General features: G+C 39.8%; 1 non-coding gene and 1 pseudogene across 1 annotated transcript; both read right to left on the bottom strand.

The window, feature by feature from the left end:
• Nucleotides 1–124,382: 124,382 nt before the first annotated feature.
• TRNAK-CUU lies at nucleotides 124,383–124,455 on the bottom strand. Its single transcript has one exon. It is a non-coding gene; the product is annotated as a tRNA-Lys (tRNA).
• Nucleotides 124,456–206,471: 82,016 nt separating this feature from the next.
• On the bottom strand, nucleotides 206,472–207,002 carry LOC122897422 (annotated as a pseudogene).
• Between the last annotated feature and the right edge of the window lie 81,356 nt (nucleotides 207,003–288,358).

The following is a 288,358-nucleotide window of genomic DNA, read 5'->3' on the forward strand; positions in this document are numbered from 1 at the left end:
GTGATAGCCCGTGGCCACACCTTTCTCTGCCTCTGTGACATGTTTTTCTGCTGTGCCTGCGAACATCAGGTTCACAGAGCGACCAGACTGTGTGTGTGTGTGTATGTGTGTGTGTGTGTGTGTGTGAGCTCTTCCCAGTGGTGATGTTTGGGGCTCTACCTCTGAGGTCAGTGAGTGAGTTCCTGGTGTGTGGTATTTTCCATCACTATCTGTGAAAATGTATAATCATTAAAATCAAAGCATTACACCGAGAGTTATCACATTTTATTAGATTTGACCTTGGACCGGCCTGGTGCGAGCATCGTAAGGCTGCACTAGACGTTAGAAGGATGCTGTTAAGGTTTCCAGTCAGCTTCTAAAAAGCTGTGGGTGCTGGGCACATCATTTAACTGCTCTGGGCTTCAGTTTTAATCTTCTCTAACTTGAGAGTGGGACTGTTTACTTCTAAAGGCCCATCTTACTCTGCTACTCCATCAGTCTTAATGCCAGAATTGTGTCCCACCCCCCCAATTTCAGTAAACTCTACTGTAAAGCTACTACTGGGATTAAAAACTTTTTTTTTTAGGAATGCTATTTATTTACTTATTTTATTTGGAGAGAAAGAGAGCACACAAGCAGGGGGCAGGGGCAGAGGGAGAGGGAGAGGGAGAAGCAGATTCCCTGTTGATCAGGGAGCTAGGATCCCTGAGATCATGACCTGAGCTGAAGGCAGATGTGTAACTAACTGAGCCAGCCAGGTGCCCCTCTGCCTCCGGGGTTGATGTCTTTCATCAGTATTGGAAAATTCTTGGTGGCCCAGTCGGTTAAGCATCAGACTCTTGATTTCAGCTCAAGTCATGATCTCATGGTCATGAGATTAAGCCCTAAGTCAGCTCCACACTCAGTGGGGAGTCTACTTGAGATTCTCCCTTCTACCCCTCCCCCCACTTTCATGCTCGCTCTCTCTAAAAATAAATCTCTTTTTTAGAGGTTTTATTAATTTATTTGACAGAGAGTGAAAGCACAAGCAGGGGGAACAGCAGGCAGAGGGAGAAACAGGCTCCTCATTGAGCAGGGAGCCGGATGCAGGGCTCGATCCCAGGACCCTGGGATCATGACATGAGCCGAAGGCAGATGCCCAACCATCTGAGCCAGCCACCCAGGCGCCCTTAAAAATAAACCTTAAAAAAGAAAATTCCCAGCTATTGTCTCTTCAAATACTGCTACTGCCCTGTTCTATTTTCTTCTGGCTTTGCAGTTACATAGTCAGGAGACCTTTTCATGTTCCTTATGATCCTTTTTTTTTTTTCTTTTCCTTTTTCTATTTTTAAAAAAATTTTGATTTTTGGAGTGACTGGGTGGCTCAGTGGGTTAATAAGCCTCTGCCTTAGGCTTGGGTCATGATCCCAGGGTTCTGGGATGGAGTCCCTCATCGGGCTCTCTGCCCAGCAGGGAGCCTGCTTCCCTTCCTCTCTCTTCTGTCTACCTCTCTGCCTGCTTGTGATCTCTGTCTGTCAAATAAATAATTAAAATCTTTTAAAAAAATAAAATAAAAAATTTTGATCTTTTAAAATTTATTTTTAAGTAATCTCTATACCTATCGTGGGGCTCACAGGGTGGCATGGCATGCTCTATGAACTGAGCCAACCAGGTGACCCTCCCTTTTATATTTGGGCTTTAATAGTGCTTTTTTTTTATTAACTTTTATATTCTAAGTTTACTATATCTAGTCTGCTCTTAAACCCAACCCTGCTAATTGACCCATTTGAGTTATTTCAGGAAGTATATATTCTTGATTTATTTATTTATATATGTATATAATATATGTGTATTAAAGTATTTTCTTTTCTGACGACCATTTGATTTTTTTTTACATAGATTCTAGTTCCTTTGTGAAATTCTCCACCTTTCCATCCATTTCCTCTTTTTTTCTCTTCATTTCTTTGACCAGTTAGTCAATTATTTCAGAGGTTTCATCTGCTGAATCCCATTATCTGAATCATCTATGAGTCTGCGTCTGTTGTCTTTTTTCCTCTTGAATATTGATTACATTTTCTTGCATTTTTTTCTAACGTCCTAATATTCTCATAATACTTAATTTTATAACAAGCAATTCTGTGTGAAAGAATCTTACTAGTTCTATACCACATCTTCCTCCACAGAGGCTTTCCTCCTTTTCCTGTTAGGTGAATGTTGTTAGGAGCTGATCACCTTTGTGCCATTTGGGTGTTGAGCTGAGCCAAGGCCATGTTGCAGTTTTAGGAAGACTCGGTTCAGCTATGGCTGCCGGAGCCCCTCAGGCGCGGTTCTTCGGGGATTTTAATTGAAACCCTGGAACTCCAAGTTCTTTTGTCTTTTTGGTCCTGAAACACTGTGGGAGATTAAACTTAGCCCTTTGAGGGTCTTGACCTTAGCTTCCTGTTACCTTGATTTCAAATTCACGTGACTTTTTTTTTAATGACTTTTTTTCTTCTTAAGATTTTATTTATTTGACAGAGAGAGAGCGATCACGAGGAAGCTGAGAGGCAGGCAGAGAGAGAGAGAGGGGGAAGCAGGCTCCCTGCTGAGCAGACAGCCTGATGTAGGGCTCGATCCGAGGACCCTGGCATCATGACCTGAGCCGAAGGCAGAGGCTTTAACCCACTGAGCCACCCAGGCGCCCCTCACGTGACTGTTTTGAGGAGAACCCTGGCTATATATATATATATTTTTAAAGATTTTATTTATTCATTTTGACAGAGAGAAATCACAAGTAGACAGAGAGGCAGGCAGAGAGAGAGAGGGAAGCAGGCTCCCTGCTGAGCAGAGAGCCCGATGCGGGACTCGATCCCAGGACCCTGAGATCATGACCTGAGCTGAAGGCAGCGGCTTAACCCACTGAGCCTCCCAGGCGCCCAAACCTGGCTATATATTTGAGGGAACACTCTTCTTTAGTAAAAACTTCATCCCCGAAACACTGTGAAACTGGATTCACTCTGCCTTTTAATAGCTTTTGGCCTAATATCTCAGTCTTCCTCTTATAGCTGCAGAACTGAACAAATGTGGGTATTTCCCATTTGTCGTCACATTAGCCTGCATTAGCGTGTTCATCAAAAAGTTTCAACTCCCTTCTTTTCCTCAGTAGAAATCCTTTCTCTTGGCAAGTCTTAACCATGATGCTCTTAAGCGCCCTGAGGGAAGGTGAGATTTCTGCTCATCTCAGAAGGGTTCCTCTTCCTTTCACATTCTTGTCCTTGAATCTTTTTTGGTCTAATGGAAGCCTCATACTGTTTTTCTTCTGTGTAAAACATATAAGGTGGGATCTGCAGTTTCAGAATATACATCATTTTCATGTCCTCATCTATTCTCCTTGTGGAGTCTTCCGTTGAAACATTCAACATTTTTCAGCTTCGTGATAAAAGTAATTTTGGTAGTGAAGCACCTGCTGACTGATTATAATATTGCCAAAGGAGGAAAATGGGACTACTTCGACAATATGGTCCTCTTCAAAATATTTTCATTTCATTTTTTTCATTTCTCAATTTTAATTTACTTAGAAAACACTTTTTAGGTAGAAGATGGTAATGGAGGCACTTTCTGTTGATTTAAAGTTCTCTCAGGGGCACCTGGGTGGCTCAGTGGGTTAAGCCTCTGCCTTTGGCTCAGGTCACGATCTCAGGGTCCTGGGATCGAGCCCAGAATTGGGCTCTCTGCCCAGCGGGGAGCTTGCTTCCCCCTCTCTGCCTGCCTCTCTGCCTACTTGTGATCTCTCTCTCTCTTTCTGTCAAATAAAATTAAATCTTAAAAAAAATAAAGTTCTCTCAGGCAGGTTCCTTATTGAACACACTTACTTCTCTTTTGTACTAAAATGAGGCATGACTCATTACACACTCTCCCATTTGTGAGAAGAATTTGCTCCAGAGAATTCTAGGACCATTAATAGGCAGCATCCATATGGTTTGCACGTGTGAAAAGGAGAGAATGAGCCCCTCACATTATTTAAATTGGAACCATTTCAGTGTTAAGGAGCAGTTCCGTTGTTAACTTTTCTTAGAAGCTGGGTAAGGCCTGGCCGGTGCCAAGAGCCCTAGGCCTGGTGGGAGCTCTGAGTTCTAGTATTGGCTTGGCCTCCCACAAGCCCTTGGTCCCAGGGGAGTCCTCCATTTTCTTAACCTGAGAGTTAGGACATTGGAACAGTTGAGTTCTAATCCTTGACCATCTCCGCCCTTTGGATTCCTAGCATTTATCATAAGGAAATTAAGGTTGGACTTGCATTTCAATGAACTGTTTACCAGGGTCAGTTGAAAGAATAAAACCCTGCAAATTTCTTTAGATCCCTACATTTTCTCTGTTTGTGACACCCAGTGGGAAATCTTAGATACTGTGTCTCAGCATCTAAGACACAGTTTTTGTTTTTTAAAATTATGTGTCTGAGTCCTGAGTCCCTGGATTCCAGTCCTGGGTTTGTCACTTACCTGCTCTGGGGCCTTGGGCATTTCACCAACCTCTAAGGCTCAGTTTCCTCAGCTGGAGAATGGATAGAAGAATACCTTAGCCACGCAGGTTTCACAAAAGAACACAAACAATGGATAATGTGAAGGCGCTACAAAACCATCAGTTATCATTAGGACTGTAATGACACGTCCCTTGTCAGCAGTAACCATCTGTTTGTTGTGGCTGTCACTATACAAAATGAGATGAAATCAGCCCAAGGGCATTTAAATTCTATACACCTTGATTTTTGTTCCCACTTAGCTCTCCCCTCCCCCCAACTTGGGGATGGGGTTAGGTAAGCTGACACTACAAAGGATAAGCTCTCAGCTTGAAACCATTTAAAGGAAGAGCTGAAAGTGTCAGAGGGATTATTCTAGCAAATCCCCCTCTTTGAAAGATGCCCTTTAAGAAGTTTAACTGACTTAGCAAAGGTAACAGAGCCAGCAAAGGTAACAGAGCCGCTTGGAGGTAAAACTGCAACTAAGACGGACTGTTCTCTGTTTAAAACCTTGACTTGTGCAATGACTTCTAGTGTTTTGGTCAGGGACCCAGATAAAGAGATTTCCTTTGCTTTTAAACATTAGGGTTCTCCATTTCTCTTCTCCTTAACCTTTTTTTTTTTAAAAGATTTTATTTATTTATTTGACAGAGAGAGATTACAAGTAGGCAGAGAGGCAGGCAGAGAGAGAGGAGGAAGCAGGCTCCCTGCCGAGCAGAGAGCCCGATGCGGGACTCGATCCCAGGACCCTGAGATCATGACCTGAGCCGAAGGCAGCGGCCTAAACCACTGAGCCACCCAGGCGCCCCCTCCTTAACCTTTTGACGTCATTGACATCTCTCCTGCCTCACAGCCAGACCTCCCTTTCTCCCTTTCTGGTGGTGGCACCTCACCCCACTTACCCCCCTCCAGAGAAGAGAGTCCCCCACCTCTCACCCAAAGCCGCCACCCCCCCACCCACGTGTTCTCTGGATTCTGACTCCGTTTGCCTCTTCTGGGTTTTATTCTAAGAAAAGTTACACTGTCCTGTCCCATATCACCTTTCTTTCCCTTACTGTTGGTTCTTCTTGGCCTACGAAGGTGCCCAAGGTTCTTATAGGATTTTTTTTTTTTTTTTAACTTCATCCTACAATACCACCACTTCTTTTCAGTATTTGGCTACTAGAAGGAGAAATTGGTAAAGCAGAGTCTCTCCTTTCTCAAGTTCCATTCATTCCTTTTCTTTTTCTTCGGTTTTAAATAGTTGTGGTGATATGCCCATAATGTAAAGTTTACCACGTTAACCACTTTTATGGATGTAATTTAGTCGTACTAAGTACCCTCACGGTGTTGGACCCCCATCACCAACATCTTCCCCAGAACCCTTTTTGGCTTGTAAACTGGAAACTCTACCCCCATGAAACCCTAACTTCTCCCAGCCCCCTCCTCCCAGCCCCTGGCAACCACCATCATTCTTTTTTTTTCCCCCCTATATTTTATTATTTATTTGATAGATCACAAGTAGGCAGAGAGGCAGGGTGGGTGGGTGGGAAGCAGGCTCCCTGCTGAGCAGAGAACCCGACATGGGGCTCATCCCAGGACCCTGAGATCATGACCTGAGCTGAAGGCAGAGGCTTTAACCCACTGAACCATCCAGGCGCCCCAACCACCGTCATTCTTGATCTTCATGATTTTTCCATGCATTCCTTTTATAGTCTTGCATTAATGCCGTGACTGGTGCTTGGTGATAGCCCAGAGAAGTTCTCTGCATCCTTCCCCTGCCTCTGTCTTAGCTCTGCTCTGCCTCTTTCCCCATTTGTTACAATGCAGTGTTCTCTGCCTTCTTCTGGGAACAATTCACTGCCCAGCTCCTGGGTACCTTTTCTTCCATCTTTGGCCTCTGATCCCTTCTTAGAATCTAGGGTGGCTTCCTCCACTCCTTCTGATTTTGTAAATGGCTCTCTGCACTGCTGATCAGAAGCAGCTCATAGGCACCTGCCTGTTCCACCCCTTTCTGTGCTCACCAGCCAACGGGGGCTTTTTCCTTACACCCTTGACAGGGTGCTGAGCCTCCGGGCCATCAGACCCTTTCTTCTCTTTTCTTGCATACGCATTTAACCCAAATGCTTTTTTCAGTAAAGCCTCCACCCACAACCTTAGCTTCAGCTCCAGAAAACTTTGGAAGTTCTGATTTCAGTGTTAAGGGATTTCACCTTGTCACCCCCTTCCCCCAGGTTGATGAGTGCTTCAGGCTGGTTCTTCTCCCATCAGACCTGGCCCTCACCCTAGGCCCTTCGGCAGGGTTGTAGGGATGGATAGCATTCCTTCATTGAAGGGCGCTTCTTACAGACACGTGCTTTTCTGATTTAAGAGACTGAATGTTGATCAACCAGAGGGAACATCAAAGTATAGTGTCAGAAAAGAGCAGTTCACCTTGTGCTCTGTTGTGGGAATCTCTGATATCAGTTTGTTTTTTTGTTTTGTTTTGTTTTTGTTTTTAAAGATTTTTTATTTATTTATTTGACAGAGAGAGAGATCACAAGCAGGCAGAGAGGCAGTCAGAGAGAGAGAGGGGGAAGCAGGCTCCCTGCTGAGCAGAGAGCCCGATGCGGGGCTCTATCCCAGAACACTGAGATCATGACCTGAACTGAAGGCAGTGGCCCAATCCACTGAGCCACCCAGGCGCCCCTGATATCAGTTTGTTAAATACTGAGTTATTATACGTGAAATACCAACAGCGTGCCGGGTAAAAGAACGGTTCTCCAAGGATCTCGACACCCTAATCCCTGGAACCTGTGAACATGTTCAATAGGAAAAGGGAATTAAAGTTGCACATGGAATTAGGTTGCTACTCAGGTTACTTTAAAAGCGATTATCTTGGGGGCACCTGGCTGGTTCAATCTGTAGAGCATGTGACTTGTGATCTCAGGGCTGTGATTTCGTGAGTTCGAGCCCCATGTTGGTTGTGGAGCCTACTTAGGAAAATAAAAAAGATAATCCTGGATTACCTGGGTGGGCTCAGTGTAATCAGGGGCCCCCAAAAGGGGTGTATGCTATAGAATCTGATTGTAGCTAAGTTCCTGGACTCCTAAGGATCTCAGATTGCCTTGAATATCATCTTTGGTTAATGCTTCATCAATAAATTCCTTTCTATAATCTAATTATATCCGTTTTCTGTGTTATTAGCTGTAGTGAAAGAAAGGTAATTTCACTGAATGCTTGTATAACTCAGGTGCTTTTTATATATTACCATATTTATTGTGCTAAATAACCCAAGAAGTTGGTATTATTAAATCCATTTATGGATGAGGAAACAGGCAGGGTGGTTGACTTATACAAGGTCACATTGCTAGGAACTTGGCAACCCTGAGTTTTTACTGCACATTAAAAAAAAAAAATTCTGAGGTGTGACATTCTCACTTTTGCAAGGCACACTCATGGCTTCTGTTGTCATAGTATGTTGTATAAAGTCTTGCCCTGAAATCTGAAAGTTGGAGATTATTTTCTTTATTTTTTTAATGATTTTATTTATTTGAGAGAGAGTGCACGTCCGCACAAGCCCAGGAGAGGGGGAGAAACAGGCTCCCCACTGAGCAGGGAGCCCAATGTGGGGTTCCATCCCAGGATCCCAGGGATCGTGACCTGAGCCAAAGCCAGGCACTCAACCAACTGAGCCACCCAGGTGCCCCTGAAAGTTGAAGATTAAAAGTTAACCAGGAGTCCAACAAAATTTTGAGTGTATTTTGGTCTGTTTCCTTTCTGTCCTCCCCCCCACCCCCTCGTGCATATGTATGTTGTAGTTTCCCACAGCAGCAATCATAGTTTTGGTGGTTTTTTTTTTAAAGATTTTATTTATTTATTTGACAGAGCCCACAAGTAGGCAGAGAAGCAGGCGGTGGCGGGGGTGGGTGGGAGCAGACTCCCTGCTGAGCAGAAAGCCTGATGTGGGGTTCGATCCCAGGACTCCGGGAACACAACCTGATCCGAAGGCAGAGGCTTAACCCATGGAGACACCTAGGCGCCCATTAGTTTTGGGTTTTTTAATTTTTTTTTAAAGATTTTATTTATTTATCAGAGAGGGGGAGAGAGTGAGCACAGGAAGACAGAATGGCAGTCAGAGGTAGAGGGAGGAGCAGGCTCCCTGCTGAGCAAGGAGCCCGATGTGGGATTTGATCCCAGGACGCTGGGATCATGACCTGAGCCGAAGGCAGCTGCCCAACCAACTGAGCCACCCAGGCATCCCATAGTTTTGGGTTTTTAAAAAGAATTTTACATTATGTATTCTTCTATATCCTGTGTCTTTATAATTATTATCTTTAATAGGCAATAGGTGGTGTCCAATTTTTTTTTTATTGTTACAAGTAATGCCAGAGGAACGGTTTCTAGCTGGGACAGGCTGTTCTCTTGGTGGAGAGCAGGAGCCCAATCCAGACCACATAATCCAGTTAAAACCTTGGTTTGGAGGTACTCGGCTCTGTACCTGCTTCATTTCCATTAGTCAGTGGGTGTCCTAGGGCCAAACCCAAGTGGGGGACATGTACTTCTCTCCCGTGATGATTGAAAGGATGAGTAATCCTATTACCCAGAGGAAGAAATAGTTGGGAATAACGATCCCATCTGCCACTGGGAGGGGAATAAGATGATTAGAGCTAGAACCTAAAAATAGAGATAAATAAAAGTAACAGGTAGAGGCAGACAGGTGGCTTGTGATTGAGCAGAGGCTCTGTCTTCAGGTGTCTCCTCTTTGGTGACATGTAAGAATGGAAAGAAATGACGTCTGGAAGCCTGCTGTGCTCCGCCCCCCTACATGTGAAAGGCTGCCTGCAAATATGAGTTCCCTTTGATGGTGTAATTTTGTCATGGTACTTGATAGGCTGTTTTTGTGTCTGTCTGGATGGAACTTGGCTTTATTGGGTTTTAACTCAAAAACAGTGCTGTGGATTTTCTAGTCATTGAAGAAAAGATGTGCCTAATTTCTGGATAATTCTCCCTCAGTCCCTTTAAGAAGTATACAACCACTGGGGAGCTAATGTCAAATTCCTGACCCCATTTCCCAAGCCACCCGAAATCAACATTTCCAAGGTGGGAGCTTGTTGGAAGGGCCCCATTTGGGGCCCAACCTGTGACCTGACTGAATTGGATTCTCTATTTCAGAAACATCCCCAGGGCATTTGTATCTACATTAAAATCTGAACAGCACTGATCTAGATTTTCCTTAGATTTGCTCTTCTAGGGGCGCCTGGGTGGCTCAGTGTGTTAAAGCCTCTGCCTATAGCTCAGGTCATGATCTCAGGGTCCTGGGATCGAGCCCTGCCTAACTCTGTCTATCAAATAAATAAATAAAATCTTTAAAAAAAAAATCCTCTTCTAGGGGCACCGGGTCTTTTAGCGTCTGCCTTTGACTCAGGTCATGATCCCAGGTTGCTGGGATCGAGCCCCGCATCGGGCTCCCTGCTCAGTGGTGAAGCCTCCCTCTCTCTCCCACTTGCCCCTGCTTGTGTTCCCTCCCAAACCGTGTCCCTCTCTGTTAAACAAATAAATAAAATTTTAAAAAAATCAAATGCTGTTCTATTTTTAATTTTCTTTTTAGAGGGGGATGGGGGAGGGGCAGAGGGAGAGAGAAAGAGAAACTTAAGCAGGCTCTGTGCCCCAGAAATGCTGTTTTAAAAGAAAAGTTTTCTTGGGATGCCTGGGTGGCTCAGGTGGTTAAGCATCAAACTCTGGATTTTGGCTCAAGTCATGATCTCAGGTTCGTGTGAGCCCGTGTTGGGCTCTGTGCTGGGCACGGAGCCTGCCTAAGGTTCTCTATCTTCCTCTTCCCCTCCTCCCCTACCTCTTAAAAAAAAAAAGAAAAGCAAGTTTTTTGAATTATTATTGGCCCTTCAGTTTCACCTTAATGAATATAATCAATAATATTTAGGTAAGACTTTTTAAAAGCCTTCTTTTAGGGTATGTAGTATTTAAAATGGGCATAGTTAGATAAGAATTTAGAATTGTTTTTCTCTTTTCCAACTTCTTTTTTTTAAAGATTTTATTTATTTATTCAAGAGAGATAGAGAGGCAGAGGGAGAAGCAGGCTCCCCCGCTGAGCAGGGAATCTGATGAAGGACTTGATCCCCGGACCCCGGAATCTGACCTGAGCTGAAGGCAGAAGCTTAACCATCTGAGCCACCCACAGCACCCTCTTTTATAACCTCCAAGGAAAACATGTATTATTACCTAGAAGGTTTAATTTTGATTGAGCTTCTGGCCCATGACCTTTTGTTGGGCTTATTTGAATTTTAGAAATCTTAGATTTTAAGGGCTCAAACTCCCAACAGTATTAGAAATAATCTAACATGTAATGTTTAGAGTCTTTGGAACAAAACAGTAATTCTTCAAGTAAAGAATCTCTTGTTATCTGGCCCCGTTATTTGAGAGTAATCTTGTTCTTGATTTTTTTTTTATGTGTAGATTGCATGTCTAAGGACCTAACTCACTGGAGGGTACAGACCGATGCTGAATGAAGTGGTGTTTGTTTAAAAATCCTTCACAAGCTCTCAGATGCCCAACCAGTGTAAGGTGTTCACCTAGTTTTAGGGCAAACCACAGCCTGTGGGGCCATATTTGTATCCGTGTTTATAAAGTTTTTTTTTTTAAGATTTTTATTTATTTGTCAGAGAAAATGAGCACAAGCAGGGAGTGGGAGGCGGCAGGCAGGGCAGACAGGGAGAAGCGTACTCCATCCCAGGACCCCAGGATCATGACCTGAGCTAAAGGCAGATGCTTAACCAACTGAGCCACCCAGGCATTCCTATAAATAAAGTTTTATTGGAACACATCCATACCCATTAATTTACTTCATCCTTAGAAAAAAGGAGTCAGCCTAACATTTAATAGGTTTATCTTTTTCTTCTTCCACACATTATGTTGTATTAGGGCCCTGAGCACAGGTTAAATTCACTTTGCCACTTTTTGGAGTTATCTTATTTTTTAAGTCATTCAAACAGTCCTTTGCAAGGTACTGAAGATAATGCTGTCCTCAGCTGCTGACTTCACACAGATGCAGTAGTTCATCAGTGAGCTGTGTATTTTGTGTTTCGTGGCTATATGCTACTTCCCTCATGCAGCCCAAAGAATCTTTTTCTTTTGGAACCCACTAACGTTAGGCTCTTCCTTCCCTGGGGTGCCGCCTTGTGGTAGGCTGTGGGTCCCTCACTGACAAGCTCCCGCGCTGGTTAGTCATGGAGGAAAGTGAGTCAGCCCGTGTGATTCATCGCAAACTCAACTCAGTAACAAACCCCAGCATACACCTCAGAGATCATGAATCATTAGACTGAGACAACCTGCTGGTGGATACAATTTGGAAAAACATCCCTATTGAGATTTTTTCAATGCTTTCCCCTCCTACTATAAATGGGCTTAGAGTAAACATTAAGAATAAAGAAGAAAGACATTACTCATTTTGGGTTTTTTGGGGATTCAGTCTTGGTTTTAGCTAACTCAGTATTCACATTTTACTTTGTTCTGTATGGTTTTGTGTGTGTATATATTTTAAAACTAAATATATGTATTTTAAAATTATATAAAAATTAAAAAATATATATACACATGCATTTATATCTATATCTCCATGCATTTTGAGTGTGTACATGTATGTGTGTAGCTAATCCTCATTTCTGGTAACCTTGTTACAGAAAGTTAAGAGACTGTCACTATACCTTTTATGGGCCCACTCTGTATCTGGATTCCCTCCTGTGAAAATTTTACTCAGGTGGGTGTTAATCCATCGCTTATTTATGAGTCCACAAACAGAAGAACCTTTATGCAAAAAACCCCATCCATTTTGTTTCCACCTAAGTTATTTCTAGGGCAAATATGTTGACAAAGCATAGCAGTCCACTACATTCTGAAAATCCGCATATAGATACTCTTTATTTGCAGTTATTGTCAGGGGAGAAAAATACACGTGTCCTAAATAATTGTTTAGCTATACATGCTGGGAGTTAATGTCTTCAATTCCAAACTACATTAATAATGAGCAAACTTCCAAGACAGCATATTTTGCTATAACTTTTTCACTCGTCCACCTGCATGGAGATAGAGATGCGTTACTTGTAAGAATTGACAGATCTGGGATGGATTCAGCACAAATAGCACTTTAGAGACATTTGAAACTATGGTATTCAGCTAAGTGTTCCCATAGTTTGAAGCTATATTCGTTGCTGAGTGTTGCCAAGGATCCTAGTTCTATGAGCAGCTTGCAGGAGAGATCTGTGCGGTTGCTATGTGCAAAAGCCCTAGAATAAGCAAATGGGAAATGATATCAGGGCAAGTAAATATTACTATAGTAATGACTTATTTCTATAGGAGAAATTTTTGAAAAATAAACCTAGACTCCCTGGAATATGGCTAGAAATGCGTGTTGCACAAAATGGATAGTACAGAAAAATGAAAATCAGTCTTCTATCACTTCAGTTAAGAGTTACTTTTCTTTTTGATATGGTCTAATTGAAAATGTTATGTTTTGAGTGACTTTTTCATGTCCTGTTGAGCATGGATAAGATCACAAGAGAAAGCGCAGAGACCTGAAAGAAAGTCTCAGTGTTCCATTTTTTTTCTTAGCATGACAATACCAAAATATGCTCGTCATATGAAATATAGTGTTCTAGAGAAGCTAATTGTATGGCTCCTTTAATTCCATTATATCAAAGAAGTCTTGATCATGAAATTATTTTCTTTTTAAGATTTACTTACTTGAGAGAGTTTGTGATAACATGAGCAGGAGGGGCAGAGGGAGAGAGAATCCCAAGTAGACTCTGCAGAGAGTGTAATCTGACACGGGACTCGATCTCACAACACTGATATCGTGACCTGAGCCGAAATCAAGAGTCAGACTTTTAACTGGCTGCGCTACCCAGGTGCCCTGATGTTGAAATTCATTAAGTACAGGCTGGATCTCTTGGGTTGCCCTTTATCTGACTCTTTCATTTTCAGTAGGATAAGAAATAGGGCCACACCGTTATTAAAGCAAATTTTTTGACTATGAAGTATTGACAATTAGGTTTCTTTGCTGTCTTGTCTTCTGCTGTGGTGGTCTCAACCCTGTCTGCTCATTAGAATCACCAGTTGAAGGTTTTACAAAATACAGATACCTGCGTTCTACTTCAAATTTCTGGTTCGGTTCTGATTCAGAGTGGAACATGGGCTCGCGCGTGTGTGTGCATGTGCGTATGTGTTTAAAGTACCCATGTGGCTGGAATGTTGAGGTAGGGTTGAGAATTACTGTTCTAGAACCTTAACAAATCCTTAACAGTTAACCACATCATACTGATAGTTTGTAAAATGACGTAAAAAGTGTACGCTCAGGTAGATGGCACCAAGTTATGTCCAGAGCGTCTGGGAGTCTTAGAGTTGTCTGCTCCTCTGAACTTCTGGGATTTTAGCCCCATGTACTGCGGATGATGTCTAATTAATGGTTATATTTGCCAACTTAGTTGAAACACTTAGCCAGGAAACCCCTTTGTGAGAAAGGGCCAACCTGGTGGGGTGGGATATCACAGTTGTTAAGAGATGGCTTCACTCAGCAGAATGCCGGTCCCCCAGTTCTACCCTGAGAAATTTCTGTAATAACAATCCTGTGAGATTGGTTTTATTTCATTGGGACAACTCAGGACACTAAGGCTTAAAGAGAGTACCTCATGAGGAGGGGGTGGGGCTAGGATTTGGGGGCAGATCGGTTTGTCTCTTAGACACACACTTTTTCCCTGTTACCACACTGTTTCTCACGGGTTGAGTGGGTCTTCCACGGCCTTAGTTGCTTTTGCTATGGCACGCGTAGGACCAAGATGGACTCCGCGCTTGTGGGCAGCTCGTGTTGCCATAGCAAATACCAGTGTATTTGAACATATTTGGGCTAATGTGAATAAATGGATAGGTGACAGGTATGTCCTTAAGCTTTCACACTGTGAAGACTCTGTTAATGTTATGTATGAGTTCTATTGTGGCTGTCTAACATACATATGTAAAAGGGTTCTTAAAATTCTTTCCAGAGAACTGTTGGAGTAGCCTACTAAAACCATATTTATTGAATGCATTAAATGTAATTTATTGAGAGTTCTGTAAAACTTGTCATCTCATAATGATTTCAATTGAGGTAGTTCCTGATGATCGACTTTTATTAACTGAATGACTGGTAATGCCTTTGCTCAGAACTTGACGTGTCAGGTCAAGACTATAAACTTCCTAATAATAATGGGGAAGTACCCACCTTCTAGTTAGAGCAGAGATAATTACAAAAGCAATTTTCATTTACCAGCTTTCTATTATGTGAAAAGACACTGATCTAATCCTCCTGAATTAAGTGAAATTCTTATTTTGCAGTGCAGAAAACTAGACTTCACTAAAAACAAACAAACAAACAAAAAAACCTTCCCAGGACTGCAATGCTAATATGCTGTAGAGCTAAGATTGAAACTTAATTTTTCTGACTCTAAACCCATGCTTAAAAGCTGTCCTGGTACAGAGACTCTTCCTTCCTGTTAGTCCTCTGTTTTCTATTTTTTTGTTTTTGTTTTTCTAAATAAAGACATTTCACTTGAAGTGTGTCTTTGAAGTGGTTGTTCCAAATTAGCTTATCCTTATGTCTCAAAGAGCCATTTACCATATGGATCTCCCTTTTCCCCCATTTGGTAGCTGGTTCTTTGGGGATTTTTCACAACCTCATATGTATGTATGCGTGTATATGAAATACAATATACATGCAGAAATGTGGTGGAAACGGAGATGCTGTAAACAAGCACCCATCTCCCTGCTACCAAGGCTAAGAAATGGAACCTGGAAGCCCTCTTCCTCCTCCTCCAGTCATTATCCCTTTCTCCCAGAGATACCCTGACTTTATGAAAATCCCTTTTAAAAAAATTTTTAATTTTACTTTTTACTTTTTTAAATTTTTAAAAAAATTTTACTACCTAAATATCTTTAAATCATGTAATTTTGCCTGTTCCTGAGCTTTATGAGTTTGGATTAATATAGGATATACTTATGCATTTGGCCTTATTTGCTCAATATCAATTCCTTAACACCATTTTCTGCATAGGGATTGTGCACATATTTTGTTACACCGATTTCGGTATACTGGTTCTATTTTTATGTGATCAAAATGGCGTATTTGTCAGTTTTATTACTAACAGTTGCTTCTATATAAAATTATTTCTTTTGAGCTTTGATGTTATGGTCAGCAAGGTTGGTAATAAAAATCCTTTAAAGTTGTAATAATAGTGAGGCCTTTGATTTTATTTTTTCTATGAACATAGTATTCTTATCTGTAAATAATACCCTTTTTTTTCCTTTTTAACTCCTATCTTTTTCTTGCCTTATTATCATGGCCAAGACTTAGTACAGTGTTGAATAGAAGAAATGGTGGTAGATATCCTGTCTCATTCCATTTTTTAAAAGGGAGTGCTTTTGATATTTTACCAGTTAGTATCATGTTTATTACAGATTTTTGGCATGTATCTTCTTTAAGAGTAGGAATTTCCCCTCTGTTGCTCAAGTTATTTTTTTTAATCAATAGATGTGGCTTTTTCTGTATCGAGATGAGAACATGATTTTTAAAAATCTGTTAATATGGCCAGTTAAATTGGTTGACTTTTATTATATAAATTCAATTAACCACCATATCATACATCATTCGTTTTTATATATTGACCAATTTTTTAAAAAATTAAGGGTGGAGTCCCGATTTAAATTCAGTTTGCTCAGGATGTTATGATACTTTTAAATAATGGGGATTTGATGTGCCTAATATTTTCTGTAAGATTTTTGAATCTGGGATAGGAATGAGGCTGGCCCATAGTTTTCAGCTCTTGTACAGCTCTAATTGTGTTTTTGCACTTGGCTCAATATAAACTCCAAGCTGTGTAAAGTGCCCTTTGCTCCTGTTCTCCGGAAGGATTTATGTAATTTAGCCTTAAGTCTTGTTTTAAGTGTTGTTGCTTCCTTAAATTTTTTTTTTTCCTTAAATTTTTTGTTAGAACATGATGGTGAAGCCATCTAGGCCTGCAGTTTGTTTATTTATTTATTTATTTACTGTTGGAAGGTTTTTAATTACTGATTCAGCTTAAAGAACTGTTCAGGTTTTACATTTTTTGGGACTATTTCAGTAAGTTGGATTTTTTTCACAATTTTTCCAAGTTGTCCAAAAAAATTTTTTTTTAAAGATTTTATTTATTTATTTGTCAGAGAGAGAGGGAGAGAGAGCGAGCACAGGCAGACAGAGAGGCAGGCAGAGGCAGAGGGAGAAGCAGGCTCCCTGCCGAGCAAGGAGCCCGATGTGGGACTCGATCCCAGGATGCTGGGATCATGACCTGAGCCGAAGGCAGCTGCTTAACCAACTGAGCCACCCAGGCTCCCAAGTTGTCCAAAATTTTAAACTTTGGGATAAAGTTGATTTACATATGCTCTTTAATTGTCATCACGATCGGCAGTTAAGTCTTTTTTTTCTCCGTTTTATTCCCCAGTCTTCATTCAAGGGTTTGGCATGTTTATTAATATTCTCAAATGGCCAGCTCACACCTTTGCTGACTGTCGCTGTTTTATGCTTGTTTTCTATTGAATTTCTGCTCTTCTTAGTATTTTCTTCTTTGTGTTTTCTTTGGCTTTGTTTTGTTCTTAATGTTTGGAGATACATACTTATCTTTGTAATGTTTAGCTGCTCTTATTTTCTAACATACATATTTCTTTTCCTTTCTTTCCTTTTTTTTTTAAAAGTAAGCTGTACACCCAGTGTGGGGCTTGAACTCCTGTCCCCGAGATCAAGAGTGTTACATGCTGTACCGACTAAGCCAGCCAGGTACCCATCTAACATATATATTTCTTGTTTTAAGTAGTTATGGCTTCATCCCACAAGTTTTTAAAATGTAGTAAATATGTTATACAGTTTAAAATATTTTCTGGTTATTACTGTTTTCTTTTTCTTTGACCTATGAGTTACTTAGATGTTATTTAATTTTCAAATAAACTGGGGTTGATTTAGTTCTCCTTGACAGCACCATTTCTATTTCCATTAGTGTAGTTCTGCTAGTGATGATTTCTTTTCAGTTTTTGTTATTCTGAAAATATTTTTCTCACCTTCATTCTTAATATTTTATTTATTTGACAGCATAGGGAGGGGCAGAGGGAAGGGAGACAGGCAGACTCCCCACTGAGCAGGGAGACCCACATGGTGCTCAGTCCCAGGGCCCCCAAGGTTATGACCTGAGCCAAAGCAGATGCTTAACCAACTGAGCCACCCAAGCTCCCCTAAAGATTTTTACTTTTTTTTTTTTTTAAAGATTTTATTTATTTATTTGACAGAGAGAGAGATCACAAGTAGGCAGAGAGAGGAGGAAGCAGGCTCCCTGCCGAGCAGAGAGCCCGATATGGGGCTCGATCCCAGAACCCTGGGATCACGACCTGAGCCAAAGGCAGAGGCTTAACCCACTGAGCCACCAGGCGCCCCAAGATTTTTACTTTTAAGTAAGCTCTTTGCCTAGTGTGGGGCTCAAACTCACAACCCCAAGATCAAAAGTTGCATGCTCCACAGACTGAGCCAGCCAGACACCCATCCCTAATAATTGCTGCTTTGAATGAAATTTGCCTCTTTTCTCTGGCTCCATCTAAACTTTTTTTTAAGATTATTTATTTGTTTGACAGACAGAGACCACAAGTAGGCAGAGAGGCAGGCAGGGAGAGAGGAAGGGAAGCAGGCTCCCCGCTGCACAAAGAGCCTGGCACGGGGCTTGATCCCTGGGATCATGACCTAAGCCGAAGGCAGAGGCTTCAAACCACTGAGCCACCCAGGTGCCCCTCCATCTAAAATTTTATCTGCATCTTTAATTTTCTGCATTTTTACTGCATTGTGCTGAAAGCCTAGATTTTACTTACTCCTTTTGGGTTTATTAGGGTTTCTTGAATCTGAGAGTGGAATCTTGAGTGAATTTTGGAAAATTCTCAACTGTGTTCTTTCTATATTGTTCCTACCCGATTTTTTCATTCCTCCATCTCTAACGAAATAATGTGGTACTCATTTTCATGTGTTCTCCTTATGTCCTTCTGTTTCAGTTACCTGTTCTTGCACACAAGTCACTAATAAGTAGTAGCTTGGAACAACAGCCATTTCATTAAGATTCTGTGGCACCTGCATGGCTCAGTTAAGCGTCTGCTTTCAGCTCAGGTCTTGATCCCAGGGTCCTGGGATCAAGCCCCGCATCGGGCACCCTGCTCAGCAGGAAGCCTGCTTCTTCCTCTTCCACTCTCCCTGTTTGTGTTCCCTCTCTCACTGTGTTTCTGTCAGATAAATAAATAAAATCTTAAAAAAAAAAAAAAGATTCTGTGGGTAGACTTGGGCTCAGCTGGATGATTCTTCTGCTCTTGCTTGTGATCTGTCAAGAGACTGCAGACAGAAGACATCCGGGCTTAAACCTTGCAAATGCCTTAATGGACATGTCTGGTGCCCTTGATGGGGATATCTGGAAGGCTTATCTTGACAGGGGTGACAGGAAATCTTCGTGTCAGGAGTAGGTCTTCTAGTGTCCACTCCTTACGGCCTCGCCATGTAATCTCTTCCTGCTGGAAGAGATTCTTCCTGCTGTAATGTCTTCCTTCCTTCTTCTCTTCTTACATGATTCTGGGCCCCTAAAATAGATTTCAGAAAAATGGAAGTGGTCAGGCTTTCTTAAGACATAAACCCAGAACTGGTACTGGATCACTTTGACGTCATTCCTTCAGTTAAAGCAACCAATACTTGGGGTGCCTGGGTGGCTCAGTGGGTTAAAGCCTCTGCCTTCAGCTCAGGTCATGATCCCAGGGTCCTGGGATCGAGCCCCACATCAGGCTCTCTGCTCAGCAGGGAGCCTGCTTCCCTATCTCTCTCTGCCTGCCTCTCTGCCTACTTGTGATCTCTGCCTGTCAAATAAAAAAATAAAATCTTAAAAAAAAAAGAAAAAAAAGCTAACCAAGACTTGAGAGAGCCAGCTCAGATTAAATATGGGAGGGCAGGACACAAGTTCATGAATACTAGAAAGCATGGTGCACTGTGCCCTATCTTTAGAAACTAGCTCTTATCCCTGCACGTTTGTCCATCCCTGTGCCTCTCTCTAATTTATTCTGAATCCCCCCAACGTATTTTTCAGCTCACTAATCCTTTCTTCATCTGTTGAGTTTCTAATTTTAAAAAGATTGATTTTCACATGGAGAACTGATACTTCCTTCTTTTTCAAACCCATATCATTAAAAAAAAATGGTTTCCAGTTCCCTACTGAGTTTTTTTTTTTGAAGATCTTATTTTTAAGTACTCTCTGTATCCAGTGTGGGGCTCGAACTTACAACACTAAGTCAGGAGTCACATGCTCTTCCAACTGAGTCAGCCAGGTGTACTCAATGCTACTGACATTTTTAAGTTTGGCTTTTAGCCCCTTGAATATGTTAAGAGTAATTATTTTACAGTCCAGTTAGGACAGTTCTAGTATTTGGAGTCTTGACTTTTTTCCTGTTGTGTCTTGTTTCTGCTTTTTCTTGCCCATGATTGCTTTTCTTCGTGTGTATATGGTTATGTTTTATGTTTGGTTATTGTGCTTGAAAAGCTAAGATGCCTTACGCCTCTAAGAATTTGTTTTCTGCTGTCAGGTGCCTAAAGGTACTAGCTTTCTGGAATCCTCTTATTAATCCAAGTCATCTGAGCCATCCAGATGACATGAAGCCTGGCTGTAAGCCCATATGAGGGCTGGTTACTTGCTGTTCACTGTGGTTTTTTTTTTTTTTTTAAATCCCCAGATGAGGTGGTCTACTCTCATTGGGCCCTAACCTCTGTTTTTTTCTCCTCTTGAGGCCACCAGAAATAACCTTCATCCTCCTATTTTCCAAGGGTATCAGCAAATACAGCCATGTTTTCGCTTTTGTCTTTTTTACTTGCCAGTAACATGACAAGGTTAGTTTTATAGCAAGAAGTGCATCTCTTTCAAATCCAAATGGACAACTTATTAAGAATTTGAAAGCCCATTGCTTCTCGGCCTTTTGGCTAATATCAAGTGAAGAATTTGAAAGCCCATGATGACAAAAAATAAAAGCTCAGTTAACAGGCCTCAGCAGAGGTCACCTGGAGTGCTATCACATGTAACTCAGATCATTCTTTTCTTTTTTTAAAAAAATATTTTATTTATTTGTTTGACAGAGAGAGAGATGACAAGTAGGCAGAGAGGCAGGCAGAGAGAGAGAGAGGAGGAAGCAGGCCCCCTGCTGAACTGAGAGCCTGATGTGGGGCTCAATCCCAGGACCCTGAGACTATGACCTGAGCCGAAGGCAGAGGCTTAACCCACTGAGCCACCCAGGCACCCCACTTAGATCATTTTCTTAAGGGGCAAGTCCCCACATCCACCCCAGTTACAGTTAACTGTAGATGGATGTCTACATAGGCTTTTATACATTTCATCATGCCAAATTTAACTGTATCTGAGCAAAACTGCCCCATCTATCCTCCCACCTACCTTGAGACTTGGTACTCAGTGATTTCCTACAGTTGTATTTCTGCCCCCCCCCCCCCGCCCCCGCCCAGAGATTCTATTTAAGGGGCATCTGGGTGACTCAGTCGGTTAAGCCTCTGCCTTCAGCTCAGGTCATGATCCCAGGGTTCTGGGATCGAGCCCCACATCCGGCTTCTTGCTCAGTGGTGAGCCTGCTTCTTCCTCTGTCTGAGACCTCCCTGCTTGTGTGCTTGCATTCTCTCTCTCTCTTTCTCCCTCTTTCTCTGTGTCAATGTGAGGCTTGACCCTAGGACCCTAAGATTGTGACCTGAGCTGAAGGCAGACACTTAACCCACTGAGCCACCCAGGTTCCCCAGTTGCTTCTCACAGTTTTAACAGTAGTTTGATGTCTGTTAAGATATTTTCTTCTACTTTTCTCAGCTGTTATCTTCTGTGAGTGCATTGGCCCTTGACAGCCTGGTCCATCATTACTGAAAGTAAAAGGTGATAGAAATTTTAGGATTGATTAGCTTTTTAGTCCATTATTCCTTTAGGTTTTAAGTACATTCTTTATACATTGAGGTAATACATATTAATGGTGATCTTGGAGGACTGATAACTTGTCATACCCCCAGTTTAATATTTGTTCTGTTCAGTGTTGGCTTCCTATGTTTTGCCTCCTCTTTAAACTCCTTTACAATCTTAGACCATTAGAAGATCATCGTAGGCACCATCTGAGTCATTCCTTTTCTTTTCTTTTTTTAAAAGATTTTATTTATTCACTTATTTGAGAGAGAGAGAGAGAGCACAAGCAAGCAGAGAGAGAGAGGAGGAAGCAGGCTCCCCGCCGAGCAGAGAGCCCGATTCGGGGCTCAGTCTAAGGATCGCAAGATCATGACCTGAGCCGAAGGCAGAGGCTTTAACCCACTGAGCCACCCAGGCACCCTTGACTTATTTCTTTTCAATATGTGTCTCATGCTCCTCCTGCATTAGAATTATCAGGGGAGATTATTAAACATGATCTGGTCTGATGACTGCAGTTTTCATACAAGGAAACACGACAAAAACAGTTAAGTGCGTTGAATTTAAAGTTACGACTTAATTTATTCAGATCTGGTTACATTTGGCACGATGGAATGTGTATGTAGAGGTCTGTCGAAAGAGATGTGCTTCTTGCCATGAAACTAACCTTGTCATGTTGTTGGGAAGTAGAAAAGGTGAAGCCAGAGTGAAACCATCCATCTCAGGAGGGAGGTGACCTTTGGCAGCCCTCCTTCTAGGAAGGCTGCAACCATTCTCTCTCAAGCCTTCTTACCAATCTGCTAGCTCCTGAGACAAAGCACCTGTCCTGTCAATATCCCTTTCTTGGTATTCAGGCTGTGGATAGAATGACTTGAGGGTGAAGTTGACATCGTGTTAGAGTTACCGGAGATCTCCAGCTAGGAGTTAGGAGTCTGTTAAGGTTTCAGATGCCTGGGTGGCTCAGTTGGTAAAGCGACTGCCTTCTGCTCAGGTCGTGATCCTGGAGTCCTGGGATCAGGTCCCACATCGGGCTCCCCGCTCGGCAGGGAGTGGGAGTCTGCTTCTCCTGCTCACCTCTCTCCTCATGCTTTGTCTCTCTCATTTTTACTCTCTCTCTCTCTTTCAAATAAAATCTTTTTTTTTTAGAAATATACCTTTTTCTTAAATTTTTTAAAAGATTTTATTTATTTATTTGACAGATCACAAGTAGGCAGAGAGGCAGGCAGAGAGAGAGGAGGAAGCAGGCTTTCCGCTGAGCAGAGAGCCCAATGTGGGACTCGATCACAGGATCCTGAGATCATGACCCGAGCCGAAGGCAGAGGCTTTAACCCACTGAGCCACCCAGGTGCCCCTCAAATAAATAAAATCTTAAAAAAGAACAAAAAATCATCGGGCTCTCTGCTCAGCAGGGAGCCTACTTCCTCCACTCTCTCTCTGCCTGCTTCTCTGTGATCTCCATCTGTCAAATGAATAAATAAAATCTTAAAAAAAAGAACAAAAAACAAACAAAAAAGAGTCTGTTAGGATTTCAAGGATTGCTCCTTTGTTACTCTAGTTGTTTTCCCTTTTTGTTGTTACTAGGAACTTGCTTAAGCTTGTTACTGTTTTCTTCTTTTTGGTTGCTGTTTTGATTTACTATTGTTGTCCTTCCCTCCTCTTCATCTTTACTCTTAGGATGCCCAGCCAGTAGTATTCCTTTAGTGGAGGGGGAAAGGTGACAAGAAAAGCATCAGGTGACCAGAAGTCTTTCCTCTTTCTGACCTTCGGGGACTGCTTATTTCTGGAAGCCTTGCGTTCTTCACATCCAAAATGACACATTAGATGATGTTTATACTTGAGCTGTCCATTTTTTAAGAAAATTCTTTTTTAAAAAAGATTTTATTTATTTATTTGACAGAGATCACAAGTAGGCAGAGAGGAAGGCGGGGGGCAGGTGGGGGAAGCAGGCTTCCCGCTGAGCAGAGAGCCCGATGTGGGTCTCCAACCCAGGACCCTGGGATCATGTCCTGAGCTGAAGGCAGAGGCTTAACGGACTGAGCCACCCAGGCGCCTTTTTAACAAAATTCTTTAAAAATTGGACATCTGCTATAGACTGAATACTTTTGTCACCCCCCCCCAAAATTCATATGTTAAAATCCTTTTTTTAAAAAGATTTTTTAAAAATATTTTATTTATTAGACATAGATCACAAGTAGACAGAGAGGCAGGCAGAGAGAGAGGAGGAAGCAGGCTCCCTGCAGAGCAGAGAGCCCAATGCGGGGCTCGATCCCAGGACCCTGGGATCATGACCTGAGCTGAAGGCAGAGGCTTTAACCCACTGAGCCACCCAGGCTCCCTAAAAGATTTTATTTTTAAGTCCTTTCCATACCCAGTGTGGGACTCAAACTCAAAACCTTGAGATCAATAGTCATGTGCTATACTGACCGAGCCCGGAGGTGCCCCCATATGTTAACATCCTAACCCCTGAAGTGGTGTTGTTAGGAGGTAGAACCTTTGGGAGGTGATTAGATTATGAAGGCTTTGCCCTCATGAATGGGATCAGTGCCCTTAAAAGAGAGACTCCAGAAAGATCCTTTGCCCACCTTCCGCCATGTGAGGTTGCTTCAAAAAGATGGCTGTCAGGAAGCCGGCCCACACCAGACACTGACTTTGCTATCACCATGACCTTGGATCTTGGACCTCTTAGCTTCCAGGATCTGTGAGAATAAATGTTTGTGTTTACGAGCCATCCAATTTATGGTGTTTGTGTTCTAGCAGCCTGAATGGACTAAGACAGCATCCAAGTAGTAATACTGTGTACTCACTTGGATAGCTTGAGAATCTCTGAGTTTAAAACCATCCAGGCAGAAGCTAGACATTTTGGGAGGCATTGGTGTATAGATGGCATTCAAAATTGTGAGCTCTCATGAGGCCATCAAGGGAGGGAGCTGTAGAAGAGAAGCAAAGCCAGCTGAGCACTGAGCCCTGGGACACCCTCCTATTGATGGTAAAGGCACACAGAAGGAATCATAAAGACTGAACAGCTATGGCCAGGAAAGCAGGAGGAGAACCAAGAAAATGGAGTGTCTTGTGAGTCAGATGCGAAACGCGTTTCAAGAGGGTTGTGTTAGATGCAGCGGCTAGTTTAGGTAAGGTAAGGACAGAAAGTTTACCATAGGAGGTCATGGTGGATCTTGATAAGCACTTGGTGAAGGGTTGGCCTGGAGTGGGGGACATGCTTTAAGAGAGTGGAGGGGTAGGAATTAGCAAGTATGGGAACAGAGCAGTGGGGGTGTTGCTGAAATGGACGGGGCTTTAGGTCAAGGTTTTCATTTTTGTTTTTGAGATAGGAGAAACCAAGTAATTGTAATGTTCCTATGCTGATAAGAATGATCCAGTAGAGGGAAAAACATTAATGAAACGAGAGAAACAAGAGCTGTTGTCTTGGATGAGGCAAGAAGGATCTAGTACTCAAAGGGATTGGCCTTACTTAGGAGTTTAGTGTATTCAGAAAAGAGAAGGTAGGATACGTAGACCTGTCGGAAGTCATTAGCACCAACGTTACATATGGTCCACTCTCTCTCTACCTTCTAGACACATATAGGATTGTGTTGGCCCACCCCTTACGGCATGGTGGGGTCACATAACTGCTAGTGACTGGTGAGTTGTTTTAAGTGGTGGATGTCATTCCTTTACTTCATCATTTAATTGCCAGTGTGAACATCCTCGGAGTTATTTTCCCCTGTGCTGTGGCCATCAGCAGTGTTCCCAAAACTGGTTTCTCCTCAGCCTACATCCCTGAGTAGGGACAGGGTAGAGCAGGGCCCCTAGCTGACCATGATGGCCATTAGTGTCCTCTGTTGTTCTAAGTTGTTCTTAGAGCATAAGCTTTAGCCTATCCTAAGTAATGTAGGCACAGAGGTCGATAGGAGGACTGACTTGGTGGTGTTGGCCTGTGGAAAGACTGTGATGGTCGTATCCGGTGTTGCAGTGAAGTAGGACACTAAGCCATCTTGCTGAGTGAGGATGGGGGAAGAGATGCTGGAGATTTTGAGGAGAGAGCGAAGGGGATGAAATAGTCATTAGGGAGAATCTTTGAGTAATTGGACCAGCAAAATGTATCATGAGTATCCATCGGGCAGCACTCAGAACTCACTTGAGGTTGGCGGCCATGATGAAAGCGAATAGTTAGCATTGGGGTGTTTTTCTTTCACTGCTGTTGACTGAGTGGGCACAGGCATGGTGTAGGCAAAGAACTGGATTGAAAGAGGAATTGGATTTTGCCAGGCAAATATGAGAGAGTGGAAAGGGAGTTGGATATAACATATAAGAGAGTGATTATGTGGCCTATTCCCTTAGGACTTTTTTTTTTCTTGAAGATTTTATTTATCTATTTGACAGAGAAAGATCACAAGTAGGCAGAGAGGCAGGCAGAGAGAGAGGGAAACAGGCTCCCTGCTGAGCAGAGAGCCCGACATTGGGCTCGATCCCAGGACCCTGGGACCATAACCTGAGCCGAAGGCAGAGGCTTAACCCACTGAACAATCCAGGTGCCCCTCTCTTAGGACTTTTAATCAGCCTCAGACATATTCTTAGGGTAGTTGACACTGAGGACTGAGAAGCATAGTTAAAGTCAGGTCCTGTAGAATAGGCCTCGGTTTATAATTTATAAAGCACTTTTGCACATGGCAGAAGATGAGAAAGCGCAGATGGTACCATTGGGTTAGCCATAGGACAGTGCAGCTCTTTTCTTTTGGGTTGACGAGAAGGCCCCTTATACGCCCATGTCTATCCTCTGTGCTTTGTGAAGTCTCTGCCGTAGTGGACCTTCTTCTCTTTACCCCTATGTGTTTCTGTTTAAAATACCTGTACTCCCCATGTGTGGTTTAAGCTTGACTATGATCCTCCTTGGCCTTTTGTCTCTTCTTTTCCCTTGTTTTGTTGTGGGATTTGGCTCTCGGGCAGGTGGAGAGGGAAGAGAAGATAGGTATGGTGGGTTACTGCAACTCAGAATTAGGCATGGGGATTGGATCTGTAAGCCCCAAGTCACCCAAGCACTTTATCCCTCTGGATCACCTGTGAATTCTCCAAATTATAAGTGAGAAAACGAAAGCGTGAGGTTACTTGTGTTATTTATGCACTAATGGGACAGTTCTTGTTACCTTTAAACACCACCACCCCTTTTTGACTCACGGCTTTTTACCTCCCCGCATAGGGAATATGGGCTATTAATGGTAGGAATTGTCCCTAATTCACCCAGTTGGTTTTATGTGCACAGTGTGCCTCTTTCAGACCATGTTGATCTAAATAATATCCCAAAGGGCACTCAGTCAAAGCTTCTGTTCTCTCTTTGCAGCTTCGAGGTACAGATGCTGGTTCTAATTCTGGAACTGTTTATAGGGATGCCCCGTGTTGGTGTTGGGTCACCAGAAAGGGAGAGGGGCCAGCTAGTTCTAAGAGTTGTTAAATGTGTCTCTTGTATTTCTTTCTTTAGATAGGGACAGGGAAGGGCTGGTTTGAGCAGGCCCTGCTGTCTGCTTTTGTGCTGAGCTTGAACCCTGGGCTGAGGATCTCAGATGCCCATTCTTATGACCTTGCATGCAGCCCACCCTGCCTGATTTGAGGTAGCAATGATGCCCATGTGGCGCCTCTGTGCTACATCAGAGAGAAGCAATTCCTACGAGGTGTGTCAGGGTTGATGTTGGGAACCTGGTGCTGATGGGGTTTTGGAACAGAGGTGAGATTCAGTGGGGTAGAGTCCAGAGCCGAAGACCAGGAAAGAATTCTTGAGATGTCTTTGGTGCAAAATGGTGGTTTATTAAAGTGGGAGAGGACCTGTGGGCAGAAAGAGCTGCTGCCCTAGATTGTGAGGGGTCGCTGATGATATATTATGGGAGGTATGGAAAAAAGAACTTTCATATGCAGAAGACTCACAGGATACTGAGGCCTTGCCATTGTCAAGTTAAGGTTGTTTTTCCATCTAGCAAGGCGTTAATATGAAGATAGTTGGGAACTTCCTGGAGGACCATTACACTCCGCCCACTTCAAGTATCTGTCTACGGGCTGCAGGTTATAAGGACATTTAACTGTGTCTACATTTCCTTCTGGGAGCTGGGTTATTGATAGAAATGCTTTGTTTTTGTAGATCCTTAAGACATTTGTCAACTGAGGCAGACACATGTCTTGTAGGATTATGATCGCTACACTTTTTTTTTAATCTAAAAAGTTTTTTTAAAAATTATTTATTTGACAGAGAGACAGAGAGAGCAGGCACAAGCATGGGGAGCAGCAGAGGGAGAGGGAGAAGCAGGCAGAAGCAGGCTCCTTGCCTAGGAGGGAGCCTGGTGGTGGGGCTCGATCCTGAGACCCTGGGATCATGACTGGAGCTGAAAGCAGACGCTTAAGCCACTGAGCCACCCAGGTGCCCCTTCTAAATTAAAAAAAAAAAAAAATTATTTATTTAATTAATAATAAAAAAATTATTTATTTATGTGACCTCTATAAGTTTAACTATGTTTTTCCTTTCGTTAGCTTTAGGGTGTCAGGAGTGCCTGAGGAATGTCACATATATCCCATGGGGAGGTGTTGTGCTTCTGCTTCAGCTTCTGCTCTGTCCTCAGCTTGTCTTCTATTTCCTTATCATTGCTGCCCACAAGGAGGGAAGAGACCGGCTGTGGCCCTTGGGAGACATTCTCTGGCTTCCAGGAGTCCCCAGTGGTCTCCTTAAGACTTGCTTTCTGGTTATCTCCGATATCTCGAGTGCTTCCTAGTAAAACAGGAAGGTCTTTGAGAGGAAGAGGACTTAACAAACTCCCATGGATGCATACCGGGTACAAAGAGTCATTTCTTAGCATTTCCTGTGGCTAGATTTGGGGATGACAGCTGATGGAGGAGAAGGGCAGGATCAAGCCTTGAAGCGCCCCCCCGCCTTGTCTGCCCCCAAAGCCTGTGAGTTGGGACTTTGTAGGGTTTGCCGATTTCAGCTCAGGGCCATAGATGATTGCTTGCCCTGTGACTTTCTCTGCGCTCACATCTCTGCTTTATTCTTCAGACCCTTGCCAGGATGTATGTGCCTACTTCTGGCCTTTTCACTGGCCCGTATGCTGAGAACTCACCCAGGGGAAAGCCTCACAGATTGGGTCTGGAGTTCCTGAGAAATATGGTTACTTAGTACTTGTATCTCAAGGTCTAAGGCCAAGATACAGAAACGTTCATTCATCACCTTCCTTTACAGTAGAAATAGCCCTGGACGTTCGAGTTCATTTCCTTTGGCCTGCCTTCTTAACAGTGGAACGTGGAAATCTTTCAGAAAATGTGCAGTTTCTTTTCTTCTTCCTTTCTGGAAGGAAGGCTGGGCCAGTAAGAGTTCACCCCACCTTTTTGCTCTGTCAACTTCAGAGTCCTTCTTGTTCTTCTCACAAATGTTGTCTCTATAGAGTAACTTTGAGGTTTCGGGAGAACGCAGGCTGGATCAGAGTTTAGAATAAGAGTATTGGAAGAGGGGCGTCTGGGTGGCTCAGTGGGTTAAGCCTCTGCCTTTGGCTCAGGTCATGATCTCAGGGTCCTGGGATCAAGCCCCGAGCCCCACATCCCCACATCAGGCTTTCTGCTCAGCACGGAGCCTGCTTCCCGCTTACCACCCCCTACCCACCGCCTGACTCTCTGCCTACTTGTGATCTTTGTCTGTCAAATAAATAAATAAAATCTTAAAAAACAAAGAGTTTTGGAAGAGAGGGAGCTCGTGCAGGGGCCATTCATGAAGTCACACTTGTTAGCACACTTGGACACTCCCGCCCCACATGAATTATTCATTTTGCTGCCTTCGTTGATAATAGCTACAGTGTTCAGGATCTCAGACTGTCTTGTGATATATCCTTTTGCTAAAAGGCTACATATCAGCAGTCTCATTGGATTCAGAAGCCAATTCAGCATGCCGTGCATACCATTTGAGAAGAAGGAGGGATCCGGCCTGCTATGAAAATGTCATGCATGCTTAAAATGACAAAAGTTTGTTGCAAGCCATGACTGCCAGTACGTTTTAATTCTTGTTCTGGAATCTTCAAAGCAAGTTCCATTGGAAGGGTTTTCATTTTCAGTAAGAAAACTCGCTGAATTACTTGGTTTGTTTTTTAATATCGAAATTGGTAAATTGGGAATGCAGAATATCCAAAACATAGAGTGAAGGCAGTATGTGTATTTTTTTAAATTGTGGAAAAAAAAAGATACCGCATAACATGGAAAATTTACCATTTCAGCCATTTTTAAAGGTCTATGGTACAGTAGTGATATCTATACACATGATTGGGCAATAGACCTGTAGAACTTTTTCATCTTGTGAAACTGTAAGTCTGTACCCATTCAACATCTCCCCTCTCCTCCTACCCACCTCGAGCCCCTGGCAACCACCTTTCAGCTTTCTGTTATGAGGAGTATCTTTGTGCCTGGCTTATCCTACTTTGCCTGATTGTAGCATGTGACAGGATTTCCTTCCTTTTTAAGGCTAAATAATACTCCATTACCTGCATAGACCACATTTTATTTATCCATTCATCTGTGAAGGTAGTGTGTCCTTTCATAAGGGGTTCTTATGAAAGCTTTTCTTGGGAGTTAAAGCAAAAGAACCCCAGGGAACATAGAAAAATCCAATTTGAGTCTGTCATGCTGAGCAATAGCACTTCTGTGATACCTCCTATCAGACTTTCATACTGGCCAAACCTGGAATTTCCTCAAGTGGAATTCTAGCAAAAGTGGTTTAGGTGCACCTTGCCCCCAATACCCCTCCCTCCTGTCCCCACACACACTCCTCTTAGAATTAAAAGTCCGTCAGACTGGCCTTAGGGAGAGGGTGATAAATGGTGGCATTTTCTCCTCAAGTTGAGCTTCTCTGACCCTCTAGAGGAAAGAGATAAGGGGAAAGGGGTGGGGTGGGAAGGCAGCTGTTGCAGCAGTGAAGGAATGGCTGACCTATGAGCTCATTAGGGTTAGTAATGGGTTCTCTCTCTGGTCTCTCGATTTTTCTCACACATCAACTTCTCTGGAGTCCAGCCCCAACTCAAAGTTGAAGCAGCTCTGGCTAGAGCAAAACCACACCAGCAATCTGCTCTGTGGTCTGGGTTTAGTCTAAATGTTACCAGAGCACCAGAAGACAAAGGTTTGACTTGAAAGAACAAGCAGCATGGTTCAGGAGACTGAATTGTGCCGTGTTACTTTCGCTTTTTCTTGACTTTGGTTCTTCCTCTAAGCAAAAGGAGGAGGCAGATGGGGAGGCCTGATTTGGATTATGGCTGGGCTCCCTGTCTTCACAGATGCTATGGCGGCAACAATTTCCTCTCTTCTGCAGGTACGAGTTGTGAGGCTGAGCCTTTCCCCCTCCCTGTCCCTTTATTATTCTTGGATAAGGGTAAGGAGCAACAGAGGGTAGGAGTCCCCGTTTTCCTTTTCTTTTTATTTTTTTAAAGATTTTATTTATTTGACAGACGGAGATCACAAGTAGGCAGAGAGCGGAGGACAGGCTCAATCCCAGGACCCTGGGATCATGACCTGAGCCAAAGGCAGAGGCTTTAACCCACTGAACCACCCAGTCCTCTCCCCACCCCCCGGCTTTACCTTTTCCCTGTTGCCAGCCCCACACGCAGAGCGAGTGTTCTCCATTCTGTCACTGAAAATGACCCCCCCCCCCCACCGGCCTACACTAAGGGGACTGGGGGAGCATCTTGCCTGTCTCTGGAACTTCTTGGCCCTCCTCCTAGGAAAGCCCAGCAGGGTGCTGTTGGGTGGGTGAGGGCATGAGAAAAGCTTCTGGAAATGCCTGGCAGCTTTAAAGAGACACCTAAGATGTCAGGGGGAAATGCTTGTCTGCTTAAAATATGGCTCCCTGGAGACCCCCAACCCATGGCACATCAGCTATGGTGGCCAGATATTGGGGGGGGGCCAGGGAAGACTAAGGGCCAGGTGTGTAGCTCTGTAGCAGTGACCGCTGGCTCTGGTCTGCTTTCCAAGATGGATGCTGGGGAGGAGGTACACACTCAGGTAGTTGGTCAGCAAGGTAGTCAGCTGACTGATTTTCAGATGTGAGTCAGGTGAGGGCCCTGATGGATTCCTTCCCCAGGGTGAGGGATCACTTTGGGATGGAAGTCAAGGACTTTCTGTTTTGTGGGTGACAACTTGGAGACGTGAAGAAATACTTTCAAAACATTTTTAGTGAATGCGTGTGTATGGCCTGTGAAAATATAACTTTATACTGTTGATTCCGTCTCCTCACATTTTTTAAAAGATTTTATTTATTTATTTGACAGAGATCACAAGTAGGTAGAGGCAGGCAGGGGGCGGGAAGCAGGCTCCCTGCTGAGCAGAGAGTTTGATGCAGGGCTCCATCCCAGGACCCTGGGATCATGACCTGAGCCAAAGGCAGAGGCTTTAACCCACTGAGCCACGCAGGCACCCCCGTCTCCTCACATTTTTTAATGATAATCTCCTAAGTCTACCACAAAGTTGAAAGACTTTTATCATGAACACACATATGCCTACCACCTGGATTAGTAATAGCATTTTAATATACCTGCTTTATCAAATATCTAACCATCTAGTTGTTCATCTAGAAATGCATCAGCGCATCTTATTTTCTGATGTGCTAAAAAAAAGGTTCACCCCTACATGCTTCTGCGTTATAAGTTCAGTATTTGTTTTTTAACTTTCTTAGGTAAAATTTATATACAGTGAATGCACAAATCAAAAGTGTAGAATGCAGTATTTTCTTTTTGTCATATTTTATATAACTAAGCTTCTGATTCTACTCATAGAATTTCTATAAATTATTTAAGAAGTGCAGTTTTTTAAAAAATGTAGATTTTATTTGTTTATTGACAGAGAGCTCAGGCTGGGGGAGCGGCAGGCAGAGGCAGAGGGAGAGGGAGAAGCAGACTCCCCCACTGAGCAGGGAGCCCGATGTGGGGCTTGATCCCAGGACTCCCCATGACCATGACTTGAGCCAAAGACAGACACTTAACTGACTGGGCCACCCAGGTGCCCCTGTGCAGTTTATTATTTTTTTTAAAGATCTATTCTTTCTAGAGAGAAGAAGAGAACATGCACGCACATACACACACGCACACACATGAGTGGGAGGGAGAGAATTTTAAGCAGACTCCCCACCCAGTGCAGAGCCTGATGCAGGGCTCAGTCCCTCAATCTTCAGATGATCTGAGCTGCAACCAGCAGTCAAACCAAGAGACGGATGCTTAACCGACTGTGCCACCTAGGTGCCCCAGGAAGTAGTGTTGAGAGTAGTTGGGAACGAGAGCATAGGAGGAAAAGATCGTAAAGTTTATGTTCACTGTAACATGAAGTTTGTTCCTTTATTGCCTCTGGCCCTTCTCTTAGTTCATTTCCCCTCTCACTCCCCTCTTCTCCAGCCACACACTGGGCAGCGAAGAGAATAAAAACAATGGATTGGTGAAGATTTTGTGTTTTTTAGGATCCACAAGTGAAGGGCTGGCTAAGAAGTGACTCCTGGTTTTTGCCCTCTGCCTGTTGGCAACCATTCTCTTCCACTGTTCCTTTTATTAAGATATTCAAGGAGACACTATCTAGTCCACACAGTTAACAACCAACAGAAACTGTCCCTCCATTTGGTGTGGCCATTCTGTGAAGTCCCAGTAGACTGTTGAGCGTTCACTTGGGGAGAGAAGATTTGGGTATGTGATGGGTCATGAAAGATCAGGATAGTCTTTGTAGTGAGAGTTCACTGGCAGTGGGTAGTTAGGGAAGGGTCCTGGATGAGTACCTGCTTTGACATGGTTCTGTGTGGATGGAGAGAAGGGGAGAGGGCTTTTAAGGTCCCTGTGGATAGCTCACAGCAGGCATGGTTTTTCCGTCCATCCCGGAGAACTGATGGCAAATTTGAGGAGGCCTTGACAGATAATGCTGGAAAGGTCAGTTTTCACAATTATGTTGGGCTGTAATCAATGGATCATTTTTAAAAGGCTTGGACAGGGACAGTCTATCGTTCCCTGGATTTTTTTCTATTTCTCACCTGTGGTTAACAGAAATCATACTGTACTAGGGCTTTTTTTTTTTTTTGGCCAAGAATGATAACCATTTCCCAATTGATTGTTTGGATAAAGAATTTGTGTGAGCTGTTTCCAAACAGGTGGATGAGACATGATGATCAAGAAATATGCGTGGCATAAATTTTTGATCTGAAGGTTTCAAGGCAAGTGTCCCCTTTTCATGAGAAGATGTAGGACTTGTGCTCCTTTTATTAATGGGGCTCTGGTCTCTCTTGAAACCACAAACCAACCAAAAAGGCCCGGCAGCATTTCTTGTGTATAGTTACTCATCTCCTTAAATGTTGCAAAAACCCGAAGGGATAGGAAAACCAGAAAAGGGGAGGGGGAAGTTGGTGATTTCGGAAATCCAGTGACTAAGTGCTTGTGCTGACTAATACCAGTGGACTCATAATGAGTAACAATAGTGAATTTAGAAGGGATATAAGTAGAAGGAGAGCTATTTAAAGGTTGCTTTAATCCAAAGACCGCTGAATTGGTCCTACAAGTAAGTAAGATTCCCTTTGGGAAATTTGGAAATAGTTCATCCAGTTCACCCCTCCAAAGTTCTGTCTCTCCTTTATCTCCAGGAGTCATCTTGAGGAAGTTAGATACCGGTTCTTGCAAGTATGGCTCCTTTCCCACTTGGCTTCTTGGGGGGAGAATTCTGGGCACATGAGCTTGCTTTTGTGGTTTTGCATTGAAGAAACGCTGGGGGTGTCCACGAGAAGAACGACCAATTGGTTTAAAAAAAAATTTTTGGTAGTGGTGTCTGTGAACTAGAAATAAGGGTTTGCTGGAATTTATTTTCTCAGTTTTTGTTTCTAATCATGGCATAAAAATACAAGACCTGACCAACCTGTCCTTTTCAATCGCAATTTTTAAAGTTGAAAAAAAAAAAAAAAAGCAGATAAATAGAGCAGCAGTACAACTGACCAAGAGGTGCAAAGATGGGAAAGTCTATTGTGGGATTTCCAGTTATCTGAGTGTCAACCAGGAAATGTTTTTATCTTTTTTTTTCTTTAAATTGTTGTTGGAAATGTTTTTAAGTGTTCATTTTCCTTGAAACTCCTTTTTCCTAATTCCGCTTGATGCTGAGATTTAAAGGGACTGGCTGTCATTTCCTGTCATGTAGGTATGTAATAGGTTGTATTTTTATTTATTTATTTTTTGAATATTTTATTTATTTGAGAGACTGTGAGAGTGAGAAAGAAAGAGCATGAGCAGGGGGTGGGGCAGAGGGAGAGGGAGAAGCTGGCTCCCCACTGAGCAGGGAACCTGATGCAGGCTCTGCCTTTGAGGGCTCTATCTCTGAGATGGTGACCTAAACCAAAGGTAGACACTTAACCAACTGAGCCACCCAGGTGCCACCCCCCCATTTTATTTTAATTGATACTAATTATTGACTGGTCTCTTGTACTAATTAGACTTAAAATCCCCGAGGCCAATGCCATCATGTGGGTCATTACATTACCAGCACCCACCTAACCGCATGCCTAGCACATAGTAGTAGGCACTTACTCGTGGATCAAAGAAATAAAATCATGAATCCTTTATTAAAAATGGATTTATCTAGGTAGTGTCTTGGGGATTATGATATCTTACAGGATTTTTTCTTGAAAAGAATCTCAAACTCCCTTAAATCTAGAACATGACTACCTATTCCGTTTTAAGCTAAAATCTTTAATGAGTTTATTTTCTCATTGCTTTTTTTTTTGAAAGTTTAATTATTTATCTTTAGGAATCTCTGCATCAAGTGTGGGGCTCGAACTCATGACCCAGAGGTCAAGTCCCATGTTCTACCAACTGAGCCAGCCAGGCGCTCCTCCCATTGTTGTTTTGTTATCTTTTGTTTCTCTCAGTATTTGGGACTGCCAGGCATTTAGGTTACTCATGCATTTTAGAAGTGTATATACAAATAATATATAATTTATAATCGATATAACATAAACATATATTATAATTATATATGGGTATTTCCCCCTTTTACTATAAGTAAGAAAATCTCAAAAGGCATGTATTTGAACAGCATGAATAGAGATGACAAAACCTCAGGTTTCCCCAGAGAAGATATTATCTGAAGGTCTTTGAACAATTAATTGAATGGGATATTTATTTAAATAGATTCAAGTCCATAGGCAAGTTCATGAGCAATTTTGCTTTTTGAAGTAATCTAATGGTTTAGAAATAATGAATTGAAATTCTTGTTAAAGCATATGAGTTTCTCTCACTTTAATTTCTTCAACATGAGAAAGCATATCCTTGCACGTAAAGCTGGAGATAGTTTAATTTTGTCTTAAATTTAGCAGGCTTATTTTTCAGCTAGAGGTGCAGAGAGCAGAGTCACGAAATACCATTCCCTCCAAAGTGGTGGTTAATTTAGATGAAGTTTTGGAGCAGCAGAAGAAACATACTGTAGAGCTTGGTGCTGTCTTTAAGAAAAATCTCATCTAGAAATTTTGCTTTCACAATTAGAGGAAATTGTTTCTATAAATAAATAGTTTGTAAGATCCAATTTGGTTATTGTGTTCTATCCTTTATAGATTTTGTTGCTTACACGAGAATGAGAAACAAATAGAGGGATTTATATGGACATTTGATTGAAGAGTCGCCTTGGGCTTTTGTATGCCACCTTAAATCTAAGTTATGGGCATCTCGTGTTTTTATGTTTGTTGGTTTGGGCTGCGGCCAGGTGTTAAAACCATTGTCTCTTTTCTGTAGAATCACTATTTCCAGTTCATTCTGAAGTACTATAAATGTTCATCCTGTAACATTCAGAGATCGAATGCTTTCCAATTTTATCTAAGTTCAGAACTTCAGAAATAGGTTAGTGAACAGCATGACTCTATTTTCATTTTGATATATAAGCACCCGCAAAGGGGTTTAATCCTTTTAAAAAAATTCACATTAGTGGTGCTTGAAATATCTTTCCTAAAATCAAACATCAGAATGGAATGGAACTCAGCGTTTTTGGTTTATTCTAACTTCTCAGCAGAGAGCAGTGGCAAGGAGTGCGGGTGACAGATGTTTTGCAAGGAGGTTACTGAATGCACCAGGAAATGCTGCAGATAAATAAGATTGAAGTGCAAAAGCCATACCATACTGGAACTGGTGGACTCCTAGGTATTTGCAGGAGGATGGGAAGTCTGTGTGTGTGTGTGTGTGTGTGTGTGTGATTTTGTTATTGTTGTTATTGTCAGTTTTTAGAGAAAAAGTGGGGAAGGGGCAGAGGGAGAGAAAGAGAGTGAATCCCAAGCAGGCTCCACACCCAGCACATGAGCCCTGTGCAGGGCTCCCATCTCACAACCCTGAGATCATGACCTCAGCTGAAATCAGGAGTTGGGATGCTTAACCAACTAAGCCACCCAGGCTCCCCAAGGTTGGGAAATTTCTTTCTTTCTTTAAAATATTGTATTTATTTATTTATCAGAGAGAGAGAGAGAGAGAGAGAAAGAGAGAGCGCACGAGCGCGTGCGCGGGTGAGCACTGGCAGAGTGGCAGGCAGAGGCAGAGAGAAGCAGGCTCCTCGCTGAGCAGGCAACCTGCTGTGGAACTTGATCCCAGGACCCTAAGCGGAAGGCACCTGCTTAACGAACTGAGCCACCCAGGCGTCCCAAGGATGGGAAGTTTTTAATGTTGGTCACCACTAAAGGGTATGGATTGCTTCAGGCTGTAGAAGATGGTGTCGCACAAAGAGCTCAATAAATGTGTTGAATGATGGAATTCATTAAACCTTAACCTTAAAATTTTGAAATGGTAATGAAGCATGAATCTTGAAAGAAGACGACATTTCAAGAAAATAAGGCAAACGTTGTTTTTTTTTTTCCCCAATTTATTTATTTTCAGAAAAACATTATTCATTATTTTTTCACCACACCCAGTGTTCCATGCAAGCTGTGCCCTCTATAATACCCACCACCTGGTACCCCAACCTCCCACCCCCCCGCCACTTCAAACCAAACGTTGTTTTATGTAGTGGGAGTCAAGCCATAGAATCCATTGTACAAAGATGGTGCCCATTGATGCTATGAAATAGCCTCAAGAAAAATTGCTGTCAGGTGTTGATGGAAGGGAGGTGAGAGGTGTCTCTGGTAACTGAAAAAAATACGGCGCCATCTAGTGGAACCATTTCACTAGTGGTGTGTTTTGTGTTAAATACTTTTAGAAGATTTAGGTTCTTCATAAAATCTATAACTGATTTTCTTTCTCAGTGTTATTTTTTAAAAGATTTTATTTATTTGGCAGACAGAGATCACAAGTAGGCAGAGAATCAGGCAGAGAGAGAGAGAGAGAGAGAGGAAGAAGCAGTCTCCCTGCAGAGCAGAGAGCCCGATGTGGGACTCCATCCCACGACCCCAAGATCATGACCTGAGCGGAAGGAAGAGGCTTAACCCACTGAGCCACCCAGGTGCCCAAGAGTGTTATTTTTAAGATTTTATTTATTTATTTGAGAGTATGAGTGGGGGGGGGCATTTATCCCCCCCCCCCAAAAAAAATCTTTATTTATTTATTTATTTTTAAAAGATTTTCTTTTTTAGTAATCTCTGCATCCAACCTGGGGCTTGAACTCATGACCCTGAGATCCAGCTCTACTAGCTGAGCCAGCCAGGCATCTCTTTTTTTAAAAAGACCCCCCTCAATCTATTAAAATCACTTTTTGTATTTGCCAAGTGCTTTAGAAAGTTCTACTTGTTTTGAAAAGTAGTAAGAGGCAGGAATGAATCTTTGACAATTTTCTCATTTTACTTAACAGAAAATGGAGTCATAGCGGAGTTTTCTATTTTGCCTTCACTTGAATAGCAGTTTCATGCACACTGGAAGGTGGAAAAAAGGACGACAGATTACATAGCAATTGAAAAGTAAACCTCATTTTACCAACATTTTTTTATTAGGACAGTAACTGAAATTTAAAATGAAAGACAAATCCTCTAAAATTTTATACTGTTGAATAAATCAAATGTTTTATTCCTCAAAAGTTGGTATCTTCAGTGCTTTCAAATCTCTCAAAATGTGTCCCATATTATTTACGTAGTTTTTGTAAGCAATAACTATCAATTTCAAGAGTTTTAAAGTCACTTTGCATAAAGTGTTTTGTTTATAGAGACAAATACTTGTATTACAAGATACTTTAAAAATATAAGTGATTTCTTCTTGTCCTTAAACATGTTATTTTGCTCTCCAATTAATGTAATGGTTTGAGGAATTATGATTACGTTAGATGCTGAGTAGGAACGATGAACATGACAAGTTGAGGGACACAGTGTGCAGTTTATTTTATTGGTTTATGGCTTCATTATCCAGAATACTGCCTTTTGTGCTGCGTGACTCTTATGACCACAGTGAATTCTGGTGTACCTGAAAGCAGTGGAAAGGTCTAGAATTTCCACAGAGGATATAACATTTTCCTTTAGTGCTGTCCCCACACCCACCTTTCTCAGATCAATTCCAGTGTGGAGGTGCCATTTAAAATGAAACTGCCTTCTAAAGAAAGAGGACTGACACAGGAAGTCCTTCCTTGGCCAACGGAAGACCAGCTTATTCAGAAAACTCATCATCAGGTTGATGTTGGCATGAGGGAAGGATGGGTGATTCGAAGATGCCAACGGTCTTTTGAGCTGTGGTCTGCCCATAAAGCCGCCAAGCTCGCGGAGGTTGTGGGACTTTGGGAAGCCAGAGTGTCTGCTTTCTCAAAATGCTTCACTTGACTGGGAAGTACCATGGTGCTGCCTTTCCATGAACTGTGTGACTGGACCTTCTACATTTTTTGCTCGATCCAAGTTATCTGAGAGTTAAACACAAAGCAGAATTGCCTGCTGTTAAGGCTACCTAGAGACGTAGAAAAATCAGTGTTTCAGGTTTCTTATCTACTGTTAGGAACCCTTCTCTCATTTCCTTGATCCCAGGCAACCCAAAGGGGGTAGGCGGTAGGCACTTTAAGTTTCTTCTCACCTTGTGACTTCTTGGCTGACAGAAATAAATTAGCATGTAGTATTTATTCATATATGTCGCTGTTAGCTATTACTCCTTACGGGTAAAGTAGTTGAAACTTAACCAAAGCTTTGAGGAGGTTGTAACGGAAGGCCACGGACTTAACCATTTTAGGTTTGTGAACATTTGAACAAGTGAGCAATTTGCTGCTGCTTGTTTGCTACCCACACTGGGGCCAGCCCTGCCAGTGTCTAATCACATGAGAAGCATGCAAAGTAAATCTTAGAAAAACTACTTATTATAAATATGGTTTCCTCTGGAAGACAGGAAGCAAGCATTTATCAGGCCTGTGACTGACTGAAAGAAGGCATTTCCAAATGAAGCCATCCTAGAGAGATTGTATGCTGTCTTGTGAACGGAACTTAAGAGCCACGTGTCCACATTCTGAAGGCTATGGGAGAGATCAAGAACTTGCCCGTTTGGCTCTATGCTTCTAGAAATTTGTAGATCTGTGTGTCCATTCTGGACTGGGGCCATAAATGATTTTGACATTAAAAAGAAATTTTTTGTGTTAATGTTTAGCAAGATTGTGATTATTTTTCATGTACCTCCATATTTTTTCTCATAGCTTGAGTTTAGCATGAAGCATTTTCCTCCAAGTGCACATATTTTTGCATTTTTATTTTTTTAAGTAAGCTCTGTGCCCAGTGTGGGGCTTGAACTCCCGACCCCAAGATAAGGATCACGTGCTCTACTGGCTGAGCCAGCCAGGGACCCTGTCCTTAAGCATTTTTAATAGCATTTTGGTTCCCTTTTCTATATTTTTTCTCTTAGAGTCTGGTTAAAAAATTGTATTGGTTCTTCTTGCAGTTGTTAATAAGTAAACATTTCTTTGTTCTTTCTTTTTTTACAAGTAGGCTCCACGCTGGAGCCCAGTGTGGGGCTTGAACTCATGACCCTGAGATCAGGTCTGGACTGAAACCAAGAGGCAAACCCAATGCTTAACCGACTAGGTCACCCAGGCACCCCTTTTTGTGCTTTTTAAGGAGAACTTCCTAAAATGGTGGAAGTCAGACATTTTAAGCATAGCGTTGAAGTGTGAGGAAGCCAGTTGGAATGACAAAGGAGGGGTTCATGTTCCGCTTAGAAATACGGAGACATCAAATATCACTTGGCAGGCCCTTTGTACATACTTAGTGTAAACCCACTTAGTACGAATGAATTTTCTTTGACTCTCTCAACTTTGGACTACAGTAACAGTTACTTGGTTTTTAAAAATGGACTTTCACCACTGCAAATCAAGAATCCTTGAAGCAGTTACAGGATAAGGCTCTTGTAACCAACAGGCTGTTCCATTGTCCCCTCGGTCGGTTACTGCTCTATGCTTGAGTCCTTATGTTCTGTGGGTGAGCAGTCTCTCTGTTTCTGTACAGTTCTTAGTGCTTAGTCAATGTTGGACAGTCTGTGGCTACATTGGGTTCCCAGAGGTAATATGGAGTCAAAGGCTTATGAAAGAGTCTGAAGAGCGTTTAATAAATGCTAAGGCTTTCTCTGGATTGGAATTTATGAAAAAGACATTTTTCTTCATGGACGCTAAATCCTGCTTGCTTTTAACAGAGGCCTGGTTGGGGCTCAATTTGTTTTCATGACTTTTCCTTTGTTATTATTTGACAGTGTTACAAAACGAGGCCTTTGCTGCTATGTTAACTTGATTGTAATTTGTATGTGTCACAAAAGGACATGCTGTTCTTCATCAATACGAAATCAGAGCACACTTTACACCTTGGATTTTCTTTAGTCAACACCTTGCACTCAGCTGTGGACTAAGTGAGGGTGTTGAGATGAGCCGTGGGTGCTGGGTAAGCTATTTACTTGATACGGCGTCGGGAACAGCTTCATACTTTGCAAAAGAGTTTCCAGCTTATAAGAAGATGGATTCTATCTTAAGACAGGCCTTGGCTAATAGGAGAGAGGTTTGTGGGCCTCTGGGGAATAGAGTTCCGGAGATTTGATTCAAAGAAAGGGGAGGGAGGGATGTGGTCCTGTCCCGTTTTGGGGTGAACCAGGTGTCTAGGAAGTTTTCCTTTAAGCCTGCTTTTACTCGTGTCATTGTTTTAAAACCCTGCTCCCTCTGACCCTTCTCAGGAACCACATATTAAAAGATAAGCGTATTTGGTAATTAAATACTTGGCCTAGAGAGAAGTAACAGCAATTGCTATTTTCAGAAGAGAAGCTAGGTGTTTCATCAGAGTTTGCTAGATCCTCCTTTTTTTTTTTAACAGATGGAGAAACTGAGTCCTGAAAGGTTGTGACAGCCTTGAAGTTCTACAAAGAACTGAAGTAGCATATGGCTCATCTAGAAGGTAAAGATGAGAAGAGCTTCTGCTTGATGGGCACTTTCTTGAAGAGGTATACTTTTGCTCAGTTTGGTGAGTATTACCCTTCTGATTACATCACTTACGATTTTAAAAAATATGTTAAACTTAATTGAAAAAATCCATGTGTTGCTTTTAAAATGGAGGCTTTCGGTAGCATTTAGATCTATCCATATGTTACGGTTTAGGCCAGATTAACCAGCCAATTTCAGATGTGTTTTTTTGGAAAGCTTAGATGTATAATCACTCGAAGTTTCTGTCATATCACAGCTTGTAGAAGCTATTTCCAAACGGCCTTTCATTTACTGGTTAAATTAAGACTGCTCCTCGGGGCACCTGGCTGGCTCAGTGAGAGGAGCGTGCGACTCTTGATCTCAGGGTCGTGAGTTCGGGCCCCACGCTGGGTGTAGAGATTACTTGAAAAAAACTAAAAAAAAAAAAAAGAAAAAAAGAAAAAAGAAAAAAAAGAGAGTTTGAGAAAGAGATGTGCTCTTAATCGGGGCGGGCCAGCCTTCTCTGAGGTTCCCTGTGTCCTGACTGCTTCCTTTTTGCTGTCCCTCTGTTCGAATGTACCTGGGCTCCTGGTGGGCCCAGGGGCTCAGGGCCAGGGGAAGAACCCCACCAGGCAGCTCCGTCCTCCTCCCACATACTACTGGAGAGTCACAGTGACCTTATCCCCTGCCAGCAAGGCTCTCCTGGGGTTCTGATCTGTCACTGGGGTAGAGAATTCTTATAACAAATGAAGGACTCCTTTCTTTGGGAAGAAGCTCAGAAAGTGACATGGGTAATATAAACTTCTAGTTGCAGTCCATGTTTAAGGTCAGAGGAGAATATGGGAGTTTTTTCTCCTACACTCTCATGGGTCTTCCTTTGTTGAACACCTGTTGTGTGCCAGGCTGTAAAAAGTCTGACCATATTTTTTTTTTTAAAAGATTTTACTTATTTTGACAGAGAGAGACACAGGAGAGAGGGAACGCAAGCAGCAGGGAGCTGGAGAGGGAGAAGGAGGCTCCCCTTCCGGTTGAACAGGGAGCCCGATGCGGGGCTCGATCCCAGGATGCTGGGTCATGACCTGAGCTGAAGGCAGACACCTAATAGCTGAGCCACTCAGGCGCCCCAAAAGTCTGACCATATTTAAGCTCATAGTGTGACACTGTGAGAAGATTATGGCCTTATGTTAGGTATGAGGTCATAGATACTTAGGGAGAGGTGTTCAGAACTGTCTCATGCCTAAGATCACTCAGTTAGTAAACAGTAGAGGTTATTGGTTAGTTCTGCTTGTCTGTTTTCACCAACCTATTCTAAGAAAAAAATAGCAAAGTAGATGTTTGATTTGCTATTCCCTTTCTTACTTGTATATCAGTGTGAATAATAACATAGTCATCTTTCAAGGCATATATTTTTGGTTTTGCACAATTTCTGTCTGATAATCAAACTGTGTTTATTGAAAAATGTTTTTTTGAAGTTGCACTATATGTCATAGACTCTGCTAGGGGCTCCAGATACCGCAGGAAATGTATATAAAACTAAGTATCATTCTTACCAAGTCCGGAGATAAAACTAGAAGGTTTATCTGTGCATATGTCATCATGTTCTTTCTTGACTATCAAGGTGTTGAAACAAAGAGCCCAAGATTGTCATTTTCCCATTGACTCAATAGAATTACTAAACTAACTGGGTACTTCTTGAGGTTACTTAGTCAGCTCCTGAGGGTCTGGGGGAAATTCAAGCTAAATCGTTCTCTTATTAACAATTTTTAAGGAGGGAGGTGCCATTAAGCTTTTAAGGTAGCTGTTGATTTAGACTCGCACAGCTGTGATGATGAGAAATGATTTCTGTCCCATTAGAGCTGGCTGGTATAAACGTGTGTTTTAAGCTGAATACATTTGGAAATCTTAATTTCTCTACCTTTGACCAAAATAACCATCCTTCAGAGGTTTTGAATTGATAAGCAGAGAGCCCCGGCAGGTGGTTGGACACCTGTTGGGTACTGTGTGGTTGGAATCCTCCTACTCACTGTGGTGACCAATCTCTGACGTTACTCCTGTTTCTCTGTCCCAGACTTTGGTCAGTTAGTGCAACATTGCACTGTGGCTTGGAAGCTCCTAGGAACATCTCTTCTCGTAGTTCTCTCGGGTTCCTCATAGGTGTCTTAGCTTTTTTTTTCTTCCAGAACATTCTGTGCTTCATACAGAATTACATGCCTACTTTTTTTGTTTGTTTGTTTTTTTGTTTTTGTTCTGTTGATTGCTGTGGAGAAAAGCGCCTGACCTCCTGTTACAATAGAATTATCAGACTGGAGTCTCTTTTATCAAGCTCTCCCGTATGGGAATTTATCACCTGTAAAGCTATGTTCACCTCAGGTCTCTGGCTGTATGTTTGCGTTTATGCCTGGAAAGTAGAGGGGGGAGATTGGAGACCCTTTAAATACTTCTGTCAGGAGAGGGCCAGTTGTAGGGGAAACCTCTCCCAAAAGAAAAACTTGATCAGATGTTTATGGTAGTCTCAATTTCTGAGATAAGTTAGAAGCTTTATCTGTGCACGTTTCTTTCTGTCCTTTCTTCACTGTGGAGGTATTGAAACACTGAATCCTAGGTTCAGTCCCGGCTCTGCAGAACTACCCAGTTTACTCAGCAGGGAACTCTTGCTCTCTTGAATATGTCGTGCTGGTTGCTGAAGCCTGTTTCAGGGCCTTTGTGGTTCCGGGGCTGTTTCCCCCGCAGTATCTGGGTCATGCTTGGCTTGAACAATGGCTCCTTCATCTTGGTTCAACAAAGTGCCTAGGGCTGGAATCATTATTTTTTTGCAATGTCCGTTTTTTTGTCTTAGCTCCTTGGTCTGCTACTCATGTGATGTTCTCCATGTGCCTATCTGAGATTGTGCTTCAGATATAGGACTAAAGCACTTTCTAGGTGGTACACTTCAACAACAGGAAATTTTATTTAACCACCAAAAGATCACATACAACCATTCCTCAGGTGAAATTTTTCCATTGGCACCACTATGACTCACTCTAGTGCTGGCTGTGGTGGGTTGTATCTTGAGAAGCGTTTAGAAGACCATGTATTTACACTCCCTGCATTTCTCCTTGGTAACTTGACACTCATTTCTATTTCTCTGTGTCATTGTTTCATGTCCGTATTCTCTACTGAAGGTCAAATTCTGTGATACCAGGAGCTGTCATCGTATTGCCTCACATACACAGTAGCTGTCTAGTCAACACTTGCTGTTCTGCAGAAAATAAAGAGCACTTGAACTGGGACCCTGGAACTTGGACTCCGGTCCCATTTTTGCCTCAAAAAGTCTACGACCTTGAGCCACTCACTTCCCATGTCTAGAACAGTCTCCTCATCTTGTGAAATAAGGCCATGGGCAGGGAGATTCATGAGGTCGCTTTCGGCATTATGAGTCTCAGTTTGTGTCTGACTAAATGGAGGAAGAATTGCAGCCAGCCAGTCAGTTGAATGCCACGACTTTGTTTCCGTACCCAGGCTGAGAGCATGGAAGTGTCCTGCCTTAGGCTGGGAATGGCTGGCCCACTGCCTTCTCGAGAAGTCTGTGCCAGAACCCGAGTCACCTCCTTTGGGACATCTGAGGGCAGTGTTTTCCAAACTTTTTCCTGTAGCAGCTGCCTTCTCTTCACAATAATAAAAGAATTAAAAAAGATTGAACATTATATGTGGGGGAGAAGCCATGTTGGCGCTTAGCCTGTCCCTGGGTATATGCTGTGTATAAGAGGGAAGAATCTGAGAAGGCGGTTCAGAGCGTACTCGCTCTGGTTGGAGAGGGTGTAGAGACCCTGTGGCCTTCCCTGGCCAGCTCTACACTTAGACTTGACCCCACCTCCCATACCTACCTGCCACCCCCCAGTATTCCCTCTACCCCCATGGTTCCCAGCTCTCCTCATAGAACATTCTAGCCTGGCCAGGTGATAGGCATTTGGGTGGCCGCAGTCACTGAACGGGCCTAGTGATGTGGGACTGGCCAGTCTCAAAAACAAGAAATCTGCGATTTACCCCCTCAGCACCCTTCCCTGAGCCTCCCTGAAACTGCCCCTACTGTTACCTGATTACTGCCGAGAAGGCTGGAAACCTCTCTGCGACAGTCTGAAAGGTCCTGGATCAGACTGCCTCTTCTCTGATCCGGGACAAGTCAAACAATCCAATAAGGTTTTTTTTACACCCATTCCTAAAAAACCCACAACCTATTCAAACACACTGGAGTTGAAATCCATAACCTCTGCAGTCCTATAGTCCTTAGTAAAACCGGATTCATGGTTTGAAACCTTCTGAAAAAGACATTTCCAGTCCCAGATGGTTTCACCGATAAATTCTAACACACATTTCAGGAAGACCTAACACCAGTTTTTAGACCATGTCTTTGAGAACAAGAGAGTAAACTTGCCAGTTTATTTCACAAGGCCAGCTTATTGATACCAAAAGATGGTAAAAAGCAAAAACAACAGTGACAAACCCACAGACCAATATCTTCATGAACACGGACCAAAGGAAATTCTAGAAAGGATGTCAGCAATATTAGTTGTCGAATTTATGTGTATGTAGTTGTTCTGTTCCTCTGTCCTTTTAATGTCAGTGGGGTCCGCAGTCCTACTCCACCCCCTCTTACATTAGTAAGAAATGAGTTTTTTCCTTGTCAGGATTAACAATGTTGATATTGTCAGAGAACTGGCTTTTGTTTTCATTGATTTCTTTCCCCCTATTTCTTAGCTTTCAATTTCAGTTATTTCTGCCCTTACCCTTAATATTTCCACATCTTCTTACATTGGATGTATTTTGCTCCTTATTTTCTAGTTTGTGCAGATGGAAACTTAGATTAGTGATTAGAGACCCTTCTTTTTTTCTAATATAAACATTTAATATAAATTTCCCTGGAAGCACCATTTTTAACCGCATGACACACATTTTGTTGTGTTGCATTTTTATTTTGTTCAGTACAAAAATTTTTTTCTCACTTGAGACTTTTTGACCCATATGTTATTTCGAAGTATGTTGTATAATTACCAAGTATTTAGAAATTTCCCTTTTCTCTGTTTTTTCTCTTTTTGTTCTCTTTTGATTTCTAGTTTAATTTCATTATGATCAGAAGACCTACTTTGTATTGTTCCAATTCTTTTCAATTTGTTTAAGTTTTATACTTCAGGGTCTGGTTAGTCTTGGTGAATGTTTTATGAGTACTTTAAAAGAATACATATTCTGTTTTTGTTACTGTTTTGTAAATTCTCAATTCAGTTGGTTGGTGGTATTTTCTGTTTATTATTTCTATATATTATTGGGAGTGGAATGTCAAAGCTTTCAACTATGACTTTAGATTGATCTCTTTCTCCTTTGAATTGTCAGTTTCGGCTACCTTTATTCTGAAGGTTTGCTGTTGGGTACAACTGTATTTAGGATTGTCATGTCTTGTCAAGTTGACCCTTTTAGCATTATGTAATATCTTTCTTTGTCTCTGGCAATGCCATTGTCTTTGCTTTGAAGTCCATTTATTTTGTGTGTGTGTGTGTGTGTGTGTATATATATAAAATAAGATTTTTATTTTTTTTAACTAATCTCTATACCAGCCTGGGGCTCAAACCCATAACCCCAAGATCAAGAGTTGCATGCCCCAATGACGGGACCAGCCAGGAGCACCCCCCGCCACCTGACTCTAGCTTTCTTTGGAATGGTTGTGCATGTTAATACCTTTCTCTTCCTTTTACTTATTAACCTATCTACTAATACTGTATTTCAAGTGAGGTTTTTTTAAAGATCTTATGTATTTCAAGGAGAGAGCACAAGAGCATGAGCAGGGCGAGAAGAAGGGGGGAGAGGGAGAAGGTGCTGCAGACTCCCTGATGAGTAAAGAGCCCATTGCCAGACCCTGGGATCGTGACGCTTAACTGTCTGAGCCACCCAGGCACCCGTCAAGTGAGTTTTTGGAAGATACAGTTGGTTCCTATTTTTTTTTTTAAAGATTTTTTATTTATTTGACAGAGAGAGGTCACAAGTAGGCAGAGAGGCAGGCAGAGAGAGAGAGAGGAGGAAGCAGGCTTGCTGAGCAGAGAGCCCGATGCGGGACTCGATCCCAGGACCCCGAGATCATGACCTGAGCCGAAGGCAGCGGCTCAACCCACTGAGCCACCCAGGCGCCCCAGTTGGTTCCTATTTTTAAATTCATTCTCACAGTCTCTGTCCTTTAATTTACCTGTGTAGACCATTTTAATTGAGCATAATTATTGATATGCTTGGATTTATGCCTACCTGTTTCCTAGCGTTTTATTTTTAATTGATCTCTTATGTGTCTTGTGTGTCTCCTCCTCTTTTTTTTTTTTTGTGTACGTGTGCCTGCTGTAAGGATTACAATGTCCATACTTTAGGAGATTGGGATTCAGCATTTTACCACTTTAAGTGGACTATGGGCACCTTACCACTCTTGTTTTGTTACATTTTTCTTAGGGTTACAGTGGCATACACTGAAAACCCCATAGACCATGTTCTAATTTTTGCTTTTAATAAAGAACTTAAGAGGAGAAGTACAGTGTTTTATATTTACCCAGATGTTTACCATTTCTGCTGCTCTTTCTTAATTCCTGATGTTCCGTGTTTCCTTGTGGTATCATTTCCCTTTTGTCTAAAGAGCTTTCTTTAGCTATCATCTTAGAGGAAGTCAGCTGCCAGTAAGTGATCTTAGTTTTCCTTCATCTGCGAGTGTCTATATTTTACCTTCATTCCTGAAAGATCTATTTGCTGGATATAGAATTCTGTGTTGGCAGTTCTTTCCTGAGGAGAGCTTAAAATATATCGGGCCACTTCTCTCTCTCATGCATGGTTTCTAGTAAGGAATCCATGGCCATTTGAGTTTTTGTGCTTAGAGGTAATATGTCACTTTTTCCTCTCCCTGCTTTCAAGACTGTTTTGTGTCTCGTTTTCAGCACATTTTTCTTTGGAATTATCCTAGGGGCGGTTTACTCTGCTTTTTGAATTTGTAGATTTATGTGTCTTGGGAAATTTAACAAGCCTTCCACCACTAGTTTGTTATATTTTGTTTCTGCAGTGCACCATTGCTCTCTTTTTTGGACTTCGTGACACAAATGGATTGTCCCTTGAACCCCTGGGGCTCTGTTGTTTTGTTTTAGATCTTTTTTTTTTCTCTTTGTTGTTCACATTGGCCAATTTCTGTGGCTCTGTCTTCAAGTTTGTGGATTCTTCTCTCCATGCTGCATTGAGCCCATCCAGGAAGATTTTACTTCAGTTATTTAATTTTTCAGTTCTAGAATTTCCAACAGTTCTTTATAGCTTCTGTATCTCTGCTCAGACTTCTGTTCTAATGTTGCTTTCAAGATGGTTTATGATTGGTTGCTGGTATATGCTAGAATTGCTCTTTTCAAGTCTTTGTCAGATAGTTCAAACATCTGTGTCATCTCAGCATTGGCATCTGTTGATTGTCTTTTCCCATGCTGAGTAATTCTGGATTTTATCCAGGACATTTTGAATGTTATGTTATGAGGTTCTGGCTCTTGTTTAAAGCCCATGGAGAATGCTGATATTTTTGTTGTCGCAGGCAGTCGATTTGGTTATGTTCACAGAACGAGTTCTAACCCAACTTTCTGTGAGCTGTGGTCCCAATGTCAGTTCAGTTGGCAAGGACTTGGCAGTGCTGTATGGACATGTCGGGTGGGTATGTCCTTTGATGAGCCATCTGGGACATTGGCCTTTCTAGAATATTCTCGTAGTCTCAGGTGGGCTGTTGAGGATGAGATCCATGCATGCCAAGCTTGTGGGTGAGCTTGGGAGTTTATAAACCATTTATATGGTGCCTGTCCTGAACTTCTCCCTCTACATAAGTTCTTCAATACTTTCCAGTTCCATGGGGCTTCCCTTGGTCATTTAGCTAGAAGTCTTGGGATTTCATTACTGCCCTGCCATGAACTTCCACAGCTTTGCCCACGTCCCTGTACCAAGTTACAGTAGTACAGAGAATAAAAATTGGCATGGCTTTACCCATCTCCTCAGAGCCATAGCACTGCCGAACACAGAGGAAGGCTTTCATCCCTTGGGTCTGAACGGTCCTGCAGGCTCCCATTGCTGCAGGCTGCCATTGCAGGGGTTGTGACCCAAGAGAACAGGGCAAAGGAAAAAAGGTGGGGGATTTCCCCCACTCTCTGAGCATCAGGAGTTCTTAACTGCTCCGTGAGTCAGAGCTACTGGGCATCTCCAGGCTTGCTCTCTGTCAGTTCTCTGTGCCCGCCGACAGTGTATGGGGTTCAGGCTTGGGGCATATGGGAGAAGAAAGTCATGGTAAACTCACTGGCAGGTGAGGTGGTATTTCGAATTCCTCTCTTTCCTAATCTGGCTGCTACTGTATACTTTACAGAGTCCTCAAGTAGCTGCTCTGTGCAGTCTGTCCTGGTTTTTATAGTCTGGTTCGCTGGGAAAAACAGGGTGGAAGGTGCTCACTCTATTTTCTGTAGAACCAGAACCTCTGTGTCCATTTTTGAATGTGTAGAATAGGATGAGTATAAACAATGGATGCATTAAACTGCCTTATTTTAAGAAAGATTTTATTTATTTAGGAACAAGCACAAAGAGGGGTAGTGGCAGAGGGAGAGGGAGAAGTGGGCTCCCTGCTGAGCAGGTAGTCCAACACAGGGCTCAATCCCAGAACCCATGACCTGAGCGGAAGGCAGCCGCTGAACCCACTGAGCCCTCCAGGCGTCCCCAGTAACTGCTTCTTAATGTCACTCCGCCCAGCTTGACATCTTTGCTTGAGAAACTGACCTTGGGTTGCCCCCATGCATCTTTTAGGAGGAAGGCAGGATTAATACTGCCAGTCATCTGATGAAATAAAAAAATTGCTTCTTTTTTTTTTTTTTAACTCTACAACTGAAAGTGAATGGGGAGTATTTTTCTCATTACGCTATTTATTTAAATGAAAACTCTTTTTCAAAGACATAAGTTAATGCATCCAACTCAGAAGATTTCTGAAAGCCTTTTGGTCCATCCAACTAGATAAGGACCACGAAGAGAAGGCTTGTGGAGATCCAAATCCCAAGAGGCACCCTCTCTGAGAAGGAAAGAAGTATTTCTTCAACGAAGATCACTTTGTCATGCTTCTGTACCTGTGTGAGATGCCAGAAGCTGTATGTGCTTATAATTCCTAGAGAAGGGATTAGCGGGTAAGAGTTAAAATAGTTGCACTGGAATGGGAGAGCTCGCTTCCCTGAAAATTCGTCCCCTTTAGCTCAATGGCGAAAGGCGTCACTAGGGTGGGGAATGATCAAGACCTGTTATTCAGGAGGGGTGGGGAGCAGGAAGCTCTGCTGGTGTTAGAGGAGAATGGAATGTTTTAGGGAGCGGGGGTTTGTCATTTCCAGGAGCAGGGCGGGCAGCACGGTGGGAAGGTCTGGCTCCAGCTGGAGCCCACTCACAGGATGTCAGGGGGAAGTGTGACTAAGGTCACGGCCACGCCACGTGGTGGGCCAGCTGGAGCCAGAGCAGGGGCCGCTGTGGCCACATCCTGAGTTTCCATGGTCTAACGCAGTGGGTTTGAAAAGAAAGGGGGGATGCAGGATGCTGGCTGGGCGTGCAGCGTGCGTGGGCTGTTCTGTCTTAAGTGACAGTGGGCGGAGATTACAGCATTTCATCTGCTTTTCCTTTGACACCTTTTAAAGATACAACCCACGGTTTTCAAGGGTTTATGCCTGGTATCTGCCAGAGGGCTCTTCAACCTCTTCGGATCCTTAGGAGCCCAAGGAAGAATTTCATTGGAGTACCATTTGCAACAAACCTGGAAATGGAAAATTAGATGGAGAGTTCAAAATGCTGTTCCCATGAAGCAGTTTATGAGGGGTTATTTTGACATGTGTCTCGGGGAATTTTAAGATGCTTCCATATCTGAAAAGTCTTACATACATCTCTTGTAACTTTTCTTTGGAGAAGGGCTGTTCAGGATGTGCAGCAGGTTAAGTTTCAGAATTTTAACAGCTTTAGGCTGTTGTCATCCAGTTTTGACAGACTGAATGTGCACTTAGAGGAAATGGAATGTACTTTTAGTCACTGGAGTGCATTGTACCTAAGGAACTCAGGGTTTCAGCTGTGATTAATATTTCGCTGATGAGTTTTCAACTCTGTGCCATGCTCAAACTCTGCCTCTACTTGAACACTGCCTACTAGTTCTTTTATTTCCAAGATTTTAAAAATTTATTTATTAGAGAGAGAGAGAGCGAGAGCGAGAGATCACAAGCAGGCAGAGAGGCAGGCGGGGGGTGGGGAGCAGGTTCCCCGCTGAGCAGAGAGCCCAATGCGGGCCCAATTCCAGAACCCTGGGATCATGACCTGAGCCGAAGGCAGAGGCTTTTACCCACTGAGCCACCCAGGTGCCCCTAGTTTTTGATTGTAAAATGATAAACTGAGTCCCAGAAAATCAGTCCGGGATTTTTACCCTCCATTTGCGAAGATATGAGAAGGTCTCACATGCACATTTTTAATTTCTTAGAACAAAAAACAAACTACTAAAAAGTATGAAGTATGAATCTTTCCTCCTTTCCTCCCACCCCCCAACAAATGATAAAATATGCTTTATAGAATGAGGAAAAGGGCTTTTCTTTACATGACTAGGTAGTTTGAATTCTAACCATTTGACTTCAAGTGTCACCATAGAAACATGGGTGGGAGGCTGTGAGTACTGTAGGCTGTTATTGTCAGACATCTCTGGCAAGAATTCATCGAAGTGTATAAAGCATTTCCTTTAAAGTGCTAAGTATTTATTTAGTTCCGGTGTTCTTCCTAAAAATTAAAGACTTGCATTCCTCCTACGGAGAGAAAAGATAGACGAAATCACAATCTTTAGTTCTAGTATTTTGAATGTAATTGGCATATTCAAAATATGTGCACTTACCTTCAAAATACGATTCCTGGAAGAGACAGGTGTCTGCTTGAGAAGCTGTGACTTCTTCAGCAGCAAGAAAAAGTGGGAACCCACCCACATTTCTTGAGTGCCTCTTTTGTGCCCTCTGGGAAGCAGCAGGTCACCCATTCTGCTTCTGGTTTCTTGAAGTCAGTTTGCAGAGTGGAAAGAACGTTCATGAACAGGTTGATTGGTGTGGCTTTGGCTGGGTCAGGAATGATGAGAGAGAGAGAGGGAGGGAGGGAGGGAGGGAGAAGCTGCACAGATAGGTGTGTTTGGGGAACAGAGTTCTCAACTGAGGATGACTTTGTCCCCAGCGGACATTTGGTAGTATTTGCAGCTGTGATGGGGGCGGCGTGTGGAAATGCTGTTGGCATCTAATGGGTGGTGGAGACCAGGAATGCTGCTAAATATCCTGCAGTGCACAGGACAGCCCCCCTATCCCCCCAACAACAAATGATCTGGTTCCAAATGTCAGTAGTGCTGATGTTAAACAACCTTGACTTAAAATTAACACAGAGAATAGCCGTGAAAGCCAAGTCCTCCCTTCTTCACAGAGATGTATGGAAGACATTTTAGCTGGAATTCCTCCATCTTAGCAAATAACTCTATCTAAAGATTATTTCTAGATAGTTCTACTCTCACAAAGTAGAAACTCTGGCTTACTAACAAAAGGATTTGCTTGTGATTTCTGGGCTCCAAATATTTTTTCGGTTTTCATTTTCAGGATACACTTCTTTTTCTCCAGTCCCAATTTCCTCCAGTGTAATTATGGTTTCTACTTCTACTTGATCTCTTCACCATAGAGGTAATAATTAGCTGGTGACCATTCAGCGTGAAGTATTCTTTTGTCCTGGGTATTTGGAGCCTGCGATTATATTGCCCCTGAGACTCAGATACCATCAACCAGTCAGGAGTGCTAGAGGGTGTGAGCATTGCTTAGGTCAGTACCAAGCATAAGAAATAGTAGGGTCACAAAGTCAGAATGTAATGCACTATAAGAATCTGTCTTTGTTAGCATCAGGTGGCATGAGTATGTGGTTCTTGTTAAGAAAACAATGAAGTTCGACTGAAAAGAATTTTTTTTGACGTTTGTTTATTCACTTATTTTTAGTCCTCTTTACACCCAGTTTGGGGCTCGAACTCATGGCCCTGAGATCTGGAGTCACATGCTCTTCCGACTGAGCCAGCTGGGTGCCTCTCAATTCTATATATTGGGTGCCTGAGTGGCTCAGTGGGTTAAAGCCTCTGCCTTCGGCTCAGGTCATGATCTCAGGGTCCTGGGATCGAGTCCGGCATCGGGCTCTCTGTTCAGCAGGGAGCATGTTTCCTTCTCCCTCTCTCCCTGCCTCTCTGTCTACTTGTGATCTCTCTCTCTCTGTCATATAAATAAATAAATTCTTTAAAAAAATAATTTCTGTATATCAATGTTTAGCTTGTGCCTGGAGATCCAGAGATGGAGTTGCAAGACCTCAGCTGTTCAGGGGTCTTGGGCTCCCATCTGCCATCCTTTCTTCAGCATTCCAAGTGGTCATAGATTTGTAAAAGGTAATGTACCCATAGTGTCTGGCGCAGTCCATCATTCTTAGACATTCTGGAACACTTACTGCTGTTTAAAATGCCAGAACACTAAAATCAATGAAGAGATAGAATGGGACTAAGGCAAGAGAAGAAAGCTGGAGGCCGAGAAATGGAAGGTTTGTGAAGAATGGGAAGTGTCAAATACACCCCACCCAGGGGTGCTTTCTGCATGTCGGAAATGTATTTGAGCACCTAGCAAGGTGAGAGTTCTTTAGGCACTGGGGATGCAGTAGAGAGAGAGAAGGATAGGATTTAGCCCGAATTGAAAGGTAGAGGGAACAGCAGATAGAACATTCTAGTCTGTTGCTTTTATAAAATAAAACCATTTATCATAGTCCTGGGAGAAGAGCGCAGGAAGTGTGCTTAATTACCTGAAAAGCAAGTATCTCCACCCTCTTCAGATAATATTGTAAAAAGATTCCTCCACTTTCTATCCAAACAGAGGTGTATATGGGAATAAAATAACACACAAGTAAAATAGTCTTCTCAGTTATAGACATTAACAGTCCATTTGGGAAAAAAAATAGAGACCCTCCCCATATTACCATTTTAAAAAATGACTGAACATGGAATCATAGGCCTTTGTTGTCATGGTTGACTGAATATTAACCTTTCGCCTGCTAACAATTCAGATTCTACAGAAAAATACAAAACAGCCTCGTTATTTAGAACGATATTTAGGGTCGCCTGGGTGGCTCAGTCATTTGAGCATCTCACTCTTGATTTCGGGTCAGATCATGATCAGGGTCCTGAAATCAAGCCCCTCCTTACCTCCTTATGCCCTGGGTGGAGCTTCTCGCTCAGCAAGGAGTCTGCTTGAGTTTCCCTGTCTACCTCTAACCCCTCTTCCTCCCCCTCAATCTGTCTCAAATAAATAAACAAGCCTTAAAAAAACCTCCACAATATTTAAAAGATATACCCTTGGACCTGAAAAGACTTACATATTATATTGCTTTTTATTCATTTTTCCTTCTGATTTTTTTTTTTAAACTTACTGAGTGAGACAGAATCTACTTAAAAACCTAAGTGATTTTTACTCAGGGACTGTTTTCTTCTTTGTTTCTCCTCAGTTTTAATCTCTCAAAGAACCTTTTCCAGTTTTTTAGAAACTTGGCATGAGTTCTAACCTTTTATCTGCTTCTAACAGGGCGGCTCTGAGAGAGGCCCTTGCCCTCTAATACCAAGTTTGTTAACTATTAGAATGAGGGAGGGGAAAAAATGGTGACCAGCAAGACTGGCAAAGATAAACCTCGAAGCCAGTTAAAGATATGTGAAGTTCATTATGCTGTTCTCTCAACTTCTGTGCGTGCTTTTAAGAAGTTCCATAATAGAAGTATATATGTTTTTAAAGATCAGCAGAAATAGATAAAAGTATTTCTTGTTCCAGCACTACCTTTGGTGTTCTTAAAAGGTCAGGGGGAAGATCTGAATATACTTCGAGGCCAAGTGCAAAGGCAGGCATGGTATGGGATCAGTTCAGGACCTGTCTTTGGTTAGTGGAAGATGAAGGGAATAGGTGTGTGTGTTTGAAAGGTGATCAAAGTTCCTTAGTTGTGACTAGTGAGTCTTGACCCACCTAGGCCAGGTTTGCTTTCTTTGGGGGGGGGCATTTTCAAAAGCGACTTAAAAAAAAAAGTTTATTTATTTAATTAATATCAACACCCAATGTGGGACTTGAACTCCCAACCCTGAGATCAAGAGTCATATGCTCTACCAACTTTTCCAAGGAAATCCATCTGTAGCTTATCCTCTTCAACCCCAGGTTTTTTCCTTTCCCCTGAAATTTGGCCTGATCTTTCTGTTGCTCTGAGAAATGGTATTATGTTCCTAGACTAGATGTGGTACCATCGCCAAAGTCTTTAATGCTCTTAGCAAGATGATCAGGAATTTCTTCAGTCCTGGCATTCCTAATTCTGCTAATTTCTGGGACACTTTGGTCTTTGTTTGCCCTGAAGCTCTGATTGTCTTCCTTTGGTGCTTACATTTCTGGAGCCAACTCCTCATTATGTTGTAAGAGTTGTTTCATTTTGATGTATGGGATACCCCTTAGGTAGAACTATTCCCTGGTGTTTCTTGCAACTCACTGATTCCTCAAACATCATAGTCAAGTCCAGCCAGAGCTACTGAGGACAGCGACTTGGGGATCCATCTTAAAAACCTTAGAAATCCATTTTGTTCTATTTGTTCAAGAGATGTTCCTAGCAACCCCATGAGTATGCATGTGTGTCTCCTAGTTTTTCTGATAAGGACCAGGGCACTCTGAAGGGCAAAGACTCAGAGCCCGGGTCCTCCCCGCTTTCTGAGCCTGGAGACAGATGAAGCGCCACCTACCAGCCTGATAGAGAATTGCAGTGTACTCCCCATTGACTTAGTGATAACGATTTTGTGTTAATAGTGACTTTGTGAGTAAGTTCTACATAGATTTCCCTTTACTTAGAACCTGCTACCCCATCTACTTCCCCCATACTGCAGCCTTTCTCTAAAGGAGAGGCAAAGAAGTTGGCTTACAGTTTGCTACTGAGACCAATACTTGGCTCTCACATACTCATTTAAGCAATACATATTGGACACATGATGTACTAATGTTAGACTGGGCAAGATGCTGGGGCTGGTGTAGTAGGCAAGACAGACTTAGACCCCTCTTCTAATGCAGGAGTGCCCACCGGCCCGTTGGTATGTTCTCTTTGGCCCACACAACGCTGTAAGTGCTGCAGTGTTTTTCCCCCTCGTGAAACATTGGGAAACTTGGCCCCTTGGGACTATATTTCCACATGGCATAAATGTCAGAGAAGTGAGGGGGTGGTATTGAGAAATACCTACCGTGGTAAGCACAGGCTTACCAACTCTTTCATTGTATTCGGTATGTAACCTCTTGGGAGGGGGGCCTCTGTGATTGTGAACCCCATCTTTATGTGCCTCCCTTCACTGCGATCCCCCTGTGACATAGGGAGCCTTGGGTGAGAGGCAGGACAGAAGGCCAGGTTGAAATGGGACATGTGGCTCCCAGTGGGTTCTTTCTGCTAGTGGGCAATGCTCTTGAACTCTGCCCTTCATCCTGCCCTGCCCAGGTTGCTGCCGTACCACTCTCACCAGTGTTCACGATTAGAATTTGCATCAGAAGGGGGGGATATTGTGGTGCCAGGTTATCTGGTCATACACAGTTGTCTGTCTTTGTGGTTCTTCCTGCCTAGGCCCCCCCAACTTTTTTAACCTGCTCATCAGTGCTGCTCACCTTTGAAAGCACACCTGCCTCTCCTTCTGGAGTGTTCTGAAGTCTGGGCACTGTTGGGCTTCAAGGCTAGGGGCCACAGAGAATAGAGCTGCCTATAAGGGCTCTCCAGCTTCTACTTGATCACTTGGTTTGTTCTGTTTTTGCGTTTTGGGCTTTCTTGTAAATTTCCTTTGTAGAAAGTGTTGCAAAGCTCAAGGTATTGTCTCTTTCATTAATTGAGACTAGAGAGATATTCGAGCTGAGGCTTGTGTCGTGATCCCATGCTGTAGTTGTAGTGTTTTCAAACAATGTGACTAAGATACAAAAGACCCTGATACTGAACTTGCTGCCGTGTCTTTGCAGTATTATTTGGTAGCGATGCTCTTTACTTTTCATTCATTGTGTTTCTTAGCTATGTAAACAAGAAGCCAAAGTGATTCATTACTCACAGCTCTTTTTAATGCTTGTGGTTTAACGTTTGCCAGATAATTCAATATATAGCCACACATCACTCTGGGTGACAAACAAAATCTTTTCTGTTCCTTCCTTTCTTTATTTTTAAAAATCTGTTTCTTTAGTTACTTTTCTTTATTTTTTCTTAATTTTTTATTAACACCTTTTAAAAAGATTTATTTATTTATTTTGAGAGGCAGAGGGAGCACCAGTGAGTGGGAGGGGTGGGAGGGACAGGGAGAGAGAGAGAGAGATCAGACTCTAAGCAGACTCCTTGTTGAACACATCGCCCAATCAATGCTGGGCTTGATCTTAAAACCCTGAGTCGGGACTGGAGCTGGAATCAGTAGTCGGATGCTCGCTTGGCTAAGACGCCCAGGCGCTCCCCCCAAAAAAATTCTTTTTAGTGATCTCTGCACCCAATGTGGGGCTCAAACCCATAACCCCGAGAGCAAGAGTTGCACACTCCACTGACCAAGCCAGCCAGGTGCCCTGTGTTTCTTCAGTTACTTTAAAAAATGTCTGGATCAGGACTTCAGACTTACTATATCCAGTGTGGCAACAGCAACAACTAAGAGAGATAAAAAAGAAGGTCTTAAAGGACGTAAAACATAGAAATTAGACCTTCTACCCATTCCTGCCTCTGGCCCTACGCGCATTACCTCCATGGATGCTCATGGAGTGGTTTTCCTCTACTGCCTCACCAGAGGCCAACGTCTCCATGGCCAACTGGGTTCTATCATCTGTCTTCTAGCTGAAGCTCCTGCAGTTACCTATCTCTTCCCCAGCATCATCCATTTCTCCCATCCACATTCCCTTCCAGCTACTGTGTCTTGTCTTGGCATCAAATATATTTCAAACACATTTCCTCCCCTGCTCCATTGTTTTCACTGCACTGTTTGATTCCATTGTTTTCACCCCCCCACCTCTAGCCTCCAAAAAGACTCCTGTCAAGAAGGCCCCAGAGCTCCGCATTCCAAATCCAGTGCTGAGTTCTTAGTCCTTATCTTATTGAGCCTTCAGAGAGGATTTGACCCAGCTACTCCTACCCATTTCCTTGAAATCATTTTCTTCCCTTGGCTTCCTCTACAGGACACTTGGTGCTCTGCCTATCCGAGGGTGTTCCTTGCCAGTCTCCTTTGCTGATTCCTCCTGGCATTGCCCCAACCTCTTCATATTCAAGTGCCTCGGCCCTCCTGCCCCTTCTCTATCTGTCCTCACTCCCAAAGTCAAATTAATCCCTTGGCTTTAAATACAACTTAAATGCTGATGATTTCATCTCACAACCCTCTGCTCAATTTCAACTTCATCTCCGCTTGGATGTCTCTTTGGCATCTCCAGGCTAGCATGTCGAAAACCCAGCTCTTCATTCCCCTCTGCATACCTCCCTACCCCTGCCATACCCAGCCTGTCCCAACTTGGGAAAGAGCAGCTTCATGTTTCCCATTGCCCAGGCCAGAAACCCTGGGGTCCCCATTGAGTCTTCTCTTTGGCACACCCCACCTCAGCAACTTTTGTCTGCTCTGTCCTCTCATTTGGATTCATCAGCTAGGCGCTTTGTTCCTCCCTCGCCTCAGGAGTTAGCATTTTATGTGGTTCCACTCTCCAGATCAGGAGCCCCATAGCATTTGTTAACTTCCGCTCCAAGCCGTTTGTTAACTTCTCTTGGAATACCGACCACAGTCCTTGAGAGATGATGCCCTGTGAGATCTGCTCCCTCCATCCCTGCTCAACCTAATCATTGCCATGTCCTTTCTTTTTCTTCCTTTCCCATTCTGCTTGCTATAGCGACAGTGGCCTCTTTGCTGTCCCCGTAACTGATCAGGTATGCTCCTACCTATCTTGCCCCTGCGCCTCTGCCTCACCACCTCTCACCTGTTGCCCAGATCTTTCCAGAGCCTGCTTTGTGCCTTCCTTCAGGACTTGACTTAAATGCCTCCTTGATCAGAGGGGCCTTCCTTCCCTGATCACTCCAAGCAAAAGAACAGCCACCCCCGATTTTCCCCCATCTGCCTCCCAGGATTGCTTGGTTGCCCCATCCTGCCAGAGACCTCATCACTACCTAGCTTACTTTGCATTTATTTGATGATGTGTCTTTCCCTTCTGGGCTGGAAACTCCATGAGGGCAAGTATTTTGTCTCTTGTTAATTGCTGGATCCCCTGAACAGCTTGGTACCTAGAAGTTAGACGTACTCAGTAAAAAGAAATGTTGGAATGAATGAGGAATTACCTGGACAAGGTAGTCAGAAATAAGCTGCAGGAAATGAGGATTTGCCCAGGCCGGAAGAGGACATAAAGAATCTATGACCTAGGATGTATTCTATAGAATACGTCTTAGAGCTAGGGGGTTATTGTTGGAGAAATGACCGAAATCCCGTGTTTTCTTTTAAAGCAGTGACTAGGAAAATACAAGGAGTCGAAACTGTTTTATTTGCCACTGAGAAGGACTTGACGATCTCGTGCCACGTAACACAGCTGAAGGCAGGAGAAATAGCCCATCTCTCAGACCATTCAAATGAGAATCTCGTCTGACCATCACCGGGACTGCCTTTGAGCCATCGTGTCCTGGTTAATTGGCCAAGTTTGTTTCTTTTCCTAACAGTACATAAAAGAAGGCAGTGTCTTAAAATCCATGGCGTTTCAGGTTGGGTGAAATAGAGTGGGTCTCTTTTCTACATCTTAGAATTCTAAAACTTAAGTTTGCAAATCTTAGTTATTTCTAAAGTTAATTAGTTTATTTTTGTCTTTGAGATTCCAGTGTGTCTTAAATCAGTGCATACTTAATGCATAGGCTACTGTAGTTGAGTGACGGTGTTGGCTTTCTTATGGAATGTTTCTCTGGTATTGAGCGCGACTAACACCATTGGGAGTAATTATCCAAAAATGAGTTTGGACTTTGGTTTGCTACGATGGTTTGAAGATCTGTTTTTCCGACAGCTGCAGGTTTTGTTATTGAATTCTTTCTCTTTAAATAATTACAGGTTGGGGCACTTGGGTGGCTCAGTCGTTTAAGGGGCTGCCTTCAGCTCGGGTCCTGATCCTAGGGTCCTGGGATCAAGTCCTGCTTTGGGCTCCCTGATCAGTGGGAAACCTGCTTCTCCCTTTCCCACTCCCCCTGCTTGTGTTCCCTCTCTCGCTGTCTATCTCTCTGTCAAATAAATAAATAAAGGCTTTAAAATAAATAATTACAGGCTTCTAAGAAGTCACACAAATCTTATGGAGAGGGCTTGCGGAAGCATCACCTGGCTCTCTCCCATGGTGACGTCTTAGGTAAGATGTGGCTGTTAATGGGTCATCTTGTTTTCTTCCGATGACCCATTAGGGTAGGAATTGAGAGGAATGGTCAATTAGTCATATGGTACAACCAGCCGGTTTACGGAATGGGGTTCCCAGTCACAGGAGGTGAGATCAGAGGCAGACACGCCGCAGGGGATTCACATATTGACTGTCCCATCACAGAGGAAATAATCAGGTTAAATTAATTTGCAACCTATTCCTCCAGCAGAGAAACTCTGCATCGATCTGTTTTTGCTGCGGCACAGACTTTCTTTCAGGGAAATTGTTTCAGAATGCTTGAAAATGCTCTATAAAACTCAAGTTCTAGAATCACAGAGTCAGAAGGATCTGAAGGTCAGCCCCACTCCTTTGCTAGGGTGATGTCGTCCCCTTTATCACCCCGCCAGGTTCTTAGTCCAGCTCTTCCTAAGGGTCTTGGTCCACTCTCCACATGATGGGACTTTTCTGACCCACATGTCAGACAATAGTCCTGCATCTCTGTGCTTTCCTGCCTTCCCTCTGCTTAAATACATCCAGACCCTTTAATCCTGGGGTACCTGAGCCCCCCTCACTACCCTGCAGGCTGCTTCTCCACAGATTGATTCTGGTAGCTTGGCCACATCCTGGAGAGAGGATAATGATGGATCAGGTATATTCATTAGAGAACAAATGGAGAGATACAGTATAGGAAAAATAACAATAAAGAGGACTTGGGATAAAAAGCTCACCATTAAGATCTTTTTTTTTGTTGTTAAATATTTTTTATTTGGGTGGGGAGAGAGCACAGAGTTCTCCCCACTCAAACTCCCCACTGAGCAGAGAGCCCGATGTGGGGCTGAATCCTAGGACCCTGAGATTATGACCTGAGCCTAAGGCATACGCTTAAGTGACTGAGCCACCCAGGTGTCCCTAGATCCTATTTTTGTTTTTAAATGAAATCATTCCTTCCTTTTCTTATTTCTCTTTCCCATTCCTGTTATTTATTCCCTTTAATAAGCCAGACTTCTGTGGTGTGGTCTACATTGTGACAGCCCCATTACTCCTGTCTTCCAGCCAAGTCCCCCCTCCACAGTACCTCCACCTCACCAACACCACCACATCTTCCTGGATGCCTGGCCTCTAAAATATTGCTATTTTTAGTTCTTCCACACTATTGCTCAGTGGGAACCAGGTCACCTGAGCATAGTTTGTGACTGATTTGTCAGGTCTTCAGTGCTTCTGTGTGAAGCATCAGATATGCTTGGAAAATTCTGGTTCTTCCCATTTGTCAAAACATCAAAATGGTATCCACCCCACTCCCCACTGCCACTTCCAAATATTTGGTATGTTGTGGAGGGGCAGCAAAACCCCACACAGAGTACTCCCAAGGACTCTTTGTAGGGGACTCAAATTCTTAGAATAAAAAAGACCTATTTTTCAGAGTCTTCCCTGCAAATAGTGTTTAGAATGGTTAAAAAAAGAGAAAGAACTAAAATATGAATAGAAAATTTCTGGTCCCTTCTAGCCCCTTGTCATAAAGACAGGTCAGGATGTGACAAAATCAGGTTTGGGAAGATTTCTACTGCATGAGGAACTAGATGGTCTAAGTAGGGAGATACTGGCTTGAAATGTGGTTAGTCCGATACAGCAGTATCATTAATGTGTGTTCAGGGAGCAGGGATCTGGAGAGCTGGGGTGGAGAGCGCCAAGTTACCTAGTCTGAAAACACATCTGGCTCATTGTTTTTTAGATTTTTATTTATTTATTTGAGAGAGAGCGAGCAAGGGGAGAGAGCAGGAGCAGGAGCAGTGGGGAGGGGCAGAGGCAAAGGGAGAGGGAGAAGCAGACTCCCTGTTGAGCAGGGAGCCTGATGCAAGGCTCGATCCCAGGACCCTAGGATCATGACCTGAGCCAAAGGCAGTGCTTAACCCACTGAGCCACCCAGGCGCCCTTCAAGCACTTTCCTCAGGTGCCCCTCACATCTGGCTCATTTTACATGAACCTACTATTGATAAATCTTTCTAGATTATGTAAATAGATGTTGACTAAAATCTCTAAAACGTTAACGTCATATGGCAGATTTGGAAGTGTGTAAGCCTGGGCCTACAAACTTGGCATCCCTGAAGAGCTGTCGTTACAGATTACAGTTGTCAAATTGAGCAGAGAGGCGTGGAAAAGTTAAAAGCTCTTGCTTGTTCAGAGTTCTCTTGAAATAATTTATTTGGAGACCCCTCCCCATAAAGATTGTACTGGCACAGAAGACATGGTCTCGTAAATAGAAATGAATTTGAAGTATGGGACAGTGTGATGAAGACTATAGTCCTCGAGCTCCTGGGTGTGGAATATTCTGTAGGGGTACTAAAATCGTAGGGGGCTGCTTGCCTATCTATAGACTATCTATAGCTAAATAGACATATCGTGCCTTTCTCTTTAGATAGCCATTTTGTCCCCATGGTAATCTTTAGATTCCACGAATTGCTAAATAGATCGGATTTAAAAATATGGCATAAAAGGAAGTGCCTTTCTATAGAAATCTGGTGGGAGCTGTACCCTGACTGCGAGTAAGTGAGCCGTGTTCTTGTTCTTTATGTACATTCCAAAAAAACTGACTTCATAGGTTTTGATCCATCGTTCTCTCAATAAGACTCCCTGTAAATTCTTAAAACGATGGGGATCTACGTATTTCAGCATAAGGAAGCTCAAACATTTTGTCCAGCAACTTTCTTCTCGCTGAGGACTACTCTAAAAGAATGCCCATGTTTTTCTCCCCGAGGCTTTGTTGTTGTATGCAGCATTCCCCTTGGAAAGCTCTGGAGAGGTGAAACTCATTTCTGAGCCGTTGTTTTCATAAACTCAGTGTTTTGCTTCCAGCACTCACGGCAAGATAGTGTGGAACCTGGTCGCTACCCAGCATTAGCCTCGTTGTTTTCCCACTTGTCTCCAAGGGCCAAAGATTATCTGACAGCAACTCCGAAATAATTCCTGTTTCTGAAATTCATGTGTAAAAGGAAATTTTTAAAGGGAAGAGGGTGAGACGCAAGTTCAAACTCTTAAGAATTTTTGTAAAGAGTTCTATTGATTAACAAAAGCTCTCCCGGCATCTTCTGGCAGGCGTGCGAGAGAAGGCAGTGGTTGTAATTAATTTTTAGTGAGCACCGCATATTTGATAATTGCTCTGATTCACGCTATTATATTCCTCTTCCTTCATCCACAGCAAAACAAGCTTAATTTGATTCATACCCTTAGGAAGAAAAAAAAAGCCTCCGATTACTCACATGGCTGTGATTCAGCTCTTGGCTCCTGCCCCCCTCCTCCACCTCCTCCTCATCCTCGCTTTCTCCCACCCTCCCACCCCCGTGCTCACTCCCACCCGGTGGCGTTGCCATCAGAAAACTGAGTCAGTTCGTTCTTTACAATGGGTGGGGAAAGAAGACGACTAATAAAAAAAACTTTTCGGAGCAAAGTATACACGGCTTAGATCTGAAAATCTCTGCAGGGAGATGGGCACAGTGGCTGCTTATGTAACATGAAAAGCATGGAACAGAGAAGCAAACTCTCCTGGAGAAATGCTCAGATTGTCTTATATAAGGGTAGGTTGAGTCTGTGTGTTGTAGAGGTGTGCACATACATAGATAGCCAGGTGGACAGGTTTCTTTCTTTCTTTCTTTCTTTTTTATTTATCTGGAGGAGAGAGAGGGAGGGAGAACCAGGCTCCCCATTGAGCAGGGAGCGGGACCTGGAACTTGATCCTAGGACCTCACGATCATGACCTGGGAAGAAGGCAGACACTCTACCAAGTGAGCCACCCAGGCATTCCCACTCAGGCAGGTTTCTATGAAAATTCTGTAATACTGGGATTCTCACGTAGGCTGTACGCAAAGGTAGTCTTCTGATCTCAAAGGATACTTTGTTCTAATCAGAGAGTGAATCTAGCAGCTGCCCAAAGATTTTGAATCATTGTAACGCATAGGTGATAACATTGCTTTGCAGCCTTCTACCTCCAAAAGACCAATGTGACTTGGAGGCCTCAGATTGTGGGGTTTCCTGCCCGTGCGAGTTGTAAGATTGGTAACTGGGGATGGCCGTTCACCCTTTGTCGTGACAAATATTATTGGGGCAGCAGTATCTGTTCATTCCCCAGGGGTTTTCTCATTTATTCCCATTCTCCAGATGAAACAGAAGCCTTGGTGTGAAATGAGGGGACTTTCCCACGTCCCCACAGGTGATAGTCCCAGAGCCTGTCCTGGGACCCAGGTTGTTTGCATCCTGTCCTGTAGTTCTGGTTTGTGGGAACCTGACCCAGTTGGATCATTTGGTATTTTAGCGATTGCCTGGGGACAGGAGTGGTAGCTGACAGGGAGTTCTCTGATGGAGCTCCAAACCGGTCTTTCACTGAACTGTTGAATCAGGTCTCTGTGCGTCTTGGAACCGACACACAGGGGAACAACATCAAACCTTTACGCCCCCCAGACTCTTCATTTGTAATCCTAACCACTTCCTATCCGTTTTGCAGGCTCCTCCCCTGCCCCCCTTACGTTAACATCTGTCTCCAACATTGCCTGGGTAAAGACAAGTTGGAGCAGTTGCTCGCCCTCGGACAAAACGTGGAATTCCTTCTTGTATCCCCCAGAGCAGTGTTGAGCACACTGGCTTTGGGGAGTTCCATATCTATAAAGTTCACCTGAACCTCTGAAATATCTGGTTGCTGTCCTTTTTATCATTCTTCAAATATGTTAGATGATGGCTGGAAACGATTAGCTTTTGTTAGGGTTTGTGGGATGCTTGAATTTCTTCATATAGTTTTCGGGTGGAAATCCATGTAGTTTTCTCCTTTTAAGACATGAAATTTCTTAATGAAAGAGCGACCAACCACATAGGAGAAAATGCATGCTGAGGTTGTTTTTGTTTTGTTGTTGTTGTTTTGTAACCCCTTCGCACCCTCCATTCCATGCTTTTCCCTTAGGGTAGCTGTCGTAAAGTTTTATGTCCTGTGACCCTGTAAAGAGAATAAACAGTGGGTCTTGGGTACTAAATTCTGTTTAAATTCTGTTAGCCAACTTGTAATACTAGTTTTTGATCTCAGGTAATTTTTCCAGAGCCTGCACCCAATTCCTCACACCTCTGTTGGCAGACCCCGTGCCCCCCTCCTCCGGGACAGAGCCCTCGTGCTCACCTTGGTCTTTGACCCATTCATCTTTTCTGGCTGAGTTTCCATGTCTTGACCCATCTGGGCCGACTGGAATGAAAGTTCATTTTGAATGTCTTCCCTGGCTGGCCCTGACTTGGTTCTGTATGGGATTTTGGAAATTCTGAGAAGTTTGGGCAGAAAGACCCAAACAGATGTCAAGTGTAAAATCAGGGGAGTATTTTAAACTATTGAAACTTTGGGAGCAAAATATGCCTTGGCTAGGTGTTTGTCATCTTTGGTAAAATAGGTTAGAAGTGATCCTTTAAAAAAGGATTTTCTCATGCAGACATGTGGTTTGGAAAATGACTAAAGTGTGTATTACTCTAAAATGATGGCTCAAAGAGCCGCCAAAGGGTAGAGGTTACATGAAAATGATAATAGAAAAGCCAACCTTTAGGGGTGCCTGCCTTACTCAGTCAAGTATCTGATTCTTTTTTTTTTTTTTAAGATTTTATTTTTTCATTAGAGAGAGAGAGAGCATGAGAGGGGAGAAGGGCAGAGAGAGAAGCAGACTCCCCATGGAGCTGGGAGCCTGCTGTGGGGCTCCATCCCAGGACTCCAGGATCATGACCTGAGCCAAAGGCAGTCACCCAACCAGCTGAGCCACCCAGGCACCCAAGTGTCTGATTCTTGAACTCAGCTCAGGTCTTGATCTCAGGATTGTGAGTTCTGGCCCGGTGTTGGGCTCCATGACCTAAAAGAAGGAAGGAAGGATGGATGGAAGGAAGGAAGGAAGGAAGGAAGGAAGGAAGGAAGGAAGGAAAAAGAAAAAAAAAAAAGAAAAGACAACCTTTATGTAGTGATTACTATCTGTTAGGCAGACACTGTCCTCAGCACTTAGATGTATTATATTTTTAACCCAGGTACCACAGCTAGGCACGGCAGAGCCACGATTCGAATCCCAGCAGGTCTGACTGCAAGGTTTTAAAATGTTATAGATTTTTTTAGATGCCAAAGTTTTAGGTGTTTGATTTTTATTAACATTCTGTTTTCATAGTCTGTTTTTATTTCCAGTGAAAGCCATGTAATTATAGATTTTATGTTCTCTGTATCGTACGAAGGTAACTTTCCTTAAGCCAATAAAATTTTACTCAAAAAAGTCAGTGGCTAGATTAATACATCCCTTTTGAAGTATGAAGATGTTTTAATAACTGAACAAGAATTGTGTATGCACAGTTAAAATACCAAGACTTCAAAAGTGTAATTGGGAAACACACTTCTTAATTGTAGTGTGTGAGTTTAATTTCTGAAAGTCAATTCTATATGTAAATTTAATGTAGGGTTTATTCCAGGAAAACCCTACGGGGAATTCTTTTATAAAGCGAATAGTCAGCTCCTGAATTAACTCTTTTTCACTGTTTCAGTGTATGTGCTCTTCTCTCTGGCTTCATCTACCAATTTGAAAAGCAGATATTTGCACAGTTCTATATATTCTAGAGATAGAATGTATTTTCTATATAGTAACAAAATTAGTTCCCCCTCAAGGCATAATCAAAAGTAAATGCCAAGCCTTAGTCCAGGCAGTTGCTGACTTTGCTCAAGGTTAAAGGAAGTATGCTGAAAAGAGATAACTGTAGTGAAACTGCTCAGGCCGAGCCTTCCAGATTTTTTGTGTGGGGAATTGCACTTCTTATTACTGCGTTCTTCCTGTCTGCGTAATACCTGGGAACAATTTATTCCATGTCATGCCACTCCCATCTTGGTAGTAAACTTTTTCCTGAAGATTAAGACTTTTAGGCCTGCCCATTTATTTAATTGGAATTTTCACAGATGACACTTGATGATTTTCAGGTTTTTCTTGTGTCGCTCATAGCAGGTTGGGATTGAAGGACTGTATAGATTGGAGCGAGTGTGCGTGCGTGATGTGGTTGTATCGTACGTGTGTGTTTGAGTGAGTAGCCCAGGTTAGAATGTGAATCGCTGTAAATGCAAAAGTGAAAGCCTCAATGTGGCTCTCATGCTCCCGACCACTTCCTGAAGAACCTGCCACGTGGGCCCCAGACTTGGACTTGAACTTGAGTCCTCAGGACAGAAAGAGCCCGAGTCCCCCACGGGAAAAGCCTCTGGTGGACCTAAATGCATAAAATCTGTTGACTTCTTCATATGAACTCAGACATTTGGTTGCCTCAGTTTTAAGAAAAAGTTTCACGGGGAGCCTCGTTGGCTCAGTGGGTTAAAGCCTTTGCCTTTGGCTCAGGTCATGATCCCAGGGTCCTGGGATCGAGCCCCGCATCGGGCTCTCTGCTCAGCAGGGAGCCTGTTTCCCCCTCTCTCTCTGCCAGCTTCTCTGCCTACTTGTGATCTCTCTCTCTGTCAAATAAATAAATAAAATCTTTAAAAAAGAAAAAGTTTCAGGGGGTAACTATGAAGTTTGAAATATCTGGGAGCAGAGCCAGAGCTTTGCCATACCTTAAAAATAGTCTTGCAGCTTCCTCATTTACGCGATCGTGTCCTTTGAAATCATTTAGAACGTGCATTCGGATCCTATAATATACAAGTTACAAAGGAAAAATGTGAGCTTGTCAGATTATCTGTAGTCATCAGGCTAATAAAACTGAGTCACATCTAAATGGGCTGCACTTACGCTACCCTCCCATTCTAGGGAAAATGTGGCTGGGGGAGGCAGTGTGAGTCATCACCTGGTTTGTTTGACATACGCTTCCTTCCATAAATTGGGAATGGCAAGCAGCACAGGGTTCTGGGCTTGCCTCAGAGAAAGAGCTGTTGCAGCCTTCCTTGCATGTTCGAAATCGGGCCCTTAGGTTTGAAGGATGAAGCTGAGCCCATGTTTGGGCTTCAGATGGCGAGGGAAGGGGAGAAACCGAGAGACCCAGACAAAGAACATTTGTAAGTACCATTTGGGGTGGGAGGGGGTTGGCAGCAAAGAAATGGTAGGGGGCTTTCACAATTGAATTTTTTCTCTAGGACAGAAATATTTAAGAAATAGATTGGAGGTATTAAAATAAAAACAGATTGGTAGTTACTTCATGGGGGGGCTCATGTACATTCATAAGAATGTTCTTGATGTGAGCAGTCTAAAATGATTACAAGAGAGTGAGCACGGGGACCGGGGGGAGACATATATATAATTTGATAGTTACCACTTCAGATTTGCAAAGTTGTCATGACCATGTTGAATTTTGCCAGAGTTACCCAACCATTTTGAAAGAAATGCCTTTTGGTTAAGAAACTTTTTTTCCGTGGCAGAGTTTGAATCTCCTTCAGGGGTATTTTGAGGGGATGGGAAGAGAGGGGACTTAAATGTGCCTCACACATTTTCCTACAGGAGTTTTGCAGAGGTTCCCTGGAGCCTTTTAAAAGAAAGCTGTTTAGAATGCAAAATTGTCGGGGAGACTGTAGAGGAAGGAGGGAATATATTTATAGCTGAAGTGCGTTTGTAAACTCAGCGTCTGCTTTGGGATTAATTTTTAATATGTGCCAGGCATTCCTCTGATTTCCATCCTGGCTTGGTTGTGGCTCTGTCTCCCCGTCTGTGTGAAGCTCGGGTGTTCTCTGGTCTAAAGCCGGAGTTGTCACAGCCTGGGCGTTTTCTGTTTCGGCTTATGGCTTTTTTTTTTTTTTTTCCTTTTCCTGAATGAGTGTCCTTTGTGTAACCCCAGTAATTCAGAAATCCTGCAGTCATAGGGACTGCCCTGTCACGTGACTTAGGTACTAGGTGCTGCCTGTGATTGGTCAGCTCCTAGTTGGCGGGTCCCTATAAGAGGTCTCGCTTCGGCTGTCCAGCCACTCTCCTCCTGTCTGAAGTGTGGCTCAGCAGGGGCAGAGGTGGGGGGGTGGTGGTGGCGGGTGTCCAGTGATTCAGCCACATGTGATACATGACCAAGTAACTGCTTCCTTGGGGTCCGCACATCAGTGGAAGACCCCCACACTGGTTGTGGCTGACTTGATCAAACTCTGGCTCCCCGAACTGGTAACTGTCACTTTAATATAGCTTACCGATTAAACTCAGAAAAATGCAGCTAAATTTTTTTTTTTTTTTTTTGCCAGGAACTTGTGTGGACTTACTCCCTGTCTCCCCCCCCACCCCCTTCTTATTCGTTTTGTAACAGGAATGAAATGCAGTTAACTCTTTAGAAAACTTTCGCAGGAGAAAAGTGCCTCGTGTGATCTGGAACAAAGACATTTTATAATCAGATTTATCAAGCTGCGAAGAGGGAGTTTTCGCGAACGGAAGCAGCAGCATTCTGTCACCAGGAAATACTGCTTTATCCAGAATTGGTAAGTGAAAAGAGGCATCGCCCCCTAATAGATATCATATGTTGTATGTGGGAATTGTAAAATTGTTTACAGACCCCTAACAACTAGGTTGAACCAGAGAACACATAAACAGTGAGGAATTCTAGAAAGAAGTAGCCCAAGAATATAGCATAAAGGCTGAGAAGAAGCCAGGTTATTTAACAAAGATGAGCTGGGCTCTACCGGTTAGACAAATATATGTAATATATGACTAGATGGCTCCCTCCCCTTTTTTTAGTGGGGAGAGACAAGTAAAATGGGTTGTTTGGTAGAGTTGGGGCATTGACATTGCATGGGTGTGGATTTCCATTTAGTCTGAATTGTATATTTGAAGGAATGCTTTCAGAATCATTCAGCTCACCCTACTGTCTCTCTCTCTACCCAAGGATGTCAAGCATTTAGTTAGAACTCTACAAAAGGAAAGTTTAAGTAATGCATTGGAAACATTTCCTACTGATTATGAAGGGCAGATTAATCTGGTAATAGCCTTTTTTACATTTGTGTCATGAGTTTTAAGGTTGCTCTATTTGATTACAATTAGTACAGCAAAAGGGTGGATATTTCTAAATGGTCCATCATGTTTCGAGAGACTGTGATTAGTAGTTCTTCCTGGTAGACATGTGTCTGTCTGTCTTCCTCTGAAACAAATTCACTTTTGTAATCTTGAATCTGAGCTGCCCCGACGTTTAAAATTTCCAGAAAAATACAATAAAGCTTTGAATACTTGTGTTATACACAAAAGGTTCTTATTTGTAAACTATAAAAAAATGATGATTTTGTTTTAGGTAATCTGATTTCTTGATTTGGCTTTTTAAGAATGATTGTGCCGGGAAAGTGGAATAGAATAAGAAAATATACTTACATGGGTGGGTGGCTTACCTGATCTTACTGGTTTTCTTATTGGTCAATAGAAGCAATCATGTGATGTCTACTCATAGAATCAGATTTAAAAAAATGTTATTTAACTGCTAGAGATTATATAGGTAGTTTTGGTGATGTTCCTTTATGAATGTGACTCTATATACTTGAAACTGATATTGACAGAATGGTAAGTTTGGGGTTATTTATATAGGATACAATGTTATTTGTTTTTTAATGACCTTAAGCTAAATGGAAAGTTGACTCTGTATGTCTGACTTTTGCTTCCCATTCTGTTAATTTCGAAGTCTGAAAATCCTTAACCTGAAAGGGAGAACTGTATAATAAAAAGCAGGATAGCAGTGTTGCAGTTTCTCTCTGTTGACACTGGGGTGGGGTGAGGTTGGAGGGGAGGGAGATAAATCTAAGAGGATCTATTAATTATTTTTTTCTTACACACTTTGAAAACTCTGGATTAGTTATTGTCAGACTAGTAATTCTCAAGACTTTTACGTAAGGATTTATTTTCAAAGAAATAAATAATAAGCAAGGTGAACAGAGCCGTTAAGGGCAGGTCCTCTAATAAGTCAGATTGGTGATCCAAATGTGTGAATATTACAAGTTACTTGACTTAATTAAGGTGTGGCCAAGGATGGGAAAAATGCTTCTTGGTTCCATGAAGCCCCTGAATTTGTGGGGTTTAGAATCTTAAAGACAGAAAACTGGTGACAAAGCTTTAAGATATTTACAGGTAACTTACATCTGACTGTTAGCTTGTGTTCAGTGATTCACAATTACTTTCAGCTCTGAGTTTCATGTAAATACTTGGGCAAAATCATGATGATTTAATAATCTGGCTAAATACTGCTTTGTTTAATGGAAAAAAAGCCTCTGTAAGTAAATTTTGGGTTTTACTCCTCCATTTCGAAGCCATTGTTTTGAATGACAAAAATATAATAGAAACCTGCTTCTATTATAAATGAAACAATAAATGCAAGAAAGTAGATTCCAGAAGAATTCCTATAGATCTATCTGTTTTTTAATTCTGTCTGCTCTTTTGTTACCAGTTTCTTAATTTTTAGAAATATGTGTACAATAAAAGAAGTTGCCCTGAATTCTCCACTTGGGGTTATTGAGAGTATTAATATTTTTATCTACTCTGAAAAGGTATTAATGGTATGCACATGTCTTTGTGGGCCTGTGAAACTCCATACTGAAGGTAGTCTGGTCAAAATAATGTCTCAAATGGTATTTGATATTTGCATATTCAGGGATCTAAACACATTCTCTTTGGGCTTGTTTCTTACGTTTTTGGTGTGGTGTACAGTTTGGTCCAATTACATTTTTGGGAGGTAGTATATGGCTGTGTATATATTCGACTGGAGAGGGGGGAGCCTTAATTGCAAGCTAAGTGGCTGTTTGTTAGAACCTAGATAAGCCTCCTAGTGTTGTTCCTATGACAACTGAGGGGTTGGGTGTTGAAATGTAGCTTTAAGTTCTCGGTTTGGAAATGTCATTCAGACCTCCCACTACAGTCTCCTTGAGTAGGAGGATAATGAGAAGGGGAAAAAACCATGAAGCAACATCAGTATCTTCGTTCATTTTATGTCTTCCTGACTTGCCTTTGTGTACAGATCGCCATGGGAGTGCTAAACACAGGTTGTGAACAAAGTGATACTTCAGTATCAAATAAACAGAAAGGGGTCAGAAAAGTTGGGGAAGATAAATAACAACATATGGGGGTAATAAAGAGGCAGGAGAAGTTGGCTTCCATGGGTTTGTGCAAATCCTTTAGCCAGTGCTGACCAGCAGTGAGAACATCTTGAAACAGTTACTGAGCAGCTCTTCAAGAGCTGAAGATCTTTCCTTAAAATGCAATGTGGAGCAACATTCCTTTGGTAGCAGGAGACTTTACCACTTTGGCATAACATTGGCTCATCTCTTCTAGGCTGGCTGCAGAGGATATGGTTGGCTTTGAAGGTAACACGTTTTTAAGTCAATTATTTGTCATTTCATAGCTTGTCTGTTTCCTGTGGGAAAGATGAGGGCGTACTGTGAAAATCGTGGTAAAACTTAAGTATTTTCTCCTATATTCAAAAATGACTTTTAAAAACCCTTTGAGATTACTTGTGGCCTCTTTGGAGAGATGACTTGGTTGACTGAGTAGCTTATGGTGCACTGTATTGGGGGGAGGGGTTGTTTAGATCATATTTGGCATAGATTAATTATGCAGTCATGAATTTTCCATGCCCGAAGGGCTTCCTATTTTCCACTCCTAAGTGGTTTTGACTATTTATTTGGTCATTAACCACGTCCGGAAGTCAGAAAGGAAGAGAAGACTTCAGTGGGTTTTGGCCCCTTGCTTAATATATATAGGTCCACTGTCTCTTCTGAAATCCAGAAAGCTCTGAAAACCAAAACACTGTCATGTAAAAGGCTTGGTGGTGAATCCTGACCTGAACTGATGGAGGAAGGCTGCTTATAGTCTTTATTTATCCCACTTAGTACCAATGTTTGTATGTTTTACTGTAGAACTAGTAATGACCCCTTCTCTCTCCTCCCCACCCCCCAGAGTTTTTTATAGGTAGAATAGTTACCCTGTCATCTTCATCAAATCATCATCATCATCACCAGGGTGTCAGATAAGGGTTTGTGGACCTCTCATTACCCATACACCCTGAGTTTGTGTTCTGTACTAGGCACTGCTGTAAGTGAATCCCTGAGCTCTAGAGCAGTGCCTGGCATATAGAGGTATAAAATGCTTTACATTATTAACTTCTTTAATCCTCAAAAAAACTAAGTATTGGCAGTGGGGAAACCGAGGCACAGAACGGTGAGGCAGCTTGCCCAAAGTGACAGAACCCGGAAGTGTAGTAGAACCCAGGGTTGGAAGCAAGTGGGCTCATTGCAGTCTGCTCTCGATGAGCCGACGGCAGGTAGGAGAGACGCCCGGAGATGGGGCCCTGGGACTCTTGATCGGAGTCATGGGGATGGGTCAGCTGTTTACCTGATTCCCAGTCACCTTGTGCCCTGGTGTCCTCAGAAGCTGGTGACCTCACCGCTGTGGGCATGGTCAGGGGCCTGCAGTGCAGTTTTTACACCAGGCTCTCCTGGGTGGGGATATGGGAGATCCAGGGGTCTGAGACGCATTTCAGGCTTCCTAGCATTGCTTTCCATCAGCAGTCAGCCTGACTTCTTTATCTTGAAAAATTAAGACACAAGAAACAACTCTTTCCTCAGCTCCAAGGAAATTATCTTGAGTGGCAGGTGGGCAAGTTTTTTTGTTTTTTTTTAAAGATCATTTTTGGAGCCCCTAACCCAGTGGGAAGTCTGCGTTCTGCTGAGGGCCTGGGTCTCCTTGGAGGGAGTAGCTCCCTGGCTTGGGAGCTACATTGGGACAAAGCAGGGGCCCCTTGGGAATTCAGTAGCCTGTGGAACTCTAACTGCACGACTCTGAATGCACAAAAGGATACTTAGAACGGTAGTTTTCAAAAAAGTATACAAGGCGTCTAATACCTATGTATCTCTAGAGCTAAAAAAATTTCATTTACGCCAAGCTGACAGCAGCCTTCCCATTCTACTTCCCACATTCACTCTCCCTCTACTCTGCTTGATTTTTCTTTTTCGCACTTAGCTCTGTCTGATGTATTCCTTATGTATTCGCTTGGCACTTCAGTCAAGTACTAACAGACATGTTATTTTTTTGAACTCACTTAAGGATCCTTGATTTATTTCTCTTTGATCTCCATCTTCAAACTTACTCTTTCCCATTAATTTCAGACTGCTATCAGAAATGAAAGGTTCTCTGCCCTTTGGGTTTTTCTTACTTATTAGTTATCATTTTTATATTCACAACCATGAGAATTTCTTAAACAGTTTTGATTATGCAATCAGTATTTGGAGAACTGATGTCTTCATTCAGGAGAGGAAACTAGCCAAATTTGAATATAATCATGGATTATTTTTAAAAATCAAGAATATTTTAAGTTTCTAGGGAGGAGGTACAAAGTAAAATACCTTCATATTTTGAGAACTGCCTTCAATTTTGATAGGGGAACTGGGGAGCTGTGCCAAATACCGATGCCATCAAAACATGGCAACCCTCCTTTCCATGGGTTAGCATACTAAAGCCACCTACCTGGTACTGGTTTTTCGGGGAGGGAAAAGTTAAGAAAAAAAATCAATATAAAACAGTTCTAAAATATTACATTAAAGAATGTAAGTGATCTAATCTTGGGCATTTCCTAGCTCATTCCTAAGTTCTCACCTGTAGCTTATTGCCTTTCAATCCAATATAGATTCTGGCTTATACAGTTCAAAGTATTTAGAGTACTCTACAATGTAAAATGAAAAATACCTGTATATTATTAACTAATGTGGTCATGTAACTAGATCATGAGAGTGCTTACATGGTTGATTTTCTTTCTTTAATTCTTAAGGGAACAGATTAGGTGCATAAAAAATTGAATACAATATGCTTTTGCAGTCAAATGCTCTACCACTGAACTATACCCCCTACAATATGCTTTTGTAAGGCAGTATAATATTGGGACATTTTGCTCTTCTTTGTTATATTTTAATAGTAAAATAGTTTCTTGTTGCTTTCCTTCACGTGATCAACCTAATAGAGTAAAACAGGCTTAACCCCCTTACTTGAAAGGTAGTAGGTAAAGCCGTTGATTATGAAAAGCAAAGTAAGATTTTATCTTAAAGGATCTTCCTTTCCTACCTTGGAAGACTTTCATTCTCCTTAAGCACCCATTCCACTAAAAGCCCATTGCTGGTGGTGGCGTTGGAGGAATGCCTTAGTTTTCTTGCCTCTCCTGAAAGCGGACAGATACTTTTTAAGTGAAAGCCCATCAGTTTTTCTGAGTTAGGATTTGTGTGACATCTATGTAAAGTGAGACTGAAGTTCTTAACAATGAGAGAAACTGAGTTGAGTTTGTATGAGCCCAGCGAAACTTTCCGGGGTGTTTCAAAGTCCTGATTACCTGGGGGGAAAAAATCTTCGAACTTCTAGGCATTTTCCATGTGACCGTGGTTACCATGAGCCCAAGAAGGTGCCCTCTTCACAGCTCCCATTGAACTGTTTGCTCCCTGAGAGGCCCAGGCTTTGGAAACAAGTAGACCCATGCTTCAAGCTCGTTCTGCCTCTTGCTGGTGAGTAAACTACTCCATTTATTTCCCTAAGCCCTAGAGAGTGGAGTGTCTGTCTGAACTAGCTCATAGGGCTGTTGCGTGAAATGAGAGAACACATGTAAGGCACGTGTAGCACAAGTGTAACACACTTGAGTTCCCTTCCCACATCCTTTTGGAAACAGACTTCAGTTTAGTCTCAAAACCCGCAGATCCGTTCCAAGTTCTAGGTCTCTCTCTCGCATCAGATGAAGGAAAATCGTGATGGCAATGGTGGCCACCATTTAGCGCCCACTTTAGCGCCGTATTCTAGGTAGGCAGTCTTGCACTCCACCCGCATTGTCCTGTTTAATCCTCTGAACAACCCACTGGTGCAATACGTATGCCCATTTCACAGATGAGGACACTGAAGCACGGGGCTAAGGGACATGTTTAGGTCCATTCATTCCCCTGATAAGCTGTGGACCCAGAATCTGAATCCAAATAAGCTCTCCCCAGTATAGATGGTTAAGTACTTCTGGCAGAAAAGCAGAATAAAAGCTGACTGAACCCGAAAGTCTCAGAAATGGTCTTCTCATTTCTATTCTGCAAAGTGTCACGTCTTCCAGACCTGGCCCTCTCAATCTTGAAATACACAGTTGACTTTTTCTGCTTCTTATTTCACGAATCAATGGGAGCAGTTTTAGTCATTTGTGTTTGTGAGCTTAAATTAGGCCACTAAAGTCCAGGAGGGGAATTCCTTGTTTTCATTTGATCTCATGCACTAACAAATTTACTCATGTAACTTCCCCTATTTTTTTTTCTCTCAAATGTTTTCACTTGAAAGTGGGGGTGGAAGGGAGAAGTATGTGAGCATTTGGGTTCCTGGGATACACTTTATAAACCTCTCTGGAGATTCTTTATCTGGTATAGAATTAATCCATAGAAAGTAAAATGAGTAAGAATTGCAGGAAGCCATCTATGTGCATAAAAGCCTGTATTTGGATGAGGAGTTGATTTTCAGAGTATGGGAAAGGGGTTTCACATTGAAAATTTCCTCCTCCTTCAAATGTGGGCTGAGAATCTGACTTGGAAGGCAAGAGGGGGCTAGCCTCACCCGCAGATTCAGGGTGCTTGGAAATATCTCTCCCTTTTTTAAAGATTTTATTTATTTGAGAGAGAGCATGAGCGGGGTGGGGGAGGGAGAGGGAGAAGCAAACTCCCTGCTGAGTAGGGTGCCAGACGCAGGGTTCCATCCTAGGACCCCGAGATCTTGACCTGAGATCAAGGCAGGTGCCTCACCAGCTGAGCCACCCAGGTGCCCCTAGAAATCTCTTTAAAAGCTCTTCTGGCTTTGGACCAAGCCTGCCCATGGGAAGATGCACTAATGGAGCCTGCCTTCCTCCCGGTCTCTCGATCTCCCTCTCTCCCTCCCTCCTTCCCTCCTTGCTTCCTTTTTATGTTCACATAACTGATTCAGTGCCTACCTGCAAGCAGATGAAAGAAATGACAGGGTGAGGGTCCATTAGGGGAAGGCAACCCACTCTTCATTCCTTTCCCCTCAGCAACTACATCTTTTAGTTGATCCTTTGCCATTTGTGCGACAAGGCATATTTCACGGGCTGACATTCATAGAGGTCTTTAAGCATCTTCCTTTGGGAGCCAGGCTGCTTTTTTAAAGTCAGGGAAAGAAAAGGCTTGTGACAGGAAAATAATGCAGAGAAATGGTCTTTCTTTCTTTTTTGATGGTGGTGAAAGGAGGGACCCCTAGTAGGGAATGTGGCAGGAAATATAGTCTAAGAACTTCTGAGCTTTCAACTCATTTCCCTGTTTGGAGCATAGTTAAGAGAGACCGCAAAGTTGTCCACAACAGTGTCTTGGAATAGAATTTTTAAGTAGAATTGAAGCTAATTTGGAGGGAAAAAAAATCCTGCTCTGCACTCAAATTAAATTGGTTGCAAGTTCCTGAAAATATCTTTAAGTAGCTATCTCTCTTGGGGAGATGAGAATGGGTAGGGGAAAAGGATTTACATGACGAAGACTTTGTGATTTTTAACACAAAGTGCCATCACTTTTGAAAAACACCTAACCAACCATTTCTGTTATTTGTCATTGTGGACTTTGTGTGTTTTCTGGTACAGGCTGATCACAGCAGCAAAGGCAACGAAAGCACTTTCTATGTTTCAACACGAACAGTGAGGTCTGCGTCAGGAGGTATATATTGGTGCAATGTGGGGAAACATTAAGGTAGATGTGAGAACAAAATTACTCAAACTCTGAAAGGATGGCTCATTGTCTCAGGGCTCTTCTCTCTGAGCAAGATCAAACAAGGACCCTCCGGGACAAGCTAGGTTGGTAAGGCAGTACATTCTACCGTTTTCTCTACCCTGTTGACATCTATACTCTGTAAACACCTTCTGATCAAACCCTTCCTTATCTTCTACCCATGGATAGCAAGGAGAGAAAAAAAACTATTCTTTCTCCTCTCCTCCCCCACAACCCTGTATGATTTCTCTCAATGTTTGGGGAAATGATCACGCTCTTCCAACTCCCGTCCACCTGGCCCTTGAAGTATGGGGTGTTGGGTTGGCGTCAACAGAAATCAGCCCAAGTGCCAACTGGACTTCTGAAGCTTGTAGTGGAACTGTTGACAAAAGCATCATGTGGGAAATGTTCATTTGACAAAAATGTGGTGTATACCTACCACATGCCAGGTGATGTTTTCGGTCTGGGAATGCAACAGCAAACAAGGTCCTTTGCTGCGTGGCAGGACGGGGGAGGCTGACAGAGATCGAGCCAGGAGCATGCGGGAATCCGTAGGTACCTATTGGAGAAAAAAAAACCAGGTCAGATGTCTGAGTATATGGGATTCGGGGGAAGAGCAGCTTTGTCCATGGCTGTTGGGAAAGCCCTCTCTGATGTTGTGGTATTGGCTCAGAGGCTTACCCATGGGTATGTGGAGGAAGAAGGTTCTAGGCAGAGAAATCAAAACCACCACAGTGGAGACAGGAGGAGCAAGGTTGGTGTACGAAGGGTTAGAAAGGAAGCCAGTGTGGAACAAGTTAGGGGAAAAGGTAGCAGAGGAGGTCTGGGAGGGAGTGAATGTCAGATCACGTAGCGCTCTGTTGGCCATCAAAGCTGCTAGAGGGTAGGCGATGAAAACTAGAGAGAAGGAAGGTGGCACTGCAAGAGCAGGAGCGATTTATGGAGGGATCCTGGAGAGCCCAGCCTACGGTGCTATTTTTGTCATTTAAATGATGATATGAAAACCTTGATAGAGAGAATGTTGAGCTATCAGATCTTTTCCAGGGAAGGAGCCAGAACAGGGTAATTCTTCCTGTCACTTTTATTCCTCAGAGAGGTGTAGGGTCCTCAAGCGACTCGTGTTTCTCTTCCCTTCAGCCTTGCCAAAAATTCACTCCCCATGGGCCATGTCTTTGTCCATTTCACACCCAAGTGAAACAGTTTAGAATTTGGAACTGCCATGGTTTTCAAGTACTTCTAAGTTAAAAATTCTGTGTTTTCTTTTTCGTAGCCCTCAGGTTTATTATGTTCAGTGAATTGACAGATTTCCTCATAACTTTGTATGAAAACTTGTTTGATCCAGGTTAAAAAGCTGTCTTATGCAGCACTCTTGTTACCATTGGAGGCAGAGAGGGAGTGGGAACATCAATGCAATTGCCCCATTGGGAAGAGCGGAATTTTACTAACATTTTCTCTTCTAAAAAATTGTGTTAAAGACATTTTTGCAGTCTCTTCAAGATGGAGTTGATTGCTATAAATGCATTGCAGCTCCAGATCTATTGTTACCCAATAGTAAAAGTCCTCCCTTTTGTGTAAGGTATGTATGATTTCTGTCATCTGGGACTTTTCATATTAACTGATGTGACCTCAGAACGGACACAAAATTACATACATGTCATTGCATTGACATCAGACCATGCCACTGGGTCCGACCACATAGAAGGGTTCGCAGGGGCTTGATAGCTCTTCGTGGTGATTGTCCAGGTTTATCTTTCCTTCACACCTCCTGAGACTTTATCCCCAAACTCCTGGCATCTGGCCTGACTTTCCACTAGTTAGTTATGCATTTGGGTTAGCACTCATATTCTCTGAGCCAGGGACCCACCTGCAGAAAAGAGTTACTGGTTTTGTCATTCATAGTTGAGTTCAACTGGACCGGATTTCCTCACTGCCTCTGGCTGAAACTGACTGAGAGAATGAGAGTTTCACTTGTGGGTTGAAGAAATTAGTAATTGGGGAAGATAGAGTGTTTGGAGGAGGGCCTCGTTTGTTCCTTTCCACCCTCCCCCTGGGGTACGAACTCTGTACTGGGAGAAGGGAGTGGAGGGTTGGCTCTTCATGTGGAAGTCAGCCCCCTTGGGTGAGTTAGATGGGGAGCTGAGAGAGAAAGGTGAAGAAGTGCACTGATAAGGAAGGATGTAGGAGGGCCCCAGGAGACCCGCAAATTCCTGGTCCTAAGTCCAGGGGGCCTTGGACGCTTCCTTGCCTTACTTCTCTCTGGCATCCCCGCCCTGGGGTCCGTTCCTGCTTAGCTCCTGAGAAATGAGGGTCATGTTCCTGATTTCAGGAATGGGAGTCCAAGCCCCCATCTCCCCCAAATTCTCCTGCATACATCTCTCACCTGAATTCGCTTTCTAGGTGAAATAGAGAGAGCTGGGTATTCAGGTCTCTTTTCCACCAGTCTCTGACTTCTAGCTTTGAGGGAGACGCATGTGTTACCCAGGAAGCTGGGTATTCTCTTTGGACCTTTGTCTGAGGGTGCTTATCTCTGATGGTCTCCTGGGGCCTGAGCCGTTTTACCCCATGCACCCCGGGATTTCCCCTTCTGCTTTCCCCATATAAATAGAACATTTGCTGCCTGTGTTCTAAGACCTTGATATTTCTGCCTTTGACTGGAGTCTATTCGGGAACAACTGTGTGGTGGCTGGGCACTGCAAAATGAGTCAGTTCCTGCAGTTTGGTTACAAGTTCTCAAAAAGTATTTCAGAATGTGGATGTGGTCAGCAGAGTCATTTTCCAGGCATCTAAAAGGAAACCCACATCAACTGTAACAATTGAGCTGAGAACCGATTGCCCTGCACAGCAGAACCAGGCCTGCTTTTCCTCAAAGGAAAGCCTGTAGCTGCCCCGGATCTAGGCGGCCTACCCTGTAGATCTGAAGGGAGACTTGATCTTCGAGCTTGCAAATCACATTTGAGCTGCAACTGATTGTGCGAACAGAAAGCTAGAGGCTTGGCCTTCATCCCTTTCTCAACATGGGCATGAGTTTGACATAAATTATTTTTGTAAGATGGGACTCTTAGGGGATTAGAATCCAGTGAGCACAAAGTGTGGAATGTGGCTTCCGGACAGCCACTTTGGGGATTTTAGCTAATGCGCTGAGGAAGAGCTAAGATGTTTTAGGTACCACTAGAGTATGTGAATGCACGATTATTTTGTTTCCTGATTGAGTTCTGAAGCTATGTAGACTCAGCAGCAGTGCCGATAAAAAGAATTCAGTCCTTCTCAAGCTTTCAAAGAATTTCAAGTTTGTCATAGCATTTGGAGAATATTTTAGTTCAGCACTGGTGGATTCTGTTGTCCCCTTGGGTACCAGGAATTGTGTAAGATTCTGATTGAGTTCTTCATTACCTGTTTTGCACCATCCATGAAAACCTATGGAGTTTTCAGTTATAAGGAAGCAACCTGGAAAAAAATGGGCAGACAATTTGAACAGACACTTCCCCAGAGAACACAGACAAGTGACAGATAAGCACATGAAATGATGTTCATCACTAGTAGTCATTAAGCAAATGCAAATCAAGATCCCAGTGATCTACCACTACACACACCTATCTGAATGGCTACAATGAGAAAGGCTGATCATACAAAGTGTTGTCAAATTTGTGGATGATCTAGAACTCTCTTAGTATATTTAGGTAGAAATGTAAAATGGCACAGACATTTTTGGAGATGCTTTGCCATGTCTTACATCATTAGACATATGCCAACCGTAGGATCTGGATACTGCTCTCCTACAGACAAGAAAGCCCGTGTCTACATGCTGTGTTTACAGCTGTTTTATAAGTAACAACTAAAAACTGGAAGCAGCCTGAATGTCCATCAGTAGGTAAATACATCAACAAATTGTGGTGTATCTGTCTGATGGATACTACCCAAGAAAGAGAACAAGTGAGCTGTTCATACAGTCCGCATGGAGGGACCCCCACCCTTAGGGAAAGAAGCCAGACAGAAAAGAAATACATACCGTATGATTGAATTTATATAAAATTCTGGAACATGCAAAGACATTTAGAATGATAGAAAGCAGATCCCTGGTTGCTTGGGGTGGGAGAAGTAGGGTGGCAAGTGGAAGGGTTTACAAAAGGGCAAGGGGAACATTGGGGCTGGTGGATAATCTCACTGTCTTGGTTATGGTGATGATTTCACAGGTGCATGCATGTGTCAGAACTTAGTCAAACTGTACACTTTAAATATGTGCAGTTGATTACGTGTTAGTTATTCCTCAATTTAAAAGTAACCAAGGGTGCCTGGGTGGCTCAGTGGGTTAAGCCGCTGCCTTCGGCTCAGGTCATGATCTCAGGGTCCTGGGATCGAGTCCCGCATCAGGCTCTCTGCTCAGCAGGGAGCCTGCTTCCCTCTTCTCTCTCTGCCTGCCTCTCCGTCTGCTTGTGATTTCTCTCTGTCAAATAAATAAATAAAATCTTTTAAAAAAATAAAAGTAACCAAAAAAAGCAATCACAGTGATGGTAGATAGAGCATTAATAATGTCCTTATTTGAAAAAAAAAAAATCATAGCATCTCTTGGTGGGGAGACTCTGATGAAATTTTAATGGGATAGAAATAGAACCTTCTAGTACAGATGAGAAACCGAAGTTAAGCTGAATATAGTAAATGTGAAAGCTTTAGTTCCTCCTGTTTCCAAGGCATTGCAACAAGTGATTCAAGACAGATCTTGTCCAGCACTGTGGGGTCAGCTGCCTGCCCAGGTTTATAAGCATTTGCCCTCCAACATAACTGCTCACCAGATGATGAGGGAGGGCTTAGGCATCTGAAGCGGGGTCCTGATTGCAAAGATAAGGCATGAAAACACCACCCTCAGATTGTACCAGTGTTAGAGAAGTCAGTCTGTTTGCTGTGCACATGGAAATTGGTAAAGCACTTTCATAAACGTCATTTTGTGAGATCATCTCAGGTGGGAATCAGTATTCTCTCGTTTGTTTGGGAAACACCCTGAGACCCAGAGAAGCCACACTGTTTGCTAGATCAGAGTCCCCAACATTTTGGGCAGACGTTACCATTCTTCGTACCATACCCTACTGCTTCCCCAAATTCCTGTTATTGATTATTTGGCCAGGGTTCTCTGCGCATTGATTTGTCAGGCAGTCAGAGGAGTCCCCTCTGTTTGTATATGAACTGTTCATGGCCGTGATCTTTAATCCTGTTTCCCCATCTGTAAATGGATAGTAACATAACTGCAGGCTTCACCAGATTGCCGTAAGGGTCAAAGTCAAAGGCTCATATGGTGAAAGAGCCGTGGGAGCTCGTAAACCCGTAAACACAGTGGGGGGTTATATTTACCATGTTCATGATTCCCTTCTCGGGCCTGCTTACTGATGGCATGACAGTGAGTGAGCAGCTTTGTGGAACCCAACGGGTAGATGGGAGAGCTTCATTCCTTTAGTTGTGTCCTGACTTCCATCAAGATTGTCACACTCCTAATAAATGAAATTATTTTATTACACTCTTTCTTAAAAGATACTAAACAGTCCTTAGTTGGGCTCCCAGTGATCGAAACTGGTGGCTTGGAAAGGACACAAAATAGCTGAAGGCGGGTGCCATTAGGGTTTACTTAGCCAACAAGGTTGGCCCATCCCTGCTTGGCCCCTTTTTCCTCTTTGGCTAATGTTGACTGCCACTTATTTTTTCTTTGCTCTTTTTCACATCCAGTGGCCCTCTCTCTTCAGTATCCCTCTTTCTTTGTGATCGGTCTGTTGCCAACCAAACTTCTCCCAGCTTCTGTGATAAATGATATGGGAACCACTGTAGCCTTTTGTACTCTTTAGGATGGCGTTTCACAAAGCATGTTTTCAGGAGACGGGGAAAAACTGTGGTCAGATAAGTTTGATTTGAACAACATTAAATAGGTTTCTTTCCTGCAGGACTTCTCAGAACTTTTTATGTTTGCATGGAAACTTCAAGAGGAACATACGGTACAACTATGTTTCCCAAATTTAATAGATTGAAAGAATGCTGTGTAGGTGTGTGGAATCATCTCTCAGTTTAATACTCCAAAGTTGAACACACTTTGGAAAATGCTGTTTTGTAACTTGTTATTTGATATGTTGGTAAAATGACAATTTTCCGACGAGTTTTCAGTCTGTACCTCCTGGCACATTGAATACAAATCATGACTTGTTTTCTTGACTGGGTCTTAAGAGTTCCAGCTTCTAAACTTTTTATTCATGGTTTTAAAGCTCCTTTAGGTTTCTTATAGCCTTCGAAAATCAGGAGATATAATCCTAGGAGGGCACAGAGATTTTAAGGTTTTGCCTAAGGATGAAAGTCCATGAAAGGAATTTTTTTTTTCTCTCTGTCTCTCTTTTTTTTTTCACCAAATGGTCTAGATTCTGCCCTTTGAAGTACCTCCATTTATTCTATTCCTAAATCCGTGGTCCATCCTGGCTTCCATAGGGGCATTTTAGAAAGAAAAGTGATGGGCACACCAGCTGTCTGGTGGGAATGGGGCTTGCGTTAACTGTGAGTGCCTGTAGCTGTAGGCAGACTGACCTCTCAGCAAGAATATATCACCATATGGATTTTTTTTTAACAGACCACAGAAAGTTGAATAATCAGCACAGGACTTAAAAGAGAGATAATGTCAGAACGAATAGTAATTCTCAGCAAGAAATTTGAACAGTTTCAATGCTGTTGCCTGTCAGGTAGGAATGGGAAGTGGGAGCATGAAATGGGGGTTTAGGGACATTGAGTTGCGATGCAGATCAGGTGATTTGGGACTTGGGTGCGAGTGGGGATCATTCCTGGCCCATCACATCTCCATTGGGTGTGTGGGCAATCCACAGGCTGGGTATGCCAGGAAAGCTCAGTCTTGTGGTTCAGGTTCCCATCAGGTTCTTCCAGGCTTGCCTACTTACATCTAGTGTGTTCTCATGAGAAGTTGAAGGTTCCCCTGCATTTTTAAGCTTCTTATGCCCGGCCATTTTCTGAAAATGCTATTCCTTGCTCTTCCTTTTTGACTGAAAATCACTACTGTGGTACCTTGCCATCCACACTCCCCAGACACCCCTGACTTCCCCCACCCCCAGCATACACGCACATTCTCTTATCCGCTTTGGCCAGTCCTTTCAAGGTTTTATTATCCTTTGGTGCCAACTATCTCTCCTGACCCCTCTTTCCACTCCTAGAAAGAGGAACCAGATTTCCCCTGTGTTACCATAAATATAAACAGCAGTTGTGTTTCTGTTATTTACCCTTTCAACTTAGCGATAAAGCTTGCCACCGCGTCTCCCCCAGCCTTGCACAGGAAGAGAGACTTCCTTCCTTCATCTCCTGCCTTTGCTCAGGCCTGTGAATAATCTTTCCTTTCACTCGGACTCCAGATGCTCACATCTGAACTTTTTTTTTAAACTCCTGAGAGTTACTCGTCCTGTATCCTTCCCCTTCCAGCTTCCGGTTGTCTCCATCTGATACCTTTCCTCTTCCACCTGGTTGCCAGGACCATCCACGAAGCTGTTCCCTCGTTGACGAGTACCTACGTGTAGTGGCTGGGTGTCGGGCTTCCCTTAAACCCCTTTCCCTTTGAACTCTATTGACCTGCATCTCTCCTCCTTGCCCGTAGTCCTTTTCCACGACCCTCCCTCTTCACTATCCCTCTTCATTTTTATGTCCTAGACTGTTTTGTGATGATCTCAGAAATCCCAACTTCACCTGTAAGCAGCGAGCTTCATCTTTGGATAGTTTTGTCTTCATTGTTTTGAATCTGGCTCATTTTAATCAGATGGATATGGTTTCTCTAAGCACTGATGTGTGCTTGACAGAACCATCCATATAACAGCAAAAACCTTCCCTTCCACTGTGAGCAGAGACCTAGTCTAGCATCAACACATAAGGAGGGAAGAAGGGGAGAAAAATGCTGTCATCACTTTTCAGGGCTCAGTCCTGAGTTAATACCACCAAAAAACTTTTTATTTCTTTTTTTATTTTTTTAAAGATTTTACTTATTTATTTGATAGAGACACAGTGAGAAAGGGAACACAAGCAGAGGGAGCAGAAGAGGGAGAAGCAGGCTTGCTGCCGAGCAGGGAGCCCGATGTGGTGCTCAATCCCAGGACCCTGGGATCATGACCTGAGCTGAAGGCAGCTGCTTAACAACTGAGCCACCCAGGTGCCCAAACTTTTGGTTTCTTTATGACAGTTGAACTGGTCAAACATCCACTGGGCGGCGATCACTGTGGGAGCACATACTTGATACTTAATACTGCTGGCTTTCTTCCGTTCTCTAGAAGTTTAAAAATAGCCAATTCTGCCCTTTTCCGTTAGCACATATCGGGACAGTCTTTATAAATGTCAATCGTTAATTCTGATTAAATAAAAGTCTGAGGGAGTCTTGGGGAAGCTGCCTGCTTGGTTATTTATAGGTTTAGACAACAGTCACCTTGTGTGGATATTCTTTTTTTTATTTTTTTAATTTAAAAATGTTTTTTTTATTTTTTGGATATTCTTTTTTTTAAACTATCGATAGAATGCAAATTGCTTTTTTCTCCTCTTTGATGATAAGAGTTCTTCGGTGCAGTGGCACACTGCTAACATTGTACAAAGCAAATTGACGGGGTTTCTTTGAATGAGGGGGAGAGTGACAGTGAGATGCATTTGCACGTGGATGAGTTAATTTCTGGAACTTGTCCATAAGCAGGCTGTTACTTAGATGAAAATTATCCTTTTTCTCGGAGCATTTTTAATGAGTAAGATGATTCATGTTTTCATCCAGTGATTGTGTAAAAAAAAAAAAAGTTTGGTTTTCGTTGAGAAGGATTAAAGGCATGTGTCTAATTGCTAAATATTATTCTTAAGAAACTAGTCTGAGTCTGTCTTTATGGGTCCTAAGTGGTTTCGCCTTTAGAAGCTTGTTTTAGGATCTTTTGCCAACCCCATCCCTTCCCAGGCCTGTTCAGACTAGAATGATCTGGCAGGGCTGGTCTTTTTTTTTTTTTTTCTTCTTTTCTTTTCTTTTTTAACGTCTTGAGCAGAAGCGTCTGAGAAAGGGTTCACCTTGCTCTTCAGCTTGACTTGCAGAGCAATTTACTAAATAGAGCGATGTGAGAATCAAGTGACCGTCAGCTGGTGTGAATGTTTTCGGTCAGCCTGGTCACGGGATCTCAGGTATGTGGGAGCTAGATGGGCCGCCGCCACACACACCGGCTGTGGCGAGACCCTGGCTCGGACGCTCTCACCGTCACACAACAGGAATCCCAAGTTCACAAGAACGTACTTGAATGAGTCACCTGTATTTAAAAGGTTGGTTTTTGCCTCTGACATCATTTCAACCTGTGGCCCACGGTGTGTATATGTGCGCATTTCTTTCCGGGGCTGTAGTGAAGTTCGAGAGACTTTTTGTTCTTAACCACGTAGGAGGCAGTTTGTTAGTTGTTTTGTTTTCTTGTAAACGACTTCATTGAGGTATAATTGGTATACAAACAACTGTACATATTTCCTGTGTACGGTTTGGTGCGTTTGAACGTAATGCAAATGCCCATGATGCTGTCAGCACAGTCAAGGTGTGGCAGACATGCCCAGCACTTCCAGAAGTTTCTGTGTGTGTGTGTGTGTGTGTGTGTGTGTGTGTGTGTTCAGAACACTTACTGTGAGATCTACCCCATGGGAGACAGTTTTTGTTCACTTCTGGAGGAAACTCTGACTTTGTGTTCTGTCAAATCCATAAATATATTTTAGAAGTTGACTATAACTCCCGTTGAGTTACAGAAAGATGCTGGTGCATGCCTTAAAATATGTGAGATCTCATGGATGGGGGTTGGAGGGGACACCTAGAGCCCAACTTGGCAGTTTTGACTTGGGAAAGTGAACATTCTGGCAGTGCTATGAAATTCTTCATCCCTCTCCATTGACTTCCATGTACCATGCTGGGGGGGCAACATTTCTTTTCAAAACCACAATTTCTAAAGTCAGTGACACTTTTGGGGGGCCAGATAGAATTGTCTCATGAATCCCTTAAAGAGACAGGGTAAAATCTACTCTTCTTTAGTTGAATGAAACTGCATTTCTTTCATTTCTACTGGAACTTTGATGAGAATGCCATTTTATATCTGTCATCTTTGCTTTAAACATCAGTGGGTTTCTTCTTGATTTGGTTTATAGGTCACCCCTGTTCTAATTCTGGAGGGGAAGCTCTTTCGATTCTAGGTTAACATTTCAAGAAATGGTCTTTATCCCACTTCCAAGCAGGCTTCTCAACAGCAGGTGGCAGGCTTCACTATTCATCAGTCTTCTCCCCTTAAGACTCTCTTTCCCATTCTAGCATACCTTCATATAATGGTCTGTAGCCAGAATGGACAGAATTTGTAGAAATTACTGTCTTTGTTTTTGTTTGTTTGCTCCATGAGTGAGACTTACCGCAAGGACCTTGGTTACAGTTTTGTCAGCCGACCCTGGGGCTGACTGGCTTGTTAATTGTTAAATAATGGAATAACATAATGTAACATTTTTAGTTGGACCCGATTCCTTTTCTTTTACTTCGACTTCTAAACTTTGGAAATGTGGTTATCGGTTAATAGCCTTTGCTGTAGTATATTCTTTAGATATTGTATATTTTAATAAACTTGAAAAATGTGTATTTTATTGCTTGGTGATTGACACTAATCTACATAGTGCTGCGTCTAATAAACTCTGATTTACAGTTTTCCCTTGTTGTCTTAGCTAGATAAGTCTAGAAGTAAGAGGAAAACACCATCTTAACTTTATAGTTCTTTAAATATAAGGACATTTGGAGGATAGCTCAGGCAAGTGTTAACAATTAAAAATACCCTTCTTCTACTCTAAATATAGACCAAACCTTATAAAAAGATAATCCTTTGGATTTTGGCATTTAAACTAACCAAATTAAACCCTGGTTTCACTGTAATGGCCAGACTTATTCATAAAAGTAGAGTTAGGAACATTTAGTTTTAGTGGTTTATGAAATGTCAATTGGCGTGGTCTATAAATGCTTCCTTTTACATTGAGGGTGATACTCAGCCAAACCTGTGCAAGAAGGCTTTATTTCCACTTTGGTAGGTATGCCCAGGCTTTCAGACGATGCCAAAATGTACTTCATAGATGGAATTGGTTTTAATTTATTTAAAAAGAGAGGAAAAAAAAAACGAAGCAATCAAACAAAAACCTACTTCACCTTGTAAATTTCAGCCTTCTCCCCTAAGATCTAACCACCTGGTGAAACACTATTATTATAACTTGGCAAGTAGGTGCTCTCTTAAAATTAGACACCTGTGATTAAATAGTTAAATCATTCCCTTGAAATGTACATATTGAGAGCTTCCAGAAAGCTGGTCATCTTTTCTTATAGCTAACAGCAGTTTTTTTAAAGGCCCCTTTCTTGGCAACAAATATTTGACCTGTCCAGTCAGGTTCTAAGTGTAAACTTTCTTCCGAGTCATGATAACTTTTGTAAATCTCTTCCAAGTGATAGCCACAGCATTTTAAATTCCTAAAAAGGTAGGAGTCAAAAATCTGTACTCAGAGCAAAGTCGTGTAGTCATTTACATTCTATAATAATCTTAAAAGTCAAACATAATAATTGGCCACAGTGGTCATGTGCTGATAGAAGAATGCCCTCTCGAAGACATCAGGTGCTGCTTTGGGGCCTTTGTTCTGACTTTTGCTCCCCTCTGACTTTTGCATACCCTCCCCCAGGTATGTGACATGTTTCTTCTCCTCCTTCAGGGAGCTGCTCAGATGTCACACCCACAGCGAGGCTTTCCCTGACTACCTATGAAAATAGCATTCCTCTTCACGGTGGCATTCCTCTGTGAAATGATCACACCTATCAGTTGAGTTTCTTTTTTGCCTTTGCCTACAAACCCCTTAAATCTTTGACCTCGGGGACTGTCACATCCCCAGTGCCTGGCATAAAGTATGGAAAAGGCACCCAGTAGGCATTTCTGAGGTGAATGAATGAATGAATGAATGGAGAGGACATCTATCCTTTTTTTTATACCTGCATTGGACTATGGGAGGAAGGCTTGAAGCTGACATCCTAGTGAGCTATTGCTTTGAATACTTGGTGACATATCTTTTTTTGCAGTTTCCTTTGATGTTTTAGACATTCCATAGAAATAATTAGATCATTCTCAATGTATAGAAGGGAAATAACTTTTTTTTTTTAACTGCCATGTATTTTGGGTATTTGCATCATGGCTAGATTGGCCAAGTTCAAGTGGTATAAAGCAAACTAGAAGTGCTCCAAGAGGCCAGTAAGAGTGGGTTGGGTTTTTTCCTTGTTTCTTTGCTCAGTTCTTTGTTTTTCATATATAACCTTCTACTGCAAAAACATGCTGAATAACCAATTATAGATTTTTTTTTCACAGTCATACCCTGCAGAAAGGCAGGGATTTCCATCTGTTTGGTTTGGTACTGGATCTCCAGCCACTGAGAGAGTATCTGGCACTTTCCTCCATATCACTCAAATTCATATGCACTGAGGAAATAAACCTAGAGGTTGTTTCAAACTCAGTATGTGGGATTATTGTCAGAATGTCAATAAAGAAAATACGGAATTGAGATCTGTTGATATCATTTCCACATAAATCTCCAGGATTAATGTTTTTCCTCTTTCCTTCCACAGAGCCCCTCCAGAAGGCTGTGGATCACCACCTCCCTGCCAGAAAGGCATAGGTACCCTCAATGGCTCAGTAGCCAGTGTAGATCCTGTCTTTTGTAATCAGTAGCTACATCTGGCTACTGGGTCTCTGATGGCATCTTCAAGCCTCTGTTACAGCATCTTGAGCAAGGTTACTGGGAAGTCTTTACCCTGATTTACATATACATACACACACATGGCTGGAGTGTGGGAACCATCAAGGATTATGAATATGAGGTATATTTGATTTCAGTACCACAAGAAGGAAGAATCCAGAGACCATAAGAAGGAGGAATCTTAGATTGGTTTTCTGTTCTTTTTCCGCCATGTGGAAGGGATCATCTGGTCACAAAGCCATCTATTCTACCTACCTACTTATCTACCTACATATCTCATCCATCCATCCATCCATCCTTTCATCTGTTGACTTTTAAATAGCATTCTAAGTGCAATTAAATAAGGACAGTTGAATGGTATGACAGTTTAAGGAACTTACACTTGTAGACTTAGAGTAAGTAAGTCCCAGCAGCACATTCTGAGCTGCCGTGCCAGTGTGCTAGACACGATAAATACCAGGAGCTTTGCAGCAGGCAGTTGTGTTGAAATCCTTTGTGAGGAGGACTTACAAGCCCAACATCCAGGTCTGGGGCATGAACCTGGCATACAATGTAGATTTCTGTGTATCTTGGGCAACAGCTACATTGTCTGCTGGGTTTCAGGCTACCTGGAAACACTTTCTCCATGGTTGTGTCCTCAAGGCTTCACCTGTATGGGTTTGGAATAACTTTTCCAGGAGGCATAAACCAGTGGGCTTTAACATTGCACAGAGTGTAGAGAAAGGGCCTCATGACAGCTGATCACCTTAGCAAGGAATAATTCTGTTCTGATTTTATCCAAGATGCTCTCACATACCAGCCTAGGAAACCCAATGAACCAGAGAAAATGGGTGATGTCATCCTTCCTTCCTCCTCTCTGCCTTAACTCTCAAAGATTGATGACTTATATGTTGTTACTAATTAGTATTTGGTTTCTGTTGTAATTACTGTCACAAGCCCAGCACCTGTATGAGCCCCGTCACACTCACGGTCCCTCATCTTGGCTTCTCGCCCACATCCCAGAACCCAGTTTAGCTTTGTTCTCTTTCTGCCACAGCCCTGTAACTTCTGTGAGTGATTCAGTCTTCCTGAAATCCATTTCCCTTACTCTGCCCTAACATTTCCATCCCGTCATTTGCTCCCTGAAGTGAACTCTGGAATTTAAGTGAACTGGATTTTTTACCACCGTTCACCATCTCTTCTGAAAGCAGAAGAGCATCCCCCACCCCCAAGATTTATTTATTCATCCCAGAGAGAGGGAAAGATGGGATGGAGAGAGAAGGGACAGAAGGAGAGGGAGAGATGGAATCCCAAGCCCACTCACCATTGAGTGTGGAGCCCATCATGGGACTCGATCTCATGACTGACTGAGATCATGGCCTGAGCTGAAATCAAGAGTAGGATGCTCAATTGACTGAGCCATCCAGGTGCCCCAGACAAGCAAGTTTCCTACGGAATGGCAGAGAACTTGTAAAAATAAGTCCCCGGTTTGCAAGAGAAAGGGAAGAAGATAATGGAAATAGCTTCTGGAAAACTACGCTTACATTGTGTTTTGTTTGCTCCAGGTAAATAAATGTAATCCTCTGAACAGGGGGGAAAAAAAAGACCTAGCAGTTGAAACCATTACATTCTCCATAAGAAAGGAATATAACTTTTTGAGAAGTTTTAAACCTGTAGCTATATGAATTTGAAGATTTTTAGTTATGTGATCTGTATTTTTCATTAATGAATTAACAGATTTAAAGTGGGAAGTGAATAATGGGGAAAGTCCTGTATGTAGTAATTGATTATGGTGATAATAATGCTCTTGTGTCACCCCATGATGAATTCAGTAAAAATAAAGCTAATGACTTGGAGTTTTGAAAAGATGGTGCTTTTTTTGTGTGTGCGCGTGTGTCTTCTGGCTTTTTATCCACCTGTTGGTTGTATCATCTAATTCTGCACCAAAGCCACTGGCCCCTGTATCCTGGGAGAGAAGTCCCTTGTCTTTGAGGTATTTGACATCCTTGGAAGAGTGATAAAGGTCTCCGCGTCGCATGGTTATATTTAATACCTCCTAATTGTCTAAAGTCATTTACTTTCTCCCATCTCCATTCCCATACTTGTGATGCTCTTTGATCCCCTTTGTCATTAAAATGAAGTTAACAATGGGGCCTGCTTTGAGGAAATCCTTACCTGGTCATGTTTTCATTTCTTCCTCATGTCCAATGGACCAGTATGAATTGATCCCCAAAGTAAGATTCAGGGTACAAGTGACCAGGGCGGGGTGGGTGTGCTTTTTCTCAATCTTTCAACCCCCCAAAAAGGGATGGACATCAGTGTGTTGGATCTTGCTAAAAGGCACACAGCAAACTGGCTGTAGTCCCTTTTTTTTTAAGCTTTCCATCTTGAAACCGTTTTAAACTTTAAAAAAGTTACAAAATGTAATACAAAGACAGTGCTTTATATGGGAGTTTAAAATGGGGCAGCCCTTTCAGAAAGGTTTGGCAGTGCCTCAGAATGTTAAATGGTGTCTCCATATGACAGGAGAGTTCTCTTACGAATACACCCAAAAGAATTGAAAACAGATACTGGAAGAAATACATGTTCACAGCAGCACTATTCCTGTTTGCTTTTTAAAAAGATGTACTTTAGAGAGCATGTGTGTGGGAGGGGAGGGGAGGGGTAGAGGGAGAGGATCTCAAGCAGACTCCTAGCTGAGCAAGGAGTCCAATGGGGTTTGAGTTTCATGACCAATGACACATGAGATCATGACCTGAGCTAAGACTTAACTGAGCCACCCAGGCTCCCCTGCCCTTCGTATTTATAATGGCCAAAAGGTGGGAACCCAAGTGCTCGCCAACTGAAGAATGGATTGAAAAGGGGGATACATCCATATAGTGGAATAGTATTCAGCCATAAAAGGGATAAAGTACCAATAGATGTTCCAGCACAGGTTGAACCTTGAATACATTACACAAAGCCAGACACCCAGACCCCATGCTGTATGATTCTATTTCTTTAAAATGTTCAGAAAAGGCAAGTCTAGAGAGACTGACGATAGACAAATGGTTGCCAGGGGTTGCCTGAAGGAGGGAGTGGGGAACGACTGCTAATGGGTATAGGGTTTTTCTTTGGGGTGGTCACTGTTCTGGGATTAATGTTCTGATCATGGTTGCACAACTTAATGAATATATGAAAGACCACTGAATTGGTCTTCTGTAAAATATACCTAGGGTGAATTTTATGGTATATGAATTACATCCTAAAACTATAAAAGTCTCACATACTCCTTTTTAGGATTTTATTTATTTGAGAAAGAGAGAGGGTGAGCCCGGGAGGGGAGATTCAAAGGGAAAGGGACAAGCAGACTCCCCACTGAGTGCAGAGCCCAATGTGGGGCTCGATCCTAGAACCCTGAGATCAAGACCTGGGTTGAAGTTAAACGCTGAACTGACTGAGCCACCCAGGCACCCCTCACATATTCTTTTTCATTTCCCAAAGAGTAAATACCTTATGTACCTATAGTTATAAAAATCAGTAAATTAACATCAATATGATACTGTAACCTAGATACCTGATTCATATTTCACCACTCATCTCACTGTTGTCCTATTTCAGGTCCAGGATGTGTTTAAGATCCCATTTTAGTTGCCGTGTCTCTAGTCTCCTTTAACCAGGAAGAGTTCTCAGACTGCTCCTGTCTTTCAGGACTTTGACACATGACCAGTACAAGCCAGCTGCTTGGTAGAAAGCCCTTCAAATTTTTAAAATTTTCTTTTTTTAAAGATTTATTTATTTATTTATTTGAGTGGGAGGAGCAGAGGGAGAGGGGCAAGCAGACTCTGCCCTGAGCGCAGAGCCTGACATGGGGCTAAATCCCAGGACCCTGACATCATGACCGGAGCTGAAATCAAGAATCAGATGCTTAACTGACTGAACTCTCCAGGCACCCTTGAATTTGTATTTCTCTAATGGTTCCTTATGCTTAAATTTGGGCTACACATTTGGCAATTATACCTACCACACAAATGACGATTTGCTTTGGTTGGTGATTATTAGGAAGCACATTATGTCAATTTGTCCCACTACTGGTGTTGTTAACTTTGACCATTTGGTTAAGTTAGTGTCTGATCCTGGCCACTTATTTTATTTTACATATGTATGTATGTGTGTGTGTGTGTATATATATATATATATATATATATATATTCTCTATCCCTCCCACTGCTCATGCACTTGTTCTCCCTCTCTCTCAAAATTAAAACTATATATATATAACTAGATAGAGAGAGAGGAAAAGGGAGAGAAGTAGACTCCCTCCCTCCCTGCTCAGTGCAGAGCTGGGCTGTCATGGGACCTGATCTCAGGACCAACGATCATGACCTGAGCCAAAACCAAGAGTTGAAAACTTATCTGACTGAGCCACCCAGGTGCCCCTACTTTATTGCTTCTAATTCTGCATAGTATTCTATGGAATGTAACTGCCACGTTTCAGCTATGCCATTTCCAAAGATGGACCCCAAAAGGAAATCAATACCTTGCCACCACCACAAATAACATTGTAGTAAACATTCTACTACCTGTCTCCTGGATCTGTGTAGGAAATTCCTTGGAATATATAGTGAATGCTGGAGTTGTTGGGTCATAGGAGATACACACGTGTGTGCACACACACAGACACACATGTGCACACACACCCCATACCCCTCAGAATGGTCTGATAATAGGATTCCAACATCATTGAATGGGACTTCTTATGCACATTCCTGCCAATAATTAATACAATGAAGCTGTTTTTGCCAGTCTAAAACATGTAAAGTGATATCGTACTGTTTTAATTTGCATTTCTCTGGTTGCCAATGGTTATGGACATCTTTTCATATGCATTTGAGCTTTGGGAGTTTTCTGTAAGTTTCATATCTTTTTTGATTTTTTAGCTTAAAATTCTGAAATAACAGCACGCATATGGGAACAAACACACAAAATAAATAAACAACTAAATGAATAGATTTCTCTAAGCATCACTCAGGTCAAGAGATAGAATGTTGTCAGGACTTAAGAAACACTATCTCTCTGTCTGTCCCAGTCACTATCTCTCTTCCTCCCAAAGGTAACTGCTATCCTCAGTTCTAAAATTACAGCTTAGCCTTGCTTGTTAATGAGGTTTCCATAAATGAAGTTAAATGGTACATAATCTTTTGGTTTTGACTTATTTTGCCCCCAAAATTGAGCGTATTGTATTAGGTGTAGTTCATTTAGTTCATTTTCGTTGCTGCATCTTAATCCACATTCGTAAGCATTTGGATGTATGCAGTTGTGTATTTTTGCAAATATTCTTGCTACGAATGTTCTTTCATTTATAATCTGATGGCACAGATGCACTCATTTTGTTAGAATGCACCTAGGAGTAGAAATGTTAGATCATAGGGTATGGGTTAGTCAGCTTCAGTAGATAATGCCAGTGTTACCTCGTGATTGTAACCCCTTACACCTCCATCAACCATGTATGGGAATACCTGTCACTACATCTTCACCAACACCATATTACAAGTCTTCTTCATTTTGACCACTCTGCTAGTTATGTAATAGATCTTATGGTGCATTTAATTTGATGACTAATGAAGTTCAGCACCTTCTTATATGTTTATTGGCCACTTAGATACCCACTTTGATGATGTGCCTGTTCAAATCTCTTGCACATTTTTGTTTTTTTAATTTTTAAAAAAAGATTTTATTTATTTATTTGTCAGAGAAGAGAGAGCACAAGCAGAGGGAGGGGCAGGCAGAGGGAGAATCAGACTCTTTGCTGAGCAAGGAGCCTGATGCTGGACTCTATCCTAGGACTCTGGGGTCACGACTTGAGCCGAAGGCAGGTGCTTAACTGACTGAGCCACCCAGGCATCCCTCTTACTCATTTTTATTTTGGATTGGGTTACTTGTTGACTTGCAAGAAATTCTTCATATACCCTGGATGTAAGCCTTTTGTTATTTTACTACAGATATCATTTATTCTAATGTCCCTTTTGTTTTCTCAGTGGTTTCAAAGATCAGAAATAGTTACTCCAATCAATCAATCTATTCTTTCCTAATAGTGCTATTTTTGGGGGTAGCCTGTTAAAATCTTCCCCTAATCCAAAAGTTGTATTTTTTTGCCTTTCACGTTTAAATCTCCAGGTCTTCTAGGGTTGAATTTTGTAAACTGGGAGCGATTGCCATCAAATTTCTGTTTTTAATATAGGACTATACAATTTACCCAACATAGTTGAAGAGATTTCCCCCACTGCCCTGCAGCACCACTTTTGTTGTAAATCAAATATACCTACATGTGTATGTCTAGATACCTATTCCATTTTATTGGTCTATTTAAGTATTCTTGTGGCAATACCACATTATCTTTATTACTATAGCTATATATGTTTTCGTATCCACTACAATTGTTGTTCTTTGATATTGCTTGGGGTATTTTAGGCACTTTGCATTTGTATTATAACAGAATCCACTCTCAATTTTGACCGAAGGTTAGGATTTTAATTGGAATCATAGTTAATCAGTTTGGGAAGAATTGACATTTGTACTTTATTGAGTCTTCTGGTGCATGAAGATTAGGATCTTTGCATTGGTTTAGGTCTTTCTTATTAAGAGTTTCATGGTTTTCTGTGTAGACCTCTGAACATACCATACATCAGATTCATTCCTACGTATCTGACCTTTTGTGACGCTACTATAAAAGCTATCTTTTAAAATTTCATTTTGTAATAATAGATTGTTGCTGGTATATAAAAATGCAGGGTTTTTTTTTCTTCAATTGCAGCAACATTGCTGAACTATTTGTTAATTCTAAGATTAACTTGATTCTTTTGAACTTTTCTATGTATACAAATATATTTGTGAATAAATTTTCTTTCTAATCTCTATCTATCCATCTATCTATTTAACTGTACTGGCTAGGTTATGTATTATGGTGTTGAATAGAAGAATAGATAGAGGGCATCCCTGTCTTATTCTCATTCTCAAAGGGAAAGCTTTCAACATTTCACCAATAAGTATAATGTTTACTCTAGTTTCTCTGTAGAATGGATACCTTATAAGGCAGCTTAACTCTCATTCAAGGTTGTTGAGTTTTGATCATTAGTAGATAGTAAATTTTAACAAGTGATTTTTCTGCATCTATTGAGATGATCATCTAACTTTTGTTTCCTTTGTTTAGTTCATGTGAATTTAAATGATGTTTAAAAAAATCTTTTATGAGGTGTAATTTACATCCATTAAAATGAAACCACTTTAAGTATATAGTTTGAAGAATTTTGATAAATGTATACACCCATCAACAATCATTACAATCAAGATATAAAGCATTCTATTATCCCCCAAGTTTCCCTTCTAAGTCAGCTCTCACCCTTGCCATACACACAAGGCACACACTGATTTGCTTTCTATCATTGGTGATTGAGTTACCTTTACTAGAGTTATATAAAAATGGAATTATGTGATATGTAATCTTGTGAGTTAATGAGTTTCTTACACTTGGCATAATGTTATTATGTTATAATAACATTATATGTAATATAATGTTATATAAGATATTGTTATAATTCATCCATGTTGCATTTACCAGTAATTTGTTCCTTCTTACTGCTGAGTGTATGGATCTAACACAGTTTGCTTATCCGTTTAATGGATAATTGAGCTCTGACCAGTTTTTTATTATTATGAACAAAGCTTTTATGAATATTCAGTCTCAGTATGGACATATATTTTCTTTCCTCTTGGGAAAATGCCTACAAGTCATAGGTAGTTATATTTTCAATTTTATAAGAAACTGCCAAACTGTTTTCCAAAGTGATTGTATCATTTATGCTCTTACCTACAATTTATGAGTTCCATTAGCTCTCCATTTTTGCTAAGTCTTGGTATTGGCAGTCTTTTTAATCTTAGCTATGGGTGAGAGTAGTATTTTATTATGGTGTTAAGTTGCACATTCCTAATGACTAAAGATGTTGACTTTCTTTTCATGTGTTTATCTGCCATTCATATATCTTCTTTTGTTAAATGTTTATCTTTTGCTCATTTTTAATTGGATTATATGTCTTATTATTGGTTCTCTTGTTTTTAAAAGATTTTATTTATTTGACAGACAGAGATCACAAATAGGCAGAGAGGCAGGCAGAGGGAGAGAGGGGGAAGCGGCTCCCCACTGAGCCGAGAGCCTGATGTGGGGCTCGATCCCAGGACCCTGAGATCATGACCTGAGCCAAAGGCAGAGGCTTAACCCACTGAACCACGCAGGCACCTCTCATTATTGGTTCTTAAGAGCTCTTTATATATTCTGGGTCTATGTTGTTTTATTAGATATCTGTTTTGCTAATACTCTTTCCCAGTCCGTTGCATACCCTTTCATTTTCTTGAGTAGTGTTCAAACAAGGGGCACCTGAGTAGCACAGTTGGTGAAGCATCCAGTTCTTGGTTTCAGCTCAGGTCATGATCTCAGGATCATGAGATTGAGCCCCATGTGGGGCTCCACACTCAGCACAGTGACTGTTGCAGATTCTCTCTCTCATTCCCCCTTTGCCCCTCTCCCTACTTGTTCTCTCTTTCTCTCTCAAATAAATGAATAAATCTTTTTAAAAAACACTGTGGTATTGACCCAGAGATAGATATATTTATCACTGGAACAGAGTAGAAGACATAGAAATAGACCCATATATATGGCTAATTTATTTTTTTAAAAGAGGGCAGAATAATTAATTAGGGATAGAATAGTCTAAAATATCAGTTTTTCTAACATTGTTAATATCTAAGAATACTTTTTTATATTAACTGTGTATCTTGTGACATTGCTAAACTTACATAGTTATCCTAGTCTGTTTGGACTGCTATGACAGGATACCATGGACTGGGTGATATATAAACAATAGAAATTCTTTCTTATAGTTCTAGAAGCTGGGAAACCTAAGCAAAAAGCACTGGCAGATTTGGTGTCTGGTGAGGGTCTGATTCCTTGAATGCTGTGTCTTCACATGGTAGAGGGGGATGAGAGAGCTTTCTAGAATATTTTTTTTATGAGGGCCCTAATCCCATTCATAAGAGCTCCAACCACATGAGCTAATCACCTCCCAGAAAACCTACCTCCTAATACCATCACATTGTGGGTTAAGATTTCAGTTTTAAACTTGCAGAGGGACATAAACATTCAGTCCAGTCCATTTTAGTATTCTTATAGCTTTCTGTAAATACCTCGGGATTTTTTTTTTTTTACATTCTTGGTCATGTCATCAACACATAAAGAGTTTTATTTATTTGTATATTTTCTATTATATATGCCTATATATAATTTCTTGCTTATTACCCAGAATAAGACTTCAAATACAATGTTGAATAGAAGTTGTAAGAACAGAAATACTTTTTCTTTTTTCATCATGTAATAAGATGATCATATGGCATAAATTTTTTTAATTAAAAAATTTTTATTATTACGTTCAATTAGCCAGCACACAGTACATCATAAGTTTTTGATGTAGCATTCAATGATTCATTAGTTGCATATAACATCCAGTACTCATCACCACATGCCCCCTCCTTAGTACCCATCACCCAGTTACCCCATCTCCCCACTGCCTTCCCTTCTGTAACCCTCAGTTTAACATAGGTTTTTTAAAATTTAACTTAAAATTTTCAGTGTTCCAAGATTCATTGTTTAGGCACCACACCCAGTGCTCCATGCAATGTGCCCTCCTCAATAGCCCCCCCAGGCTCACCCAACCCCCTACACTCTTCCCTTCCAAAACAGTCCATTTGTTTCTCAGAGTCCACAGTCTCTCATGGTTCCTTTCCCCCTCCAGTTTCTCCCAATTCACTTTTTCTTTCCTTCTCCTAATTCCCTCCATATTATTCTTTATGCTCCACAAGTAAGTGAAACTATATGATGATTGACTCTCTGCTTGACTTACTTCACTCCACATAATCTCTTCCAGTTCTGTCCATGTTGATGCAAAAGTTGGGTATTCATCCTTTGTGATGGAAGCATAATACTCCATTGTCATATGGACCATATCTTCTTTATCCATTCGTCTGTTGAAGGGCATCTTGTCTCTTTCCACAGTTTGTTGATTGTGGTCATTGCTGCTATGAACATTGGGGTAAAGATGACCCTTTTCACTACGTCTGTATCTTTGGGATCAATACTCAGTAGTGCAATTGCAGGGTCATAGGGTAGCTCTATTTTTAATTTCTTAGGTAATCTTCACATTGTTTTCCAAAGTGGTTGCACCAACTTGCATTCCCACCAGCAGTGGAAGACGGTTCCCCTTTCTCCACATCCTCTTCAAACTTGTTTACTGCCTTGTTAATTTTGGCCATTCTAACTGGTATAAGATGGTATCTCAGTGTGGTTTTGATTTGAATCTCCCTGATGGCTAATGATGATGAACATTTTTTCATGTGTCTGTTAGCCATTTGTATGTCTTCTTTGGAGAAGTGTCTGTTCATGTCTCCTTTGGCATAGATTTTTTAGTCAATAAAGCAAAATACTCTGTTCTTTTTAAAAGATTTATTTATTTATTTATTTGAGAGTAAGCATGCATGTGTGAGGAGTGGGATGAGGTGGGGAGGGACGGAGGGAGAGGGAGAAGACTCCCCATTGAACGTAAAACTCAATGCTGGGCTCCATGTAGGGCTCCATCCAAATGGGCCTCCATCCAGGGCTCAATCCCAGGATCTTGAGATTAGGACCTGAGCTGAAACCCAGTAGAGTGCTTAATCGACTGAGCCACCTAGGCACCCCTGACTTGATAATATTTTGTTGGCAATGTATGTATCTGTGTTCATGAGGGATAACTGTTTGTAGTTTTCTTCTTGTAATTTTTTTACTGATTTGTTATCATAGTTCTGCTGGCTGCATAAAATGAGTTGGGAAGTATTCCTCCCTCCATTAATTTCTGAAAGAGTTTGTATCAGATTGGTAGTATTTCTTCTTTTAAATGTTTGATAAAATTCACTAATGCAATAATCTGAGCCTGGAGTTTTCCTTGGAAAGATTTTTTAAAAAGATTTTGTTTATTTATTTGAATAAGAATGTATGAGCAAGGGAAGGGACAGAGGGAGAGGGAGAAGCAGAGTTCACGCTGAGCAGGGAGCCTGATATGGGGCTTGATCCCAGCGCCTTGGGATCATGACCTGAGCAGAAGGTAGATGCTTAACTGACTGAGCCACCCAGGCACCCCTGAAATATTGTTTTTAAGATATTATTTATTTATTTGACAGAGAGAGAGATCATAAGCAAGCAGAGAGGCAGGCGGTGGGGGGCCAGAGCAGGCTCCCAGCTGAGCAGAGAGCCCTATGCGGGGCTCAATCCCAGGACCCTGAGATCATGACCTGAGCTGAAGGCAGAGGCTTAAATCACTGAGCCACCAAGGCACCCCCCCCCACCGGAATATTTTTAACTAAGAATTTAATTTCTTTTATAGATACTGGTCTTAAGATTTTCTGTTTCTTCTTGAGTCAGTTCTTAGGTTTACATCTTTCAAGGAATTTGTGTTTTCCCTTTATTTCTTGATGAATGATTTCAACACTTTTTTCAGTAATTAATATTAAGAATACAGAAAATCAATGAGGATAAGAAAACTTGAATAACACAGTCAAGCAACTTAATCTAACTGATATTTATGGAACACTCCACTCACAACATAATACACATTCTTTCCAAGTTCACATGGAGCATTCACCAAGATAGATCATATTCCGGGCTATAAAACATGTTTCCAGGGGTGCCTGGGTGGGTCAGTGGGTTAAAGCCTCTGCCTTCGGCTCAGGTCATGATCCCAGGGTCCTGGGATGGAGTCCCGCATTGGGCTCTCTGCTCGGCAGGGAGCCTGCTTCCCTTCCTCTCTCTGCCTGCCTCTCTGCCTACTTGTGATCTCTGTCTGTCAAATAAATAAATAAAAAACCTTAAAAAAGTGTTTCCATATGTTTTAAATTAACATTCATCTAAGTAATCCAGAGATGAAAAAAGAAATGAGAAAATATTTTTAGTTGAATGAAAATGAAAATCTAGCATATCAAAGTTCATGGAATAGCTTTAAATATTTAGATTTATATTAGATACGATGAATAATCCAAAGTCAATTATTTAAAATTCTACCTAAGAAGGCAAAAAAAGAGCAAAATAAACACATAATAAGTAAAAGGAAAGAAATAAAAAAATGAATAAAAATCGAGCAATAGAAAACGTACAAACAATAGAAAAATTAATTAAGCCCAAAACTGGCTTTTGAAAAAATCAGTAAAATTAAAAAACCTCCAGCTAGATTGATCAAGCAAAAAAGAGAAACCACAAATTATATGAGAAATATAAGGGGATATCACTATATATCCCATAGATATTAGGATGCATTCCTAAACTTCTCTTTGTGAGGTTGACTTAGCTCATAATGACCTTTATTTTCTATGTAATTGTTAGAGTAAATTTATTGTGTTTCTTTAAAAAAATCCACCTTGGATTTTGATTGGATTGAATTTATAAATTAATTTAGATTGAATTGAGACCTTTAGAATATTGTCTGATTATTAAATAAGATGAAATTTTTTCCCATTTTACACAGATTGTCTTTTATAGTCATTAGTAAAATTTTTAAGTTTTCTCCAAAGAAGTCATATATTCTTGGGTTAAATGATTGCTAAGTAAATTCTTTCTTATCTTATCAATGATATCATTTATTTCTGATGTAGAGGAGTGCATTGTACTTTGTAGGCTATTTGTGAATCTGGCAGTTTTGCTCAACTTATTTATTAGATTTAATAGCTTATATTCTGTTGACCTTTCTAGGGAGATGAACTTACTGAAAATAGTGACAATCTCATATACTTCCTTCTAATACTTAACCTCTTCTCTCTTTTTCTTCTCCTGTGCCTCTGGCTAACATTTCCAGTACCATATTAATTAGCGGCAATTTCAGTGAGCATCTTTTTCTTATTCCAGATCATAAGAGGAATGCTTATAAATTTTCTTTAATAAACATAATGTTGGTGGTAAGTTTTATTAAGTAACAAAAATCACTTCTAGATTGCTTAGTTCTTTGGTCATAAATATTGAATTATATCAAATTATTTCTCTCATGAATTGAGATAGTGACTTCTTTCCTTCAGTCCGTTATGAACCATCCTTTAACTCCTAGTGTAAACATGATCTGTTTTGTTTTATTGTTGTTCCATTTTTATATTAATTTGGCTAATATTATCTTTCAGAACTTTTAAAGATTTTCTTTATTTGAGAGGGAGAGCACAGAGGGAGAATGAGAGGGAGAAGCAGACACCCCTACTGAGCAGGTAGCCCAATGCAGAGCTCCATCCCAGGACCCCGAGATCATGACTTGAGCCAAACCAGATACTTAACCGACTGAGCCACCCAGGCTTCCTTCCTTCCCTTCCTCTTGGAATTTTAAATGTATATTCAAAAGTGGAAGGGGCCTAAGTTTTTCTTGTATATATATTATGAGCCAGTATGAAACTTACCTAATTTCCTTTAAAATCCAGGAACCTGAATGAAGAAAATAGGAGAAAGTGACCTTTGAGTTCTTTGAGATTCCACAGAATACATGATTTCTCACCAACTCTGGAAACACGTGACTTTCTGCTGAGGCAACATCATAACTCAGCTCATTCTCTATTCATTTGACTTCCTTAACCAGGTTTCAGTTTAAGGGTCCAGTGTTGAACTACTGTTTCAATGTGCTTATTTAAATTTACTCAGTGGGATTCCATAAGTGAATAATAATAAATCCCTGTAGTTACTCAAAAGAATAGGGTAGATCTAAATGCACTAATGTGACAGAGCACCCAAGAACCAAGTGAGAAGGGAATGGTGTAGGGTTATGCATGTAATATGATCTCATTCACTATTTGTATATACACATGAAAATTATCTAGAAACATACCCAACAAGTCAATCAGAGAGAGTCAATTATCATATGGTTTCACTTATTTGTGGAGCATAACAAATATCATGGAGGACAAGGGGTGTTAGAGAGGAGAAGGGAGTTGGGGTAAATTGGAAGGGGAGGTAAATCACGAGAGACTATGGACTCTGAGAAACAATCTGAGGGGTTTGAAGTGGCAGGGGGATGGGAGGTTGGGGTACCAGGTGGTGGGTATTATAGAGGGCACGGATTGCATGGAGCACTGGGTGTGGTGAAAAAATAATGAATACTGTTTTTCTGAAAATAAATAAATTGAAAAATTAAAAAAAAGTGTATTCTGACAAAGAATAAAAAAAAAAGAAAGAAAGAAACATACCCAACAAAGTGTTAAAGTGGAGTGGGCTGAGAAGGGAGGATGATTTACTTTTCATATTATACCTTCCTGTTGAGTTTGATCCCCCCCCAATTTATTTATTTATTTTCTTTTATTTTAAATTAAAAAAATTAACATATAGTGTATTATTTGTTTCAAGGGTACAGGTCTGTGATTGACTTTTTTTTTTTTTAAAGATTTTTTATTTATTTATTTGACAGAGAGAGAGATCACAAGTAGGCAGAGAGGCAGGCAGAGAAAGAGGAGGAAGCAGGCTCCCCGCTGAGCAGAGAGCCCGATGCGGGACTCGATCCCAGGACCCCGAGATCATGACCTGAGCCGAAGGCAGCGGCTTAACCCACTGAGCCACCCAGGCGCCCTGTGATTGACTTTTTTTTAATCCTGTGGTTATATTACATTTATATACATCATACGAAAAATAAACTCCCCAGATAAAATTTACATATTTCTTTCATATGTAGAGCTCAGATATTCCAACCTATCAGTCTCCTAATATTTGAGGATTTTTGTTGGTAGGAAAGAGAGTCATGATGCTGCATTAGAGAAATATCCAGAGTTGAGTGCTGCATTCATTAGGGCAGGTTTACATGAATGAAATCTGTGATCAGGTCCAGACGCATTGAAAATCAGTCCGAATCCCACAGGACAATACCCATCCCAGGGTTGCAAATTGCAGCTTTACACTGAGCACCCTCTCCATGGCGATGTGGGTGGTCAGTGGTAACTGGGCTGCTTTGTTCAGACCCATTGCCCCTACAAAGAAATTCTGATTTGAAAGTGCCTGAATGATGATGGATTACTTATCACATTTACATAAAGGGGACAGCACACACAAAACTTCATTACTCCTTGGCTTCGCATTTATTTTGTTAGGCTACTCGCATTTCATTTGCATTTGGTTTCATTGAAGTAATGTCAAAAATTTTAGCAGACTGGAATCCTAGTAAAGCAACGGTTTTCCTCCATGCAATGTAGGAAAAGCATAAAAGAAGAAAATAAAAATCAGACTGCTAAGGAATGTAGGAAAGACCTTAGGGTTCGAAGACAAGAAAGAATTTTTGAGATGCCTTTGGTGCAAGAAGGTGGTTTTATTAAAGCACAGGAACAGGACCCGTGGGCAGAAAGAGCTGCACCAGGGTCATGAGGAGTGGCCCACTATGTACTTTCAAGTTGGGAGGGGGTTAGGGATAGCATATGTTTCTAAGGATTTTGGAATCAAGGTTTCCAAGACCTTGAGGGGGCTAACCTTATTACTGGGAAAGGGTCATTTATTATTGTTTAATAAAACCTGAGTCACGAGACCCTTTAGATGTATATCAGTAGGTCATGTGCTTGGCAAATGATTGCCAACATGTATCTTGAGGGGGGGTAGAGATAAAGGAAATTTCCAAAGTAATTTTTATGTTAAAGTAGACTTACAGGATCTTGGGGGTTGGGCTAAGATTACCTGTTACCCTAACAATGTATTAACATCGAGGCAGTTGATGTTAATGTCACTTGGGAGAAATGTCACTCTGCCTATTTCAAGGAATTGTTAATTGGCTATAGGTAGTAAGGAAATTCAATAATTTTTCTTCTGTCTTCATTTCTCACATCATAAGTATAATTTGATATATATATTTTCCCTTCTCTTTAGCTCTCTTTAGCTGTGAATATATATTTTCATTTTTAACATGTTTATTTTTGTCCAGTTTTGCCTACAATCTATCACATCTTTTTAAAAAAGATTTTATTTATTTATTTATTTGAGAAGGAGAGAGAGAGCTCAAACACAGGAGCAGGGGCTGGGGCAGAGGGAGAAGGAGAGGGAGAGGGAGAGGGAGAAGCAGACACCCCTACTGAGCAGGTAGCCCAATGCAGTGCTCCATCCCAGGACCCTGGAATCATGACCTGAGCTGAAGGCAGATGCTTAACCGACTGAGCTATGCAGGCACCCCTCCAATGTATTATATCTTTTATGTAACATCCAGTATTCTTCTAAAACATGATTCTCAGCTATTTAATATGATTAGTCTATAATTTGTTTAACCAATCTCCTATCATTAGACATTATATATTAACAATATTTAGTACCATAAGTTGCTTTATACAAATGAACTTTTACATACCAATGGTTTTTCTTTTTTTTTAGGATTCTTAGAAGTATAAGTGAGTTCAAAGGATATAAATATGTTTTACCTTTTAATACAAATTGTTCTCCGGGAATGTTATACCAATTAACAGTCTTACAAGCCCCGTAAGTTTCAATTTCCTTGCCATATTGTCAGTATATTTTTTTACATCTTTATCAATTTGGCCGGTAGAAATGGTATTTTGGTTTAGTTTGGATTTATTTGATTACTGTTGAGGCTGAATGTACTTGTAGTTATTTTGATGTACATGAGCTATGACCTTGTCTTTGACTGTATTCCTAAGCACATGGTAATATGGTAGATTCTCTCTGGGTAACTCAACAGTGCTTATTGATAAACTGACCGTCCTACTGAAATTTCCTTTTTAAAAAAATTTCTTGCCGTGCGCTTGAGTGGCTCAGTGGGTTAAATCTTCTGCCTTCAGCTCAGGTCATGATCCCAGGGTCCTGAGATCGAGCCCCACATTGGGCTCTTCGCTCTGTGGGGAACCTGCTTCCTCTTCTCTCTCTGCCTGCCTCTCTGCCTACTTGTGATCTCTGTCTGTCAAATAGATAAATAAAATCTTAAGAAAACCAACAACTTCTTGGACATCTAGACTTAAAATGTACGCTGTTGCTCTAAATTTTCCTATCTCAGAACTCTAGAGAAATGAAAATTTCAGCTCTTTTAGTGAGAGTTTTAAAGGCCAGGTTCACAGTCTTATAAAAGCTCCACATATGATGATGACAATATTAATGCAAGTTCACTTGGTTCTGTCTTCCAGAACGTTCCCAAGGCCACACATTTTAACAGTGTAACCTCTTTGTTATACACAAATTGTAGAAATTGAGATTGAATTAGCTATCAAGGACACAAGATTTTTTCACAGATGCTGTGTATTTTTGTCTCTTGGGAGTCATCTGTTTTACTTGATGGCATTTAGCTTACCTGACTTCCACAAGCAAACCTGGTAAATAATAGTTTACACACAATTTTGGATTTTAGCACAGATGTGCTTAGGTAACCCCAAACTGGATATAATTGGAATTAGAGCTCCTACATAAAATACACTTGAATCTCAATTCCTTGAGTTGTGACTAGTTATTGCCAAATTACCAGAACTGTGCTGTGAAAAAAAGATTAATTGATCACCATCATCTGTTAATAGAGACTGTAAATTGTAATTAATTAACAATGCTTAGGAAAGGATTAATTTGGTTAATCCCATAGTATATACACTCTGTATGGAGCATGGATTTTCAAGGTTTTAAAATTTCACAAAATGCGCTTATCACTAAATTTAAGTTATTTCCACTTTTAATTTGGAAGACATCAGGATTATGAAGTTCCTTAGTAATGTATATGATCACTAACCTTAATTGTACAGTGTTCTACAAAGATTAGATTAAATGTTTTAGTAATCCTCTTCTCTCCTTGAAATCAGCTTATCATTTGTTGAGAGGAAGACAGATTTTTTTCGGTTATTTTTTCATAGCTTATTTTCTAGAAAGCCAGTTTACTGTATACCAATTTTGTTAACATCACACAAATTTTGAAATTAGGAATATGTTGTTTTTAATAGTTTACTTCTGTTGGGTCTTCTTAATCTTAAGCTAAACTTCTCATTTAGTAAGTTGATCTAGTGGACAAAGAGCCAAAAAAAGTGATCTGGTTTTATCTGTTCTAGTACGCTGCATTTCCCATATACTCTTCTTAAATTGTGACAGTTTTGTTACCTAATTTATGCACATACTAATCGATAACTTTGTGTTAATTTTGTAGAAGAAAACTGAAGTAACAAATCATTTGTGGAGGTATTCTTGCGAATTCTTAAGTTCTACAAATTATCTCTTCTAAAAAAAGTTTTAGTTGTTTCTTTTTTTTAAATTATAGTTTAATTTTCTAATAGCTGTGTAAGAATATACATAGTTTAAGAGGCACATAGGTCTATAAGACTTGTGGAGGACAGCTGTGCCTGACCTCTTCCCTTCTACTCTCCCCTCCCCCAGCATTTCCCAGTCCCCAGAAACTGCCCCCTTCAACTTCTTTCCTTCTTCCTTTTGGTATTTGCTCCTCCCTTCTTTTCCTGTTTATTTATTTATTTATTTATTTATTGTAAAAACACTTATTTATCAATTTGAGAGAAAGAAAAACCCATGTGAGAGAGTGTGAGTTGCTGGGCACTGTCAAAGGAAGAGAATCTCGATCAGAACTCCCTTTTCTCTCAGTGGTGTTACGCATCTGCCAGTCAACAAAGGTCATAACTTGACTTGTATCCAGAACATATAAAGCTTCATCTCCGTTTGGGATTTCTGTGTGGATTGAGGGTGGTCCACCCACATTAGGAAGGGCAATTTGCTTTAGTCAGTCTGCAGATTTTAATGACATTCTCATCCAAAAACACCTTCACAGAAATATCTAGAATATGATCTGACCAAACACTTGGGCACCCAAAGGCTCAGTTAAGTGCACACACCAAATGAATGATGACACCAAATCTTTTTCATGTTTTAAATTTGTGTTCTTTATCTTTTTATTATTGATTGCTACCAGTTTTACATGTTGTGGATAAAAGTCCTAATCATAAAGTCATATATATATATATATATCTCAATTGAAGTATATGACTTCTTTTTAAATTCTCTAATGATGTTTATTTAGAGCACAAGATTTGTGTTTCATGTTTTTTTTAAAACGTAAACTCTACTCCCAACATGGGGTTCAAACTCACAACCCTGAGCCAGCCATTTTGTCTCCCTTTTCTAAATAAAATCCTTACACTGCTACTTCTTGATTTTTCAGTGCTATAAGTTGTCCCCCTACCATCTCATAAATGACGCTTTCCATCCCCTGTTCTTCTAGTGTAGCTGTATTGAACAATTGGAACACTATTCTGTGTTTAATTATTATGGCTGTTAATGAATGCTAGTCACAGCTAAGTCATGAAGTATACTGTGACTATTTTTTTATTGCATACCTTTTTGTTTTCCCTGGAATAGATAATTTTCTTTTTTCTGTTTGTTTAATTTTCTCTGTACCTATGAATACTTCACCCCCCAGACGCTTCTCTGTTTTTCCTCTCAGTAAGTTTGAATACATTAGATACTCTATCAATTTCTTCTCTTTTCAGAGAAATTTCTTCCAAGACTTCTGATGTGCTTAAATATGGACAGCTTGCTCCCTAGGCCTGCTGAACAGTCATCCTAGACTCTCCCTTCATTACCATATTCGGTATTGTTTTGTGCCTTCTTCTTCTTTGTTTCTCCTATTGCCTTTTCTTGTATTTTCTTTTTTTGTGGTTTACTGTCTTTTTTGGTGAGCATGTCCCCCTATAGTTTCCCAAGAAAGAGGGCACAGGAGGTGCAATTTTTGAGACTATAGGTGTTTTATTTTGCTCTCATACTTAATTCATAGTTTGACTGAATGTAGAATTCTAGGTTGGAAATGATTTTTCCTTCAAGTTTTGATGGCATTGTTCCATTGTTTTCTAGCTTCCAGCATTGCTGTGGAAAAATAAAATGTCATAATGATTCATGATCCTTTATATAAAAACTGGGTTTTTTTTTTTCATCTCTCTCTCTCTCTCTCTCTCGAAAGATTTTTTTCTTTGTCCCAAGTGCCTTGATGTGGACCTATTTTTCTCCATTACAATGAGTTCTTTCAAACTGGAAATTCAAATCTTTCAATTTTGGGAAGTGTTCTGGAGTTATTTTACTGGTGATGTCTTCCCTTCTATTTTTCCCTGCCTTGTGTTTGTGGAACACAGGAATGGGAGAAAGAGACAGTTATTACTCTTCTTTGTAAGTCTTAGAGACCTATTTGTCTCGAACTATACACATTCCCCACTACTTTTAGAAAACTATAAATAAGCTATAGATAAGAAAAATAGCTAAAACTTGAAACAATTTGCAAGACTTAAGAATTCATAAGATTACCTCAACAAATGTTTTAAAATATTTTCAAATCCCTTCTACAAAATGAATTCACATTATTCAAATCTGGATCTTCTGAATTGTGCCTTGATTTATCGTTTTTCTTCTATTTTTAATTGTATGCTTTTACTCTGTTTTTTGAGAGATATTCTCAACTTTATCATCTTACTAATCTTTTATTGAATTTGTATTTGATTTCCAATAGATCTTCAACTCTTTGTGTATTCAGAATGATCTTTTTTCATATCAACTTGTTCCTGTTTCATGGATATAAAATTTTGTCTCTCTGAATGTGTAAATAATCCTTTTTCAAAACAGTTTTCTTCTCTCTGCAAAGTTTGTTTCTTCCTATTTCTGTTTGGTTGTTTTGTTCACTTTGTTTCATATTTTCTCATATCTGGTGACCCTTGAATGTCTGAATACATTATAAAGCTTGGGACACACGAGTAGGTTTTCCAATTGTGGAAAGAACCATAGGGTGATCTGCCTGAATTGTTTCATGAGGAAATGCTCAATGTTACTACATTTTTCCTCTGAACTGGTCAGATTCCCGAGAGAGGACCATTACCATCTTTTTGGCCGCATTTGAAAAGGAGACTGGGAAAAGAAAGCTGGTCGAGTCAATAGTTAGTATGTAAAATTTCCCTTATTCTCCTTATGTTTATTTTAGCATTTCTACCATCTGCTGTACCTGGTGTTTCTTAGTCAGGAGACTTGCTGTCCTTCTTATTCACTTAATGAATGAAACTTCAGTTCTCTGCTAAAATAAGGTAGAATCTGTGTCTCTTGGCTGTTTGGAGAGGAGACACTTTGGGACCTAACATCTTACACAGATTTTCCACGAAGCCTCCTGTTTTTAGCCTTACCTTAACTGCCATTTCTATAGTGGCCACCAATCCCTGAGCTCTTAGGGAATTCTGAGGTGCAAAATGGGTGTCTCTTGGCTTTCCCGACTGCTGGCTTAGAATTCAGCTGAGTCGAGCCTCTTAAGTAGTCACCATTTCTCCATCTGTTTTCCAGCTTCCAAAATTTTATTGCTGTTGTCCTCCCTCACTTCTCTTTGTTCTTGAGGCTCTATGGCAGATGTAATGTGTATGTTCAGTTGGTCATTATTATCCAGAATGGTGCCCTCCTTTTCACTTAAATTCATTATGATATTCTTGTGCTTTTCTAACACATTCATTTCTGCCCATTGCTCCCACTGTCCCTCTCTTCCTTCAATTTAGCCATATGTTCAAATGTTAAATCTCATTTATGATACATAAAGAAGGTTCTGAATGACAGTTGGAGATTTCAGTGCAACTGTTGGAAGAAACCATATGGTGCAAGTGTGCATGGATGTGTACACACACACACACACACACACACACAATGATTAGATTAATTGCCTGGTTTATTTAGGAAAGAATATAGGATCATCCTGGAAGCAAGGTGGCCAAGCAGAACAAGGGCAGGATTGGTATATCCTGTGAACTTATCCTTCCAGCTTCCACCCAGCATCCCTTGGAAGTTGCAAGTGACACTGAACACTCAAAGTTGAGGTGTTCTGTTTGTTTTCTTTTTTTGATCTAGGAAGCATTTTTTAACTACACTGCAGTATCACTGAAGAAGAATGTACACAAAAGGTATGTCCTCAGAGAGAAATGTTTGGAGATACCCTAGAACATTGGAGGCAAGCTGGAGAGTAGATGGGCAAGTGATTCTTGGCTAAACTTAGCATTGGGAAGACTCCAAGCTCATTTAGGGGAAAAAATACAGTGAGTGTGCACATGCCCCTGGATGTTCTCTGCAGCCATCTTCTCAGTGCCCTGGAAAGCCTGTTTCCCCCCTGGCCTGTTTACGGTCTTTAATAGCACATCCCTTTTGCTGGAGTGGTTCTGATCCTATGTTTGGTCAAACGTTCATATAACATTAACATTAAATTGTAAAACAATCTCCAAAATGTTTGATTTGAGTGTTGATGGAATATGACAATGCTGTTGTCCAAAGTCTTGCTATAGAAGCCACTTATTACTCTTGCAACCATTAATATTAATTTTGACATCTCACATCTTTAGTTCTAAGTAATTGATGACCCATGCAAGTGATACAGAAACTTGCAATTTTAAAGATAAAATTTAACGTTACCTCACTTTGCATATGAGATTTCTCCCAGTAATACATTTTGGTTTTTTGTAATGGAGCGCAATAGGACCTTTTTTTTTTTAACATTTTGTTTATTTATTTGACAGAGAGAGACACAGAGAGAAAGGGAACACAAGCAGGGGGAGTGGAAGAGGGGGAAGCAGGCTTCCTGCTGAGCAGGGAGCCCAATGTGGGCTCATCATGACCTGAGCCAAAGGCAGACGCTTAACCACCGAGCCACACAGGCGCCCCATAGGACTCTGTTTAGTATGGATTGGTTTCATTATAGAAACTTCAAAGAGTGTCATAAGGTGCTCAAGACCCTCATATGGCCTTATGGTGGGTGCTACAAGGACCACAGTGTTTGGAGCAAGCCTATTCACAGAGAATACTTTTCTAGATAATAGCAAACATAAGTGAGTTCAAACAGACCAATAATTGGAAACAGAGTGAGAGTTTGTCACCAAGGTATAAATAGCTAAATAATTCATTGCCATTCATAAAAGAAAAGAACATACTATGTGACCAAAAGGAGTAGGTTGAATAGTTTCAGTCGAATCACGGAGCACTACATCAAAAACTAATGATGTACTATATGGTGACTAACATAACATAATAAAATAAAAAAAATTGAAAAAAGAAAAAAAGAAACAACCGCCACTCCAATTTTCTGTTTAAACAAAGACTTGTTTTGGCACAGAGATGAGAAGCCTGGAAATGTTCACCCCAGCAGAGCCTGGTGAGCTGTAGCCATGATGAAAGCAGCCACCGAGGAGAATCTCACCCATAAGCCAAGGAAGGCTGAGCTCACTTGCCCCAAATTTTGTTCCTTGCCCTGAAATTTCCTTTAGCAAGTTTAAGGGTCCTGCGTGTTTGGCGGTTGAGTCGAAATTAAATCATCAGCAGTGTTATGAGTTCTTGAGGTATTTAATTCTTTTGGCAAATTTTTTTCTCCTTTGGATTTAGCTCAGATGTAAGGAGTGTTCTGTCTAAGTCTGAGCTTTCATCTTAAGGAATAAGCAAAGTTTATTCCCATTTTGTCCTTTCCTACAGGATGGCCATTTTTAAGTGAATACAATTCTTTAGCAACTAGTATTATATGTTTTGGAACTCTGAATCAGAGATGTCAGAAAATGCTCTTAAATCCACATTTTTTCAGGCTTTTAAAAGAGAACACATGAGAGACTATGGACTCTGAGAAACAATCTGAGGGGTTTGAAGTGGCGGGGGCGGGTGGGAGGTTGGGGTACCAGGTGGTGGGTATTATAGAGGGCACGGCTTGCATGGAGCACTGGGTGTGGTGAAAAAATAATGAATACTGTTTTTCTGAAAATAAATAAATTGGGGAAAAAAAAGAGAACACAGACTCAGATTTCAAGATGACATTTTTGAAAAACTGCAAAAACTCCATTTTCTTCTGCCTTGCAACATAAGAGGATTTTGGGGGCAACTTCTTATGTCTGTTATGCAGTTTACATGGCCTCTGGTAAAAGTTACCGTTGTGGCTTATGTTTGATCTCTTCATGGAAATGTCCTTCTCTCCATTTTCAGTGACTGGATCTACACATAGCCCATGGTTCATCAGTATTCACATTTTAATGAGTTCCAAGACTCCAAGACTAAACATAGAACTGAAAAACATTTTTCACCTGTAAAATATATATATATATATGTATACATATATATATATATGTGTGTGTGTGTGTGTGTCTCAGTTAATAGTATGCATTTCCAAAGTTGTACATCACATTAAGAAAAACATTTGAATGAAAAGGCAAATATAGAGGGTTTTTAAATCCAAATCCTGGTGCCATTTGCTGGAAGGTTTATAGCTAAAAAAAATTCCCTCTACAGAAATTTGACAATCAGTTTGCCCTCTGTTCTGCCTTGTGCATGCTTAAGATATATTTAAAGTCTTTGGGTTACTTTTCAATATTACAAGGACCTGGTTTTGTTGGTTTCTCTGTTTATTTTAAGTCCTATTTTCAAAACAACTTCATAGCTGGGGAGAACTAGAACATTATAAAATTAGCTCTAGAACATATTATAGAAGCTCCTTTAAAAAAAAATTACCTTTTCAGAGACCCTGGGTAACTCAATTGGTAAGCATCTTGACCTCAGCTCAGGTCTTGATCTCAGGGTGGAGCGTTCAAGCCCCATGTTGGGCTCCATGCTAGGCATAGAGCCTACTTAAAAAAAATTCAGAAATTAAAAAATATATATTGTCTTTTCAACTCTTTTGGATCGAGGGATGTCAGCAATTCACAGATAAAGATCATCAGCCTCACTTTACAGATGAGAGTTCTGAGACTCAGCTAGAAAGTCAAGATATGTATCTGCTTTGGGCAAAATGACCTTAAAGAACAGTAATCATAAGCATATATGTATCAAACCAATATATATCTCTCTAACTTTGAATATCCTGTTAGTATATAATAAGTGTGATGAAAAGAAAAAAATTAGGTTTATATTTATAATATGTTTTTGTATATATTTCACAGATATATCCTGAGAGGCTAAGTTGATGGCTTGGACTTTGAACATTCCTAGTCTGCATTCTTAAAAATAACACCAAAACAAATAAACAAACAAACAAAAAATGGATAGGAGGCTTGAGCGCTATGCAAATTTTGTAAAGAACTTGCTTTGATTCTTCTCCTACCCACTTAAGCCATGAAACACGATGGGATAGGGAGGGAGACAAACCATAAGTGACTCTTAATCTCACGAAACAAACTGTGGGTTGCTGGGGGGAGGGGGGTTGGGAGAAGAGGGGTGGGGTTGTGGACATTGGGGAGGGTATGTGCTTTTGGGTAAATTGGAAGGGGAGATGAACCATGAGAGACTATGGACTCTGAAAAACAATCTGAGGGGTTTGAAGTGGCGGGGGGTGGGAGGTTGGGGTGCCAGGTGGTGGGTATTATAGAGGGCACAGCTTGCATGGAGCACTGGGTGTGGTGAAAAAATAATGAATACTGTTTTTCTGAAAATAAATAAATTGGAAAAAAAAAAAGAACTTGCTTTGAGAGTTTAGTTCTGCTGACATCCATTGATGCCTGCAGTGTGCAAGGCACTGTGCCAGATTCTAAAGGGGTCCTGAATTTCTTTTAACAAATAATCCCCAAATCTCAGTAACTAAACACTTAAGCCCCAAGCCAATGTAGTCAGCAAGTGTCATCAGGGTGGTGGGGTGACCCAGGCTTTAGCCAGTCTGTGACTCCACTTGAAGGACTGACTGGATTCGCACCAAACCTAGCCTGCGTTCAAGATGGCGAAGTAAATTAGTCAGGGTAGGTTATACACAGTGGTCTGGAGTTAGTTCCTATAGGCTCACAAGAGCCAAGGGTTAACATGTCTTCCCAACTTGATGTTTAGTGACCTCGCTTTGGTAGCTTGAAATCAGCTGTGGTGGGAGTATTTATATCATGCAAACCTACAAATTACAAATTGGGGTTTCGTTTTGTTTTGTTTCACTTGGAGATCCAGTTGGTGAACAGGTACCAGCACCCAACTGGTTATATGAGCTGCTGTTTAAAATAATGTCAGTATCTCTATGACTTGATGCAGTAAATTTTTCTTAGACACATCACGTGTAATACCAGCTGACGGGACTCTGCTGCCAGCAATAATCGAGGGATTGAACTCCTTTCATTGTGAGGCTCCACTGTCTTTATATGGCTTCATAGTTATCCCGGGATGTTTCTTCACAGGCTGGGGGTGGGTGGCCAGAACACAGAGAAGGCCCACCACCCCTTAATGCCTCACCCCCAAAGTGACATTTCACTTTCATGCACTTTCAGTAATGAGAACTAATCACAAGGCCACACCTAGATGCAAGAGAGACAGCACATTCTTGATGGTGGGAAGTAGCAAAGGAAGTGACACCTTAAAACAGTTGAAGGCTGAGCAAATTTAGGGGGGTGAGGTGGGGGATTCAGGAAGACCTGGATTTAGGAAGTACTCTTTATGTTGAATGAGCCTTGCTCATGTGATGTAAGTTTGACCCATTCTAGTGATCCAAACCAGTCATAAGATAGTCCATATTCAAGAGGAGGGGAAAGAAGTGTCACCTCTTGAAGCAAAGAGTGGCAAAGTTACATTGTAAAGAGGCACCAGTCACAGGTAGACCTGATTTTTTAATAATTTGCTACAACTCAGTCCCAGCAGGATCCCAACAACCCAGCCTACTGTCTGTTCTGGAAGCCATTTTGTGACTTCAGCTATCTGTGATGGTGGCCCTAGGGTTCACTTTAAAATAATTTGCCTGGGGTGCCTAGGTGGCCCAGTTTTTAAGTGTTTGCCTTCGGCTCAGGTCATGATCCCAGGGTCCTGGGATTGAGCCTGGTATTGGGCTCCCTGTTTAGCAGGAAGCCTACTTCTCCCTCTCCCACTCCCCCTGCTTGTGTTCCCTCTCTTGCTGTATCACTCTCTGTCAAATAAACAAATAAAATCTTTAAAAAAATAGTTTGCCTCATGCCTACAAAACATGGGGAGAACCCCAAATTCTCTAGCTGAAATCTGCCAATCCAACCCTAGGTCTCTACTTCAACTCTGTTTTGTGTTCCAGCCATTTATCTACTGGTCATTTCATCTTTATAGGCTACTGACTTCTTGAAAGCGAGGTCTGGGGCTTGACCCTCCTGTATATCTCCAACAGTGCCAAGCACAACTTTGCACATACCAAACCGACATCCCAATTTCAATCAACTTTTTCTTCATGATCTGCCCTGATAGGGAATTATTTCTGATTATCATTCTGATCACATCTCAAGCAAAGAAAACAAATGAAACAACACTGAGGTCACCTAGAGAATTTATAAAAATTTTGTTTCTAGCAACACTGTTTCTCACAAGCCAATACCATCTTTTGCCTGGTATCTATGCCTGTGATCAGGCTTCTAGGAGCATCCCAAGGAAAGGCAAATACTTAGTGGATATTGGATAGAATAATGGGAAAAAGTGAGAATCAAAATTTTCCACAACTGCTTTTTCAAAGAACACAAAGGAATGGAACTTCAGTGTGTGGAAAACATACCAAAACAATGAAAGAAAAAATAACTTGCATAGTATTGCCCAACCACATACATACCTCTGTCCCCCTATCCCAGGCTGAAGTGACTGTAATTTAGGTGAAGTCATTAGGAAAAGTATAATAATTCCAATTATGCTCTACATGATTCCAGGGCTATCTCATGACCCTGTCAGCCAAAAAGTATGTGTGAATATACTCACTGCTAATTCTGCTGCAGTCTTTGTCCTTTGAATGTGTTTGTAGATACTCCCTCCACTCTGATGAGGACCTGCTATTGCAAGACAAGGAAGTTTCACATGAGTTCAAGTACTTTATCTAGCAAATTAAATCAAATATTCATGTGGTTTTAATCTCTCTCTTTTCCCCCTAATTAATTAATTACCATTAATTAATTAACATCATTAATTCCCTAATTGTGATTGGGGGAATTAGCCAGGCTTCTCAATCTGCTTGTCTATAAAGTTGGGTTATCCATTCATATGAAAGAGAAAAATCTGTGGAAAACACCGATTTTTTTTTCAGAGATAACCCAGCTTGAGTCAGATTTGGGGTCTTGCTCATTCCTGTGAGCTGCGAGATGATCATGGAGGAGTAGCTCCCTCTAGCCCAAGGTTTTCTTTGGGACAGAAGTGGCTCACTTTCCATCCCCTTCCAGCTTATTTTTGTCTCACTACCTATGTTTTTACCTTGCCATGCAATTTTTGTTTTTCTTTTTTGTTAGCAACTGGATCTTTAGTGTTTTTTTAATGTAGTGAGTTATTTACATTTCAGTTAAAAACCTTTAAAATCAATGACTGAATGACCATTTATGTGAGCTATTTATTATATATCATTGATTCAAAGCAGAACAGAAAAGCATTATCTGTAGAAACACCATACTTCTATCATGTAATTCCTGTATGTTTAATAGTTTTTTTGAGGTATAATTCACATTAAATATACTGCACATATTTAAAGTACACAATTTGGTAAGTTTTCACTTGTGTATTTCCATGTGAAACCATCTTCACAATGAAGATAATGGACATATTCATCACCTCCAAAAGTTTCCTCATGACGTTTTATAATCTCTCTCTCCCATTCCTTATAGTCCTGCCTTCCCAAACCCATCTCCAGACTGTTAAGAATTTTTCCTTTGTACAGCTCTCTTTTCTATACACTGTGAACTCCAGTTGCCTTAAGCTCCCCAGATTCTCAACTCTTTTATTTCAACTCAAGGAGTTTCCTGCCCCCTCCCGGAACTCCCCTTTCTTGCATTGTGACCTAGACAGCTTCTCCAGGAAGTAAGCAGGGGCAATCATAGGACTCACCTCCTTGTTTTTTATCTTTTAGAGATCAATATCTTTGTCTGCTGTCCAAGGCCTTGATAACCATTGCTTTATATATTTTGTCCAATTCCTTAGTTGTTTAAGATGGGAGGATAAATCTTCTACCTGTTATTCCATCTTGACTAGAAGAGGAAGTTGCTCATAGTACTTTTGTTTGCTATAAAATTTTTATGGGGCAATAAAATTTCTGCTAATAAACTGTAGAAAAGTGTTTTCATAGATTTAGTAAGCAGAGTTGAAAAGTAAATTTAATCTCCCAACTTCTTAAATTATATTTAAGGACATGGGACGATTAGGGACATCAATATTCATTATAACTGTTTGAAGGAAAAAGGATGAGTTGGTTGAATAAAAGATTAGAAGTATATGAGTGAGGAGACATGATTTCTTGTTTCTTTTGTCTTTTCTCCATTTTCTTACTGTACCTTTTCTTCAATGCCTGCCCACGCTCCTACATTTAAACTTTACTATTCAACCCATCCATCTATCCACTAATATGTTTGTCAGATGCTATTGACTACCAAGGACAAAATGAATTACAAGACAGGAAATCTTTTGCAAGGCACCCACATATAGTGGGTGAAAGTTCAATTATTATAAAGTGAATAAAATCTTGAGGCAATGTGGAGGGTGGAGTCATTAACTTTGGGTGGAACTGGGGAGCAGATCAAGGACTGGGCCTCTCTTGGGAGGATACATTTGAGATGGATATTGAAGAATGAGTAGCATTTGGCTAGGCCAAGATGGGAGGGAGGCGGTATTTGAGAGACAGGGGATGAGCCAAGCCAAGGTAAGTGTGGCAAATGGGTTAGTCCTATTTTTAGACTGGTAAAAAGCTGATCATGGTTAAAGTCTAGGGTATGGTGGAGAGTGTGTGTGACTTGGCAGGAAATTAGGCTGTAGAGGTGGTTGAGGCCAGGCTAAGAAGAACTGTGAGTACTAAGCCAAGGAGTCTGAATTTAAATCTTCCCATAGCCTGAAATTTCAGGGCAAGGAAGGTACATGATGAGATGTGGGTGCTGGACTTTTTAGGAGAGGAAGGTAGTAAGAGGGCTCCACAGGAGGCTGCTGAAGCTGTCCAAGAAAGGATATGAGTCTCTGAACACAGACAGGGAGGATGTGGACTAATCTGGCAGATATTCCTGCAAGAGAATCTGCAGTATACAGTGATCAATTGCACACTAAGAATGAATATGTCGGAGACATGAGAATAAATGCCTCTCCAGTTTAAGAAAATTGACAGTTATTGTGCCATTAACTAAGATGGAGACAGAAGGCAGAATAGGTTTGAATTATCTTCTAGTCTCACTGAGTTTGGGGCTTCTATGAACCGTTCAAGTGGAAAATTATAGCAGTCAATTGGACTTTAAGAGAGGTTTGAGAATCAATGGCATAATGGCATAGTTAGAATAATCAAAATTGGTTTGATCATAGGACATAAAGTGACAAGAAAATAATATGGCATTCTTGTTATCTGAAAAACTTTAATGAAGAAGTTTTGTACTTCAGATATCCTATCAATCAAAAAATATTCAGGCAGACCAATTTCTAAGTATCCCAGTGCAGGAGATAAAATTCAGTACAGTTGCAAGATACAAAAGGAACAGAGGGAAATCAGTTGCATTTCTATACACTAATAACAAGCTTTCAGAAAGAGAAATTAAGAGAACAATCCCATTTATGATTACATTGAAAAGAATAAAATACCTAGGGATAAATTTAATTAAGGAGGTGAAAGATCCATACTCTGAAAATGAAAAGACACTGATGAAAGAAATCGAAGACAACACAAATAAATGGAAACATATGCTGTGCTCATGGATTGGAAGAATTAATATTGTTAAAACATACATAGGTGATGGGTATTATAGAGGGCACAGCTTGCATGGAGCACTGGGTGTGGTGAAAAAATAATGAATACTGTTTTCTGAAAATAAATAAATTGGGAAAAAAAAACATACATATTAGCTAAAGCAATCTACAGATTCATTGCAATCCCTATCAAAATACGATCAGGATTCTTCACAGAACTAGAGCAAAGAGTCCTAAAAACTGTACGGAACCACAAAAGACCCTGAATAGCCAAACCAATCCTGAGAAAGAAGAACAGAGCTGGCTTCAAACTGCACTACAAAGGTATAGTAACCAAAACAGTATAGGACTGGCATGAGAACAGATGCACAGATCAATGGAATAGAATAGAGAGCCCAGAAATAAAGCCACACATTTATGGCCAACTAAGCTACGACAAAGGAGGCAAAGGGGAAAAGAACCTCTTCAGTAAATGGTCAGGAAAACAGGACAGCTACAAGCGAAAGAATGAAACTGGACCTCTATCTTACACCGTACACAAAACTTAATTCAAAATGGGTTAAACACTTGAACATAAGACATGAAACCATAGTATACCTAGCCAAAAAACAAAAACAAAAACAAAAACAAAAAACCAAACCAAACCAAAACAACATAGGCAGTAAGCTCTTTGACATAAGCAATATTTTTGGGACAAGTCCCCTCAGGTAAGGACAACAAAAGCTAAAATAAATAAATGGGATTACAGCAAACTCAAAATCTTTTGCACGGTGAGGGGAACCGTCAACTAAACGAAAAGGCAACCTACTGAGTGGGAGAATATATTTGCAAATCATACATCTGATAAGGGGTTACTATCCAAAATATATAAAGAGCTTACAGAGTTTAATATAAAAGAAAACCAAACAACCTGGTTAAAAAATGGGTAGAGGACTTGAGTAGACATTTTTCCAAAGAAGATACTGGTGGCCAACAGTACAAGAAAAGATGTTCAACATCACTAATCACCAGGCAAATGTAAATCAAAGCCACAGTGAAAAATCACTTACAAACCTGTCAGCTTGGCTATTATGAAAAAAAAGAAAAAAAAAAAACCCAACCCAGAAACAACCCATGTGTTGGAGGGTGTGGAGAAAAGGGAATCTTTGTACACTGTTTGTAAGAATACAAATTGGTGCAGCCACTCTGGAAAACAATGTAGAGGTTCCTCAAAAAATTAAAAATAGAACTACCATAGGATCTAACAGTTCCACTTCTGGGTACTTACCTGAAGAAAACAAAAGCACTAATTCAAAGAGATATATGCCCCTCTATATTCATTGCAGCATTATTTACAATAATCAACACATGGAAACAACCTAGGTGTCCATCAATAGGTGAATGGATAAAGAAAATGTCATATACATAGACAATGGACTATTACTGAGCAGTAGAAAGAATTTTGAAATCTTGCCATTTGCTTCAGCATAGATGGACCTAGAGGATATTATGCTAATTGGAATAAAACAGAGAAAGACAAATACCATATGATTTCACTCGTATATAGAATCTGAAAAACACAACCAATGAAGAAATAAAACAAACACTCATAGATACAGGAAACAAACTGTTGGTTACCAGAGGAGGGAGGGGTTGGGGGATGGGCAAAATAGGTGAAAAGGATTAAGAGGTACAAACTTCCACTTATAAAGTAAGTAAGTCATGGGAAGTACAGCATAAGGAACATAGCAACAATATTGTAATAACTTTGTATGGTGACAGATGGTAACTAGACTCATCATGGAGATAATTCTGTAATGCATAAAAATATCAAATCACCAACCATGATGTACATCTGAAACTAATAGAACATTGTATATCAATTATACCTCAATAAAACATTCCTCTTTCTTTCTTTCTTTCTTTCTTTCTTTCTTTCTTTCTTTCTTTCTTTCTTTCTTTCTTTTTAAAGTAAGCTCTAGGGACGCCTGGGTGGCGCAGTTGGTTGGACGACTGCCTTCGGCTCAGGGCGTGATCCTGGAGTCCCGGGATTGAGTCCCACATCAGGCTCCCAGCTCCATGGGGAGTCTGCTTCTCCCTCTGACCTTCTCCTCGCTCATGCTCTCTCTCACTGTCTCTCTCTCTCTCTCAAATAAATAAAATAAAATCTTAAAAAAAAATAAAGTAAGCTCTATGCCCAACGTGGGGCTTGAACTCATGACCTTGAGAACAAGAGTCCCATGCTCTACCAACTGAGCCAGCCAGGCACCCCTCAATGAAATAACTTTTTAAAAATAAAATCCTTCAACTGAGAAAAAAAATCTGCCATAACATCCTCTCAGGGAGCAAAAGGACTTAAGGTATTCTCATTAGTCCTCACGAATTTTAGAATTTTATATGGCATAATAAGGTTCATCAGTGAAAATGAAAATATCAGACATAAAGGATATATCATCATAAACTTTCTAAGCAGTGATCCCTGGAATAGAAAAGTGAGAAGGGAGGCTATAGGAGCTTCTCAGGAGTCAGTACTGAGCCTTTTTTCAAAGAGTTGCTATTTTAAGGTCAGCTCTTATTTAAATATTTCTGGTACTGAATAAACAGGGGAACTTGGGTAAGCCTGAGTCAGCTTCACACCCTCAACTGACTTCATCAACCAAGACATATTCTAACTCGGCCATTTTATGGGACTGTGAAAGTGAGATCTATTTGAGGAAGAAGTGATTTGGTTTGACCTTCAAGCAGTGGAAAAGAAAACACTTGTCACTTCAGGAGCACTTCCTCAGAGGAAGTTCTGCCTCAGACAGTTGAAAGCCACTGGCATTTCCCAGGCTCCTGAAATGTCAGAAATATTGGCTCTAACATTTGTATTCATGAGGACTACGTGTTTGAGCATTATTGGTGGGCAACTTTGTTAGTCCGAACCAGTTCGTCTGAAGCTCTTATCAAGTTGTTTGTTTCCTTAGCTTTCATGGTCTAAGATGAGCAGTCAGTGTCATATGTTGTGACAAGGCTTCTGGAAACTCCCTTCTCCAAAGCTACAAGATGTGGGTGGAGAGAATGAAGAACCAGGTTTCTTAAATCTTAATCCAGTCCCCCAGACCTGGTGTGATCTTATTACTCTATTCCAGAGTCAGATATTCCATGGCATGATCACTGAGGCAAGATTTGGTGGGTTTTGTGTCTTTCAGGGAAATAGACAACATCAAGAAACTTCCTGCTCTGGTGCCACGTGGTATGAATGATTCTTAAATATACCACAGATTATAAAATGGCCATGATTTGCAAACATGCATTTTAAAATACGTTTTTTTCTTTATATTACTGGAAGTAATGTCATCAGATATAAAATAAGCAATAGCAAAGTCTCTTCAGGAACCTCTAGGCTTGTAAACACAATCCTGAAAAGAGAGAGTGTTGTCACCCATTCCAGAATAATTGGAAGGTATTTGAAAAGTAGAAGTTGACCTTCAAAGAGCTTAAAAAGTATTGGGAAGTGGAACCTGTTTTAGAATCCATGGCTTTCTGGATTCAGGGACAAGAGTGCTTAAAAAAGATGGTGGATGAACAGATATAAGCCACACCTATAGATGCCCAGGGCCCGTCTTCCACATGAAAACTTTGATTGAAATGCACAGAATGCCCAATGGAGTAACAGCCTTGAGTCATTTGTATCCAAAATAAACTCTCGGTAATGGCGAGTCACCTTAAGGATATGGAGCAAAAGGTTAGGGATAATGAGTTTACACTCAAAAGATCACCACCCTCGTCCCAAACTGGTACTGATCCTTAATCTACCACCAGTCACTCCCCACCTTCCCTCCTCTTGGAATTTATGGAAGAAAAACAGATGCTACCACCAGGATGTGAATTAAGTAACCAAACTGTTTCTCTAGTTAATATCGGGGCCATCGGTCTCCTCCATGGTTTTGCTTACTTATTATTTGGCTAACTTTGGAGGGTCCCTGATGAGTGATTACTCTAGAAGTGAGAATGCCTTTTTAATACACTACTTTTTGTGGCCATTTTCTTAAGTATTTACTATGTGCCAGGTTTGGGGCTAGGCATTTAACGAACATTATTCTTACAAAAGATCCTGAGATGTGGGTATGCCTATTTTACAGATAAGGAAACTAAGAGTCTCTGAGGCTAAATGACTTAACCACAGTCCCTGGGACTTTAACCTAGGTTTGTGTAACTCCACTGTCCTATTCTGCCTATACTTCATCACACCTTTAACCAATCATAATGTTTTTCTTCATACTTAAGTATAAAACTATGACTCTTCCTCAAATAACTTTTAAATGTTTTCCACTAGGGTTTAGGGGTTCATACTCATTCATTATCATTGTTTAATTCAGTTCCTGTTGGGGCTAGCTTTTTCCCTTGTTCACCTGGATGTGACTTTTCCTCCAGCCAAACTAAAATATTTCATGTTCTCACATACCCTGCACACTTACCAGTGTGTAAACTTTTGTGAGATGTTCTCACATACCCTGCACACTTACCAGTGTGTAAACTTTTGTGAGAGCAGAAAGATGGGAATGGTGGGTAGAAAGAGCTGCATGGTGTCCATCTTCTGCTCAGTGTTGGGACAGGTAGAAACTGAAGACATTGTTATAAGAATGCTGTGTCATACATGAGGCATGTGACATAACTTCGTGTCTATGTGTATGACCCTGGAGGGCAAAAGGCCACTCTCCGCATTTCTCCATAGATAATAATAGGTCTTCAATCCCGGGAGTCAGAAGGGACCATGATGCCATCATGGCCTCCACTGTAGTGGCTTTGGGTGCACTGGAGATCAAAGCCTAGGAGGATATGCCATATTCACAGAAGGGGTGGTGGTTCGGCAGGGTGGGCATGATTGGGGTGCTTCCACTTTCAAAATACTGGATAAAGAACAGAATGGAAGAATGAGAGAGGACAGCGCACGAACACATGTAAAACACCCGTGTAAGGTCCTAGAAGTGGCTGCAATGACTTGGAAGATAGTTCCGGGGATGAGGCCCAACATTTTCCAGAGTTATAAAAGAAATACAGGTGATCACCGTTTTGTGATCTTACCCTGATTTGTACCATCTAGCTGGTGGGGTTTGGACAAGGTTGAAGTATAGCTCGTTCATTTGGGAATCATGTATCAAAAACCTCATATGCTCTAGACACTGTACAAAGCTCTGAGGATCTCAAACAAATAAGGCCCTGGCCTCTGAAGACTTACAACCTGATAGCGCATCTACTCCTTATTTCCACAAGAGGTTTCGTATTGGATATGTCTAGACTTTTGCCCTATGATGGCCACCATGGCCACACAGACTGTGTCCTGCACAGAGAATATGACATCAGTGGCAGCCCCCTGAGTTGTGCATTGCACAGCCCCACCTGGTGACCCTGTTGGCTCACATATTCTTCACCTAAAATACCTTCCCCTGCAACTTTGCCTTCCAGCTCTTTCCAGGTGCATCTCTGATCTGAATTCTCTCCATCCTCGCATGCTCTCTTGACCAAAATCCCCAAGGCACTCCTGTTTCCTCAGGTCTCCTTTGGCCTAGTCTTTCTGCAATGGAACCTGAAAATTAAACGGGACCTCCCTGGTCCCTTTCTCATTCAATATTCTCTTATACTATTATTTTACCCTTGTGTTGTTATTTAGTTTTTGGTGAGCCTGAATCTTATCTCCTTGCATGTGTTTCAGCTGTAAGAATAGGGAATATGTCATATCCATCTTTGTGTCTCCCTACAGGATTTGCACATAATTGAAATTCAATAGGACAAAAGAAGAAAGTGCTATTTAAAATGAGAGACCTTTTAAAGAGTGAAAGATGCCAACTGAAATGGAGTGTCTGTGACAAAAATCTTCAGTCAATACGTTTTTCAAATTCTTTCAGTTGTTGACTCTCAAATATTTATGCTAATGACAACCAGGAAAAGCAAAAGATTTTGGAAATGTACCAAACCCGAGACTAATTCTAGCCAACTGATTCTTTTCACCAAACTTTCTGCAAGAACATCTAACAAAGAGAGGCTCAGGCACCACTGATCCCTTGCAATCCCTTGCAATTCTCCGCTGAGGAGGGGTGTTAGAGAGGAGTAGGGAATTTGGGTAAATTGGAAGGGGAGGAGTCAAGCATGGCTTTTTCTCAAGTTCAGACCATTAGTGGGAGGTCCAAAATATGGTGATCTGAGGGTAGAAGAGAAAGGAAGGAAGATGGAGATGCAAAGGGGAAAAAAAAAGCAAAAGATCTGAAAATTAAAGAAAATACATACTTAATTGTTGATATAGAGCTTGGATTTAGAAATTTAGGAAAGATCAACTAAGTTATTTTCAATTCATTACTTAAGTAATTTTATTCTTATAAAGAACAGCTGCTTTAGCTACAGAAGAAAGGAAGGGAGGGAGGGATGGAGGGGGAATGGAAGGAATGAAAGGAGAAAAAGAGAGAAGAAGGACAGGGAGAGCAAGAGCAAGAGAGTGAGAGAGAGCATGAAGCAGGAGGAGGAAAGGAGGAATCTCCAAACAGAGCACTGTTTGCCTTCGGGTATTTTACCAAAGCTCAGTATGCTTTAATTGACATATGAGTCTGGAATGCTCTGAAACTCTGACTAAGGGGATGGCCTCCCTGAGTAATTTAAGCTTCCTTTCTCATTCGTAACCTCAACCACAAGGTTAAACTGGCACCCTGTTCTTTTTTAATTTCATGAGTAAAAAATGCACCGAAAACCATCCCTCTAGACAGAATGAGTGATATTTCCTCCAGATCTACTTTCTGACAAATAGTACATCCTAAACCAGGTAGCTGACTAAGTCCTTAGTCACAGAAACAGAAGTTTTTCATCTGAAGTCAGTCTCTCACTCTCTGAATTGGCCAGGCTGCCCCATCCGCTCTGGGACACTGGAACCCCATGAGTAAATTAGAAACCTAACTTCAGGGCAGTGGGATACTTAGAGAAAAACCCTAACATCCTGTACACTGTGAATGCAGCCCCATGCCAGGACATTTAAGAAAGAAAATGCAAATAGTTTGACATAAACTAAGAATTAGTAGCTTTTGTGGTCTAATAAGAGGGAGCCTGGGAAGACCCTGATGTCATCTTCCCCCACAGGCCTGTGGCCTCCTGAGCTAAGGCTCTAATCCCTCCTCAAAGGTCAAGTGATTAAGGCTCCTACAATGTTGTTAATCACATTTTCATGTGACTGTCTAGCCTCAATGAAGGTTGGGAGAGAAAGAGAGGGATAGAACAAGAACAATGTGGGTTAGTGGATACATGAAAGATCCTAAAGCAGAATCTTGGAGAGCTGGGCGCCTTTGGGAAAATCATTTTGCCTCTCCGAGCACCATATATACACACATGGCTATTGATTTAACTCAGTGATTTTGCCTTTCTCTGCCCTTCCCTCCTTTCTTTCTTCCATTCTCTCTTCCCTTTCCTTCTTTTTTTAAATAAAGATTTATTTATTTATTTGAGAGAGACAGACAGATAGAGAGTGAGGGCTAGGGAGGGGCAGAGAGAGGGGAAGAAGCAGACTCTGCGCTGACCGTGGGGCTCATCTTACCACTCCAACTCTGAGATCCTGGCGTGAGCAGAAATCAAAAGTCAGATGCTTAACTGACTGAGCCACCCAAGCGCCCCTCCTTTCCATCTTTTCTACAAGAATTTGTTGAGCTCCTGCTATGGTTTTGTTCTAGGCATCGGGAATACAACTGTGAACAAAATAGGTGATGTCGCCATTCTGTGTATGTTACATCCTAGTGGGGGAACCACAGCAAGTAAATAAATGGAAACATAATACAGATAGTCCTCACTTTGCATAGTTCTGAGATATATGAATTTGGGGCACCACGGTTTATTTAACAACAGTCCCCCAACAACACACTTCAAATTTCAGTCTGAAATTAATTATGAGTAATTGCCCAATGTACAAATTTAACTTTGCTCTCTAGTCCACCAATTGCTATGATCTACAAATGACAGGTGCCTGTTATGGTCAGTGACCAATCACAGCTCTTCTTTTCAAAGTCAGACGGTGACTGCCCACTGCTCATCTTTGTTCAGGTCACAGAAGGATAGGAAAGCATGTAGTTGTGCTGACTTCTCATTTACCAGTTGTAGAACAGTACTATAGGCAAAGTCATTTAACTTTTAAAGCACTACTCCTCGGGCCCCTGGGTGGCTCAGACAATAAAGTGTTTGATTCTTGATTTCAGCTCAAGTCATGATCTCCGGGTCCTGGGCTTGAGCCCTACGATGGGCTCCGTGCTCAGCCAGTAGTCTCCTTGAAGATTCTCTCTCCCTCTCCCTTTACCCCTCCCCTTGCTCACTCTCTCACTCTCTCTAAAATAAATAAAAGATCTTAAAAAAAATAGCACTACTGCCTTTGGATAACACTCTAGGTCACCCTGATTCTCTTGAAAAAAATGTGGGAATTTGCTTTTTATTACCAAACACAGCTTCATTACTTGACTCATTGGACCATGGAGTTATTTCAACTTTTATTTCTTAAAATTTATTTTATTGTTTATTATTATTATTTTTGTATTTTTAAAATTTCAACTTTTAAACCCTATTAGATGGTCTCTCAGACAGTTTATTGATACTATAGCTGGGGAGAGGGAGACACACAGACATTTACAAAGGTACATTTAGGAGCCTAAATGAATAAAGCGATTGTGACCTGGGATGAGAAAGAGGAGGGTGTTCCAGAGGAAGACACACCAGCAAGAAAGTACATATTAAAAGAACTGTTAGTAATTTTTCATGGCACTAAAGTGTTGGAAGATGACCCAAACTTAGAAAGGAGTATGGCTGTTCACCAAGGACTATCAATAAGGCTGCCTCCATGTCCTAAGTTTTACCATAGGAAGAAGGAGGCAAGCGCTGCTCAAACTACTCTTACACATTTTTAAATTTTGGTAAAATGCACATACCACAAGATATATCATTTTTAAGTGTACAGTTCACTGGCATGAAGGATATTTGCATTGTTGTGTTTTCATTACCACCCTCTATCTCAAGAACTTTTTCATCATCCCAAACTGAAACTCTGTACCCATTAAACATCACCTCCCATTCCCTCCTCCTCGCTCCACCCTGCCCTTGGTAGCCTTTATTCTACTTTCTGTCTCTATGAATTTGACTATTCTAAGTAATTCATTTAAGTGGAATTTTACAATATTTGTCCTGTTGGGTCTGACTTATTTCATGTAGCATAATGTTTTTAAGATTCATCTGTGTGGTAGCATGCATCAGAACTTCTGTTTTAAGGCTGAATAATATTCCATTGTGTGTCTATACCACATTTTATTGATCCCATTTGGATTGTTTTCACCTTTTGGCTATGAGGAATAATGCTGCTATGAATATCTGTGTGCAAATACTTGTTCGAATCCCTATTTTTAAATCTCTTTGGCCTATACTTAGAAGTGGAAGTGGAATTGTTAGATTATAGGATAATTCTATGTTTCCTTTTTTGAGGAAGTGCTATACGGTTTCCCATAGCGGCTGTACCATTTTACATCTCACCAGCAATGCAAGAGAGTTCCAATTTCTCCACATCCTCTTCAGCACTTGTTTGTCTTTCTCTCTTTCTTTTATTTTCTTTATTTCTTTTTTTGACAACAGCCATCCTAATGGATTTGAAGTGGTAGCTCATTGTGTTTCGATTTCTATTTCCACAACAGTTAATGATATTGGGCATTTTCTCTGTATCTTTTGGCAATCTTCCTTCTTATGAGAAATATCCATTCAACTGGTAGGTCTTCTACAAAAATAATGTAACGTTTTATTTTTAAATTTTTTTTAAAGTAAGCTCCACTAAATATGGGGCTTGAACTCAGGACCCCAAGATCAAGAGTCATATGCTCTACTGACTGAGCCAGCTAGGTGCCCCAAGAATAAAACATGTTACTTCTCAATATTCTTAATATTTTAAATTATAATGTAGTAAATAAATGTTCATCTTAGAGTTTTTTTAAAAAAATCTTTTCCTATATATTATAACCAACAGTAGGAGAGTTTTTAATATTTTGATAAAATTTTAGTGGTTTTTCATGGAACAATCATAATTTCCCCCATTTATTATTAAGAATGCTTTGCGGGGTGCCTGGGTGGCTCAGTGGGTTAAGCATAGGTGACCTTCGGCTCAGGTCATGATCTCAGGGTCCTGGGATGGAGCCCTGCATCGGGCTCTCTGCTCGGCGGGGAGCCTGCTTCCCCCCCGTCTCTCTGCCTGCCTCTCTGCCTACTTGTGATCTCTCTCTGCCAAATAAATAAATAAAATCTTAAAAAAAAAAGAGAATGCTTTGTATGGTTTCAACTTGCAAAGCTACTTTTATGGTTCCCCACTATTCTACAAAGTGAGGATTTCCTTTAGAGTGTTGGGTTAGTGATAAGAAATATGAAAATGAAGCAGGATGAAGGGCTAGAGAGAGATGGACTGTGATGAGAGAATGGGCTATTTATGCTGGTTGTCAGGAAATGCCACTCTGGTAACGTGAAATTTGAGCAGAGGCCTAAATGGAGGAAGGAAAGTCAGCCATATCCTTGTGTGTGTGAGGAACTTTCCAGGCTTGGGGAATAGCAGGGCCAAAAGCCCTCAGTTGAGAGCCCATTTGGACCGACTGAGAAACAGCAAAAGTGTCAGTGTGGCTAGAGCACAGTGATGCAGAGGAAGAGTGGTAGCAGATAAAGATAAAAAGGTAAACAGGAGCCAGATCGTGTATGTAGGGCCTTACTGGCCATGGTATGCACTTTGGATTTTACTCTAAAGTCCTGAGAAGCCATTGGAAGGTTCAAAGTCAGGTCATGTCAGTGCACTGGGCATCTGATTGATTAGGGGTAGTTCCTTTTAGGGGAGAAAAAGAGAGATTGAGGATGCTAAAGATTCACTTCACCTACCTCATAATTCATGTAATGGCCAGTCTTGGCTTGTAAATGAAAAGAGACAAAAGGCTTCTGGAGACTAGGACCTACTCATAGTTTTATTGAGCATAACCTATGTCCCAAGGAGATCTCTTAACTCCTTCTGTCTCACCCAGAGCCTCCTGGAATTTTCCCAAGAGGTTTTCAGGACAAGATGCTTCTCACCCAGGATGTAGATGACAGAGGAATCTAGTAAGCAGAACCATCAGTGGACATGAATGCTCTCAAATTTCCACAGAAGCAGCAGCCAGACTTCTCCACACACCAAGCTGGTTTCACAAACCCACAAGCCCATGGGTCAGGCAGGTAGTACAAATCAAAGAAGCTGGCCCAGAGCTGGCCAGCTTATACCCTACTTGAGGCCACCTAAAGTTGCTACCATGAGGAAATGTGGTCCTGGAGTACTAGATCTTTTTTTTTTTTTTAATTTTATTTATTTATTTGTCAGAGAGAGAGGAGCGAGAGTGAGCACAGGGCAGACAGAGTGGCAGGTAGAGGCAGAGGGAGAAGCAGGCTCCCTGCCAAGCAAGGAGCCCGGTGTGGGACTCGATCCCATGACGCTGGGATCATGACCTGGGCTGAAGGCAGCTGCTTAACCAACTGAGCCACCCAGGCGTCCTGGAGTACTAGATCTTTAAGAGAAGCAGGAAATCCACATTTTTAAAAAAGATTTTATTTATTTATTTGACAGAGATCACAAATAGGCAGAGAGGAGGAAGCAGGTTCCCTGCTGAGCAGAGAGCCCGATGCAGGGCTTGATCTCAGGACCCTGAGATCATGACCTGAGCCGAAGGCAGAGGCTTTAACCCATTGAGCCACCCAGGCGCCCTAGGAAATCCACATTTTAACCGTGGTTTTAGAGTAGTGGCAAGTAATTTTTTTAAAAGATTTTATTTATTTAATTGAAAGACAGAGATCACAAGTAGGTAGAGAGGCAGGCAGAGAGAGAGGAAAGGAAGTAGACTCCCTGCTGAGCAGATAGCCCAATGCGGGGCTCGATCCCAGAACCCCGGGATCATGACCTGAGCTGAAGGCAGAGGCTTTAACCCACTGAGCCACCCAGGCACCTGGTGGCAAGTAATTTGAAATGATTGACACATCAGCCATCCTATACATAAGTATGTCTTTGGCCCTTATGCTGTTATTTCTGATCTTAGAGGGCCTTGCACCACAAACAACCTTCTACCATTCCCTGAGAATACTCATGAAAAGACATAAATGTTTTTTTCTTCTCCAACCCACATGTCTTCCAGAAGGAAACTATACTTACATGAAAATCTCAGTGTCTTGGAAACTTTTAGTGACATTTCAATTTCATGTTTAATCTATCTTGACCAGTTAAAAAAACTTAAAAAAAATGTTCCTGGATTTGACAGAAAACTCTGGCTTGGGCAGACATTGTTATTTAGCATCTGAATGTCCATAGTTTTCTCAATACACTACAAACTCTTAAAAGAGTTTTCATTCATTACTCAAAAAATAATGAATGAAAATTTTTTTTAAAAAAAGTTTTATTTTATTTTTCAGTGTTCCAAATTTCATTGTTTATGCACCACACCCAGTGCTCCATGCAATGCATGATCTCCTTAATACCCACCACCAGGCTCACCCCCCACCAAAAAAACCCTTGGTTTGTTTCTCAGAGTCCACAGTGTCTCATGGTTTGTCTCCGATTTTCCCCAACTCACTTATCCTCTCCATCTCCCAATATCTTTATTAAGCAACTTGATACAAAAAGTATCACTAGGAAATATCATTAATATCATTGATTTACAAGGCAGGAATTCACTAAAAAAACTCATGTCTGCTGCATTCTAATTATAGAGAACCAAGAAGAGCAAAGCAAATACAAAGAGCATTTTGATTAAGTGTTAATGTAGATGTTCTTTGTGTTGAACTTTCCAAAAAGATCTATTGAAATATTTGTAATACTTAGAAATTATACACATGCAGACTTTCTTGCACTACTAGAAAAGTTCCATATTTACATCGGTGCTTTAGTTTCACTTTCCTGCTTTTCATTTGTTTCAAAGAAAAGAGAAGTTTAAATGGGATTTTGTAATTTGAGGTTATGTTATGAGAGAAGAGAAAATTATAACAATATTCCAAGAGTCATCCTTTTAAAAGATTTTTTTTAAACTTATGAAGGCAATTTAGTCCATTATTTAACTTGAAAACAAAATCTTGACAAAAAGATAATAAAAAATCATTAAAAAAAAAGCCCCACAATTGTTACTCTACTAAACTCAAAAAACCTGAAGAACTTACAGTACCTTAAACCAGTGTCTGTTACTCAGTGTTTGGTTAGAAGGAAATCTGCAAGTATGTATTTCTTTTTTTTTTTAAGATTTTATTTATTTATTTGACGGACAGAGATCACAAATAGGCAGAGAGCCAGGCAGAGAGAGAGGGAGGAACAGGCTCCCTGCTGAGCAGAGAGCCCGATGCGGGGCTCAATCCCAGAACCCTGAGATCGTGACCTGAGCCGAAGGCAGGGGCTTTTTTTTTTTTTTTCCCCAATATATTTATTTTCAGAAAAACAGTATTCATTATTTTTTCATTACACCCAGTGCTCCATGCAAGCTGTGCCCTCTATAATACCCACCACCTGGTACCCCAACCTCCCACCCCCCCCCGCCACTTCAAACCCCTCAGACTGTTTTTCAGAGTCCATAGTCTCTCATGGTTCACCTCCCCTTCCAATTTACCCAAATTCCCTACTCCTCTCTAACGCCCCTTGTCCTCCATGCTATTGGTTATGCTCCACAAATGAGTGAAACCATATGATAATTGACTCTCTCTGCTTGACTGATTTCACTCAGCATAATCTCTTCCAGTCCCGTCCATGTTGCTACAAAAGTTGGATATTCATCCTTTCTGATGGAGGCATAATACTCCATAGTGTATATGGACCACATCTTCCTTATCCATTCATCCGTTGAAGGGTATCTTGGTTCTTTCCATAGTTTGGCGACTGTGGCCATTGCAAGGCAGGGGCTTTTATCCACTGAGCCATCCAGGCACCCCAGCAAGTGTGTATTTCTCCTAGAATCTTCATTTGATATAGATAATTACTCTCAAATTATTGAATTACTCTTCTAAGAATATTAACATCTCATCTACTTGATTGGCTTCTGTAGCAATGGTAGCTTCAGAGCTTCAGTAAATGTTGATATAGTTCAAACTAATGGGAAATAGAACACATGTCCAGCCTCAGAAGTTGGATAGCCCAGTGTTTCTTTCTTTTTTTTTTAATAGCAATATTAGTTTTTATTTATTTTTTATTTTTTAATTTTTTCAATTTATTTATTTTCAGAAAAACAGTATTCATTATTTTTTCACCACACCCAGTGCTCCATGCAATCCGTGCCCTCTATAATACCCACCACCTGGTACCCCAACCTCCCACCCCCCCACCACTTCAAACCCCTCAGATTGTTTTTCAGAGTCCATAGTCTCTCATGATTCACCTCCCCTTCCAATTTACCCCAACTCCCTTCTCCTCCCTAACACCCCTTGTCCTCCATGATATTTGTTATGCTCCACAAATAAGTGAAACCATATGATAATTGACTCTCTCAGCATAATCTCTTCCAGTCCCGTCCATGTTGCTACAAAAGTTGGGTATTCATCCTTTCTGATGGAGGCATAATACTCCATAGTGTATATGGACCACATCTTCCTTATTCATTTGTCTGTTGAAGGGCATCTTGGTTCTTTCCATAGTTTGGCGACCGTGGCCGTTGCTGCTATAAACATTGGGGTACAGATGGCCCTTCTTTTCACGACATCTGTATCTTTGTGGTAAATACCCAGGAGTGCAATTGCAGGGTCGTAGGGAAGTTCTATTTTTAATTTCTTGAGGAATCTCCACACTGTTCTCCAAAGAGGCTACACCAACTTGCATTCCCACCAACAGTGTAAGAGGGTTCCCCTTTCTCCACATCCTCTCCAACACATGTTGTTTCCTGTTTTGTTAATTTTGGCCATTCTAACTGGTGTAAGGTGATATCTCAATGTGGTTTTAATTAGAATCTCCCTGAGTAGCCCAGTGTTTCTTACAGAAATAGACCAAGAGGCCTATTGCTCACTTCTTCAGAGTAGCGCCAGGAAAGGACCTGCCAATGTTCATTTTAGGGCTATGTGAGCATTTACAGGGGCCCAGAGAGGATCTGGTTTAATTTAGCCAAGGACTGATCCCCAATATATCCCATTTCTGAGGTGTTTGCTCTAATGACAGGTGGAATTAAGTGATCTTTAAGATCCCTCTCAAACTTAGGAGGCTACAACTCCACTGCTGAAGCCCTCACAGCTCTCATTGTATTCAGCAATGAATGAGTGTTGTGCGATCTGTCAGTATACATGGCACATGGCTCTGGAATCCAAAGAATATTTCATGCTTTCACAGAATTCTGTTCATCGGGTAAAGGGAAAAGTGGCCATCTTGTGCCATACCCCTCACAAAAGAGATATGGTGCTGGTATATAGCACATGTCTCTAAAAGATAACTCAAATACCTTTGCATACAGCTAGATTTAATTTTCAATTTTGTTACTTTTTTCCTTTGCAGAACAGTGTCCTATGAAATAAGAAGTGACAAATACCAAACTGATATTGTAGAATAAATCAAAATAAGAAGAGTGAATGTGTAGGAGAAAAAGGTTACCTACAATGTCTGAATGAATCAATGCAGAACTCTGCTCAGAAATTTAAGGAACCAGGTCATGAGGCACAAATTTGAAATTCTTAGAATTTTTAATATGAGACCTTATGATGAAGAGTTAACATTAATACTAGCTTGTTGTTGCTAAAGGTCAGGACAACTGTATGAATTTCCTGTTGCCACAGATTAGCACAAACTTAGTGGCCCCAAACTATACTAATTTATTGGAGCACCTGGTGGTACAGTCTGTTGAGTGATGTTTCAGCTCAGGTTGGTTTCAGCTCAGGTTCTGATCACAGGGGCTTGAGATTCAGCACCATCTTGGGCTCCATGTTCAGTGTGGAGTCTGCTTAAGATTATCTCTCTGCCCCTCCCTGCTGTGCTCTCTCTCTCTCTCTTTCAAATAAAATAAAAGTTCTTAAAAAGAATACTAATTTATTATCTTACAGTTCTGGAGGCCAAAAGTCCAAAATCAGTGTAATTTGACTAAGATTCAGGTGTCAGCATGGTTGGTTCCTTTTGGAGGCTCTGAAGGCAGAATCCATTCCCTTGCTTTTTCTGGTCATTCTGGAGGGTGCTTGCATTCTTTGGCTCATGGTCCCTTCCTCCATCTTCAAAGCCAGCAATGGTGGGTTGAGTCCTATTCATATCAAATCACTTGGGCACTAACTCTCCTGCCTCTGTTTTATAAGGATGCTTGTGACTACATTGGACCCACCTGGATAATCCAGAATAATCTCCCCATCGCAAGATATTTAATTTAATAATGTCTACAGAGCCCCTTTGCCATGTAAGAGTCACAGGTTCCCAAGATGAGGATGTGGACATCTTTGGTGGCCATTACACTGCCTACCAAACTTCACTACGCTACAAATTTCAGTGGGCTCTGGGGGATGACAGTTTAGTAAGTAAGTATGATTTCTTTTAAAACATCAAGTTTAGGGGTGCCTGGCTGGCGCAGTTGGTGGAACATGCAACTCTTGATCTCAGGGTTGTGAGTTCAAGCCCCACATTGGGTATAGGGATTACTTAAAAATATAATCTTCTAAAAAAATCAGGTATCAAGTCTATGGCACCTTCTGGGGACTCTTGAGTTACCTTTGCATACTGTTACATTTCCCCATGTAGGGCCAGTCTTGTTTTGTATATGAGGAAACAGAAGCCCAAAGAACAAAATGATTAACTCCAACAACCCTGCAGTGTGAGCAAGGCAGGACTAAGTCTGGAACATGGGCTCTTGATGCTCTGCTATTTCTCACCTTTCTCCAGTGCCTCTCTCAGGAGGTATACACTAAAGAAATGTTGGAGTGAGTTCAGCACCATATTGGGTAGCACTGGGCAGGGTGGGAGTTGAGGGTAGATAAAGGAAGGGAAATGACATCCTTTTCCATAGGAAGTAGATAAAGCAGCCACACAGCAGCTATATTCACAGGCTCTGCTCTTCACTCTTATTTAGACTTTAATTTTTTACGTATTTATTTTTAAAAATATTTTATTTATTTATTTGAGAGAAAGAATGAATGTGAAAGAGTGAATGAGTGGGGCCAGGTGGGGGGCAGAAAGCAGAGAGAAAGGGAGAAGCAACTCCCCACTGAGCAGAGACACCAATGTGTGACTTGATCGCAGGACACTGGGATCATTACCTGAGCGGAAGGCAGGTGCTTAACCAACTGAGTCACCCAGGCACCCCCTCTTACTTAGACTTTTAAAGAGTGTCTTTTTTCACAGTGCTTTCTTGACTTTAAGTTGGATGATGATACTAGGCATGATTCACTTTATGTGCATACAGCCAGGTATTTGAGGTAGTTCCCTGGTATAGCAATCAAGTAAACATTTGAGAACTGGAATCCGTTTTGGGGTCAGACCCTGGGAGGGCTCATGCCCAGCTCTAGCATGAAGCACTGGTTATGTGACCACTGAATAGCACCAACATCATGAACCAGATGTAATAAGAAGCTAATCCACAGAAAGTGGTTAGCATGATGCAAGGGTGCATAAATGCTTACTGAATAATAATATATTATTATATAATAATAGCTTTATATAGTTATTACTATGTATATTAACCATATATATTATTATCATATATTATATAACATATATTATAATACATATAATAACTATTATTATTATTAGGAATCAGTTGACCCTGCATGAGCTGGGCCCTGCTACCTCCCCAGCCTCATCTCCTACCATTGTCTCCCCTTGTTGACTATGTTCTGATCACAGCAGCCTTATTTCTGATCCTTGAATAGGCTGTGAGAGTCTTTACATTTGCTGTTCTTTATTTTAGTTTATATTTAAAAATTTTTTTTAATTAAAAAAAATTTTTTTTGCATTTGCTCTTCTTTTAACTTGGAACTCTAAATATTTAGAAAGCTATATGTATTTCATTATTCAGGTCTTAGCTCAAATATTGCATCCTAGAAAATTCTTCTTTGACCACCCCAGCCACTTCCATCTTCCCCCGTCACACCCTGCACAAGTGTCTTCTTTTATTCCCTTCGTTTTTGGTCATTATTAAGCTCTGAAGTGACCTTCTTTTTCCCTTCCTGCCTTCCTCCTTCTCTGAGGATTTTAAGCTCCTTTCATTCAGCAGTGTAAGCGTGTTCATTAGTTTATCTCCGGCACCTAGAACAGTGCCTGGAACATGACAGGGGTTCAGTGTTAGTTGGCTAGCCTACCAACTGATAATAGACTACTATCAGAATACAGATCTTAGTTTAATGTATTAATTTGAGATTTTTGTTTTCTATAAGGATCGACTTCTTGGGATCCATGCTCCCCTCGTTAATTACACCTGTCTTTCTGAGTTTCTTCATCTCTTCCCAGCTCTTCCTCCTTTTTATCTCATTACTTCAGGGGCCATAAAGTGGGCTTCTCCCTCCTTCCAAGGACTTTAAGAAATTCTAACAGAGGGGCACCTGGGTGGCTCAGTTGGTCTACCTTTGGCTCAGGTCATGATCTCGGAGTCCTGATTGAGGCCTTGCTCAGCAGGGAGACTGCTTCTTCCCCTGTCTCTGCCTCTACCTGCCACTCCCTCTGTTTGTGTTCTCTCTCTCTCTCTCTCAAATAAATGAACAAATAAGTAAATCTTGAAAAAATAAAATAAAAAAATTCTAATAGCGCACTCTCAAAGTCCAAGAAACTTATAAGACCAAAAATCAATCATTATGAGTGAAACTTCAGAGGCCATTGTTGGTTGGTTAACAGCTATTTTGGATCACTTTACCTCCTTGATCTAAAGCACAATTGCACAGTTGCTCATAGGCTTATGTAGGTCAAGGGCTTGCCCATGTCTGTCTTATTACCAGTGCTTGTCACAGTGAATTAAGCATGCAAGAAGCACTCATAAATGTGTGTGACATGAATGGGGTCTTCTCCTACCTATTCATAAAAATCACTTGAAAGAAATGCAAATCAGTAATTATCAGGAAAGTACATAAGAATCCTGCCTTATGTCTTGGAAGACCTCTTCACTCCTCTCAGAATTAGGCCAGGGGCCAGCTGATCTGCCAGTGGAAAGAAGATCCACAATGGGTGGGGTGGGTTAGTGCCCTATTCTTAGGCTCTACCTCCTAGGACTTAGGGCTTGGCAGAGCTATTGGGGGTTCCTGGGTCACAGTCAAGAACTGTCAGTAAGAACAGGCAATATATCTTGGTGTCTTCTTTGAAAAGAGGAAGAGAAATCCTGTTGCTGGAGTCAAAACACTTGGAACCATAGAACTTCAAAATTGGAAGGGTTTTCAGAAGTCATCTCATCCATTCTCCCTTTTTCTTTTTTTCCATTTTATTTTATTTCTTTTCAGTGTTCCAAAACTCATTGTTTATGCACCACATCCAGTGCTCCATGCAAAATGTGCCCTTCATAATACCCACCACCAGGCTCACCCAACCCCCCATCCCCCTCCCCTCCAAAACCCTTAGTTTGTTTCTCAGAGTCCACAGCCTCTCATGGTTTGTCTCCCCCTCCGATTTTCCCCATCTTGCTTCTCCTCTCCATCTTTCAATGTCCTCTGTTATTCCTTATGCTCCACAAGTAAGTGTATTCTCCAAATTTCAATTAAATTAGTAGCTTACAATTACCGAGGAGTGGAACTAGGACTATAACTCAGGACTGACATCCATTGTCTTATTTGAGGAATGAAAAAAAAGATGGAGTATATAGGACAATTTTCTCCTTCATCATCATGCATGAAAACTCTCAGAGAATAAATGTAAGGCTTTGTAAATAGATATGCATACCATTCTTTATTTCATTTCATACATACATATATAAAATTCATAAAAATTTCAGCTTAACATAGCTGGAAAACAGAAAAATGTTTACATTTCTGATCTTAAAATTCTTACCCTCAAAATAAATCCTTATTGACCACATGGAAAATGATTTTTTTCATTTAAATTCAATTACCCAACATATAGTACATCATTAGCTTCAAATCGAGAGTTCCATAATTAATCATTTTCATATAACACCCAGTGCTCACCACATCACGTGCCCTTCTTAATGCCCATCTCCCAGTTCCCCCATCCTCCTACCCACCCCCCTCCAGCAACCCTCAGTTTGTTTCCTAGAATTAAGAGTCTCTCATGATTTTTCTCCCTCTCTGATGACTTCTCATTCTGTTGATACCACGTTAATATTCTGAGTGCCTTTTCACTCCAGTAAACAGTATTTTTTAATGAGTGCTGGGTTATAAATTATAGTATACAAATTGGTACACATTTATACTTGGGGCTACTATGGGACAGCCTAGAACACCTTTCAGAAAGACAAACTATCGGCAATAATATCCTTTCTTTCTCTTCAACCTTCTCTCTCCTCTCCTCTCTTCTACCCCAAGTTTGCTCTTTCCACGAACATTTCTTTAGAGACACAGGGAATGCAGTCTCCCTGGGCAATGTATCAGTGCTGCTCAGCGCTAAATTTTAGCTAGCTACAAATCTAAGCTCTTTAAGACCACCTTGAGTAATAAAACATTAGCTTTGCAAAGTTGCTATACATTTCTTTCCTTAGAAAACTGAACATTTCAAAAAAAGCTTTGAGACATAAATGTTTAAAAAGTCAGTCCCCTCTTCTTCAATCATGTATTTATTTTCCAAGGGTGTGGAATGTGGGAGTGGGATGGTATTGAATCTCTGCCTGGGATTAATTTTCAGAATTTTTAGTGTGTCATTCTGTGTGTGTGTGTGTGTGTGTGTGTGTGTGTGTGTTTCTCCCTTTGGAAAAACAAAAGATGGGTTTCCTTGCCCATCATGGAAAAAATGTAACATATAACTAAATCCCTTCCTGAGAGCACAGACAACCAAAAGCAGGCAGCTTAGATCAGGGTGGTGAGGAAGTTTTGTCATTTCCAGAAGGAAGCATGAATCATGGTGTACTACATTTTGGGAGGCCTGAATCAGAGCTGTCGAGGAAGTCTCAGACAGTTTAACTTAGAACCACAATGTAATTTAACATAATGTCTTCAATATCTTGTCTTTCTCCAAGATGGCTATAGACATAGATGTTCTGATTATTTGCCTTCAGAAACAGAGAGCAATTTAACGCTTGAAGAATTCCACTAATCTACTTCTGAGGCAACCAGCTCTGGAAATTATAATTAGTATATATCTTTTAGAAAGGAGAAAAGAGAATAAGTAAGAGAAGGAGAGAGGACACTGTTCTAAAATCTAATAAATGAAGAATGGTCAAGTATAAATTATCTTGCTGGAAAGAATAAATTATTATGAATAACTAAGCATTTTAACAAACATCCTTTTCCTCTTTGAGGCCAAAAGGTACTTGAGAAAAAAACCTTTCCACATATTCAAATTTCACATGCTCTAAGATTCTGACCTATTTTTGTGAAGTCTTAATACTCAGAAAGGTTCCAGAATGCTAAGGAACACCCCATATAACCATCCAGAAGATGATCTTGGGTGAGGTTTGGGATGAGAAGAAATGCTGCTCTTTGGGGCTGGCGAAAGAGTGGTCCTGTGTTGGGGTGGGAACAAGCTGGAAAAGAAATGCAGGGATAGCAAGATGGGATACTTTTCCAAGACTGGCTTGGAGCCATTACTAAGAGGTTTGGGGTAAGACAAACAGAAATGTTTTAAATTAGAGGTGAAGAGCACAGAGAAATCTTGTTATGTTATGGTTCCAGGGTCCTGATGATTCAGAGGCCCAATAATATTAACTATTACAAGCTTTGATAATCAAATAGATTGGTAGTGAATTCAGATAGATAATTTGGGATTCTGCCCTGTTCCCAATCTCCACCATTAGCTCCTTGAGACCTGAGAGCCGAGAAGGGCGCAACTTTAGTATGATCATTTCCTGTGGTTAGTTTCATTTTCAGCTAATCACTTAGGGGAAGCCAGCTGCTATTAGGCCTAAGAAAATTTTCTTGGGTACAGTTATTGCTTTTAGCATCCCTAGGAACATGTGTATAGATGGGAAAAGAAGAAAGAGGAACATATGTTGCACAGTCTAGTAATATAGGAGACACACACACACACAGACACACACACACACAGACACACACACACACACACACACACGCACAACATAAGGCATGAGGTACTGAGATCTGTTTGGGGTGTCAAAGGATGGCAAGAACTCTAAACTTGATAGTAGAAAACCCATCCTCCTAATCTTCTATATGTAGGTTGTAAAGAGACATTATTAACATCAGGACTTATAAAACCTCCATAAAAGTTTTCCGCTGAGTCAGGCTTAACCTGGGTTAGAGGACCTGCCCTCAGGGTTTGAGGTGTGGCATTCTGCCCCATCAAACTTCCTAGAATTTAGCAGGTCACATGATCTTTGCCTGCTTCAGGATAATTTGGTACTGTCACAGAAAGTATGGTGGGACAGGGGTACAGTGGAAAATCACAGGATATATGGTCCGAAGGCCTGGCTTCAACTGTCCCGTTTATCCTTGTAAGCTGGGAACCTCTAAGGGTGGACTTTAGTGTCCTGATTGCTAGAACTAGGGATCTGGACACCATGGTTTCAGTGAGGACCCAGTGAGTACTGAGTAGTGGTAAAGCCACAGCACCTTGAATGTTGCTGCATGATGGTGTGGCAAGTATACACAGTGAGGAAGCCCTTCTCCTTCTAAAGTATGCTTCTTTTCTTCTTCCTGGTCTAAAATAAGTATTTCTCAAGTCTGTCCCCTACCCTCCTTACTTCCCACTACTGCCATGGTTTGGACCTTTTTCACTTTGCACCTGAGCTATTTTCAGAAGGCTTCTCCTTGACAACTCCTAACTTGATCCTTTGCTCTTACCATTTCCATTTCCTGGCACACTCTTCCCCCAGATGACCACTTTGCTTGCTGCTCCTCTGTGTACTTTTGGGCTAGCATCTCCTGATTTCCTTCACATTCCGGTTCCTGGTAGCCACAAATCTCTTTTCTGTTTCTATGAGTTGGACTGTTCTTTTCCCCCACCTATAAATGATACCACACAGTACTTAGCTATCTCTGTCTGGCTTATTTCATTTAAGGTAATATCCTCTAGTCCATCTACATTGACACAAATGGCAGGATCTCCTTTTTTCTCATGATTGAATAATAGTCGTGTGTGTGTGTGTGTGTGTGTGTGTGTGTGTGTTTTATCCATTCATCCATCAATGGATACAATTTGACTTCTTCCTTTCTGATTTGGATGGTATGTATTTCTTTTTCTTATCTATTTGCTCTGGCTAGGATTTCCAGTACTATGTTGAATAGCAATGATGAGAGTAGACATCCTTGTCTTGTTCCCAGTCTTAGAGGTAGTGAGTATGATGTTAATGGTGGTCTTGTCATATATGCCTTTTATTATGTTGAGGCACATTATTCCTTCTATACTTAATTTGTTGAGAGCTTCTATTATGAAAGTATGTTGAATTTTGTCAAATGTTTTTTCTGTATCTTTTGAGACAGTCGTATTTTAATCTTTCTTTCTTTTTTTTTAAAAGATTTTATTTATTTATTTGACACAGAGAGAGATATCACAAGTAGGCAGAGCAGCAGGCAGAGAGAGAGTGGGAAGCAGGCTCCCTGCTGAGCAGAGAGCCCAATGTGGGGCTCGATCCCAGGACCCTGAAATCATGACCTGAGTCTAAGGCAGAGGCTTAGCCCACTGAGCCACCCAGGCAGGCGCCCCCTATTTTAATCTTTCATTCTGTTTTTATGGTATGTCGTATTGAATGGTTTACATATGTCGAAACTTTTTTTGTATCCCAGGGATAAATTTCACTTGATCATGGTATATGATCCTTTTAATGTACTGTTGAATTCACTTTGCTTATATTTTTGTTTAGGACTTTTGCACCTATACTCATGAAGGATATTGGCCTATAACTTTCTTTTCTTGTAGTACTCTCTCTGGTTTGGCTATCAGGGAAATGCTGGCCTTGTAAAGTGACTTTGGGAGTGCTCCTTGTTTTTGAGTTTTTTTGGGGAAGACTTTGAGAAGTATTCATATTAATTCTTCCTTAAATGTTTGGTAGAATTTACCAGTAAAGTTACTTGCTGTGGGCTTTACTTTGTTGGGAGGTTTTTGATTTTGACTCAATCTCCTTACTCATTATTGGTCTATTTTTTCATGATTCAGTCTTGGTAAATTGTATGTTTCTAGGAATTTATCTATTTCTTCTAGGTTGTCCAATTGACATATAATTGTTCATAATAGTCTTTCATGATCCTTTGTATTTCTGTTGTATCAGTTGTAATTTCACCATTTTAATTTCCTTTTTTAAAAGAGTCTATTTATTTATTTATTTTAGAGAGTGAGAGAGAACATGAGTGTTGGGGTGGGGGAGGAGCTGAAATGTAGGGAAAGGAAGAAGGAAAGAATCTTGAGCAGACTCCATGCTGAGTGTGGAGCCCAGTGTGGGGCTTGATCTCATGACCCTGAGATCATGACCTGAGCTAAAACCAAGAGTCAAATGCTTAACCAACTGAGGCACCCAGGTGCTCTACTTTTTTCATTTCTGATTTCATATGTTTGACTCTTCTTTTTTTTATTTCTTGCAGTCCAACTGTGAACCAGAGCTAGTAACTTTGCTGATATATTTAATGACAATCTTTACCAGGCAAAATGGCCAGGATCAGAGCTACTCCCTGGCCTTTTCTGAGAATGTGTGCTCTGTCAGTGAGCCAAGGACTTATAAGCACACTTTGCCTCCACTACCTTCCTCCAGTAGCACTCTTAGACATAGATAATTTGTATCCTGTTCCATAGAAAGACCTGCTTTGGCCTTTCTATAGCCTATCCTCTCCTTATGTGTTGATGATTCCATGAATCCAAGGAGATGTGTCCAACCAGAGGCTATGATCCTTCTTTTAGACAATGCCCTGGATAGTTGGAACCCTGAGATTCCCTGTTCAAATGATCCCAAGCTGGTTTCTAGTACCCATACGGTCCTCTTCCCTGGGTCTTTCTTCCCAGGTAGAGAGGTACTTCTCCTAACAATAGTGTCACAGATGGAGATAGGACATGGAATCTGGAATGTCTTGTGTCTATATATAGGTGTCTTCATGGTCCCTCATAGCATATAGTTGCATTAGAAATGAGTAGAGAGGGACTGACCACAGACCAAAGACCTCACTAGTCTTTTGACAATGACACAAGTGTTAGAGATAGATGACAAATGACACAAGTGTTAGAGATAGATCTATTTTTTCCATCCAAGGCTAAAAGTTGGGTTCATTGGAATTTCATGCCATTCATAAGATATCTGATCTAAATATTTGGTTTTGCTTCTCTCTGATCATAAATTAACAGGTCAGGTCATAAGGTTGTTTACTCCCTACAGATGGAGTAGGGCCATCTGTAGGGAGTAAAGATAGTATGAGGGCACATGAGGTCTTAGCAAAGATGGATATGATCTTATCAAGAGACCTCAGGAAGGTCAAATGCAGTCTTGAGCAACATTGACTGAAGTGAGCCATAGCCAAGCTCCTACCTTGGTGAAAATTGCTTTCATGAGCATCCTTACACTAGGCTTCCAATCACTTTTCTTTTACCTTCTCAAGGGAAAAGCCTGTGTCTTAGTCTGTATAGGATCCCCATCCTTTAGCATCAAGCATGGATTTCAGCAAATAGTCAATAAGTGCTCTTTGAACCCTACTGATTCTGCCTAGAAACTACTAAGTAGGACATCATATTCACCTTGGCAGAAAAGGTATGTTTTGCAGCTCTTAGGTAAAAGAAAACAGAAACTGTGACCCTATTAAAAGAACCAGAGATGCCATTCCTAGAGGAATTGTCAAGCACAACAGGCATTTGACAGAATATATGGAAGGAAAATCAATCTTTATTCCAACATTAACTGATCTTTGTGATGGCTAGAGCTACAGCAATACATTCAAGGAAGACTCCACAAAGTTTGCTCATTAAGCCATGGTTCTCAAATTTTAGGGTTCATCAGAATAACTTAGATGGCTTTCTAAAAACATGTATTCCTGGGCCCTCTCTCCTAGAGTATTTAATTCAGTAGCTTAGTGTGTGATCTCAAAATTTACATTTCTAACAAGTTCCCAGGTGATGCTGGTGGTGCTGGCCTGGACATCACACCTTGAGAACCATTGTTTTAAACAAAAGAAGAAAGATGCTTAAATTAGCAATAAAGACCTTAACACAAACAATGTGATATATAGAGCAGTTCAGTAGATGATCCAAACCAGGATGATGAAAATAAAGGAAATCCAGATTAAACAAATCAGAGACATTAAACAAGGCTTAGGAGCCAACTTTAAAGAAGCTCCAACTGGTGAAAGACTGGACATTTTGAGCTTCAAGAAGGATAATAATTGCAATTGCAACCATTAAATATGTTTAAATCCATTTGTTCTTAATATTTTAGAAAGTTAATTGGTCACCACCAGGGGATAATAAAAAGAAAATAATCATACACTTATCTTGCCTTCCCTACATGAACTCTCTCACTGAGTAACAATTATAAATCAGAGGTAATGTCTCCTTAAAAAGGTACTATATAAAAGTAATAAAAATAAGAAATAACCAAATTAGAAAATCACCTTTTTACAGGCTCTAGTGAACTAGTGGATCCAGCCATTGAACATTGACTGTTTCTAATATAATAAGACAGACCATGAGATATTATATAATCTTAACAATGAAAGAACAGAGCACCACCTATATATATATTGTCTTGCCAAAGAGATTGAATATGATTCTGATTAAGACTCTGGTTTCAACTGCCAATTTGCAGGAAGAACTGAGGACAGAAGAATATCCTGAACTTCACTACAACTGCACGTGCAACTGAAAAAATCCAAGCTGTGGGAGATTCTGTAGGTCAAGTGTTCCCAGTTTCCTAATAGGTAAATAAGAAAAAGAAAAAGATGGAGAAGGAAATTGTTAACTAAGACTTCAGTATTTTTAATGGGCAAGATTAAACTAAAGTAAGTAGAAATGTCCTTTGGGTGACAAAACTATAAAGAAAGGCAAGTCAAGATAGTGAGGTTGTTTTGTAGGGGAGGAGGGAGGTTGGGATTGAGGGAAGGAAATTGAGAAACTTCTAGGATGGCTGGTAAAATTTTCTTTCTTGACCTGGGTGATGATTACAAAGGCCTAACTCCATTGCATGGTGGGATTTTTGTGTACCCCTGTTTCATTTTACAATAAAAAGTTTTTAAAAAGTTAATCAACTACTATTGTAGACAAAACAAAAGAGTGAACTATTTGGGGCTATGTTCCATGTGAAAGTGCTTACTTTGTAGAGACCAAGACACCTAAATATATATATTTTACAGACCTAGGTCTTCCTTGTCTTATGAGATAGGTAGGGGAAGATAACTTTGCAGGTGGTGGAGAAGGTAAATAATAACCATCAAACCAAGCTGAGGCTTTCTTTCAGTTTAGTGTACTGTGGATTCTACTGAAAAAGGTTAGAGGGAAATATCCAAATTTAGTCTTTTATACTTACAAAAAAATAGTAAATAAATAAGACTTCAGAGGACCCGATATAGAGAGTTATAAAAGCAAAAGAAACTCTTGGGCTTGTTTCTCCAACCTGAGAAAGAAAATGTTGAATATTGGTTCTAGTTGCCATATTGTTAGTGAGGGATATATATTCTTTGTTGAGCTCCACTCAACACCTGCTTTGGGAGGTCTGATTTGCCTCTGTGGCATTGAAGCTCTGGAAGTTTATCTGACTTTTCATGCTGCCCAACATGTTCAAGGCAAGTGGATCAGCCCCTTGGTCTGATGGGCTCTGAATCTGTGATTTTTTCAAAGAAAGGGAGAGATCCTCCCACCTTGCTATACTCTCAGTGCTTAATACAGTCCAGACACATCACAGAAGCTAAGAGTCTGCCAGTCTGAAATAATTGCCCTTGACACTGGCCTCATTTCTACTTTCCATAGAAACTGAATCTCTTGGAAATACTGTCAAAACTATGCTTACCGTATTATACTGCATAATTCATGTCCTAAAGTCATCTTGGTTTATAGCAGAAGGGTAAAAACTCAGTATTTAATAGTACAAATAAAAGAAAAACTTAGAGCGCCTGGGTGGATCAGTGGGTTAAAGCCTCTGCCTTCAGCTCAGGTTATGATCCCAGGGTCCTGGGATCGAGCCCCGCATCAGGCTCTCTGCTCCACGCGGAGCCTGCTTCCCCCCTCTCTCTCTGCCTGCCTCTCTGCCTACTTGTGATCTCTGTCTATCAAATAAATAAATAAAATATTAAAAAAAGGAAAAACTTAAATCCTCAGAATAAAATATGACACACACTCCTATGTGTTCTTTTCTGAAAGTGAAAGGCATAAATGCCTTAAAATTACAGCTAACGCTCATTGGAAAGCCAAGATGTGGCCAGGTAATTCCTAGAACATCTTACATATATTAACCCATTTAACCCTCATCACAACCCTATGAGGAAGAGACTATTAATTACCACATTTCACAAGCGAGGAAACAGATGCAGAGAGGACGTATAAACTGTCCAAGGTCACACATACACCGTTGGCCCTCATCAGACTCTTCACGTGGCAGCCAGAGTGATTTTCTAAAAATAGAACACAAAGTATTGATGCCTTCCCACTACTTTTTGAAATTAACTTCTTTTATTTAAATTGAAGTAGATAGCATGTGTTGTATCATTAATTTCAGGCACAGAGTTCAGTAGTTCATCAATCGCACATAATAGTTGGTGCTCATTCCATCAAATGCCCTCCTTAATGCCCATAATTTAGTTACCCCATCCCCCCCTCCTCTCCAGCAACCCTCAATTTGTTTCCTATAGTTAAGAGTGTCTTATGGTTTGTCTCCCTCTCTGATTTCATCTTATTTTATTTTTCCCTTTTTTTTTATTTTTTTATTTTTTATTTTTCCCTCTTTCCCGGTATGATCCTCTGTTTTGTTTCTTAAATTCCACATATGAGTGAAACTATATGATAATTGTCTTTCTCCAATTGATTTATTTTGCTCAGCATAATACCTTCTAGTTCCATCCATCTTGATGTGAATGGTAAGATTTCATCCTTTTAATGATTGAGTAATATTTCATTGTACATATATATACCACATCTTCTTTATCCATTCATCTGTTGATGGACATCTAAGTTCTTTCCATAGTTTGGATATTGTGGACATTGCTGCTATAAATACTGGGGTGCAGGTGCTTCTTTGGATCACTGTGTTTGTATCTTTGGTGTAAATACCTAGTAGTGCAATTGCTGGGTCATAGGGTAGCTCTATTTGTAACTTCTTGAGGAACCTCCATACTACTTTCCAGAGTGGAAGTATCAGTTTGCATTCCCACCAACAGTGTAAGAGGGTTCCCCTTTCTCCCCATCCTGGCCAACATTTGTTGCTTCCCACTACTTTTAAAGGCAAAGTTCAAACCAAAGCCATAAAATGGCTACAAACAGACCATCTGAAGGTTAACTTCTGCCTACCTCTCAGCTGCATTTTTCAGCCATCCCTGCCTCCTCACTCTCTTTCTTTGAGCAACTTCATTTATTTTTTTCAGTGTGTCAATACCTCCTGCCCCTCCATGCTTTCTAACTTGCTGATCCCTCTCCCTAGAACCTCTTTTCTCCATCTCTTTGCCTACCTAGCATGTACTTTTTTGTGGATATTCTCACTACCTCTCTGCAAACACATACTAGGTAAGGACCTTGTAGTGTGAACTCCCCTTATATAAATGATGCCCCTCAGCTGGTGTGACTTTCTTGTTTCCTTATATGTGTTTCCTTCTAGATTGTAAATTCTGTGGGGTCAGGCACCTTGATTAACTTATTTATTGATGCTCCTCCAATATAGAGCTCCCTGTTCTGGTAAGTAGCAGGCACTTAATAAATACTAATTGGATTCTGTTTATTGTTATCAATGGGTTTTTGAGACCTAGGCCAGAAATGATAAGTTTATGACACAAGTTTAATCATGTGAAATCTACACTACATATTTGTTTCTGTCCACATTCTACATTCAAGGTCAGGATAGAGCAGCTTGAGAATCTTGGGAAGTGGTAGTAAGAACTGGAGTAGGGTTACAAATAAAAAAATATAGTATAAGACAGAATGAAGTAATTGCTATAATTTTCTTCTTTGTGTGTATGGACAGGATGGGCAGGAGTTGGAAATCATGTACATCAGAAGAGTGACATAAAAACCAATTCATTTTCTTTGCTGGTTATCAGTCTTTTCAAGTTTTCTACTTCTTCTTTCAGTTTTGGTAATTTATGTTTCTAGAAATGTATCAATTTCTTCTAGGTCATCCAATTTGTTGGCATGTAGTTTTCCATAATATTCTCTTATAATTGCTTGTAAAATAGTGACATAAAACTAAGCACAAAAGAATGGAATTGGAAAAAAAAAGAATGGTGAGGATTTTGGTAAGGAGATGGTAGAAATAGCAAGCTAGAGAGAAGAAATAGCATAAACTAAGGCTTAGGGACAAGAAAAGGCATAACTATTTTAGGGATGAACATTTTCCTTAGCATCTCAGCACAAGACAATGATCAAAGATGCAGATGAGGGGCGCCTGGGTGGCTCAGTGGGTTAAGCCACTGCCTTCGGCTCAGGTCATGATCTCAGGGTCCTGGGATCGAACCCCACATCAGGGTCTCTGCTCAGCAGAGAGACTGCTTCCCCCTCTCTTTCTGCCTGCCTCTTTGCCAACTTGTGATCTCTCTCTCTGTCAAAAAAAAAAAAGATGTAGATGAAGTATATATTAATGTGTAGAGGCGCTCGCAGATGCCAACTCTGGATGACCTGTCCCAAGTGGGTTCTGATGTTCTCAAAATCAGTACTGGTTTTACCAGGAAAAAGCTTGTGTCAGCATTTCTAACATCCTTCTCCATTAGAGAAAGACAAGCTGATGAAAGAAACTTGAGCAATTTCTTTGGTGGAGCAGATTTCTTTAATCTGAGGGATGCATGATTTCAGACAACCTTGGCCCAATATCACACAACCCTGGACTTATCAATTTCCTTTGTTTGGAATCTATCTTTTCCTTTGGCTGTAGTTTGGCTTCCCATGGAGGGCTGCTTAGAGGAAGAGAATATGCTCATCAGGGAGATTCAATAACCTCTGTTCCTATAATTCTGATTTCCAAAGGCACATTAACAAATCCCCTCTTGCACGTACTGCATTGATGAGAAACTGTCTTGGAGAGACAGATTTGCTTTTGGGATTGTTGAATCAGGTTTCTGAACTTCTAGTGATGAGGGTCATTCTTCACACTGTACCTATGATCCAAGACATCGAATAGAGGCACAGTGGTGTTGTGGCTAGGAGTGCTGACCCTGGAGCTAGTAGCCCAGTTCCACTATTATGGTAGTAACTTCCCCCCATGTCTCAGTTTTCTCATCCATAAAATGTGGATAATGACAGAACCTACCACATAGGATTGTCATGGGGATTTAAAAAGTTAATGAAAAGAAAACCCTTAAAAGAGAGTCTGGCACACAGAAAGTTGTCAATAGTTTAAGCTATTTGAAGGGTCCCTGGGTGGCTCAGTGGGTTAAAGCCTCTGTCTTCGGCTCAGGTCATCGGCCCAGGGTCCTGGGATCGAGCCCCACATTGGGCTCTCTGCTCAGCGGGAAGCCTGCTTCCTCTTCTCTCTCTGCCTGCCTTTTTGCCTACTTGTGATCCCTCTTTGTCAAATAAATAAATAAAATTTAAAAAGAATAGATTAAGCTATTTGTATTCTTCAGTCAGTTAGAGAGACAGTCCAGTTAATAGCATACCCTGTAATTCTCAGAGCCATTCTTTAAGGTATATGGTATATGACTATGAATATCTGTGTTACTCATGAATTTTTCTCAACCCAAGATACACAAAACCAAGGCTCACAGCAAGCAAAGAACAGTCATCACCCATCTTCCCAGAGGACAATCTCACTTAAAGAATAGAAGGCACAGATAAACGCTTTGATATTAACAGAAACATATATTTTATATGGAGTGAAAAGCAAATTTTGCATAAATGTTTACTATAAAGCATAAAACTTTCAAGAAACTTCTTGTTTGCAGCATACCAATTCTAGGACTTAACCTCCAGAGTCCTGGAGCTGTGAGCTTTGTCTCCTCTCTCATTGAAAGAATTTGATTCGGAGAAGGCAATTTTATTTCTAAGTCCTTTGGGACTGCCTCACTCTAGTTCCCATGTCAGACAGGACAATTAAATACGAAACTGCGGTTTGCTCAGGGAATACTTCAGTACATTAACAAAATCAAAGCAGCATTAATGATAAAATAAAGATGGCCAGATCACTGAAAATTTCATAGAGGCCCCATCTATATATTATTGTTAGCTGTTAGGATAAATATTTTAAGCCATCATGCCCTTGCCTTCTTGGAGTTAACAAGGTAAAATAGAAGGATATCTACACATAAACATAATTATTGGAGTTGAGAAAGATGGGGGGTGGGGAGGAAAGACACATAACCACCAGGAAGAATTAGGAGTCATCTAGCTCAAAACAACATGTGTAGGATTGATCCATGTTCTTTCTCTGAGTGATGCCATCTGGTTTGAGTGTCAAGGATGGAGGAGGTGAGTAAGACTGGAATATCGAAGTGATGGCAATGCGAAGCCTGGCCAACCCCAGCATCTTGTTTGTTTTCTATCCATTCCTTTTTTTTTTTTTTTTTCTCAGTGACCTTTTCCTCCTGGATAACCAGTGTCCTCAAGCCTTCTCTTCCCTGTTCAGTTTATCAGAACTCTTTCTCAGCTGTGAAACTTAAAATCTCACCCACATTAAAGAATATATGGCTAATAAGCCTGCCACAGCAATTTTGTCAAAAAGCTTACCTTAAAAAAAGTAATGATTTACTCTTGTATCTTGATAATTTCAAATTTACAGAAAAGTTGCAACAATGTATCCTTTACTTGGACTCACCAATTGTTTCCATTCTGCCTCATTTGCTTTATCATTCTTCTCTCTTTCCATAAATATATAGCTTATTTGTTTTTTTTAATTTTTTGAAACATTTGAGATTAAGTTAGTGACATTAAGCCCCTTTCTTCAGTGTGCAAGAACACAGATATTTTCTTACGTATCCACAGTATAGCAATCAGAATCAGGAAATTTAACACTGATGCAGTGCTATTATCTAGTCCACACTCCACATTCAACTCTCACAATCATCTCAATGTTCTTTATGGGTATTTTGTTTTTCCTAATCCAGAATTTGATTCAAGATCATGCATTGCATTTGGTTGTCATGTAACCTTAATCTCCCTTAAAACTGGGACAATCTGTCAGCATTTCCTTGTCTTTTTTGGCTTTAACAATTTTGCAGAGCACAGACTCATTATTTGGTAGAATGTCCTTTAATTTGGATATGTCTGATGTTTCCCCATGATCAGATCCTTTGATAGGACCACCACAGAAATGTAGTTATGCCTTCCCAGTACATCATATCGGAAGGAACATAACATGAGTCTGTCAAAATATTAGTGCTGCTAAATTTGATCCGTTTCTTTAAAAGGTTGTCTGCTGGGTTTCTCCATTGTACAATTATTAGTTTTTCATGATAATTAATTAAATGATGTGGGGAGATTCTTAGAAACTATGTAGATATGTTCTTCATCCAACTTCTACTCATGAGATTTAACATCTGTTGATGATTTTCTAACTCCATTATGCTTTCTACATTTATTAGTTGACATTCTACTCTAAGGAAAAGCTTTCTCCTTTCCCCTGGTCATTTATATCAGTATAGACTTATAGGGTTTTATTATATTCATTGGATTATAATTTATTACTGTAATTACTTGTTTCAAATCTCAAATTATCCAAGATTTCAAAAGTGGAAGCACCACTAAGCTGGGTTCTGTGTCCTTTTGAGGGGACCCTGCTCTTCTTTGAGTACTTCCTTATTTTCTGGCACAAGATATTTCAGGATCATCTTATTCTTCTATGCCCCAGCCCTGGAATCACACATTTCCCCAAGGAACTCTGGTTCTTTTTAATGGCAGATAGGATTTAGAAAACAAGATATGGCATGAGACATATTCATTGTTATGCATGTGTTAGTGTTTCTAGGTACTCTCAGAGAAGAGAGCTAAGAAATATAGGCATGTATGTGGATACATGCATTCAGACATACACATGTATACATATATACATGTACAGAGAAGGTTGCAACTTTGGCTTAAGCCAAAAGACTGAAACATCAGCTCAAATTTCATTCTCTAATAAAGTGAATGGAAGACAGCACTTTAAGGAGCAAGATATACATCTCTTGGTGACTCTGAAATCACACTATGGTGATGAAGTTCTATGCCTGTGAATTCACCTGGGAGTGAACTTCAAAGTTTGTTCTCATTCACTTGTTTTGTTGTCATTATTGTTCATGTGGTTCTTTATTTATTTTTATTTGAAGTTTTTATTTAAATTCTAGCTATTTAACATTTATGGTAAAATTGGTTTCAGGTTGGGGCGCCTAGGTGGCTCAGTCGGTTAAGCTTCCAACTCTTGGTTTTAGCTCAGGTCATGACCTCAAGGTCATGGGATCAAGCCCCACAACAGGCTCTATGCTCAGCATGGAGTCTGCTTGTCCCTCTCCCTCTGCTTCTCCCCCTGTTTCTCTCATGCGTGTGCACGCACACACACACACACACACACACACACTATCTCTCTCAAAAATAAATAAAATAAAATCTTTAAAAAAATTGGTTTCAGGTGTAGAATTGAGTGATTATCACTTACATATAACAGTGCTCATCACAGTAAGTGCCCTCTTTAATACCCGTCATCCATTTAGCTCATCTCCTGCCCACCCTGTTTGTTCTCTATAATATCTCTTATGATTTTATTCCTTCTCTCTTTTTCCCCCTACCCCATGTTTATCTGTTTTGTTTCTTAAATTCCACGTATGAGTGAAATCATATGACATTTGTCTTTCTCTGACTGACTTGTTTTGTTTAACATAATACACTCTAGCTCCATCCACATTGTTGCAAATGGCAAGATTTCATTCTTTTTGATGGCTGAATAATATTCCTGTGAGCACACATGCATGCATGCACGTGTGTGTGTACACCATATCTTCTTTATCCATTCATCAGTTGGACAGTTGGGCTCTTTCCATAGTTTGACAATTGTTGGTAATGCTTCTATAAACACTGGGGTGCACACGCTCCTTCAAGTCAGTATTTTTGTATCCTTTGGGTAAATACCTAGTAGTGCAATTGTTGGGTTGTAGGGTAGTTCTATTTTTAACTTTTTTTTTAAAAAAAGATTTTATTTATTTATTTGACAGATCACAAGTAGGCAGAGAGGCAGGCAGAGAGAGAGAGGGAGAAGCAGGCTCCCTGCCGAGCAGAGAGCCTGATGCGGGGCTCCATCCCAGGACCCTGGGATCATGACCTGAGCCGAAGGCAGAGGCTTTAACCCACTGAGCCACCCAGGTGCCCCTATTTTTAACTTTTTGAGGACACTCCATACTGTTTTCCAGAGTGGCTCTACCACTTTGCGGATGGCAAAGTATGTAGAAAACCCAAAGGACTCCACCAAAAAATTACTGGAACCAATACATGAATTCAGCAAAGCCGCAGGATATAAAATCAATGTACAGAAATCTGTATACCTTGGTTAACTGAATTTAAAGTAAAAAAAAAAAGAAATCTGTTGCATTTCTATGTTCCCATTCACTTGTACTCAGTCATCAAAATACTGTGCCAAAGGAGATAGAGTGTTCAGAGGCTTTGAGAGTGGGAAGTTGACAATGAAGCAGGACAGACCTTTTGCACCTGGGAAGGAGTTGTAGGTGAGCCTGGCAAATGGAAGCTTTCTCTTGGGAAGTAGGAAGAAGAGAATAAAGGTCAGGGGCCTGTGAAACTCACAAAGTTTCAAGTTAGAAATGTGATCTCAGGATGCCTGTGTGACTCAGTCAGTTAAGCTGCCTTCGGCTCAGGTCATAATCCCAGGATCCTGGGATCAAGTCCCACATCAGGCTCCTTGCTCAGCAGGAAGCTTGCTGAAAATGGGGAGGGACAGCATGGAACTGTTTTAGAAATAAGGCTGCACCTATCTTAGAGCAAAACTGCTGATAAGTTTAGGAAGCCACCTGTTATTTCAGGTGAATGACCCATCCAACCTCACTCTGTACAAATGAGATCATATGTCTCATGAAATATGAAATCATATATCTTAGTATGTGTTCATTGTTAGTTACCTTGACTACCTGAGAACAAGTGGTCACCATGTCTTACTCAGTCCTGTGCCACTATAGCACTTACAACCTTATAGTTATTCAATAAATGTCCACTGAAAGTTTTTTTCTTTGACTTCTTTGGAACATTTAAAATGTCTTTAACTGGCACTCATAAGTTTTGAGGCAATAATTGTCATTTAATTTTGTTATAAACCTTTAGTTTGGTTAATGACAATATATCTAGCAAAAAGAATGATTGTTTATAACATCTTAGACAGATGGACTGCCTTTGGGAAAAAAAAATGTACCGAGTGAGATAAATGTTAAGTTCTACACTCAAAACACCCTCCCAATTAACAATAGTCCAACTGTAGAGGGAGACTGCCATGCTATGTTAGTGGAGGCTGCACCATGGAAGCCAATGTCTTCTGACCTGTAGCTCATAACTGCATGATCATAAATAGATTTTATAACCTCTGAAACTCAATTTCCTTTTCTGTCAAATGGGAGTAATAATACCTGACTACTCTAATCTGAATGTGTCTCACAAAAATTCATATACTGAAATCCTAGTGCCCTATTTGATAGCATTAGGAAGTGGGGATTTGGGGAGGTGTATAGGTTATGAGGGTGGGGCCCTCATGAATGAGAGTAGTAATCTCTACACTCAATGTGGGGCTCAAACTTACAACCCTGAGATCAAGAGTCACATGCTGTACTGATTGCACTAGCCTAGTGCTCTGAGTGTAATGCTTTATGAAAGAGACCCCAAAGAGATCCCTATCCCCTTCCATGTGAAGACAGTGCAAAGAGGAGTTTGCTATGAAATAGGAAACATGGTCTCATCAGAATGTGACCATGCTGGAGCCTTGATCTTGGACTTGTCTCCAGCATCATGAGGAATAAATCTCCATTGTTTATAAGCTACCTGGTCAGTGCTGTCTTGTCATAACCACTTGACAGATTATAGTCACTGATTTATAGAGTAGTTGTGAAAATTAAATGGGCTAATGTGGCATTTTCGCTCCCTCCCCCCACTGTAGTCACCACCACCGCCACCACCATCACATGTGGCTGCCTGGCCTTGACTCTTTGTTTTGGCTTTGTGGCCTGATGTGATGCTTAGACAGTTAAACAAGGCCCAGGTGGAAAAGCCTGGGGTAGAGACTCAGGGTGAGATCTTCCCTGCCCAGAGTTTTAGGAGTGCCCACCTTAATTCAGAAGTCTCTCCTGTTAGTCTTGGTCTTCTCATCTACCCCTAACCTGGTTTCTTGCTACCCCCAATTGGACCCCAAGTTTGTACTAACCCCAAGAGCTCAGTGCCCCCTCTCCAGCACTGCCATAAGCAACACAGCCTGCCCAAGCTTCAGTTCTCTGGTACATTGCATCCCCTAAACCTAGGATAGGGACTAATATAACAGAACAAGGTGGTGGAGGAGTAAGAGACCTAAATTTCATCTGGTCCCAGGAATTCAGCTAGATAGTTATCAAACCACTCTGAACACCTATGATCTCAACAGGAGATCAAAGAGAAGAAAAGCAGCAATTCTAGGAACAGAAAACCTTCTGGAAGGTAGGATGTGCAAAGAAAAGAATCTGAGGCAATATTTGGGAAGAGAGAGCATAAGGGAGGCGGGGCAGCTCTCAGCAAGTGATAGAGCAGCGGAGCACAAAAATCAGAACTTTTAGAAGTCTGCTCCACTGAGGAATGTTGCTCCAGTGGCTAAGCAGAGGGTGGAGCCCTTGGGGAGAGAATGTGGTCTCAGGTCCCTCAGGGTCACAGAAAGACCAGGGGTGTCTGAGCGTGGCAGAGCTCCCAGGTATTGGAATACGGAAGCTGGCTACAGAGACAGAACTGAGGAGTGAGCTCTCAGCTCAGGGTTGCCATAAACCATGATCCCTGACACATTAAGGCCACTGCTCTTTGAGCAGAGACCCCACAAGTGGCAGATCTGGGGAGACTCACCTTCATCCTCTGGGAGGAGAGGCACGGGAGCACACAGCAGGAATCAGCTGGGTTTGGAAACTCCAAACAGGGCTGTGTACCAGAGATAGAAACGCTCGGTCACAGTCCGGGTGAGCTCAGAGCCCTGCCAGAGACTGGGGAGATGGGAGTGATTGACTACTTTTCTTTCAGGATGCACTGAGGAGTGGGGCCCTGACCTCTTGGCTCCTCAGGGCCTGAGATTGGGAGGCTGCCATTTTCATTCTCTGCCTCCAAAGCTGTATGGAGAGCGAAAGCGCTCAGGGAACAAAAACTACTGGGAGCAAAACTGAACAGATTGCTTAGCCTGGCCCCTGGCAAGGGAGGTGCAATTTCACCTTGGGCAAAGACATTTGAGAATCACTGCAACAGGCCCTTCCCACAGAAGATCACCAAGAACATCCAGCCAAAACCAAGTTCACTGATCAATGAGAATTGCAGAACTCCAGTGCTAAGGAAATGCGGCACATAGAATTCATGGCTTTTTCTCCATGATTCTTTAGTCTTTCAAAGTTAAATTTTTTTCTTATTGTGCTATGTTAGTCACCATAAAATACATCATTTGTTTTTGATGCAGTGGTCCAAGATTCATTGTTTGTGCACAACCCCCAGTGCTCCATAAATTTTCCTTAATTTTTTCTATTTTTTTGAATTTTCCCTTTTCCTATTTTAACCTATTTTAACTATTTTATCTTATCAATACCTTTTTAAAAATATTTTTAAATTTTCATTTTTATAGTCATATTCCATCCATTCATTGTATTTAACCTTACTTTACATATAAGTTTTTCTTTAAAATTTTGGGATACAGGGGCTACTGTGTGGCTCAGTGGGTTAAAGCCTCTGCCTTCAGCTCAGGTCATGATCCTGGGGTCCTGGGATCGAGCCCCACATGGGCTCTCTGTTCGGCAGGGAGCCTTCTTCCTCCTCTCTCTCTGCCTGCCTCTCTGCCTACTTGTGATCTTTGTCTGTCAAATAAATAAATAAAATATTTAAAAAAATTTTGGATACACTATCTTCTAACAGACCAAAATTTACCCTAAATCTAGTGTATGGCTTTGTTCTATTCTCCAGCCTAATTGTATTCTCTCCTTTTTTTTTTCTTTTTTCAACCAACTTCTTATCAATTCCTTATTTAAAACCTTTTAAAATTTTCATCTTTATAGTCATATTCCATCCCTTCCTTGTGTTTATCCTTCATTTTGTACATATATGTTTTCCTTTCTTTAAAATTTTGGGAGGCAGTTTCTTCTAACAGACCAAAATACATGCAAAATCAAGTGTGTGGCTCTGTTCTATTCACCAGCCTAATCATATATTTTTCTTTTTCCTTTCTTCTTCCCCAAGTTTTGGGTTCTTCTGATTTGGTTAGTGTATATTTTTCTGGGATCGTTATTACCCTTTTAGCATTTTGTTCTCTCATTCATCTAATCTTCCCTGGGCAAAATGACAAGGCAGAAAAACTTACTCCCCCCTCAAAAAACAAGAGGCAGCTACTGACAGCTAGAGACCTAATCTATATAGATGTTAGTAAGATGTCAGAACTAGAGTTCAGAATGACAATTATAAAGATGCTAGCTGGGTTTGATAAAAGCATCGATGATACCAGAGAATCCCTTTCTGAAGAAATAAAAGAACTAAAAATCTAACTAAGTTGAAATTAAAGTTATTAATGAGGTATAATAAAAAATGGAGGCTCTTACTGCTAGGATAAATGAGGCAGAAGTGAGAATTAGTGATATAGAAGACCAAATGATGGAAACTAAAGAAGCTGAGAAAAAGAAAGATAAACAACTACTGGATCACAAGGGGGGAGAATTTAAGAGATAAGTGATGCCATAAAATAAAACAATAAGGAAGATGTGGTCCATATACACTATGGAGTATTATGCCTCCATCAGAAAGGATGAATACCCAACTTTTGTAGCAACGTGGACGGGACTGGAAGAGATTATGCTGAGTGAAATAAGTCAAGCAGAGAGAGTCAATTATCATATGATTTCACTTATTTGTGGAACATAACAAATAGCATGGAGGACATGGGGAGTTAGAGAGGAGAAGGGAGTTGGGGTAAATGGGGGGGGAGGTGAACCATGAGAGACTATGGACTCTGAAAAACAATCTGAGGGTTTTGAAGGGGCAGGGGGTGGGAGGTTGGGGTACCAGGTGGTGGGTATTAGAGAGGGCACGGATTGCATGGAGCACTGGGTGTGGTGCAAAAATAATAAATACTGTTATGCTGAAAATAAATAAAAAATAAATTAAAAAAAATAAAACAACATTAGAATAATTGGGATCCCAGAAGAAGAAGAAGAAGAAGAAGAAGAAGAAGAAGAAGAAGAAGGAGAGAGAGGGACAGAAGGTATATTGGAGCAAATTACAACAGATAGCTTCCCTAATCTGGGGAAGGAAACAAGCATCAAAATCCAGGAAATGCAGACAACCCCCCCTCAAAATCAATAAAAATAGGTCAACACACTGTCATCTAATAATAAAACTTACAAGTCTCAGAGACAAAGAGAAGATCCTGAAAGATGCTTGGGACAGGAGGTCTGTAACCTATAATGGTAGAAATATTAAGTTGGCCGCAGACTTATCCACAGAGACCTGGCAGGCCAGAAAGGACTGGCATGATATATTCAGAGCACTTAATGAGAAAAATATGCAGCCAAGAATACTATATCCAGCTAGGCTGTCATTGAAAATAGAAGGAGAAATAAAAAGCTTCCAGGACAAACAAAAACTGAAAGAATTTATAAACACCAAACCAACCCTACTGAAAATATTGAAAGGGGTCTCTAAGTAAGGAGAGAGCCTAAAAGTAACAGACCAGAAAGGAACAGAGACAATATACAGTAACAGTCACCTTACCAGCAATACAATAGCACTAAATTCATATCATTCAATAGTTACCCTGAATGTAAATGGGCTAAATGTCACAATCAAAAGACACAGGATATCAGAATGGATAAAAAAACAAAACCCATCGATATGCTGTCTACCAGAAACTCATTTTAGAACCTAAGACACCTCCAGATTTAAAGTGAGGGTATGGAAAACAATTTACCATGCTAATGAACATCAAAAGAAAGCTGGGGTGGTAATCCTTATATTGGATAAGTTAGATTTCAAGCCAAAGACTATAATAAGAGATGAGGAAGGACACTATATCATACTTAAAATGTCTGTCCAGTAAGAAGATCTAATAATTTCAAATATCTATGACCCAACATGAGAGCAACCAATTATATAAACCAATTAATAATGAAATCAAAGAAACACATCAACAATAATACAGTAATAGTAGGGGACTTTAGCATCTCCCCTCACTGAAATGGAAAAATCATCTAAGCAAAAAAATCAACAAGGAAATAAAGGCTTTAAATGACACACTGGACCAGATGGACATCATAGATATATTCAGATCATTCCATCCCAAAGCAACAGAATACACATTATTCTCTAGTGCACATGGAACATTCTCCAGAATAGATCATGTTCTGGGTCACAAATCAGGTCTCAACTAGTAGCAAAAGATTGAGATCATTTCCTGCATATTTTTAGGCCACAATGCTTTGAAACTGGAACTCAACAACAAGAGGAAAGTTGGAAAGAACTCAAATACATGGAAGCTAAGAGCATCTTGCTGAAGAATGAATGGGTCTACCAGAAAATTAAAGAAGAATTAAAAAAATTCATGGAAACAAATGAAAATGAAAACACAACCGTTTAAAATCTTTGGATTGCAGCAAAGGTGGTGCTGAGAGGGAAGTATATAGCAAAACATGACTTTCTCAAGAAACAAGAAAGGTATCAAATATACAACTTAATCCTACACCTAAAGGAACTGGAGAAAGAACAGCAAAGAAAACCTAAACCCAGCAGGAGAAGATAAATAATAAAGATCAGAACAGAAATCAATGAAATAGAAACCAAAAGAATAGTAGAACAGATCAATGAAAGTAGGAGCTGTTTCTTTGAAAAAATTAATAAGATTGAGAAATCCCTGGCCAGACTTATCAAAAAGAGAAAGGACCCAAATTAATAAAATCATGAATGAAAGAGGAGAGATCACAACTGACACCAAAGAAATACAAACAATTATAAAAACATTATGAACAACTGTATGCCAGCAAATTTGACAATCTGGAAGAATTCCTAGAGATTTATAAACTACCAAAACTGAACTGGGAAGAAATAGAAAACCTGTACAGACCCTTAACCAGCAAGGAGATTGAAGCAGTCATCAAAAATCTCCCAATAAACAAGAGCCCAGGCCCAGATGTCTTCCCAGGGGAATTCTAGCAAACATTTAAAGAAGAATTAATACCTATCCTCCTGAAACTTTTCTAAAATATAGAAATGGAAGGAAAACTTCCAAACTCATTATGAGGCCAGCATTACCTTCATCCCAAAACCAGACAAATACCATCAAAAAGGAGAATTACATACCAATATCCCTGATGAACATGGATGCAAAAATTGTCACCAAAATACTAGCCAATGAGATCCAACAGTACATTAAAAGGATTATTCACTATGACCAAGTGGATTTATGACTGGGGTGCAAGATTGGTTCAACATCCACAAATCAATGTGATACAATAAATTAATAAAAGAAAGAACAAGAACCATATGAGACTCTCAATAGATATTGAAAAGGCATTTGACAAAATACAACATCCTTTCTTGGTAAAAACTCTTCACAGTGTAGGGATCGAGGGTACTCACCTCAATATCATTAAAACCATATGTGAAAAACCCACAGCGAATATCACTCTCAATGGGAAAAGCTGAGAGCCTTTCTCCTAAGGTCAGGAACACAGCAGGGCTGTCCACTATCAACACTGCTATTCAAAATAGTACTAGTCCTAGTCTCAGCAATCAGACAACAAAAAGAAATAAAAGACTTTTGAATCAGCAAAGAAGAAGTCAAACTCTCACTCTTTGCAGATGATATAATACTTTATGTGGAAAAGCAAAAAGACTCCACTCCAAAACTGCTCGAACTCATACAGGAATTCAGTAAAGTGTCAGGATATAAAATCGATGCACAGAAATTAGTCACATTTCTATACACCAACGAGACAGGAGAAAGAGAGATTAAGGAGTCAATCCCCTTTACAATTGCACCCAAAACCATAAGATACCTAAGAATACATCTAACCAAACAGACAAAGAATCCATACTCAGAAAACTATAGAGTACTCATGAAAGAAATTGAGGAAGACACAAAGAAATGGAAAAAATTGTCCATGCTCATGGATTGGAAGAACAAATATTGTGAAAATATCTATGCTACCTAGAGCAATCTACACATTTGATGCAATCCCTATCAAAATACCATCAATTTTTTCAAAGAAATGGAACAAATAATCCTAAAATTTATATGGAACCAGAAAATACTCCAAATAGCTGAAGGAATGTTGAAAAAACCAAAGTTGGTGGCATCACAATTCCACACTTCAAGCTCTATTACAAAGCTGTAATCATCAAGGCAGTATGGTACCGGCACAAAAACAGACACACAGATCAGCGGAACAGAATGGAGAGCCCAGAAATGGACCCTCAACTCTATGGTCAACTAATCTTCAACAAAGCAGGAAAGAATGTCCAATGGAAAAACATGTCCAATGGAAAGACAGTCTCTTCAACAAATGGTGTTGTTGGGATGCCTGGGTGGCTCAGTTGGTTAAGTAGCTGCCTTCGGCTCAGGTCATGATCCCAGCATCCTGGGATCAAGTCCCACATCGGGCTCCTTGCTCAGCAGGGAGCCTGCTTCTCCCTCTGCCTCTGCCTGCCATTCTGTCTGCCTGTGCTCACTCTCTCTCTGATATATAAATAAAATATTTAAAAACAAAAACAAATGGTTTTGGGAAAATTGGACAGCCACATGCAGAAGAATGAAACTGGACCACTTCCTTACACCACACATGAAAATAGACTCAAAATGTATGAAAGACCTCAATGTGAGACAGGAATCCATCAAAATCCTTGAGAAGAACACAGGTAGTAACCTTTTCGACCTCAGCCACAACAACTTCTTGCAAAGGCAAGGGAAGCAAGGGTAAAAATGAACTATTGGGACTACATCAAGATCAAAAGCTTTTGTACAGCAAAGGAAACAATCAACAAAACCAAAACTGACAGAATGGGAGAAGATATTTGCAAATGACATGTCAGATAAAGGGCTAGTTTCTCTAAAATCTATAAAGAACTTATCAAACTCAACACCTAAAGAACACATAATCCAATTAAGAGATGGGCAGAGACATGAACAGACATTTCTGCAAAGAAGACACACAAATGCCTAACAGACGCATGAAAAAGTGCTCAACATAACTCAGCATCAGGGAAATACAAATCAAAACCACAGTGAGAGACTGTCTTTTTTCCACTGTATATTTTTTCCTGTTTTGTCAAAGATTAATTGACCATAGAGTTGAGGGTCCATATCAGGGCTCTCTACTCTGTTCCACTGGTCTATGTGTCTGTTTTTATGCCAGTACCATGCTGTCTTGGTGATCACAGCTTTGTAATAAAGCTTGAAATCAGGTAACGTGATGCTGCCAGCTTTATTTTTGTTTTTCAACATTTCCTTAGCGATTCGGGGTCTCTTCTGATTCCATACAAATTTTAGGATTATTTGCTCCAGCTCTTTGAAGAATGCCGGTGGAATTTTGATCGGAATGGCATTAAAAGTAGAGATTGCTCTAGGCAGTATAGACATTTTAACAATGTTTATTCTTCCGATCCAAGAGCATGGAATGGTCTTCCATCTTTTTGTGTCTTCTTCAATTTCTTTCATGAGTGTTCTATAGTTCCTCAAGTACAGATCCCCAAAGATACAGATGTCGTGAAAAGAAGGGCCATCTGTACCCCAATATTTATAGCAGCAATGGCCACAGTCGCCAAACTATGGAAAGAACCAAGATGCCCTTCAACGGATGAATGGATAAGGAAGATGTGGTCCATATACACTATGGAGTATTATGCCTCCATCAGAAAGGATGAATACCCAACTTTTGTAGCAACATGGACGGGACTGAAAGAGATTATGCTGAGTGAAATAAGTCAAGCAGAGAGAGTCAATTATCATATGGTTTCACTTATTTGTGGAGCATAACCAATAGCATGGAGGACAAGGGGCGTTAGAGAGGAGTAGGGAATTTGGGTAAATTGGAAGGGGAGGTGAACCATGAGAGACTATGGACTCTGAAAAACAGTCTGAGGGGTTTGAAGTGGCGGGGGGGGGTGGGAGTTTGGGGTACCAGGTGGTGGGTATTATAGAGGGCACGGCTTGCATGGAGCACTGGGTGTGGTGAAAAAATAATGAATACTGTTTTTCTGAAAATAAATAAATTGGAAAAAAAAAAAAACCACAGTGAGATACCACATCACACCAGTCAGAATGGCTAAAATTAACCAGTAAGGAAACAACAGGTATTGGTGAGAATGCTGAGAGAGTGAACCCTCCTACACTGTTGGTGGGAATGTAAGATGGTGTAGCTACTCTGGAAAACAGTATGGAGGTTCCTCAAAAACTTGAAAATAGAGCTATTCTAAGACCCGGCAATCACACTACTTGGTATTTACCCTAAAGATACAAATGTAGTCATCCAAAGGGGCACATGCACCCGAATGTTTATAGCAACAATGTCCACAATACAAACTATGGAAAGAACCTAGATGTCCATCAACAGATGACTGGATAAAGAAGAAGTGGTATATATAGACAATGGAATACTATGCAGCCATCAAAGAAATGGAATGTTGCCATTTGCAATGACATGGAGGAACTAGAGGGTATTATGCTAAGTGAAATAAGTCAATGAGGGATAATTATCATATGATCTCACTGATTTGAAGAATAAGAGAAACAAGGCAGAGGATCATAGGGGAAGGGAGAGAAAAATGAAACAAGACAAAACCAGAGAGGGAGACAAACCATAAGAGATTCTTGGTCTCAGGAAATTAATTGAGGGATGGGGTAGTGTGGTGATGGACATTGGGGAGGGTATGTGCTATGGTGAGTGCTGTGAATTGTATAAGACTGATGAATCACAGACCTGTACCCCTGAAACATAGTACATTAAATGATTTTTAAAAATGGTTAATATGTGCTGAAGAGATTGCATACCTCTTTTATGTCCTCCAGGTTCAGTCAGAAGGGGTGCTGAAGACTACAGAAGGAAAAGGTAGGGGGTAGATTCTTAGAATGGGTTTGGCCATTGCAAAGGAAACTCTCGTGACTACAGATATCCCTAGGAATGTTGTAGTCTGTATTTTTCATTTTAGAGGGCATTAGTTTTCTAGTGCTGCCATTATAAAGTACCATAAACTAGGTGACTTAGAAAAAAAGAAATTTATTATCTCACAGTTCTGGAATCCAAAAGTCCAAAATCAAGTTATTGGCAGGATGATGATCCCTCTGAAGGCTCTAGAAAAGCGTCTGTTCAAAGTTTTTCTCCTAGCTTCTGGTCACCTCTGGCATTCATTTTCTTATAAAATGGCTATCTTCTTCCTTTGTCTCTTCGCATCGTCTTTCTTCTGTGCATATTTGTCTCTGTGCCCAAATTTCCCCTATTTATAAGAACACTAGTCATATTGTATTAGGATCTGCCCTTGACTTACGATATACAAAGACCTAATTTTCAAAAAAGCTTAAATTCTGAGGTACTAGGGGTTAGGACTTCAACGTATCTTTGTTGGAGGATGCAATTCAACCTGTAACAGAGGGGAAATGACAAAGTCAAATCTGATCCAGGTGGCTGGATATCTAAGGCATTTGGAGGTCTGTTCTATATGAAAGAAAGGTTGAATGAAAGGAGGCACACACAGTAATAAGAAGCTTTCTATAGAGAAGATTCCTGCTATCAATGAAATGTCCTGTATTAAAAATGGCTGCAATTATTTGAAAGTTCTTTCATTGAAAGGTGAGATCTATGTTCCCTCTCCTGAATCTTGGCTGAATTATGATGGCTTTGACTAATAGAATATGGCAGAAGTGATGTTCTGTGACTTCCAGATTTAGCCTTTTAGAAGACTGGCATTTTTTGCTTCCTTTCTCTTGAAGCCCTGAGCCATTATTTGAGAAATCTGACTACCCTAAGGTTCCCATGCTATGAGGAAGCCCTTGCTAGCCACATGGAGACTCCATGTGGGAGGGAGATAGAGAGAGAGGAGACAGACAGAGAGAGAGAGAGAGAGAGAGACCCAGTCAGTCTCTGACCATTTTATCCACCAGATGTACAAGTCATCCAAATCCAGATCTAAATCCAGACTTTGTAGAACGATGATGAGCTTCCCCTCTGTGCCCAGCCTGGATTCTTGTCCCAGCACGAGATATAATAATTAATTATTGTTTAAAGCCACTTATTCTGGGTTAGTTTGTGAGGTAACAATAGAAAACTGGATCTCAGAACTGGAGATATTCAATGGATGTGAAGGAAGAGATGGGGGTCCGGATGCTGTTTTTTGAGGAAAGGATCCTGGCAGTGTGAACAGGTGGGTGGAGTTTGGAATTGCTGCCAGTACTAGCAGAGACTCAACATAACAGCAGAAGCCAGATCACATAAGCCAAGCAACCACATTGTGGAGTCAGGGGAAATATGCTGGTTTAGAAATGGAGGTGGAGGATGGAGTTGAGGGTGACATGAACACCCAGAAGCTCTCCCTGATCCTGCTGGGGAGCTTACTGGTAGCAAAAACATATTCCAGTTACTTGTGCCAAGCTTGTTTCTCATTGGCCCACAGACTGGAAGGCAAGTCTTTGCTGCCCAAACCTGTAAGGTTCTAGGTAGATGGACAGAGGGATGTCTGCTGGGGTGGGAAACAGAAGGGGGTTGGTTTCCTGGCACAGATGAGGGCTGCAGACATTACTGTTGCACTTCAGGGAAAATAGAAGGAAAGAGACACTGTCAGATCTAATGGTGCCCAGGATAGACATGCAGAGGAATGGTTCTATAGCCTGTCATTCAGGTTGTCTTTAATCTGGAACCCACCTGCTTTTCCTACATTGTTCCCTGGGTTTGTCTTCATGCATGCTATGTTCTCTGTATGTGATACCCACTTCCTTACTTTGATGCTTTAACTCAAAATGAAATTTTTTATTTCTTTTTTCCCCCAGAATCACATGTCTGGGCCCTGGATTCCTACAAGAGGCCCTTGGAATGTCACATGAAGATTGTCTCTGATCCCTCAGTGTGGAGGTACCCATATACCCTCTGAACTCCTAAGATACGTTGCCTGTATACTGCACAGCTATGAAAGTCTTGCCTTGTTCTTCCTTATAGTCCAGAGACTTGCAAGCAGTTCCCATTTTACTTCTGAGACTACCCAAATGTTCACCATAATCCAATGTCAAATAACCCTCAACACATTTTATTGGGTTGGTGGTTGGAAGCAAATCCTAATGTTTATAAAGGCCATGATATATATTTTTTAAAGATTTTATTTATTTATTTGTCAGAGAGAGAGGAGCGAGAGCAAGCACAGGCAGACAGAGTGGCAGTAGAGGCAGAGGGAGAAGCAGGCTTCCCACCAAGCAAGGAGCCCCATGTGGGACTCGATCCCAGGGTGCCGGGATCATGACCTGAGCAGAAGGCAGTTGCGTAACCAACTGAGCCACCCAGGCGTCCCAAGGCCATGATATTTTAAAAAAGGGAAATATTTTAGAATTCAAACAACTCACCCATGTCCATACAGGTAGGGAGGATGATTGTAGGATCCAAACCCAGGGCCTGGGGCCCCAGAGCCTGAAGTTCTACCATGTGCTGCACAGTGCAAGCTTACTATCTATCCATAAAATATCTTATTCTGACTATAGATGATTAAATTAGTTGAGCCAATTAAAAACAATCAAGCCAATTATAAGCTACATCCAGTTAAACTTGACTTTCATTTATTTGTAAACTATGTGCAGGATGGGTGAGATGTCTCTGCCCTCTCAGATATCATACTCAAACATGTTGAACTATAGTTCTAATTTCTGGTGTGAAAAAAACTTCATCTTACTCAACCTGTTTTTACTGCAGCTGTTCACAACTAGTCAGTCTCTAAAACTAAACTGTATCAGTTTTTCCTCTTTCGAGACCCTCTATACTACCAGGTTTGAGATGCTTGGATCTACCTCAAGTCTCTCTGCATCATTGTTATTACTGAGGGGTATGGCTAGAAGCAAAAGATAGACCAGGTAGAGGCTTTAATCTTTCTGCAGTACCCATCTAGGGTAGGAGTTCCAAGTCTAGGGGGAAAAAGGGAAGGAAAGATTGAGGTAGACAGGAGAAAGTGCAGGTGAGAAGGCCAAAGAAATAGAAGCAAAAGGTGTAAAAAATGATTGAAGAAAGGAATTGAAAGAAAAATAAAGATTAGAGATGGAGAAAAATGGAAATAGAAGGAAGTGGTGGGGGGGTGGATAAGAGAGAAAGTGCTTTGGAAATTAAATGAGAAGCCTAAAAATAAACCAACAGGCAACAACAACATTTAGAATCAACTGTGGTTTTATTATAGCTGTGTTGTCCAAATGTAACTGTCAATTTATTCACTATCTTGACTTCATTAGATAATGTCCTTGCATCATTCCAAAATAATTCCTTTTGAATGAAAGGATCCTCCCTACGAAATATTTCCATGCCTTTGGATTTGACTACTCTAGATACTTTCTGTACATGGAATCATACAGTAGTTGTATTTCTTTGTCTAATTTATTCACTTATGATGACATCTTCAAGATTCATCTGTGTTTTAACATGTATCACCATTTCATTTTTTTCTAAGGCTGCGTGGTATTTCATTGTATGTATATACCATATTTTGTTTATCTATTCATCCAGTCATGTACTTTTGAGTTGTTTCCATTTTTTGGCTATTGTCAGTAATGCTGCTATGAATGAACATTGGAATACAGGATGGTGTTTTGTCTTAGTGAAGGAGTAACGTTTAAACTTAGTAAAGAGATGCAAAGTGGGCTTTTAGGATGATTTGGTTCTAGAACACTGAAGCCAAATTTGCTTGGGTAAATGAACCATCTGTGGAATCCAGTCTGTTATGAGAGCTTCCTTCACATTTGGGTTGGAAGCAAAATCCTAGTTAGTAATCAAGTTTTGGTTGGCCTTATTTTGCAAATATTTTCTTTCTATCTTTTGAGCTTCTTGAAAGGATGACAGACAGGTGAGTTGAGGCAATATTCTTGAATGTCTAGCCCAACACCATCATAATATCTTGCCTTTGTCATAGCCCATTATATCCCAAACTACAGGGTTTTTCTAGAGTAAGTTACTGCCCTTCTGGAAAGAGAAAGAAGATATTAACATCCACTATAATATGCATACACACTCTATGCATCTACCACATCTTTTAGAGCCTGGGTCAATTCATTAGCACAGATTTTCTTGAAAATAATGGATCAAGCCTTGGCCTACCAATTTGAATTGTGTGTCTGCCAGATTTGAACATTGTTGTAGGGACGTGTTCTTAACTAGTGTGTGATTTTTGTTCCTAGTGTTTCCCAGGATTTTGGTAATTTATTCGAAAGTAAGGTGGGCTGCTCATAATCTAGAGAGTTTCCCTTGAGGTGAATTTTCAAATTTTATCCATATACAACAACTTGGAGTGGTTCTATTATAAGTTGAATTGCTTCTCCCTTCTGCACATCACTGCAAATTCATATGTTGAAGTCTTAACCCCCAGGGGACATCCGTCTTTCATCTGACCAGAGCTCTCAGGAGTGCACAGTGCTTCAGGATTCTCAAAATGAGCTCGTATTAATATATTTATTGGAAACTCTAAGCCCGTACCTTCTTTTTAAAAATTTATTTTAATATTCTGTGTGACAAACTGAGAAATATGCATAAAGAACTTCTGCTGCACTCTAATGTGTGATAGTTGTCTCGAGAAAAAGTACTTGTCTAATTGAGTTGTGAGCTGAACTAACTGCTTTTTCATGGAGGACCATTTTTATTTGAACAAATAACTGACAGACAAATCACGGTTATTTGGACTTGGGTATTTGGCATCTAGATATTTTTTGACAATGAACAAAGTGAGTCTGTTATTTCAAGGAAAACAACTGACAGTATTTGTTGCCAAAGCTAAAATTCCAACTTTCAAGAGAAAATTAAAATTTTGGAACGCTTAGATTCATCACCATGCCCTTGCCATCTTCCGAATACTTAAAGACATTTTCTGTGAGATTAATGTTGAAATTAACAAGTATGATTTTTAAAATTTTGTTTAATGAAATGTGTCAACATTTGGAATATCTGTATAACTTGGTGAACCAATATTTTCTAAATGACCAATTCATAGTTTATAAAATTATGCATTCCAAGTGCAAGACATACCAACAAATTTTAATGTAATAGAGAATGAAAAGCTCACTTAGATGGTCTCAGATTCCATGTTGCAACTAACCTTTAAGGAACTACAATTTCTTGCATTTTGGTGTAGTATCAAAGAAGGATATCCATAATGATCTAAAACAGCTATTAAAATATCCCCTCCCTTTTCCAACTACATGCCTGTGTAAGGTGGATTTTATTCATATATATATATACACTTCTATCAAAACAACATATTGCAACAGCTAGAATGCAGAAGAAAATTTGAGAATCCATCTGTCTTCTATTAAGCCTGATAATAAAGAGATTTGAAAATGCAAAATAATGCCACTCTTCTCACTAATTTTCTTGGTTTGGAAAAAAAGCCATTTTTCATGAAAATATTTTACTTGTGTTAAATTGTAATAAGTTTATTGTTGTTATTTCAAAAATGATTTGTAAATACATATTTAAAACCATCTAATTTTTTAAAAAGATAGACTTAAAAAAAAGATTTTATTTATTTATTTGAGAGAGAGAGAGACTGAGAGAGAGCATGAGAGGGGAGAAGGTCAGAAGGAGAAGCAGACTCCCAGTGCAGCTGGGAGCCCAGTGCAGTACTCGATCCCAGGACTCCGGGATCATGACCTGGGCCAAATGCCATTGCTTAACCAACTGAGCCACCCAGGCACTCAAAAAACCATCTAATTTTTAATATGGTAAGAGTCAATCGATCTAACCCACATAAGCCAAAGCTCATTGGGGTCCTACATAATTTTTGAGAATGTAAAAGGAATCTGGGCTCCAAAAATTTAATTTCACCTGTTAGCATAGGTGACACAGAGCAATGGTTCTCAAAGTAGGGTTAGAGAACTTTTTGTATCAGAATCATTTGGGTAGCTTGTTATAAAATGCAGATTCCTGGGACTTGTCCCAGATTGAATTGGGTTTCTTAAAGGGCCAGCTTGTATTTGTTTTCATGTATTGACATTTCCAAACAAAGCAACACTCAAGTTTGATAAGGTCTTAACCTTATTAAGTCCCTTGCTAGTGTGGCCAGTTTTTCCAAGATCTTAGACAATCAAACTTAACACTATACCTGTTCTACCAGAGATCCAAACCTCAGGAATTATGGCCACCCTTGTGAAAATGCAGTGATGAGAATTCTTTAGACAATATTTTCTGCAGAAATAACATATATAGAGAGAAGTTGACATATGGCAGTGGAATGCATTTGACCCATTTTCTCCAGATTGTTGTGGAGCCAAATATGTATTATCCAGGCTTTTCCTTCTTTCTGTTCCAATACTAAAGCCAACCACTGTGGTGGCCATTTGAGATGAGGCAGGGGAGGGGTTGGGGTGTGCAATGAGGGCTGAGTTGAGCACAGAAGAGTGGATCTTGGCAACTAAGACATACAGAAGCCAAGCTAAGGAATGTGTTTTTCTGAAAAGCCACATCTGGACCCCTGGTTAACAATCCTGACTAATCTTTGGCCTCAGACAAGAGGTCAACCACACACACACAAAATAAATAAATAAAATAAATAAAATAAAATAAAAAGGAAAAATAAGGAAACACCGGGAGTATGGAGATTTGTCCACTTCTTTGATTTGTTGAATATAGTAACATGAATCCAAAGTGCTTCAGCCATATGCACAAGTGTGCACATGGGCACACTTATAGAGGTGTATAGAGGTGTTGGAAATTTCAATATTCAACTGGGAAACGTGTCTTCCTGTGTTCTGCTTTCTGGATAAAACCCAGTCTTCTTTACAAACTCTCCAAACAGGCAACTCTGCAGGCCCTTTTACTTGGAATAGCTAAGCAATGGCATGGACTAGGGTCTGAAAGTTTGTTTTTAGTACATAGTACAGGATTTCTCTTCCTTTTTTTTTTTTTAAATGACATTTGTGTTACTACACTGGGACAGTTTTTACAAAGTCAACCTGCTGATGTGTGATTCTATAACACTCAATCCACTTGTCATTTTCCTTCATCTTACTGATGGAGGCTTACGTTTATCTCCCATTCCTTCCTCAACCCTACATTCCTGTCCCTGCCCTACACATCCGAAGTAGGTTTCATTCTGTTTCAAAATTCTTCTTTAAAATTTCTCCTGGATTTTGCACAGCATAAAACATATGCAGTTTGTTGTTTTTATTTTTTCCATAAAGCAAAAAATCTGGCTGACAATTCACTTACGTGTTTTAGAAGTAAGAAATGCAGGCATGGAACATTGATTTGAGCAAAGAAGTCAAAGAAACAGTATCCAGAAAACTAGGTCCGTAGTGGCCAAAAATATTGAAAAGATGAATTAGACTTGTGTAAGCTTAGAATACAAGTCAGTATAACTGGCTGCATTTGTGGGTTATTATCATAGCGCCTGTTTCTCCCTTAATACATTATCCCCTCTGTACTAGTGGGGCTGCTGGCCAGAGAATGATATGCTTAGATTGCTTATGGCTCCCTTCTGCCTTCCCACCCATTTTACCTCCCTTCTGAGAGGTCTTGTGTGGCTAACCAACCCCTTCCCCACTTCAGAACTGCTCCTGAACTCCAGAACATCTTTCCTTCTTCCTTCCAGATTAAACTTTTGTTTAAGGACAGTCTGCTCCAGGCCAGACATTTGGTATGTTTTACTCTATTTCTTTCTCATCACAATCCCACGAAATAGTATTTAGTAGCCCTTTTTCACAAATAAGGAAAAGCGAGGTTATGACAACTAGTGAGTATCACAGCAAAGAATTCTGGGTGTTCATTCCGCTGGCCTGGCCTACCTCCACATTTCCTTGTACCCTACATGGACGCCATGAGCTGACATAATCCAGTGAGTAAACTAGTGAGTGCTGAATTCTCAAAGTGCTCCTCACAAGGGGGACTTAGAGGTCTTGTCTTAGAGCTGGGAAAGACGACGCTGCTGGACTTCAGTGGAGTGGCATAAGGTAAGGGACATGTTTGGGGTTGAAAGGAACCTCTCTGGTAACCTGAAATTATACCGTAGAGAGGAGAGTCCCAATCTGGAAATCCTTGGGCTATGGCTGGCAAATATTTTGTTTGACTCACATGGTGTTTTTAAAAACTAGGAGATCCAACATAAAAAGCTAGATTTGTAGCTTCTCTTGAAAAATTGGATGATCTCACATCACTGCACCCATATTCTTAAGTGACAACAATCTCCTAGATCTCCTGTCTGGAGAGACCCAAGCTCTCCTGTCATCACAAACCCTGCAGGTTTTCTGACCTATTTCACTTATTTCTGTGCTGCTGTATGCATCTGAATCTGAGGCCTCTGAAGTACATAAGGTTCTCTTCTGCCCATGGGAGGGGCACCATCCCTGAAAGTTGAAGCTATAAAGAGACCTGAAGGCTGAAGTTCTGTTTCTTTTTCTTCCATTTTCCTTCAAGAAAGGAGAAAATAAGTACATGAGCTTATATTCCAAGTCTGGGAAACTTCTGACAAAAATAAATTCCTCACGAAATAAAAAGTGCCCCAGACTTGTGGGCAGGGCTCTGTAGTCTGATGAGGCTGTGTTCTCATTAAGAGTCAGACCTTTGTCTCAGTCATAATTAAGGTGGTGAGGCCAAGGAGAGCTGGCAGCCAGCTACATTCACCGCTACAATTTAGCCGAAAGGGTTGAAAAGTATCCAGGCCCACAAAAATGGCAACAAGCCCACAGAACTCACAGGACCTTACCCACTTTAATACGCATTCCCCCTCCTCTAGCTTGATCCTCTCAATACGCACTCACGGGGAAACTGACTCCCTCTGTTGATCCTTAACTGATCATAATGAATTTCCACTCAGGAGACCACATATGAAAAGTCATCAAAATTTTTATTGTAATAATCATAACTGTAATCATAGCTAAAATTCACAGAACTTCTAGTTTATAATTAAGGATTGTATGGGGCACCTGGGTAGCTCAGTCCATTAAGTGTCTGCCTTCAGCTCAGGTCATGATCTCAGGGTCCTGAGATAGAGCCCACATCGGGCTTCTTGCTCAATGAGGAGCTGGCTTCCCCCTCTCCCACTCCCCCTGCTTGTGCTCTCTCTGTCAAATAAATAAAATCCTTAAAAAAAAAACCAGACATTCTGCTAAGCTCTTCTAATGCCATATCTCATTTAGTCCTTACAGCAATCTTAGAATTAGTTATGATTATAGTTCCCTTTCTACAGATGAACAAACTGAGACCAAAGAGGTTAAGCAATTTTCCAAAGGTCACACAGCTGAAAAGTCTTGGAGTCAGAATTCGGGGTCAGATATCAGGGATGGGTATCCTTCCCATGGGCAAAGAAGGTCTCCATCTACACTTAATTTTGGAAATCTTTAATTAAAAATCCACAATAACTCCATAAGACATGAAATCAGGCTAATTCTGTCTGCTTCCTCTTGGCAGCCAGTACATGATGCTTCTACCCTATTTTCCTTTGCACATGGTTGGTAATAGAGCCGCTAGAGTCCTAATCATGTCTTAGAAATTTCTTTGAGTACTTTTTGACTGAAGATCTCAAATGCTGTTCCCATTCTTTTGCTTAATACCACTTGTGCTCATTTTGGCTCAGTGCTCGATCTCAGTGATCAAAGACCTCAACCCACAGCAAGTACACTTTGTTTTATATGCACCACATTAGGAAGCCTTTTCAATCAGAGTTTGATATGTGCTGAGAATTTAGCAGTGAGTGGGAAAACTTGAGCAATCTGTTGGAAGTTCAGACAGTACCAGTGATTTCCCCTTTAACTGCAAACGCCCTAAACTTTCTATCCATGGAATATGGAGCTTGCACGTGCCTGGATAATTTTATGTCTTAAAGAGACACATAAATGGCTATTATTCTAACAGCTATCATTCTTCTGTTTTACTTGGGACTTCACGCAAGGGAGCGCCCCATTCCCCTGTTCTCAGAAGGTTATTTGTTTCCCCAAAAGAAAAATATGGTGTGTGCTGAGTTTTGCTTAGGTGGTAGCAAAAAACAAAGATGCAAATGAAAGTTTTTAAAAATTTGAAGTGAGTGGGTTGCTCTAAAATGTCATAGAAATCAACTCAATTAGATCTTTGGCTGGAAAACATCAGAATGGATTAACACTGCTTAGGCTGGCTTCTTATAGCCTGAAACAATGTGACACAAAAAGTGTATTCAAAGGCACTAGTTGCAGGAAAATTGCTACCCAAAGCAGGGCTTGGGCAGGGTGAGTTTGGGGGGATGGAGGAAAAAGAACCTTTTTGTATATGGGCCAGAAGTTAAAAGGGAGATAGTGATAAAACCAAGGCAGCACTCTTCTTTATCAAAGCACAGACTTTACCTCTGAATTACCAAGCAGGTGCCCTGAGCAGGTGGTCGGTACATCCACTATCAATCTCTATTGAGATCAGCAAGGCGTGAGGGGAGTATGAACAGTGCCAGAAGGGCCAAGTCCCAGAGTGAGTTAAGGCATGCGGAAAGCACAAAGAACACAAAAAGGACTCATTTAGTCATACACAAAAGAAGAAGAAGTGCAAGGAAGGGGGGTGCTCACTCAATATGAGCAGGTCACAGGATAAAAGCAAAATTCTTCAACTTTTTTTGCCTTCACAATTGAGAAGAAGGATCCTCAACCTCTCAAATATATATATCCAACAATATATTGAGGGACAAAAGCTCAAGAGAAAGGGGATGGGACTGCAAGTCCAGTTCTCTGGGAAACAGATTCTGGGTCAGAGACTTACATTAGGGTATGCCTTCAGGACCAACACTGCTGAAGGGCAGCAAAACAGGACAGAGGGAGAAACTAAATAGAAATCCAGTTACAACAAAGACCTGGGTTGGTCCCATGGTAGGCTCTGAACTGGGAGGGACTCGCAGACTTGTCTTACCTTGAGGCAAGAGATTTATAAAATCAGGTTTTTATAAATTCACTTCCACCAGTTGATGAATGTGGGTTTGTCCCCCTCAACACCCAGGAGAGAGAGGTGACCTTGGGAGAAGTGGCTGTCTTTAGCAGAGGGCAATTCCTAGAGAGGGACTCAGCTACAAGTTATCAATAGACTAACTCCCAGTAGCTGGAGAAATGAGTTTCTTGGTCTTAAAGAGGTATCCAGCAGAGAACTATCATAGTATCGCAATTTACAAAAGGTAGAGAAATTTAGATTCCAGAAACGAAATCCTGCTAACCTTGATACTGCGCCTCAGCTAAATTTCAGCATAATTATCAAATAGATGGTCTTGGAGCCTTTAGAAAGTGAAGCGGTGGCCACCAAAAACCTAGGTAGGATCATTGGGAACAATGCTACATGTATGGATTTATTAGTGTCCATCATGGGAACAGCCTTCCAGATGCCAGTTAACTTTGCCATTTTAAAAAATTTTAAGTCAAATGCCTGGCTGATCCTATATGAGGCACATTTACCAAACCTGCACAAGACCTAGAGTTTGAAAGATAGCCAAAACCAAAAAAACCTATAAAGTGTTTTTAAAACCCTGTCCAAAAAAAATCAACAAAATGAAATTTAGTAAGAACAAATGTAAAGTAATTTACTGAGATCCAAAAGTGCATGAAGGAACAGATTTGACTTCATAGTAGTTCAAAATGAAAGATGACATAGATGGATTAGTTTGTTTTAATATAATTTAAATCAGCAGTGTGACATGATTGCCGAGAAGGCTAATTCAGTTTTGGAATTCACTAAGAGAAATATGGTGTCCAAAACAACTGAAGTAAATCCCGATTTATCAGAAGCTCTATTAGAGAGAGTGCTCTATGAGAGATTAAACGTGTGAGGGTTTTTTGTTTGTTTTGTTTTGTTTTGTTTTGTTTTTGTCTTTAGAGAGAGGACTTATAAGATCTTCCCAGTGAAGGCAGAGGCAAGAAACCTGCCTCAGAAGGAGTGGTAGCTTTGGAATCTCTGAGAGAAAACTTTCTTATCATGGTAGAACTGGGTACCTTAGAAGGGATGCCAGGTAGACTTTAAGGTGTTTCCCTATGATGCCAACCTTCTAGAATTCACACCTTTCTATAATCCCCTCCCCTCGAAGGTAGGCAAGATCTGTGACTTGCCTCTAACTAATAGAACATGGCAGAGGTGATGGAATGCAACTTCTGTGATTATATTTGGTTACATAAAATTCCATCTTGCTAGCAGACTCACTCTCTTCCTCCATTTCTGACTTTGAAGAAGCAAGTTGCCATGGTGTTAGGGTGCCTAGGGAGAAAGCCACATGACCAGGAACTGTGGGAAGTCTTGGAGCCAAGGGCAGCCTCTATTTGACAGCCAGCAAGAACTGAAGCCTTCAGTTATACAACCAAAAGGAAATGAATTCTGACAACAACTGGAGTGAGCTTGAAAGCAGAACTATTCGAAGTTGTGCCCCTGAATAATAGCTGAGCCCTGGCCAACACCTTGATCCTAACCTGACAGAGGATTCAGCTAAGCCATGCTCGGACTCCTGACTGCCCTACCTAGACTATGCTATATTAAGCTGCTAAATTCGTGGCAATTTGTTACTCAGCAATCAATAAATAATACAGAAGGGAATTTATGGTAAGGAGAAGCCCCTACCTACTGCCTGTGAGAAACGAGAAGTCCCTTCTGGGGAAGGGGCGGCCATACTTGATTCAATCACTGTGGTCACAGAAGGTGACAGTCTGATTGATCAGGCCTGTATTATATAACTACCCTGAACATGGAGTCTCAGAGGCCAAGTTGCAGACCCTGTTAATGCCTTTTCCCTCAGCCCAAATCTAGTTCACTGATAGCTGTAGAAGATTTTCTAACAGGCTAACAGTTTTTCAACCTCAAATTCCTGAGCTTCTCTGCATTTTGGCCTGGGAGCTTGTTCAGCCTTCCAGTAGGGCAAACCAGAAATGCTGGATATGTCACACCACCTGAGGCAATCTCCAACTGGGGAGGGATGGAAGTCAACAGATAAATACTTCAGCTTCCCTCACCCTTGTTGGAACAATTGTGAGGCATGTTTGACACAATTCCTCTGAGGGTCACAGTGGGATTGAGCAAACTACCCATTAGCACATACTCTATTGACTCTCCTCTCTTTCTGTCTCATGTGTTCTTCTGGGATCATCTCCCAGATTAACCACCTACACCCAAATCCTTGTTTCACAGCCTGCGTTTGGAGAAGCCCCAAGTAAGACAGAGGATCAAACCCACTTGTGTCACCCAAATTGATGGGAGGTGGTGTTAAGTAAAAACAGAGGAAATGCATTTAGAATAAGCCTGACTACCAGATTTCAAGGCCGGATGGATTTCAGGAATTTTGCCAACTTCATTGTTCTTATTTCACAGGGAATTTTAGCATCAGTCTCCTGCACTTCTAACCCTCACTATTGCCCTTACTGCAGAAGGCCGCTGTCAACTAGAGAGGCCAAGTTAGAGTGTGGGATGGATTGGAGAAAGCCCAATCCTTCACCTAAAAAGAAAAAAAAGTCAAAATACAAGCTAAGTAGACAGTAGCTCAATGGCATCATCTCTTTATCCCTAAAGGTAAAATTTACAAACAGGCGGCTCTCTAAAGTTGAGGGAAAAATGAACAAAATTTGTGTGAAAAAAGTGCTGTTTTGCATACACACAGAATATCTTATTTTGATGCCAATAACAACATTTAGACAATATGTTCATGTTTCTTTGCTTTTAGAAAATAGTCCAGTGAGATTTAGAATTCAATACTCAGAAGACTATATTGTTGATCATTAAGCATATTATGGCAGAAATAATATCCATTCTTGCATTCTTCTTACCTAACAGAACCCTGTATTAATGGAAGTTACAATGGGCTGGGCTACTATCTACCATCTCCTATAGAGAGGTACAGCCAATAAGTTGAAGTAGAACTGTTCTGTGGTACTCCATGGAAAGCCCCATAAAGGTGCTGAGTTAATTTGAAAGTGTGTTTTTTTCCCCTCTTCTCCTTTCCTAACTTTCTGATGCCTAGATTGTCGGAGCTCCAGAACCATCTTGGATGGTGAGAGAGTCTTAAAGATGGGAGCCACGTGTTAGGTTGGAGGAACAGAGAGAGTAAAGGGACCTCAGTGACTGACATCTATAGACCAACTATATCAGTTCTAAAGAGGCTATCATCACACTTCCTTTATGTGGGAAAGAAACTATTATTGTGTTTAGGACATTGTTATTTGGCTTTTAAGGTGCATTCAATGAAACTTGATCCTAACTGATACATACATCCACACATAAAATCAGCTGAAAGTCTTGCTTAAAACTATGAAGAGGGAAGATGGTTAATCAATATCAGTGATGTGTATGCTTGCACAATGCAAGTATAGTTCCACAGTAAAAATAATTAGGATGTGGACAAATATATCCACAAACATAATCAAAGTTTCCTAACACCAGTGTTTGGGATTACAGTAGAATTCAACAGCAGAATATTCAGAAAGGGAAACTGTTATGGACTGAATGTTTGTGTCCCCTTCCAAATTCATATGTTGAAGCCCCAACCCCAATGTGATGGTATTAGAAGGTGGCACCTTTGGGAGGTTTAGGTTTAATTGGGGTCCTGAGGGTGGGGCCCTCATGGTGGGATTCATGCCTTTATAAAAGAAACCGGAGAGCTAATTCTTTCTCTCTCCACCATGGAAGGACACAGCAACAAGGCAGCTATCAGCAAGCCAGGAAGGGACTTTCATGGGAACCAATGTGCCAGCACCTTGATCTTGGACTTCCCATTCTCTAGAACTGTGAGAAAATAAATGTCTGGGTTTGGGGGGCATTTATTTATTTTATTTTAGAGAGAGAGAGAGAGGGAAAGAGAGCATGCTTACACATGAGTGCGGAGAGGGGCAGAGGGAAAAGAAGAGGGAGAGAAGCAGATTCCATGCTGAGTGTGGCACCCAATGACGGGGGCTCAATCCCATGACCCTGAGATCATGACCTGAGCCGAAATCAGGAGTCGGACACTTAACTGACTGTACTTCCCACGCACCCAAATAAATATCTGTTATTTAAGCTGCCCCATCTGTGGTAAGTTATAGCACCCTGAGTTATAAGACAAAAATATGTTTCCTTTCAATTTTTTCCTCCCCCTCGAGTATCCTAGACTCGTAGATATTACATAGTTAGAAGTAAATTTTTTTAAAAAGATTTTTATTTATTTATTTGACAGAGAGAGATCACAAATAGGCAGAGAGGCAGGCAGAGAGAGGAGGAAGCAGGCTCCCTGCTGAGCAGAGAGCCCAAAGTGGGACTCGATCCCAGGACCCTGGGATCATGACCTGAGCCGAAGGCAGAGGCTTTAACCACTGAGCAACCCAGGCACCCAGAAGTAAATTTTTTAAGCATCTATTTTAATTCCCTTACTTTAGAAATGAGAAAATTAAAGTTGTCTTCACAGTCACTTTATTACCAAGTTCTGCAAATCTTTCTTTGAATAAGGCAGATTTATCTTTTCTGTTCAATGTCTACTCTTAACATACCAGACCCATTCCCACTGCTTCACTTTTGGGATTCAATTACCTCCTCACTGAATCTCCCTGTCTACAGTCTCCCCTTCCTGCAGTTAATTCTATACCTTTCTACTGTGAGAATAATCCTCACAAAACCCTACTTTTGCCCAGCAACTTCCCTTTTAGAGCACCTCCAGTGGTCTTCAATGGTCTAATCAATCAACCATAGTCAGTCATACTTTTCCCTTGGCTAAATTTTATTCTTTCACGTTCGACTGTGCCCAGAGAAAGCATTTACATCAATCTTTACTACTTCAATGGGCTCATTCATCAGTCTCAATAATGGATCCATCAGATTTAGCTGCCCCGTTGTACACTCAGGCATTGTTTGGATTTGGTAGTGCCAAACTACTAGCTAGTTCTAAAAAAGGATCACAATTGTTGGGAAGCTTTGTTTAATGGAGGGTCAGGTACTTGAGCTGGCTCTGGATGACTGGAACTGGGTGGTGGAAGAGCACAGCTGCCAGACAGAGCTTTGATTAGCCATGAAGGGACAAACAAGCAGGGGCAGGTTGAGACAGAAAGAAAGGACAAAGAACAGAAGCAATGTATGCAAGGACTGCCAATTCCAGAGGGAAATAGGATTCACTTGCCTTTGATCATGCTTTGCCTACTGGGTGCTTATTTCTTCTCTCTGACAATTCAAATTCTATGACATCCTTCCACTAAGATGAGTCAAGTTCCACTTCGCTCCCTATGAAAACTGCTTCAGTTACTTAGTTCTTCTATTCCCTGCCTATCCACAGCATCTTTTGGCTGTTGGAGACATTTGAGTTGGGATTCTATTTTATTTTTCATCTTATTATATAGCCTTGTTTGGCAGTATTATTGTTTGAGATATGCAAGGCCCATCTCTCCCAAATAGTCTCCAAATAATGAGGACTAGTGCTATATTGTCTTATATATAGTTGTATCACAACAGGGCATGGCATATAGAAAGTACCAAAGAGATTGACTGAAACTATCTGAATGTAGAATAACTGTATTTAACATATATAAATATACACAACAGAAAATTCTCTTCAATATAACAAATATTCTCTTCAACATAATAAAAGTAAATCTGATACGTGCAACAGTTTCCTAATAAAATTGAACATTCTGTAGGCATTAAAAATACAAACACCCAAATTCTTTAAATAGGCAGAAATTATATTTAACATTTTTTCCCCACTGTTTTATTGGCAGGGACTTAGGGACTCTGATCACACAAGATTTCTCTTTCATGAAAATTTACTGTATATATATCAGCTGAGCAATTTCAACCTGAATGATTAATCAGATCATGAAAATAGCCTTGTTATGTAATTATGACAACTCAGTGGTCCTTATTAAAATCAGATCCTGCCTATAATATACCTTTTACAACATCAACAATAGCATATTTTCTTTGCACTATTTAATACAACATCTGTGAAAGTATATTTCATGGACTGATGTTAATAGGTCTTATATTTAAAAAGAGGTTCCTTAGTCAAACAATCTTGGGAAAGTTAAACAGACGTCTCAGTGCCTTTTATATATTAATGTGCATTTTGGGTCTCCAAAAAGAACTAAGTTATGCAATGTTTCCCAAAGTATTTCAAACCATGACATGTTGGGTCCAGAGCTCCTGAGGAAAAAATATGGAGAAACACTAATTGATAGATTGCATAAAGGCTACAAGATAAAGTGGAAGGGGTTTTCAACTTGTCTGAGTCTGTCTAGCCTTGATTACTATGCTGTGAAGCACAAGCTAGCCATGGGGAGAAGCTACATTTAGAGGGATACCTAGACAAATCTAGCTGTGCAATTTATCCAAGAACAGACACTACGCATGTAAGTAATGAAGTCATCTTAGACATTCCAGCTCTAGAAAATGCCATGTTGAGAAGAATCAAGGAACTCAACCAACAGATAGAGCCATGTCAGCTCTTCCCAGCCATTTAATCTACTCTAGCTAGGATCTTAGTTATTGTGGAGCCCCGCTGCACCCTGTCTGAATTCCTGGCTCCAAATTTTGTGAGATGAATACAGTTGCTGTTTTGTGAAACTACTTAAGGTGTAAGATAATTTGGTATGCAGCAATAGATTGCTAACTAGGTTTGGTGAGATAAATAAAAGTATGAAGTGTAACTTCATATTTGGCATAAAATGGGTGCTCATTAACATTAGTTTCTTTCCCTTTTTTCCTCCCAAGGACTTCCATCATGTGGCCATATGCCCATAATTGATTCTATTCTTTTTTATTTTTTTAAAAAATGTTTTATTTATTTATTTATCAGAGAGAGAGAGAGCGAGCACAAGCAGACAGAGGCAGAGGGAGAAGCAGGCTCCCCGCCGAGCAAGGAGCCCGATGAGGGACTCGATCCCAGGACGCTGGGATCATGACCTGAGCCGAAGGCAGCTGCTTAACCAACTAAGCCACCCAGGCGTCCCGATTGATTCTATTCTTATGCACATCCTGATGTTGAAAGAAAATGAAGGTCATGACAGGAAAAAAGTCCAGATTCTAGATATCTAAAACACTGAAAATGTGTATATTTGTGGGGCGAATATCTGGGTGAAAGAAGGTCTGTTTTAAGATCAACCAACACCCAGTTATTCTAAACAAGGACTGTAAAGTATCCTCCTCTATTTTCTGGTATATTTACAGTGATTTTTAAATATGTCTGGATATTTTTTGACTCTCACCACATTGAGAGGTTGGATCTATATCCCCACCCCTTGAAAATGGGTGGGATTTTGTGACTGGGTTCACCTAGAGTATGGTAGAATTAGTGTTACATGACTTTCAATGCTAGGTCATAAAAGGTGATCCAGCATATACTTTGTGAGCTGGAATATTTGCTCTTGAAGCTTTCAGCATTCATTAAGCAGTCTGACAGTTACAAAGAAGTCCAAACTAGCCCATGTAGAGAGACTCTGTGGAGAGGCCCAGAGACTCCATGAAGAATGAAAGATACCTGAACAGTCAGTCACTGGCTTCAATGCCTTGTTTTTCCAAATTCTGTCATTGTCTGTCTGCAACCACATGAAAATCCAGAGCCAAAACCATTCAGACTGGCTCTTCCCCAACTCTTCTCTAAATTCCCAACACACAGAAACCATAAGCAATAATAAAATAATTGTTTTTTTTAAAGTCACTAACTTCTGTGGTAGTATGGGGTAATTGCTAATTGAAACTATATTCATTCAAATATATTAGTAAAGTGTTAGACTGTGTTCAATGATGATCACCAGGTGGTGCCCATTTTCCTTGTTATGGGTGTGATTCCAATAAATTTGGTACTTTTTTTGTTAACCGTTCAGCTATCTGTAGACAAATGATGCATTTATTCATGACCAAAAGCCTCTATTTGTTAAGCTAACTCAAATTGCAAAAATAGTTCTTCCTTATGAAATAAAAAGTTAAAGTTCATAATTTCTTTTTAAATTTTCAAACACTCCAATCCTCATTACATCTTCCAATGGGTGCATCCTTCCCTGGGTATTAAGACTTCTGGCAGAGCAGAATCCACGGTTTGTGGAAACAAGAAAAAGATTGAAGAAGATGCTACTCACACTTCTTTTCCTGGAATTTTTTTCAGGAGAATGTGAATAAAAGTACTGTTTTTGCTGCTCTCTGTGCCATCTATTATCAGTCTGCTCTGTATGGCTAGTGAGACATGAATATTTTAGAGTGGAAGAAATTTCAAGGAAGGGTGAACAAGCACTTAAGGGCTAATCTAACATAGGTTTTCTCTCATACTATTACATTGAAAACTGCATCGTTTCTCCATAACACTAATCACTGTTTGGTTAACTTGGCATGAGCCCCAAGTCCACAGCCTTTTATACGCTCAGATTTTTAATTGCTCCTGAGCCTTACTTCCAAATGTTTCTCTCTGCTTTCCACATGATTGAAAGTGAAAAGATTGGCTTGGTTCTTCACCTGTTTTCACAGAAAATCGTCTCACAACGGATTAACAAGAGTTCGGCAACTTTGCTGTAGGTCTTAAAGGCCATGGAGGGTTGTTAAATCACAGAGTACAAGGTCTTCTTTCACTCCACTGGCTCTCACCCTCTTTCTCCTTGTGTCTCTTCATCATCTTTCCTTTTCATGTACTGGTTTCTTACAAGTCTCACCCAAGAACTCTCTTGGATTTTAATTTTAAAAAGTGTACTTTAAAAACTATAAACTAAACTACAAACTAAGAATTTTGGCATTTAGAAAGAAATAGCCTTAAATACTTAAGCTAAAAAAGAAGAAAAGAAAAAAAATTAAAGAGATAAGCATCTAAACTTAATAGAGGGTTTATAAAACCAATAGTAAATTCTTTGAAAAAACTAATATATGCACAAAGTTATGGCAAGATTGAGCAAGACAAAAAAGCAAAACCACAAAAATACTAAGAATAACAGAGGATACAGATATTAAAAAGTACTTTGTCCATACCTTAAAAATTTTAGGTAAATATTCAAATTCCAAGAAAATATAAAATTGACTTAAGAAAAGGTAAAATGCCTACAAAGTAGTTTGAAAAATCCTTTCACAAAGAGGACAGAAGTACAACACAGTTTTGCAGGTTATTTCTATAAATGTACAAAGAATAAGCCCACTTATATAACCAATTCCAGAGGAAGACAACTCAACCCTTGTTATGACATCAGCACAAGCTGGATACCAAAACCCAACTTAGATAGTATGAGAAAGGAGAATTATAGAGCTATTTCATTGATTAATATAGATGCAAAATTCTAAATTAAATATTATCAAAGAGAACACTGTGATATGTAGTACAGGTAATATATCATGACAATATTGCATTTATCCCAGCAATGGAAAGTTGGATTAAATAGAAAATCTAATAAAATTTTCACACTAACAGATTAAATGAAAAATTTTATAGTAATCTGAATATATGCAAAAATTATTTAATGAAATCAAAAATTCTGACTGAAAGATTATTAAATTAAGAATGTTAAGGAGCTCTGAGTGCCTGGGTGGCTCAGCCAGCTGGGCATCTGACTCTGCATCTCAGTTCAAGTCTTGATCTCAGGGTCCTGAGTTCAAGCTCCATGATTAAAAAAAAAAAAAGAGGGAGAATATTAAGGAACTCTATTAATCTAATAAAGGGCACCTAAAAAATTGAAAGCAAAATTGATACTTAATTTCAGAATGTTAAAAACATATCCTTAAAGAGCAGGAAGTAGACAATGGACTCCATTATCAGAAGTTCTATATTTAGAATTGTCATAACCAGTATAGTAAGGAAAGGAATTAAAGCTATGAAGACTCAAGGGGTGCCTGGGTGGCTCAGATGGTTAAACATCTGCCTTTTGCTCAGGTCATGATCCCAGTGTCCTGGGATCAAGCCCTGCATCGGGCTCCCTGCTCAGGAGGAAGCCTGCTTTCCCTCTCCCACTCCCCCTACTTGTGTTCCTGTTCTCACTGTCATTCTATCAAATAAATAAAATCTTAAAAAAAAAGATACAAAGACTCAAAAACAAGGAATAGTAAATTGTTATTTTTTTCAAAAATGAGATTATTGTCTCTATAGAAAATCAAATTTATTAGGATGTGTAAAAAGTTAAGCAAGATGCAAGAAAGAATTAGTATTCAAGAACAAATTGCCCTCTACAATAATTTGTTAATGGATAAACAATATAAAAAGGTGTGAGAAAAAAAAAAGATGTGAGATGTGACACCAAAAACATAAAAGGGGGGAGAGTAAAAGGGGAGAGTGATCCAAGTTAAGTTATCATCAGCTTATAACAAACTGTTACATCTATAAAATGTGTTATGTAAGCTGCATGGGAACCAAAAAGGAAAAACCTACAGTAGATATACAAATGATAAAGAGAAGGAAACTAAAGCATATCACTATAAAAACAAATCAATTCACAAAAGAAGACACGAAGGAGGAAGAAAAGAAAAAGGAACTAAAAAGCATTATAAGTCCTTCACTATCAATAATTACATTAAATGTATGTAAATGGATTAAATTCTCCAAACAAAAGACAAAACCCAACTATATACTGCCCAAAAGACACTTGCTTCAGCTTTAACATATTTAAGATATTATATTTATATGAATTTATATTAATATATACATAAGATATATGCATAAGATATATATAATTTATATAATATAATTTATATTAAGATAAATATTTAACATAGTTAAGATATTAACATATCTGAAGGGAGAAATAAATAGTAATATAATATAATAATGGTATAGGACTTCAGTACACCACTTTCAACAATGGTTGGATCCTCCAGAGTGAAAACGCTGGACTTGAACTATACTTTAAACCAAAAGGACCTAACAGACACATACAGAACATTTCATCCAACAGGAACAAATACACATTCTTCTCAATCATAAGAAATATTCTCCAGGCTAGATTATGTTATGTCACAAAGCAATTCTTAACAAATTTAAGAAGATTAAAATCATACCAAGTGTCCTTCTGACCACAAAAATAGAAAACTAGAAATAAATAGCAGGGAGGAAAACCAGACAGTTCACAAAGATGTGGAAATTAAACAACACCCTCCTACGCAACCAATGGATCAGAGAAGAAATCAAAAGGGGAATAAAAAAAAAATCTTGAAAGAAATGAACACGGAAACAGAACACACCAAAACTTACAGGATGTAGCAAAAGCAGTTCTAAGAAGAAGGGTTACAGTGATAAACACCTACATTAAGAAAAAAAGAAAGATCTCAAATCAATAACCCAACTTTACACCTCAAGGTACTAGAAAAAGAGGAACGAAACTAAGCCCAAAGTTAGCAGAAGGGAGGAAATATATCAAGGCAGATATAAATGAAATGGAGACCAGAAGGACAATAAAAAAAGATTAAACAGGGGCACCTGGGTGGCTCAGTGGGTTAAGCCTCTGCCTTCGGCTCAGGTCATGATCTCAGGATCCTGGGATCGAGCCCCACATCAGGCTCTCTGCTCAGCGGGGAGCCTGCTTCCCCCCACTTTCTCTGCCTGCCTCTCTGCCTACTTGTGATCTCTGTCTGTCAAGTAAATAAATAAAATCTTTAAAAAAAAGATTAAACAAAATGAAGAGCTGTTCTTTTAAATAGGTAAACAAAATTGACAAAGCTTTAGCTAGATTAAGAAAAAAAGGGAGAGGTCTCCAGTATATAAAATCGTAAATGAAAGAGGAGACATTACTACTAAAATAAATATATGTGTCTATAATTAACCAAATCAAGTGTTTCTGGGCCATTAATTGGTTGTTATAAATGTGTGTTAGATTAAGAATAATTTTAGAAATGGAGCAGATGCAATGTAGCAAGAAGTTAGCACCTGTCAAGTCAGTTGGGATCACTGGATGGGCCAAGGAGCAAGAAAAGGATAATCCTCCCTGTGAAAAGAAATACTACTTCTCATTCTTTAACAATCCCCTAGGCCACTCCCAGGCCATTCCCAGAAACAGCCACCCAAACCCAGGCCTAACACCCACATGTTTTGTCAAAAACCATAGATGAATCCATACCCAAACCTACAACTACAAATACCATTCGAGGACAACCCATTCTGTGGAACTTACAACTTGTACACCTTGGAATTCTTTCCACTGACCACTCTCTTGATCAATAATGCTTTTATTCCCAGTAGCAGGTCAGGCTTTCTTAGAGTTTCTACCTTGTAGATTTCCTTATTTAGACACTTCTTTTTAATTCTGACACTATTACATTTTAGCTAACTCTGAAGACTCTTTCTTCCTGACATCATGTCATCATGCCATGATTTTTCTCCTACTTCCATGTAGGAGGTGAATCCTTCTCTACAGGCCCATTGACAAAGTTTCTCAAGACCCAGTTTGTTTGAGTCCTTTTTTCCTTCTCTCTCTATAACTCTTCTTATGAGGCAAACTCATCTGCATCCACCAATGATTATTAAAAATAGTAGAACGTCATCCCAACTCTCTCCTCTGAGATTCAAACCAGCGCATCCAATGTCCTACTTAACACCTCCCTTTTCAAGTTTCAGAGACACCTCAGTTCAACAGGTTCAAGTCTGACTTTATGTTTTCTCTCTAATATCTGATCCTCTTTTGGTGTTCCTTATTTTAGCCTGTAGCTTCACCCAATTGGACATGATAAACTCCCAAGACTCAATCTTTGGCACCTCCAATCTCTCTTACTCTTTATAGCCAATCCAGCAAACAAGCCCTGTCAATCCCCCCCCCCCCAATACCTATCTCCTGCCATCCATCTCTTCTGGCATCGCCTGGTCCAAGCTATAATCATTTCCAGCTTAGACGATTAAACTAGTCTTCTGAAAGGCCTCTTTGAGCCCAGTCTGTCTGCCTCCAATACATTCACCACCATCCATACAGAGTAATCACAAAATGAGAATTGGGGTATATAGTTCCTCTTTAAATAACCTGCATTGGCTACTCATTGTTCTGAGTCTAAAGATGTATAAATTAAAATGACATGCCTTTCAAGGGTGATTTGATGCTTCAGCTATGCTTTAAGGCACTCTCTCCCTCATTCCTTGTAGGTTAGCCACACTAACCCTATTTCTGTGCCTTGAACGTGTCATAATAGTTTTGACACAAGACCTTCCCACAGCCTTGTCTGAAACTGTCTGAAATATTGTTTTCTTCTTCTACATGCTTCAAAGTTCAGGTCAAACTTCATTTCCTGAGGGAAGCCAGGTAGAAATGCCTTTCTACCCACATCAGAGTACAGGCCGAAGGAGGGCTCCAGGGCAGGAAAGGAAAGCATTTGTAGAGCCTTGTTTTCTCATTCTTCCCTACATCTGTTTTATATATTGGCAACTTAGTAGCTCTATTTTCCAAAACTCCCTGCATCTCCTCATATCCCCACAGGTCGCAGCTGTGTACCTGGGAAACAGGTCTGTAGTTCAGCATCATGGCCAAATTCCTGCTGACAGCTGACTCAACTTTGAGAGATAAAAAGCAAAAAAATAAGCATCCTTTCCTGGTCCCCATTGAACTTGAAATCAAGGAGTTGTTATTCTTATAGGCACTAAGGAGTAGATACCAAGAAGTATCCTTTTTCAGCCCATGTGGACCCAGACCTCCAATGGTTCAAGATTGGTTCTAAATTTAGAATTGTTAAAGTTGAAGTGTTTACTTAGTCTGAAAAATACACTATTTTTCAGAGTCTAATATTTAGAGTCTACATATTTTTCCCCCACTCAAAAATTGCTACAGGCTATGACTGCTGTTCAACTTGGGAATTCTAATAGTAACTCTTAACAAGTCGTTCTGACTTTGACGCTCTTCACCCAAAGACATAACCAATATGTTTTACTTTAGCAAGACTGACTTACCATTTTCCCCATACTGTTCTGTCTTACATAGCTCCTGGTTTCTTCCCAGAATTTAGTAGTGAAACTGCCATTTATGGGAACACATTTTGCTAATTGTGCCCCAATTTGGATGAGTCACAGGAGCCACATTGCTTCGTTGTGACTATACACTTGGCTGTCGCTGAACTGCCCCAAATGGGAAAATATAAATTGTAACAATCTACTCCAGAAATGGGAGACTGGGATAACTTCTTAGAGTTGATAGAATGTTAGTTTTCAATCATTTAGGGTCCCCTATCCTGGCATTTTTTCCCAGCTTCCTGAGATATGTAATTGACATCTAACATTGTGTAAGTTTAAGGTATACAATGTAGTGATTTTATATATGTATGTAGTGCAAAATGATTACCACAATAAGGTTAGTTAACACATCCATCACCTCATATAGTTACAATTTTTGTGTGTGTGGTGAGATCTTTTACATTCTGCTCCATTAGCAACTTTCAAATACATAGTACAATATTGTTAGCTACAGTTACCATGTTCCATCATATCCCCAGAACTTAATCACCCTACAAGAAGTTTATACCACTTGACTACCTTTCCCATTTCCTCCACACCCCACTCCTCACATCTGGCAACCACCAGTCTGTTCTCTGGTTCTATGAGCTTGACTGTTTTTAGGTTCCACATATATGTGAGATCATACAGTACTTGTCTTTCTCTGTCTGATTTATTTCACTTAGCATGATGCCCTCAAGTTTCAACTATGTTGTTGCAAATGGCAAGAATTCATTATTTTTTATGGCTGAATATAAATACAATATAATAAAGATATATATCCTTTATCCATCCATGCACTGATGGATACTTAAGTTGTTCTCATGTCTTGGCTACTGTCAATTGTGCTGCTATGAATATGAAGTTGCGGAAAGATCTTCGATATAGTTATCGCATTTCCTTTGAATATACACCCAGAAGTGGAATTGCTGGATAGTACGTGAGTTTGATTTTTTATTTTTCTAGGAACTTCCATACTGTTCTCCATAGTGGCTGCACCAGTGGGTATTCCCACCACAGAGCGTGAGGGTTCACTTTTCTCTACATCCTCACAAGTGCTTGTTATGGCTTTTTGATATTAGCCATTCTATCTGGTGTGAGGTGACCTCTCATTGTGGTTTTGATTTGTATTTCCTTAACCATTAGTGATATGAAGCACATTTTCATGAACCTGCTGCCAATTTGAATATCTTCTTGGCTGTGATGGTTTCCATTGTGTTTTTCAGTTAGGTCACTGTATTCCTCAGCTCTTGAATTTCTGTGTGACTTTTTATGGTTCCTATTTCTTTGTTGAACTTCTTATTTTTTTCAGGGATTGTTTTCCTAATTTTGTTTGGCGTCTGTCTGTGTAGTTCACTGAACTTCTTTATGAGGGTTATACTGAATTCCTTGGAGGTTTATAGGTCTCTATTTCTTTTGGGTCAGTTTTTGGAGCTTTATTAGTATCTCTGGTGATGTCATGTTTACCTCATTTTTCATGATCCTTGATTCTTTGCATCTGAATAAGCAGTCTCCTCCTCTAGACATTACAGATTCACTTTGGTAGGGATGGTTCTTCACCAATCAGCTCAGTTTGGAGTTCCGAATGGAAAGGTGGAGCTTGATTTGGGGGTCTCTATTTGGGAGCCTGTTCTCCCAGGAGGGGGGAGTGCTGCTGAATAGGTTTTGCTGTTGGCTGGGCTCTATGTTCTAGTAAGAGAACTGGGCTTCCTGATCAGGCAGGACTGCTGTCTGTGTTCCATGATCAGGAAAGGCCACTAGTTGGACTCCGCAGTCACTTCTTGCCAGGTGAGGTCACCTGCTGTGTTGCTGGCAGGGTGGTTCCCCTGGTTGGACTCCTTGATCAGCCCTGACTACAGGTTTCATTCTGTAATTACTCCCTGTGGGATGGAGTCTCTGGCTGTGATCTTCAACTATATGGTGCTGCTGGCCAGACTCTGTTTTGGCAGGGCTGTGGTCAGACAGGGACTTAGATTTGCTTTCTGATTAGGCAGGGATGCAGGCTGTGTCCTGAAGCTGGGCTGAGCTGTAGGCTGTGCTTCATGATCATGTAGGCCACTGGTTGTGCTCTGTTGCTGATCAAGATCACTGGCTGGACTTTCTGGTCTGGAGGGGCTTCCAGTTGTATCTTGCATTTGGGTGGGGCAAGAGACTTTGCTCCATGGTTTGGTGGGGTCACTTTCCAGGCTTTTTTTGTTGGGAGGGACCACAGAGAATGTTTCGTGATTGGACTGTATCGCTGTGGTTGGGTGGTACTGTAGGCTGAGTTCTGAGGCTGTCCAATGTCACGGTGAAGGCTTCCTGGTTATTCAGAGCCAGAGGCTGTACTTCATTGTTAGGCAGGATTGTCAACTTCATTCCCAGCTTGGCCGTGCTATAGGATGGGCTCTGCAGCTGCCCAGATTCTCTGGTCAGTTGAAGCTACGCTCAAGCAGCTGGGCGGGGCTTCCAGTGTGCTTTCCTGCCTCTGTGGGTCTGAACCAGGCAGAACTGCCTACTGGAATCCCTGGTCATACAGGGCCACCAGCTCAACTCTGTAGATAGGCAGAGTTGCTGGCTGGAATCCCTGCTCGAGCACAGCTGGGAAGAGGAATGTGGTCTTGCCAAGATCTGAGTATTGATATACCTGTAACCCTTGATTTCCTTCTCCATTTCTGTCTGATCCTCAGTGGCCAAGCCCTGCAGATTTCCCTACTTGAGCCTCCTGGGAAGCATTCCATAAAGCTGGGGAAGCTGTCTGTCTGTCTTTGGCTCCCTTTTATCCAGTAGAGAAACTGTAGGCCCAGGAGACCCTCTTGGTGTGGCATTGTACTGGTCTGGGGGGAGGGGCAATGTGGTCAGAGCGCAGCTGCTTCTATTTCTCTTCTAATGCTATCCTTCTCAGTCTCTGTGATACAAAGCAATGCTTCAGCCTCACCCCTGGATTCTGGGGTTTTCACAAAGGTGCCTTGTCAATGGATAGTTGTTTGTTGGTTGCCCTGTGAAGGGTATTAAAGTTGAGATTTACCTATATTCCTGCCTTGATAACATCACTCCCTTTTTCCTTCCCTTTTTTTTTGAGATTTATTTTTTAAAGGGAGAGAGAGCACATGCACACAGTGAGTAGGGTGGTAGGGACAGAGGAAGAAGGAGAATCTTAAGCAGGCTCCTGAGATCATGATCTGAGCCAAAACCAAGAGTCAGATGCTCAACCAACTGAGCCACCCAGGTGCTCCTCCCTTTTCCCTTCTTAATGAGAATATTCTGTTAACAAGAATTCAACCATCCTAAGAGTTTGGGCAGGGTTTGAATGGAATGAAAGCTTTAGTGTCCACTCAGTGTAGCCTCTCATAATCTATGGATCATTCTACATGGGTTGGTAAATTAGTTGCTTGGTTCACTGCTTCTGTAGTGCCTAAAGCACAAATTCAAATTTCCATTGTACAAGTGAAGTTATATCTTTTTGTTATATACCTCTTCATTCTCTTTCTTTTGAAGAAACTGATAGGTCTATAGGTATCTGTAGTACAAATACATTGTGTAAAAGATGAAATGTAGTGGTTGCAAGAAGTAAGAGTTTGGGGGGAACTGTTGATGATTGAGAATCACTATGACCCATGGACTTTATTACTATCATGGCTTTATTACTATCTGTCCTCCTGTGATGGAATGGCTAGACTGGGATAAACAACAAGCTTTCTTGTCTATAGATGCTGAAGTACTGAGGCCAGATTTTCTCACAAACCCACAAAGGTATTCTTGCAACTTGGCACTGCCTTGTGCATGGAAGGGAATTATCTGCTTCTTTTGGTCGATGGCAGTTTTTCAGGGAGGGACCTACAGTCTAGAGCTTGAATCCTTAGGCCGTACTCAAACTCAGCCTGAAAAGGCATTACAGAATTGGAGAAAAGAAACACTCCTAATTGAAATGTTAGAATCTCAAGAGCTTGGCATAAGAAAGGAGGGAATTATGGATGGCATAGTCTCAAGGCTGGCTTTTCTGCTTGCCAGGTAATCATACACAGGTAAGGGTAATATAAATATGTTTTTCCTGAAAGGTAAGCTACAATTACCAATGCCAGGGTAGAAAACAAGACCGGGATTGTTGTGACAAATAAAGAAATATAGGTAATAACAGCACCACTAAAACTAAAGATCATGCCAAGCTTCACGTTCTAGGGATTACTTTATATAAGGCCGGAAAGGGTGTATTATTACTTTAGATTCGAGTTCTGAGCACAGTTTTTCAAAGCTAGAAATAACATCCTTTGCAGAATTAAATTTCAACTTGGCACTGAAGTCACTTTGTTTTCATGCTGATTCACCCAGAACATGACAAAGAAAATACCAGTAAAAATGTGCATGAAGTTTTTGATAAAGCAGAAGACAGAGCAATTGGTTTTTGAGGCTTTTCTGAATGATTTATCTAACTTCTTGAATTTTCTGAATGATTTCTCTAACTTCTTCTTGAATTTGAATGGCTCTGAAGGTCAGGATAGACCAGTTACAGCTTTTCCAGGAAATGAGTAATAGTAGGACCAGGGGACTCATTTCTAGAAGCTAGGAGGAACATTTCATCCAGAACCTGTAGGTGGGGTTTTCCCTCACAAAAGTCTTCAGGGAGTTCCAGAGACGTGTGCAAACTTGAAATGGGAATAGCCAGCCTAACACAAGCTTGCCCTGGAGACTCTGCCAATTCTCTTAGCTTCGCTTTGGTTTTCCCCACCCAGTGTGACTGGTCCTTTCCTTTCCTTCTCATTCTTCTCTTTATTTTCAGCTCATTTTCCATCATTCCTCCCTGCAAAACCCTGGGATTTCTTGAATAAGTATCATTTAGAATTCTCTCTTCCTGGAAGACAAGAAAAGAGACTACTGTCAAATGCTGTTTATAAGACTCCTACCAAAGCTCCAGCCATGAAGAGCTCATAAGAATCAATGCTGGGCAAGGGATACATTCATAATTCTTTTGAAATTTGTGTTCTGTAGAGAGAGAAATTTCTAGTTTTAGTTCAGTAAACATGCAGTTAATGGCTTCATTTTCTTCCTTCCTTCAAGAAAAATGTATCATGTACCAACTGTATGTCAGTCATGGTGTTGGGAGATGTTATAGAAGACCCAGTCACTGCCCATAAAGATTTCTATGGCATAGTGAAGAAGGTCAGTAAGAAATACAATAATTGTACTATAGTCCTGAAAAGGCTATGAGAGATGTGTATTCAATCAGTATGCTGTGAATAGTTAGGGAAGGTTTCCAGGAGCTGGAGACCCAATTCCTGGAGTACTAAGGATGAATAATAGTGAGGAGGTGTTGTGTGTGTGTACACTTACACACATGCCCACACATGCACCAACATATACTTTTCCCATAGCATCCTGAACTTCTTTAGAACCTTCCTTCCAGTTGTTCAGTGTTCCACTTTCTCATTAGGTTATGTTATATAATATTAATGACATTGTTTCCAAGCAAACCTTGGGCTCAGAGGTTTCCATACAAGTGTAGAGCAAACTGATAGATCTTGCTCTGTCCAGAAAAGGGTGATGAGACAGTAGTGAGATCACAAGGAGGGGAGCTACTGGGATTTTCAAACTTGAGGAATTGCCGGTGTTGCTTAGTTTTAGAAAAGTTCAAGTTATCACCAAAAGCCACTTTCTAAAGCTTATTACATGGCAGTAGAATTCTGTAGAGAGAAGAATGATTCAGGCCAGGCTTTCCTTAGCATGTCCTTTCCTCTCTATGGTATCCCTAATTCTTCTTCTCCCTTTACCTGCTTTCTTTGCAATGTTCAGGAAAGAATCAGGAGGTTCAGTTCTTCTTTGTGTTATGTTTTATTGCTTACCCCTCACAGGGACACAAGCATTTCAGTAAATATGTCTTCATTCGAAAGTCTAAGTCTGGGAGCACCTGGGTAGCTCAGTAGGTTGAGGGTCTGACTCTTGATTTTGGCTCAGGTCATGATCTTAGGGTTGTGAGATCAAACCCTGCTTTGGACTCTGTGCTGAGCATGGAGACTGCTTGAGATTCTCTCTCTCCCTCTCCCCTTCTCAGGCTCTCTCTCTCTCTCTCTTTCTCAAAAAAAAAAAAAAGAGTTTAAATCTATAATGGAATGTATTTGGAAATTAGGGGGTGGTTAGGAGGGAACCCTTCTGGTGTCTAAAGGTTCACCCTCATAGGCAAACACCTCTTCTGCCCATCTTACCCATTTCTTGAAAGAATAATCTTGAGTCTTCATGAGGCTAAGGGGTAAAGTAGAAACCTACACCATACACCTTCAACTGCAGGTCAGATTCCATTAAGGTGAATTCCAGTGGCTGCCCATGTTCTTTAACTCTATTGGAATGTAGTTGTATTTAGTGTTAGGCAAACTGGGTAAACTTAGCACTAGTTTAGAAATAGTTGAGGGGCGCCTGGGTGGCTCTGTTGGTTAAGTAACTGCCTTCAACTCAGGTCACAATCCTGGAGTCCCAGGATCGAGTTCTGCATAGGGTTTCCAGCTCCACGGGGAGTCTGCTTCTCCCTGTGACCTTCTCACCTCTCATGCTCTCTCTGTCTCTCTCTCAAATAAATAAATAAAAAAACTTTTAAAAAAGAGAAATAGTTGATATAATGGGGCAGATGATCTCAAAAGCTTCCAACTCTAAAGTTCTGTAAATTCTGTGAATTCTATCCCTATTAACTTCTACTTGTGACCTGGGGATAAGATTAATAAAAGAAAATACGAAACTAAAGTTTGTCCTTTTTCAACTAATTTTCTATGATAATGTAATACATGATAATGTTATAAAGTCTACCATAAAATGAACATATAAAATGTGAACTGAGTCTCCCTGCCACCCCTGGTTTCTCTACCCAGAGTCAAATATCCTGTTGTAGATCTGCTCAGGTATTTTTCTATGCCTACATAGACTCTTAGTCTTTTTAAGATAAGAATTTTTCCATTACGTAGTATTGCTAGAAACAGACAAAATGAACAATATATTTTGTATTTTAATGTATTTAACTTATTATTCTTTCTACTGTTTCTTCTGTTAAAATTCATTTTCTTAAAATGATTTTCTTAAAAAACACATACATGTAAGAAGCATAGTATTCTTGGATCATTTACATAAATGGGAGAACTTTTGGAACATTTGATTTTTACTGGGAGTTGACTTCTTAAAACACACATTAACCTCAGATATATTTACACTCAATTAAAAGTGAGCAAAGCCATAGGTTTGCATTGCTAGTCTGCCTTCAGGAAGGCAGTTTGTATTCAGTTTGTATTAATCAATCCATATTACTTTATAAAATATATAGTTTCAAAAATTGTATCAGTGGGCTTGGTGTGCCTTCTTGAAACTATTTGACATATTAGTAACTTTCCTGACATGATGCTCTGTTGAAGGACCCACCCTAGCTCTACTCTGTGTGTTATCAATGACATATTAGATAACCTTGGGAAAACATTACAGCATAGTTAATAGCAATTATCAGATAAGATCTGTGTGGTTTTTGCTTTGTTGATTTCTAAAGAGAGGAATCCCAGGAAAGTGATTGTTTAGCTTCCTGAAATGGCTTCTAACAAGATATTTTTAGCCTTATGGAAAGCCTAGACTCCAAGCTCTTTTTCTCTTTTTTAAAAATTGTTTTATGTGTTTTTGATGTGGTGTTCCAAGATTCATTGTTTACATATAACACCCAGTGCTCCATGCAATAAGTGCCCTCCTTAATACCCACCACCAGGCTCACCCATCACCCCACCCCCCTCTAAAACCCTCAGTTTGAGTCCACAGTTTCTCCAAGCTCTTTATTGTTGCTAAATGCTAAACTCTGTACCTCAGCCAGACCTCCTGCTGCCTCAGTTGATCCCATTAACCAGATAGTTGCTAGGTTTCCACTTCAACCTGAAATGACTCAGCCAGAGACCAGAATGGGAGCATTTTGAGATGAAAACCCCAACCCCTACATCGAGTTTTTATATCAGCAATAGGGTATGTCCCTGAAGATAGTGTGAAACAGCTTGTTCTAATGAACAGTGGTTTGTTGCTTTGCCTTTCAAAAACGCATATAGATGACAAGGGATAGAGTGGGTGCAATTGCGCCAATGCGCATGGGGCTGTCAGCTGGGGAGATGGGGGTTTTCCTGAACCCACACATCCTCTAGTTGGCTCCAGATGGATAGAAAATTCGGAACTTCTTTTTTCAGCATCAACAGGCAGACGATCAGCATTTGCTGAAACACGGGATGCAAGAGCAGGGCTTGAACATTATGTGAAGTGAAGAGAGCTGCCTCTGTTTTGTTCTAGGAGGATGCTGAGGGAAAGTTCCAGAAAAGATTAGACTTGTGTAGACACTGAGCAGCTAGAGCTGCGTACCTTATGTAAATGTCTCTCCAAGAGATACAAAAGGAGAAAAGATGTAGGGAAAGACAGTGGATTAAGGGAAGCCTAAAGAAAGGTAGTGAAATTTTTGTGGGGTGGGGAATAGTCCTTAAAATTTCAAGTGATTGAAAATTTAGCATATTGACATATATCCGACCCAGGAAAGTTAGGAGCCAAGTCAACAGTTAGGGAAAACTCCAACAAAAGTAAAAGTGGAAAATTTATCTACAGCTTATTTTTTGTTTAATAGACAAGGGAATTTGACCTATGATGGCTTCCATAAGCATGCCATATTAATGAAACAATAGCGTGTTAAGAAGCAAAATGACAAAATGGAAAGGTACTAAGCACAAGATAATTAAGTTGGTATATGCTGATTCTGAAGAAAATCTGGAATCGTGGTAGGGTAGACTGTTCCATTGATGGTCTCCAGTAAAACACACCTCACAGTATTCATGCCCTTGGGTAGTCTTCTTCCAAATTAACTCAGGGCTGGCTATCTGACTGGCTTTGGCCAATGGAATATCAGCAAGCAAAATGACATAGAAGCTTGATAAGCCCTTTATGTTGGAATTTGTCCTTTTGGAATACTCCCTCTTGGAAGTATCGTTGTAAAGATACTTGGGCTAGACTATGAAATGAAGAGAGTATGTGAAGAGAGAGACCATAGATGGTGAGATGCTACTTTACATATTACTGCCCCAAGCAAACCCCCAAGCAAACCCCCAGCTGAATGCAGGTACTTGAGTGACCTCAGCTATATGATATAGAGCAAAAGAACATTCCACTTGCTACCAGTCAACCCACAGAGCTATGAAAATAATGAGTTGTCATTTTCAGACACTGAGTTTTGATGGTTTATTATGCAGCAATAGATATCTGAAACAAATAGTCATGTAAATGCCCTTATTTATCAAAGAGGAAGCTGAGACAGAAAACCACCAAGGGGTTTGCCCAAAGCCTTACAAGTAGTTAGTGAAAGAATGAGGACTAGAACTTAGATCTCTTGATAGCCAAACTGGTGCCTCCTCCTCCACATGACCCAAAACAATACTATTAATATCTAACCTTTAGAGAAGGATATCTGTATGACAGGCACTATGGAAAGCATTTCACATTCAGGTACTACTATTATCCCAATTTTATAAGCCAGGAAACCAAAGCTTAGCCAAAGCTTAGAGGATATTTTGCCTGAAGTCACACAGCAGGTAAGTAATAGAGCTTTGTTTCTAATCCCACACTCTGACTTCACTAACTTGTCTGAAGCACCGTATTAAAAGAATAATGAATTATAGGTTAAGTGCGAGTAAAATAAACAGCTTAGACAACAACTGATTTAGTCCATATCTGTCGCATTTATCGAGTTAAAAAAGAATTGATCTCCACTAACTACCTTTGTTGGGGATTAAATCACCTGGCCCTTGATCCAGTTCAGAAGGTATGCATAGATATGGTCTGTCCCTTTGGGGATTTGGAGGCCAACATTAATACCTTGTCACTATTTAAATGCTTGGCAAAATTCTCTTTTTCTGTAGGTTCCTATATAACTTAAACCCATGCCTTTTTTTTTCCTTTTGCAATAGAAGTATCCATATGGTATTTTCTCCGTTACATTTGAATGATTGATATGTTATTTGGCAAGAACTGTTTGCTTCATAAGGAGCCTTAAAAATGCATCTTTTATGTTTGAAAAAATGTTTTTGGCAACTGAAATAAATCATTTAAGTACCTCTTCTGTAAAGTCTTTCTTGGCAAATCCTGGTCATTAATGGCTCACGCCTTTATTCATTCTCTTTATTCAATATATATTAAAGCATTCTAGTGTGAATATACTAGACACAAAGGGCATACAGATTAACAAAAATGGAGCCCTACTTTAAGAAGTCCAGAATAATAGCAGTATAAGTTGATATGTCCTATAACAAAGGTATAGGTTAAGCCCTCTTCATCATTCGTTAAGCTAATTTTGCTTATGTGCTGACATCATGTCAGATAGAGAGCTAGGTGCCAAGTGAACTAATCAGACATAGCTCCCATCTTCAAGATCTCACAGTCCAACAGGGGAGGAAGTTCATAATTGGGTAAACACATTGAGAAAAATGATTGGAATAAAATGAGCAGGCTGCTGTCATACAAGAACAGTCTGGGGACAGAGAGCTGGAGAGGGAGTATTTGCTAAGAGAGGAAGATCAGGGAAGATCTCTGACATGGTAACATTTAAACAGCCAGACATGCAAAGGAAGGGGAGGAGAGCAGATACATCACAGAGGCTACTGAAAGTGCAAAGGTACTGGGGTGGGGGCAGAGCTTGACACATACAAGGCATTAACAACAAGCTCATGTGACTGGATTATGGTGAGCTCAGGTACTGGGCAGGGCTAGAAGATGAGGAGAGCAAGTGCCAAATCATATAGGCCTTGAAAACCACGGTAAGAATTTAACTCTCAGTGGAATGAGCTGTTGAGAAGGGGATGGTATAATGCTGAGATCAAGGACTCTGGAGACATGCTGTCTAGGTTGATTTCTCATGCCAACAGCTTAGTGAATGTATTCTCTTGGGTAAGCAACTTAACCTTTCCATGCCTCATCTTGCTCATCTGTAAAATGAGAAGAAGAATAATACTTACTATCATCAAGATATAACATATCAATAGATATAAAGGGCTTAGAAATGTACTTGACATTAAAAATTCAATCTGTGTTAGCAATTAAGCAGGAAGAGGCATGATCCAATTCACATTTTTTTAAAGATCATTCTTTCCACAGTGTGAAGTTGAAAAGAGAAGGCTGAGAGAGAAAGAGGAGTGACCGAGCTTTGCTATTTGTCTGAACTGAGGAATGTGGAGGATTGGACTCTTAACTGCTGTATTCTTGGGTTAGAACACATTGCCTCGCCAGCCATATGAGGCCACTTGACAGCTAGCTGAAAGGAGATCTACTCAGCATGGTCAGAAATGGACCTCGGTTGAAATAGGATAAGCAAGACTCGATATCCATTAGGACAGTTGATGAAAACAGAAAGATCTCTGAGGTAGTAAATCATCCAGGTAGATAGGACTAGTATTGAGAATCAGAGTGATCCAGCATGAGACTGAGTTTCCCACGGACAAGCTGAGAATTTGGAAGAAACCAAGTTAGTTCAAGAATTTCTGAGTGTCTGTCGCATGTATGCCACAGTTGGACAGACAGTTGGCATAGTGGGGTATGGCATTCACCTGATGTACAGGAGACTCATCTTCCAGGTAGGTAACAGGAGTTTATCCCAAGGGCACTGACCTCTCAGGTGGGAAGTCCAGACAGAGGCTCAGTTATAAACAACCAGCAATGGCAATTTTACCCATGCTCAAGTGTGACTTTCTTAAGAGCTGGGAAATTATCTTATTCACATTTTAAAAAATACTGGGTGTGGTGCATAAACAATGAATTTTGGAACACTGGAAAAAAATTAAATTAAAAAAATACTAGCTTTATTGAGATACAATTCATAAACCATAAAGTTAAACATTTTAAGGTATAAAATTCAGTGTTTTTTTAAAAAAGATTTTATTTATTTATTTGACAGAGAGAGAGACAGCGAGGAGAACACAAGCAGGGGGAGTGGGAGAGGGAGAAGTGGACTTCCTGCTGAGCAGGGAGCTCCAATGCTGGGCTCCATCCCAGGATCCTGGGATCACAACCTGAGCCGAAGGCAGATGCTTAATGACTGAGCCACCCAGTCCCCTCTAAAATTCAGTATTTTTTATGATTGTATGAAATCATACGATGCGTGCCATTTTGCATCTGGCTTCTTTCACCTAGCATAACGTTTTCAAGATTCATTCTTGTTCTAGCATGCATCAATATTTTATTCCTTTCTATGGCCAAATAAAATTACATTGTACGTTTAGGCCACATATTCTTTATTCATTCTTTAGTTTATGGTTATTCAGGTTTTTTCCATTTTGGACTATGAATAATGCTGCTATGAACATGCATGTATAAGTTTTTGTGAGGACATATGCTTTCTCTTCTCTTGAGGATATACCTCAGAGTAGAATCTCTTGGTCATCTGGTAACTACATATTTAATTATTTAATTATTTAAAGAACATCTGAACTATTTTCCCAAGTGCCTGTGCCATTTTATATTCCCTCTATTAGTGTGTAAAAGTTCTAATTTCTCCACATCCTTGTTAGCACTTATTCTTTTTTTAAAACTTTTCATTTTCTTTTTAAAGATTTTATTTATTTATTTGACAGAAAGAGAGAAATCACAAGTAGGCAGAGAGGCAGGCATGGGGGTGGGGGTGAGGAAGCAGGCTCCCTGCCAAACAGAAAGTCCTATGTGGGGCTCAATCCCAGGACCCCGAGATTATGACTTGATCAAAGGCAGAGGCTTAACCCTCTGAGCCACCCAGGCACCCTCAACAATTATTCTTGTCCATCTTTTTTTATTATAGCAACCCTAATGAGTGTGAAGTAGTTTCTCACTGTGTGCTGTTTTTTGTTTTTTTTTTCCCAAAAAGTCTTCACATCACTTCATTCAAACTTTATCCAAAAATGTAGAAGTATTAAAAATGTGTAGTCCTGAGCTTCAGATGCGGACCTTCGATCTCATAAGCAAGTGGGGAAAAGCGGGTCAGGTTAGAAATTCAGAGTTCCTCCCACTCCAAGAAGGCTAGGGCTTACACCACTGGTTCTTGGCAGGCAGGATGGGACACAGCTCAGCTTCCTCCTCCTCACTCCGTTCTTCACTCTCTTCTTCCCCAGAAATGTCATTGCTTATAGCAACACTCTTGTGCTAACCTCTGATTTGCACAGGGCCAGAACCTGACTGCAGAAACAGAGTTACAGGTGGCTAGAGTTGTAAATCATCCAAACTGAGCATGAGTTGGCAGGACAACTTGAGGTTGGTCACAGGGACTCTCAATCTACTGGTGGTCATGGTTTTTGGCCATGAATTCTATCATTCTTTGCATCACATTATGCTCCTCTTTGGCCCCCTCAGTGAGGCAGAGCATGGTCAAAGTCAGCAAGTGTTCCATATCACCCTCTTTCTCTACCTTGAGGGTGAAAGAATGGGTGTGGCTGGACACTTCGCAGCTGAAGGAAAAACTATCCACAGTGATTAGAGCAGGGACTCGCACACCACCCTCCACCAGCTCTCCTGATTCAAGAATGCTAAGGCAGCAGCTGTGCCGGTGGCCATGCTACAGTCTCACTGTGGTTTCGATTTATAGTTCCCTGATGACTAATGATGGTAAGCATGTGCTTGTTGGCCATTTGTATATCTTCTTTGGAGAAATGTCTATTCAATCATTTGCGTCTGTTTTAATTCATTTAATTGGTTTTGTGTATTAAATTGTAAGTGTTCTTTATTTACTCTGGGCACAAGTCCCTATCAGATATATTATTTGCAAATATTTTTCCCCTTATGTGAGTTGTATTTTCATTTTCTTAATAGCATCTGTTGAAGCATGAAAGTTGTTAATTTTGATGAAGTCTAATTATTTTTTCTTTAATTGCTTATGCTTTTGGTGTGATATCTAAGAAGACTTTGCCTTACTCAAGGTTTTTTTTTCCCCCCTCCAAAGATTTTATTTATTTATTTGACAGACAGAGATCATAAGTAGGCAGAGAAGTAGATAGAGAGGAGGAAGCAGGCTCCTGACTGAGCAGAGAACCAGATGTGGGGCTCGATCCCAGGACCTTGGGGTCATGATCCGAGCCCTAAGGCAGAGGCTTTAACCCACTGAGCCACCCAGGTGCCCCTCAAGGTTTTACTCCTTTGTTTTCTTCCAAGAGTTTTATAGCTTTTGCTCTTACATTTAGGCCTATAATCCCTTTTGAATAGGTCTTTTTTTTTTTTTTTGCATGTGAATGTTTAGTTGACTCAGCACCATTTGTTGAAAAGACTATTCTGTCTCTCATTAAATTGTCTTGGCACTCTTGTCAAAAATCAATTAACCATGAGATCATACTCATCTGTGATTTCTAATATATAACTTATAGCCCTGAACTTCACAATTTCCTAGTTTGAATTCCGACTTCCATCATATTTAACGTGACTTGATCTTTTAAGTCTGCCACTAGCGTACTATGCTGATCCTTTATACCACCAAGCTCTGGGACTCCCCACGTTTACTCCTCTCCATCCCCAAAGTTTTATGTCTCTCTCTGGTATGTATGTGGACAAAAGGAGCAGAGGTGGATGAACTCTGGTGGTGTAATAAGGTTTAAATATGGTTTTCAAGTATAGTAAATGGGTAGAGGGCTAAGCAGGAAATAGTTATAGAATTAAAATAAAGATATGTACACCATGAATGATAATAGTTGGAGAATTCACCAACCCATGTTTAATAATTGTGGTGGTACTGTATTTGCTGAGAGATGAGATTATTACCCTGAGTCCAATAACTTGGAACAAAGAGAGGCCCGAAGGGGCTATACCACCAGGGACTGCTGAGAAGGGCAGGTGCAGAAATGGAGCCCCAAGTCTGGGTGGACTCTTAATCTTATTTTCATAGAATGTACAGTATATGGATGCAAAGACAAAACAACTCAAGAAGGCAATTATGTGAGGGGCATCAAGGAACATGACTATTAGTATATGTCCTAGTGAGGCATTAACTAGGGACTGCAGGAAATGGGAAAGCTGACCTCAGTAGTCCCAACTATCTTATTCACCATTGTTGTTATTTTCAGCATGTACTGTTTGCAGTATGTAATGATGAGAGAATGGTTAGCTTTTGCCATACACATACAGCTTTTGCCATATATGTGTGTTCCTGTTATTATTGTTTCTTTTACCCACTGAAGTCTTGCTATCCCACAAATAATGGCTAGAAAAAATAGAAGATCAACAACATGGAAGATATGAACAACACTATAAGTCAGCTAGAAAAAGCATCTTTAGATCACTCCATGTAATGACAGTAGAATGCCCATTCTTTTTAAGTGCACACAGAACTCTCTCCAAGAGAGACCATATGCAGGGTCATATAAAGACTCAATAAATTTAAAATGATTGAAGTCTAAAAAGTATGATCTTACCACAAAGAAATTAAATTAGAAACAAACAACAAAAATAATTTGTGAAACTCACAAATGTGTGGAAATGAAGTAACACACTTTTAAATAACAAATGGATCAAAGAAGAAATCACAAAGGAAATTAGAAAATACTTTGAGATGAAAGAAAGTGAAGACACAATATACCAAAACTTATAGGATGCAGTGAAGGATTTATTAAAGAGAAATTTATAGCTCTGAATACCTATATAAAAAGATCTCAGATCAGTAACTTAACCTTCCACCTTAAGGAACTAGAAAAAAAAAAAAGAAAAAATAAACCCGAAGAAAGCAGAAGCAAGGAAATAATAAAGATTAGAGACAACATTAACGAAATAGAAAATACAAAACCAATAAAGAAAATGAACAAGACCAAAAATTGGTTGTTAAAAAAGATCAACAAAATGGACAAGCTTTTAACCAGACTGAGCAAGGGAAAAAAAGAGAAGACTCAAATTACTGAACCAGGTATGAAAGAGAGAATGCTACTTCCAACCATCCAGAAATAAAAAAGATTATGAACAAATATTATGAACAACTGTATGCCAACATGTTAGACAGCATAGATGAAATGGAAAAATTCCTAGAAAGACACAAATTATCAACACTGATTCAAGAAGAAATTGAAAAATTTGAATAGAGGTGTCACAAGTAAAGAGATTGAATTAGTAGTTTTAAAATTGTACACAAAGAAAAACCTGTTCCCAGATAAACTTACTATTGTATTCTACCAAACATTTAAAGGAGAATTAATACTATTTCTTCACAAACTCTTCCAAAAAGTAGAAGGCAAGGGAACATTATCCAACTTATTTTATCAGGCTAATATTAACCCGATACCAAAGCCAAGGATATGACAATAAAATTAACAGGTCACTATCCCTTATGAATATAGGCACAAAAATTCTTAACAAATTTCCAGCAAACTGGACCCAGCAATATATAAAAAGGATTAGATACCATGATCAAGTGGGTCTTGTCCCAGAAGCACAAGGTTGCTTTAACATCAATCAATGTAATATAACATACTGATCGAATAATGGACAAAACCACATGAACATTTCAATAAATGCAGAAAAAGTATTGGATAATAGACACCTCTTCATAATAACAAGTCACAACAAACTAAAAGTAGAAGGGAACTTCCTCTTTCTCATAAAGGGCATCCTTAAAAATTCACAGGTAACATCATAATTAATACTGAATGCTTTCTCCCTAAGATCAGAAACAAAACAATGGTATCCACTCTTCCTACTTCCTTTCAACTTTGTACTTGAGGGTCTAGTCACAGCAATTAGATAAGAAAAAAAGAAATTAAGGGCATCTGGATTAGAAAGGAGGAAGTAAAACCATTTTGATTTTTACATGAACCAATCTTGAATATATAAAATCTTAAGGAATCTATACACAAAAAACTATTAGAATAAAGAAGTTCAGTAAGGTTGCCAGGTACAATTTATACATAAATTAATTATATTTTCATATGTTAACAATGAACCAAAAGAATATAAAAAATAATTAAATACTTAGGAATAAATTTAACAAAAAAGTGTGAAGTTTACACTCTGAAAGCTATAAAATTCTGTTGAAAGGAAGGAAAGAAAATGTAAATAAATGGAAAGTCATCCTGTGTTTATAATTCAAAAAGCTAAATATTGTTATATGAAGATACTCCCCAAGTTGATCTACTGATTTAATGCAATCCCCATGAAAATCCAAAGTGGTTTCTTTACAGAAATTTGTAAGTTAATCCTAAAATTCATTTGGAAATTCAAGGTCCTCATAATAGTCTAATCAATATTAAAAAAGAACAAAGTTGAAGGCGTCATTCTTTCTGATTTCAAAGCTTACCACAAAGATACAGGAATCAAAAGTGTAATATTGGCATGAAGATAGACACAGAGATCAATGGCATAGAGTTGGAGTCCATAAATAAAGCCTCGCATTTATAGTCAATTGATTTTCAAGAGAGGTACCAAGTTAATTCCATAGGGAAAGAACAGTCTTCAACAAATGGGGCCGAAACAACTGGATATTCATGTGAAAAATAAAAAAGATATTAGACTACAACCTCACACTGTACACAAAAAATTAATTCAAAATGTATAATTAATTTAAATATAAGAACTAAAACTATAGAACACTTAGATGAAATATAGAAGTAACTCTTCATGACATTGGGTTCAGCAAAGACTTCTTAGATATGATACCAAAAGCATGAGAACAACAGCAACAACAATGGATTAATTAGATGTCTTCAAAAGGAAAATTTTTGTGCTTCAAAGAACACAAGCAAAAAAAGGGAAAAGATAATTCACTGAATTGGAGAAAATATTTGCAATCATATATCTAATGAGGAACTTGCACCCAGAATATATAAAGAATTGTTATAATTCAATAATAAAAAGATGACCCAGTTTTTTAAAATGTGCACCAGGAAGATAGTTCTGATATTTCTTTTTTTTTTTAAGATTTTATTTATTTGACAGAGACACAGCAAGACAGGGAACACAAGCTGGGAGAGTGGGAGAGGGAGAAGCAGGCTCCCAGCTGAGCAGGGAGTTCTACATAGGGCTCAATCCCATGACCTGAGCCGAAGGCAGACACTTAATGACTGAGCCACCCAGTTCTGATATTTCTGATACACATTTCTCCAAGAAGATATTTCATGCACAAGGATCTGAGTACACATTTCTCCAAGAATGGCCAATCAATATATGAAAAAGGCTTACATCATTTGACTTCAGGGAAATGCAAGTTAAAAGCACAGTGAGATACCAATTCACATCCACTGGGTTAAACAGTGGATTAAACAGATGAACAAGAAGAAGTGTTGGTGAAGATGTGGAGAAAGTGGGACCGTCATGTACTGTTGGTGGGAATGTAAACTGTTTCAATTGCTTTGGAAAATATCTTACAGTTTCTCAAAAGGTTAAACATAGAGCTACCACAGGACCTGGCAATTCCACTCCACTTTATGCATTTATTTTCTTTAATAAATATAAAGAATATCAGATCAATAAGTACTTTATAAATATTGTCATTTTCCATGACAATCTGTTAAGGTGGATACTATCATTATCCTTATATCACATATGAGAAAATTGAGATCCAATCTTAAATAACTTGCCTGAAGTCACACAATTGGTAAGTCATGAGGCTAGAATTTGAACCAAGGTATCTGACTCCAGAGTCCATACTTTTAGCCATAAACTTCATTGTTTCCATATAAAAATAAATATTTGAAATATTTGTGTAATATAAAAGTCCCTTTATACAAGACACAGTCTTCTTGACAGACTTCTTGAAAGATTGTCCCTTGCACATAATAATAAACCACTGCTAAAAAGCTGTTTAATTTTATCTAAGAGAAAAACAAAGCTAACATTAATATAGTGTTCCTATGTATCAGATGCTTAAAATTTTGTTCAAATTGTTACATAAACACTTCCAGGTAGATTCTGTTATTGTCCCCATTTTGTAGAGGTCCAGAGGAGTTAAGCAATTTACCCAAGATCACACAGCTAGTAAATGTCAGACCTGGGATATAAACACAGTGTCCATGTTTTTAACCACTATGAAGTATGTCTCTTGATAAAATATGTTGGGCTTAGAGGAGTACCAATAATTTATACTATTCTTTCCCATCTGAGCTTACAGGACTCAAAGGATGAGATAAAAATATCAGTTTTGTTATTGCTAAAGCTGTTTGGAGATTGAAGCTTAGGTAGGTTATCTGCTTGTGGTAGGCCTCTCCCATGGAAACTCAAAGCTCTCTATAGGCAGATACCCAGGGCGGTGGGGTGGGGAGGGAGGAAGGAGGTACAGAGTTGCACCTGCCCAGTTTTTTCTCCCAACCTCACCCACTAGGTAACTCTGAGTACAGGCGGGACGGAACCAGGAGAGTGACCATAGGCAATCAGGAAAGATGGAAAATAAGTGTCCTGCCTCCAGCTAAACTGTAGACAAGCTGTTCATATGTAAACTAAAAATGTCCTTTAAAAAAAGTAAGGCATGGCATTTGGGAAGATTTCTTTACTTAGAATTGAAACAATACAGTGAAAGGAACCCCGGTTTAGGCATTAGGAAACCTGGTAGCCCAACCTAGCTCTGCCTCTGTGACCATGGGCATTACATTTCATTCCTCTGAGCCAGTAATTAATTACTTCATCCAAAATTCTGCTAATAAAATATACTTCATGAGAACAGTTTAAAAACAAAACAAAGCAGGGGCACATGGGTGGCTCAGTCAGTTAGGCATCTGACTCTTGATTTCAGCTCAGACCATGATCTCAGGGTCGTGAGATCGAACCCCACATCCAGCTTCCTGCTGGGCAGGAAGTCCGCTTGGGATTCTCTCTCTTCCTCTCCCTCTGCCCCATCCCTCACCACCTGCATATACACTCTCTCAAATAAATCTTTAAAAAGAAAACCTAAACCCAACCCAAAACAAAATGAAACTCTCCATTTCCAAAAAAATAAGAAAATTCTTTCTTAAGTGATTTCCTTCCTCTGGATTTATTTTTCTAAGCTTACAAACCTATGCCATTAATTTCTATTATCATATATATTAAATGGAATTCATGGGGTCCTAGGTGTTTTTTCCTTCCTACTCCACTTCTTTTCTTATGCCTTGTTATTCTTTTTCCCATGCTTTCTGCTCGAAGAAACTGTTCATGTTGTCTCTTAGGTTTACTTCATATTTATATATTATAACCTCTTTCAATCTATACATTCTCCAATAAAGCAAAAAAAGGAGGAGGAAGGAAAGAGGGAAGGAGAAAGGGAAGAAAGGAAGGAGGGATGGAAAGAGGGAAGGAAGGAAGGGAAAAAAGGAAAAAAATTAAAGATACTTTGCATTCCTTTTTAAAAATGCTTTTTCTTCATTTTTTAAGTATAAAGTAAATTGCACTCATCATTTGTATATATTTATTTATTTGTCTAATTATTTATGCAAAGCCTCTTCCGGTCATCTAAACTATAAACTTCATGAGGGCAAAAATTTCAATGGTTTGTTCAATTTTGCATGCCTATAACTTGCCTGGTGTTGAGCATGAAAGTGAGTAGTTTAAAAATGTTCAATAATCATTTTAAAGAAACCCATACTGTATGGATTTTTCACTATAAAAAAGTGATGATCTTGGGGTACCTGTGTGGCTCTGTTGCTTAAGCAACCAACTCTTGGTTTCAGCTCAGGTCATGATCTCATGGGTCATGGGATTGAGCCCCACATTCGGCTCTGCCCTCAGTGGGGATCCTGCTCGAGATTCTTTCCCTATGTCCCTCCCCCTACTTGTTCTCTCTCTCTGTCAAATAAATGAATAGATCTTTAAAAAAAGACTTTGGGAATTTAAAAAAAAGTGATGGTCTCATCAATTGTGAGAATATAATTTTTCTCACATTTTTTTTTCCTAGGTGAGCATGCAACCTTTTCCCTCTGGCCCTAATGTAGCAAGTTGATTTAGTAAAATAAACAACCAACTCAACCAAAAAAAACAAAACCTTTGTTTTAAATGCATTGATTATTAAATTGATTGATCAGCATAGCAACTCAGTTCATCAATAGTGCCATGGAACACAGAAGAGGGCTTAATGAAAATGTTTTATCCAAGCCCAGCAACACAACTAGGTCTAGTTACACATGGCCAGTGAATCTGTCTATTTAGGGGCATCCACAGACATTTGAAACAGAAGGAGAAATTTGGATCATCTTAACCTGGCAAAGATGAAGAAGATGCATCTTTTTGGTGTCCAGCTTTTTCAAACCTTACAGTTTATTCCTCAGAGATAGTCAGCATTTGTTATACTTGAGAAAACTATGAAAGGTAATAAAAAAACTAAACACTGTCATTGCCTCTTTTTTTCTCTCCATATATGTGTAAACGTCCCAAGAAGCTCTTGTGTTGAAAAGGCTTGATAAGCATTTTGGCAATTAACAACAGGTAAGGGAACTTCTTTTCCCCCTAATTTTTGCTGGGGGCAAATATCCTTAGTTCCCTCTGGACCTTCCCCACTGGAAGTTCCCTAAAACTGGCAGTTGCTATGGGCTGGGATTTTCAGTCCTGGCAGTATTTCCACATTTGTTCTATTAATAGGGCTGTTATTTTTTTGTTCTTGATGTTTGGGAGAGAGGTTAAGTCTCTAACTAACAAAGACATTTTTTCTCCCAAACTTTGAGCAGATTCTTTGCATCGTTTCTTCCCTTGCTGGTCCTTCTTGAAGTGTAAGCAATGCCTTACATAATGGTGCAAACATTTGGTCAAAGCTAAGGAATCCTTAGTTAAAGCTACATTTCCATACCTGTGATGATATCATAGCAAACCGATGCATCTCAAAACTTCTGTAGGCATCAATAAGCCCTTTTTCCAGTTTTTCACCAACAGGGAGGAAAATGGATATGTGAGGAGGTGATAACAACTATGGTGGAAAGAAGAGGCAGAGTGTGTGTGTGTGTGTGTGTACATGCTTCTGTAGTTGGGTAGTAGGTGCTCAATAGGTATCTGTTATTTTTCTTATTATTCCTACCATCCTTATTATTGTTTTATTAGTCGCCTGTGAAACAATGTCTTCTTTCTAAAAAAATACAGTAAAGCTGAAAGCCTTAGATCACGCAAGTCACGGGTAATATTGGCTCTAGGCTACAGTGATTGATAGATTGACTCCTTAATCCACCTCTTTTTTCTATGTCAGTAACTAAGTATCTGCCAATATAATGGAGAAAATATGCAAGCAAATATGGTAAGTATTCCTCATGACAGCTGAGGACATCTGGGCCCTCCATCAAAATTCGACCTCAAACTCTTGGAGTTTGACCTGAAAACAGAAAAATGCAAAGTTTAGATTAGATGAATAATTGTATACTTGTTTCTAAAAAGTTCCAGGCTTAACAAACAAATGTTGCAAATATAGTCTAATCACCAGATTCTGCTTTATTTGTTCCTCATACAAGAGAAAGATGCTTTAAGCAATAGCTTTTTAAAATCTTTTCTCATCAAAAAAGAAAGCCCAGAAATGGCTTATTTATTAGCTTTCGGTCTACAGTGAAATCACAACTGAGGGAAGGAGAAAAGGCTAACTTTCTCTTCCATGAAAATGAGATACAAAATAGTTAACTGATGAATACTAAACTTACTTATTTTTTAATTTTTCTCTTCTATTTTTATAACTGATTCATGCTAGTTCATTCCTCTAATTAAGTGAAATAATGTTATTTCTCAGTCATAATATAAATAGCTAAAGAAAGAAAATAAGTAATTCATCTTTCCATGATCAGCTGTTACCAGATTAGAGTGGGTTTAAAAATATGTGTATTAACACTTGAATAATAACAATAACAACAACAATAATAAATATAATCTCTTCTACAGTGTTAATTATAATGGAGGCCAAACTGAATTTCACATATTCTAGTCCTGCACATTGCACACAGCAGCTGTGGTGATTCTTTTAAAATTTATTGTAATAAAATTCCATCCTCAAGTTAGCTGATCTTGCCCTGCATTTCATGAGTGCTCTGCTCCTGGGTATGGAAAGAAGTGTGCTGTTAAATATGGAAGTCCAGAATTGAGACAAAAATTATATTCTCAAATTTCCATTTATTTTGAGAGCTTTGATTGGGAGCTGGGCTATAAAGATTACAACAAAATGTTTTCACTTAACTGTCTTCTTTCATTTATTTTATAAAGAGGCATTACCCCAAATACATTGAGATTAAACAACGTATGTTTAAATCATACATGGGTCAAAGAAACCTCAAAAAAATTTTAAAATATTTTGAATTAAATAAAAATGAAAACACAATTTATCAAAATTTGTGGCATGTGGCAAAAGCAGTGCTTCTTTTTTAATGTATATATTTAATATATGCATATATTTTAAAAGATCTAAAAATCAGTAATCCAAATGTCCACCTTAGGAAGCTAGAGAAAGGAGAGCAAATTTAATCCAAAGTAAGCAGAAGAACAGAAATAATAAAAATTAGTCAGGAATTAATGAAAATGAAAATAAGAAATCAATGGAAAAAAATCAATGATATCCAAAGTTCCTTCTTTGAAAAGGTAAATAAAATTGGTAAGCCTCTAGCCAGGACAACTAAGAAAAAAGAGGACAGAAATTATTAAGGTCAGAAATGGAAGTGCAGACATCACTACAGAGTCTATGGACATAATAAAGATAATAAAGAAATGTTTTGAATAACTCTATGCCCTCAACTGTGATAACCCAGAGGACATCTACCAATCTGTATTTCAAATTGTACTTAAAAGATACAATTTGCCAAAACTCTCACAAGAAGAAATAAATGCTCTGAATAGACCTAAAGAAATTAAGGAAATTGAATCAATAATTAATAATCTCCAAATCAGAAAAACACTAAGCCTAGATGGATTCACTGGTGAACTTTACCAAACATTTAAGGAAGAAATAATACCAATTCTCCATAATCTCTTTCAGAAAATATAAACAAAAGGATATATCCTAACTCATTCTATGAGACCAACATTGCCCTAAACCCAAAACCAGATAAAGACATTATAAGAAAACTACAGACCAATATCTCTCATGAACATGGATGCAAAAATCCTCAATAAAATATTAACAAATCAAATCCAACAATGTATAAAAAGAATTACACACCAGGACCAAGTGGAATTTATGTTAGGTATGTAAAGTTGGTTAAACACTCAAAAATTAATTAATGTAATCCATCACTTGAATAGATGCAGAAAAAAATATTTGACAAAATTCAAGATCCACTCATGATAAAAACTCATAGTAAACTATGAATAGAGGGTAAGTTTCTCAACTTGATAAGAATATCTACAAAAAGCCTGCAGCTAATGTCATACTCAATGGGAGAAACTAGAAGCATTCCCACTAGGATCAGGTACAAAGCAAGAACGTCCACTCACACCAGTCCTTTCCAATATTATACTGGAATTTCTACTTAATGCAATAACACAAGAAAGGGAAATAAAAGGCATATAGATTGGGAAGGGAAAATAAAACTATCTTTGTTCACAGATGTCATGATTGTCTATGTAGAAAATCCTAAAGAATCAACCAAAAACTCTTGGAACTAATAAATGATAATAACAATGTTGCAGGATACAAAGTTAATTTACAAAAGCCAGTCACTTTCATGATACCAACAATGAACAAATGAAATTTGAAATGAAAAACAATAGCATTTATATATTAGCACCCCTAAAATGAAATACCTAGTTATAAATCTAACAAAATATATGTAAGATCTATATGATGAAAATCACAGAACTTTGATAAATGAAATGAAAGAACTAAATGAATGGAGAGATATTTTGTACGCATGGATAGGAAGACAATATATTATCAAGATGTCAGTTCTTCCCAACTTGATCTATTCAGTCAATACAGTCCCAATAAAAATCCCAGCAAGTTATTTTGTGGCTATCAACAAATTGATTCTAAAGTTTATATGGAAGGGCTCTTGGGTGGCTCAGACGTTGGGCATCAGGCTTTGGCTCGGGTCATGATCCTAGCATCGTGGGATCGAGCCCCATATTGGGCTCTTCGCTTGGCAGGGAACCTACTTCTCACTCTCCAGCTTCCCTGTGCTTGTGTTCTCTCTCTTGCTATCTCTCTCTGTCATAAAAAAATAAATAAAGTTTATATGGAGAAGCAAAAGACCTAAAACATCTAACTCAATATTGAAGAACAAAGTTGGAGAACTGCCATTACCCAACTTCAAAACTTACTATAGAACTGCAGAAATCAAGACAGTGTGGTACTGGCAAGAGAATATACAAATAGATCTATGGAACAGAATAGAGAGCCTAGGAATAGGTACATACAAATTGGGTCAACTGATATTTGACAGAGGAATAGAGGCAATACAATGGAATGAAGATAGTCTTCAACAAGTGGTTCTAGAATTGCACATCCACATATAAAACAATGAATCTAGACATAGCCCTTACATTGTTCTCAACAATTAACTCAAAATGCATTATAGACTTAAATGTAAAATGCAAAACTATAAAGCTCCTAGAAGAGGAAACAAGAGAAAACCCAGATTACTTTGGGTATGTTGATGACTTTTTAGATATAACACCAAAGATAGGATCTCTGAAAGAAATTGTTGATAAGCTAAACTTTATTTAAAAAAAAAAAATGCTGGGGCACCTAGGTGGCTCAGTCAGTTAAGCCTCTGACTGTTTGTTTCAGCTCAGGTACTGATCTCAGAGTAGTGAGAACAAGCCCTGCATTGGGTTCCGTGCTCAGCAAGGTGTCTGTTTAAGATTCTCTCCCTCCCTCTCCCCCTGCCTCCCCAACTCAAATCAATCAATAAATCAATCTTTTGGAAAATAAGCTAAAGTTTATTAAAATTAAAAATTTCTGAGTGACATCACCAAGATGTTGACATAGGTTGTTCCTGACTTCCTTCTCTGTCACAAGAAGGAGAGATAACAAGTTTTCAAGAACAAGACACCACTGAGGGAATTATAGTACATGGTGGTGAGGTTGAAGCACACGCCTGCATCACAGGAACCAAGACAGACTGTGTTAGAAGGGTAAAATGTGTGGATGTATATTGACCACATTTCCCCTCCTTCAGAGCAGTGCAGCACCATGCAGAGAGGTCCCTCCTAAGCCTCCAGTTTCTGTAGGAAGAGAGAACACAGGGGGACAATCAGTCCCTACCCCCAGCCCTGTGGGTTCTTAGCAATAGCTGCTATTCTGGTCTTGTAACATAGGGATTGCAGGGAAATGTATGGGGCTCAACCACTGGGCATCTGACTGTGACAGAGAAAGGGGAAGGGGATTAAAACAACCAGCACATGGATCTTGGCAGACCAAGTTCATATCTGCAGTGCCCAAAGTAGTAAGCCTAACCTAGTGGCATTGCTCTTCTGCAGAACCTAGTCAGAGACATATTCTGACAAGGAACTTCATAGGATGAGATCTGCCAGATTTGGATCCTCAAATGAAGAGTTTTGCCCACACCCAAGTGAGAAGCTTAGTCACAGTCCCACCCTCTGTGGAGAGGGTCTTCTGGTTCTTCTGACCAGAAGAGCTAGTGACAACTCCTGGAAGCTGTGCAATCCAGAATCACTCAAGCCAAGAAGTGGGCAGGAAGAGCTGATAGTTTGTAGAAGAAAGCCAGGGGCCTTGTTCAATCAGGAAACTTGGCGTATTGGTCAGCTTGAGTTGAGACAACAAACATAAAGCTTTACCAGCCTTAGAATGACTTCTCCCACTGCACCTGGGCAGGGAATCTAATTTATAGCCTTCTTCATCACTGAATAGAGCCTTCAGCCTGCCTGACCAGGGAACCTAACCAGAGCATATGGGAAGCTTCATAATCCATTCAACAGGCTTATATACAGTAACACTTAAACAGAGAGCACAGCCAGTGGCTCCCACCACCTGCAGAGAAAAACTGGTGGCCTCACCTGACCAGGTAATATAGTGAGGCCAGTAGCTCTGGCCTAATTTGGGTCCCCAAACAATAATCTGTATAGGCCCTGAGTCTTATCCTACTGTGCTGCCAGTACAGAGAAGCTAATTCATAACCCCATTATTGAATATAGTACCCAGTCCCAATCATCTAGTCAGCTTTACTGGAGAATCTAGGCAACTGTGAAGCTAATACTACATCTTCACTTAGTTACAGAACCAAGTCAGGAGTCCTATCTAACTGTTCTCAGTCAGTGGCACACCCATTTCTGTCCTCAGAGCTCAAATACTTGTCTTGCTCACAGATAGGCCATTAATAGCAGTCCCAAGGACATTACCAGAAGACACACCCAGATACCCAAACTGAGCTAACTGGTGAACTGTCTCTGCTAAAGGAAACCTTTAAAGTCTGGAAGAGGATCCTAATTATTCAAGTGTACAGGTATCAATGTAAGGTATAAAGGATCATGAAAAACCAATTAAATATGAAACCACCAAAGGAAACTAATAAAGCTCCAATGATTGCTCTTAAAGAAATAGAGATCTATGGACTCTCAGAGAATTCAGATTAATTCTCTTAAGGAAGTTTAGTGAAGTAAAAGAAAAAACAAACATAGCTAAAAAAAATTAGGAAAATGATGCATGAACAAGATGAGAAGTTCAACAAAGAAATAAATAGCAAACCATCAAAAAAACACAGAAAAGTTTAAAAATGTAATAACTGAACTGAAAAATTCAATAGAGAGTTTTAGAAGTAGAGTTGATTATGTAAAAGAGTCAGCAACCTGGAAGATACGACAGTGGAAATTACACAGAGGAGCAAAAAGAGAAAAGAATGAAAATAGCCTATGGGAATTATGGATCAATATGAAAAGAAAGAATATTTGTATTATGGGAATTCCAGAAAGAGAAGAGAAAAAGGAAGGGACAGAAGGTAGTAAATTTAAAGCAATAATGACTGGAAACAAGTTGATTCTCTAGAGGAAAAAATGGATATCCAGACCCATGAAGCCTAAAGGACCCAAAATAGGTTGAACCTGAATTTAAGGGGTGCACCAGGATACATTACAATTAAATTCAAAAGCCAAACACAAAGAAAGAATTTTACAAACAGCAAGAAAAAGAAAAGTTACATACAAAGGAACCCCCATGAGGCAGATTTCTTAATAGAAACCCTTCAGGCCAGGAGAGAATGCAATGACATATTCAAAATATTCAAAGAAAATAACTGTCAAGCAAGAATCCTATACCTGGTGAAGATGTCCTTCAAAAACAAAGAAAAGATAAAGACTTTCTCAAATAAACAAAAGCTAAAAGAGTTCATTACCACCAGACCTGCCTTATAAGGAACAATAAAGGTAGTTCTTTGAATAGAAGTAAAAAAAATGTTAACACCATAAGAACATTAAAAGGTAGGGCTAATCTCACTGGTAATGCTAGATATATAGTTATAGATTTTGCAATACGGTCATAGTGGTACATAATTCAACTTGCAGCTCTAGTTTAAAAGTTAAAAAAATGAATGTAGTAAAAATTACCATAACTATAATAATCTATCATTAGTTACACAATACAGAAAACATGTAAATTGCAACTGCAATAACCAAAATATGAGAAGTAAAAGAGTAAAGTTTATGAATTTTTTTGAGTTGTTATCAATTTAATAGCATGTTATAAGTTTAAAATATTTTGTTAGCTTCATTGTAAACACAAGGTAAAATCCTGTAGCAATTACAAAAAAGTACAATAAAAACCACAGTAAACACAACAAAAGAATACAATAAAGCATACTGATACCAAAGGACATCAAAACAAAAAAGAGACACTAGGATAAGAAACAAGGAACAACAGATCTACAAAACAACCAGAAAACAATTAACAACATGGCAATAGTAAGTCCTTATTTATCAATAATTACTTTAAAAGTAAATGAATTAAATTCTCCAATTAAAAGACAGAATGGTTAACTGAATAAAAAAGCAAGATTCAATAATACCCTGCTTGCAAGAGACCTACTTTAGCATTAAAGATACACATAGACTGAGAGTGAAAGGATGGAAAAAGACATTTCAAGCAAATGGCAACAACCTCCTACCCCCAAAAAGCAGAAGTAGCTATACTTCTATCAGACAAAATAGACTTTAGACTAAAAATTGTGAAAAGAGACAAGAAATCATTATATAATGACAAAGCCAATATATCAAGAAGACATAACAATTGCAAATATTTATGCACTTAACACTGGAACACCTAATTATATACAGCAAAAACTAACAGAGCTAAAGGGAGAAATAAATGGTAATAGCTGAGGACTTTAATACTTCACTCTCAACAATAGATTGTCCGGGTAGATAACCAATAAGGAAACAGCAGATCTGAAAAACACCATAGACCAAAAGGACCTAATAGACATATACAGAACATTTTAACCAACAACAGCAGAATATACATTCTTCCCAAGTACACATGGAACATTTCATAGGTTAGGCCATATGTTAGAATACAAAATATATCTTAGGAAATCCAAGATTGAAATCATACCTAGTATCTTCTCTGAGCAAAATGGCATGAAACGAGATATCAAAAATAAGAGGAAAACTGGAAAATTTACAAACACATGGAAATTAAACAACACTCTCCTGAACAACCAATGGATCAAAGAAGAAATTAGAGTGGAAATAAAAATTTCTGTGGACAAATGAAAATGGAAACACAACATACTAGAACTTGTGGGATGTAGCAAATGCAATTCTAAGAGAGAAGTTCACAGCAAAAAAATGCTTACATTAACAAGCATTTAAGATCCTAAATAAGTAACCTAACTCTAGGTCTTAAGGAACTAGAAAAAGAACAAACTGAGCATAAAGTTATCAGAAGAAAGGAAAAATAAAAATTAGGGCAGAAATAAATGAAATAGAGAACAAATAGAAAACATGGAGCACTGGGTGTGGTACATAAACAATGAATTTTGGAACACTGAAAAAAAATAAAATAAAAAGAAAACAATAGAAAAGAATAACCGAACTAAAAGCTTATTCTTTGAAAAGATAAACAAAATTGACAAAGCTTTAGTTAAACTAAATAAATATAAAAGAGAAGGACCCAAATCAACAAAATCATAAATGAAAAAGGAGACATTATAACTGATACTACAGAAATTTAAATGGTCATAAAAGGCTTTTATGAACAACTATACACCAAAAACTGGACAACCTAAAAGAAATGAAAACATTCTTAAAAACATACAACTTACCAAGGCTGAATCAGGAAGAAATAGAAAAGTTTGAATAGACCAATTACTAATAAGGAGACTGAATCAGTAATCAAAAACCTCCCAGTGAAGAAAATCATGGGACCAGATAGTTTCACTGGTGAATTTTGCCAAACATTTAAGAAGAATTGACACAAATTCTTCTCAAATTCATCCAAAACATCAAAGATAAGGGAATATTCCTAAATTCATCTTATGAGGCCAGATTATCCTGATACCAAAACCAGAAAAAGACACCACTAGAAAAGAAAACTACAGACCAATATCACTGATGAATATAGATGCAAAAATTCTCAAGAAAATACCAGCAAATCAAATTTAGCAGCACATTGGAAGGATCATATACCATGATCAAGTGAATTTACCCCTGGGATGCAAATATGGTTCAACATATGCAAATCAGTCAAAGTGATACATCACATAAATAGAATGAAAGAAAACAATTATATGATCATCTCAATAGATGCAGAAAAATACTTGGTGAAATTCAACATCCATTCATGATAAAAAAAACCCTTAACAATTTAGGTATAGAAAGAACATATCTCAAAACATAAAGCTCGTATATGACAAGTCCACAACTAACAACATACTCAATGGTGTAAAGTTGAAAGCTTTTCCTCTAACGAGAGGAACAAGACAAGAGTGCTCACTCTCACTACTGTTATTCAGTATAGATTGATTTAGCTAGAAGTCCTAGCTAGAAAAATTAGGCAAGAGAAAGAAATAAAAGATATTAGAATTAGAAAAGAAGAAGCAAAATTGTCTTTTTGCAGATGATATGATTTGACTTATAGAAAATATTATTGGAAAACTATTAGATGTCATCAATGAATTAAAAAATGTGCAAGATACAAAATCAACATACAAAAATCAGTAACATTTCTGTACATTACCAGTGTATCATCTGAGAAAGAAACAAAGAAATCAGTCCCATTTATAATAGCATGAAAAATAGTAAAATACTTAGGAATAAATTTAACTAAGGAGGTAGAAGATCTCTACTCTGACAGCTATAAGACACTAGTGAAAGAAGTTGAAGAAGACAAAAATAAATGGAAAAATTAGAATTGTTAAAATGTCAATACTACTAGAAACCATCTATAGATTCGATGCAATCCCTATCCAGATTCCAATGGCATTTTTTACAGAAGCAGAAAAAAAATCCTAAAATTTATAGGGAATCACAAAAGACCTTGAATATTCAAAGAAATACTGAGAAGAACTGATAGTATACACCATACTCTCTGATTTCAAGTTATACTCTAAAGCTATAATCAAAACAGTACGGTACTGGCCTAAAAACAGACAAATGGACAAGTGGAACAGAATAGAGAGCCCAGAAATAAGCCCAAGAATATACAGTCAATAATACCTGACAAGGGAGCCAAGAATACTCAATGGAGAAAAGATGTTCTTTTCAACAAACGGTGCTGGGATAATTGGATATCACATGTAAAAGAATGAAATTGGACCCATATCTGACACCACTCACAAAAAATAACATGAAATGGATTAAGTACTTAAATGTAAGACCCCAAACCATGAAATGCCTAGAAGAAAACATAGGAAAAAATCTCCTTGACATGGGTCTTAGTAAAGATTTTTTGGGTATGATACCTAAAGCCCAAGCAATGTAAGCAAAAATAAATAAGTGGGACTACATCAAACTAAAAACTTCTACCCAGCAGAAGAAACTGTAAACAAAATGAAAAAACAATCTAAAAAATAGGAAAAGTGTTTGAAAACCATATATCTGATAAGGAGTTAATATCCAAAATATATAAGAACTCGAAGTCATTGTGGTTTTGATTTGCATTTCCCTGATGATTAGTGATGTTGAGCATCTTTTCATGTGTCTGTTGGCCATCTGTGTGTCTTCTTTGGAAGAATGTCTATTTGGGTCCTCTGCCTATTTTTAATTGGATTATTTGTTTTTCTGGTGTTGAGTTGCATAAGTTCTTTATATATTTCAGATATTAACCCCTTATCAGCTATATGGTTTGCAAATATTGTTTCCCATTCATTAGGTTGTCTTTTTTATTTTGTTGATGGTTTCCTTTGCTATAGAAAAGCTTTTTATTCTGAGGTAGTTCTAATGATTTATTTTTGATTTTGCTTCCCTTGCCTCAGGAGACATATCTGGAAAAGTGTTGCTATAGCTGATGTCAAAGATATTATTGCCTGTTCTCTCCTCTAGGAAATTTATGGTTTCAGGTTTCACATTTACATCTTTAACCCATTTTTAGTTTTTTTTTCTTACAGAAACTATTTATTTCGTGAACTTTTACAGAAGTATTCTTTTTTTAAAAAAATTATTTTCAGCATAACGGTATTCATTATTTTTGCACCACACTCAGTGCTCCATGCAATCCGTGCCCTCTCTAATACCCACCACCTGGTTCCCCCAACCTCCCACCCCCCGCCACTTCAAACCCCTCAGATTGTGTATGGTGTAAGAAAGTGGTTCAGTATCCTTCTTTTGAATGTACCTTTCCAGTTTTCCTAGAATAATTTATTGAAAAGACTCTTTGACTATTTATATATTCATTGATTATATATGCATGGGTTTATCCCTGGCCCCCATTCTGTTCCAATAATCTATGTTTCTAGTTTATACAATTGGATATTACTCAGCCATAAAAAAAGAATGAGATATTGCCATTTGCAACAACCTGGATGGAGCTAGAGGTGAAAGTGAAAGAAGTGCAGACAAAGAAAGACAAACATAATACAGTTTCACTTATATGTGGAATGTGAGAAACAACAAATGAATAAATAAACACAAAGCTGATTCAGAGCTATAAATGCAGAAAACAAACTGGTGATTGCCACAGGCAAGGAGAGGAGGGATAGGCAAAATGCGAGAATGGGGAATGGGAGATATAGGCTTCTAGTTATGGAATAAATAAATCACTGGAATAAAAGGTACAGCATAGGGAATATAGACAATGGTATTATACTAGTCTTGCGTGGTGATGGATCATAGCTACACTTGTGGTGAGCAAAGCATAATGTATAGAGTTGTTGAAACATGTTGTGTATCTGAAACTAATGTGACATTATATGTCGACTCAAGTTAAAAAAAGAACTCGTCGACTTGATAGCAAATAAAATAACATCAACAACACAAGAAAAACACAATTTAAAAAATGGGCAAAGTACCTGAATAGATGTTTGTCCAAAGAAGATATATGAAAGACCAATAGGTATAGGAAAAGATGTTCAATATCACTAGACTTTAGGGAAATGCAAATTAAAACCACGATGAGAAATCATCTCATCTCAGTTAGAATGGCCATCACCAAAAAGATGAGATAACAAATGCTGGCATGGATGTATAGAAAAGAGAACGCTTGTGAACTGTTGGTGGGAATGCAAACTGGTACAGCCACTGTGGAAAACAGTGTGGGAGATCATCAGAAAATTAAAAATAGAACTACCATATGATTCAGCAATTCTACTTCTGGGAATATATCCAAAGGAAATAAAAACACAAACTCAAAAACGTAACTGCACCCTTTTGTTCATCGCAGCATTATTTACAATAACGAAGACATGGAAACAATCTAAGTGTCCATGGATGAATAAAGGGATAAAGAAATTGATTATACACACACACACACACACACACACACGCATGCACACACAGTGGAATATTATTCAGTCACAACAATGAGAAAAATCCTACCATGTGCAACAACATGGATGGAAATTGAAGGCATTATTTATGCTAAGTGAAACAAGTTAGAGAAAGACAAATACTATATGATCTCTCTTATATGTGGAAAAAACAAAAACCCAAACACATAGAAAAAGAAATCAGAACTATAGTTACCAGAGGCAGAGGGGAAGTGGAAGAAGGTGGTCAAAAGGTACAAACTTCCAGTTGTAAGATTAGTAAGTACTAGGGATATAACATGCAACATAATGACTAGCTAACCCTACTTTGTGAATATATAGGACAGTTGTTACGAGAGTAAATCCTAAGAGTTCTCATCACAAGGAGAAAATATTTGCCTTTTCCCCCTTTTTCTTTTATTGATACTAAAAGATAGGGGTTACCTGAAGCTATCATGGTAATCATTTCACAATATATGTAAATCAAACCATCATGTCGTATGTTGTAAACTTATACAGCATTGTATGCCAATTCTTTCTCAATAAAACTGAAAAGAAAAGATACTTGTAATAAAATGTTTATAACCAGCTACTTACAAACTTCATTCAGAACAGTTTTATATCAGTGAATGGAACTCACACCCATTCTTTAATGTATGTGGTGAAGTGTAAAAAACTGTTTTATTGAAGATTTTTTTAAATGAACATAATTTCAAATTGTATTCAGCACAGTGTTATTTCAGTGAATAGAAGTGATCTCCACTCAGTAATGCATGTAGTGAAGTGTTAAAGAACAATTGGAATAAAGATGTTTCTAAGAAGATAAAAACAAACATAAAAAATAAGTTGAAAAATTCTGCTCTGCAAAAGATAATTCCAGAAAATGAGAAGACAAGCCACAGAGTAGGAGAAGATATTTTTAGAAAGATACTTCTGACATACAAATGGCTATCAGACACATGAAAAAATGTTCATCATCACTAGCCATCAGGGAGATTCAAATTAAAACCACATTGAGTTAAGCCGCTGCCTTCGGCTCAGGTCATGATCTCAGGGTCCTGGGATTGAGTCCCGCATCGGGCTCTCTGCTCAGCAGGGAGCCTGCTTCCCTCTCTCTCTCTGCCTGCCTCTCCATCTACTTGTGATTTCTCTCTGTCAAATAAATACATAAAAAAAAAGAAAAAAACACATTGAGATATCACCTTACACCAGTTAGAATGGCCAAAATTAGCAAGACAGGAAACAACATGTGTTGGAGGGGATGTGGAGAAAGGGGAACCCTCTTACACTGTTGGTGGGAATGCAAGTTGGTGCAGCCTCTTTGGAGAACAGTGTGGAGATTCCTCAAGAAATTAAAAATAGAGCTTCCCTATGACCCTGCAATTGCACTCCTGGGTATTTACCCCAAAGATACAGATGTAGTGAAAAGAAGGGCATCTGTACCTCAATGTTTATTGCAGCAATGGCCACGGTCGCCAAACTGTGGAAAGAACCAAGATGCCCTTCAATGGACAAATGGATAAGGAAGATGTGGTCCATATACACTATGGAGTATTATGCCTCCATCAGAAAGGATGAATACCCAACTTTTGTAGCAACATGGATGGGACTGGAAGAGATTATGCTGAGTGAAATAAGTCAAGCAGAGAGAGTCAATTATCGTATGGTTTCACTTATTTGTGGAGCATAACAAATAGCATGGAGGACATTGGGAGATAGAGAGGAGAAGGGAGTTGAGGGAAATTGGAAGGGGAGGTGAACCATGAGAGACTATGGACTCTGAAAAACAATCTGAGGGTTTTGAAGGGGCGGGGGGTGGGAGGTCGAGGTACCAGGTGGTGGGTATTATAGAGGGCACGGATTGCATGGGGCACTGGGTGTGGTGCAAAAATAATGAATACTGTTATGCTGAAAATAAAAAATAAATTAAAAAAAAGAAAGAGACTTCTGATAAAGGACTATTATCTAAAATATACCATGATCTCTTAGAACCCAACAATTTAAAAAGCAATTAAAAATAGTAAAAGATATTTATAGACACCATCAAAAAGAATATGCAGATGGCAAAGAATTGTATGAAAAAATACTCCACATCATATATCACCAGGGATATGTAAATTAAAGCCACAACGGAGATACTACTACCTATGTCTAAGAATGTAAAAAATGGGGATCACTGATAACACTAAATGCTGGTGAGGATGTGGAGCAGCAGGAACACTTATTCATTACTGGTGAGAATGTAAAGTGGTACAGCCACTTTGGAAGACAGTTTGGTGGCTTCTTATAAAACTAAATATTTTCTTAACTATATGATCTGACTACTGCACTCCTTGATACTTACTCAAAGGACCTGAAAACTTACGTTCTCATGAAAACCTGCACACAGATGTTTGCAGCAGTTTTGTTTGTAATTGCCAAAATTTGGAAGGAACCAAGACGTCCTTTTGTCCTAAGGAATATATCATTAGTATTTCAAACTTAGTGTGTGGTGTTAGTATTCCTTTAGCACTAACTTAATGCTTTAGAAAAGGATAATGAGCTAATGTGTTTAGTCTTTTAGAGAAACTCAATACAAAATTATGTAACAAACCTAATATAAAGTGCATTGCATCTTGCTGGACTGAATAGTGTATCCCAAATTCCTGTGTTAAAGCCCTAACATTCAGGGGTGGTATTGGAGACTTTGGAAGATAATTAGGTTTAGATGAGATCAACAAGCCAACCAAGAAGACAGTCATCTACAAGCCAGATAAAGGGCCCTCACTAGCCCCTGAGCATGCTGGCACCTTGATCTTCTTAACCTCCAGAACTATGAGAAAATAAGTTCTTGTTGTTTAAGCTACCCCATCATTTGCATTGCTTTATGGCAACCTGAGGACACTAAAACCCGTCATCAACTCTCCTTGACTACTGAGCCTCCCAATGCATTTTGGACCTCCTGAACCTTTTACTTAAAGAGAGTGCACCACACTACATACCCAGGATCACTTCCTGGTTGTCTAGGACTATTTGCCATACTCTGAAGTTCTGTCTAACAAACTCAGACTTATTACATTTTATTTCATCCATTCATCCTGTTATTCATTCATTTTAGATGATTTATTGAGGGCTTGCTATGGGCTGGGCTCCAGGGTAAGTGGTGGTAAACAGAGGTGAACCAAATTTATGTACCTTCTGCCTTTATGGAGCTCTCAATACCATCAGGAGACAGTAAATTAATAAACAGATATGTAACCATAAATCATGAATTAGGAAGAGGGAAACCAAGAAGGCCTCACCGTGGCACTGATATTTTAGCTCATTTCTGAAGGATGAGGATGAATCATCTTTGTAAACAGCCAGAGGAAAGCATAACAGTTAGAAGGACAGGTATATGAAGTTTTCTAAAGGGAAAATGACCTTGAACTGAAAGGCAGTTTGGCAGAACACTGTCATGTACCACCTAGATCCCCCTTCACTGAAGGACTTATTATCCCCATTGCTGGGAATACTAAGGACAGACAACTTTCAGTGTCAGCACCTTCAGGTTCCATGCCACTAAGTTCCCATCTTTTCCAGTGATCAGCTCATGTGGTCATGTTATTTCAAAGGGGAAAGACCTGAAAGGCCATTTCTAGCCCCAGGGCTCCATGTAGGATCAGTCAAGTCTGTCACTGTGCCAACACTATTGCACTATTTCCCCAATTGCCTTCTCCTCTTTCTTCCATTCCCTTCATAAGGGTTGGTCCCAGGGGCTCTCCCTAATAAACATCCTGTACTGTAAACTCCATCTCACAGTGTACTTCTTGGGCAATTCAAACTACAATACCCACTATGGCTAGACCAGAGTGACTTCAGGTGAATCAAAAGCAAAACTGAAGAGTCAGCTGATGCCAGATTTGACGCATGATGTTTGATTTTATTTGTAGTGTACTGGAGACTTCTGAAAATCTTCAAATAAGGCAAACCACAATGCCTCACTCCAATCATTAAAAGATACCAGGAAGACCTAAACCAGGGGACATTTGATAAAATAACTGATTAATACTCTTCAAATAAGTCAAGGTCATGAAAGATAAGGAAAGAGTGAGGAATTTTTTTTCCAATTTATTTATTTTCAGAAAAACAGTATTCATTATTTTTTCACCACACCCAGTGCTCCATGCAAGCCGTGCCCTCTATAATACCAACCACCTGGTACCCCAACCTCCCACCCCTCCCACCACTTCAAACCCCTCAGATTGTTTTTCAGAGTCCTTAGTCTCTCATGGTTCACCTCCCCTTCCAATTTACCCAAAAGCACATACCCTCCCCAATGTTCATAACCCTACCCCCTTTCTCCCAACCCCCCTCCGCCCAGCAACCCACAGTTTGTTTCGTGAGATTAAGAGTCACTTATGGTTTGTCTCCCTCCCTATCCCATCTTGTTTCATGGATTCTTCTCCTACCCACTTAAGCCCCCATGTTGCATCACCACTTCCTCATATCAGGGAGATCATATGATAGTTGTCTTTCTCTGCTTGACTTATTTTGCTAAGCATGATACACTCTAGTTCCATCCATGTTGTCGCAAATGACAAGATTTCGTTTCTTTTGATGGCTGCATAGTATTCCATTGTGTATATATACCACATCTTCTTGATCCATTCATCTGTTGATGGACATCTAGGTTCTTTCCATAGTTTGGCTATTGTGGACATTGCTGCTATAAACATTCGGGTGCACGTGCCCCTTTGGATCACTACGTTTGTATCTTTAGGGTAAATACCCAGTAGTGCAATTGCTGGGTCATAGGGAAGTTCTATTTTCAACATTTTGAGGAACCTTCATGCTGTTTTCCAGAGTGGTTGTACCAGCTTGAAGAGTGAGGAATTTTTATAGATGGGAGGAGATTAAGCAACAATTTAATATCATGTGAGATCCTGCATAGGATTCTAAAGAGAAAAGGACAGGGGGAAAACTACTAAAATTAGACTAAGGCATGTATTTCAGTTAATAGTATTGTACCAATGTGAATTTCCTCATTTTAATAAGTGTACTACGGTTATATAAAATGCTAACATCAGAGGAGTCAAGATGGCGGAGAAGTAGCAGGCTGAGACTACCTCAGCTAGCAGGAGATCAGCTAGAGAGCTTATCTAAAGATTGCAAGCACCTGCAAATCCATCGGCAGATCGAAGAGAAGAACAGCAATTCTAGAAACAGAAAAACAACCACTTTCTGAAAGGTAGGACTGGCGGAGAAGTGAATCCAAAGCGACGGGAAGATAGACCCCGGGGGGAGGGGCCGGCTCCCGGCAAGCGGCGGAGCAACGGAGCACAAAATCAGGACTTTTAAAAGTCTGTTCCGCTGAGGGACATCGCTCCGGAGGCTAAACCGGGGCGAAGCCCACACGGGGTCGGCGTGACCTCAGGTCCCGCGGGGTCACAGAAGGATCGGGGGTGTCTGAGTGTCGCAGAGCTTGCGGTTATTGGAACGGGAAAGCCGGCTGCAGAGACAGAGCTGACAGTAAGCTCGCAGCTCGGAGTTGCCTTGAACTGGTCGCAAGCTCGGTGAGCTCAGAGCGCGGCCGGAGGTCAGGCAGACGCAAGTTACTAGGAGCTGTTCGCTGAGGGCGCACAGGGAAGCGGGGCCCCGGGCTCTCGGCTCCTCCGGGCCGGAGACCAGGAGGCCGCCATTTGTATTCCCGTCCTCCGGAACTCTACGGAAAGCGCTCAGGGAACAAAAGCTCCTGAAAGCAAAGCCGAGCAGGTCACTCAGCCCGGCCCCTGGTAAGGGCGGTGTAATTCCGCCTGGGGCAAAGACACTTGAGAATCACTACACCAGGCCCCTCCCCCAGAAGATCAACAAGAAATCCAGGCAAGACCAAGTTCACCTACCAAGGAGTGCAGTTTCAATACCAAGGAGAGAGCAGCAGAATTCCAGAGGAGGAGAAAACAAACCACGGAACTCATGGCTTTCTGCCTGTGATTTTTTAGTCTTGCAGTTAATTTAATTTTTTTCTTTTTCATTTTTTTTCTCTTCTTCTGCTAAAATTTTTTATAACTTTTACCCTTTTCTTTTTTAACGTTTTTTAACTAGATTATCTAATATATATATTTTTCTTTTTTATACTTTTCTTTATTCATTTTCTTTTTTTTAATTCTTTTTTTTCTTTCTTTCTTTTTGAACCTCTTTTTATCCCCAAATCAGAAGAGATCCTAATCTCTTCAATCTTTTTTTTTCTTAATTCTTTTTTAAATTCTTGATTGAATTTTTAATTCAATCTCTTTTTTTAATTCTTTTTTTCTTTTTTTTCTTTCTTTCTTTTTGAACCTCTTTTTATCCCCAAATCAGAAGAGATCCCAATCAGTAGAGATTGGGAGATCCCAATCAGAAGAGATTGGGAGATCCCAATCAAAGGAGATCCCAATCAGAGGAGATCCCTCACCCAATCGTGAGGGGGGAGAAATCCCCCCTCACGATTTGGGATCTCTTCTGATTTGGTTAAAGCATATTTTCCTGGGATTGTTGCCACCCTTTTAGTATTTGACTTGCTCCTTCATATACTCTTAGCTGGACAAAATGACAAGGCGGAAAAATTCACAACAAAAAAAAGAACAAGAGGCAGTACCGAAGGCTAGGGACCTAATCAATACAGACATTGGTAATATGTCAGATCTAGAGTTCAAAATGACAATTCTCAAGGTTATAGCTGGGCTTGAAAAAGGCATGGAAGATATTAGAGAAACCCTCTCCAGAGATATAAAAGCCCTTTCTGGAGAAATAAAAGAACTAAAATCTAACCAAGTTGAAATCAAAAAAGCTATTAATGAAGTTCAATCAAAAATGGAGGCTCTCACTGCTAGGATAAATGAGGCAGAAGAAAGAATTAGCGATATAGAAGACCAAATGACAGAGAATAAAGAAGCTGAGCAAAAGAGGGACAAACAGCTACTGGACCATGAGGGGAGAATTCGAGAGATACGTGACACCATAAGACGAAACAACATTAGAATAATTGGGATTCCAGAAGAAGAAGAAAGAGAGAGGGGAGCAGAAGGTATACTGGAGAGAATTATCTATGGCAAAGGGAACGAGCATCAAAATTCAGGAGGTTCAGAGAACGCCCCTCAAAATCAATAAGAATAGGCCCACACCCCGTCACCTAATAATAAAATTTACAAGCCTTAGTGACAAAGAGAAAATCCTGAAAGCAGCCCGGGAAAAGAAATCTGTAACATACAATGGTAAAAGTATTAGATTGGCAGCTGACTTATCCACAGAGACCTGGCAGGCCAGAAAGAGCTGGCATGACATTTTCAGAGCACTAAACGAGAAAAACATGCAGCCAAGAATACTATATCCAGCTAGGCTATCATTGAAAATAGAAGGAGAGATTAAAAGCTTCCAGGACAAACAAAAACTGAAAGAATTTGCAAACACCAAACCAGCTCTACAGGAAATATTGAAAGGGGTCCTCTAAGCAAAGAGAGAGCCTACAAGTGGTAGATCAGAAAGGAACAGAGACAATATACAGTAACAGTCACCTTACAGGCAATACAATGGCACTAAAATCATATTTCTCAATAGTTACCCTGAATGTTAATGGGCTAAATGCCCCAATCAAAAGACACAGGGTATCAGAATGGATAAAAAAACAAAACCCATCTATATGTTGCCTCCAAGAAACTCATTTTAAACCCGAAGAGACCTCCAGACTTAAAGTGAGGGGGTGGAAAAGAATTTACCATGCTAATGGACATCAGAAAAAAGCAGGAGTGACAATCCTCATATCAGATCAATTAGATTTTAAGCCAAAGACTATAATAAGAGATGAGGAAGGACACTATATCATACTCAAAGGCTCTGTCCAACAAGAAGATCTAACAATTTTAAATATCTATGCCCCCAACGTGGGCGCAGCAAACTATATAAACCAATTAATAACAAAATCAAAGAAACACATCAACAATGATACAATAATAGTAGGGGACTTTAACACTCCCCTCACTGAAATGGACAGATCATCCAAGCAAAAGATCAACAGGGAAATAAAGGCCTTAAATGATACAATGGATGAGATGGACATCACAGATATATTCAGAACATTTCATCCCAAAGCAACAGAATACACATTCTTCTCTAGTGCACATGGAACATTCTCCAGAATAGATCACATCCTCGGTCCTAAATCAGGACTCAACCGGTATCAAAAGATTGGGATCATTCCCTGCATATTTTCAGACCACAATGCTCTGAAGCCAGAACTCAACCACAAGAGGAAGTTTGGAAAGAACCCAAATACATGGAGACTAAACAGCATCCTTCTAAAGAATGAATGGGTCAACCAGGAAATTAAAGACGAATTGAAAAAAATCATGGAAACAAATGATAATGAAAATACAACAGTTCAAAATCTGTGGGACACAACAAAGGCAGTCCTGAGAGGAAAATATATAGCGGTACAAGCTTTTCTCAAGAAACAAGAAAGGTCTCAGGTACACAACCTAACCCTACACCTAAAGGAGCTGGAGAAAGAACAAGAAAGAAACCCTAAGCCCAGCAGGAGAAGAGAAATCATAAAGATCAGAGCAGAAATCAATGAAATAGAAACCAAAAAAACAATAGAACAAATCAACCAAACTAGGAGCTGGTTCTTTGAAAGAATTAATAAAATTGATAAACCCTTGGCCAGACTTATCAAAAAGAAAAGAGAAAGGACCCAAATAAATAAAATCATGAATGAAAGAGGAGAGATCACAACTAATACCAAAGAAATACAAACTATTATAAGAACATACTATGAGCAACTCTACGCCAACAAATTTGACAATCTGGAAGAAATGGATGCATTCCTAGAAACATATAAACTACCAAAATTGAACCAGGAAGAAATAGAAAGCCTGAACAGACCCATAACCAGTAAGGAGATTGAAACAGTCATTAAAAATCTCCAAACAAACAAAAGCCCAGGGCCAGATGGCTTCCCGGGGGAATTCTACCAAACATTTAAAGAAGAACTAATTCCTATTCTCATGAAACTGTTCCAAAAAATAGAAATGGAAGGAAAACTCCCAAACTCATTTTATGAGGCCAGCATCACCTTGATCCCAAAACCAGACAAGGATCCCATCAAAAAAGAGAGCTATAGACCAATATCCTTGATGAACACAGATGGGAAAATTCTCACCAAAATACTAGCCAATAGGATTCAACAGTACATTAAAAGGATTATTCACCACGACCAAGTGGGATTTATCCCAGGGCTGCAAGGTTGGTTCAACATCCGCAAATCAGTCAATGTGATACAACACATCAATAAAAAAAAGAACAAGAACCATATGATACTCTCAATAGATGCTGAAAAAGCATTTGACAAAGTACAGCATCCCTTCCTGATCAAAACCCTTCAAAGTGTAGGGATAGAGGGCACATACCTCAATATCATCAAAGCCATCTATGAAAAACCCACTGCAAATATCATTCTCAATGGAGAAAAACTGAAAGCTTTTCCGCTAAGGTCAGGAACACGGCAGGGATGTCCATTATCACCACTGCTATTCAACATAGTACTAGAAGTCCTAGCCTCAGCAATCAGACAACAAAAGGAAATTAAAGGCATCCAAATCAGCAAAGAAGAAGTCAAATTATCACTCTTCGCAGATGATATGATACTCTATGTGGAAAACCCAAAAGACTCCACTCCAAAACTGCTAGAACTTGTACAGGAATTCAGTAAAGTGTCAGGATATAAGATCAATGCACAGAAATCAGTTGCATTTCTCTACACCAACAACAAGACAGAAGAAAGAGAAATTAAGGAGTCAATCCCATTTACAATTGCACCCCAAACCATAAGATACCTAGGAATAAACCTAACCAAAGAGGCACAGAATCTATACTCAGAAAACTATAAAGTACTCATGAAAGAAATTGAGGAAGACACAAAGAAATGGAAAAATGTTCCATGCTCCTGGATTGGAAGAATAAATATTGTGAAAATGTCTATGCTACCTAAAGCAATCTACACATTTAATGCAATTCCTATCAAAGTACCATCCATCTTTTTCAAAGAAATGGAACAAATAATTTTAAAATTTATATGGAACCAGAAAAGACCTCGAATAGCCAAAGGGATATTGAAAAACAAAGCCAAAGTTGGTGGCATCACAATTCCGGACTTCAAGCTCTATTACAAAGCTGTCATCATCAAGACAGCATGGTACTGGCACAAAAACAGACACATAGACCAATGGAACAGAATAGAGAGCCCAGAAATAGACCCTCAACTCTATGGTCAACTAATCTTCGACAAAGCAGGAAAGAATGTCCAATGGAAAAAAGACAGCCTCTTCAATAAATGGTGTTGGGAAAATTGGACAGCCACGTGCAGAAAAATGAAATTGGACCATTTCCTTATACCACACACAAAAATAGATTCAAAATGGATTAAGGACCTCAATGTGAGAAAGGAATCCATCAAAATCCTTGAGGAGAACACAGGCAGCAACCTCTTCGACCTCAGCCGCAGCAACATCTTCCTAGGAACATCGCCAAAGGCAAGGGAAGCAAGGGCAAAAATGAACTTTTGGGATTTCATCAAAATCAAAAGCCTTTGCACAGCAAAGGAAACAGTTAACAAAACCAAAAGACAACTGACAGAATGGGAGAAGATATTTGCAAACGACATATCAGATAAAGGACTAGTGTCCAAAATCTATAAAGAACTTAACAAACTCAACACCCAAAGAACAAATAATCCAATCAAGAAATGGGCAGAGGACATGAACAGACGTTTCTGCAAAGAAGACATCCAGATGGCCAACAGACACATGAAAAAGTGCTCCATATCACTCGGTATCAGGGAAATACAAATCAAAACCACAATGAGATATCACCTCACACCAGTCAGAATGGCTAAAATCAACAAGTCAGGAAATGACAGATGCTGGCGAGGATGCGGAGAAAGGGGAACCCTCCTACACTGTTGGTGGGAATGCAAGCTGGTGCAACCACTCTGGAAAACAGTATGGAGGTTCCTCAAAATGTTGAAAATAGAACTGCCCTATGACCCAGCAATTGCACTACTGGGAATTTACCCTAAAGATACAAACGTAGTGATCCAAAGGGGCACGTGCACCTGAATGTTTATAGCAGCAATGTCCACAATAGCCAAACTATGGAAAGAACCTAGATGTCCATCAACAGATGAATGGATCAAGAAGATGTGGTATATATACACAATGGAATACTATGCAGCCATCAAAAGAAACGAAATCTTGCCATTTGCGACAACATGGATGGAACTAGAGCGTATCATGCTTAGCGAAATAAGTCAAGCGGAGAAAGACAACTATCATATGATCTCCCTGATATGAGGGAGTGGTGATGCAACATGGGGGCTTAAGTGGGTAGGAGAAGAATCCATGAAACAAGATGGGATAGGGAGGGAGACAAACCATAAGTGACTCTTAATCTCACGAAACAAACTGTGGGTTGCTGGGCGGAGGGGGGTTGGGAGAAAGGGGGTAGGGTTATGAACATTGGGGAGGGTATGTGCTTTTGGGTAAATTGGAAGGGGAGATGAACCATGAGAGACTATGGACTCTGAAAAACAATCTGAGGGGTTTGAAGTGGCGGGGGGGTGGGAGGTTGGGGTACCAGATGGTGGGTTTTATAGAGGGCACAGCTTGCATGGAGCACTGGGTGTGGTGAAAATATAATGAATACTGTTTTTGTGAAAATAAATAAATTGGAAAAAAATTAAAAAAAAATGCTAACATCAGGGAAACCTGAGTGAGGGAACTCTCTTGTACTATTTGCACAACTTTTCTATAAGCCTAATTTAGTTAAAGTTAAAAAACATAAAGCAAGTGTTATTCAAGTTGCGTGTGGAGAATGGGTTGCAGGGAAAGTGAAAGTGAGAGAAGATATCCAGTTAACAGAATATCATAATAGCAGTGATGATGAATGGCAGTGGTCGCTCTGACTACAGAAGATGGCAGAGGGGGATTTAGATGGAAAAAAGAAGTCAACCACAACAACCACACCTCATCTTTTCTATGGCAGACTTCTAGTCTGAAGCAGGTATAAAGTGAGAGAGAAATAGAGTTCACTGCTAAATCAAGTTTGGAGTTTTGACTCAAACTAGACTTAACAATCCAATTTCTTTCTTTTACAAAGGAAAATATTAATACATTAATTTGAGAGAGAGCGGAGAGAGCATGAGTGGGGAAGGTGGGAAGGGTGGGAAGGGGTAGAGGGAGAGAATCTCCTGCAGACTCCCCGCTGAGCCCAGAGCCTGACCTGGGGCTCGATCCCACCACCCTGAGATCACAATCTAAACTGAAGCAAAGAGTCAGACATTTAACTGAGTGAGCCACCCAGGTGCCCCTGAACAATCTAATTTCTGAATGTAGACTGTCTCATAAAGTGTTTCCAAATGCAGACTGCCCCATAAAGTGTTTCCAAATGTAGATTGTCCCATAAAGTATCTTGAGGTCTGTCCAGTCATGATCAAGAGTCTTGGACTGCTGGAAGTTTTTAGGTTTAGGAAATAGGGACAAGGCACTTGCATGAAAGTTTTCAATGGAATGTATTATACATATAAAGGATATATTCAATGTACATATGTAGCTAAATGATAATTACAAAGTAAAGTTCTGTTTACACACTACCTAGCTTAAGATAATGGTGGCTCTCAAACCTTGTGATCAGAATCAACTGGAAAGCTAATAGAGAAGAAAGAAGTTCAAGTTCATTGAGGTAGGATAGGACTCAGACTTTTACCAAGTTTTCCTCCTGATTTTGAAAAGATTGAAATTTAAAAACTGCTGAGCTAGAACATTACTGATATTTTTTAAGGCTTCTGTATACCACTCCCTAGTCACACCCCACTCCTTCCAGAATAATGCTCATTATTCATTACAGTTTTTCATTTGTACTAATTCAGGTATCCCTAAAAATTATTTTGCTTAGTTCTGTCCATTTTCAAGCTTTATGTAATTACTAACCCAGTATATGTTTTCTTCTGTGACTTGCTTTTTACTTGTCATATTACATTCTTGAAATTCATCCATTTTGATACATGATACCATTCATTTGTGGTTATTGGTACATAGTATTCCACCGTGTAAATATGTCACAATTAATTATCCATTGTACTGGTATTGAATATTTAAGTTGTACATATTGAATATTTAAGTAACTACATATTGAAAACTTCACTGGTTGCTCAGAAGTGTTAGGATCTAATAAAGGGTAACATTTCTGCCCTCCATTACTCTCTTGCTGTCCTCTCCTCATCTACAGTTTTGGTCTCCAACTGCTCCTAAGGAATGATAAGGAGCCCTTTTCATCCAAGGGCAAATGGAAGTTGAGTGAGGAACCTGAACTATCATCCCCATCCAACAGTAATGAGGTGACACTCCCACTCACTGGAATGGTATCAGAAGATACATGTTTATTTTCATTTGAGCACATTCCTCTTATACTTAATTATTTGTCAATCTCTTGTATCTGTCCCCAACACTAGAATGTAAGCTCTGTGAAGGTTAAAAACTTTATACTGTTTATTGATGAATTCTTAGATCCTACAACTTGCCTGGCAAAAGTAACCCTATGTTGGGGTGCCTGGGTGGCTCAGTGGGTTAAAGCCTCTGCCTTCGGCTCGGGTCATGATCCCAGGGTCCTGGGATCGAGCCCCACATCGGGCTCTCTGCTCTGCGGGGAGCCTGCTTCCTCCTCTCTCTCTCTCTGCCTGCCTCTCTGTCTACTTGTGATTTCTCTCTGTCAAATAAATAAAATCTTTAAAAAAAAAGTAACCCTATGTCTATATTTATTGAATGAATGAATGAATGAGTGAGTGAACAGATGAATGAATAAGATAATATTATTCCATTTTTATTGTGTGTCTATAAGTCACCCATTGTGCTTAGAATATTATTCAAATGTCTTTGAATGCAAATGTAAGTTTTGCAAGTTATGGAATTGTCCAGATTTGGGACAATACAAATAGGAAACAGCTTTCTTCTACTTTAATCTTCATTTTACTCCGTGGCTCCTCTAAGGAAAGAATAGAGAAAAGAGAGCTTGGAGTTGGTATTGTTTATGTTTCTCTTGACTGCTGAATACCCTCTTATATTGGTAGGCATCCAAACCCCAAGTCTTCTATGAAGTGCAGTGGGGGACGATACCTCAGTATACCTTCCTTCAGATGTAGGTAATAAGCTTTCTGGCAGACTTCTCTTAATGATACCCCTTCATCTCCTTCTTCTAGGGGACTTCCCATAATCTCTATTCTTGTGGGATCTTTTTGCCCCAAAAGGTAGCCTTTTGGGTGGAGTCCTTTTGAGGATCCCCTTCAAGGCAAGGACTTGACCTTTCTCACCAAGAGATGGCAGTATAGTTTGACCCAATACCAACCCTTCTTTCCATACCATGCCATCATGAGCTACTCTACCAGCATCAATACTCCTGTGTATCTTAAACTTCAGAGGACACATATGGGGTGTATCAGTTATCTGTTGTTGCATAGAAACTTAGTAGGTTAAAACACTTCAAAACTTAGTAGATTAAACCCCTCAGATTGTTTTTCAGAGTCCATAGTCTCTCATGGTTCATCTCCTCTTCCAATTTACCCAAAAGCACATACCCTCCCCAATGTTTGAAGTGGCGGGGGGGTGGGAGGTTGGGGTACCAGGTGGTGGGTATTATAGAGGGCACAGCTTGCATGGAGCACTGGGTGTGGTGAAAAAATAGTGAATACTGTTTTTCTGAAAATAAATAAATTGGAAAAAAAACTTAGTAGATTAAGAGAACAACTTCTTTATTTATTCAAAATTCTGTTGACTCAGTAATTTGGGATGGGCTCAGATGGATGATTTTCTACTGGTTTGCCTTGTGCTGACACATATAGCTGCAGTCATCTGGTGGCTTGATCTGAGCTGGATTGTCTAAGGTAACCTCACTCACATGTCTGACAGTTGGTTTTGGGTGTTGGTTGGGCCACATATCTCCAAGTGAGCACTCACCCTCCAGCAGGTCATCCCAGGCTTCTTTATATGAAGCATTCCAAGAGGGAAAGCCCCAAAGCACAAGCACTTTCTAAGCCTCTGCTTCTGTCATACTTGCTGATTTCTCATGGCTGAAAGCAAGTCATATGATCAAGCCCCAAGTTATTGTGGGAAGTCTCTACAAAAACACATTTGGGGGCTATTATTGTGGTAACATGGGGTTTGCCTAAAATTAGCGATGTTTTGGAGCTGACAGTTTATTGCACACATTCCTTCACAACTTTACATCAGTGACTTCAAGCTTGATGGGAGTATTTACACCACAGAAATCAGCAAATGCTACGAATCAGGGCTTCCTCCACCTCCACCCCATTTCCAGAGAGCAGTGTTAAACACTTACTAGTGTGCCACTGACTAAAACACTCAAGAGGCAGAGTTAGACATATACGTGAGAATATTTGACTCTTCTTTTAGGAAGCAGTCCCTCATCAGGTGCTTAAGGGTCCAAATTTGATGGGACAGGAGAAAACCCCTATCCTTCCCTAGAGGAGGGGGAAAATGCTAGATTCATCTTTTCTTTAAATCCCCTTCAAATATCACATTAGTGACTATCTAGCCTCCTCATATATAGTCTAGAAATTGGTAATACAGTGAATAATTGAAGGACCAGTTAGTCTACATCTTAGCAAATCTTGGGGGACTATGCCTAGTGGAGGACTTGTCCTCAGCTTTGGACAAAATCATTCCATATTCTTTAAGTATCCTGTTACACAAACTATTCCTGAGCTGGATACATATATATGATTTATCTCTATATAAATAATCCATATTGAAAGATATGTAGTCCTTCCATCCTAGAGATCCTAAATCTTATCCTTGAAACAAGCCAGAGCACCAGAGAGTCATAAATCTACATGTTGGCACTATGCCATTGACCTACACAGATGCATACGTTATTTTAAAAAAATTAAAACCAAGAGTTAACCATTCTATTTCCTCTCAGAACACATTGAAGAATGTTGCTCACTGCTTCACCTGGGGCCTCTTGCCTGGTTACCCACAGGAAATGATGCCCTTGGTGCTCAGTGCCACTGGCTTCTGCTGAGCCCTGGAAACGTTTTATCTCACAAACACTGTAATATTTGTAATAGGTCAAGTTTTTCATTTTGTTCCGGTCAGTAAAAAGTACAGAAATGCTTTCCCTTCTCTAGCAATTGTTCAGAGCATGATGGTTTACATTTCCTATGTCAATGGTCCTTCCAGACTTAATGCTTTTTTCCTTTCCTACTTTCACCTTTTTTTTAAAGATTTTATTTATTTATTCGACAGAGAGAGATCACAGTAGGCAGAGAGGCAGGCAGAGAGAGGGGAAGGGAAGCAGGCCCCCTGCTGAGCAGAGAGCCCGATGCGGGACTCGATCCCAGGACCCCGAGATCATGACCTGAGCCGAAGGCAGCGGCTCAACCCACTGAGCCACCCAGGCGCCCCTACTTTCACCTTTTTAACCTCAATTTCTTCACTCATTTTATTCTCTTATCTTGTTTTATCACTCTGACTTTATAAAGGACAACATTTTTTTCCTTGCAACAAAAAAGATGTAAATAAATAAATCATCAAAAGACTATTCTCCTCAGAATGTGGTCCATAGATCCTCAGCATCATCATCATCTGGGAGTGTGTTAGAAACACAGACTCTCAGACCTCACTCCAGAGCTACTGAATTAAAATCTACATTTAACAAAATCCCCTGGTGATTCATATACCCCAAAAAAGTTTGAAAAGTGCTGTGCTAAGGTACTGCCTTTATCTAGTACCTTGGAATCCTCCAAATAAACTACACTATCTTCACATCCATGGGTGCATATTTCATACCCATGAATTTCTGTTTGCCTCTTCATACTCGGGGTTTTCTGTCTTCATAGTGTAAAGGCCCTGCTAAGTCTTTAGGATCACATTCCTAGGGTGCTATGGTGGCTCAGTCAGTTAAGCATCTTCGTTTTGGCTTAGGTCATAATCTCATGGGTCATGGGATTGAGCACCACATGGGGGTCCATGCTTACTGGGGAGTCTGCTTAGAGATTCTCTCCCTCTGATCTTTCCCCCACTCACACTCTTTCTCCCTTTCTCAAATAAATAAATAAATCTTTTTTTTTTTTTTAAGACCACATTTCTAGGAGTTCTGAACAGAATCCTGAGAATGTTGTATAATCTTTTGGGTAGGTGGCAGAGGTTGCTTTGCTACCAAGAGTGTGCTGCTTTGGCCATAAAATTTTTTGTTAACAACTTTCTGAAGACTGTCCCTCAAGCCACCCAGATTTAAAATGGTAAATAATAAGTGAGGACAATAGAAATACAAAGTACAGCCACAGAGCAAAAAAATCAATTTTAAAATGTGAAGCAATAAGGTAGAAAGATGCAGGAAAACTGTCCCAGGTAAGAAAGACCATAAAATAGCAAGTTCTCACAGTAGGAACCTGATGTGAATTGACATCACATTTATTCCTGAATCCTCACTCCATGAATTACAATTTCTAAGTAACGTGTCTGAATGATGTGATGCCGTTTTTGACAACAAGTGGTGGGAATATCAATCTTATAACTTTTATAAGACCCAATTTTGGGGGGATCGGAAACAGTAGTAAATTTCTTACTACCAATTTCCATTGTTTTCATTCTACGTAAAGCAATTTCACCTTTAAAAATGCAGGCCCAAATTTAATTTCAGTGCCATTTTTCTCTGAACCTCTGTTCTTGTCTTATGGGGGCACATTTCTTTTTCTCATCTTTGGAACTCCATTAAATACCTATAGGACTGAAGAATGAATAAAAGCTTCTTCTCCTCTTCTAAATTTTAGGCGGAGATCTCTAGTAGACCCTTCTTCTATGAAGCACACTTCTGGTCAAACCACTGGAAGAATGGCCCTGAAGTTCAGAATTTTGTTCCTGTGAGCAGCACCTTGGTGTACCCATGTTGAAGGGGTCACATATTTATGAAACCGACAAATAACTCTAATATGTTTGTTAAGTGTCTACTGTGGGCCAGGTACTACATCAAGTGCTGCAGATGGAGGAGCAAACAAAACACTCCCTGGCCAAATACCCACATTCTCAACTGCTATTTTAGGAGATTCTTATAAGTAAGAACAAAAGACCAAGTTCTGTTTTCTGGAGGGAATGAGATTTTGAAGAATGTACTTCATTCCAAATAGGATCTGATTTTTCTCCAGGGCTTTGAGGAGGATTCCAAAGCTTGAGAGCGTCTTTGTCACAATGCTGACATGCTCAGTTACCTGGTCATTCATGCCTGCCTAACCAGATGGAAACCTAACAGGGGAAACACCAATCTCTTCAAAAAGGATGTGGAAGAGCATCTAGAGTAAGAGAACAGTCTTGAAGATCTATGGCAAGAGAATATTGCAGGCAAGTAGTAATGATTTTAGTACTCCTTTACATATGGAAAGCCCTATCCTAAGTTCTTATTTAAAAAGACAGACATACAAGCCCATTACATTGACCTAAACCACAATTAGCAGAGATAGAGGTGTCATAGTGTTCTGTTGTTATGAGTCAATATGCAACTGGAATTATAAGGATAAGCCATCATATGTCTTATCCTTTCAGAAGAAACTCTAGAAATGTAGAGACCTGGGGGCTAGCCTGATGATAGTTCAGTAAAGATTGTCACCTGAGGCCACAAGGGGCTCCAAGGAAGAATGGACTAGAAAGCCAGAGCCATCCAAGGTTACTAAGATTCAAAATGTCAGGAGGGATGTATAAGGCTGGCATAGTCCAAAGAGGTCAGAGACCAATCATGGGAATTGGAGTACAGTGTTAGGAATCTAAAGCAGCCGTATAGGGGCTGAGGATGAGGATCTAAGATGACTGGAAATAGTTGCTGGAGGTTCTGACTTGCTTTGATGATATTCAAGAATCTGAAATTATAGGGACAAGAACATAACTGGACTTCAAGCTTATTGGGAAATGTGACCCTGATATGGATGAATTGTGTCCCCCACAAATTTATGTTGCTGATCCAAGCCCCTATGTGACTGTATTTACAGTAAGGAAGTAATTAAGGTTAAATAAGTTCCTGAGGGTGGAGCCCTGATCCAGTGGGATTAGTGTTCTTTTTTTTAAATTTAATTTTATTGTTTCAGTGTTCTAAGATTCATTGTTTATGCACCACACCCAGTGCTCCATGCAATATGTACCCTCCATAATACCCACCACCAGGCTCACCCAAATGCCCATTCCCCTCCCCTCCAAAACCCTCAGTTTGTTTCTCAGAGTCCACAGCCTCTCATGGTTTGTCTTCTCCTCCAATATCCCCCATTCAGTTTTCCTTTCCTTCTCCTAATGTCCTCCACGTTATTCTTTATGCTCCACAAGTAAGTGAAACCATATGATAATTGACTCTCTCTGCTTGACTTATTTCACTCAGCATAATCTCCTTCAGTCCCATCCATGCTGATACAAAAGTTGGGTGTTCATCCTTTCCGATGGAGGCGTAATATTCTATTGTATATATGTACCATATCTTCTTTATCCATTCGTCTGTTGAAGGGCATCTTGGCTCTTTCCACAGTTTGGCGATTGTGGTCATTGCTGCTATGAACATTGGGGGTACAGATGGCCCTTCTTTTCACTATGTTTGTATCTTTGGGGTAAATACTCAGTAGTGCAATTACAGGGTCATAGGGTAACTCTATTTTTAATTTCCTAGGGAATCTCCACACTGTTCTTCAAAGTGGCTGCACCAACTTGCATTCCCACCAGCAGTGGAAGAGGGTTCCCTTTTCTCCACATCCTCTCCAAACTTGTTTACTGTCTTGTTAATTTTGGCCATTCTAACTGGTATAAGGTGGTATCTCAGTGTGGTTTTGATTCGAATCTCCCTGATGGCTAACGATGATGAACATATTTTCATGTGTCTGTTAGCCATTTGTATGTCTTCTTTGGAGAAGTGTCTGTTCATGTCTTCTGCCCGTTTTTTTTTTTTTAAATGAGATTATCTGGTTTTTGAGTATTGAGTTTGAGGAGTTCTTTATAGATCTTGGATATCAGCCTTTTGTCTGTAGTGCCATTTGTGAGTATCTCTCCCATTCCGTGGGTTGCCTCTTTGTTTAGTTGACTGTTTCCTTTGCTGTGCAGAAGCTTGTGATCTTGATGAAGTCCCAAAAGTTCATTTTTGCTTTTGTTTCCTTTGCCTTTGGAGATATGTCTTGAAAGAAGTTGCTGTGGCCAATGTCAAAGAGGTTACTGCCGATGGTCTCCTCTGGGATTTTGATAGATTCCTGCCTCACGTTGAGGTCTTTTATTCATTTCGATTTTATCTTTGTGTATGGTGTAAGAGAATGGTCGAGTTTCATTGCTGTCCAATTTTCCCAGCACCATTTATTGAAGAGACTGTCTTTTTTCCACTGTATATTATTTCCTGCTTTGTCGTGGAGTATTTGACCAAAGAGTTGTCGTTCCATATCTGGACTCTCTACTCTGCTCCACTGGTCTACGTGTCTGTTTTTGTACCAGTACCATGCTGTCTCGGTGATCACAGCTTTGTAGCAAAGCTTGAAATCAGGCAACGTGATGCCCCCAGTTTTGTTTTTCTTTTTCAACATTTCCTTAGCAACTTGGGGTCTTTTCTGGTTCCATACGAATTTTAGGATTGTTTATTTCAGCACTTTGAAAAATGCCAGTGGAATTTAGATCAGGATGGCATTGAACATATAGATTGCTCTGGGCAGTATAGACATTTTAACAATGTTTGTTCTTCTATGAGCATAGAATGCTTTCCATCTTTTTGTATCTTCTTCAATTTCTTTCATGAGTGTTCTGTAGTTCCTTGAGTACAGGTCTTTTACCTCTTCGGTTAGGTTTATTCCAAGGTGTCTTATGGTTCTTGGTGCTATAGTAAATGGAGTCGATCCTCTAATTTACCTTTCTATATTTTCATTGTTAGTGTATAAGAAAGCAACTGATTTCTGTACATTGATTTTTATCCTGCCACATTACTGAATTGCTGTATGACTTCTAGTAGTTTGAGGGTGGAGTCTTTTGGGTTTTCTATATAAAGTATCATGTCATCTGTGAAGAGACAGAGTTTGACTTCTTCACTGTCAATTTGAATACCTTTTGTTTCTTTTTGTTTTCTGATTGCTATTGCTGGGACTTCTAGTACTATGTTGAATAATAGTGGCAAGGTTGGGCATCCTTGTTGTGTTCCAGATCTCAAAGGGAAGGCTGTCAGCTTTTCCCCATTGAGAATGATATTCCCTGTGGGTTTTTCATACATAGATTTTATGAAGTTGAGGAATGTTCCCTCTATCCCTATACTTTGAAGCATTTTAATTAGGTACAAATGCTGTATCTTGTCAAATGCTTTTCTGCATCAATTGAGAGGACCATGTGGTTCTTCTCTCTTCTCTTATTGATTTGTTCTATCATATTGATTGATTTGTGAATATTGAACCACCCTTGTATCCCAGGGATAAATCCCACCTGGTCATGGTGGATAACCTTTTAAATGTACTGTGGATCCTATTAGCTAGGATCTTGTTGAGAATCTTGGCATCCATATTCATCAGTGATATTGGTCTGAAATTCCCGTTTTAATGGGATCTTTGCCTGGTTTGGGGATAATGCTGGGTAATGCTGGCTTCATAGAAAGAGCCTGAAAGTTTTCCTTCTGTTTCTATTTTTTGAAACAGCTTCAGGAGAATAGGTATTATTTCTTCTTTGCATGTTTGGTAGAATTCTCCAGGGAATCTATCAGGTCCTGGACTCTTGTTTTTTGGGGGTGTTTTGATCCCTGCTTCAATCTCGTTACTAGATATTGGTCAATTCAGGTTGTCAATTTCTTCCTGTTTCAGTCTTGGAAGTTTATAGGTTTCCAGGAAGGCATCCATTTCTTCTAGGTTGCTTAACTTATTGGTTTATAACTGTTGATAATAATTTCTGATGGTTGTGACTAGTGTTCTTATAAGCAGAGACACTGGAGATCTCGCTCTTTCCTCTTTGTCATGTGAAAACACAGCAGAATAGCAGCCATCTGCAAATCAGGAAGAGAGCCCTCACTATGAGCTGAGTCAAATAGCTCCTTGATCTTGGACTTCTGGCCTCTAGAACCATGAGAAATAGGTATCTGTTGTTTAATTACCCAGGTTGTGTTTTTTTGTCATGGCAGCCTGAGCTGACTAAAATTACAAATACAATCAAAATGCCTATTTATAACCAACATAAACATAAAGAGTGTAGTAGTAGAGGAAGATCAGAGATGGAACAGAATAGAAAATCTAGAAATAGATCCAATCACAGATAACGTAAAAGAGGCATCCAAAATATTGCAGTTCAGATAAGTGGTTGGTAATTTAGAAAAATAATAACTTAGAAGTGCATTTCCCAGAATTCACCAAAATAAATTATAAACATATTGGCAAGTTAAGTTGAAGTTTGAATATTTTTCAGGCTTCAGGAGAGGGTTAACTTTAAAAACTTTAAAGCATTAGAAGGAAGCACAAAAGGAAAGATAGATTTAATCACATAAACACCAAGACCATTATTTTGAAAAATAAAATTCCTCTGCCCATTTCTTGATTGGATTATTTGTTCTTTGGGTGTTGAGTTTGTTAAGTTCTTTATAGATTTTGGACACTAGTCCTTTATCTGATATGTCGTTTGCAAATATCTTCTCCCATTCTGTCAGTTGTCTTTTGGTTTTGTTAACTGTTTCCTTTGCTGTGCAAAGGCTTTTGATTTTGATGAAATCCCAAAAGTTCATTTTTGCCCTTGCTTCCCTTGCCTTTGGCGATGTTCCTAGGAAGATGTTGCTGCGGCTGAGGTCGAAGAGGTTGCTACCTGTGTTCTCCTCAAGGATTCTGATGGATTCCTTTCTCACATTGAGGTCCTTAATCCATTTTGAATCTATTTTTGTGTGTGGTGTAAGGAAATGGTCCAATTTCATTTTTCTGCACGTGGCTGTCCAATTTTCCCAACACCATTTATTGAAGAGGCTGTCTTTTTTCCATTGGACATTCTTTCCTGCTTTGTCGAAGATTAGTTGACCATAGAGTTGAGGGTCTATTTCTGGGCTCTCTATTCTGTTCCATTGGTCTATGTGTCTGTTTTTGTGCCAGTACCATGCTGTCTTGATGATGACAGCTTTGTAATAAAGCCTGAAGTCCGGAATTGTGATGCCACCAACTTTGGCTTTGTTTTTCAATATCCCTTTGGCTATTCGAGGTCTTTTCTGGTTCCATATAAATTTTAAAATTATTTGTTCCATTTCTTTGAAAAAGATGGATGGTACTTTGATAGGAATTGCATTAAATGTGTAGATTGCTTTAGGTAGCATAGACATTTTCACAATATTTATTCTTCCAATCCAGGAGCATGGAACATTTTTCCATTTCTTTGTGTCTTCCTCAATTTCTTTCATGAGTACTTTATAGTTTTCTGAGTATAGATTCTGTGCCTCTTTGGTTAGGTTTATTCCTAGGTATCTTATGGTTTGGGGTGCAATTGTAAATGGGATTGACTCCTTAATTTCTCTTTCTTCTGTCTTATTGTTGGTGTAGAGAAATGCAACTGATTTCTGTGCATTGATCTTATATCCTGACACTTTACTGAATTCCTGTATAAGTTCTAGCAGCAAGCCACATACGTTGAAGAATGTTTCAGTTAATGACTTTCAGGGACATTAGTTTTAAAACAAAAAAGTAGAAATTGGCCAAAATACAAAACATATAGATATCAAAAGAAAATTGGGAAAAAGAAAATTCACACAAAAATTCACTGCTTTTAGGGGCACCTGGGTGGCTCATTGGGTTAAGCATCTGACTTGATTTCAGCTCAAGTGACAATCTCAGGGTTGTCAGATGGAGCTCTGTGTAGGGCGCTATGCTGGGTGAGTTTGCTTGAGATTCTCTGTCTCCCTTTGCCCCTATTCCTCTCTAAATATAAATAAATAAATTTTTAAAAAAAACTTTAAAAAGTATTTTTAAATCAAATACCATAGAATACTAAATGATACCATGTTTTATCTACTAAATAGGCCAAAAGCATTGTCATTAAGATAATCAAGAACTAAAGGAAGTCTGAGGAGAATGTGGCAGTTCTGGAATGTACTTGAAGCTGGAGGCTTGTTATTTGACTAGTACTTTTAGAAAGCAATTTGACAAGACAGGTCAATTGCCATACAAGTGTCTATTCTATTAGGAATTTATCCTAAGGAAACGACTGAAAAAGAATGTAAATGCTATGTAGGTGAAAAAACTTTTGACACAATTTGTCTAATGTTGAAAAATAGGGAGCAATGGAGCCATTTAATGGTAGAGGCATACTTAAAGAAATTTAAAGAAAATGATATAGCCATTTTATTGAATATTGTCTAGCACTGAGAATTATAATACTGAAAAAGATATTTGCATGACAAGATATGTAAAAGATGAGTATAAGTTCCCCACTTTGCACATAACCCTTTATTGCAACTCTGTAAAAGTGTATGGCTTTGAACAGAGACTGGAAACAAGTACACAGAATTGAAAAGCATTATTGTAGGGTGGTGAGATTTTAGATGTATTTTTCTTTGTCATTTTACCAAATTTTCTGCAATGCTTTTATATTGTCTTTAAGTGAAAAGGAGAAAATAAGACACTATCTGCTTCATTGATACAATACTGCTAGCATTCTATTCTATATAAAGAAGAAACCACCAGGAGATGAAGAAAGGAAAAATAGTTGCAGTAAGAAATTCTTATTGACAAAAACATCCAAGGGGAACATAAATATTTAGATACCACAGAATACACATGAAAACATTTTCAATGTTTAGGTTCATAAATTGTATCCACAGAACAAAATGGTACTAACGTTATTCATTTCCAATAAAAAGGAATCTTTTAGTGTTTCCTTTCTTTTACTTTTGAGTTTGGAATGAGCTAAATTCTGGATTTAAATGCAATAGTGCAATGCTTAACACAAAGTAGGCAGCCAATAAATGTCAATTTCCTTCCTTCCTATGAAATATAAGATACTCTAATATAAAAGTAGTTTTATAGCCCTAAAGAAACAATAGTTCAGGAATCAAAGCTAACTTCATCCCACATTCACTACTAGGGTAAGCTCTTTTAGTTTTAATACTTCAAAAAGAAAAAAAAAAAACACCCAAACTCTAAAAACAGAAACGGTTTTCTTGTATTTTAGTCTTTAGAGAATGAAACATACTACAATTTTAAAGAGACTATCAGGTATTTTAGTAATGATCCTGAGAGACTGAATATTCAATCCAATGTTACACCTTCTCTGCACTGGGTACACCATGTAAGAAAGAACAAGCATAATTTAGTGTTACTATTTTATTTTTCTTAGTGGAAACAGTGGGGATTGGATATTGTTGCTAGAATATCCGGAATTTTTAATAGACATTACAGGAAACCTGGGGCTTTCTGGGCAGCATTTATGAATTTCAAGGGGACAGAAATAATCCATTTTTCTGGGAAACACTCACTTAGGTGGGATGGGCTCTTCTTAATGATGTGTTAATGAGGTGGCTGCAAAGGCCTGATGCTGATGGCCCAAGTGGGAAGGGCTGCGGCCTCCCGGTGCTCCCCTCACTTCGTCTTTTATTCAGGAGAATGCTCCTCCCTGTTGCCTACCCTGTACTTTTTCCCCTTCCTCTCCCTTTGGGGTCTGACTTCTGGGCGTGTATGTACACAGCCTGACATATACAAAAGACTCCTCCGTGTTCCAGGGGCCAATCAACCAAAGCTGGGGTGTGGCCTCTTACCTGGTTTTAGCATTTTGTTATTCTGTATCCAAAACTCCTTCCATTTGTTGTGTGCAATTAAAGTACTTGTGATCTCCAATGACAAAAACTGGAGACTAATTACTGTGTTCTCGGTTACTAAAGGATTAATTTGGTTAACGGGAACTGGACCTTTTTTCCGTTCTCTAATCATCCTGCATTCTGCCCCAGGTCTAATATTTGAGCATAGAGAGCAGCCCTTCCATCTGCTCTGCTCTGAAATGTTGCACACGTCGAGAAGGTAGCATTTGGGGAGTAACTTTTTGTTTGCTAAATTTACTTAGATTTAATTTCAAAAGCCAAGAATAGTGTAAGGATCTCTCCTGTGTTCTTTTTTTTTTTTTTTTAAGATTTTATTTATTTGACAGAGAAAGAGAGATCACAAGTAGGCAGAGAGGCAGGCAGAGAGAGAGGGAGGAGGAAGCAGGGTCCCTGCGGAGCAGAGAGCCCAACGCCAGGCGGGGCTCAGTCCCAGGACCCTGGGATCATGATCTGAGCTGAAGGCAGAGGCTTTAACCCACTGAGCCACCCAGGCGCCCCTCTCCTGTGTTCTTTACTCAGATTAACCAATTGCTTACATTTTGCCCCATCTGTTTTATTCTCTCCCTTTTTCTATGTGCATGGGTATATATATATATATATGTAAAATACATACATATATATACATATATATATTTTTTCTGAACAGAATACTCTCAAATGAAAGTAAGCTGGCAACATCAAGCCCCTTTACCACATTCTTCAGTGTACATTTCCTAAGATCAAAGACATTTTCTTAAACAACCACAGGACCACAATCAAAATCCCCCTTCTCCTCTTACTCCTCCTCCTGCTTCTTTTCTCTGTCCCACCCTCTCTTTGGGTATCATTTTGGGCTTATAAATTTTTAAATTTATTTCCTGTTACAATAAAACACAACAGTTTTTGTATTCATGCTCACATTGCCAAATTGCGTGATCCTACAATATATTTACCCAAACTGATAGTATTAACAGTAAACCTACTGAGTAAAGTTTAAGATTTTTTTACAGCTCTTTTCATCTTCAGAGTATATGCCACTAAATATATCTATATAGAGTATCAGAGTCAGAGAACCACGTTCAAAAGTTGCTTGAAATACTTTATAATTCTCTTTTTTCTCTGTGTGCATATATTATCAATTTGATATAGAGCAAGGTTCATCTGTCTCTGCTTGTGGTCAATATTAGGATTTTTTTTTGCTTTTTTGGATGTAATTTTATTTTTGAATGTGTAAAATATTAATATATTTCAAAAATGAGAACTACACAGAAAGGGATACTTGGAGAAGTCTCAGTTCCATCTTGATACACTCATCTCCATTCATACCTCCATAATAGCAATTTTTATACTTTGGTCTTCCTATGTTTCTTTTTATTTGCAAATATTAAGCATCTATATGTAACTATTTACATACAGTTTATAGGTTTATGTATATGTCTACATACACATATAAGTTTTTATCTATTTTATATATTGATATATATATTCCAGATATACAATGTAAATAATGTTTATGTGAGTAGACACACACATATTGTTATACATATGTGCATGGAACTTATGCCCCCCTTTTTAAAGATTTATTTGAGAGAGAGAGAGAAGGAGAGAGAAACCCGAACGGACTCCTTGCTGGACGTGGAGCCTGATGTGGGGCTCCATCTCATGACCCTGAGATCAGACCTGAGCTAAAAGCAAGAGTCGCATGCCCCTATACCTTGATTTTTTTTTTAACTTACCGCATCTTGGAAAGTGCTCAGTTTCAATTCATAGAGCTTGTCATTCTTTCTTTAAGGCTGTGTAGTACTCCATTGTGTGGCTAGTTTATCCAACCAGTCTACTTTAACAGAGCTGCATTCTTTTCAGCCTATTGTTTTAAATAATGTATGATTAATAAACTTATGTATATATTGTTTTAATCTTGTGGAGACATATCTTTGGTACTGCTGAGTAAAAGAGTGTGGACAAGTTTAATTTCGTTAGATATTGCCAAAATCCCACCAAAGTGTTTGTGCATTTTGCACTTCCTGCCATCAGTAATGAGTGCCTATGCTTCTGCACAGCCTTATAACAGAGTGTTTTGTCAAGTATTTCATTTTTGCCAATTTAATAAGCATAAAGTATCTTTAAGTAGTAGCGATTAATATTTCTGAGTGATTTTAAGCATATTTTCATAGGTTTAAGGGCCATTTTACTTTTCTCCCTGCAATTACTCTGTCACATCTTTTTCTCATTTTTTCTGTTGGGCTTTTGGTATTTTCCTATCAATTTTCAAAAAGTTTATATATTCATTTATTTTCCCATTTTTATTTTATTGTAGTAAGAATACTTAACATGAGATCTCACCTCCTAACAAAATTTTAAGTGTACAAAATATTGTTGACTGTAGGTATGATGTTGTACAGGAGATCTTTAGAACTTATGCATCTTGCTTAACTAAAATTTTATACCCATTGCTTACTAACTCCTTATTTCCCCTTTTCCCCAGCCCTGACAACCACCATTTTTATTCTTTGATTTTATGAATTTGACTATTTTAGGTACCTCAAATAAGTGGAATCAGGCAGCTTTTCTGTAACTGATTATTTCACTTAACATGATGTTCTCAAGTTTCACCCATGTTGTCACATATTGTGGAATTTCCTAATTTTTAAAGGTCAAATAATAGTCTATTATCTGTACATAGCATATTTTTTTATCCACTTATCTGTTGATTGACTTTTAGGTTGTTTCCTCATCTTGGTTATTGTAAACAATGTTTTAATGAATAGAGGAATACTAATATCTCTGAAATTCTGATGTCATTTTTTTTATAAATACCAACTAAATAGGATTGCTGGATCATATGGTAGCTCGAGTTTTAATTTTTTAAGGAAACTTCTTACTATTTTCCAAGAAGGCTCTGCTATTTTGCATTTCTACCAACAGTGTGCAAGGGTTTCAATTTATCTGCATGCTTGACAACACTTGTTGCCTTTTGTTTTTTTTTTTAAATAATAGGTTATTAACTCCTTATCAGATACATGGTTTGGAAATATTTTCTTCCATTTTGCAGGTTGTCTTTTCACTTTGTTAATTGTTTGCTTTCTTGTGAAGAAGATAGGGTTTTTTATTTATTTGGTTTGATTCGTTGTTTTTTTGCCTGTGCTTTTTGTGTTGTATACATGAAATCATTGTCAAGGCCAATGTCATGAAACTTTTCACCTGTTTTGTTCTTCTAGAAGTTATACAGTTTTGGGGTCTTACATTTAGGCCTGTAATCTATTTGAGCTGATTTTGTGTATGGTATAAGATAAAGGTTTAATTTCATTATTTTGCATATGAATATCTTGCTTTCCCAGCGCCATTTGTTGAAGAGACTATATTTTCTTCATTGTGTATTCTTGGCTCTCTTGTCAACGATGAGTTGACTGTATATGTGGAAATTTATTTCTGGGCTCCTTATTTGGTTTTATTGGTTGATATGTATGTCTTTATGCCAGTCTCATACATACTCTCTTGATTATTATAGCTTGGTAATTTATTGTAAAATCAGGAAGCTTGATGCCTCCATCTTTGTTCTTCCTTCTCAAGATTGACTTGGCTACTTATGGCCTTTGTGGTTCCATATAAATTCTAGAAGTATTTTCTATTTCAGTAAAATCAATACCATTAGAATTCTGATAGGGGTTGCATTAAATCTATAGATTATTTTGAGTGACATGTAAATTTCAACAATATTAATTCTTTCATTCCATGAACATGGAATATCATCTCGTTTGTTTTTGTATTGTTTAATGGCTTTCATCAATGTTTTGTAGCTTTTAGTATATAAGCGTTTGATCTTCTTAAAGTTTATTTCCAAGTACTTTATACTTTTTAGTGCTATTGTAAATGGGTCATTTCCTAATTTCTTTTCCAGATAATTCACTGTTGGTGTGTAGAAATGCAACTAATCTTTGAATATTGATTTTGTATCCTGAAACTTTACTAGAATTCATTTGCTAAATATAACAGTTTTTTTTAACAGAGTCTTTAGAGTGTACTATATATAAGATCATGCCACTTGCCAACAAGGGCAATTTTATTTCTTCCTTTCTGATTTGGATGTCTCTTATTTCCTTTTTTTTTTAAAGATTTTATTTATTTATTTGACAGAGAGAGATCACAAGCAGGCAAAGAGGCAGGCAGCGAGAGAGGAGGAAGCAGGCTCCCTGCCGAGCAGAGAGTCTGATGCGGGGCTCGACCCCAGGACCCTGAGATCATGACCTGAGTGGAAGGCAGCAGCTTAACCCACTGAGCCACCCAGGCGCCCCTCTTATTTCCTTTTCTTGCCTAATGGCTCTAATTAGGACTTCCAGTACTTGTTGAATGGAAGTGGAGAGAACGTGCATCCCTGCTATTCCTTTAATTATTTGGCAACTCTTTACATAACAATGAGATTAGCTCTTCAGCCATGATAAAAGATGCGAATATTTTTTATTTCATTTTGTCATTTTCTTTACTTATTGTCATTTTCTTGTGTTTTTTAAGAATATTTTATTTTCATTTTTATGTGGTAGAATTTATCAATCTTTTCATTGCTTCTTGATTTTAAGTCATATGTCAGGAAGTTTCTCCACTTCTGTATTATGAAGGAATTCACCCATACTTTATTTTAGTACTTATATCGTTCCTGTGTTTTTGTTTAAAAAATACATTTTCAATTTGATCCTCAAAATCTCTATCTAAATGAACATTCCTTTAATAGTTATCTGATTTCCTGAGTTCTTCAGAAGCAGACCCTAAGTTGAGAATTCATGTACATGTGATTTATGTAATAAGTGCTCCCAAAGAAACTAGGAAGTAAGTGGGGGAAGCAGGACAGAGAAGGGGAAGAAGCCAAGGCAGGGTGCAATTTCAGTCCAGTTTCTAAGGAGGGTAGGTCCAACCTGATCCCTCAAGGAAACTGCAGTGAGTTATACATATATATGAGTTATACACACACACACACACACACACACACACACACACACACACATATATATCCTGACTTGAGGCAAGGAAGCTGAGCTTTTATATTGCCACATCCATCAGTCACTGATTTAAAGCTCTCCCAGAATGTGAGCAGTCATCAGAAGAGTCTCAGAGGTAGCCTTTTGAAGCAGACACACACCAAAATCTGGAAAGGAGTGTATAGAAACAGTAAGAGAAATCTGAAGGGATATGAGTGAGTACCAGCAATGTTTTCACTATAGCTGACAAAACCTAAAAAGCAGAAAGGACAAGGCTGGTGGTGAGAGGGAAGGAGAGAAAAAAACCCAAAGAAAGAATAATTTTTTGTTTCTGCAATTCTGTAATTGTTACATTTTCAGAGCCTTCCCCAAGAGGCTGTCTGCATATTCATCCACTCACTGACCATCTGGAAATTTGAGAGCAGACTGCTGACCCGAACTGGGGGCCCCTCCCAGCCAGAGAACCCTATAAATACACATCTACATTTTCAGTTAGATAGACCCATGAAGTCTCCTATCCAGTCATTGGAGGGACTCCAAATGGGAGCTTTTCCAGCACCCTCTCTCCTTATATTCTGTCATTCCAATCCTTTTTAGTGGTTAAGAGACAAAGCTGGGAAGCCAGATCTTGGAAAATCAACTCAGTCACTTATTAGATACATAACTTTAAACAAGTTTCTACCTGCCCTCAATGTCAGTTTATTCATATGAAAAAGAGAGATAACACCTACACTGCAGTTAGTGTAATAATTACATAAAATAAATACATAAAACCCTTGTTATGGTGTCTGACATGCATTATTATTATCATTCATTATTCTCATTCCACCTGGATATTTCTCACACTGCTTGTCGCCCTCGACCCGCAAGGACGACAAGAAGCCCTGGTTCAGATCTATCTTCTCTCTCTTTATTTCCGCAAGTCTACACACTTAGATACGTTTACATGACCAATCAGCGAGCAGGGTGACCAATAAGGGGCCAAGCAATGGGGAGAGCCAATGAGAGTCCTGTTACTATGCTGATTAAATTTGAAACAGCCAATGACTATGTCCTCCTTTAGGTGGGCTTCACCAGAACGTTCGTTGTTTACTTGCAGTGTATTTTGCTGGCAGTGAGCCAAGCGTCATCTTGTAATGGCGGGGACTTTCCCAGCCGGAGGCGGTCCCCAACATCTCCCCCTTTTTTGTTTTATGGCAGAGATTGTGCCTGTCTTAGGTCATCAGTAGTAGAAAACATACTTACCCGTCATCAGACACAAGATATCGATGATCTCTGTCCTGTCTTAGGTTGGTATGTTTCTCTAATGATCTTACCCGTCTCTGACTACCGATCTAGCATGCTTAGCCATATCTGGGGAGATGTCCCAGCCTCTATTGACATAAGGGCTTGTACTATAGCTCGGCTCTGCTCTCGCTGCTGTGTTCTCCATTGGCGAACTTTTCCGAATAGAAGCAGAATGCCAGTAAGAAGGAGGACAAGAAGACCAATTGTGCCAGCCCATTGTTTGGTAAACTGGAACATATTGCTGAATGTTTGAAATAGCTCTGGGAGGGAAGCTGGTTGCACACGCGTACTATTTACTTGAGTTATCTCAGCCAGAAGGATTCGTGTGAAATTTTGAAGATCGTCAGACCAAGCACCCTGCAAATACTGGGAGAGCTGTTGGGAGACATTCTGTAAGTCACTCATATTAGTATAGGCTGTGGGAGTTACACAAATTGCCGGGAAGGGTGCTATACATCCCAGTCCCAATAGGGCCCCCAATATGTCCACTTGTTCTTGAACCAAATCCACTCTCTGGTAGACTATCAGGATTCCTGCTTGCAGATGTGCATTGATCTGAGTCTGTGTTTAAAGGGCTGCTGCCATTCCTGCTGCAAGGGTGTTCACAGCTTCCACAGTGGCTATAGTTGCAGCAAGCAAGACTGCTGCTGCCGTGGCAGCTGCTGTAGATATAGCCAATGCTGTCACAACGGCGGCTGTGATACCAAAATCTCTCTTCTTTCTGGATAGCACCACCAGTAACTTGTCCTCTGGAATGGAAACTGGGATAGGAACATGGGTAGTGCAATTCAACGTATCATTCAGCTCGCTAGCATTTGTTACGAGGAAAAGGAATGGTGGCGAGATGCATATGGGAGTGGGCTGATAAGTAATATTATTGGGACAAGACACATTAACTGTTGTCTCAAAGGTACTAGAGTCATTTTGTTTATAAGAACAGTTGAAGAATTTGCCACCATTTAACATGGACACTGCTGAGATATCAGTACATGCTCCTAGCAAGTTACAGACCTGCCATGCATCAAAGGAAGAGGAGGGATTGCCTTGCTTAGGATTTTGAAAGGAGTAATTGTACCCTGTAAAGGTATTATTTTTATAAGTAGGAAAGCGTGGAGTGAATGTAAAGCTATGCATTTCATTGATGTAAACTGAGTGCAAGGTACTCGGACATCCAGACCACTCCGGTGGCCATACCCTGTTATTGGTGCACCTGGGCAACTTAAAAGGTTGATATGGCCCCAAAGGCATTAATAGGTTTCACAGGGGACAAACCCTGGATCACAGGTGGTCCCATTGAGGTATGTTTAGCAAGCCTTCATCTAGGAACCATGGAGCCGCCTCTTCCACTGTATTCAAAAAGGTCCGAGCAGTTTTTGCTTTTAGTGGAGTTCCATTGGCTTTCAGCAGATCTTTTCAAGACCCTTCCAACCGCACTTTAGATACTTCAGATCCCATTATGAATACACAGACAACAGACGCGGACGTTAAAGACACTAACTAACACATTAACTTTTTACACGCATGTACTTCAGTCGACCTTTACTCCCCGCTTTACCGCAGAATTCCCACTTTTGAATGTGGCCTTTACTCCCCGCTTTACTGTGGAATTCCCACTTTTGAACGTGACTAATGTCCCCGCTTACCTGTGGATCTTTATTCCCCGCTTTACCGCGGAATTCCCACTTTTGAACGTGGCTAATGTCCCCGCTTACCTGCGGTTTCGATAAGAAAATCCCGGCTCTATGGCCGCCCCACTTCTTGTTGCGGTCTTGTACAAGATTCCCACCACTTTGATCGTGGTCCCTTCCCCGCTTACCTGCGGTTTTTCTCCTTGCAAGGTTTACTTACTCGTTAACGATTCCCGGGTGCTGGCACCATTTGTCGCCCTCGACCCGCGAGGACGACAAGAAGCCCTGGTTCAGATCTATCTTCTCTCTCTTTATTTCCGCAAGTCTACACACTTAGATACGTTTACATGACCAATCAGCGAGCAGGGTGACCAATAAGGGGCCAAGCAATGGGGAGAGCCAATGAGAGTCCTGTTACTATGCTGATTAAATTTGAAACAGCCAATGACTATGTCCTCCTTTAGGTGGGCTTCACCAGAACATTCGTTGTTTACTTGCAGCGTATCTTGCTGGCAGTGAGCCAAGCGTCATCTTGTAATGGCGGGGACTTTCCCGGCCAGAGGCGGTCCCTGACAACTACTGACTTTCCCCTAATCCTTTCCTCAAAGGATTCTACTGTAAATAATACCCCTTATATTCTCAACCACTTCACACAGCACTATCTCCTGGCTCTCTCCAGAGCACAGCATCTCTCCTGAAACTCCTAAGCTTCTTCTATGGAAAAGGCTGATTCTTCTACCCCCACTCATTGCATGCTGTCAATTGATCATGTCTCCTAGCATCCCAATACAACTAGAGATTATTACTCTTCCTTCTTGGGGCAAGAATGCCTCCTTCATTAAGATTTATGCCAACTGTATAAACTTCTATTTATCCCTCTCCTCTTTGTTTTATCTTTGAACCTCTTACTTGTTCCTCTGTATTCATTAAAAGCCTGGATACCGGCTCCTTGTTTTCTTCTCCTTCCCATGTCTTGTCTTCATGCTCAGCAGCTTCTCCATCCATAAGAAGCCATCCAGCATTCTGGCCTCATGGCTGCTTTTTAAAAACATATTCAACACCAACAGTCTTCATCTATCACTAACCCAGTGACCCACTTTGATTGTCATACCCTAGACTTGATATCACTTGGAACAGCTCTGCCTCCAAACTAATATTCTACGGTACCATTATGGATCTTGTCCTTTCATCCTTCCAGTCTTTGGCTCTTTAGCCTCACACACAGAGACATCAAAGCCATTTTATTTCTAGTCCATCAGCCTTGTTTCTCATCATTCCAAAACTGACCCCACTACACTCAACCACTGTATCATTGAACTCAGAACCAAGCCCATCATATTTCCACCATATCTCTCCTAAAGTTTTCAAATTCAGATCAAGCTTGCCATCTTCCTTTGCTGCTCCCACATCTGGGCTGCTGGATGCTAGTGCAGAAAAATCACATTTTTGAATGGATTAAGACCACCACAGATTTATGATTTCTAGTCTCTCCTAGAGCTTCAGCACCCCTTATTAGTTTGTTACCTTATTTATGACTACTTTCTCCTCCTATTTTGCTGACTGGTTGCTCCACTAACCTTCAGTACTCTATCACTTCAGTGCAGATGACCTTAACCTCTAATTTCACCCAGACTATCAAGACCATCATGTATCAAACTTCTGTAATTTCCCCCCATACTTATGAATCATTTATAACTGCACCTACTTTCAGGTTTGGTCTTTCATGCTAAAGAAGGAGAAAGGAGGCTGTGGAGGCTGTCCCTTATCCTGATAAAGGCAATTCCCTCCAGATCCCCCACATCTACAACAGATTCAAAGTATTATTCTGCTCATTACTTCTTTCCTCTCTATTTTCAACTTGCCTCCTTTCTGTGGTACTTCTCTGCGGCTTCTAAATCTTCTAATGTCACTATATCCTCTTCTTGCACTAACCTTACCTTTTCCCTCCTTTTCACAGGCAAGATGCTCCAAAATAATATTCTATACTTCTGCTGCCCCCTCTTTCTCACTTCCTGTATATGCTTCAACCTGCCTTAGGCAGGATTCAGCCTTCACATTTCGTTCAGACTGATTTTCCCCAAGGTCACCAGTGGCTTTATAACTGCCAAATCCATTGACTTTTTCCAAAATGATGTCATGAACTCTGCAACATGAAACACCACTTGTATTATAACTCTCTCTTCCCAGGGCTTCTACTGTATCACTCTTCTCTTGTTCACTTCGTTTCCATTATCCTTCCTTTATTAAATTATTTTCACAGACTCTCCTTCCCTTACACTTCCTTAATATTGGTGAAACCAAGGATTTTCCTTTCTTCTCTCTACATGCTCTTCCCAAAAAATCTCACCACAGTTAGGGCTTCAGCTACTATCTCCATGTATACTCATGTCCCAAATATGCATCTCCATTGAGGCCTCTTTCTTAATCTCTAGAACATATATCTAATTCCTTATATATGATCACTCTAAACTCATCTTGATCAAAATAAAACTCATATTTTATCTTAAAATATTCTTTTCTATGGATTCAATACAATCCCTAACAAAATTCCAGTGTCTTTTTTTTGTAGAAATGGAAAAGCCAATATTCAAATATATATGATATTGCAAGGGACCCCAAATAGCCTAGAAAATGAACAAAGTTGGAAGACTCACATTTCCCAATATCAAACATTACTGCAAAGCTATAATAATCAAAACAGTGTGATACATATAAACCTATAGAATAGAATTGAGAGTCCAGAGATAAACCCATACATATATGGTGAGTTGATTTTCAACAAGATTTCCAAGACCATTCAATGGAAAAGTAAGTCTTTTCAACAAGTGGTTCTGGGATAACTGGATACTACATGTAAAAGAATGAAGTTGGACCCATACCTCTCCCCATCTACAAAAGTTAACTCAAAGTGAATCAAAGACCTAAAACTAGAAGTTAAACCATAAAGTTTCTATAATAATATATAGGTGTAAATCTCTATGACTTGGGATTTACACAATGGATTCTTAGATATGACATTAAAAGCATGAGCAACAACAGAGAAAAAGATAAATTGGACTTCTTCAAAATTAAAAACTTTTGTGCATCAAAGCATACTATCAAGAGAGTGAAAAGAAAACCCCAGAATTGGAGAACATATTTACAAATCATATATATGATTAAGGTCTGGTAACATGTAAAGAACTGAAACTCAAGACTATCTGACAGATATCCCAATTGAAAAATGGGCAAAGGACTTTAATAGACATTTCTCCAAAGAAGATATACAACTTGCTAATAAGCACATGAAAAAAAATGTTTAACACCCTAGTCATTAAAGAAATGCAAATCAAAATCACAATGAGATATAAACTCACACCATTAGGATGGCTATAATTAAAAAAAGGAAAACAACAAGTGTTGGTGATGATATAGAGAAATTAGAACTCTCACACATTGCTGATAGAAATGTAAAATTATGCAGTCACTGTGGAAAACATTTTGGTATTCTTTCAAATGTTAAATAGGTTACCAAATGATTTAGTGATTCTTTTCCTAGGTGTACGCCCAAAAGAATTGAAAACAAATGTCTGAAAATACAGGTATACACATGTTTATAGTATCACTATTCACAATAGCCAAAAGATGAAAACAAAAATTCATTAAAGAATGAATGGATAACTAAATTGTGGTATATACATGCCACGAAAATTAGTCATTAAAAGAAATGAAATACTGATACATGCTATAATGTGGATGAATCTCAAAAATACTATGTTAGGTGAACAAAAAGCCTGACATAAAAGTTCACATACTGTAGGATTCCAATCATATGAAATATCCCAAACAGATAAATCCATAGAGACAAAACACAGATTGGTGGTTTACAGGGTCCGGGGGACAAGGGAATGGCAATAAACTGCTTAATGGGCATAAGATTTTAGTTTGGAGAGATGGAAATGTTTTGGATTTAGATAGAGGTGGTGGTTGCAGTGTTGTAAATGTATTAAATGTTACTGAATTGCTCACTTAAAAATGGTTAATTTTGTGTTATGTACATTTCACCTCAGTAAATTTTTTAAAAATCTGCCTTTCCTCCTATACTTCCCTCCTTAAGCTTAATTCACCCATTCATCCAAGTAAGAAATCTGGAAATTATTCTGAATATTTCATTTCCTTCATTGCAAACATCCTATTAATGAGGCAGTCCAGTTTGCTCTATATTCATTGAATTTCTTGAAATTTTTTCCTGTACTCCATCTACTAGTAGTACCTTAGTTTATGCCATATACTAGCGTAATGGTGCCCCAACTGGATTTATTTCCTTCAAACTTCTACCCTTTAAACCCCACTTCCCATCACACAGCAGCAAGAATTGTAGGAAAGTTATTCTCTAATCTTTGAGTGCATTCTAACTATGTAGAGTATTTATTAAAACATGGATTGCTGAGCTCTATACCCAGAGTTTCTGATTTGGTAGGTCTGATTCAGTGGAGCCCTAGAATGTCCATTTCTAATAAGTGTTTATGTATGCTTATATTTCTAGCCTAAAGGACTACAGTTTGAGAAATACTAATATATGATCTTATTTTGATTGGTTACTTTCCAGTTTGAAATCCTCTTGCCCTTACCCTAAGACACTCCAAGGGTCTGGCCCCTGTGCATCTCTCCAACTTTAGTTTTGTCTATGGCCCTTCTGTACCACACCTATGTTAATAGGCAACATCAGCAACTTTCCTTCCATGAAGTTATATCATTTAGGGCTCCTTGTAAACAACTGCAACCCTGCAATTGACTTGCGTTTATTTAGGAAAAAAAGGAAATTTATTCGAAGTGCATCACAGAAATAATAGGAAGTTTGGAGTACCAGATTCAGAAATAGATGACATCAGGAGAGATCAGAAAGCTAGGGAGCAGGAATTCGAATATGGTCATCTGGCCCAGGAGGTAGTTTTGGAATAAGTGAGCTCTATCTGTTTTTCCATCCTCGAATTTCTCAAGATGCGGAATCCATGGAGAAAACCTGTTACTGCTTGGGTTATATACAGATCTCTTGGTCAAGGAAGGCAGTCACTGAGACTCATAGTCATACTGACATAGTACACAATGGAGAAAGGCAATTCCTCAGAAAGAAACCAGACTATTACCAGATTAGAGTGAATGAAATCTCAGCGGACAGAAAACCAAAAATAACCCCTACCATTTCCTTCTTTGTGCCATATTGTACATTGTGTAAACTTCCATATTACTTAGGACTTCTAGTATTTTTTGTGTATGTGTCTTTCCACCCTACTAAACAATAAGTTCCTTGTCAACAGGGACCATGTTTCTTTTTTATTTCTAGAATGTAGCACAACATGTGGCATTAAGCAGGTGCCCAACAAAATGTTTGTTGAAGGCATAAAGGAATGAGCAAAGAAATGAATCGAATAGACCCATGACACAGCTGGATTACAGATGAGAGAGGAAACCAAGCACCCAAATGAGAAGAGAGAAGAGAGAGAAGAGTACAGTGGATTGGGTAGTTCATCAGAAGCTCGAAACACATAGAAAAAGGAGGAAAGTCACCTTTAGCAAGAGGATATTTGCTGTTTCCTCCCAAGACCAGAGATGTTCAGCAAGAAAAAGAATAGAATTTTTTTAACAGCTTAACTGAAGCATAACCAACTTACAGTGAACTTCACATATTTAAAGTATACCATCAATTTCATGTTTTGATACATATATAAGCCTATGGAAAAAATCACCACAATGAAGATAACTAGCATGTCCATCACCCTGAAAGGTGTCCTCACGGCCCTTTATAATCCCTCCCTCAAATCCCTCCCAGTACATCCCATCCAGGGTATTTTCTTTCACTATTGATTACTTTACATTTTCTAGTAGTCTACATAAATCTAGTCATACAGTATGTTTTCTTTTTTTTTTAAAGATTTTATTTATTTATTTGACAGAGAGAAATCACAAGTAGGCAGAGAGGCAGGCAGAGAGAGAGAGAGGGAAGCAGGCTCCCTGCTGAGCAGAGAGCCCAATGCGGGACTCGATCCCAGGACTCCAAGATCATGACCTGAGCCGAAGGCAGCGGCTTAACCCACTGAGCCACCCAGGCGCCCCAGTATGTTTTCTTTTTTTGTCTCACTTTTACTCAGTATAATTTTGAGATTCATTCATGTTGCTGTCTGTACTAATAGTTCAGTCTATTTTATTGCTGAGTAGTATTCCAATGTACTGATATATCACAATTCATATATCTATTCATTTGTTGAACATTTGAGATCTTTCCAATTAGGGGCTACTACAAATAAAGTTGTTGGTAGAATTCATCTGCAAGTCTTGGTATAAACATGCGCATTCCTTTGTCTTAGATAAATAACGAAGCATGGAATGGCAGATCATATGATGGGTATATATTTACTTAAAAAACACCTCAAGAATTTCATTTCTGCCGTGACAACATCAGGGGCTTCATGGATATACTTCCCAGCTAAACTGGTGAAAATTATTTTGAAAACAACCATTTAAAGTCTGAAAACTGTTCTCGACATATAACAAGTGAAGAAACATTATTCAAGAAAATCTACAGGGGTGCCTGGGTGGCTCAGTGGGTTAAGCCTCTGCCTTTGGCCTGGATCATAGTCTCGGGGTCCTGGGATCGAGCCCTGCATTGGGTTCTCTGTTCTGCTGGGATCCTGCTTCCCCCCATCTCTCTCTGCCTGCCTCTCTGCTTACATGTGATCTTTCTCTCTCTGTCAAATAAATAAATAAAATCTTAAAAAAGGGAAAATTTATAAAAACTTAGTAAAAACTGTGAGAATCTGTGTATTTGAACCAAAACCTATGCCTTTCCTCCTTCCCTCTCAGATCAGTGAGGTGGAAACTATGGTTCAGACTTCCACATACATGGATATCTCTCTCTCTAACCCTTAGTTGAGGGCTATCTTCCCAAGAGGGACAGTATGTCAACATTTCTCATCTTGCCTCAAGCTACATTGCTGCTGAGGTAAAGGATAGAAATATATATTATGCAAACATCCACAAGAAATTGAGTGACAATATTAATATCAGAAAAAAATAGACTTTAAAACAACAAAATTCCTAAACGTAAAAAGCACATTTTATAATGATAAAAAGATCAATTCAGCTGAAAGATATAACAAGTATAAATACATGTGCACCTAAAAACAGACCCCAAAATACCTGAAGGAAAAATTGACAGAATTAAAGGGAGGCTTCAATAAACTACTTTCAACAATGGACGGAACAACTAGGCAGAAAGTAAACAAATAGATGATTGAACAACCCTATAATTGCTACAGCTTTGTAATATAACTTGAATTCTGGAATTTTTATACCTCCAGCTTTGCTTTTCCTTTTCAAAATTGCTTTCTGCAATTCAGGGTCTTTTCCATACCATACAAAAGTTTAGGACTTTTTGTTCTAGTTCTGTGAGAAACTGAACTGTTGGTATTTTGATAGGGATTGCATTAAATCTGTAGATCGCTTTGGGTAGTATAGACATTTGAACAAGATTGACATATATGTACACACAATGGAATGTTATTCAGTCACAAAAAAGAATGAAATCTCTTTTTAATCATTTTATTAACATAATGTATTACTAAAAGAATGAAATCTTGCCATTTGCAGTGACATGGATAAAGCTAGAGAGTGTAATGCTAAGAGAAATAAGTTAGCCAAAGAAAGACAAAAGCCATATGATTTCACTCATATGTGGAATTTAAGAAATGAAACAAATGAGCAAAGGAAAAAAAAGAGACAGAGAGGCAAACCAAGACACAGACTCTTAACTCTAGAGAACAAACTGATGGTTATCAGAGGGGAGGTGGGTGAGAGGATGGATGAGATAGGTGAGAAGGATTAAGGAGGCCACTTGGCATGATGAGCACTGGGTTTTGTATGGAATTGTTGAGTCACTATATTCTACACTGAACCTAATATAACACTGTATATTAACTATACTGGAATTTAAAAAATTTTAAAAGAACACTCTAAACCAACTATACTAATAGATATTTGTAGAAAACTCCATCTCAAAACAGCAGAATATATATTCTTCTCATGTGCTTATGGAATATTTTCCAGAATAGCTGTAAAAAACCCCTAATTCCATTTAAAAGGATAGAAGCAATACAAAGTATGTTCTCAAACCCCAATGAAATAAAATTAAAAAACCAATAAGAGAAAGGGAAACTTGCAAAAAATATGCAAATTCAAAAACACTCACACACATAACCAAAAGGTCATGGAAGAAATCACAAAGAAAGTTAAAAAATAATTTAACATGAATGAAAATTAATAACCTTCCATGTTAAGACACTGGGAAAAAAAGAACAAACTAAAGTGAGCAGAAGAAAGGAAATAATCATTAGAGCAGAAATTAGTGAAATAGATTCTTAGGTAGAATTTAAGAAATAATACAGACGAACATATAGGAGAGGGAAAAGAAAAAAGAGAGAGAGAAAGGGAAAGAAATCATAAAAGACTCTTAAAGGTAGAAAACAAACTGAGGGTTTATGGAGGTGAGCAGTGGATGGGCTAGATGGATGATGTATATTAAGAAGGGCATTTGTTATGATGAGCACTAGGTGTTGTATGTAAGTGATAAATCACCGAATTCTACTCCTGAAACCAATATTGTACTATATGTTAACTAACTAGAATTTTAATAAAAATTTGAAGAAAAAAAAGAAAGTAATGAAATAGAAAATATAAAAAGTATAGAAAAATCAATGAAACCAAAGCCTGGATGTTTGAAAAGAATGAGCTTTAATAAAGTTAATAAAATTAACAGACTTTTAGAAGATTGACCACAAAAAAAGAAGACTCAAGTTACTAGAGTCTGAAATGAAAAAAAGGACATTACTACTGATTATAGGCATAAAAGGATTATAAATACAAAGAACAATTATGTGAAAATAAATTAGACAACACAACTTAAATGAAATGGATAAATTCCCCCCAAAATAATAAACTACCAAATGTGGCTAAAGAAAAAACTATCTGAGTAAAGTTATAACAATTAAAAGATCGGATTAGTTATCAAAAAACTACCTACAAAGAAAAGGCCAAGCCCAGACAGCTTCACTAGTGAATTCTATGAAACAGTTAAAGAAAATTAATAACAATTCTTTACAAATCTTCTGAAAAATAAAAAATAGAAGAGGGAGAAGAAGAAGGAGGAGGAGGAAGAGAAGGGGGGAGGAGGAGGAAGGGGGAGGAGGAAGAATGGGGGAGGAGGAGGAGAAAGAACACTTCTCAACTCATTCTATGAGGCCAGTGTTACCTCGGTACCAAAACTGGAAGTATATATCACAAAAAGCCTGCAGACCAATATATCTTATGAATATAGATGCAAAAACGTACAACAAAATAGCAGCAAACCAAACTCAGCTACATTTAAGAAGCACTATACAACATAACCAAATGGAATACCAAAGGACAGAGTTGATTTAAAATCCAAAAAAATGAATCAGTATCATATGTCATATCAATAGAAAAACAAAGAACAAATCATCTCAATAGAAGCAGAAAAAGCATTTGATAAAATTTAACACCCATTAGAAATAGAACGGAATTTTCTCTGATAAAAGTCATCTATGAGGGGAGGAGTCAAGATGGCGGAGAAGTAGCAGGCTAAGACTACTTCAGCTAGCAGGAGATCAGCTAGATAGCTTATCTAAAGATTGCAAACACCTGCAAATCCATCGGCAGATTGAAGAGAAGAACAGCAATTCTAGAAACAGAAAAACAATCACTTTCTGAAAGGTAGGACTGGCAGAGAAGTGAATCCAAAGCGACGGGAAGATAGACCCCGGGGGGAGGGCCCGGCACCCGGCAAGCGGTGGAGCAACGGAGCACAAAATTGGGACTTTTAAAAGTCTGTTCCACTGTGGTACATCGCTCCAGAGGCTAAACCGGGGCGAAGCCCACATGGGGTCAGCGTGGCCTCAGGCCCCGCAGGGTCACAGAAGGATCAGGGGTGTCTGAGTGTCGCAGAGCTTGCGGGTATTGGAATGGGGAAGCCAGCTACAGAGACAGAGCCGGCAGTAAGCTGGCATCTTGGGGTGACCTTGAACCAGTCGCAGGCTTGGTGAGCTCGGAGCGTGGCCGGAGGTCAGGCAGACGGGAGTTACTGGGCGCTGTTCTCTGAGGGCGCACAGAGGAGTGGGGCCCCGGGCTCTTGGCTCCTCCAGGCCGGAGACCAGGAGGCCACCATTTGTATTCCCATCCTCCAGAACTCTACGGAAAGCGCTCAGGGAACAAAAGCTCCTGAAAGCAAACCCGAGCGGATTACTCAGCCCGGCCCCTGGTAAGGGCGGTGCAATTCCGCCTGGGGCAAAGATACTTGAGAATCACTACACCAGGCCCCTCCACCAGAAGATCAACAAGAAATCCAGCCAAGACCAAGTTTACCTACCAAAGAGTGCAGTTTCAATACCAAGGAGAGCAGTAGAATTCCAGAGGAGGAGAAAGCAAAGCATGGAACTCATGACTTTCTCCCTGTGATTTTTTTTAGTCTTGCAGTTAAATTAATTTTTTTCTTTTTCATTTTTTTTCTTTTCTTCTTCTACAATTTTTTTAACTTTTACCCTTTTCTTTTTTAACGTTTTTAACTAGTTTATCTAATATATATTTTTCCTTTTTATATTTTTCTTTATTCGTTTTCTTTTTTTAAATTCTTTTCTTTTCTTTTTTTTCTTTCTTTCTTTTTGAACCTCTTTTTATCCCCTTTCGCCCCCCTCACGATTTGGGATCTCTTCTGATTTGGTTAAAGCATATTTTCCTGGGGTTGTTGCCACCCTTTTAGTATTTTACTTGCTCCTTCATATACTCTTATCTGGACAAAATGACAAGGCGGAAAAATTCACCACAAAAAAAAGAACAAGAGGCAGTACCAAAGGCTAGGCACCTAATCAGTACAGATATTGGTAATATGTCAGATCTAGAGTTCAGAATGACAATTCTCAAGGTTCTAGCCGGGCTCGAAAAAGGCATGGAAGATATTAGAGAAACCCTCTCCGGAGATATAAAAGCCCTTTCTGGAGAAATAAAAGAACTAAAATCTAACCAAGTTGAAATCAAAAAAGCTATTAATGAGGTGCAATCAAAAATGGAGGCTCTCACTGCTAGGATAAATGAGGCAGAAGAAAGAATTAGCAATACAGAAGACCAAATGACAGAGAATAAAGAAGCTGAGCAAAAGAGGGACAAACAGCTACTGGACCACGAGGGGAGAATTCGAGAGATAAGTGACACCATAAGACGAAACAACATTAGAATAATTGGGATTCCAGAAGAAGAAAGAGAGAGGGGAGCAGAAGGTATACTGGAGAGAATTATTGGGGAGAATTTCCCCAATATGGCAAAGGGAACAAGCATCAAAATTCAGGAGGTTCAGAGAACGCCCCTCAAAATAAATAAGAATAGGCCCACACCCCGTCACCTAATAATAAAATTCACAAGCCTTAGTGACAAAGAGAAAATCCTGAAAGCAGCTCGGGAAAAGAAGTCTGTAACATACAATGGTAAGAATATTAGATTGGCAGCTCATTTATCCACAGAGACCTGGTAGGCCAGAAAGAGCTGGCATGATATTTTCAGAGCACTAAACGAGAAAAACATGCAGCCAAGAATACTATATCCAGCTAGGCTATCATTGAAAATAGAAGGAGAGATTAAAAGCTTCCAGGACAAACAAAAACTGAAAGAATTTGCAAACACCAAACCAGCTCTACAGGAAATACTGAAAGGGGTCCTCTAAGCAAAGAGAGAGCCTACAAGAGGTAGATCAGAAAGGAACAGAGACAATATATAGTAACAGTCACCTTACAGGCAATACAATGGCACTAAATTCATATCTCTCAATAGTTACCCTGAATGTTAATGGGCTAAATGCCCCAATCAAAAGACACAGGGTATCAGAATGGATAAAAAAACAAAACCCATCTATATGTTGCCTCCAAGAAACTCATTTTAAGCCCGAAGACACCTCCAGACTTAAAGTGAGGGGGTGGAAAAGAATTTACCATGCTAATGGACATCAGAAGAAAGCAGGAGTGGCAATCCTTATATCAGATCAACTAGATTTTAAGCCAAAGACTATAATAAGAGATGAGGAAGGACACTATATCATACTCAAAGGGTCTGTCCAACAAGAAGATCTAACAATTTTAAATATCTATGCCCCCAACGTGGGAGCAGCCAACTATATAAACCAATTAATAACAAAATCAAAGAAACACATCAACAATAATACAATGATAGTAGGGGACTTTAACACTCCCCTCACTGAAATGGACAGATCATCCAAGCAAAAGATCAACAGGGAAATAAAGGCCTTAAATGACACACTGGACCAGATGGACATCACAGATATATTCAGAACATTTCATCCCAAAGCAACAGAATACACATTCTTCTCTAGTGCACATGGAACATTCTCCAGAATAGATCACATCCTCGGTCCTAAATCAGGACTCAACCGGTATCAAAAGATTGGGATCATTCCCTGCATATTTTCAGACCACAATGCTCTGAAGCCAGAACTCAACCACAAGAGGAAGTTTGGAAAGAACCCAAATACATGGAGACTAAACAGCATCCTTCTAAAGAATGAATGGGTCAACTGGGAAATTAAAGAAGAATTGAACAAAATCATGGAAACAAATGATAATGAAAATACAACAGTTCAAAATCTGTGGGACACAACAAAGGCAGTCCTGAGAGGAAAATATATAGCAGTACAAACCTTTCTCAAGAAACAAGAAAGGTCTCAGGTACACAACCTATACCTACACCTAAAGGAGCTGGAGAAAGAACAAGAAAGAAGCCCTAAGCCCAGCAGGAGAAGAGAAATCAAAAGATCAGAGCAGAAATCAATGAAATAGAAACAAAAAAACCAATAGAACAAATCAATGAACCTAGGAGCTGGTTCTTTGAAAGAATTAATAAAATTGATAAACCCCTGGCCAGACTTATCAAAAAGAAAAGAGAAAGGACCCAAATAAATAAAATCATGAATGAAAGAGGAGAGATTACAACTAACACCAAAGAAATACAAACTATTATAAGAACATACTATGAGCAACTCTACGCCAACAAATTTGACAATCTGGAAGAAATGGATGCATTCCTAGAAACATATAAACTACCACAACTGAACCAGGAAGAAATAGAAAGCCTGAACAGACCCATAACCAGTAAGGAGATTGAAACAGTCATTAAAAATCTCCAAACAAACAAAAGCCCAGGGCCAGATGGCTTCCCGGGGGAATTCTACCAAACATTTAAAGAAGAACTAATTCCTATTCTCATGAAACTGTTCCAAAAAATAGAAATGGAAGGAAAACTTCCAAACTCATTTTATGAGGCCAGCATCACCTTGATCCCAAAACCAGACAAGGATCCCATCAAAAAAGAGAGCTATAGACCAATATCCTTGATGAACACAGATGGGAAAATTCTCACCAAAATACTAGCCAATAGGATCCAACAGTACATTAAAAGGATTATTCACCACGACCAAGTGGGATTTATCCCAGGGCTGCAAGGTTGGTTCAACATCTGCAAATCAGTCAATGTGATACAACACATCAATAAAAAAAAAGAACAAGAACCATATGATACTCTCAATAGATGCTGAAAAAGCATTTGACAAAGTACAGCATCCCTTCCTGATCAAAACTCTTCATAGTGTAGGGATAGAGGGCACATACCTCAATATCATCAAAGCCATCTATGAAAAACCCACCGCAAATATCATTCTCAATGGAGAAAAACTGAAAGCTTTTCTGCTAAGGTCAGGAACACGGCAGGGATGCCCATTATCACCACTGCTATTCAACATAGTACTAGAAGTCCTAGCCTCAGCAATCAGACAACAAAAGGAAATTAAAGGCATCCAATTCGGCAAAGAAGAAGTCAAACTATCACTCTTCGCAGATGATATGATACTATATGTGGAAAACCCAAAAGACTCCACTCCAAAACTGTTAGAACTTGTACAGGAATTCAGTAAAGTGTCAGGATATAAAATCAATGCACAGAAATCAGTTGCATTTCTCTACACCAACAACAAGACAGAAGAAAGAGAAATTAAGGAGTCAATCCCATTTACAATTGCACCCAAAATCATAAGATACCTAGGAATAAACCTAACCAAAGAGGCACAGAATCTATACTCATAAAACTATAAAGTACTCATGAAAGAAATTGAGGAAGACACAAAGAAATGGAAAAATGTTCCATGCTCCTGGATTGGAATAATAAATATTGTGAAAATCTCTTTGCTACCTAAAGCAATCTACACATTTAATGCAATTCCTATCAAAGTACCACCCATCTTTTTCAAATAAATGGAACAAATAATCCTAAAATTTATATGGAACCAGAAAAGACCTTGAATAGCCAAAAGAATATTGAAAAAGAAAGCCAAAGTTGGTGGCATCACAATTCCGGACTTCAAGCTCTATTACAAAGCTGTCACCATCAAGACAGCATGGTATTGGCACAAAAACAGATACATAGATCAATGGAACAGAATAGAGAGCCCAGAAATAGACCCTCAACTCTATGGTCAACTAATCTTCGACAAAGCAGGAAAGAATGTCCAATGGAAAAAAGACAGCCTCTTCAATAAATGGTGTTGGGAAAATTGGATAGCCACATGCAGAAAAAAGAAATTGGACCATTTCCTTACACCACACACAAAAATAGACTCAAAATGGATGAAGGACCTCAATGTGAGAAAGGAATCCATCAAAATCCTTGAGGAGAACACAGGCAGCAACCTCTTCGACCCCAGCCACAGCAACATCTTCCTAGGAACATCGCCAAAGGCAAGGGAAGCAAGGGCAAAAATGAACTATTGGAATTTCATCAAGATCAAAAGCTTTTGCACAGCAAAGGAAACAGTTAACAAAATCAAAAGACAACTGACAGAATGGGAGAAGATATTTGCAAATGACATATCAGATAAAGGACTAGTGTCCAAAATCTATAAAGAACTTAACAAACTCAACACCCAAAGAACAAATAATCCAATCAAGAAATGGGCAGAGGACATGAACAGACATTCTGCAAAGAAGACATCCAGATGGCCAACAGACACATGCAAAAGTGCTCCATATCACTCGGCATCAGGGAAATACAAATCAAAACCACAATGAGATATCACCTCACACCAATCAGAATGGCTAAAATCAACAAGTCAGGAAATGACAGATGCTGGTGAGGATGCGGAGAAAGGGGAACCCTCCTACACTGTTGGTGGGAATGCAAGCTGGTGCAACCACTGGAAAACAGCATGGAGGTTCCTCAAAATGTTGAAAATAGAACTGCCCTATGACCCAGCAATTGCACTACTGGGTATTTACCCTAAAGATAAAAACGTAGTGGTCCAAAGGGGCACATGCACCCAAATGCTTATAGCAGCAATGTCCACAATAGCCAAACTATGGAAAGAAACTAGATGTCCATCAACAGATGAATGGATCAAGAAGATGTGGCATATATACACAATGGAATACTATGCAGCCATCAAAAGAAATGAAATCTTGCCATTTGCGACAACATGGATGGAACTAGAGCGTATCATGCTTAGCGAAATAAGTCAAGCAGAGAAAGACAATAATCATATGATCTCCCTGATATGAGGAAGTGGTGATGCAACATGGGGGCTTAAGTGGGTAGGAGAAGAATAAATGAAACAAGATGGGATTGGGAGGGAGACAAACCATAAGTGACTCTTAATCTCACGAAACAAACTGAGGGTTGCTGGGGGAAGGGGGGTTGGGAGAAGGGGGGTGGGTTTATGGACATTGGGGAGGGTATGTGCTTTGGTGAGTGCTGTGAAGTGTGTAAGCCTGGCGATTCACAGACCTGTACCCCTGGGGATAAAAATATATGTTTATATAAAAAATTTGTTTTAAAAGTCATCTATAATAAAAAACACAAAATAATGAGATACCTCTTTACATCTGCTGGAATGGCTATTATCAAAATGGAAAAAAAAATAGCCAGTGTTGACTCGAAAGTGGATCAGTTGGGCCCTTCATACACTAATGGTTCAGAATGTAAAATGATGCAGCAACTCTGAAAAACAGTCTGGCAGTTCCTCAAACAGTTAAATATGCATTTACCATACCCAGAAATTCCATTCCTAAGTACATACCCAAGAGTAGTAAAAACATACATCCACACGAAAACCTGTTCACAAACATTATTTATAATGACTAGTAGGAGGAAATAATCTAAAAGTCCATCAACAGATAAATGGACGAACACAACATGGTATTATGGTAATGGTGTGAAATATTATTTGGTTACAAAAAAGAAATGAAGTATTGATACATGATAAACAAGATGGATAAACCTTGGAAACTTTATGCTAAGTGAAAGCAGGCAGTCCCAAAAGACATGTATGTGTCTATTTAAATGAAATATCTAGAAAGGCAAATCTATAAATATGGAAGGTATATTAGTAGTTGCCTAAGGTTGGGGGTGACCGTGGGGGGAGAGGGTAATAGGTAAAGTGTATAGAGTTTCTTTTTGAGGTGACAAAAATGTTCTAAATATTGGTGATGTTTGCACGCATCTGTGAATATTCTAAAAACCAGTGAATTTTAACTTCCTTTTTAAAATTTTTAACAAATTTTATTTATTTATTTGGGAGAGAGAGGGAGCACAAACAGAGGAAGAAGCAGGCTCCCTGCTGAACAAGGAGCCTGTTGCGGGATTTGATCCCAAGACTCTGAGATCATGACCTGAGCTGAAGGAGATGCTTAACTGACTGAACTACCCAGGCTCCCAAATTGTAACTTTAAATGGGTGAATTGTATGGTACATGAATTATATTTCAACAACTCTCTTATTAATAGGTCGTTCAAAAGCAGCTGCTCTTTCAAAAAATGAGAAAAGAAACTGTCAACTTTTTTTTTTTTTAAACGGATGTACCATTTTATACTCCCACCAACAGTGTATGAGGGTCCAAGTTAACTTGACAACCTTGACAATGCTTGGTATGGTCAGATTTTTTAGTTACTGTTAATTTTAGTAGTATCCCATTGGGTTTAAAATTTCATTTTTCTAATGACTGAAGATATTTGAGAATTCTTTATATATTCTATATATAAGTACTTTTTTAGATTTGTAATTTTTTCCCAGTCTTTGGTTTGTCTTTTCATTTTCTTAGTGTTGTCTTTAGAAGTATAGCAGAAGTTTTGGGGCACCTGGGTGGCTCAATCAGTTAAACATCTGCCTTTGGCTCAGGTCATGATTCCGGAGTCCTGGGATTGAGGTCCCCCCCCACCCCCGGCTCTCTGCTCAGTGGGGAGTCTGCTTCTCCCTCTCCCTCTGCCCCTCCCCCTGCTCCTTCTCTTTCTCACTCTCTCTCACTCTCTCTCTCTCAAATAAGTAAATAAAATCTTTAAAAAAAAGAAGTGTAGCAGAAGTTTTTACTTTGATGAAATCCAGATTTATCAAAAATTTTTAATGAATAGTGCTTTTGGTGTTGTATCTAAGACATCGTTGTCTAACTCAAGGTCATGAAGATCTCCTTTTTAAGGCATTCTATAGCTTTATGTTTTATGTTTAGGTCTATGATCCATTTTAAAGTAATTTTTGTACATACTGAAAGCTATGGATAAAAGTTTCCTTTTTCAAAATATGGATTGCACAATGTGTTGAGATGGCTATCATTTCTCCATTGGATGGCCTTTTACATCTTTGTAAAAGTCAGTTGTCCATAAATGTGTGGCCTTTTTTTTAGATTGGTATTTTTTTCTTTCGATCTATTTGTGTATTTTTATACTAATACCACATTGTACTGGTTACTATAGTTTCATAATACATTTTGAATTTGTGTACATTTTTTTTAAAGATTTTATTTATTTGACAGAGAGAAATCACAAGTAGGCAGAGAGGCAGGCAGAGAGAGAGAGGGGAGAAAGCAGGTTCCCTGCGGAGCAGAGAGCCCGACGTGGGGCTCGATCCCAGAACCCTGGGATCATGACCTGAGCCGAAGGCAGAGGCTTTAACCCACTGAGCCACCCAAGCGCCCCGAATTTGTGTACATTTTTTAACTTTGGTTTTCTTTTTCAAAATTCTTTCAGCTATTCTAGGTCCTTTATATAGCCATATGAATTTTATCTTTTTTTTTTTAATTTATTTGACAGAGAGAGAGACATCACAAGTAGGCAGAGAGGCAGGCAGAGGGGGAGGGAGAAGCAGGATCTCCACAAAGTGGAGAGCCTGATGCGGAGCTCGATCCCAGGACACTGAGATCATGACCTGAGCCAAAGGCAGAGGCTTAACCCACTGAGCCACCCAGGAGCCCTGAATTTTATCTTTTTAAAGCTTTTATTTAAATTCCAGTTAGTTAGCATATGTATAATATTAATTTCAGGCATACAATATAGTAGATTCAATACTTCCATACCACACCCAGTACTCATCATGGCAAGTGCCCTCCTTCTTCCCCATCACCTATTTCACCCATCACCCCACCCATCTCCCCTCTTTTTTTTTAACTTTTTTAAATTTATTTTCAGCATAACAGTATTCATTATTTTGCACCACACCCAGTGCTCCATGAAATCCATGCCCTCTCTAATACCCACCCCCTGGTTCCCATCTCCCCTCTTTAACCATCAGTTTGTTTTCTGTAGTTAAAAGTCTCTTTCTTGGTTCGCTGCTCTCTCTCACTCTCTTTCTCTCTCTCTTTTTCTCCCATTTGCTCATTTGTTTTGTTTCTTAAATTCCATGTATGAGTAAAATAATATGGTATTTGTCTTTCTCTGACTGACTTACTTCACTTAGTGTAATACTCTCTAGTTTTATCCATGTTGCAAATGGCAAGATGTCATTCTCTTTTATGGCTGAATGATACTCCATTGTATATATACGTACACCACCCTTCTTTATCCATTCAGCAGTTGATGGACCTTGGGCTGTTTCCATAATTTAGCTATTGTAGATAATGGTGCTATAAACATCAGGGTGCATATATCCCTTCGAATCAGTATTTTTGTATCCTTTGGGTAAATACCTAGTAGTGCAATTGCTGGATCATAGGGGTAATTCTTTATCTAACATTCTGAGAAATATCCATACTGTTTTGCAGAGTGTCTGCATCAGTTTGCAGTGCAACCAACACCCACCAACAGTGCAAGAGGGTTTCCCTTTCTTTGCATCCTTACCAACATCTGTTTTTTTCTTGTGTTGTTGATTTTAGCTATTATCACAGATATGAGGTGATATCTCATTGTAGTTTTGATTTCTATTTCCCTGATGATCAGTGATCTTTTCAGGTAACTGTTGGGCATCTGGTTATCTTCTTTGGAAAAATATCTATTCATGTCTCCTGCCCATTTTTAATTGGATTATTCATTTTGGAGGGGCTTCAGTTTTGTAAGTTCTTTATATATTTTGGATATGCCATTTTAAAATATTTTTTCCCATTCTGTAGGTTGCCTTTTAGTTTTGTTGATTGTTTCCTTTGATGTGTACACGTTTTTATTTTGATGAAGTCTCAATAGTTTACTTTTGCTTTTGTTTCCCTTGCCTCAGGAGACATATCTAGAAAGAAGTTGCTGTGGCCAAGGTCAAAGAGATTATTGTTGTATTTTCCTCTAGTATTTTTATGGTTTTAAGTATCACATGTAGGTCTTTAATTTATTTTGAATTTGTTTTTGTGTATAGTATAAGAAAGTGGCCCAACTTCATTCTTCTACATGTGGCTGTCAAGTTTTCCCAACACCATTTGTTGAAGAGACTGTCTTATTCCCATTGGATATTCCTTCCTGCTTTATTGAAGATTAATTGACCCTGGAGTTGTGGGTTCATTTCTGGGCTTTCCACTCTGTTCTATAGATCTATGTGTCTATTTCTGTGCCAGTACCATAATGTTTTGATTACCTACAGCTTTGTAATATAACCTGAAGTCTCCTTTTCTTTTTCAAGGGTGCTTTGGTTGTTCAGGGTCTTTTGTGAGTCCATGGACCCTTTAGGATTATTTATTCTAGTTCTGTTGGCAGTTTGATAGGGATCATATTAAATGTGTAGATTTTGGGGGTTAGTATAGACATTTTAACAGTATTTGTTCTTCCAATCCATGCGCATGGAATGTCTTTCCCTTTCTTTGTGCCATCCTCAATCTTTCATCAGTGTATTGTTTTCAGAGTATAGGTCTTTCACCTCTCTGGTTATGTTTATTTGTAGGAATCTTATTATTTTTGGTGTAATTGTAAATGGGATTGATTCCTTCATTTCTCTTACAGCTGCTTCACTATTGGTGTATACAGATAAACCAGATTTCTGTATGTTGATTTTGTATCCTGCAACTTTATTGAATTCATGTATCAGTCCTTGCAGTTCTCTGGTGGAGTCTTTCATGTTTTCTCTCTAGATAGTATCATGTCATCTGCAAATCATGAAAGTTTTACTTCTTCCTTGCTGATATGGGTGCCTTTTATTTCTTTTTGTTGTCTGATTGCTATGGCTAGGACTTACAGTACTATGATAAATAACAATGGTGTGGTAAGAGTGGACATCCCTGTCTTGTTCTTGACCATAGAGGAAAATCTCTTGGTTTCACCACTGAGGATGATATTAGCTATTAGTTTTTCATACATGGCCTTTATTATGTTGAAGTATGTTCCTTCTAAACTGACTTTGTTGAGGTTTATTTTAAACCATGAATGGTGTACTTTGTCAAATGCTTTGTCAAATCTACTGAAATGATCATATGGTTCTTATCCTTTCTTTTTTTTAAAGATTTTATTTATTTATTAGAGAGAGAGGCAGTGAGAGAAGGAATACAAGCAGGGGGAGTGGGAGAGGGAGAAGCAGGCTTTCTGCAGAGCAGGGAGCCCAACGTGGGACTCGATCCCAGGACCCTGGGATCATGACCCAAGCCAAAGGCAGATGCTTAGCCAACTGAGCCACCCAGGCGCCCCATCCTTTCTTTTGTTAATGTGGATATCACATGGATTGATTTGGGCATAATGAACCACCCTTTTAACCCAGGAATAAATATCTTGTCATGATGAATGATTTTTTAATGTATTATTGGATGTGGGTGACATTCATTTGCATTTTATTGAGAATTTTTGCATTCATGTTCATCAGGGATACTGGCCTGTAGTTCTCTTTTTTAGTATAATGTTTATCTGATTTTTATATCAGGGTAATGCTGGCCTTGTAGAATGAATTCAGAATTTTCCTTCCTCTTTCATTTTTTAGAATAATTTTAGCAGGATAGGTAATAAGTCTTCTTTAAATCTTTGGTAGAGGGGCGCCTGAAAAAAAAAATCTTTGGTAGAATTTGCCTAGGAAAGCATTGGGTCCTAGACTTTTGTTTTTTGGAGTTTTTCAACGTTTTTTTTTTTTATAGTCATCAGTCTGTTAAAGTTTTCTATTTCTTCCTGTTTCAGTTTTGGTAATTTATGTGTTTCTAGGAATTTATCCATTTCTTCTAGGTTAATGTGTTGGCACAGGGCTTTTCATAATACTCTTTCTCTTTTTAAAAAAAATTTTATTTATTTGAGAGAGAGCATGAGCAGGGGAGGTAGAGCAGAGGGAGAGGGAGAAGCAGACTTCCTGCTGAGCAGGGAGCCTGAGGAGGGACTCGATGCCAGGACACTGGAATTGTGACCTTAGCTTAACAGACTCAGCCACCCAGATGCCCCAATAATATTTGCTTACAATTATTTGTATTTCTGTGGTTATTGGTTGTGATTTCTCTTTTCCTCTTTCATTTGTAATTTTATTTATCTGGGTCCTTTCTCTTTTCTTATTGATAAGTCGGGCTGGAGGTTTGTCAATTTTTTTTGTCAATTTTATTAAGTTTTTCAAAGAATCTGCTCCTGGTTTCAATGATCTGGTGTTGTTTGTTTATTTGTTTCTACTTCATTTATGTCTTCTCTAATCTTTATTATTTCCTTCCTTTGTCTGGCTTTAGGCTTCACTTATTGTTCTTTTTGTAGCCCCCTTAGGTGAAAAGTTAGGTTGTTTATTTGAGATTTTTCTTGCTTCTTGAGGTAGGCCTGTATTACTATACACATCCCTCTTAGGACCACTTCTGCTGCATCCCAAAGATTTTGGAACATTGTGCCTTCATTTTCATTTGTTTCCATGTATATATTTTTTTAATTTCTTCTTTGATATCTGGTTGACCCATTTACTGTTTAGTAGCATGTTGTTTAACCTCCACATATTTATAATCTTTCCAGACTTTTTCTTATGATTGATTTATAAAGTTTTCTGGTCAGAAAATGTGCATGGTATGACTTTAATCATTTTGTTTTTGTTAAGGCCTGTTTTATGACCTAATATGTGAACTATTCTGGAGGATATCCATGTGCACTTGAAAAGGATGTATATTCTGCTGTTTTAGGATGTAATGTTCTGACTCTATCTGTTAAGTCCATCTGGCCCCGTGTGTCATTCAAAGCCATTGTTTCCTTGTTGATTTTCTGTTTAGATGATGTGTCCATTGATGTAAGTGGGGTGTTAAATTTCCCTACTATTATTTTATTATTAACAATTAGTTCCTTGATGTTTATTATGAATTGTTTCATATATTTGGGTTCTCCCTATGTTGGGTGCATAAATATTTACAATTGTTCAATTTTGTTGGATTGGCCCCTTTATGATGGTCTCTTGTCACAGTTTTAGTATTTTTTGTTTGTTTTTTTTGTTTGTTTGTTTATTTGTAAAGCTTTTATTTTTTAAATGATCTCTATACCTACTGTGGGGCTCAAATTCACAACTCTGAAATTAAAAGTCACATGTTCTACTGACTGAAACAGTCAGGTGCCCCCAGTTTTAGTTTTAATGTCTAGTTTCTCTATACAAATATTGCTACTCTGGCTTTCTTTTGACATTCATGTGAATGATACATGTTTCTCCATTACCTCACTTTCAATCTGCAGGTGTCTTTAGGTCTAAAATGAGTCTCTTCTAGGAAACATATGGGTGGATCTTTTTTTTTCCTACTCTCACAACCTGTCTTTGGATTGGAGTATTTATTCCAATTACATTCCAAGTAATTATTGCTAGATATTTATTGCCATTTTATCACTTATTTATTGCTTCTGGAGGTTTTCTCTTAATTTTTTTTTTGTTTTTGTGAATTTTGGTCTTTTCTTTGCACTCAAAGAGTCCTGTTTAATGTATCTTGCAGGGCTGTTTAATGATCACAAGCTCCTTTAGATTTTGTTTGTCTGGGAAACTCTTTATCTTTCCTATTCTGAATGAAGGTCTTAATATATAGAGTATTCTTGGCTGTAGATTTTTCCCATTCAGCACTCTGAATATATCATGCCACTTTCTTCTGTCTTGCCAAGTTTCTGTTGAGAAATCTCCAGTTAGCCTTGTGGTTCTTCCCTTGTAAGTTAAGGACTTCTTTTGTCTTGCTGCTTTTAAGACTTTTTCTTTATCACCATATAGTGCAAATTTAATTACAATATGTCTTGGTGTTGGCCTGCTTTTGTTGACTTTAATGGGATTTCTCTGGGCCTCCTGGATCTGGGTGTCTGTTTTCTTTCCCAGGTTAAGAAAGTTTATTGGCTATTATTTCTTCAAATAAACCTTCTTCCCCCTTTTCTCTCTCTTCCTCTGGGATTCCTATAATATGAGTGTTATTACATTTGATGGAGTCACTGAATTCCCTAAGTATATTCTTCTGTTGCATAATTTTTGTTTCTTTTTTTTCAGTTTCATTATTTTCGATTACTTTGTCTTCTAGATCACTAATTTATTCCTCTGCTTCTTCCAGCCTGCTGTTCATTGCATCAAGCCTGTTTCCAATCTCATTTATTGCATACTTCATTTCTGATTGATTCACTTTAACTCTCTCATCTCTGTGGTAAGGGTCTCACTGATGTCTTCTGTTCTTTTCTGAAGCCCAGTGTGTATCCTTATGATTATTGCTTTAAATACTCCATCAGGCATGTCACTTTTATCTCTTTTGCTTAGATCTCTGGCCATGGCCTTATCTTGTTCTTTCATTTGGAATGAATTCCTTTGTCTTCACATTTTGTATATGCCTCTGCCTTCTTCTCTGTATTAGAAAAGTTAGTTATGTCTCCTGATCTTGAAAGTAATATCCTTATGAATAAGACATCATGTAGTGCCCAGGAACTGGTGCTTCAGGGAGTGTCTCTAGTGTGTGCTGCCTGTGCTCTACTGTTGTGTTTTGGCTGCTTTATCCTTCAGGCTTGTTGTCTACAGAGGTTTCTCCTTGTCTGCTATGGGAAATATTTGGTCCCTGGCCTGCATGTGGTGAGATCTAGCTAGACGTGCTCTGGTCTGCTTATGAATGGAAACCTGATACCACCTCCACCAGAAGTGAGGGTGTGCAGAACTATCTGGTAGGATGACATGGTATGGGCAATTGTTCTGGGTCTTCTGGGGAAGGGGCCCATAGAACTAGGACTAAGGCAAGCATGACTAAGGGCAGTCCCACCAGACGGGGTTGAGGCTCAGTATAAGCAAGTTAGGCAGTCAGTTTCAGCACTGTGCTGCTTTGCATAGGTGGCTCTGTGTTTATGTTGAGGAGTGGGGGAGGGAAATGGCACCAGTGATCTCCTTTGTTCTGGGAGGGTGGTCTTCATGAATGCTGTCTGTCAGAGATGCACTGAAGAAGAGCAAATAATCTTCTCCCTGTGTGTGAAAAGCACTCTTCAAACCATGTTTCCATGCTGTCTGTCCCTGGGCTGTTTTCCTGCCTTTTCTCCAGAAGTAACAGTGCCCTCTGGGCTCCACCCCAGCCAGGCCCACTGACCTTTAAAACTCCAGGCTTCACGTCCCAGTAGTTGCAAGAACTCATGAAATGACCTTCAGCAGATGAATGGATAAAGAAGATGTGGTTCATACATACAATGGAATATTACTGAGCCATCAGAAAAGATGAATACCCACCATTTGCATCAAAATGGATGGAACTGGAGGGGATTATGTTAAGTGAAATAAATCAAGCAGAGAAAGACAGTTATCATATGGTTTCAATCATATGTGGTACATAAGGAATAGAGCAGAGGACCACAAGGAATGGGAGGGAAAACTGAATGAAATCAGAGAGGGAGACAAACAATGAGAGACTCTGGACTCTGGAAAATAAACTGAAGGTTACAGAAGGGAGGCTGGGGATAGGGTAACTGGGCGATAGGTATTAAGGAGGACATGTGTTGTAAAGAGCACTGGATGTTGTATGCAACTAACGAATCATTGACACTGCAAGAAAAACTTATGACGTACTATATGCTGGCTAACTGAACAGAATGAAAAAAAATAAAAAAAAAAGAACTCATGAAATTCAATCTCTCTTGTTTTCCAAATGAATGCCTTTGGGGAAACATTTTTCTTGTGCATTCCCTTGTGTGCTCCTCTCTCTCTTACACTTCTCTGAGACTGCAGCTCCTTCCCCTCCACAGCACCTATGATCCGTTACTCCCCTAAGACCCATCTTCACACTTCCACACTTCCTACCTTCTTTGATGTGGTTTCTTCTCTGCCTTTAGTCACGCTGTTTGTTCTGTCAATCTTTACTTCTACTTCTGGGATATTTAGAATGATCTGATGGTTATCTAGTTGCATTCATGGGATGAAGTGAGCATAGGGTCCTCCTACTCTGTTGCTGTCTTCTTAATCCCATGTGAATTTTAGAACCAGCTTGGCAGTTTCTACAAAAATGCTTTCTGAGATTTTGAATGTGATTGCATTGGGTCTATACATAAATTAGAGGTCATTCTAATAACATTGAGTCTTCTGATCCATGAATACAGTATGTCTTTTGCTTTATTAAGCCTTCTCTAATTTCTCTTGGTAATGTTTCATATATTTCAGTGTACAAATGTTGCATCTATTTTGTCACTTTTACTTTTAGAGATTTTATTTATTTATTTGGCAGAGAGAGAGAGAGAAAGAGAGTACTCAGGCAGGGGGAACAGCAGATAGAGGGAGAAGCAGGATCCCCACTAAACTGGGAGCCTGTTGTAGGACTTGATCTCAGAACCCTAGGATCCGGATCTGAGCTGAAGGCAGAAGCTTAACTGAGCCACTCAGGGGTCCCTATTTTGTCACTTTCGTCCCTAAGTATTTTCTGTATCCTATTGTGAAAGGTATTGTTTTTAAGTTTCAATTTCTTCTTTTAAAGATTTTATTTATTTATTTGAGAGAGACTGTGTGTGTGTGTGTGTGTGTGTGTACACAAGTGCGGGGCAGACTCTGTGCTGAGAGCCTGACATGACACCTGATCCCATGACCCTGAAATAACAATCTGAGTTGAAATCAAGATTGGATGCTTAACCAACTGAGCTACCCAGGTGTCCCTTAAATTTCACTTTCTGATTTTTGTTGCTAGTTTATAGAAATACAATTCATTTTTGTATATTAATAATAAATCCTGCTACCTTGCTAATGTTACTTATTTGTTCTTGCAGCTTTTTTACTTCATAAGACTTTATTCATAGATGATCATATTATTTGCAAATATAATTTAACTTTTCAATATGGATGCTCTGTTTTAAGGTGAATACATGTTTAGAACTGTTGTGTCCTCTTGCTGAAAAGACTCACTTATAATTATGAGCTTACTGTATTTCTCCCTGGTAATATTATTTTCTCTGAAATCTACTTTGTGTGATATCAATATATTCACTTCAGCTTCATTTTGATTAATGCTATCATGGTATATCCTTTTACATTTTTAAAAAATTTTAAGCTATTTGTAGGTAGAACATAGATGGATCTTGATTTTTTGAATCTAATCTGACCACTTACGATTTTTTAATTGGAGTGTTTGGATCATTAATATATTTCATTTGATTATTGGTATATTGTACTTAAGTCAAACATCTTGTTATTTGTTTTATTCTATCTGTTCTTCGTTCATTTCTCTTTTCTGCCTTCTTTCAAGTTGAGTATTTTTATGAGTCTACTTTATCTCCTTTGTTGAATTATTGACTATAATGTTTTGTTTTGTTATTTTAGCAGCTGCTTTAGGTTGTATAATGTGAATCCTTATGTTATATTAGTCTATCTTTAAGTGATTTTATAATACTTCACATGTAGTGTAACAATCTTTCTGTTACATCTGTTACATGTTTCTTTTTTTAAGATTTTATTTATTTATTTGACAGAGAGCATCACAGTGAGAGAGAGAACACAAGCAGAGGGAGTGGGAGAGGGAGAAGCAGCCTTCCCGCGGAGCAGAGTCTGATACGCGGCTCGATCCCAGGACCCTGGGAGCATGACCTGAGCTGAAGGTAGATGCTTAACAACTGAGCCACCCAGGTGACCCACATATGTTACATTTTTCTTTATTCCTTCTGGTCTTTGTGCTCTCTTTGGCATCTATTTTATTTTTACGTATGTTATAAACCCTAAAATATATTATCATTATTTTTGCTTTAAACCAGTTTTGGGTAAACTACAGCTCATGAGTCAAGTCTGGACCACCATCTGTTTTTGTAAATAAAGCT

Source organism: Neovison vison, chromosome X (genome assembly GCF_020171115.1).
Source record: "Neovison vison isolate M4711 chromosome X, ASM_NN_V1, whole genome shotgun sequence".
Lineage (NCBI taxonomy): Eukaryota > Metazoa > Chordata > Mammalia > Carnivora > Mustelidae > Neogale > Neogale vison.